This window comes from Spermophilus citellus (genome assembly GCF_964194105.1).
Source record: "Spermophilus citellus genome assembly, chromosome: 18".
NCBI lineage: Eukaryota > Metazoa > Chordata > Mammalia > Rodentia > Sciuridae > Spermophilus > Spermophilus citellus.
The window spans coordinates 53,661,460-53,949,817 of record NC_138200.1 but is presented as its reverse complement, the minus strand read 5'-3'; the positions used below and the strand labels follow the sequence as shown (position 1 = coordinate 53,949,817).

Genomic DNA, 288,358 nt, shown 5'->3' with positions numbered 1-288,358 from the left:
ATCTTTGTTGGTATGTGGTGCTGAGGATCGAACCCGGGCCGCACGCATTCCAGGTGAGCGCGCTACGGCTTGAGCCACATCCCCAGCCCTGAAAAGCATTTTTGCCTTCATAGCACTAAGGACTAAAAAACACTGCATATAATACTTGGATCTTTAGGTGGATAATCATGGAAGTTTCAAAATCATGTCCACTAAATTAGCCTGAGTTTTCATCTATAATTTTTTTAAAAAATAATCCTTGAAAGAGACTTCAACAGTGGAACTCTATCAGGACCAACAGAAGACAGTGTTACAAGAACTGCATATGTTAAGGCTGGGAGTCGATTTTCACACATATCTTTTAGGTAAAGTACATCTTTCTCGGTTGATCCCTACAGCCAACACAAGCTGTGATCAGAGGAGATACAGAAATCTTAGGACAGGAAGCTGGCTCCAGTAACTCCCTAGATAAATACTCCCAAACAAAAACCCCATTGAGGGCAAAGGACTGAAACTCTGATCCCTGTAAAAAAGAGTGATGAGTGCACAAAGGACTCACGCAAAGACTGATGGGAAGAAGAGGATTCTTGGTAGTGGTTATACATACCAACATGTACTGGGGAAGGGCCCCCAGGTGGAATGGCTACCTGGGCCTGATCCAAAGGAGTTTGATTCAAGCACCTGAGAGGTGACTATTTGAGGAAGGGAGGAATAGTAATACAAGATGGCATTTTAGGAGAAATGGGTCCAAAAGGGTCACAGGGCTTCGGAACAGAATCTTTCCAAGAGGTGCTCCTTTTGGTCATCTTTAGCTAAAGTCTCTTGGAGTCTATTGGACTGGGGACATCCAGAATGATTCCATTCATTGCTTGGAGAATGGGACCTAGTGCCGCAGACTGTTTTGGGAAGCTGATGTAGATAATTTATACAGCCAAGTCATCACTAAAACACTGCTTAACTCCATTCCTCAGCCTTTCATTTCTGCTCTGTAATCCAGAAACATTTCTTAAAAAGCCAGAAAATTTGCAGATGTGAGTAGCATGTCAAATATGTCACCAGTCACTTCATCTTTATGATGCTGTAATGTAGTTGTGAAAGGCACCATGTTAAATCCAAGGATCCATTCCAGCAGCTGTTCTTCAGTATATTTTTCCACTAGAGTAATACGTTCATTAAAAATGGGTGTGTAGACAAGTTTATTCTCTTCTGTGTCTTCAAACTCCTGATAGTACTTTTTCATGGAATTTCTTTGCAATAAGTGGAATTTATCATTCATGACAATGTCCTCTAAATGTCCAACCACAGCATGAAATTATGCATCAGATGCAGAGGAGAAGGACAGCATTAAACTCTCTCTAGTGTGGCCATTGCCAGTGTGCCCCATCCCCTGCACCCCAGGCCCAGCCTGAATCCCACCTGCATCAAGGGCATCTGGGAGACCTCATTGCCCGGCCATCTCAGCACCTCCACACAGCCGGGCCTCCTCATCCAGCCAGACCACTCTGCTACTTCAGGTCCAAATGTCAACATAGGCATTATTGGCAGTCCTGTTTGACAGAGGAGGAAACTGAGAGGTTAAATACTTGGCTGAGGGCTCTCCACTAGGAAGAGGCTTAGGTGAGATTCAAATTCAGGCCTGACTCCTAAGCCTGAGTTCCAAAATATGGCTGGATTCCACTGCTCTGCTTTCCACAGAGTTCTAATCTAGGTCTGCCCTGGACAAGATGGGGAAGTAATTAACTGTTGTCTTCCAAGTTTCCATCACCCTATATAGTTCATTCACCCAGGGCCCTCATATGGTCTGCTTGCTCTCTTAACAAAACATGTCTCTGGGAAAGAGTTTAAGAGTGATATCTGGGACTGAGATAGAGCCTAGCATATATGAAACCCAGGGTTTAATTCCCAGCACTTAAAAAAAAAAGTCTGATATCAGACACTGCAATATGAAATTAGGTCCACCCTTACTCCTTCAAGAAGAGTTCTATTCCAGTTGTGGGGTGAAAGACTAAAAGGAGGGCCCTGGGGTTGTGGCTCAGCGGTAGAACGCTCACTTAGCATGTGCGAGCCACTGGGTTGATTCTCAGCACCACATTAAAAAAAAGTAAATAAATCAAATAAAGGTATTGTGTCCAACTACAACTAAAAAAAAATAAAATAAAGTTTAAAAAAAAAGACTAAAAGGAATTTCTGCCATTGGGAGCACGGAATGTTTAGGGGAAAAACAAAACTCTAGTTCTGACCCCTTCTAAACCACATTATAAGCTATCCTCACCTATCTATTTGGTAGTCCAGTCTTATCTTGAGTTTTTGCAGGGGGTGGGTGGGGCAAGGGCCAGTAAGCAAATGCTCATGTGATGTAGCTGCCACAAGAATGCCACCCCCTCACAGATTCCACCAGCCAAGAGTCATGCCTAGGGATTAAGCATTCTCCATTCTTTTGAATTTCTTGGTAATTCAATGTTTTTAGAGGTAACATATTCACATCGTTCAAAAATTACACACACACACACACACACACACACACACACACAATTGAAAAATATCGCTAGGCACATGTCTTACGCCTATGATCCCAGCAACTTGGGAGGCTGAGGAAGGAGGATCACAAGTTACAGGTCAGCCTTAGCAACTTGGTAAGGCTCTAAACAACTCAGTAAGACCCTGTCTCAAAATAAAAAATAAAAAAGGGTTGGAGATGTGACTCAGTAGTAAAGCACTCCTGGACTAAAAAAGAAAGAAAAGAAAAATATCTTTGACCAAGTCCTTCTTCTACCTAGTTCCTACCTTACCCCCAGTCTCTGTTATTAATTTCTGTGTATCTTTGCAGTTTCTTCATACATATACAAATAAATAAAACACACAAACACACACACACACACACACACACACACACACACACACACCCTTCTTTTTATACAAAAGTTGCAGATTGTATAAAAGTAAAAGTAACCAGGCTAGAGTAAGAACTTGAGTGAAAAGGAGTCTATGGGTATTTTCTTTCTGGGGGCACCAGGTAGGCCTTTTCCTTTTTAAAAAAAGTCCAACTTGATGAAATACAAATACAGTCAAATTCACCCTTTTTAGTGAACAGTTCAGTGAGTTTAGACAAATGCATGTAGTCATGCAGCTACTACCACCATTGAGATGCAGAACAGTCCACCTCCCCACAGTTTTCTTCAGGCCCCTTAGATCATTCTCCACTGCCACCCACAGCCCTAACCTCTTGACACGTTCTTCTCTGTCCTTACATCTTTGCCTTTTCCAGGATTTCATAAAAATTTTATCATACAAAATGCAATTTTGGGGGGTCTGACTTTTTTTTTCCACTTACTTAGCATAATGCATTTGAGATTCATCCCTGTTGTTATGTATGTTGTGTTTGTCACTAGTCTGTTCCTTTTTACTGGTGAGTTATATTCCATTAAATGGATGTATCACAACTTGCTTTTCATAAAGCAGTTGAAGAACGTTTCTGTTGTTCACAGTTTGAGGCTTTAAGAATTCACATATTGGGGCTGGGGATGTGGCTCAAGCGGTAGCATGCTCGCCTGGCATGCACGGGTCGCTGGGTTCGATCCTCAGCTCCACATAAAAATAAAATAAAGATGTTGTGTCCGCCGAAAACTAAAAAATAAATATTAAAAAAATTATCTAAAAAAAAAAAAAAAAAGAATTCACATATTCACATAGAGGTTTTTGTGCAGACACATTAATTTCTTTGGGGTGAATACATAGGAGTGGAATTGCTCTGTTGTTTGGTTGGGGTTTGTTTATTTATTTATTTATTTATTTATTTATTTATTTATGGCACTGGGGATAAAATCTGGATTGTGGCACTTTACCACTGAGCCACATCCTCGTTTTTTTGTGTGTGTGTGTGTGTGTGTGTGTGGGGAGGGGGGACAGGGCTATTTATTTATTTATTTATTTATGGCACTGGGGATACAATCTGGATTGTGGCACTTTACCACTGAGCCACATCCTCATTTGTGTGTGTGTGTGTGTGTGTGTGGGGAGGGGGGACAGGGTTGCCCTAAGCTACCCAGCCTAGTCTCAAACTTGTGATCCTCCTGCCTCAGCCTCCCAAGTGAATATGATCAGAGGTGTGTACCTCTGTACCCTGCTTTTATCTAATTTTTTAATCTCTACAATAGCCCTCTTTCCTGGTCTGCCAGCCTCCTTCCAAGAGGGGAAATCTGGTCATGGCCTTCTTTCCACATCACTTAGCAGATAAGCTGCAGAGATAGAATTCGAACTCAGATCTGAAAACAAACCCCTCCTGCTAGGAACTAAAACATAATGCAGATTTCCTGCCATTATGTTCAAAGGGGCCAAAGGCAACTACAGAATAAAGGCTGAAGGGATTAATAAAACACAAACCTCACCTTTTTTTCCTAATTTTGGCTCCCTTACAAGAATTCTGACTTGTGCTAGGAGGAAACCCTAGCGGGGGCCCCTGTAGACTAACAGTATGCTCTACTGCCTCGAGACTACCAACTTTCCCAAAGGGAATGATTCCTGGTGTTTATCAGTGGGTATGGAATGTACTCTTGAAAGTTTATAGTTCACTTAACATGTATCATCTCATCAGAGAACAACTTCACAAGGGGTGGTCCTGCCTCTCCCTGCAATCCACCCACAGAGCCACCAACACCTGGCCAGCTGCAGGCAGAGGGAACTTATTTGTGAGCCTTCCCCATGTGCAGTGACAACCTGGCAATTCTAAGCACCCGCCTGGCATGCCTGGATTGACAGGGTGATAGCCTGGAAAAGACACGGGCCTAGGACTCCGGTCCTTCCCTTGAGAGTTTGTGGAAGGCCCCCAGGAGACTTGCAGCAAATTTTGGCCCCTTCAACTTCCTGAACAGAAGAGACAGGTACTACCTGGAGGTCAGACTACCACCATGTGCTTGCTATGTGTACAAGGAAGCCGTCTCCTGACTCTGTGCCTTCAGTTTCCCTGTTCAAGAAAGTAGACCAGATTCAAAGACACTGTATATGATGTAATGGTAAACATAGCCTTTCTTGGGTTAGGTGTAGATAGCTCAGTGTAGAGCAACTTGCCCAGCATGCAGAAGGCCCTAGGTTCAAGCCCCAGCACCAAAAATGAACAAAAAAGTAGCCTTTCTTTCAGTTGAAATAGGAGGGATTAAGGAGAAATGTCCTCAGTCCCTTGGCTGCCCAGAGATCTGCCATCCCCAAGCTGAGATGAGATTTACAGTCAGGGAGAAGCTGCTGGAAGCATCTGAGAAAGCTCTGAATCTTATTGATCACACAAGGCAAGTCACATAAAGGGAGCAGAGAGAATTTTGAATTTGGTCATGGAATAAATGGATTCTCTACCTCATACCCATCATAGGAGTGTATCGGTCTCTATGAAGTGGGAACAATAGTTCCTGTCTCCTTAGGTTGTGGGGATGCTGACCTGGGGAGCGTGTTTATCTTGCTTAAGTGTCTCACTGGAATGAAACAAGACCATGGTGTGAGCCAGAGATCTCACATGCATTCCACCTTGCCTACACACAAAGTGACAACTCATTCTGAGTTGTTCAAAATTCAGAACATATTGCATTAAACATTCTAAATGTCCATTTTTTTTTCTGTAATAGGGATTGACTCCAGGGTGCTTTATTACTGAGCAACATCTCCAGTCCCTTTTTGTTTTTATTTTGAGATAGGGTCTTGCTAAATTGCTGAGGCTGGCCTTGAACTTGCTATCCTTCTGCCTCAGGGTCCTGAGTAGCTGGGATTATAGGCAAGCACTGCCAGGCCTGGCTTAGAATTTCTTGAAAACTGAAGAACCCAGCAACTCTGTGCTCACATGAGCAGCTGGTATCAAAGAGCTAGAGATGAGTGGTAGCAGTTTCTCTTAATGAATCAAACACTTGACACTTTGTCATAGTCCCTATCACACCCTCTTACAACTTACCTGTCCACTTCAGTCCTTGAATTGCCTGCCTGACCTATGAAGCATTGGAGTTTGCAATCCTTGATGTAAACACACTCTAATCTGTGAAGAGGTTTTTTTTTTTTTGTTTGTTTGTTTGTTTGATGCTGAGGATAAAACCAGGGCTTCATGCATGCTAGGTGAGTGCTCTGCCACTGAGCTACATCCCCTGTCCTAAGAGATGAAACTTTTAAAGGCTGTTCTTAGGGGGATTGGGATTTAGCTCAGTGGAAAAGTGCTTGCTTAGCATACATAAAGCCCTGGGTTCAATCCCAGGGAAAAAAAAATTTAAAAACTGCTCTTAGGTTGCTCCCTTTCAAATAGTCCAAGATAGGAACATTTTAGTGGCTATAAAGCACTATCAATTCTCTTACTGGTATTCTTCATTAAAAGAAAAAAAAATCAAAGTAGCACCAGGCATAGTGGCACATGCCTGTAATCCCAGCAGCTCAGGAGGCTGAGGCAGGAGGATCATGAGTTCAAAGCCAGCCTTAGCAATTTAGTGAGGCCCTAAGCAACTCAGTGAGACCCTGTCACTAAATAAAATACAAAAAGGGTGGCAGATGTTGCTCAGTGGTTAAGCTCTCCTGGGTTCAATGCCTGGTACCAAAGGAAAAAAAAAATCAAAAAAACTAAAGTAGCCAGGCACAGTGGTACACACCTGTAATCCCAGCAGGTCAGAAGTCTGAGGCAAAAGGATCACAAGGTCAAAGCCAGCATCAACAACCTAGTGAGATCGTGTCTCAAAATAAATATGAAAAGAGCTGAGGGATGTGGCTCAGTGGTTAAGCATCCTGGATTCAATCCCCAGTAGAAAAAAAAAAAAACCCTAAAATAATATGAACAGTTAGAATCTACCTTGTTTGCCATAAAACTAAAATATTGTCATTGTTTATAAAAACAAACCCAAACCCAAATGATTTCCTTCTGAATTGACTCTCAAAGCACAAATTCCAGTTACAAGAAGTAACAGAAAGTGAATTTTCAGAAGTTTAAGCAGAGAGAGGGAGAGAGAGAGAAAGAGAAGGGGAGTCTGATTTAATGACTTCTGTAATCAAATTGAAGGCCAGTGGGAGTGGATATCTGGAACCCTGGGTCAAATGGATTCAGAGACTCTGGTCTTGAAGTCAGAGCTCCATAAATCAATTTCCTTCTCTCAGGCTAGCTTCTCTGAGTACAGGAAGAAACCAGCAAAGGCCCTTCTGAGCTCACATCCTTACTGTGTGAAACCCAAAAGGGGAGAAATGAAGAGGAATATAGAGTATTCTCTTTTCCACCCACTGGAAAAAAATTCTAGGGAAGAATTCCAATTGGCTTGACTTGGTTTCTATTCCTGCTCGTGGGCCAATCAGGGGCCTGTTCCTGGAAGAAAAAAGGAGGGCCTGGCACAGTGCCACCATTAGGTTGCTTGCTCTTTGTGGGTTTTAATGATTTCCAGGTTGGGAAGCTCATCTTTGCAGCCTGTTTTTGGTACCAATTATAGTAATCACAATAGCTCACTATGTTCCAGGCACTGTTTTAATTGCTTAGCATATTAAATGTATATGTATACATGCATATTATCTCATTAATCTTTTCACACACACACACACACACACACACACACACACCGCCCCCAATCCTCCCATCAGGGAGTTTTACAAACGCAGAAACAAAGACATGAAGTAGTTAAGTAGTTGAGACACCTGTCCAAGTGGCAGACCTGGGCTGTGAACCCAAGTAGTCTGGCCAGAAATCATAGGTTTAGTCTTATCACAATTGACCATCTAAGACAATTATACATTAGCCTATAAAAGATTTGTCAAAAATGCCTGTGTGCTAGCAAGGTACAAAAGTATGACTACAAATAGTGCAGCTTTCCATCTGTGAGTGTGGGTGGGGGAACTAGGTGAGAGATCCCCAAGATTCCTGTCATGCTAGCTGCCTGTTCTGCTGGGGAAGTTGGCTTTGATCTACCCAGGGAGACACTGGGCACAGCATTGTTTATCTAGCCCTCCACCAGCCCACTTGGCTCTGACTCCCCTTCTACTGCATTTTTACTTCCAACCAAGTCTTTCTCCAGTGACCCAAACCCTGCATCAGTAATCAGAATAATCATGTTTTGATTTTGTTTTGTTTTATTTTATGTTCCTGGTTCAGACTCTGTTCCTAACAGAATACCAAGAGCACTGTGTTTGTTGATTGTCTGGGTTTTAGAATTCAATTCAATTGAAAAAATGTGTAGTGAGATTCTATCCTGACTATGTGGGCCTGGAATTTTAGCAATAAATGAGAAGCAGATTCTCTCCTAAAAAAAAAAAAAAAAAAAAAAAAAAAAAATTAGGCTACATAAAAAAAAAATAAATCTTTATATCTAAACCACCCTGTTTGGGATTAGGCAAAAGCTTGATGGTCTGGGTCCCTTCAAAGTTCTAAAACTTTGCCCTATGGGCCTCAGCCAGTCTAATAGCTCTATGTTGCTTGAAGCCCTTCTCCATGTCCTACCCCCACTCAAGTGTTTAATTTCTCCACCTGGAGAAATTCAGCTTGTCTATTTTTTTCTAGGGCTCCACACCATTTCTTTAGAATGACCCTTTATCCAAAATTCTTGATAGGCTTGGGCAGCCATGTTTTGTCACATGACTTGCCTCCTGACCACAGCTGATTTGTTCTGACTTATCACCTGACCCAGGGCTACTCATCCAATCAACTTCTATTTGCTTGAGATTCTAACCTAAAAGGTAAGAAAGTGAGTAAGGATGGCTGGCCTAGAGGAGGAGGGTATCCTAATGTTGAGGTGTGAAGCTTACATCAGGCATAATCCTAATAAGAGAGGAAAGACAGAGAATGAAGTCTACAAAGAGAAAGAAGCAGAGATAAGACACCATTGGTGAGGCATTGCTATGAGAGAGGAAAGGAGGAAAATAGGAGAGTGATGACCAATTATCAGGTGGGGCCCCAAATCCTGGACTTGGGTGACTTGTGGACCTTTCAATAAACCTCCCAATTCATTTGAGTAAGTTTGACATGACCTCAGTTTCTTGCAAAAAGACAAACTATGACTCAAATATCTAAATATTTTGTCCATGCCACTATTATCACAGTAATTATAAAGGGCAGATATCATTTTTCCTATCCCCAACAGCTGGTGATACCTTTTTACTCATCTTTCTGTCCCCACAACTGAACCTTGCCTCTCTGCCTAGCACATGGTCTGTGCTCTATTAAAGCTTAATAAGGGCAGGACTGTAGCTCTGTGGTAGACCATGTGCTAAGCATGAGGCTTTGGGTCAGTCCCCAAGACCAAAAGAAAAAAAAAAAGATACAAAAACTTGATGAAGGATGTTTCCCTTCTCTAAATTTCTCTGCCTGGCTTTCCAGTCTTCCCCCATCTGGCCCCATATCTAACCTCATTTCCCACGACTCCTCACTACACACCCTTTGCTGTGGTTAAACCAGTCTCACCGAGAGAGATCCAGCTCATTTCTTTGGGCCTTTCCTCATGTTGGAATGCCCTCCTCCCCCTTCTTCACCTATTTATCCTTCTAATATGAGCCACCTCCTTCCCCATTCACTCCTCAAATATTTATCAAGTGCCCACTCTATGTCAGGCATTATGCTAAGTGCTGGGCTCCGGTGGAGAACAAAACAGATACACATTCTGCCACCATGTTGCTTACTGTCTCCTAAACCTTCTCCTTGAAGCTTCTCCAAAGCCCCACAACCCATGCATAACCCCCACTCATCTGTTTCTTCTCTTACCTCTTGTAAGATTAATTCTTAGGACCTCACACCACCATTTATTAAGTTTCTCTTGAGTTTATTTTGCCCACCAAGCCATCTCTTACCAAATGGATTTTATGTGTCTTGAGGGCTTGAACCAGAAAAAAATTTAAAAAATATAAATTAAAGAATTTATATTTGTGTGGCTCAGCACTGAGGACACAGTAGGCACTTAAAAATTACTCTTTGCTGCCTGCCTGCTTGATTGGAAATGCCTCCTGTCCTCCTGGCCTGGAAAGTGGAAGGACAGGGAGTTATTTGTCTGTCTTCGCCATCCCAGGAATAAACATTCTCCTGGGTTTAGCTGATCCCAATAACCCTGGCCATAAGGCACCATCTAAATCCAGGGAAGAGATGAACAAATAGAGGTTTTATTTGTTCTGTTTATTCCCGGGTGCTCTGGGGAGGGCTTTGCAGACCTCCTCACCACAAACCCATGCTAACAAACAAGAAGCCACTTTTCTGGCAGCCTCCAGTACAGCGTCCTTTTACCTATGTGTCAACTCCCTTGTCTCCAGCCCTTCTGAAAGACAGCTTTCAGCTCTGTGTCTTTACTGGGTGGGAGGGAAAAAAATAGGGGCCTAAATTTCATGCTCTCCCCAGACATACAAGCAAAGGTGGTTCATTCCAGACTGACCCAGCAAAACCTCACCACAGAATCTCTCTGCACAAAGAAAGTGCCTTTTGGAAACACAAAGTTACTCTTTCAACTAAAGAAGGGGAAAAAATAATCCTCCAACCAACCCCCAACCTGCACTTAGCTAAGATCCTGAGGTTGATGGTAGGATCCAAATGAATCATTTCTCTTTTCTCTTTGCATCAGTGACAGACGGCTATGAGTACTAGGTCCCCAGAAGAGGCCTCATGCCATGTATATTTCTAATTCTGACTCCCCCTTTTTTTTCTTTTTCGGTACTGGGGATCAAACTCAGGAGCATTCTGCTTCTGAGCTACCTTCCTGGATCTTTTATTTTATTTTAAGACAGCGTTTTCCTAAATTGCCCAGGCTCCCCTCAAATTTACAATCCCCCTGTCTCAGCCTCCTGAGTTGCTGGGATTACAGGCAAAGCCCCCACTACACAGGCCCTTTTCTCTTATAAGCAAGACTGTCTTCACTAATGCAGGATGGGAATTGGGTTCAACCCAGGTGGCTGAGTCCAGAATCTTACAATTCTGAGACAGAAGCTCTTGTATGGTTGTGCCTCTTCCATCTAAACTAGCTCCTTCTCTCTTTAGGACTCTGGGACTGAAGCCAACTTCCTGGGGTCACTGCCCCTGGATAAACTAGCTCCTTCTCTCTGTCCCCTGTTTGAGAGGCACCACCGTGCCTTCAAGAGGAAGTTTTCACTTGGGTATCCTAAGTGATAACTATTACCACTTTTTGGGGGGTGGGGTTCCAGGGATTGAAACCAGGGATGCTTAACCACTGAACCATTTCCCAGCCCTTTTTATTTTGAGACAGTTGCTCAACTAAGTTGCCTCTTGCTAAATGACTGGCTTTGAACTTGCGATCCTCCTGCTTCAGCCTGGGTACTACCACTTCTTGAGCAAAGGCCTCCTAAGTCCTGGCCCTTGCTTAGACATACTTTATATGTTTTTCAGTGGATTCTTAAAAGCAAGGAAGAAAACAAAAAATCCTATGAGGTAGGTGCTATGATTGTTTCTATTTTTCAGATATATATTTTTCATCCACAGCTGGCAAGTGGCTGAGGGAGCTCTGGACTCCAAAGCCCAAGCTCTTAATCACTATGTAAATGGGTCTCTCTTCTCACCTTTCCAAGGACTCCTCATTCTCTAAAGACTGAAGGAAATTCCATCTTGTCCCAGATATCTGCAACCCATTCTGAGCCCTCCCTTATTTGATGTACTTCCTCTTTGTCAGCAGGCCATTCTGAAATAACCATTTATTCATCGATAAATTTTGAGAACCCGTATACACCAGGCACCATTGTAGGACACATAGCAGGGAACAAAACGCACACATTCCTTTTGTTTGTTTGGTTTTTGTACCAGGGATTGAACTCAGGGGCACTCAACCACTGAGCCATATCCCCAGCCCTATTTCGTATTTTATTAGAGACAGGGTCTCACTGAATTGCTTAGCGCTTCGCTCAATTGTTGAGGCTGGCTTTGAACTCATGATCCTTCTGCCTCCGCCTCCCAAGTCACTGAGATTACAGGCATGCGCCACTGCACCTGGCCTAACCCACAAGTTCTTAACCTTATGGATTTTATATTCTAGTAGAGGGTGAGACACCCTGAAGAACATAAGTATATAAAAATATCTTAGAGGGCTGGGAATATAGCTCAGTTGGTAGAGTGCTTGCCTTGCATGCACAAGGCCATGGGTTCAATTCCCCAGCACCATACACACACACAAATATATACGTGTGTGTGTGTGTGTGTGTGTGTGTGTATATCAGTGGTAGAGCGGTTGCCTAGCATGTGTGAAGCACTGGGTTCGATTCTCAGCACCACATATAAATAAATAAAAGCCCATCAATGACTAATAAAATATTTTTAAAAATAAAAAATAAATAAAGATATGTGTCCATCTTTTTAAAAAATATATCTTAGAGGGTAATAGTGCTTAAGAGAGAGGGCAGAGAAACGATAGGAAATGTGAAAGAAAAGGCACACTTTTTAGACAGGGTGGCCTGGGCAGACTCACTAGAAGGTCATACCAGACTTAAGATCAAATGGAGATAAAAGTGAATTATATTGAAGGGGGAAGGGCAGCCATAAAGGCATGGAAGCAGGAGTGTGCGTGGTGTGTTCAAGAATGACAAGGAGGAGGCCAGTGTGGCTGGAGTAGAATCAATTGGGAGATCAGAAAGGGAGGCCAGCCTCCAAGCTTGGAGATTGTTATGAGAATGCTGGCATTTTACTAAGAGAAGGGGCTAGAGCTGGATTTTGAGCAGACTTGCATCTTAATAGTAGCCCTCTGGCTGTTATGTTGGGGACAGGCTGAAAGGGGAGAGGAGGGAACTGTGGGTAATCTAAGTGAGAAGTGATGCTATATATAGCTTTATATATATATATATATATATTTTTTTTTTGGTGGCAGGGAGAAATATTGGGGATCAAACCCAGGAACTCTCTACCACTGAGTTATATCATCAGCCCTTTCTAGTTTTTATTTTAAGATAGTCAAAATTGGGGCTGGGGATGTGGCTCAAGCGGTAGCGCGCTCGCCTGGCATGCGTGCGGCCCTGATTCGATCCTCAGCACCACATACCAACAAAGATGTTGTGTCTGCCGAGAACTAAAAAATAAATATTAAAAATTCTCTCTCTCTCTCTCTCTCTCTCTCTCTCTCTCTCTCTCTCAAAAAAAAAAAAAAAAAAAAAAAAAAAAAAAAAAAAGATAGTCTAAATTGCTGTGGCTGATCTTGAACTTGTGATCCATCTGCTTCAGTCTCCCAAGTAACTTGGATTACAGGTGTGCACTGCCGTGCTGGGCATGATGGTATATTTTAAGCCACAGAATTGAGTGAAACCATCAAAAGAATAAAAGTAGTTTAAGAAGAGTATCTAAGAACCACTCCCTGGATCACAAAAACATGTTGAGATCAAAGATATAAGGCAGGACCTAGTTTAGTGGCACAGGCCCCTAATCCCAGCAACTCAGGAAGCTGAGGCAGGAGGGTCACAAGTTGAGATCAGCCTCAGCAATTTAGAGAGACCCTGAATCAAAATAAAAAGGGCTGGGAATGTAGCTCAGTGGTAAAGTACCTCCTGGGTTTAATCCCCAGTATGAGAGAAGGTGGGGCAGAGAAAAGGAGAGAGATAAAGAGGAAGCAGCAAGAGAGAAGCAAGAGGGAACTGATAAGAAGAAACTCAGAGGAATATTTCAAGGAAGAGGGGAAGATCAATTGAATCCAGTGCTTCTGATTGACCCAGTAACAAGAGTAATGAAATTTGAGCCCTTAGGAAAAAAAATGCTTAATTAAATAGTTCTTTTGCTTAGTTCAGATGTATATTGGCCTAGATGTCTCAATAAATTGCAAGCTTGAGAAGGGCAGGGATTATGTCCTGGAATTCTATACTCTACTCTTCTCTCCCCACATCCCTCCCACTCTTTCTCCCAATCACTCTCCACCCTGCAGATTCCCCAGTTTGGGTGGAATCTGAAGGTGGACTCACCAACCAGGGGATCCTTGGACCTTGGCTCTGAGCTAAGGCAGAAGGGATAATCAGAGGGTGGTAGAAGGGGAAAAGGCAGGCACCTATGAAAAAGAAAAATAAATTCTGCCTTTAAAACTGCCTTCAGCCTTTTGTTGTTGTTGTAAGGAAGCAAAGGAATATATCTTGGGGCTGCATGGTTCCTCGGTTTAGGTCATTAATGAGCCTTTTATAGTTGGATCCTCCTGCAGTCTAGACTAGGATAGAGGTTGAGAACTAAATTCCTCTGCACTGAGTTTTCCTCTGGCAGGTGAGGGAGACAGGCGTGTCAGAGCCTGGGAACCAGGAGAACAGAGAAGGGAAAAAGATGGCTGGGGAAGGATTCCCAGGGGTGGGGCAGGGCTGAGGAACCTGTTTTAAGAGGAGTGAGGTCTAACATTAATTTTTGAAAACTTTTTATTGAAGTGAAATAGTGTATACCACTAGATGAATTTTCACACACTGAACACACCCATGCAACAGCACTCACATTAAGCTACAGAACATTAGCAAGCACATCAGGAACCCCCCTAGGAATCTTCTCTTCCAGTTGTGACTCTGCCTGAGGGCCATCACTATCCTGATTTTGAACAGCATAGACTAGTTTTGCCTGTTTATAGTCGTATATCTTTCATTCTTATTGCTGTACACTCTCCCATTATATGATTATGCCACAATCTACTTATTTCTTATGCTCATGATGAATATATATGTTGTTTCCATCTGGGGATCGTTACAAACGACACTGCTGGAAACATATTTGGATATATCTGATGTTTAATTCTCTCTCCTCAATAGTTTATTTTTTAAATATTCAAACATAGAAAAGTTGAAATAATTGTACAGCGGACATCTATCTATGAACCACTTGTATTCTAAATTAACATTTTATTATATTTGTTATATCGCTTAATCTGTCCTTTACCCACCATCTGTCCATCTTTTTTGGGAGGAGAGGGTACTGAGGATTGAACTCAGAGGCACTGGACCACTGAGCCACATCCCCAGCCATATTTTTATATTTTTATTTAGAGATAGGATCTCACTGAGTTGCTTAGTCACTGTGCTAAGCCAGTGACTAAAACGCATTTTGAGGGCTGGGACTGTAGCTCAGTGGTAGAGCACTTGCCTACATGTGTGAGGCACTGGGTTTGATAGTCAGCATCGCATAAAAATAAACAAATAAGGGTATTGTGTCCATCTACAACAACAACAAAAAAAATTTTTAATGAATTTTGAAGTAAATTGTACACAGCAGTATACTTTATCCCCAAACATTAACAAAGTTCAATATTTATTTTTGGCTGGGTATGATGATACACGCCAGTAATTCCAGTGACTTAGGAGACTGAGGCAGAAGGATTGCAAGTTCGAGGTCAGCCTCAGCAATTTATTGAGGCCCTAAGCAATTCAGCAAGACCATCTCAAGGACTGAGGATGTAGCTTAGCAATTACATGCTCCTAGCTTAAATGGTTAAATCCCTGATCCCCCCCCAAAAAAAAACAACACTAGGGATGTATCTCAATGGTTAAACACCTTGGGTTCAATCCCTAGTACCACATATGTACACTTACACATATGTATGTATTTATGGAGTTTTGTTTGAAGGAGCATTTATTCAAAATGCAATGCTTGTAATATTAATTGTACCATTCAATGTGTTAAAGAAAGCATGGACCTTTGTAATTTATATCCATCAAAACGTGTCATTAGGGTTGGGGATATGGCTCAAGCGGTAGCGCGCTCACCTGGCGTGCGTGCAGCCCGGGTTCTATCCTCAGCACCACATACAAACAAAGATGTTGTGTCCGCCGAGAACTAAGAAAAAATAAATAAATATTAAAATTCTCTCTCTCTCTAAAAAAAAAAAAAAAAAAAAAGTGTCATTAGTATCATCCAGAAAGTTCCTTCATGTGCCTACCCAGTTTCTCCCACAAGTAAGTTCCCATTTTTTTCACCATAGGCTAATTTTGCCAGGTTTAGAACTTCATATTAATGCAGTCTTACATTATATTCTCTTTTGTCAAAGCCTCCTTTCACTAAGCATGTTTTTTAAATTCCTTCATGGTGTTACACAAATAACTACTTTGTTCTTTTAAAATGCTGAGTAGTATTCCATCATATGACTATACCATAATTTGTTTATCCATCATCCTATTAACTGACATCTAGGATATGAAGAAAAATTAGTCTTTTGTGGATGCACACTTTCATTTATCTTGGGTAAATAACCTGGAACTGAAATTGCTGGGTCATAAGTATTTATTAAGTTTCATACAAACTTTCAGACTTTTAATTCAATATGGTTGTATGTACACTGCCACCAACAATACAGAAGAATTAAAATTGTTCAAAACATCTTTGTCAACATTAAATTTAAGCTATTCTGGTAGGTATACAGTAATACCATATTACGTGTTTTTCGATATATTTTTTTTTAATCCTCAGAACCACACACACAAAGAAAAAAAAAGAAAAAAGAAAGAAATATACTTTCATTATCACATTTATCTATTAGGTTTTTTTATACTTCTTTGCATTTTTTTTTTTTTTTTTTTTGGTGGTGCTGGGGATTGAACCCAGGGCCTTGTACATACAAGGCAAGCACTCTACCAACTGAGCTATTTCCCTAGCTCCTTCTTTGCATTTTTAAGTAAACACTGTAGACACATATGTTAATATTTCATAGTCTATATAGAATTTATAGACTATGCCTATAATCTCAGAGGCTCAGAAGGCTGAGGCAGGAAGATTGCAAGTTCAAAGCCAGCCTCAGCAAAAGTGAGGCGCTAAGCAACTCAGTGAGACCCTGTCCCTAAATAAAATACAAAATAGGTCTGGGGATGTGGCTTAGTGGTCGAGTGCCCCTGAGTTCAAACCCTGGTATCCCCCCAAAATAATCATGCCTCTTAAAATGTTATGAGTTACGCATATATATGAACTATAAACTTCACCATTAAAATTTTTTCTTTAAACATTCATAGAGTTTTGGGGGTTTTTCTAGGCAGGGGTAACTGGGGATTGAACCCAGGGGTGATCTACCACTGAGCTACACCTCCATCTTCAGCCTTTTTTATTTTTTTTTCAAGTAACAGAGATTGAACCCACGGGTGCTTAACCACTGAACCACATCCCCAGCCTCAGCTCCCAGGTCCCTGGGATTATAGGTGTACACCACTGTGCCCAGTGCTAAACATTTATAAAATTTTAACAAAATTAATTTTAATAAAATTTAACAAAATGAGGGGAAAATAATTTTTATATTTACTTTTATACTTATTATTTCTGGTACTCTTCATTTATCCTGAAGATTCAAGTTTCTGTTATCATTTCTTTTCACCCTAAAAAGCTTTCATAATAGTATAAGTCTGCAAGTGATAAATCATCTTAGTTTTTGTTTATCCCAGAATGTCCTGTATTAATTTTAAATAGTTTCCTGCCCTGGATTATGCTGCAGTATCCTTCTCCATTTCCCAAAACCTTTAAGAAAAGTCCATTCTACACAAGAGCCTTGTTAATGGTGCTGAGGTGGCAGGTAGAAAAAGAAATACCCACTTCAATTTGATGGGTCTTACTTAGTGCTCAGTGAGTACCTTCAGGCCTTTGATCCTCCATCAGGACTCTTAGATATCTTGCTTTTCAGCCAAGAAATGTGAAGCCTCGGTAAGATCTTCCCTCCTGTTTGGGCTTATGGGGTCTCACTGACTCCATGATAGCATTTAGAAAAGTAGCTTGTGAGCCAAACACTGCCTGTGTGCCTCACAAACAGGTAAACATATCAAAAGAAAGAGCTGACAGAAGCCTTCTCTCACCATCAGTGATGCTCGTGGGAAAAGAAGTTTTCCTGAAAACACATGGATCTCACCAGAGCTAGGCATGCTTGCTATGGATGATATAGAAGCTACTCCTAGTTTTACGTAGGAAGAGCCCATGCATATCTGCAGGGCCAAGACTAGAGTAAGTCAAGTGAGTTATTTCCCTCAAGTGCAAAATTTAAAGTGGTGTCAAAAAACTCAGTAGTCAACAAATATATGAAAAAGTGTTCAACATCTCTAACAATTAGAGAAATGCAAATTAAAACTACACTGAGATTTCATCTCACTCCAGTCACAATGGCAATTATGAAAAATACAAGTAACAATAAATGTTGACAAGGATGTGGGGGAAAAGGTACATTCATACATAGTTGGTGGGACCAGTGACACTCCACATTGTGTACCACAAGAGTAGGATCCTAATTAGAATAAGTTATCCTCCATGGGGCTGGGAATGTGGCTCAAGCGGTAGCGCGCTCGCCTGGCATGCATGCGGCCCGGGTTCGAACCTCAGCACCACATACCAACAAAGATGTTGTGTCCGCCGAGAACTAAAAATATATATTAAAAATCCTCTCTCTCTCTCTCTCTCTCTCTCCCCTCTCTCACTCTCTCTTAAAAAAAAAAAGTTATCCTCCATGTATATATGTCATACAGTATGTGTACTGTCGTGTATATCTAAAAAGAACAAATAGTAAAGTGGAAAAATTGGGGCTGGAGATGTGGCTCGAGTGGTAGCGCACTCGCCTGGCATGCGTGCGGCCCGGGTTCAATCCTCAGCACCACATACAAAGATGTTGTGTCCGCCGAATACTAAAAAATAAATATAAAAAATAAAAAATAAAGTGGAAAAATTAAAAACCACTCAGAAGTCAGGTGTGATGGCACATGTTTGTAATCCCAGAGGCTCAGAAGGCTGAAACAGGAGGATCCCAAGTTCAAAGTCAGCCTCAGCAACTTAATGAGGCCCTATGCAACTTAGCAAGACCCTGTTTCTAAATAAAATATTTTAGAAAAGCAACTGGGAACATGGTTAAATGGTTAACTTAACTCAGTGGTTAAATGCCCCTGAGTTCAATCCTCAGTACCAAAAAACAAAACAAAATCTCAGCAATCAAAATAAATCATGATAGTGCAAAATTAATAAAAACAAAGTTAATGTGAAAAAACCATGATGTACACAATACTTTCAAATAAGTCAGCCTGCCTGACCGTATCCACACAGTTCTCATCATTTGCTACCCCTACTTCCAGTCCTGTTGGATCCTGCCTTTTCTTAAAGTGTTAATACTTGTTCATTGTGGTTTTTTTTTTTTTTTTTTTTTTTTTTTTTTTTTTTTTAAAGAGATGGGTTCTCTCTATGTTGCCCACGCTGGTCTTGAGCTCCTGGGCCCAAGTGATTCTCCTGTCTCAACCTCCCAAGTAGCTGAGCCTACAGGTGTGCACCACAAGATCTGGCTTCATTATGGATATTTTTGCTTTTATTTTATTTTTAAAAAACATCATATACAAATGCCATGATCTTGATTATTGAGATTTTTGGTGCTTCCTTATGTTTTACACTTTCATTATCCTAGGGCCATCAGTATGGAGCTCTTTAAAATCCTTCCTGCTATACGTATACATCATCCCCACCAAAAAGAAATCCCTCTAGCATACTTTAAGGATAACTTTTTCTTTCTTTTTTTTCTTTTTCTTTTTCTTTTTTTTTTTTTTTGTACCAGGGATTGAACTCAGGGGTGCTTAACCACTGAGCCACATCCCCAGCCCACCCCTTTTTTTATATTTATTTTTTAGTTTTTATTTCACAATATCCATATTTTATTTATTTATTTTTATGTGATGCCGAGGATGGAACTCAGGGCTGCACACATGCTAGGCGAGCGTTCTACAGCTGAGCCACAATCCCAGCCCCAGCCCCAGCCCTTTTAATTTTTTATTTTGAGACAGGGCCTCACTAAGTTGCTGAGGCTAGCTTTGAACTTGCAATACTCCTGCCTCAGCCTCCTGAGCCACTGGGATTATAGGCATGTAACACCGCATTGGCTCAATGATAGCATTTTTTTCATACATGAAAATGAAAGGCTTGCTTACTTACACCAAAAGCAGACGAATGTGGGTTTTGGGTTCACTTAGTAGTTTTTTGTTTTTAAATATTTTATTAGTTGTTGGTGGACCTTTATTTATTTTTATGTGGTGCTAAGAATCGAACCCAGTGCCTCACACACTCTACCACTGAGCCACAACCCAGCCCCAAGCAGTTTTATAAATAGGAATTCTAACAGGTTTCTGGATTCCAGAGTAAAAATTCATCAGTTAAAGTGATCTTAAATTTCTTCATTTCAATATGAGAGACTAAACCAGGTACAGTTTAGTCAGTTTAAACATGCTACTGGGGAGACTAAGGTGGGAGGTTCACAAGTTTGAGGCCAGCCTGGGCAACTTAGCAAGACCCTATCACAAATTAAAATACAAAACCAAACAACAACAAAAAAGGGTCAGGGATATAGAACCTTACACATAATAAGTACATACTTTCCACTAAGATATACCCCAGCCTTCAAAAATATAAAATAACATGGCATTTAAGGTAAATTGTAGTCCCATTTCACAGAAAAAAAAAGTGAGATCCAAGGACATTTAGTGACTTGATCAAATTGATATTGGTAATACATATCATAACTTGGATCCTCAATCTAGGGTTCTGGGTTAATCCATCACTTCTATTACTATTCCATGCAACAGGATTGAATGAAGGGGAATACATATTTCATAAATGGCATACATTCTGATAATCCTCTGCCATAAAATATCAGATCTGAGATTCAAATATTTCACCCATCTCAAGCTTTGGCTACATAATGAATGCATCAATGTGCATTCTGAAAAACATTGCAAAATATACTAAAATTTTTGGATTCCTCAACCGTATTCTTAGTTTCTTATATTGATTTTGGGGGATTGTACTGGGGATTGAACCCAGGGACGCTTTAATCACTGAGCTACATCCCTAGCCCTTTTATTTTTTATTTTGAGACAGGGTCTTACCAAGTTACTTAGGGCCTCACACAGTCGCTGAAGCTGGTCTTGAACTTACAATCCTCCTGCCTCAGCCTGTCAGGTCACTGGGATTACAGGTGTGTGCCATGATGCCCAGCAGAACTTTATTACATTTTATGACTGAATAACATTCCATTCTGTGTAATGCACATTTTGTTTATTCTTTCATCAGTTGAATGATCGGCTTGGTTTTACACTTTGGTTATTGTGAACAATCCTACTATGAATGTATGTATACAAATTTTTGTGTGCAGATATGTTTTTATTTCTCTTGGTAGGAGTAAAATGGCTGAATCATTTGCTCCTTTACACTTTTCAACAGAATAATGTATCATTATCTATTGCTGCATAGAAAAGTATCCCAAGATAACAATAATTATTATCTCTTACAGTTTCTGTGAGTAAAGAATTTGAGAGCAACTTCAGGTCTCTCATGACGTTGCAGACAGATGCTGGTCATGGTGGCAATGGTCAAAAGAAAAGACTCAGCTGCAAATGGAGGATTTTTTTTTTTTTTTTTTTTTGAGTGCTAGAGATTCAGGGCCCAATACATGCTAGGCAAGTGTTCTACCATTGAACTATAAACTATATCCACACACTGTCTATTTTACTTTGAGGCAGGATTTCACTAAATGCTTAGGCTGGTCTCAAACTTGCAATCCTGCCTCAGTCTCCTAAGTAGCCTATGTTACAGGTGGAGGATCCATTTCTAAAGTGTCTCACTCAGTCAGGCGTGGTGGCACATGCCTGTAATCCAGTTATTCAGGAGGCTGAGGCAGGAAGATTGCAAGTTTGAAGCTGGCCTCAGCCTTAGCGAGGCCCTGAGCAACTTAGTGAGACCCTGTCTCAAAATAAAAAATAAAAAGGGGTCTGGGGTTGTAGCTCAGGGATAGAGCGCTTGCCTAGCATGTGTGAGGTGCTGGGTTTGATTCTCAGCACTGCATATAAATAAATAAAATAGAGGTTCATCAACAACTAAAAAAAATGTTGAAAAATTAAAATAAAAAGGGCTGAGGATGTGGCTCAGTAGTTAAGCACCCCTGTGTTCAACCCCTGGTACCAAAACATAATAATTATAAAGTGGCCCACTCACTTAACTGGCAAGTTGGTGCTGGCTACTGGTTGAGGGACTCAGTTCTTCTCTACATGGGCTTCTCCACAGAGAGGCTTGAGTGTCCCCAATGTACCTGGCTTCCTCCAAACAAGATATCCCAGAGATCAAGACAGATGCTGCATATCTTTTAAGACTAAGCCTTGGCTGGGGATGTGGCTCAAGCGGTAGCGCGCTCGCCTGGCATGCGTGCGGCCCGGGTTCGAACCTCAGCACCACATACCAACAAAGATGTTGTGTCCGCCGAGAACTAAAAAAAAAAAAAAAAAAAAAAAAAGACTAAGCCTCAGAAGTCACACACTGTCACTGTCACCATATTGTATTGTTAACGTACATCAACGCTAATTCATGTGGTAGGGGACTAGATAAAGGAGTAGATACCAGGAGAGGAGAGGATCATTAGAAACCCATCTTGGAGACTAGCTTACAAATAGGTTGATTTCAAAGTTCTAATCTGTTGTTCCTGAGATGAGCAAGTTTATATGACAAAAAAAGTACATGTCAAAGTTTATAGGATCCTGACAGCCCTGGAATTTGTTTCCTCTTCTTGCATAAAACAACCTGCAGTAGAGCTTCTACCTTCAGCTGGATAATTTAAGGAGAAGGATCTTGAATGTACTATGTTATTAGGAACTAGATCAAGAACTCCAAGCTGGAATGCCACCATTGGAGTAATGCACCCTGGCCTTCACCTCTGTAAGATCAACCCTTTGTCTCTCTATCTATAACATCAGAACCTTTCTGGAATGTTGTTTGGGTTATTTAATACAGTATTCAAATCCACCTTCTACCCTGAAAAATCAGCAAGTACTTACTAGGTATCTACTGTGTACCCAAGAGCAAATCCCAGGATCATTTGAGACTACTGTAGATGGATAAGCCAAAAATGCCCAGGCATGACCAAAATAGATTGTTGTCAGACCCACCTGTCCTGAGGCTTCAAAGGCAAGGAACCGAACAGGATTTCTTTCTTTTTCTTTGAGTTGGCATTCAGAGAAGTCACAGTCACAAGAATGCTTTTAGATTTATTTTCATTTAGAAAATTCCTGAGGACATGAAAGACAAAGAAAGATTGAAGAATAATTCTAGATTAAAGAAGACTAAAGGCGCCTGGCAACAAAATGTAAAGCTTATCCTGGATTAGCCCCTGGACTGGAAAGAAAAATAACTATAAAGTACATTAGTGGAAATTGGTGGAACTAGAACATGAATTATAGATTAGATAATAATATTAGAGCAATTTTAACTTTTTCTGAATTTTATTATATTGTATTTATATAGTGAAGCATATTTTTTGCAAGAAATACACATGAAATTAAAAAGGGACAAATGTTTCTAAAATTTAACCTTCAAATTGTTCAGGAAAAAAGCCTACAATAAGTTGGCCCTCTATCTCTGCGTGATTCATGTCTTTGGATTCAACCAACCGTAGATGAAAATATTAGAAAAAATTTCATCTATACTGAACATGCACAGACTACTTTCTGTGTCATTTCCCCAAAACAATACAGTATAATACAGTCTAACAATTGTATATGGTATGAAATATGTTGTTAGGCATGAAAATAGATAATTTAAAATATATAGGAAGATGTGTGTAGGTTATATGCAAATACTATGCCATTTATGCAAGGGAATTGAGCCCTTATAGATTTTGATATCTTTAGGGGATCCTAGAATCAATCCCCTATGAATACTGAGAGATGACTATATGCAAACACGTGTGTGTGTGTGTGTGTGCATGTGTAGACAGAGGGAGAGAACAGATGCATCAAAGGTTAATAATGAATGAGGGCTGGGCATGGTAGTGCACACCTGTAATCCTAGCAGTTTGGGAGGCTGAGGCAGGAGATTCCTGAGTTCAAAATCAGCCTCAGCAACTTAGCAAGGGCCTAAGCAACTCAGCAAGACCCTGTCTCAAAAATAAAAAATAAAAAGGGCTGGGGATGTGGCTCAGTGGTTAAGCACCCCTGGGTTCAATCCCAGGTACTAAATAATAATAGTAATAATAATAACAACAACAACAACAATAATAATAATAGGATCTCGGTGAAGGGCATACTGAAGTTCTTTATATTATATTTGCAGTTTTTCTGTAAATTTTAAATTGTTTCAAAATAAGAAGTTCAAGAGAAAAGAAAAAAGACCCTCTTGAAGCTCTTCCGTCAAGGACAAGACAAAATGTGAAAGGTAAACGGAAGTCAGATGGTCAGTTGTCACCTGCATGAATGCGCTGCCACTGTCTTGGTGCTGGAGGTGACAAGTGTCTGAGTGTATAACTCATAGATGTCAGGGACCCCAGAAATACCAAAATCTTTCACTGATCTTGGAACCCCAGAGTCAGCCCTTGAGAGTGACAGTCTCAACACATTCTAACCCTTCCCTTGGGCCTGGGAACACTTTAATGGTTCCCCTCTATGTGGCCCCAGGCTGGGAAATAATACCACTCACTTGAGCTTTCTCCTCAAGATTGATTTCTTCCTTGCACTGAATTGTGGCCTGGGCCAGAAGATGAAACTTCCCCTACCCCTTTCAGGTCAGAGGCAGCCTGGCCAGGAAACCCGGGGGGCAAAATTCTCAATATCTCCAAGAACATCTCAGACTTCACTTATTTACTCTGACCTGGCCCAGAGAGAAACCTCCCCAAGATGCTACTCAGTCTCAGATGTTAGGGCCCCTTTCTCGACTCTTATTCCACTGGAGAGGGAAGGGGCAGGTGGAAGCCCCGCTGACATAAGAAACAGATGCTCTGATCAAGTACCAGAGAATTCCTGAGTTAAACACACTGGCCCTTCAGCCTTCAGAACTCACTCTGAACTCTATAAAATAGTTTCAATGCCAGCCCAGCCTGGGTATCACCATCTGCCTGCCAGAGCCAACCCACTGACTTCCAATTAGTAGTGAGAGGAAGCGCAGAGGGCACTCAGCCCTGGGGCTTCAAAGAGGAGGAGGTCAGGGAGATTCCCCAACAAGAGAATCAATCACAGAGCGCCTGGGGAGAGAGATCTTTCTAGTTCTCATGAAAGTGGTTACTGATTCTGATGGCCTACAGCCCAGACAGCCTCCTCCTGGGGACAAAGAACTTTCTCTGCTGGCTGTCAAGCATGTGGGGGGAAGATCAGCCTCCTGCTGTTTACCATTCACAGGCCTTCCTGATTACCTGAGATCAGGCAAATAAATCACAGGCCCCAGCACATAGCAAATTTTCCATAGCAAACGCTTTCTTAGTGCTTACCAAGTTCTGTCCTCAGCACTTTATAGACAGTAACTCGTAATCCCTCTAATAACCCTATGACCGTGGTGCTCATTTGACAGATGAGGAAACCGAGGCACAGAGAATGTGCGAGTCAGCTTTTCATTGCTGTAACAAAATATATGACATGATCAACTTCAAAAAAGGAAAAGTTTACTTTGACTCACAGTTTTGGAGGTTCCAGGCCATGATCAATTGGCCCTGTTGTGTTGGGTCTGTGGCAGAGCAGCAGATCATGACAGGGAGCCATATTGGAACAGCCAGCTTACATCATGACACCAGGAAGCAGAGGGGGAGAAAAAGCCCAGTTTCCCACAATCCCCTTGAGGCCACACCCTCAGTGACCCAAGACCTCCCACTAGGCCCCACCTCTTAAAGGCCCACCTTCCAGTGGCCTCAAGCTGAGGATCAAGCTTTAACATGTGGGTCTGTGGGGGACGTTCCAGACCCAGACTGTAGCCAAGAGGCTAGTAACATGCCCAAAGTCATTGGCCTAGTGAGTAATAGAGCTGACTAGGTGGGAGAAGGAGGGAAAAAATGTTGAGATTGGGGAGAAACCTAGTGTCCCCACAGTCTTCATCAGTACCCAACCCCCAGCTACTCAAATCAGAATCAAGTCCCAGTGTTTACTACACAATTGTGGTTTCCCTGTTGGTCCATAGTTCTGTCCTTAGATCCTTCCATGTGGAAATTCCAGAACCCTTATTGGGACCATGCAAGGTCCTTTATTTGGAGAAGGAGTAGGGGAGGCACCTTTCCCTCAGTCAGTGGCCTTCTTTCCTCATATAATGGTCTCCAGTTTCCTTTTCCTCTTCTTCTTCTTTAAGGATCTGATATCTTTTTCTTCTTCTTCTTCTTCTTTTTTATACTGGGGATTGAATTTAGAGGCACTCAACCTCTGAGCCACATCCCCAGCCCTATTTTGTATTTTATTTAGAGACAGAGTCTCACTGAGTTGCTTAGCACCTCGTTTTTTGCTGAGGCTGTCTTTGAACTTGTGATCCTCCTGTCTCAGCCTCCTGAGCCACTGGGATTACAGGTATGCACCACTGTGCCCAGCCTGATGTCTTTATTTACACTGAGTTGTAATAAAATATGCCACTTCTGAAGGCTTATTATTTTCCCTCTCCTACCACCAATCCAGATCCATTTTCTTTTTCTTTTTTCTTATTTTGGTACTAAGGTTTTCACCCAAGGGCACTTTACCACTGAGCTACAACCTCAGGCCTTTTTTGCTTTTTATTTTGAGACATGGACTTACTAAGTTGCTTAGAGCCTCGCTACATTGCTGAGGCTGGCCTTGAGTTTGTTGTCCTCCTGACTCAGCCTCCCAGGTCACTGAGATTATAGGTGTGCGCCACCATGCCCTGGACCCAGATCCATTTTCTAGTCTTCTGTGCCCCTGGGAGTCTGACCCCTGGGGTCTGACTGTATTACCCAGGTCCCTTTGCCCTCTGGCTTTTGGCTGGGTGTGGCTAGTGGGGGGCCTCCTGGGAAATTGAGGTCAAGAGGAGAAGAGCAGGGAGATATTCATGCCTGCTTCAATCTGTATCACTGGGCAGTAGCTAAACCTCTGGGGCCCCAGTCCCCTTAAGGTGGCCCCTCTCAGCTCCACGTCAGTGCTCCCTTCCACCCTCTGCCCTGGGGAACTGACAGCTTCCTGCTGTGGCAAGGCCCAGGGTGCCTCACCCACCTTGCTGGTTCCATTTATCCTGCCCACTTCACTGTAAATATCCCTTTCACTCATTTCTTTCTTTTTTTAATTTGTTTTTTCAGTTAAGCACTTTTGAATGTGCCTTCTGTTTCCTGCTAGGACTCTGTCTGAGACAGAATGCTGCATTTTTATCAGATACAAGGTCCCTATTTGGCTTCAGCCAAAGAAATGAAGCTTTAATCATAGAATTTGGGGCAAAAGAGAGTCCTAAGGGAGAAGGTATTTTTGAAGGGGGAGGCATGTGGGTGTTTCTTAGTGCCTTGAAATCCAACTACATCAAGGCCCGGAAGCTAGTTTCTCATTAATTTTATTCTCTTTAGCCTCCTCATCCGGACAAACGGCTGTGTTCCAGACATACTGCTCAGGATTGTGGGAACCCAGGATGATGGAGACCAGGCCCTGGGTCCCCAGAACCTCATTCTCAGGGACACTGGGTCCAGAGTGGGATGAGTGCCCTGGAATGAAATTGAATATGACAGGCAGCCAAGCGGGGCAGGGCTGTCGAGATAAGGGCCTAATCAGACAGAACAGTGGGAGAACAGCAGACAGAGGCTCTGTTCCAACGCTGGGGACCTGGGAGGACCTTGCGGGAAGGGGGAGGAGGTCACACCGGACCTTGCAGGGCTGTGCAGCAAGCAGGCCCATGAGTGGAACTCAGCCCAGAAGCCATAGCAGGCCCTTCTCTGTGGCCTCCTCCGATGCCCAGGAGTTGTATTTGCTCCCCCTCCCCCGGACTCCGCCGGGAAACTTCTTTCCCCATTCAGCTTCCACTGGCCAAGGCTTACCATGTGCCCACACTGTGCCAGGCTTTGAGTACACACCGCCCTCTGATGATGAGCATTTTGTAGCTAAATAAACTGAGGCTCCGTTCAAGTGAATTGTCCGAGATTTTATAAAAAGACACTGCAGGAACCAGGGTTTGCATTCAGGCTGTCTGCCTCTGAAAGACAGACACCCTTGAACCACTGAATGATCCACCTTTACTTCTAACTCTTATTATAAGAGTAGCAACATCTACAACCAGTGGCTAGGGGTAAGTGGAGTATTTTGTATGGAATATCTCAGTTCATCCTCAGTGTGCCCATGAGGAAGGTCCCAGGATGATCCCACTTTACAGGGGAAGACTCCACAAGGGTTGACATCACCCCATGAAGGACGACAGCCAGGTAGAGGTGGAAATCGGTGTTTGAACCCACAGGAGTGGCTCTGGGCATGAGTTCCATGTTAAGTATATTCACATTGCTGTGCAGAGACCCCTTCCAGAAGGGTCTCATCTTGCAAAAGGAAACACTCCAGCCGTCAAACAACTGCCCATTCTCCCCTACCCCAGACCCTGATAACCCCAGACTACCTTCCGTTTCTATGAATTTGACTATAAGATACCTCATATCAGAGGAATCATATGATATCTGTCTTTTTGTGACTACTTTATTTCATTTAGCACAAGGTCCTCAAAGGTCATCTGTGTTGCAATATGTGTCAGAATTTCCTTCCTTTTTAGACTAGAATAAAATTTTCTTGTATGCATACATCACAGTCTGCCCATCCATTCATCTGTCCATGGACATTTGTGTTGCTTCCACCTTTTGGCGATTGATTTGTTGTTGCTGTCATTGTTTATTTATCTAGGGGATGGTACTGGGGATTGAATCCAGCAGCAATCCTTTTTATTTCTTATTTTGAGATGGTCTTACTAAGTTGCTGAGAGTCTTGCTAAATTGCTGAGGCTGGCCTTGAACTTGTGATCCTCCTGCCTCAGCCTCCTGAATCCCAGAGATTCAGGTGTGCATCTCTGCATCAGACCACTTTTTGGCTATTGTTAATACCTTTATGAACAAGGATATACAGATACCTCTGCTTTAACTTCTTTTGGGTATAATGTACACAAAATATAAAGTACACAAAAGTGACATTACTGAATCATATTGTAATTCTGTATTCAAATTTTTGAGAAACCATCATACTGTTTTTTCATAGTAGCTATAATATTTTATTATATCCTCACCAACAGCGCACAAGGGTTTGAATTCATCTACATTGTAGTCAACATATAATTATCTGATTTTTTAAAACTTTTATTTATTTATTTATTTTTACACATGGTAGGTAGACAAGTGCTATACTGCTGAGCTACATGCCCATTCCTTTATTTTTTTGTTTTGAGACAGAGACTTGCTGAGTTGCAGGGGCTGGCCTCAAACTTGAGATCCTCCTGCCTTGGCCTCCTGAGCTGCTGGTATTACAGGCATGTACCACCACACCTGACTCACACATGCTAAGCATGAGCTCTACCACTGAGCCACACCCCCCTACACATACACAATTTGAACACATCAGATATAGTTGTGTCAATGTCCCTTTCACGATGCGGAACATTGCCATCTATATTGCTATCTTCCACTGTCTTCCTCCTATCTCAGCTAGGACCTCCACTCTATCCAGAGACAACCACTATTCTGAATTTTTAAATTTATTTTTCATTTTTATTTTTGGTATCAGGGATTGAACCCCTGGGTGCATAACCACAAAGGCACATCCTCCAGCCCTATTTATTTTTCACTCTGGCACAGGGTCTTGCTAAGTTGTTCAGGGCCTCTCTAAGTTGCTAAGGCTGACTTTGAACTTGCAATCCTCCTGCCTCAGCCTCCCGAGTCGCTGGGATTATAGGTCTGTGGCACCATGCCCCGCTCTGATATATATTTTTTAAAATCTGTTCTAAAAGGTTAGGGGTGGTAATCTGTAATCCCAGTGACTTGGAAGGCTGAGGCAGAAGGATTGCAAATTCAAGACCAGTCTCAGCAGTTTAGCAAGAACCTGTCTCAAAAACAAAACAAAACAAACAAACAAACAAAAAAAAAAAAAACAGGCTGGGGATGTGGCTCAATGGTTAAGTGCCCCTGGGTTCAATCCCCAGTACCAAAACAAACAAACAAAACAAGAACAACACAAACCTCTTCAAAGACTTCAAATAAATGAAATAAAAAAGAGTTGCCCTCCTTCTTCGTTCCTGGCTTCTTTCATTGAGTATGATGCATTTGCCATTTTCCATGCTATTGTTTGTCCATGCTGTGGTTTGTCCTCTCTCTTTCCTGGTGGGCAATATGGATGCATAGGCCACAGTTTGTTTCTCTCTTCTCTTTGGATAGATCTGTGAGTTGTTACCAGTTTGCACTATTATAAATAAAGTTGCTGTGAATATTCTTATGCAAGTTTTTTTTTGGTCATTTGTTTTCATTTCTCTGGGATAAATATCTTTTTGAGCATTTGTGTGTCTATTGGTGCTCAGATCCTGAAAAAAAATTTTTTGATAAATGAACAGAGCCACAGAGCTGTGAGGTGGCAAGAGTCATCTCATATAATAAAGTGCAGCTACTTCCAAAGTTGAGCACGAATGCCAAAGGCAAAGGCTGAATAAAATGAAAGGACATCTGAGGTAGGCACTTAAGGATTCAGTTAAGAATGTTGAAAGAGGACGGACTTTGAAGAAGAGCCAAAATGTAGGGACAACCAGTAGGCTTCCTCCTGCAAGGGACAGAGACTTCTCTCCCACACACTGGCTGGACAGGGAGTCCTGAAGGGTGTCCCTGCTGGCATCCCAACTGGGGAGCTCTGTGGGGGAGGAAGCCCAGCTATAGCAAAGATTATGATGTCTGTGGTTCATCAGGGAAATTTTTTATGATGTTTTGTATCTTGTTGACAATTATTCTTAATACCCTTTGTTTTTTCCTCCCCAAATGCACTTCTGAATTGCTACACTGAGAGGGCTTGTCCTGGCCAGGGGTGATCCAGAATAGGAGCCAATCCAGCAATATTTTCTCCTTGGCTCTAGAAGATGTTTGTGTGTAGTTAGAAAAATTGGGTTTCTGCCAATAACTAGCCATGTGTGCCTTTGTCTCTGAAGTTCCTTCTAGCTCTGAAGTGTTATGATACAACAAGGATCCTTCTTTTTTTAATATGTTTTTTTTTCTTATTACAAAGGTATATGTGTTCACCATAGAAAGTTAGAAAGTACAGATCGAGATGCAGAGGGAAATAGAAAAATCACTGATAAGTTCACAGCTGGATGCTAACTCTTATTAACATTCACTATTTCAATTAACAAAGACTTATTGAATGCCTGCTATTGAATGAGCAGTTTGAAATAAGTTTTTCTAGGCTATTGGGATTTCTTTTTCTTTTTTTTTTTTTTTATCTTCTTCTTTTTTTTTTTTTTTAAGAGAGAGAGAGAAGAGAGAATTTTTTTTTTTTTAAAGAGAGAGTGAGAGAGGAGAGAGAGAGAGAGAGAGAGAATTTTTTTTTTTTTTTAATATTTGTTTTTTTTTTAGTTCTCGGCGGACACAACATCTTTGTTGGTATGTGGTGCTGAGGATCGAACCCGGGCCGCACGCATGGCAGGCGAGCGCGCTACCGCTTGAGCCACATCCCCAGCCCCAAGAGAGAATTTTTCAATATTTATTTTTTAGTTTTCGGCAGACACAACATCTTTGTTTGTTATGTGGTGCTGAGGATCGAACCCGGGCCTCACGCATGCCAGGCGAGCGCACTACCGCTTGAGCCACATCCCCAGCCCCAAGGGATTTCTGTTTTAATAAAATCATACTGATTTTGTAACCTGCCTTTCATTTAATAGACAGTTGTGAACATATTCCCATGTTGGTAAATATTTTCCTCCAATGTTCTAGTTTTTTATGGTAATAAATACTTTTAGAGCCAGATTTTTCTTTTATACCTTTATTTTAATGCAGAGCTGAGGATGGAACCCAGGGCCTGCCTCACACATGCTAGGTGAACCCTTTACTGCTGAGCCACAACCCTAGGACCCAGAGGCAGATTTTGAGCAAATTCATAACCATTTCTTCAGGATAATTTCTAAAATTACAATCCTATGTTAACTAATAATCTAATAATCACACCTATGAGGATTTGGGGAGGCATTGCCAAAATGACCCACATCCCCTGGCCTTTCTTTATATTCTTTCATCACACATACACAACGGGAAAGGGTTGAGAACTGTGCTGTTCATTTTAGCAGGAGTTAGCTGCACATAGCTATGTATATTTAAGTTTAAGTTATTTTTTTCAATACCTTTATTTTATTTATTTATTTTTATGTGGTGCTGAGGATCAAATCCAGAGCCTCGCACTTGCTAGGCGAGTGCTCTATCACTGCTCTATCAACCCCAGCCCAAGTTTAAGTTAATTTAAAAAATAAAAATTCAGTCCCTCAATTTCAGTAGCCACATTTCAAGTGCTCAGTAAGCATATATAGCTACTAATTGACATCACAGAGGACGTTTCCATTTCCTCAGAAAGTTCTACTGGACAGCACTGGTCCAGAATAATATTTAATTAATGTTAATTATCATTATTTTGAGGTGGAGAAATTTGGGGTGATTTGATTTTTGTTTTATTTCTTGACTCTTTTATAATGAGCATATATAAATTATATAATGTATAAACACATATATGTAAAAATATAAGTATATTTTATCTACAATTTAATAAATATACATTTAAGACGCACATAAATATACAGCTGGTATATATTTATATGCACATATTTCATGTTTAAAAAAAAACCCGAGGGGCTGGGCTACAGCTCAGTGGGACAGCACTTGCCTTGCAGGTGTTAGGCACTGGGTATGATCCTCAGCACCACACAAAAATACATAAAAAAATAAAGATGTGAAAAAAAATACTAAAAAAAAAAACCAAACAACATTGAAAGGTTATCTATAGGGTGACTAAAAGTTACTCCCTTTAGTCACCCTGTAGATATGTTTGCTTATGGGAATTCTTCAGGGCCCTTATGCCGGGTCATTGGGTTTGAATTGTGATTTTCTTCCTAGAGCTAGTGCTCAGTGGAGATGTATTAAGAATCTCTCTACAGCTGGGTACATCTTCAATCCTAGCCCTGGAGAGGCTGAAGTAGGGAGAATGCCTTGAGCTCAAAGTTCAAGACCAGCCTGGGCAATATAGCAAAGACCCTTATTTACAAAATAAAATTCTATATAAATTTCCTTACAGATGCATAAAGCAATTCTAGAAGGATACCTAAGAAATTAGGAATATTATTTAGCTATGTCATGAGGACAAGAATGGGAAAGAGATATTCTATGTGAATGTATTACCCATCTAAAAATAGATTAGCCAGCATGGTGACACACACCTATAATCCCAATGGCTCAGGAGGCTGAGGCAGGAGGATTGTAAATTCAAAGCTAGCCACAGCAACTTCGGGTTGTCTTAAGCAACTTAGTGAGACCCTGTCTCAAAATAAAAAATAATTTTGGAGCTGGCTTTGTGGCTCAGAGGTAGAATGCTCACCTAGCATGAGGCACTGGGTTTGATCCTCAATACCACATAAAAATAAAACAAGGGTATTGTGTCCACCTACAGCTAAAAATTTTAAAAAAATTTTTTTAATAGGGCTGGGGTGTGTGGCTCAATGGGTGAGCACCCCGGGGTTCAATCCCCAATACCAAAACAAACAAACAAACACATAAATAAATATTTAAAAATAAAGATTTTTTTTTTAACATTCCCCCAGCCCTTTTTATTTTGAGACAGGGTCTCAGTTAATTGCTTAGGACCTCGCTAAATTGCTAAGGCTGGCTTTGAACTTGCATCCTCCTGTCTCAGCTTCCTGAGTTGCTGAGATTACAGGTATGTGACATAGTGCACAGCTAGATTAAAGATATTTTTAGAATTATCTTGTTTTTTTTGTTTTTTAATTTTTATTTATTTTTAAAAATATTTTTATTAGTTGTTGATGAAATTTTTTATTTTATTTATTTATTTGTATGTGGTGCTGAGAATCCAATCCAGTGCCTGACACGTGCTAGGCAAGTGCTCTACTACTGAGCCACAATCCCAGCCCCTTGTTTTTTCTTTAAATGGGGATTAAATCCATGGGCACTTTACCACTGAGTCATGTACCAGTTCTTTTTTTTTTTTTTATTTTGAAACAGGGTCTCACTAAGTTGTTTAGAGCCTTGCTACTTTGCTGAGGCTGGCCTCAAACTTGCGATTCTCCTGCCTCAAGCTCCTTAGTTGTTGGAATTACAGATATTTGCTACCACACCTGGCTATATCTTGCTTTATTAACTACACAAAAAATATACAGTCATTTAAAAACAAATCTAAGGGGCTGGGGGTTGTGGCTCAGCAGTAGAGCGCTCACGTAGCACATGTGAGGCCCTGGGCTCGATCCTCAGCACACATAAAAATAAATAAATAAAATAAAGGTACTGTGTCCAACTACATCTAAAAAATAAATATTAAAAAATATTTAAGGGCTGGGATTGTGGCTCAGTGGTAGAGCACTTGCCTAGCGCGTGGGAGGCACTGGGTTCAATCCTCAACACCACATAAAAAGAAAAATACATAAAATAAAGGTATTGTGCTCATCTACAACTAAAAAACAATTAAAAAAATTAAAAAAGACTAAGAGTAAACTGTGAAGTTCTTTTCCTTTTAGGTTACATTTGGCAGATTGGTGAGAATCCCTCCAGGTTTGGGTCTGTTCTGACAATTATACGTATCTTTATTATATAGATAGGATTGCAGGCACTTATGCTCCACGGTGTACTTTTTTCCAGTACCAACATCTCTCAGGCATTTTATCTTGTTGTGCATTCGTTCTTTCTCTACCACCAGAATCCTCCCTCTCTTCCTGGTGGTAAAAGCTGGGAAAAGAGAGCTTCTTCTCCCGGCCCAGTACTAAGGATTGAACTCAGGGTTTGCTTTACATCCCCAGCCCTTTCTGCTCTTGCTCAGTTGCCAAAGCCTCTGCCTCCGCCTCCCAAATCGCTGGAAGTATAGGTGTGTGCTACCATGAAAAAATCCCAAGAGTTTTTTCTCTTACTCTCCAGGCATCTCTTGATAACACTTCCACATCTCCTTCGAAACCTCCTGTTTCCAAATGATCGCTGAGCTGGCACCATTGGACTAGTTCAGCCCCACCCATGCTGCCAGTTGCCACCTCCTAAAAGCCAGATATGGAGGTTTCTGGGTTGGGCTTGCCTCTCCAACTTTGTGGAGGCACTTTCTTCTTGCCTTCCCCCTCCCCCAGGGCCCTCGTTGTCCACACCTTTCCAAGGCAGAGTGGGTGAAGTAAGGAGCATTTCCAAAGTACCAGGTGGAGCCTGAGTTAGGAGGGAGGTAGGGATGTGGACACCAGTCCCCTAAAGTCATGATAGGTCCGTCTCTCCTTCTTCCATGTAGTTGACAGCAACACCTATACTGAGTCCTCTGTCTAATCTCAGTTCCAAACCTTCTTCCAGCCTCCACCTTGCTGAACACATTCCTACACCTTCCCTACCTTCTTTGCATTTCTGAGATGGGTATGCCTTGTTGACCTTGGAGAGTCTGTTCCCCACTCCTTCACTGGGTGCCTGAGTGCTCTTATCTTCCACAGGGGAGTGAGGTAAAGAACATTTCCACAGGACTGAGTGGGCCTGGGTGGGTCTAGAAAGGAAGTGGGGACATAGGGTATGAGTCACTTACAGGTGTCTCTGATGCTCTTGGAATTTACCACCCAACACTTGGACCAAATAGAGAAACTCCAGCTCAGGGCTTTGTACAGATCGGTAGGTAGGTGTGTCCTCTCACTGGGAGGTTCAGTGACTGGTCTAGTCTCAAAGTCATCTCTCCTGACCCTATTGGACTGGAACCAGGAAATCCTTGAAGATAGAAAGGGATAAGTGATTGTCTGGGGCCTGGGATGGGAACACGGGGAGTGACTATTAGTGGATATGGAGTTTCTTTTTGGAGTGATGAAAATGCTTTGGAATTAGATAATGGAATTAATTGGTTACTCTGTAAATATACTGGGAAAAAAACCCCACTGAGTTGTATACTCTAAATGGGGTGAATTTTATAGGATATAAATTATATTGCAATAAAAATTAGAGGATTAAAAAATATTGAGATCTACTTTATATGTAATAATGTACGTAGGATTAAAAATTATTGAGATCTACTTTATATGTAATAATGTATGTTTATTTTTCACAAATGCCTCCCACCACCACTCCAATCAAAATAGGAAACTGTCACCTAAAAAAGTTTTCCTGTGCCCTTCAGTATGTTTTTCAACAAAATTGACCAGAATAGAAAATGTCAGATTTTATCATGCATATTATTTCATGAAAGTTGTGTTTCAGTTACATTTAAAGATATATACAGCTGGGCATGGTGGTGCATGTCTATAATCTCAGTGACTCAGGAAGATAAGATTGGAGGATTCCAAGTTCGAGGACAACCTGGTCAATTTAGCAAACTCAGTCTCAAAATAGAAAAAAGGCAAGGGATATAGCTCAGTGGTAGAGTGCTTGCCTAGCTATTCAAGACCCTGGGTTCAATCCCCAGTACTGCAAAATAAATAAATAAACAAAAATAAATAAATAGATAAAGAGATAAGGTAGCAAAACAAAATAATAAAATACCGAAATTCCCTGTTGAGACACAAAATATCACACAAGCCGTTCATGGTGACTGTAGAAATGTTATTCACTCCTTCTGAGGGCTGCCTTGTGCCAGGTCCTATGCTAATGCATAATCTCATTTCCTCCTTATAGCCATAATCTACAACATGCCCCATTTTCTCCACCCTGTCAGACCTGGAAACTAGATCTATCTGGTTCCAAAATATACTCTTCAGAATACCTGTTTCCTCATTATGGGCTTATGATTCCTTTTGAAGAGTCAAATTGTGGAAGACATAGGATTTGTCAGTCACTCTAAGCTAATTCATTCACACACAGAAAAATACTGGAAGTAAGAGGGAAAAAATAATATTAGTAAAACATAGTCCTCCCTCCAAGGAGCTTACAGTGGGCACAGGCACCCACCAGAGAGCTACAAGCACCAGAGGGGCACAGTGATGTATGCTCTGTAGCCATTGTGAGCAGTCCATTGATATACGTCACCATCTGGCTTTTCTGACCCGCTTTCTCCAGGAATGCCGTCCCAGCCTTTTCCTAACAGTCCTGGACAATCAGGCCGGGTTGAACCTATAAGGCCTAGTCTTTTCTGAATTGTTCTCAAAAGTCCTGAGACCAGGAGTGACAGAGCACTTGCCAGTATGCAAGAGTTCCATCCCTAGCACTGGGGGTGGGGGGAGTACTGGGATCTGAAGGAGCATGGGGTAACACACAGTCCTGTGCTGTGGGCCCTGGGGTCTTTCTGGAGACACTGGCCTGTCTAAAGTCCTCCTGCTGGCTCCAGAGGAGCAGGGACAGGATTTCTTTGTCATGAGGTCCTTGAATCCTGGGTGCTCCTCCATGATACAACGGTAGCCACCATAAGTTTCTCATTTCAAAAAAATTCAGAGAGATGCCATTGGTTCTACCTTCCTGCCAGCCTTAATAGTTTTAACCCTAGTTGATTTGTTGCTAGATAATGAGCTTGTTTATCTCAGGATCCAAACTCCCTCTTTCTTCATTAGATTCCTTGGCATATAAATCTTGACCATTGGGGAAGAACTTTAAAAACTGCACAGCCCCATGATGTGAACAAGCTCTTGCAGTCCCAAAGGAGACCAGTTTTCATCCAAGGTGTAGCTAAAATCCAGGAAGCCTCTGTGTTATTGGGACCTTCTCAACGTGCTGAAGTTGTCCTACCATCCAGAAATATTTCAGAGAAAAATTAGAATCAGACAGATGTAGGACTGGATCTCAGCTCTGTCACTTGTTAACTATGCGACCTTGGGCAACTTACCTAACTTCTCTGAATAGTTTCCTCATCTAGAAAAATAAATAAATAAATAAAAACCAAAACAAACAAGGCAAGGCTAATAACTTTAGTCTTGTAGGTTATTGTGAGATTAGATGGGATCAAAGTATGCGGCTGGCACTTAACACCTATCTATTCTGTCTCTCGTCCTTCCTGCCAAGAAGGTTGACAGACTGAAGAGAAAAGATCATCCAAGCAACTTGCTCTTAGGAAAGATTTATTTATTTATTTATTTATTTTTGGCAGGGTGGGGGGTGGGGGGGTGGGGAATCAGGAATTGAACCCAGAGGCACTTAAGCACCATGCCACATGCCCAGCCCATTTTTATATTTTATTAGAGACAGAGTCTTTGCTGAGTTGCTTAGGGCCTCACTAAGTGGCTGAGGCTGGCTTTGAACTTGTGATCCTCCTGCCTCAGCCTCCTGAGCTGTTGGGATTACAAGGAGTGCACTACTGCGTCTGACAGGATACGTGCTATTTTCATTTTCCTAGGAGGGTTGATACTGGAAACTCTGGACAGGGAAGAGCATGGTAACTTTGACCTTTGTAAAATGTATGATGTGAAAATTTCTATGGGTCTTAATCACCATGCATTTGTAATAAATTATGTATGTACAGGGAGAAGGGATTTGTCTGTACCAGGTGTGTTCACTTGGAAAACAGTCCACATCTCTCTTTTTTTTTTAAGAGAGAGTGAGGAGAGAGAGAGAATTTTTAATATTTATTTTTTAGTTCTCAGCGGACACAACATCTTTGTTGGTATGTGGTGCTGAGGATCGAACCTGGGCCACACGCATGCGAGGCGAGCGCGCTACCGCTTGAGCCACATCCCCAGCCCCCAGTCCACATCTCTCTATTCGTACTGTCACCGAAGAGGTCCAAGGCACCACAGCCCTGCTCACTCAGGCTACTCATCAGCCTCTCACGGGTCCCTTCTTCTATTCTTGTTCTCTCCAATATGCTCCCCTACACAGAGACTGGTTCTAAACATGCAAATAGTGCCCTGCTCGATACTCTCCATAGTCTGCACACTTGCAATAAAATCCCCATTCCTTTCCCAACCTATGAATTCCCCAAATGGCCTAGCCCCGCCCACCTCTTTACTCACTTCCTATTCCCCCATAACTCCCTATGCCAGCCACTTGTGTTTTTGGGCTCCTCAAGCAGGCCAACTTGTTCCAGCATCAGGGTCTTTGCAGCACCTGTTCCCACTAACTGAAGCTCTCCTCCTTCAAATGAATGCTCCCTTTTCAATTCTGTACTATCCTTTTATCCACCAGGGGTATATCAAGACCCCCAGTGGATGCCTGAAACCTTAGTTAGCTCTGAACCCTATATGTATTTTCCTATACATATATATCTATGATAAGTTTAATTTATAAGTTTACTACAGTAAGAGATTAACAACAATAATAGAACAATTATAACAATATGCTATATTAAAAGTTGTATAAGGGCTGGGGCTATAGCTCAGTGGCAGAGTGCTTGCCTAGCATGTGTGAGGCACTGAGTTTGATCCTTAGCACCACATAAAAATACAATAAAATAAAGGCATTCTGTCCATCTACAATTACAGATATTTTTTGGAGGGGTACTGGGGATTGAACTCAGGGGCACTCGACCACTGAGCCACATCCCCATCCCAATTTTGTATTTTATTTAGAGACAGGTTCTCACTGAGTTGCTTAGTGCTTCCCTTTTGCTGAGGCTGGCTTTGAATCTGCGATTTTCCTGCATCAGCCTCCCAAATCACTTGGTTTACAGGCATGCGCCACAATGCCCAACTTACAAAACAAAAATTTTTAAAAAGGTTGTGTAAATGTGATCTCTCCAAATACCTCACAAGTGAATAATGGGTGGGTAGCATATACAGTGTGGATACAATAGGCAAAGGGATGATTCATATTCTGGGTGGGAGAGAGTAGGACAGCATTTAATTTCATCATGCTACTCAGATTTCTGCACAATTAAAAACTTGTGAATTGTTCATTTCTGGAATTTTCCATTTAATATTTTCAGACTGCTGTTGACCACTAACTGAAACTACAGAAAGTGAAACCAAAGGTAGCGGATAAGGTGGTGGGGCAGGGGTGCTAATGCATTCAGGTTTCAGCTTCTATCCCATTAAGATATCTTTGATCATGTCCCTACCACCATACCCACTGATCATGTTATTTTCATCCTTGCATTTGTCACTACCTAAATTTTTCGTATACTTAATGTGTCTTATCACCATTTACCCCAGGGGCCTGCACATGGCGAGCACACAGTCCTTATTTGTTAAATAATTGAATCCCTTCGTCTCACCATGGACGAATAAATCAGTGATGTCAAGGTAAGGTCTCTCTTCATATTAGAACTTCGAATATGTAAGTGTCTAGACAGTCCTTTTATTTTTGGCATTTTTGGCAAAGTGAGTTGCTTCTGGAATTTAACAAACCAGACAACGCCTGTCTCCCTAGAGCCTCATCCAAAACGGTGCCACTTCTTCTCGAATCGGCTAAGACTCCTGTGGCCTGGACCCCTCTGTAATAAAAAGGCATGGATGAGACAAAGGTTTTATAAATCCCACTGGAGTATTCTGCTGCCTGAAAAATTGGAGTGTTGCTGGACTGAAGCCTTCAAACAGAGGCAGTCCAAAGCTAGAAGGACCTTCTCCTTAGCAGACTGGACACATGGGATTAATTTAGGCAGGAGCCAGGCAAGAAATGCTGTGAAAGCTAAACAAGGTAGATTTTTAGATCCCGATTGAAGAGAAAGCTGGTGCAGAACATGAGGAGGAATAGGAAGAACTTTTCCTTAGCTCAAGGGATCTTAACCTGGTAGGGCTGACAAAAAATATTTAATTTAGTGTATATGTGTTTTAGGGAGAAGAACCATAGTTTTTCAAGTTTTGTTTTTATCAGGGTTGCAACAGGATCTGTTCCCCAAAAGGTTAAGAACCACAGTTCTGGCAGGCATGTAATTAGGCTAGCGAATCATCATCCTAAACATGACCTGAACTCAAACAATCACAAGAAAGGAAAAGTGTTTCATGCTCCAAAGAAAACAAAGCCATTTCCAACAGGAATTGGCTGTCACATTCTCTGCACTTGGAAAAAAAATCAACAGAGCATCCGCCCAGCCTGCCCAAGACCCATCCCTTAAGCCCAGGTCTCCAGGGAAGGCAATGATCCTTTGTTTTCCAGTCTGTGGGCAACTGGCTGGGCAAGGAGCCAGAGGGGAGAGACCTCTATGGAAGAAAATACCACCATGTGCCAAGCTGTGCCGATTAGAAGCACTCCCAATGGTGGGTTCTGGTTTTGCTGCGACTGAGTGCCCCAAAGACCCATCAAGGGAGAAACCATGTGTCAGCTGAGGACCCAGAGTCCTCTCTTGCTTTTGTCACGTGGCTCCAGCCAGGGTTTGGGCTGCTTTCCTCTGTTGGTGCTGTAAGCAGCACGGTATTACTCATGGGGCTTGGTACTATTCTAAGTAGATTTGGGACCTTTCATAGTTGGCAAGTCCACAACTCTCCCTGGGGACACCTCAGCTATCAGATTGGAGCTCCTGCTTATTCAAGGCTGTGTGGTATTTGGTATTTAGGATACTCCCTTCCCCTGGTCCTTCTTGCCTTTGTAAGGGGAGGACCTGGGACATGGCAGAGATCCCAATAAGCACTGGAAGGAGCCCTGTGAGCGCACAGGCAGCCGGAGCCAGCATGCTGCGCCGGCACTCGGTATAACCTCCAGGGAGGGCGCAGTCCTCACACGTCCTGGCTTCCAAGGCAGGCCCTGGGTGTCGGCCCACAGCCAGCCTCTGGGCTCAACCTCTCGCCAGGAGCCTGGAGACTCACTCAGTCCCTCTTTGTGTATGCATATGCTCTCTTCTTAATATGCCCCAGAGGGGATTCTTGGTTTCCTCCTCCCAAACTGTCCCTCCTGCAAGTTCCCATCTCCACAAATAGCATCTTCAACGCCCTGGGACCCATTCTTTGCGTCCCAGGTCAAACAGCACCTCCTCCTTAGAAAGACCTTCCCAGGCACAAGATCCAAAGTGCCCCCATCCACCCACCTACCAACATGCCCTCGTTTGGGTCAGCCTGTTTATCGATCAGATTCTGTAATTATTGATTTTTATTCTTCTGCCTCCCCACTCAAAATGTGAGGTCCACAAGGGGAGGAGTAGCTAATACACTCCTCTTGAATCTCCAGATTCACTCTGCAGCCTTCTCCCCGTCTCTCTGTGTCTTAGGCCAACTGATTGGGACCATGCCAGGTGCCTGACTCAGTTCTCCAAATGTCCATCCTTTATGTGTTCTAATGGGAGGCACAAGGAGACAGAATTGGAGGACAACAAAGTCATGTGGCCCTGTCCCTCCACAGCTCCTGTCTGCGACCCTCTGTGACAGCTCATGACAGTAACTTTCAGGACCAGGGCAGCAATGGAGGTCATCTATCTACCATTAAGCCTGAACCGCTTTACCACACCTTCAACCAGATCTGTCCACACCCTGCCCTTGCTTCCGCAAATGGTCACTTCACTACACTCTCTTCAATGACTCCTTTTGAAAGTGTGTCATGTTAGCTGTCAGGATCAATGTAAGTGACAAATGCATTGACCTCTGTTGTCCCCAACAACGAGCTGGGGAGTGTCTGGCATGTCTTAGGTACTTACTACATGTGTTTTGAATAAATGATAAGGATGCTGTGTTTTTATTTATTAAGACATAATTCACGGGGCAGGAAAGTTGATGGAATGAGATGGACATCATAACCCTAGGTACATGTATGTATGGTGTGACGCTATATCGTGTACAAACTATGGAAATGTAAAGTTGTGCTGCAGTTGTGTACAATGAATCAAAATGAATTCTGCTGTCATATATACCTAATTAAAATAAATTAATTAATTAAGAAAGATACAATTCACATAAAATCCATCCTTCTAAAGAATACAACTTGGTGTGTTTTAGTATATTCACAAACTTATAAGTTATTAATTCTAAAACATTTTCATCACCTCAATAAGGAACCCTCCAGGGCTGGGCATGTAGCTCAGTGGTGGAGCACTTGTTTAGCATATATGAGGCCTTGGGTTCTATCTCCAGCATCACACACACATAAAATGAAACTCCCATACCTGGTAGCAGTTACTCCCCATTTCTCCCTTTCCCCAGCCCCTGGCAATCACTAGTCAACTTTCTGTCTCTATAAATTTGTCTAAACTGGACATTTCATATACGTGCAATCATATTATAAATGGCTTTCTGTGATGGACTTCTTTCACTTAGCATCATGTTTTCTAAACTCACTCATGCAGTAGTATGTATCAGGGTTTCATTTCTTTTTATGGCCGAGTAATATATGGATATGCTGCATTCTACATTTGGGCTATTATGAACAATGCTGCTGTGAACATTGATGTACAAGTTTTTGGGTAAGGATTATGTTTTCAATTCTATTGGCATATACCTAGGAGTGGAATTGCTAGGTCACATGATCAGTCTACGTATTAACTTTTGGAGGAAGGATAATGTGCTTTAAATTTCTGTGTATCTCACAGCAGTACACAGTACTTTCTTTATCCTGTGGTCCCAGGTATTGACATCTGTATGGAAAAGAACCCAAACTGATGAGGATATGGAACAAAGGAAGTCTAAAACACTGAGGATCTACTCTCAGGTATACATTAGGAGATATTTTACACATATGCACCAGACTATGGAGACAAAAATGGTCAGAGTAGTATTGTTGGCCCAGAATTGTAAATAACTCAATGTCTGTTAACAATAGATTGGATAAATACATTGTGAACTGCACATCAAAGAAAATAAATGAATTATAACAACACATAAGAGTGTGGATGAACCGCTCAAACATTGTGTTGAAAGAAACAAAAAAAGAATACATACACTATAATATCATTTAAATGAAATTCCAAAACAAGGAAAATTGAATCATGTGGTTTAAGGTGGAAAAACTATTAAAAGTTATTATAACAACAACAACAAAAAAAAAAAACCCCAGGATATTTGGTTACCTCTGCCTGTGCAAGGGAAATACATGTCAGGGAGGGGCACAGGAAAGTCTTCCGGGATGTCAACAATTTTCTAGTTCTCATCCTGAGTAATGGATACGTTGAGTTTGTTTTGAATTAATTGTAACTGTATATATGTTCTTATCTATATATGCTCTATTTTGAAAGTTTTATTTTACATTTCACAGGACAGAACAAAACTGGGGCCAAGAAGTCAAGAGGCCTGGATTCCAGATCAGGTTTACCACTACAGAGCTGTGTGATATAGAACAAATCTAACCCTTGTTTCAACTTTCTCTCTACAATGGGCATAACAATAACAACTGACAGTTACAGGCCGTACACACCATGCTAAGAGCTTCTACATATAATTTCTATAGTCATTCTTTGTCTCCTAGGTACAAGAAACACATAATTGAAGCCAGTTTAAGCAAAAGGTGTTATAAGGATTAAGGGGCTACATAGGGGCAGGGTGCAACAGAGAATGGACCCTGGGGGTTCCATCTTTTATTTCTGATTTTCTGTCCATAACTGCTGTGTTCTCCTCTCTTACTATAAATGTCTTTGCATCCAGTTAATATGTAAGAAAATGGCCACAACACCCAGGTTTGTATATTTTCCATTCAAGACACCAGTCACACTGGGCCTGGAATTACTTGGTTCATCAGGGACAAGATTCTTATTGCTCTAGTTTGGGTCTAGTGTCCCCCTCTGATCTCATCAACTGTGGCAAACAGGCAGAATCCCATTATGCAATATGGGACATACACCATGAAACTAATGGAGAATATGTTGGTTGGCACTCAGCCCACAGAACTCTAATTCTGTCAATCTTAAGAGACCAATTCCCTAAAACAGGAGAGTAAGAAAGAGCTGGACAATGCAACACCAACTGTTATTTAATGTGATCCATATAATAACCCAATGAGGTAATGTTGACATGCTGGTTGTTCAGATGAAGACTGAGAATGAGATAGGGCCCAGGGTTTCTCAACAACAGCCCTGAGGACATTTTGGGCTAAATAATTATTTGTCGTGGAGGCCTGTCATAGTATATTTAGCAGTAGCCCTTGCCTGAACCCACTAAATGACAATGACATCCCTCTGGTTGTCAAAAATTTTTACCATTGAGCTAGAGCATGTGCTTAGCATGCATAAAGCTGTGGGTTCAATCCACAGCACTAAAAGGATAGAAAAAGTCTCCAGATGTTACTAAACATCCTCTGGGGTTTAGAATCACTAAAACAGGCTAAGTAAATTGTGCAATACCACTCCAGGACAAGAAGTCAAACCCAGGTTGGTTTGACTCTAGTCTGTTTTCTTAGTCACTGTCTCTCTTATGAAAATAGCTAACTTACCTCACAAGGTTGTAATGATGATATAAATGTGAAAGAACTTTGAAGAATGAGATGGACCACAAATATATTATGTATGCAGGTCCTAATCCAGTTCTGTGGGTCTATGTGCCCTCTCGACAGGATAGGACTTGAAGCTGCTAAAGCATGAGATTCCATGGGTCTGGACACCAACCAACCATATTCCCAATTTGGTTTCAGGACGAGATCTCCCTTTAAGTCCTCTCCCTCATGAGAACTGATATTCTAGGTTCTTACCTTTGTGCATCTGAGTCTGCTCTTTGAGCAATGACTTATGGTAATATCCCTTGGCTGGGCTTCCTTGAAGAGCCAAGACTATCTCCAGATTATTTGGTCCTCAAAATCCATATACTTGAGCCAGGCATGTAGCTCAGTAGTAGAGTGTTTGCCTAGCATGTGTAAGGAAATGGATTCTATTCTCGGCACCACATATTAATAAAACAAAAATCCATTGAGAACTAAGAAACCCATATACTTTTCTCTTACCATCCACTGACAAAATGTATTACATCTCTCCATCCATTAATAGGAGGTCTCAATGACCTAGGTTGCATGAAGCTCTGGTTACTTTCTTCCAAATCAACCTTCCCATAACTAAAGTTCATCTCTTTTAGATTGTTTTTGGACAAAGCCCTCCACGTACAGAGGGGCTGTTGGGGTTTGTTTCTGTTTTTTTTTTTTTTTTTTTTTTTTTTTTTTTTTTTTTTAGTATTGTGACATTCTAAAAACGATAGAGTTCTTTATGTGTGAGGGTCGAAGGCACTTCCATTTAAACCAAAAGGGGAAGGGTTTGTGAGATAAGAGAGGACACTACATTCCTGCACACTAGTGACAGGAAAGCTGTTCAGTGAGCTTCTGGGAATTATTAAAATGTATCCCCACAGCTTCATTTGGATGCCTAATAAAAAAAAAATGACCATTGTATGCCATCCAAATCCTTCCTGTCATGATAAAAACAGTTTGTTTGAGGTCTGGTTATATTTTTTTAATGTAAAAATTTAAAAATTGAATTATAACTTATAGGCAGAAAAGTATACAAAGCGTACAGCCCAGTGAATTTATCCCAAAGTAAACACATTCATGTACCTACCACCCAGACTGAGAAACTACTAGCATTCCAAAAGCCCCCTCAGGCACCCTCCCAGTCACTATCCCCACCCCTTCCTAAAAGTAACCACTGTAATTTTAATTCTTATGACCTCCATATTTTTATATATCTGATGGCCCAGATAATTATCTCTGGAGGCCAGAGTTAATCAGAAGCTCAGAGGATTGTTTCCCTGTGAGTCATTTCTCTTAATAGTTTGAGTGAGGATGCTTCCAGCTGCAAGTAATAGAAACCTCAACCCAAATGGCTTCAACAACAGGAGAATTTATGATCTCCACATAAATGCAAGTCTTGCTGTAGTGAGAGCTTCAGGGTGAATTGAATGAGCAGCTTGAGTCAACAAAGACCCATTTCTCAACGTGGCTGTCCTTGGTATTTGCTTCGTTCTTGGGCTGGCAAGAGGATAGCCACAGCAGTTCTTTTTTGGTGGCTCTTTCTTTGGAAACTTCTCCCAGATGTCCCCTCCCATCTCAATGGGTTGAACTAGGCCACATGTACAACCCATCAGACCAGGCAGATGGGATTGTTCTGACTGTCTTAGATTTGTCACCTGGGCTGGGATGGGACATTGAGAAGTCCATTCTGAAGCTCCATATGGAGAGTCACATAATAAATGGGAAATGTCTGCTTCTATTTATAAACATGCTTTGTATTGTTAAATGGTGAAAAGGGTCATAAAACAGTACAGAATATGGCTGAACATACTGTTGAAGATTCAAGGTTAGAGGTATACAGTAAGTAACCCTGTGAGGAAAGAATAAATTGACCATGACAAAATAAACACAACAGTTCGTGCCCTCTCTCTCCTCTGAACAATGATCTTCTCTGAATTGCCAGTTTGGGTGCTGAGTCATAAACTTATGTATATTTTTAGCTTTTTGGGATAGTGTCTTACCACTTATGCTAAGCATGGAACATGTTTTAGTATATCCCTTAGGGCAAATCTTTCTTCTTCTTCTTTTTTTTTCAGTACTGAAGACAGCCTGAGGTACTCTACCACTGATCTACACCCCCAGCTCTATTTTTTTTTTCAGACAGGGTTTCCTTAAATTGCTGAGGATGACCCTCAACTTGCCATTATCCTGCCTCAGCCTCTTGAGTTGCTGGGATCAAGGCCTGGCCCACCGAGTCCACTAGCTTAGGCCTTCTTGAAAATGAAATATTTTGTGATGTAAAGATCCAACAGGAAGCTGGGCACAGTGGTACACGCCTGTAATCCCAGCAATTTGGGAGGCTGAGGCAGGACTATCGCAAGTTCAAGGCCAGCCTTTATCACAAGTGAGGTGCTAAGCAACTCAGTGAGTCCTTGTCTCTAAATAAAATACAAAATAGGGCTGGGGATGTGGCTTAGCAGTCGAGTGCCCCTGAGTTCAATTCCCAGTACTCTCTCCCCCTGCAAAAAAAAAAAAAAAAAAAAGACCCAATAGGAGCTGGTTGGTGGTGCATGCCTATAATCTCAGGGGCTCCAGAAGCTGAGACCAGCCTCAACAACTCAGTGAGACTTTTTCTCTAAATAAAATACAAAAAGGGCTGGCGTTGTGACTCAGTGGTTAAGCCCCCCTGGGTTCAATTCTGGTTAAAAAACAAAACAAAACAAAAAAACAATAAGAAGCCTCTATTAATTTGTTCTATCAAGGTCAGATCAAGGTTATAGAAATTCAACAGATGTGCTCTTTTCAACCATACCAGCAGAGGGCACTTTTTTTCAGTTATGTTGCTGAAACCCAATAGATTCTGAACATTCACTGTGTAAGGAACTGCACTGGGCACAGTGAGGTGACACAGAATCTCTGCCCAATAGCTGCAGTCAAAGAAACTCCAGTCTAGTTGTGAAAACTAGCACACAAACTATTCGGGTGCCAAACAATGAAAATGGTATGACAGGGTCAGAAGTTGACATGGAGACAGTGAGACTTGGGCTGGTATACAATTTAGCTGGGTACAATTTAGCTAAATTGACCTGGCATATATGTTGCCCATCTCTTGCCATTCTCTTCATGCCTGTGGCAGACATTAATAATAAATATCAATGTAGCTCTACTGCCAACCAAGCTCAGGCCCAACAAAGTGCTCAAAGAACACAGGCCAATAAACTGAAACCAGAATTCATGACAACACCCATCTGATAGCAGGGAAAGGGTGGGAGTGGGTGTTGGATATTAGCTCATGGAAAAGAACTATCAAGGGAACTAATAAGGGAAAGAACAAGGTGGGCATAGAAGACCGCAGAAGTGGCCAAATGAGAGTATATTAGCTAGAGAGAGCTTTCTTACATTCCACCAATGAACAGGGAAGATTTACCACTAGTCACTTACAGGGCTGGAAAACTGACCTCCTGTGGTCAGGCCCATTCCCCACTCAACTTCTAGTATAGAGGAACAATAAGGAGACACAGGCATCAGCTGAGCACAGCTAGTTCCTTTATCTAGAACTCATTTCTCCAAGGGCAAGAGCCCAGCAAAGCTTCCACTTAGAAGTTTAAAAAATGGGAAAGAACTAATCTCCCCTAGCAGAAGACCTGCAGCACTATTTAACTTTTTGAACTATATATATATGTATCTCGTACTGATTCAAATTACATTTTATTTATCTTTTTACCATACGATTTATTTTTATTTTTTTAGTCATACATGATAGCAGAATGTATTTTGACATATAATACATACATGGACTGTACATACATCAATCATAATGTCTATTCTATTCTGCTGCCCTTCCTATAAAATTACATTTTAAGGGCTGGGGATGTGGCTCAAGCGGTAGCTCGCTCGCCTGGCATGCGTGCGGCCTGGGTTCGATCCTCAGCACCACATACCAACAAAGATGTTGTGTCCGCCAAAAACTAAGAAATAAAATATTAAAAAATTCTCTCTCTCTCTTTAAAAAAAAAAAATGAATAGCCTGGAAAATCCCTTGTGGTAGCACACATCTGTAATCCCAGTGACTCAAGAGGCTGGAGCATTGCAAGTTCAAAGCCAGCCTTAGCTATTTAGCCAGCCCTAATCAACCTAGCAAGATCCTGTCTTAAAATAAAAAATAAGGGCAAGGGATATAGCTTATTTGGTAGAGTGCTTGCCTGGTATCCACAAGGCCCTGGGTTCAATCCCTAGCACCAAAAAAATATATACATACATAAATAAAAACATAAATGAAAAAGAGCTGGGGTTGTAGCTTAGTGGTAAAGAACCCCTAGGTTTGAACCACAGTACCAAAAAAAAAAAAAAAGGGCAGGGGGCTGGGGTTATAGTTCAGTGTTAAGAGTGCTTGCCTAGGGCTGGGGATGTGGCTCAGGCGGTAGCACGCTCGCCTGGCATGCGTGCGGCCCGGGTTCGAGCCTCAGCACCACATACCAACAAAGATGTTGTGTCTGCCGAGAACTAAAAAAAAAATAAATATTAAAAGTTCTCTCTCTCTCTCTTTAAAAAAAAAAAAAAAGAGTGCTTGCCTAGCATTTATGATGCCCTGTGTTCAGCCCCAGTAACACACACAAATATAAGAAGAAAATATGCTGATGTGATATTAAGTGGAAAGAACACAATATGAAATTGTATTTACACCATGAAAACAGTAATGCATAGAAAAAGCCCTAGAATAAAATAGATAAAAGTGTTAAAGCAATTCCCACTGCTTTGGGTGCTGGGACAACTGCTGACCTTTTTTTCCTTTTTCAATTTTCTGTGTTTGTAAGAATTTTTTTTTTGTTGTTGTTGTTGTTTTTTTCCTTTCTTTTTTTTGTTTCTTTTTAGTTTATTTTTTTATTGGTTATTCAAAACATTAAAAGATTGCAGAATCACATCTGTTACACATCCACATTTTTACATAATGCCATAAGAATTTTTTTTAAATTCAACTATCAAACCAACAAACTTACTTATATCCAATTCTAGTCTTACCTAGGGAAAAGAATATCTTGAATATAAATTCTTACTCATTTCATAAAAATTCACCAGTAATACTTTTCCAAAATAATTCTATTGTCGAAGAATATTTTTCTTAATGAGAAGCGGATAGCAGAGTCACAGATTTGGACATATTCTCACTACATGTTCTCTAAAATGGGGATATAATAGCATCTGCCTCTTGGGCTTGGTTGGGCATTAAATGTATCATAATGCATATAAAAGCCTTTAACACAAATGAGGCAGCATTGTAAGTGCTAATGGAAGATTGTTAAAGCCAGACAGCCTAGGTGCAGATTCTGACTCATTACTTATTCACATTGTAACACTGGACAAGTTTCATAAATTTTTATGACTCAGTTTCCCTTTCTGTAAATTGGGGATGATAAAAGTACTTGTTTTATAGAATTGTTACAAGGATTGAATGAGGTAATACCCATAAAGCATCTAGCGAATACTATTTAAGTATGAACTTCTGGGGCTGGGGATGTGGCTCAAGCGGTAGCCCGCTCGCCTGGCATGGGAGCAGCTCGGGTTCGACCCTCAGCACCACATACAAACAAAGATGTTGTGTCGCCGAAAATTAAAAAAACTGCTCCATAACAAAGACAGCACTTTGATCTCTTCCTATCAATTTCAATATTGGAAGAGAACTCAGAGAAGGAGGAGTGCACTTACTGACCTAGTAAGGCTCAAGAGCTTCTAAGAAAAATAGTCCCTTGCCCTGTCCTTCTCTCCCCAATGCCTGATTCACAGAAAAATACTTTTCTCAGCTCTTTTAGTCTTTTCTCCTGGTATTTATCGCCATGCATCTAAAGGACATGTTTGTCCTATTTCTTGAATTTTCCATTTTAGACGTTTTATTGAGCTTGGTGAGATTGTTATGCCATGCAGGCTTCTCCTTTGTTCATCCTCCTAAGATAGTCAATAATTTTTATTAAGTATTTACATTAGGGTTATTGTTAAGTACAGTTCTATTATCCCATTTCCTTTCTTGTGTATGTTCTATTGGAGTATATAAATTACTTTTTTCACATCTTTCTATAATGTATCATTCATGGGGCAAAAAACACACGTGACAATCTATCAGTTGCACCCCACCCCAGCACCTTGGGCTCTCTCTCCTGGAAAGCTCTCTTCTTATATTCACCTTGGCTGTTCATGTTCTGTTCTCTTGGGCTTCTATTTGACCACTCACAGTGGGAATTCATTTCACTTCTCCCATTTCCAACATAATGTATCTTCTTCTTTCTCAGCATATACCCTATAAAAACTTTTAAATATTTATTTAACTTCTTCATTTTTTTGTGGGTATATCACTCAGAAGCTAAGAAAGGATACAGGAGGAAATTTCTTGATACCTCACATGTTCAAGGTGACTTAATTCTACCGTAAACCTTGACTTGTAGTTTGCACACAGAATTCTAGGTTAGAGTTTTTTCAGGGCAGTGATTGTCAAACCTCACATTCCCCTAAATCAATGCTTTTTTTTTTTTTTAAATTTTTTTAGTTGTCAATGGACCTTTATTTTAATTATTTATTTATATGCAATGCTGAGAATTGAATCCAGTGCCTCACCTATGTGAGGCAAACACTCTACCACTGAACCCCAGACTGAAACAATGTTTTAGTTGATCTGTGGCAGGGTTGAATATTATTTTTAAATGTTCCAAGGAGATTACACAATAAACTAAACTGAATCCACTTAGCCTTCCTTCTTGGTCAACATAACTTGGGCATCCAGAGGGGCATACAAGCCCCTCCTCTGAAGTCAGTTAATGAAGGTACTTAAATATATACATACACACCAAGTAGGTGATGATAGCTTCTGTTTTGGGTAACTGATTTCCCTGAGAAAAATAATCCCTGAGCCACAACCCCAGCCTGAGAATTAAGTTTTAAAATGCTGGTATAGATGCGATTGAGTGAGCTTTGAATACAAAGTATAGACATTATTTAGCTAATTGTTAATTCATGCTATTAATTATCAGATTGAAATAAATTATATGGACATTCCTTACCTCAAATTTTCATAATTGGAATCACAATCTTCTACCTCAATCAATTGGGATCTGTTGAGACCTTACCAAATATTCAGCATCAGGAAGAGTGCTGTGATAATGAATTCTTATTAGTATCAAAGATTAAACATTAGATTCAAATGCTGGTTATAATGGGGCTATCCTTTCCTGTTACTAATCCTCAATTCCTGTGGTAGTGAAATAACCAAGCCCTAATGAACAATCTTTTATCAGTAATCTGATATAATGTTAGAAGGCTATCAGTATGTTTTAAAGGCAATTATAAAAATGGTTTATTTCCCTTATTTTATTAACATAGTCACCAGAACTTCAATCTCCATGTTTAATTTTCTCCAACAGTTTATTTCCAAGAAAAACAATCATTTGAAGCCTGGCATTGCAGATAATAAAACATTACCACCTTATATCGGCTTCTCTTTAGCAGATGATTTCAGCAGAAATAGAAACCCAAATGGTCTACCGGTTCACATTCATTACATGGCAAAAGCCTTGATTTTTGTGTCTTCAGATTATCATATGAGCAACTCACTTCCAGCAAAGAGAAGCAGCAGCACGAATACTGAAGAACCAGAGAACTCCCACCAAGTTTCACTAAACACAGGATTAACAGATACAGGTGAATTTCCTGCTTCTAAGTTACTTTCATCCAGAGCACCTGAGGACTACAGAACCAATATTTCTACTTAAAAAAAAAAAAAAAAAAGAAAAAGAAAAAAGGAGGAATAAAAGTTTAAAAAATAACTGTAGACAGGGCAAGAAAAGGAAAACAGTATCTTTATTGTGTGTAATTCTAACAAACATTCACTGTGTGCACATTCCAGCAGAGACAGAGATCTTTGTTCAAAATATGCTGAAATAAAATAGGTAAACAAATTCCATTATTGAATACACAAAAGGAATGTTAATGTTACTCATTCACAGTCCAGAGTGAAGTAAAAAGAAAGTTAAATAACCAAAATAATGTTTTGCCCAAACAGCAAACATAGGTGACAGGCGTGGGCAAGGAGCAGCTACTCAAACTTGTAAGTAAGATGTTGGGGGCTGGGGATGTGGCTCAAGCGGTAGCGTGCCCATCTGGCATGCACCGCAGCCCGGGTTCGATCCTCAGCACCACATACAAAGATGTTGTGTCCGCCGATAACTAAAAAATAAATATTAAAATTCTCTCTCTCTCTCTCTCCCCTCACTCTCTTAAAAAAAAAAAAAAAAAGATGTTGGATACAGGGTAGGTAATTTGATAAATGTCCTTCTGCTTTTGTGAAATCTCTGTCCTTGAGCACCCCACAAATTCTAAACAGGACTTTTTCAGAGCACAGCAGCCAAACGAGATTAAGCCAATATTTTTGTGATAGCTGTCAACAAACAAGATGGTTTAAAAAAAATCGATTTCTTGTTGAGACATTTAGAAATGTCTAAATCCATTTCTCTTGGGGTGGAAGGTAAAGAACATTAATGCTCTGCATTTCAATCTCTTAAAAATGAAATTTAACCACGTAGATTTCACTTGATATTTTAAGTATGAGATTCTATAAGGAATGATACAACTGGCCTATAAATCATTTTTCCATTATTCCCCATCAGAACTAAATGAATATAAACCCAACAGTGTACTTATTTCACAATATAAGATTTATGAAAACTATTTAAATAACCCTACAGGCTCAAATGATAGGTTCCAATGGATTTCTGCTTATGCTTAAGCTGTCACACGAGCAGATTTAAACACAATATACACTTTGTCCCCCATTGCCTTCTTACCTTTATGAATACAGAAGTCATCTGGAAGTGAAAACCAACTCCCAAGGGGCTGAGAAATTTTGGAGAACGGGCCCTACATCCTATATTTTTGTAACACAAAATTTGTATCATTTCCTCCTTGCATTCACCAGCCATTATGTATACAGTACAGTGTGCAGCAGCAGCTGGCCCTCCTCAGGAAAAAACACCAAAAGAGGAACACCCCAGGCCTAGGGGGACACTGTCAGCCAACAGGGACTAGCTCCATTTGCTCTCAGAGGGGATTCCATGAGCTACTAACACCAAGATTGTGTAGAAAATTCAAATCTAGTTCTTTGAAACCAAAGTCCTTTTGGGTGGATTTGGCTATTGTGCTGTATAATTTATAGTTTAGAAAAACTTTTGCAAACTCACTCAAGAGCTACTTTTCACCTGGCTGCTTATGAAGACAGCAAAATTATACAGTAAATGGACTTTAAAATTGTTTTTTTATAATACAAAGTGACATAGTATTAGCAGTACTTCAAAAGAAGCCCTGGGTTCTACATGGATTTCAAGGACAATAGAGACAAAGTCTGAAAATCTTTTCCCTCTGGCTCTTAGTAAAAAAGTAAGTCCACATATAAATGGGGGGAAAAATCAATATGAAATAGAAAAACACTGTCTGGTGTTTCCCCTAGAAATATCAAAAACACCAATTTTACTTAAGACTATAGTTCTTCTAGCATTTCTTGTAAGCCAGGTGTTTTTCACTCAATTTTAGATACTGCCAAAATACTTTACAATTGATCCAAGTTATCTTCTAGCTTAGCATTAGCTTTGAGGATTCCATTTCCAAGTCCTCAATACTCCTTTGTTCTTTACCTCTATCCCAATCCACTCCAAGTAATCATGCAACTTAATTATTATAGCAATTACATACCAATCCTTATTTAAGACAACCCTTTCTTGTCTTTAAATGGAGGTGCATCAAGTCATACTACTTGTTACATAATAGCCAACTATTTAATGCATTTTCTTAAAGTAGCATCTTATAATACAAATATTTTCTAAAGATAAAAGTTTGATTATATCCATATCAGATATATAAAAAAAGTCAGCCAGAAATAACTCCAAAATATCATATCCAAGTATGCAAGAAAAAGATTAATATTATTTTGATGAATTCTGAATTCATTCAACTGCTAAGTCACAGGATATAAAATCTGGGTTGAACTTTTTCTTAAATAGTTTGTATGAGCAGACTTGGTTTACTGGTCAGTTTCCTGTCTCCTCAAGTACTAGGCAAACTGGAAGGGAGGGAGAAGATACTGAGCAGCATCTACAGTCCTTCTTGAACCAGCTGCTCCTTACTGGAAATGACAATGGCCCAGAAGCAGACTAATAATCCTCAAAGAATAGAGAGAAAAATCACCATAGCTACTGACACAAAACAGCCAGTATACTATCTATTTAGGTGCTTCCTTGTGGTGAGGGCAGTAGGGGGAAAGAGGAGTAAAAAATGCCAGAGGAATACCTAGCCCAATAAGAAATAGTAAATAATTCTAAATAATAACCTACTTTTCAATGAAACACACATCCAAGGAAGGGGAAAAAACTGCCAATTCTTTAATCTTAATGGAAAGCACAAAACCACAAGTTGGAGCCATGGAGGTAAAATACAGATGAAATGGAAAACTGCCTTTTGTCATGATCTCCCACTTTCAAATGACATTTTATATGGAAGTTATTTTACTCGGACAAACAAAAGATCAAACTGAAATCTCTTACTTGTGTAAAACTGGGAACCAAAAATTGCTAATCGATAAACAAAACAGCAGCAAGAATCCCTGGTAGGCTCTACAGACATAATTATACACTTATATTTTACCAATAAAATAAAGGTAGAAAAAGAGAAAGACGGTTAGAAATTAGTGACAAATCAAAGAGAAGATTTGGTGTCATTTCTAAACTCCCATCTTAAAGTAGTGTTTTCAAAAGATTACTCTGAACTTGCCAGGGTTCTGTCACCTCAATTCATCCCTCCCTTCCTTTGGCTTTTCTCACCCACAAGAAATCAAAGGGAGGCACATCTTTGTTCAGCATCCCTTGAAATGAAAAGGGGCTGGGAGTGGGAGGAGCTATCAGCTTATATTAGCCTGCAAGGGAGATAACCACATAGTTCTTTCTGCTTTTAACAAATATAAAAAGGAACAAGATCATTTGGCAGTGTGTTTTAACAGATGTGTACCTAACTTCATGAATAAACTCCTTGTGATAATAGAATTATCAGAATTTTAAAAAATATTTACTTGAAAGAAATATGGGAAAAGAAAACCTTCAAAATTAGAGTGCTGCCTTGGTAAGAATGTATAATATGCATTCAAATTACTGGAAAGCAAGCATTTTTTCCAAAGAATAATGTCACTATGACATATGAATTACAATCGTTAACACAAATGTTTGAAATGTAAGGATACTGTGGAAATAAGTGAAGAGAAGAAACATGGCAAAGACACAGGACAGTGAGCAGGTAGTTTGGGAGTAAGGCTCTCAGAGATGAAGGACACTGGTCCCAGATTGGAGGTGGATGTCTGGTCAACTGTCTTGGCTCCAAGGGGGAAGAATACAACCGGCAGGATTCAAGCAAGAGGACACCAATATAGCCCTCACAGCAAGTCCCCAATTTTTACTCCCAAGTGGATGTGTTTCCCACACTTCAACACGGTCTCCTCAGGAGGATTTACTTTCCGCCACGTAGTAACGATACAGGAAACCTACGAGAATAGCGCCTATGACGGGGAAAATCCAATATGCCCAGCAACTAGAAATAGGAAGAAAAAAAGCAATGAAGTTGTGAATATTTTATACCAATCATTCACTACCTTTCACCTTTCACATTTTAATATTTATGTAGGCAAGAGCCTTTGATTTACTTTGAGAAATTTAACTGCTTTTATCACATAGTAGCATATATTTCTATAGATATTTCTATAAAGACAGAGTGGTTATTTACACTATGGATAGTGTAAATTTTTCTTTGTGCTTTTGTTTTCCATATAGTCTGTAAATTTTTTGGTTTTTTTTGGTGGTGATGTTGGGGATAGAACTGAGGGCCTTGTGTATGCTAGGCAAGTGCTCTACCATTGACCTACACCTCCAGTCTAAATTAATATTTATAAATATTTAGGAAAAGAGAATAAGATACATTTCATAAACATATAGGTATTCATATATCTATCCCATTATAAATCTAGAAGTGACACTATCAAATTGTAAACAGTATTCTTATGTATTTTAAAAATTTAATCCTCATGGCCAAGTGTGATGGCACATACCTATAATCTCAGTGGTGTAGGAAGCTGAGGCAGGAGTATTACAAGTTTGAGTCTTGCCTGGTCAATTTAGTCAGACCCTGTCTCAAAATAAAAAATAAAACATCTGGAGATGCAGCTCAGTGTAGACTACTCTGGGTTCAAATTCTAGTACCTCAAAAAAAAAAAATTCCTTAAATTAACACTATAAAACCAAAGGACATACATGCATACAGAACATCATTGATAGTTCTAAAGAGATAAACAAATGACCCTTGGATTAAGAAGTACTACAGAAGACTTCTCTTAGAGGAGTTTTGGAACAGTAATAATTCTCTTTAATTCTTTTAATAGAATTTAAAAGCATTTCTAATTTTTAAGATGTAATTCTTCCATGATCCAAATGACCTGGCTGCCCCCTCAACTTATGACATATCCAGATTTGATATTAAAAGGTTTCCAAGTCAATAAAACCAGTAAGGTTCATGGCAAAATGATTCTCTTTGCCTAAGCATGCCTAGCACTTTGTACACTGAAAAATAGCAAAAAGCTACTCTTGAACATGTTTAGAATTTTGGCCTTTTAAAAAAACAATCAAGATGGCATGTGTAATAGCAATGTGGCTGTTAATGTCCCTGTAAGAAAAATGAATTCAGACTTCTTGAAGAGCAACCATGAAAGACTATGTCCAAAGGTAGGAACCTTGAGTAAACTCTGAAGAAAAACTCTTCAGTACAAAAGACAGAATGGTTGACTACCAATTCTAATAAAATCTTCCCATTACTTAACAGCTACTGAGAAGAGAAGCAGGGGAAATGCATTTATACTGCACTGAAGGAGAACTAGATTCAACAATAACTTCATGCCATAAGATAGAATTTTCTTCTTTGGATATTTATCCAGGTTATTGCATGTAATTACTGCATGTAGTTATGATACACTTATTTTTTTTCTTTGTAGTATTCTACTGTATAGATACATATGAATTTATTCATTCATTTTATTAATGCATGAATATGTAATTGTTTCTAGTGTTTGAATACCTTGAATAATGCTGCTATGATCATTTTTGTATGTATTTCCTGGTATACTTGTCACATGTTTCTTTTTTTTCTTTCTTTCTTTTTTTTTTTTTTTTTTTAAGATATAGTCTTGTTATGTTGCCCAGGCTAGTCTTGAACTTCTGGTCTCAAGTGACCCCTGCCTCAGCCTCCCAAATAGCTGGAACTATCAGTAAGTGCCACCATATCCAGCTTGTGCACATATTTCTATTGAATATATACTTAGAAATGGAATTGCTGGGTTAAAAATTATTCATATTTACTAGATAATGTCAAATTGTTTTCCAAAGTGATTGTACACATTTATATTGCCATAAGAGTGCTTAAAAGACTTAGTGATTTGCTTCCTAACCAAGTCTACTAATTTTCAGAATTTTATATTTTTAACAAGCTAGTAGGTGTGAAATATATCTGTGATTTTATTTTTTGGTACTAGGGATTGAATCCAGGGGCACTTAACCAATGAGCCACACCCCCAGTCCTTTTTGTATTTTATTTAGAGACAGCGTCTCACTGAGTTGCTTAAGGCCTCACTAAGTTGCTGAGGCTGGCTTTGAGCCTCCTGCCTCAACCTCCCAATCCGCTGAGATTATCCTATAACACCACGCCTGGCTACCTATAATTCTTTTTCTTTTTTGGTACTAAGGATTAAACTCGGGGGCACTTTATCACTGAGCTATATCACCAAACCTTTTTATTTGAGACAGGGTTTTACTATGTTACTAGGGGTCTTGCTGAGGCTGGCCTAAACTTGTGATCTTCCTGCCTAAGCCTCTGGGGTCACTGGGATTAAGGCATGCACCACCATGTCCAGCTATACCTATGATTTTAATTTGTATGTCTTTGGTGATAAATGACATTAAATTTTTTCCATATGCTTATATTTGTGTTTTTTCTTCTGTAAAGTCATAAATCTTTTTCTCATATTCTATTAATTTTTAAAAACTTCATTTGCAAGAAGTCTTTATGTATTCTATTAATAATTCTTAATCAGTTTTATGTATAGCATAAATCAACTACAAGTTTATATCCCTATATTTTCAAATATTTGTGGTACTGGGCAATGAACCCAAGATCTACCACTGAGCTATACATCCCCAGCCCTAGTCACCCTCTTTTTAAAATTTTGAGATAGGGTCTAACTAAGTTGCCTAGGCTGCCCTCAAACTTGGATTCTACAGCTTCAGTTTCTCAATAGCTGGGATTACAGGCTGTGCCATCATGTCCAGCTATTTTCAAAATCTTTATGTAGCACTTGGCTGAATCAAAGTCTTTAGTTTTGAGGAAACTTAAATTACCAATAATACGTATTTTTATATGATGCCTTTTACTTCAAATAAAAGAATTGGTATTTTATAGAAGAAAAAAGACATTTTCTGCCTAAAATCCTTTGAGATCTCCAAAAGACAGAGCAGACAGTATTACATCATCTCTATGATTCTTTATAAGCCAAGGATTCCACAGTCATCTCAAGTAGAGACATTTATGGGATGGTAATTTACACATTTCAGAGCTAATAATACCCTTTTACTAAAAATACTGCAAGGTATATACTGTAAGCAAACTTCTGAGAAAACCCAAATTCCTAAATATGACTCTAATAAATCTTTTCCTGTTTAAAATATAATTATAGCACCTGTGAGGGTTGACTGAAACTTAAGTGTGAAGTGGAAGTCACAAGGTAGGATGAACAGCACACACTCAGGACCTGACTTCATAGGTACTTGCCCTTGCATATTGGCCTCTTAATAACTATGACTCCATCTTTATGTCATCATTAGATTTAAAAATAACTCAAGGTGTGAATCTTTTAGATTATTGAAAATGCTTGAAACTGTAAAAATTAATTTTACTGCTGTCAAAGAACTATTAAATTTGTAATGACTTTTGACCAAAAATGAACTAGCTGTCATACTGTACTTTTATTTTGTGTTTGCCCAGACTAGTCTTGTTTTGTGTTGTTTTGTTCTGGTACTGGGGACAGAACCCAGAGGTGCTTTACCACTGAGCTATGCCCCAAGCCTTTTGTTTTACTTTTTTTTTAGACAGGATCTTGCTAAGTTGCTAAGATCCTCAGGTGTACACCACTGCTCTTAAGTGTGTTATACATGAATATTCATGAAAGAATCTCTTGTCAGACATTATATATAAGGAAGTCTTTTAATGGGATACCAACCTTTTGCATGTATCATTTTTCGAAGGATCCTTAAGAAGATACATATTCAAAAATAACAAAAAGAAAAAAGATTAATACAACATGTTGAGTCTTCTTGCATATTTATATAAATTCTGTAGCTAATAACAGAACTTTATCTTTCATGCATTTTGATGTTATGAAACCTTAAGCAATAGAAGGACCATAAATTTTATTTCTAATAACATACTGATACTCTCCAGTGAATAATCACTAATGAAACATTTTTAGAAGTAAAAAAAAAATTGCTAATGATACACACTTATATTGAAACATAATACAATGATAGGCCTGGTTCAGCTGGGCTTGCTACTGGCTGTAGCTAAGATCACATTCTCTAAAAACATGGTAAGAACATATAACCTGTGAAGTGCTCTAAGATCAGGCAGATGACTGCTTGTGGTTTACAGAAATGAACTGGTTTACTCTATGAAATCATAATAATATGACTAAAGATCTTAGGGTTTATTTCACAGTAAAAAGGAAGAGACAGCAGTTCAAAGGAAGAAAAATACCAAAATAATCTTTAAAACAAACTTTAGCAATTAAACTAATATACGTGATATGGATGAATTGTCAAGCTAAGAAGCCAGACATATATAACCACATATTTAAGCCTGCTTACATAAAAATATCCAGAACAGAACAATCAATAGAAGCAAAAAATAGATTAGTGATTGCCTACAGCTAGGGTGGGAAAGGAAGAATAAGGGGGCAGACTGGAAAATGACTGCTAATGAGCAGAGGGTTTACATAATGAGTTTCTTCTAAAATTGTGATTATGGTTGCACACTTCTGTGAATATACTCAGAACCATTGACTCATACATTTTTTTTAAAAGAAATTATTTTTTAGTTTTTTGGTGGACACAATATCTTTATTTTACTTTATGTGGTGCTGAGGATCGAACTCAGTGCCTCATGAATGCTAGACAAGCACTCTACCACTGAGCCACAACCCCAGCCCAACTCTACATTTTAAATAGATGAATTATATGGTATGTGAATCATCAATAAAATTGTTATTAAAATTATTTTTACTCCATTTAAATATCATGTGACATTAATAATTCCATTAATTAGCTACATAGTATAAAGTCCTGCTAACCTATTGCCAGAGGACAAAAACCTATTAGCGTAGGTTGCTATTGCTCAGAGTAACATCTTTGAAAATATGCAGAAGTGGGGCTGGGGATGTGGCTCAAGCGGTAGCACGCTCGCCTGGCATGCGTGGGGCCCTGGGTTCAATCCTCAGCACCACATAAAAATAAAAAAATAAAGATGTTGTGTCCACTGAACACTAAAAAGTAAATATTAAAAAATTCTCTCTCTCTCTCTCTCTCTCTCTCTCTAAAAAAAAAAAGAAAATATGTAGAGGTATGCAGGGCATGTATATAGTGTATTAAATCAGCTTAATCACGATTTTCAATAATCTCAAAGAATTTCCAGGAATCATACATACTGGACAAGATACACTTTAAAGCAGTCCATGAAGTGAGTATTAATTTCTTGTATACAAAACAATGTTATGCAAATAAACATATGCCCCAAATCTGAAAGAAATTAGCCTATAGGCAAATAAAACTTCCAATAAAAGGCTTTAGATAAACCATACTAATATATACCATACCAAACTTCTTTGAGCACTTGATGATTTTTATTATCTGGGACATTTCTGTTAGTATAATATGGATTGGGCCAATTAAAACATTAACACAAATCTCACCATTATGTATAATTTTAATGCACCCATAAAAGATATGAAAAAAACACATTACAGGTCAATCTTTGAAAATATTACTATCTTATAGTTTGGGAGGCTGTAGTAGTATAACGTAGATGTAGAATCTATAATTACATAAAGTAATATAGAGTTCATATACATGGATTCTCTGTATGTCAACACTTTTAGCCTCTAGGATGAACCTTAAATAACACAATAAGAAGAAAAAAAGAGAACCAAGACCATAACACTATGGTAAATAACTAAAATAACTAAAAACATATATGGTGTTTATTGAATTAAAATGCTCCTGTTTTAACATTAATTCATCTCTGAAGGCAAAAAAGGCCAAGCTGCCCAACATTTTGGAGAAAAGAGAAGAGAAACAAGCACCTATTCCTTTTAGAACACTGACAAACAAGTAAATTCCAAACTACAGTGGTCCCACTTTTAATCAACTGTTAAAGAAAGAAATCCAGTATTACGACATTATTACAAGAGAGCAGATCAAACCCAAAGTTCTAGCATAAGCTCAACCAGGTAATTAATACACGTTTCTTTAGTTTCCAAAGATTTGGAATACATCTGCAAACAAAAAAATTGCTTAAGTCTTCTATGATTTTAGCTCAAAATTAATATAAATTAACAGTTTAAAACTGGAGAGCTGGGATTGTGGCTTACTTGGTGGAGTGCTTGCCTGGCATGTGTGAGACACTGGTTCAATTCTCAACACCACATATAAATAAATAAATAAAGGTCAATTGACAACTAAAAATTTTTTAAATAAATAAATAAATAGATGAAACTGGGTCCTAAAGTTCAAGGTTCATTAGGGTTTTTTCCCCCCCTTAATATTTTCAGTTGTAGATGGACACAATACTTTTGTTTATTTAGTTTTTTTACATGGTGCTGGAGATCAAACCCTGTGCCTCACATGTACTAGGCAAATGCTCTAACACTGAGCCACAACCCCAGGCCCAAGATTCATTAGGTTTTAATCACCACATAAAATAATTAAATAAATAAATTAATATACAAATAAATACCAAAGATGGGCTTTGTAGGTTAAAAGGAAATATTTTATAATACCTGAGTAAACTGCATAAAGCTGCTCATAACTGAAATTAAGGCTAAGTATCTTTCAGGTCAATGCTAAAACATTTTTCTCATTGGAAAATAAAAGGCTCATATTAGAAGAATTTCAATCCTAACATAATATTTAATTATTTTCACACAATTTTCTTTTTTTGTGGTGCTGGGGATTGAACCCATGGTGTGAGGTAAACACTCTACCAACTGAGCTATATCCCCACCCCTTGGACACAATTTTCTGAGCCAAAGGTATTGTAACAAAATCTATGTGAACTTTTTTTGCAGTAATGGGGATTGAACCCAGGGCATTGTGCATGTTAGGCACTCTATCACGAGCAACATCTCCAGCCCTTTGGTTTTTCATTTTGAAACAGGGTCTCACTAAGTTGCTGAAGCTGTTCTGGAACTACCTAATCTCCTGCCTCACTCTCCCAAGTAGCTGAGATTACAGGCAAGTGCCACCATGTATGGCTACAAGAGCAAAGAAAGGAAATACCATTCTCTCATGTCTTGGAGATTGAAGGAGCATGTGTTGAGTTCTCCCTCTCCCATCAGCTCTATAAAGGATTGTTTTCCCAAACACTCTTCCAAGAGGTCTTGCACCTCAAGTACTGATCCAATCTGACATAGTTAAGAAAATGACAAAGAAATGTCACATCTAGTAATCCCATGGTGTCAGCAGAGGAAATTCTGCGTATGAGAAAACATTAGAGAGGAGCACACACACACACTTAAGGAATGTGGTGTACCTTCTCATCAGGACATAAACTCAGGAAAGAATGAGCCAATTATAATTATAATGTGTTAAAATACAGAGGCAAGGCATTATAAGCATACCTTCAACCTATAATAGTTTACATTTAGGCTTTCAAAAGCTTAAATACAAGGTGTATAAAGCGTATAAGGAATTTATATTTTAATCCCTAAAGTGGATGGTTGCTATTTCAAGAAGATTCCAAGCATATAAAATTGGAGGAAGCAATGTTAAGCCACAGAACACCTTTAGAAAATTTAATAGACATTTGGGTGGTCTTTTATAGTTTTAGATTTAGTACATTTCAGTAACTGTAGGCAAAAGTTAACTTATGAAAAAAGACTGGGAATTTTGGCTTCAAACATACGAGAATGAATTTTACCCCCATTAATACCATAGACCTTGTACCATAAACCAACACTATGTGAATTTTAGTATTAGTTGTATTTCACACCTAAAACATTTGAAAACTGAAAAGTACATGATTTCAACATTTTATAGTTCTAACTATGATGCTGTGGTATGAATCTTGGGGACAGCCTTCTTACAAAAATATATGAGTCACTACAAACCATTTCTTTCTGGATGAGAATACAGTTTAACAATTACTGCCTTGCAAACTATATCTCCTGAGTCAGTCTGGTTATGTAAAAAATATTTCCCTGGGCTGGGGATGTGGCTCAAGCGATAACGTGCTCACCTGGCATGTGAGGGGCGCTGGGTTCAATCCTCAGCACCTTATAAAAATTAAATAAAGCTGTTGTATCCACCGTAAACTAAAAAAATAAATATTAAAAAATTCTCTCTCTCTTAAAAAAAAATTTCCCTGTAGGTAAGGTAAAATTAAAAAACAAAAAAATTCCATGAAACAACTTTCTATACAGCCCTCTTAAGAACGTATTGTGCTAAGATATGCAACACATTCGTAGAGAAAAAAATTGTAATGCTCACAGAACAATTTCTTTTTTTTAATATTTATTTTTTTAGTTGTACACAATACCTTTATTTTGTTTATTTATTTTTATGTGGTGCTGAGGATTAAACCCAGGGCCGCGCAGGCACTAGGTGAGCGCTCTATCGCTGAGCCACAACCCTAGCCCAGAATGATTTCTTTTGAAACCTAAGAAGTGAAAAAAAACTTATAACACTGGACAGCTATTTTGAAAAGCATGTTATCTTAATCCCTGTTTTGCAAAACTACATATCATTTCTAAACAAAGCTTCCCAAAATGATGTTAATCCTTCATATAATTCTTGACAGGGCATTTTGTTTTATAACAGTGGGTTTACAATGACATTCTATGCTTTATTCTAAAAAAAAATATGTTACAAAACACAAATGTCAGACAAAACAAGGAACAATGAGCTGGGCCTGATGGTGCTTGCCTGTAATCCCAGTAACTCCAAAGCTGAGGCAGGAAGATCTTATATTTGTGGTCAGTCTCAGCAATTTCTCGAGGCCCTGTCTCAATAATTTTCAAAGTAAATTGAGTAGTAGGTGTGGTGGTGCATGGTTGTAATCCCAGTGGCTCAGGAGACTGAGGCATAAGAATCTCAAGTTCAGGGCCAGCCTCAGCAACTCAATGAGGCCCTAAGCAATTCAGCGAGTCCCTGTCTCTAAATAAAATATAAAAAGGAATGGGGATGTAGCTCAGTGGTCAGGCACCCCTGGGTTCAATCCCCAGTATCAGGAAAATACTAAACAAAACTAAACAAAACCAAAATCAAAAACAACAACAAAACAAACAAAGAGAAAACGATTAAACAACCAAAGTTCTTTAGTAAACAGCAAGCACTATTCATCTAAAGGGCATCTGCATGCCCATTCTAAACTTTTAAAAAATTAGATAGTAAGTTGATAGGAATATTAAAGAATTCTTTTTTTTTTTAAAAAAAATGGCAGACTAGTGGCTTCTAGCATGCTGCTTCTTTCTTTTTTTTTTTTTAAGAGAGAGTGAGAGAGAATTTTTAATATTTATTTATTTTTTTAGTTCTCGGCGGACACAACATCTTTGTTGGTATGTGGTGCTGAGGATCGAACCTGGGCCGCACACATGCCAGGCGAGCGCGCTACCGCTTGAGCCACATCCCCAGCCCCTTAAAGAATTCTTAAAAGTAAACTTCTAGTTTAATGTAACTGCTATTAATTTGAATGATGGTTTGAGTGTATCCCTCAAGAGTTAACGTATTGGAAGCTTCTTCCTCATTAGTAGAGGTCCTAATGGAAGATCCGTAGGGCATTGGGGGCATACCCTTGGAAGAGATCAATGGAGTTCTCATGAGGGTCCTGATCTGCCTCTCTCGCTTTCTGCCTTGTCATATGATCTCACTCTCTCCATCTCTTTCTTTTACTATCCCCTCCCCTCCCCTTACACTTCTACCAAGAGGACTTCACCACAATTAAGCTGATTCTGATGCCATCACCTTGAACATCCAGACTTATAAGCTAAATAAATCTCTTCTTTTTATAAAGTATCCAATCTCAGGTATCTTGTTATTATAACAGAAAATGAACTAATATAGTAACCAACTAACTACATTCATAATTATAAATGACGTATATTTTAAGTATTTCTTTCATAAAAAAGGAGGTAAAATGTTATATATGTATTGTACATTATATGACAGAAAACTGTATTTGCAAGAAAAATCAGCATGAGGAGGGAAAAACTATATCTGCCTTTAAACATAATTATAGATTGATATTTACTATCTTTAATTAATTAATTATTTTATTACTGGGAATTGAATTCAGAAGCTCTTAATGACTGAGCCACAATCTCCAGCTCTTTTTATATTTTATTTAGAGACAGGGACTCGCTGAATTGCTTAGGGCCTCACTGAGTTGCTGAGGCTGGTTCTGAACTCGTGATCCTCCTGCCTCAGCCTCCTGAGCCACTGGTATTACAGTCATGTACCACCATGCCTGGCACTAATTTTTTCTTTTAAATATTTTTTTAGTTGTAGGTGGACACAATACCTTTATTTTCATTTATTTATTTTTATGTGGTGATTTTATGTGGATAGAACCCAGTGCCTCATTCTTGCTAGGCGAGTGCTGTACCACTGAGCCAAAAACCCCCTAAATTTGTTTTGAAGGTGAGCTTCCATAACGAAAAGTAGACCAGAAAAAAACATTAAGTCAAATGCAAGGAGAAGATTAACACTTCTCAGCATGGGAGTTAATCCAGCGAGGAAGATATTCAAAGACAAAACAGTTCTTAACTCTTATAAGTTATCTTTGATGTAAAGAAGAAAGACTTGTTTCAAGATCTGTGAGTTTCTAAGCTTTTAAAATTTTATATTTCAGGGCTTTCAACTCAGGAATTATTATCTAACAATAAAACAATGGTGGCCATGGACTGTGTTGTAGTAAAAGCAAAAGAAAAGTAGCTTCTTAAAAAAAAAAAAAAACAAACAACAAGGAAATGATTCCTGATTTATCCTCTGCAATAGCAACATTTTGCGTACTTTTTTTTTTCCTAAGGAAAGAGTGTGTTACAAAGAGGACATACAGAAATAGAAGCCCATAAGGCTGAAGTAGGCTTAAAGAAAAATCACTTCCTCACAGAGGTTCACCCCTAAATGAAGAAAAAGGAAAGTAAGGGGCTGGGGATGTGGCTCAAGAGGTAGCGTGCTCGCCTGGCATGCGTGCGGCCCGGGGTTCGATTCTCAGCACCATATACAAAGAAAGATATTGTGTCCGCCAAAAACTAAAAATTTTTTTTTTAAAAAAGGAAAGTAATTAATAATATCAACTTCATTTCCATTTCTTCGTGAATGTTTAAACCAGAGATAGAAAAATGAAGAAGAAAGATACGTACATCCTAGACACCAACGTTTCTATTTAAACCTCTGTAAGAAAGAAATCTGAAGGATCAAGAATTTCTTCCTGGAACTGAAATCAGGTTGGAAGACTCTTTGAAAGTCTACGTAGGTGGCCTTGAAAGGTTTCCAAAAGGCTTCCTTTGCCTGATCAAAAATGCGGCACTGTGGCTGGAAACACACAACAGCCTGACTCTACTTAGTAGAGACATGTCCCTTGGGTACAAGTGACATGGGGAAAATAGGCTTGCCAACGGAGCCTTTAGTCATTCTTTAACCCAGGAAGGAGCTAACGTATATTTGGAGACTTCTTTTATTACAGAATTTAAGTGAGCTGAAATGGTTTCTTTTCCTGTACTTAAAACAGTTATAATTCAGCTAACAAATCTCTAATTAGTTCTTTGACCCGCAGACAATGCTTTCCACGAAGAGAATTAAAATTTCTTAGGTTTTCATAAAAATGATAGGCTTATCATTTAGCAAAATGTTTGGTGCTTGCTTACTTATCATCTGGGTTACTTAAAATGCAAATTACCAAACCCCATGTCCAAAGCTCTTGAACCAGCAGTAGTGGAAACTCAAGAAATACATGTTTTATGTGTATTTTCATGTTCATTCCATGGGAATCCAATTTAGGCACTACAAGAAACAGAATATGTGGAACACTGCTCTCCATTCTGAAGAATGGTCCTAACTATACTATCAAAGAAAGAAAAATAGCAACAAGAAGCAATTTACAGACTTCTAGACATAGTAACTGCAAAAATATTTTCCTGCTACCTTAATATAAAGGGTGCCTCATGGCTTGTGCAGAAATGGGTTATGGCTCTTAGATAAAGGTGTATCTCTTATAAAAATAGGAGTATTCCTTGGATCAAATACTGACCTCTAAATTTTCTGGATACATTCAATATAATAATTAAGCTCATTCTTAGTTCAAATTTTACCTTAATACCACATGTGAAGATTCAAGAATGGTAGTGCATGTGTGAGGAGGGGACAACACACACACCATCAGTGCTTAAAATGTGTTTGAAGAGCTAGGTTCAGTGGCACATGTCTGTAATCCCAGCTACTCCAGAGGCTGAAGTTGAAAGATTGCAAGTTCAAAATCAACCTGGGAAATTTAGTGACACCCTATCTCAAAATTAAAAAATAAAAAAGATTGGGGATATAACTCATGAGTAGAGCATTCCTGGATGCAATCCCCAGTATTGCCAAAAAAAAAAAAAAAAAAAAAAAAAAAAAAAAAAATAGAGCTGAGGATATGGCTCAGTGGCTTAACACTTGCCTGGCATGTGAGAGACTCTGAGTTGAATTCCCAATATTATGAATTATGAATTCCCCTTTCATAAACAACTCAATGGTTCAGAGTACTACAGTATAGCAAGACAGAGGAGTTAATTTATATAAATGTTCTGGATTGCAAAGCAACAGATGGCAACTGCCAAGTAAGCGATCTTTTCAATTGAAAAAATTCTTATATTGCTGTGTCAATCTCATTCGGTAATTATGGTTCAATGAGGAATGCTATAAGAAGCTAGAAAGAAGACAAGGGGAGGTTGTGTGGTACCCATAATGTTCTAAGTAGCATCTATAATGCTGTCCCTTTAAATCACAGGGTGGACTAACAATTACCTAAAGGACAGGAGTCAAGGGAAATATAAGAGAATACGGGAGTTGGAAGTACTCAGCTTGTGGGAAGCAGAAAATGCTTTCATATTTTCTTCCTAGAATGTCATGCAGAGCACATTAAGGTTTTCAAATACACAAGTATTTAATCTTGTTTTTGCTAAAATCAGTAAATAACTGGAAAGGGGGTGAGTCTATTTGGGGCTACAAAATAAAATTTTTAAAAATAAAAATTGGGGGGGCTGGGGTTGTGGCTCAGCGATAGAGCAACTTACCTAGTACGTGTGAGGCCCCGGGTTCGATCCTCAGCACCACATAAAAATAAATAAAATAAAGGTTGTGTCCAACTACAACTAAAAAATAAATATTAAAACAAAAATAAAATAAAAACTTGGGAGGGGCTGGGGATGTGGCTCAAGCGGTAGCGTGCTTGCCTGGCATGCGTGCGGCCCGGGTTCGATCCTCAGCACCACATACAAAGATGTTGTGCCCGACGAAAACTCAAAAACAAATATTAAAAAATTCTCTCTCTTGGGGCTGGGTATGTGGCTCAAGCGGTAGCACGATCGCCTGGCATGCGTGCGGCCCGGGTTCGATCCTCAGCACCACATACCAACAAAGATGTGTGTCCGCCGAGAACTAAAAAATAAATATTAAAAATTCTCTCTCTCTCTCTCTCCTCTTTCACTCTCTCTTTAAAAAAAAAAAATTCTCTCTCTCTTTAAAAAAAAAAAAAAAAACCTTGGGAAATAAGAACAGAGAGGTCGCTTTCAATAACTTGAAAGATAAAAAGATAAGATAAATAACTTAAAAAAGAAAATTCTTTTTCAGACAGAAGCAATTATTTACAACTGTTCTAAATGAGGCATGGGTAAAGTACTTTTCTATAACTGAATCCATAAACTAATTTCTTTCAAAACCACACATGGCATACTTTGGAGTTGCAATTTAAAAAAAAAGAAGAAAGCATACAGAAGCATTAGCAAATTGTTTCCTATTGTGTAAGACCCAGCTATTCATTTTTCCTGAGAGTTACTAAATCCAAATTCCTGAAAAATAGAATTTTTGCTTGGGAAAAACAAACACGTTAAAAAAACCAAAACAAAACAATTCTACTTGAATAAATAGAACTACAAACACTTGAAATACAAAAGACAAATCGGATAACATCTTACCTTGTTACCACCTTCAGGTTTAAGGTCACTCTGTTAAAAAGAGGAAAACAATGTTTTAAGAAATATCCAAATGGACTAAGGCAGAAGAACCTCAAGTTCAAAGCCAGGCTCAGCAAATTAGCAAGGCCCTAAGCAACTTAGCATGAGCCTGTCTAAAAAGGCTGGGGGATGTAGCTCAATGATTAAGTCCCCCTAGGTTCAATTCCTGGTACCAAAAAAAAAAGAAAGAAAGAAAAGAAAAGAAATATCCAAATGAACTCTTAATATGTGCTTGCTTCTAACCTTGAAACATGAGACTACATTTGGTGGGCAGAGAATTCCTAGGAGACCTACAGGTCTGAAAAAAAGGAATGGCACCCCACCCTTAGCATATCAGGGTCTCCTGTTAGAATAGTATGTCTAGAAGGCTTAAAAGTCCATAGATGACGAGCCTAGTGGTGTATGTCTGTAATCTCAGTGGCTTGGAAGGCTGAGGCAGGAGGATCTTTTAAGTTTAAAGCCAGCCTGAGCAACCTAATGAGGTCCTAAGCAATTCACTGAGACCCTGTCTCTAAATAAAATATAAAAAAGGGCGGGGATATTGCTCGGTTGTTAAGCTCTTCTGGGTTCAATAAAAAAGTCTGTAGTTAGTTATCTTTTTAGCTAGGGACTTGTAAAAACAACCACACCTATTTTAAGTGCAGCTGTTGCTAACTACAATACAATAATCAAAAAACCAATAAAAATAATCCAAAATCAGCTCCCTTAGCTTTTCAAAGTTACTATTAGCTGCACTCTAAGGCAGGATGATAATGGAGAAAAGTCAAGCCTAATGAATGGTTAAATGAATTTCTATTTTAATAATTCTTTCTCTCATGCAGTTCTATGGCTGTTGCGTCACTTTCTCTGCACAAGTGCTTCTAGCCCCCTAATAGTTCTTACCGGATGGACGTCACCGATGTAGTACTGCTTTAGCATTTCTCTGGCATCAGAGGAATGGCCTACATCTTCAAAGCTTTCAGTTGAATCTGTACCAGCTTGTTCTAGCAAAACCTCTTCTCCACCAGGATGCTACAAGAAAAAGATATTTACTGAACAGGGGAGTGTCTGAAAAGAAAACCCATTTAAGTTTCTTTCCTGTCCTCCTTCCTCTTCTCTCCTTTAAATGGGAGTAATGGAACAAATTGACATTGTGTACCTATAAAGATGCAATGAGAAGAAAGCAGCATAATTTCTAGCAAATTCTGGCCCAAACTGCATAATATGGATATTATTGTCAGGAAAGATAAGACAAGTGCAAACTGACCAATAACCTACAGCGTGGCCTGTGATTTTCAAAAACGCTGAGGTCGGGCTGGGGCTGTAGCTCAGTGGTATAGCACCTGCCTCACATGTGTGAGGCACTGGGTTCGATCCTCAGCAACACACAGAAATAAATAAAGATATTAAACAAAACAAAACACTGAAGTCATGAAAGTCAAGAAAAGACTGAAGAAATGACTATTGATTATATAACTCACTCTACCACTGAGTTATATAATAGCCCTTTTTATTTTTTATTTTGAGACAGAGTGTCAATAAGTTGCCCAGGCTGGCATCAAATTTGTTATCCTCCTGCCTCAGGCTCTGAGTAGCTGAGATTATAGGCATGCACCATATGACTGGATAGATTGATTCCTTTTGCCAATAGTATTGAGACTACTGCAGAAAACCAAATGGGGAGGGACTCTAGGGTATACGAAATTCTTTATTGCAGTCTTCAATTTTAAATTTACAATTTTTTCTAAATAAAAAGTAAATAGGGGGCTGGGATTTTGGCTCAGTGGAAGAGCACTTGCCTAGCATGTATGAAGCACTGGGTTTGAGTCTCATCATCACATATAAATAAATAAAGGTCCATTGACAACTAAAAAATATTAATTTAAAAAAATAAATAGCACAGATGAAGTAAATTCTATAAATATAAGATATTTGAACACAGACAAGTTATTCAGAAATTGAGATATCTGGGGTGGGGTGGGAATATGAAAGACAGTAGAATCAATCAGACATTACTTTTCTATATTCATATATGAATACAAAACCACTGTTAACTCCACATCATGTACAACAAGAAGAATGGGAAGTTATACTCCATGTATATATAATATGTCAAAACACATGCTACCGGGCTGGAATTGTAGTTCAGTGGTAGAGCGCTTGCCTAGCCTGTGTGAGGTTCAATCCTTAGCACCACATAAAAATAAATAAATAAACTGGGCATGGCGCATGCTTGTAATCCCAGTGGCTTAGGAGTCTGAGGCAGGAGGATCTCAAGTTCAAAGCCAGCTAAAAATAATAATAATAATAATAATAATAATAAAAATTTAAAAACAAGTCAAGAGCTTTGTAATGTTTTAAACCAATAAAAAAATTGAGTCTAATGTATGAAATATGATATGTCAAGAGCTTTGTAATGTTTTGAACAATCAATAATAAAAAAAAAAGTTCAAAGCCAGCCTCAGCAAAAAGCAAGGTACTAAGCAACTCAGTGAGACCCTGTCTCTAAATAAAATACAAAATAGGGCTGGGGATGTGATCAGTAATTGAGTGCCCCTGAGTTTAATCCCTAGTACTCTCCCCCATAAATAAATAAGTAAAGGTATTATAGCCACCCATAACTTAAAAAAAAAAAAAAAAAAACACACTCTACCATCAGGTATAACTAAAAATATATAAAAGTTATTTTTAAAATGAGATGTCTTAGTAGCCTTATTTGTAACATGGAAATTTTTTAAGAGTGCCTATTTCAACAAGTGTGTGTGTGTGTGTGTGTGTGTGTTTCTGGTACTGGGAATTGAACCCAGGGATACATTAACCCTGAGTTATACCCCTAGTCCTATCTATCTACCTACCTACCTACCTATTTTTTGAGACAGGGTCTTCTTACATTGCTAAGATGGGCCTGGAACTTGTGATACTCCTGCCTCAGCCTCCCAAGTCACTGGTATAAAAGGCATGTTACCACCATATGTGTCTGCTAATTCAACAATTAGTCTGATTACTTAATTAGATACAGAAATAAAATATTCTGTACTTAAGAAAAGCAAGGTACAAGAAGATATTACACTATTACTTATGACTAAATAGAGTAGATACAGAGATGCTTGTATTTGTACACAATATCCCTGGAAACATTGAAGAGAACTTGGTGGCTAGGAGACAAGGTGGAAGGAAGATTTTTCACTATGTATACCTTGAAATTGTTTTACCAAGTAAAATATTATCTACTCATAAAAAATTTACTTGTTTTTAAAATTATATTTAGTAGAGTCTAACTTAAATACTCAATACATTGACTTATAATTGGCCAATTCAAAATTTACATTATTCAACAAAACAAATCCAAAATTATATTTCTGAAATATGAAGTGATTCTCTTTGGTGGAGGTGTGGGGGGGGCATTCCCAGGAATTGAACCCAAGGCTGCTTTACCACTGGGGTACAACCCCAGCCCTTTTTATTTTTATCTTGAGATAGGGTCTCACAAAATGGCTTAGAGTCTCACTAATTTCTGATGTTGGTCTCAAACCTGTGATCCTCTGCCTCAGCCTCCTAAACAGCTGGGATTACAGGAGCTATTGTGCCTGGTTGAAGTAATTCTTTTTTATTAGTTACTTTTAAAATAATAACTAGTTAAACAACAATAATGTAACGATTAATTTAACATAAGTATATGAACTTTAAAAGTGCTGGGTAAACTGGTTCATGGACATAATCCCAGCTATGCAGGAGGCTAAGGCAGGAGGATCACAAGGTTGAGACTAGCCCAGGCAATTCAGCAAGACACTGTCCCCAAAACAAACAACAAACAAAGGTCTGGGGATATAGCTCAGTGCGAAGCACTCCTGGGGGTTGGGGGGCAGAACTCTGAAAGTAACCTCCCAAACCTTAATTCACAAGCTTACTAAGGACAAGAACAACTTCTATTTTGGTCCCTTAAAATATCTCCACCCAAGGGTATTTAAGCATGCTATTTGAAAGCAAAAGTAAGATAGCCACCATTCACTTGTTATTATATCTGAAACCTATCAGCTCTGTTTCATCTTAAAATGAAACTAAGCTATTAGTTTTGGAATTACATCCCAATTGCTCTGTTTGTGTCTGAACTGTGCAAGATACTATTCCCTCATGACACATACCAACAATTATTTTGCCTTTCATAGGAAAAGAATAACAAAACTTGTAAGTGGCTTGAGCTATTTCAGGGAATAATAGAATTTATGACTTCCTACACAGCTCCTTCTATAAAGTACCTACATTTTTACTAATCATCACAAATAAATAAATAAAGAGCAACATTTTTTAAAAATAGATAATTTGGTACATAAAACTTCATTGTTTTTCTTGTGCATTCTCTTTTTTTTTTTTTTTGGTAGGATTCTTGTTTCTTTTTTTTAAATATTTTTTTAGTTTTAGAAGAACACAATATCTTTTCTTATTAACTTTTATGTGGTGCTGAGGATTGAACCCAGGACCTTGTGCATGCGAGGCAAGTACTTTACCACTGAGCCACAACTCCAGCCCCTCTTGTGCATTCTTTTTATACAGTTTTTATTGAGTCCTTACTATTTTACATACTAGGTAGTGATAAAGAAAAGGTTTTGTATTTTTACAAAAGTGAATCCATATACTACATGCTGTTTTATAATCCACATTTTTTCACCGAGTCAAGAGGTTGGAATCAGAGTGGTCCACAAACAAACAAAAACAGTTTAGTAATTCTTGCTCTAAAATGTGACCTCAATATTGATGGTTTAGAAAAGCAAAAAGTGCCAGAACTCTTGATTTCTACTTTAGAACATAATCATCTTCAGATATTATTATCTAAAAATCAAATGACAACAAGGCTGCAGTGTGCCACTGGCATCTCAGCTGGAGGAGTGTACTAGGCCTGAGACTACACCAGAGATCAGGGCAAATTCAAAGATGATGCCCTGGCTGAGGGGAATGAGAATGCCTTGAGATGAACTGAAGATGTACCCCAGGTAGAAGAATCACTGCAACCCTGACTAGGCCAGCTCTAGGAGAAGATGACTGGTGGAGCAGCTGTTCTACTCCAGTGTTAGCCTCTGGATAGTCCTGCTCACAATTATCATCACCTTCTGCCCAGGCATGACCTGCTCTTATGTGTCTATCCTGTGGCAAAATGACAAGAAGCTCACCTAGGAGCAAGCATCTGATATCAGGTGCTAATCTGAAGCAGAATCTACAAGGGAAGACGGAAGCTATATTCCCAGTGTTTCTTGCCTTGAAAATATTATTTCAACCACCCAGAGGATGGCTTTTAAAAAAACTTAAAAGGAAAACAATGCTATCCTCTCTTATGATGGCCTGATGCCTAAGGACACGATGAAAAGAGATGTAACAAATGCCCTGCCTGTGATTCTTATTGATACATGTATAAATATAACATTCTTAGGCTTTTGTGACAAAGCTTTATTTCTACTGACCCTCTGTTTTAAGATTATGCTGCAGCAAAGAATAGAACTATTCACATTAGGTGTATTCTGGTACTTCCTTCCATTGAATGACATCTTATGGTTAATCTCAGGAATACAGAATTAAACAAAATAAGTTCCAAAATATTATACACAGTACGATACTACTAAAAAAAAAAAAAAAAAAAAACACACACACACAACTACTCTTGAGTGTATGATCAATAATCTGTGACAACTGTGCTAAGACCATGCAATAGAAAAAGGACAGTATTGGGCTGGGGATGTGGCTCAAGGGGTAACGCACTCGCCTGGCATGTGTGGGGCGCTGGGTTCGATCCTCAGCACCTCATAAAAATAAAGATGTTGTGTCCACTGAAAACTGAAAAATACTATAAAAATTCTCTCTAAAAAAAAAAAAAAGAAAAAGGACAGTATCTTTAATACATAGTTATGTGGAAATTGTACATTTACATGTAAAAGAAAGAAAATGAATCCCTAACTTCTATAATATACGAAATTAACTCAAAGTGGACTAAAGATCTAAACGTTAGACCCAAAACTATAAAACAAAAGCACAACTAACAGAAGAAAAAACAAATGGGACTACATAAAACTTTAAAACTTTTACGCATCAAAGAACACAATCAGCAAAGTAAAAAACAAAACAAAAAAAACCACCCTGTGGAATGGAAGATAATATTTGCAAATCATACATCTGATAAGAATATATAAAGAACTCTCAAAACCCAATACAAATTTGAATAACCCAATTTTAAAAATGGGCAAAGAACCTGAATAATCATTTCTCTAAAGATATAAAAACAGTAAACAAGCTACTATTAAAAAAAGAAAGAAAGAAAAGGAAGAGAATATGGGGAAACTAGAATTGTTTGCTCAGGACTGCAAAATGGTATAACAAGTATAGAAAATGATATGGTGGGCTGGGGTTGTGGCTCAGCGGCAGAGCGCTCGCCTAGCATGTGTGAGGCCCTGGGTTCGATCCTCAGCAGCACATAAAAACAAAAAAATAAAGATATTATGTCCATTTACAACTAAAAAATGAAAATATATTAAAAAAAAATGATATGGTGGTTGGGCTGGGGTTATGGCTCAGGAGGAGAGTGCTTGCCTAGCATGTGCGAGTCACCAGGTTTGGTTCTCAGCACCGCGTATAAATAAATGAATAAAATAAAGATCCATCAACATCTAAAAAAATATTTTTAAAAGTATTTTTGAAAAAATGATATGGTGGTTCCTCAAAAAATTCCAAGTAGAATTATCAAGCCAGGCATAGTGGCTGAGACCTATAATCCCAGCTATTCAAGAGGCTAAGGCAGGATGTCAAGTTCAAGGCCAACCTGAGCAACTTAGTGAGAATCTGTTCTCAAAAAAAAAAAAAAAGGGGGTGGGAATGTAACTCAGTGGCAGAGTTCTAAATATTATACACAGTATGATACTAGTTTAAAAAAAATAAATTCCAAAATATTATAAGTTCCAAAATATTATACACAGTATAATAGTTTGCCTAGCATACTCAAGGTCCTGGATTCAATCCCCAGTACCACACACGTGCATGTAAACACATGAACACACACAAAATAGAATTACCATATGATGCAGCAATGCTAATTCAGCAGAGGACCACCTGTTGGGAAGAAGCATTTCCAGTGCACTATCATTGCTTTTTCTCAATTTGAATAGTGGTTTCAAAAACATGTTGACTTAGTGAAAATTCACTGAATGTGCTTGTAGGTCTTGTGCATTTTTCTGTTAGTTTTTAAAAATATTTCTTACAAACCATGCTACTGACCTTTGAAAAGAGGAAACACCTGGGTTTGTTTACTGACTGGACACAAGGCAGAAGGGTTTTTTTTTTAGTTTTTCAAATTTTTTTTTTTTTAGCTACAGAACACTTTCTTCAAGCAAAATTTTGGATGGAAGCCCGGTGCACACAATCAACTAGATGTGATTAAAGTGCTGAGCAATCTTTAAAAGTCAACTAGAAAACAACTGACATACATAAAAGAAATAAGACTAAATGTTAAATTAAGTAATACCAGCAGCAGACACACAGCAGTAGGTTTTGGAGGAAGAAGAGTTTAATTTCTGTCAGGCTCAGTTTTGAATAATAGCAGGAACTAAGTTATAAAGGCTAACAGCCTGCAGGTCTTAAAAAAACATACTTGTAAACCATTAATACATAGAAATATGCTGCAATAAATTTAATGCAGTTTATCAAAATTTAAAATGTATCAACAAACTGGTCAGATAAGAAAGAAACTAGGATAATGCACAAGGAGTTCCACTCATTAAACTGATTCCAAGAACAGGCTAACAGGGCTGGGGATGTGGCTCAAGCGGTAGCGCGCTTGCCTGGCATGCGTGTGGCCCGGGTTCGATCCTCAGCACCACATACCAACAAAGATGTTGTGTCCGCCGAGAACTAAAAAATAAATATTAAAAATTCTCTCTCTCTCTTTAAAAAAAAAAAAAAAAAAAAAAACAGGCTAACAGAGATAAGAGTATATATTCCAAGGTTTGATTTTGGAGACCTGCTTATCAACAGGTTTGGTCTAACAAGTTCTGTTCTGTAAGTATCAATAAATGTAGTCTTGGCTTACAAGAATAAATAGGAGTAAACTGTCATGACATTGGGTTAGGCAATGTTTTCTTCAAGACACCAAATGCACAAACAAAAGAAAAAACAGATAAACTGGACTTCATCAAAATTTAAAACTTTTGTACTTCAAAGAATACCCTCAAGAAAGTGAAAGAGATAATTCACAGAAAGAGAGAAAACAGTTGCACTTGTATCTAGAATAAAGAACTCTTAAAATTTGCCAGGCACAGTAGTGCATACCTGTAATCCCAGAGATTTAGGAGGCTGAGATAGGAGAATTTCAAGTTCAAGATCAGCTTCAGCAATTTAGTGAGGCCTCAAGCAACTTAATAATCCCAGTGGTTCGGAGGCTAAGGCAAGAGGATCAAGAGTTCAAAGATAGTCACAGCAAAAGTGAGGCGCTAAGCAACTCAGTGAGACCCTGTCTCTAAATAAAATACAAAATAGGGCTGGGGATGTGGCTCAGTGGCTCATTGCCCCTGAGTTCAGTCCCTGGTACCCCCAAAAAGAATGAATTTCATGGTATAAGAGTTATCTAAAAAAAAAAAAAAAAAAAAAATGTATTGCTTAAAAAAAAAATAAGCCCATGGCAAACCATTATGAAACAGTGGCAAACGTGTCAAAGAGATCAAGGAATGGACTGGAGATATAGCTAAGTTGGTAGAGTGCTTGCCTTGCATGCACAAGGCCCTGGATTTGATTCCCAGCACTGCATAAATAAATCCTTTATAATTCAGTCCCCACTCCTTTTAGATGTTGATTCAACAAAGAAAAATAGATGCCTACTTCAGAATAGGGGAAAACCTTCCCATTACTGGCTTATGTGAAGAAAACAATAATGCTCCATTGGGAGGGACAGATTGTGTAATAACATATTCAGTTCAACAGCAAGCCAAAGGGAAGGTTTGAAACACACACCAAGGAATTTTCGTATTACTCAATATTTGCCCTATAGGTGACCTCCACCATTTAAAGTTCTTAATACACTTTCAAGATGGTGATATAATACCAAAAAAAAAAAAAAAAAAAAGACTTATTTACCTTGTTCTCAGGAAGGTCAATGATGCCAGTTCAAAGTGAAAAGCTCAACTTCTAATCATAAAATATGTAGATACATGCAACAATACTAATGCTGATGAATTAGAAAATGCTGATGTCAGTGTTTTAAAATCAGAATATACTGCTTCTCATACTTGAAAATTGAGATATTTAAATGAAGACTCACTACTACCTCATCTACAACTATATTCTTCTTTTCTTTTGTTTTTTGAGATAGCCTCACTAGGTTGCTCAGGCTGTTCTCAAACTCCGTAATTCATGCCTTAGCCTCCTGAGTAGCTGGGAGTAAAGGCACTTGCCACCGTTATCTAGTAAACAAATATATTCTTTTTCTTTTTTCAGTGCTAGGGAACTGAGTCTTGTGCATGCTAGGCAAGTATTCTACCAACGAGCTACATCCCTGGTCCTTTTAAATTTTTTATTTTGAGACAGGGTCTTGCTAAGTTACCCACACTAGCCTTGAACTTGCAATCCTTCTGCTTCAGCCTTTCAAAGCTGGACCAACTGTATTGTTAATAAAACTAAAGAGAGTACTCAGAAAGAGTTTATGGAGTGCTTGCCTAGGATATATGAGGCCCTGGGTTCAATTGTCAGCACCACATGTAAATAAAATAAAGATCCATTGACAACTAAAAAAGATATATTTTTTAAAAAAAGAATAAGAAGAAAAGGAAGAAACTGAACCAGGATTTGGGACACAAAGCTAGCATCCAGCTCTTAGGGGGAAAAAAAAACACACACTTTCAGATCAATAATAAGGCAACAACCAACCCTAATAAAAAGAACGGGCAAGACTGAACACACACCTCACAAAAAGACATATATAAATAGCCCATGAAAAGATTCTGAACATCATTAGTCATCAGGGAAATGAAAGTTAAAACCATAATTTTATATATATCAATTAACATGTGGAGGGCTGGGGTTGTAGCTCAGTGGTAGAGCACTTGCCTCACACATGTGAAGCCCTGGGTTCGATCCTCAGAACAACATAAAAATAAATTAAAGATATCGTGTCCATCTACAACTAACTTAATATTTTTAAAAATATATATTTTAAAAAAAGATGTGGAGAAACTAGAAAATTCATGCACTGCTGGTGGAAGTGTAAGTGATGTAAACTCTTTGAGGAAAAACTCTAATAGATGCTAAAAAAGTTAAACAGACTTAATCTCACTCCTATTAGTTTTATTACTAAGTATTCATGGAAACATGTACACACAAAGATTTGTACACGAAACTTCATATCAAACTGGAAACTATCCAAATGTTAATCCACAGGTGAATGGATCAACAAATTTTGATATATTAGTGATTTTTTTATTTGTTTGTTTGTGTACTGGGGATTGAAGTCAGGGGCACTCAACCATTGAGCCACATCCCCAGCCCTATTTTCTATTTTATTTAGAGACAGGGTCTCACTGAATTGCTTTGCACCTCACCTTTCTGAGGCTGGCTTTGAACTCATGATCCTCCTGCCTCAACCTCCCAAGCAGCAGGGATTAAAGGCATGCGCCACCAGGCCCAGCAAATTTTGGTATATTAGTACAATGAAATAAAAAGCAATAAAAAGGACCAAATTACCAAAACATAGGAGGAAAAAAAAACAGATGAAAGACGTTAGAAATATATATCCTATTCTACATGTTAGAAATCAAATCAGTGATTGTATGAGAAGAAAAGCGTTAGAAATGTTCTATATCCTTATGGTACTTACATAGGCGACATTTGTGAAAACAAATTAACTTTATATTCAAAATCTGTACATTTTTATTGTCTGTACATTAGATTTCAGTAAAATTGATTTGAGAGGAGACCCCAGATTGCAAAATAATGATAAACCACAATGTTTAGCAATAGGAAACTGTCTAAATAAATTATAATCCATACAATAAATTCTATCTAGCTGTAATGAAGGAAAATTCCAGGTACTGTCATGAAAAGTTCCCTGAAACATAGTTAAGTGAAAAAAATCAAGGCACAAATCAGTGTGTATACCTTTCATGTGAAAAGAGAGTAACTGCTGGTCTCAGATACTTAAAAGGCTGCGGCAAGAGGATCATTTGAGCCTAAGAGTTTGAGATCAGCCTAAGCAACATAGTGAAATCCTGTCTTAAAAAAGTAAAAAGAGATGGGATATAGCTCAGTGGTAAAGTGCCCCTGGGTTCAATATCCAATGCCACAAAAGAGAATACATGATCTTTATGTATGTATCTGTACATATTTTTACATATAGGTATATGCAAGGAGGACATACAATTCAAATAAATTCTTGAGATTGAAATAATTTTACTTTCTTTCCTCTGTACTACTTTTCCCTTTAATTCTCAACTCTTCAGCAAAAATAATCTACTCAAAAAATAATGTTTCAGGGACTGAGGTTGAGGCTCAGCGGCAGAGGGCTCACCTAGTATGTGCAAGACCTTGGGTTTGATCCTTAGCACCATATAAAATTAAATAAATAAAATAAACGTAGTGTGTCCAATTACAACTAAAAAATAAATACTAAAAATAAATAAATAAATAGTGTTTCAATGTCACCCCTCATTTAAAAATACTTCAGGGATTTTTCATTACACGCAGGATCCAATTCCATATTTATGTGATTTTTCCCCCTAACTACTAAATAGTGGAAAGACAATAATGTATACTATCTTTATTCATGATTTCAATAAAATAAAGCAACTCAGCCAGACCCCATCTCAAAATAAAATACATAATAGGGCTGGGATGTGGCTCAGTGGTTGAATGCCCCTGGGTTCAATCCCTGGTACCAAAAAAAAAAAAAAAAAATAAGATTCATATTTTCCCACATTAATCCTAATTCCCAAAACCTGACCCAAGCTTGGTAAAAAATTTGATATTACCCTTTTTGTACATCTATAATTAAACCTAACATGACTTAAATTCAGGTACACAAATATGAGTATCTTATTTTTTTTGGTACCAGGGATTGAACCCAGGGCCACTCAACCACTGAGTGTATTTTATTTTGAGACAGGGACTTGCTGAATGGCTTAATTCTTCACTTTTGCTGAGGCTAGCTTTGCACTCAAGATGCTCCTGTCTCAGCCTCCTGTGCCTGGCTATGAGAAAGATAATTTAACTATATTACCAATTCTAAATTATCACAAACTCTAATAGTATCATAATCTAATCACAGCTATTCACTTTAAAAAATGGCAATCTATAGATGTAGGATATTAGGATCATAAACCTCTGTCTAAGGAAGCATGGAAGTGACTTTGAATTGTAAAAAGAATGAAAACCAATGTTAGGTCTTTCCCTTCTCATTTAATAGCAACCCTATTCTTCTAGATCAGCAGACCAAAAACCTTGAAGTCATCCTTGACTCCTTTTTCTTTTCTCAAATCCAGTGCATCATTAAATCCTGTTGGCTTTACCATCCCAACACATCCAAAGTCTGATACTTCTCACTACCCCCACGACCACAGTATAGTCCAAGCTACCATTCCTTGCCTTAATTACAACAGCTTCCTAACTGTGCCCCTCAATTCTGCCCTTGCTTTCCTTCATTGTTTTCCCAACAGTGATGTTAGAATGAGCCTATTAAACCATTAAATCACATCATGTCATGCTTCTGCTCAATGATTTCTGCTCTCAAAAGAAAAGCCAGTCTTCCTAAAACCTGCGAAGCTGTACGTGATCCACCATTCCCTAATCATTTTGACCTCATGTGCTACTAACCAACCACTATGGCCTCCCTGATTCCTCAAACACACCAGACACACTACCACTTCAAGGCCTTTGGATTTGCTTCCTCTACCAAAAATGCTCTTCCTGTAGATAACTCCCTTACCTTTCCTTGGCCTTTACTCTAGTCATCTCCATAAAGCCATCTCTCCTCACCACATACACACACATTCAATAATCTTCTTCCCTGAAATATTTTTCCTCTTAGCACTTACCACTATCTAACATAGTATATATTCTGGTTATTAACTCTTCCTCCTAATGTCTGCATCCTACAGACTAAACTCTATAAGGGCATGTTTATTTACTACTGTAACCTCAGTATCTAGAATGGTATCTGGCACAAAATAAAGGCTTAATATTTGTTTAAGTGGGGCTTGGGTTGTGGCTCAGTGGTGCAGCATTTACCTAGCATGTGAGGCGCACTGGGTTCAATCCTCAGCACCACATTAAATATAAATAAGTAAATACAAAAGGTCCATCAACAACTAAAAAAACATTTAAAAAATATTTGATAAAGTGAATGAATGAATGAATGAATGAATGAGCTTGACAGGAACAAAACAGGGAAAGACTACAGAACGAGTAAGAAAAGCCAACTGCCAGCAAAGACCTGTAACCCAGCATCAACAGAAGCCCTGCATACCATACATTCTAGCTAGCTACATCAGCAAGTACTGTAACAAGTTTGAAACCACTACTTGAGATTATTGTTATCTACAAGCACTAAGTGTTCCTTCCAAATTCACTGTCTATTCTAAATCAATCAAGGAGAAATTCTGGGAAAAGGAAACCACAAATGAAAAACATGACTGCCTACCCATTATGAACTGTTTATTTTTTTTTAAATATTTACTTTTTTGTAGTTGTACACAATAACTTTTATTTATTTTTATGTGATGCTGAGGATCGAACCCAGGGCCTTGCACATGCGAGGCAAGCACTCTACCGCTGAGCCATAACCCCAGCCCCCCATTATGAACTGTTTTAACATAAAACTTATTAGGCAAATGCTGAAAGACATACCTAATGCTAAAATTTGAATACTACATAGAAAAGAGAAATCAAGGGATCTATCTAAGCTGGATTGTCATAGATCAATTATACAACCATAATTCCTGAATCTGTTTCTGGTACCCCTGTTAAAATAAAGATCACTCCTATCTAAGTCACTCTCAACTAGTTGTTCTGAGAATATATCTCAAAATTTAAAAAAACAAAAACAAAAACAAACAAAAAAAACAAGGACTGGAGATGTAATTTAGTGGCAGAATGTTTTCCTAGCATGTACAAGGCCCTGGGTTCAATCCCTGGTACTGGGGGAAATACAATTGTATACAATACAAATGCAAGAAGTTACTAAATTCTTGATTTAGCTTATCCACTAGGTAGAATTAGTCAAATAACATCCTCTTGGGCTGGGGTTGTAGCTCAGTCGGTAAGTGCTTGCCTTGTATGCGTGAGGCACTGGGTTTGAACCTCAGCAACACACAAAATAAATAAATAAATAAAATAAAGATATTAAAAAACAAAACAAAGAACATCCTCTTACAAAATTATTAATTAAAAATTAACAATTTCTCCTGTAGCCCCCAAATTAATAGAAAAAAAATTCTACTAGTATATTTGCCTCAGAAAGAGAACAGAACTGAATTTTTTTCTCAGAATAAGATTGTAATACAAGAAATTAGGGGCTGGGGATGTGGCTTAAACGGTAGCGTGCTGGCCTGACATGCGTGCGGCCCGGGTTCCATCCTTAGCACCACATACAAACAAAGATGTTGTGTCTGCCGAAAAACTAAAAAATAAATATTTAAAAAAAAGTAATACAAGAAATTAATCAGGGGCTGGGGATGTGGCTCAAGCGGTAGCGCGCCCGCCTGGAATGCGTGCGGCCCGGGTTCGATCCTCCAGCACCACATACAAACAAAGATGTTGTGTCCGCCAATAACTAATAAATAAATAAATATTTAAAAAAAAAAAAGAAATTAATCACAAGGTATAAATGCATTATAAATCTATTACTCAAAATAAAATTATACAAATACCTATAAAATTACACACTCTCACATCAAAGCCAGCCTCAAACTAATCTTCTTTTTCTTTTTTCTGGCAGCTGGAGATTGAAGCCAGGGGTGCTTTACCATTGAGTTATATCCCCAACCCTTATGTTAAGACAGCCTCTGGCTAAATTGCCCAGGCTGGCCTCAAACTTGTGATCCTCCTGTCTCAGCCTCTCAAGTAACTGGGATTACTGGGAGGTGTTCTCCTCCCTCACTGGCTACAAACTAATCTTTGCTGGCTAGCTGGTGGACTTATTCAAATAACATCCTTTACAGTTGAGGAAAATAACTGTAAAGGAGCAAGAGAACTTTTTCTGGTAATGAGAATGCTCTAATTCTTAACTGAAATTGGAATTACGTGAACAAATACATGTGTCAAAACTCATCAAACTGTACATTTTAAATGGACACACTTATAATATGTAATTTAAATCTCAGTAAAGTTAAAGTAAATGAAAAAGTCTGACCTGTTTCTTTAAATAAAAAAGTCACAAACCATTGAACAATGATCTCAGAGAGTTTGTACAATAAGATCCAATACAACAGATGGAAGATTTAAGGGACAAAGCCTAAGGCAATGGCCAAAAAAAAAGGTTCTCACGACCTTCTTGCCTCAAGGTCAACTCAAGGTTTGTGAGTGTGTGTGTGTGTGTGTGTGTGTCCCAGCAGCATAATCTATGAATTATAAAAAAAAAAAAAAAAAAAAAAAAAAACTCAGCTTCTTCTCAAGAAGTAAACACTTCTCCCCAAACGGTATTACTTCAAAACGCATACTGGAAAGAGCACAGGTACGGAGCACTTCAGACCTGGGTTCAAATGGATCTAGGCCATTAAGGATGTGACCTTGAGAGTCCCCAGCCTCTCTGAACCTCAGTTTCCCTCTGTGTAAAATGGACCTAACGATGGCTTAGAGTTTAATACAGTACACAGCAAGGGTCAATACATAAGTATCACGTGACATTATGTAAGGCGTGAGAATTTGGAGCTGGTGGAAACGCACGCAGATCTAAGACCCCCCTCCCCTTTCCCCGCTTCCTTATTAGTGTCGCGGCCCTTTTCACACACCTTATCGCCCTCAGCCAGGCCTCATTTCCTTCCTACGCACATTACGCGTAGCCTTTTCACCCCTCACCCCAGCAGCTGCCACGGGCCTCCCACCTCCCGGGCCCCACCTCATTGAGGAAGCGGGTGATATCGTAAACTCGCCCGTGGATCACCAGCCATAGTTCCTTCGAGGAGTTGCGTTTTGTCACCTCCTCCAATCGATAATAGGTGACGGAGCTCTCGCCGCCCTGCCCTTTCCCATCACTGCCGCTAGCTTCTTCAGTCGCCATTGAACCCGAGACACCTCCTTTCCGTGGCAATCTGGGTTTCTGCAGCTAACTTCCTTGAGGCAGAGCCCGCGCTGGGCCCTCCTCGGCTTCCGTAACCGGGTGAAGGCCTGGTTCGAGATCCAACCAGCCAATCAGAGTCGTCCAGCCCTTCCGCTCTTACCAATCAGACGTCGTGACTTTGGAACCGCGCCTAACGGAGGCCTGTTGATAGGTGTAAGCTCCGGAGAGGTTCTTTCACCAGGCCCGCCGTTCTGCGGAGTCCTGAAGGAGAGCCGTGTTTCCTGAGCCCCGCTTCCCTTGCCTTTCCCCGGGATCCCTCTGAGTCACACGAAGCTCGTCTTCCCCACTTTTTTTTTAATATTTATTTTTTAGTTTTAATTTTTGGCAGACACAACATCTTTGTTGGTATGTGGTGCTGAGGATCCAACCCGGGCCACACGCATGCCAGGCGAGCGCGCTACCGCTTGAGCCACATCCCCAACCCACTTCCCCACTTCTTGATCAGCCCTTCTTCAGCTCTGGGTTTACATCTTTGCTGCGTCCAGGCAGTTGATGTGGCGAACCTCGGCACAGTCTCCTCGCCAGTAAATGAGCAGGATAACCTCTACCTTACCAGAGGAGTTTGGCAAATTAAATGGGGGGGGGGGGCGTCCGTAAAGCGCTCAGCACATTTATTGCTACATAAATGACAGCCGTCATTAGAAGGGTAGGGCGACTGGCCTGAGACCTTAGGACAGCGATTGGGGGCAGAGTATGGAGCCTCCTAAGTTCCTACCACTAGTAAGTATCTGACAGTTAAGCGAATTCTTTGGTGATCAGCACCTGTCTACGTATTTTAGTTTCTACCTGATCTAAAATACAGTTCACCTCAACTGTCCCTGAGGTTCTCTCATTTTGGAATTCCAAATTTGGTTATATGTAGTGTTGTGAGCTACATATTTTTAACTCCTATTGTAACTGACAGCTTGATCATCCTAAAATGTCATTTTCTTCAGATCACTCACAGCCTAATGTAATTTAGGTCTCTCCACAATACATTCACGACCTCCTTTAGAAATATTTTCTACCATTCCCTTTATAACTAGGGCATCAGCCACTGACTCCTAAACCTACTGGTTTTGTTCCCATATCCATTGGATATCCCATCCCATATCCACCCAGTTAAGATATCCTCTTCCTCCCAATGCCTACTTACCTGTCCTTTTTCAGAAAACACTCTTGCTGTTCTGAGCTCCATTGAGTCCATCCCCTTTTAGTATCTAAGCATATACTATTTTACGAAACAGACTATCTGTAAATTTTAACTTTCCAATATATTACATCCCTTATTAGACTGAAACTATGTGAGCAATCCCATATGGTTCTTAGGATCTTCTACAAACTCTAGATTCAAATATCAACATCATTTCAGGAAGATTTACTGCATCACAAGTCCTGTGATAGGCTCTGGCAATAGAAAGGTAATATAAGAAACAAGCTCTCCAAAAGAAACAAAAACATCACACATATGTGTATATAATTCCTAGAATAGAGACTTACACCAAACGCAATGGGACAGCTCTCAAAACATGTTGGTTAAATGATGAATTCACACTAAACCCCAGTGCATGAGGCTTGTGAGAAGGCTATGTTAAAAATGCAGATTCCCTGCCCCATTTCCAGAAACTCTGGTCCAAAAGGTCTAAGTATAGAACCAGAAATCAACAGGTTTTTTTTTTTTTTTTCCCAGTGCTGGGGATTAAACCCAGTGCCTTGTGCATGCCAGGCACATTCTACAAACTGAACTATATCCCCAGCCCAGAAATTAACCTTTTTAATAAGGATTTCAGGTAATTCTTATGCAGTTTATCTGTGGAAAGTGAGTTCAGTTTTGTGTGTGTGTGTGTGTGTGTGTCTGTGTTTGTTTTGGTCCTGGGAATTGAACCCAGGACATTTAACTACTGGGCCAAGTCTCCAGCCCTGCTTAATTTTTATTATTTTTTATTTTTATTTTTCCAAGAACAAAGGTTTAACTTTAGTTTTCCATTTATTTATTTATTTGTGTGTGTGTGTGTGTGTGTTGCTGGGGATTGAACCCAGGGAGCTGGGGATGTGGCTCAAGGGGTAGCGCGCTCGCCTGCTTGCGTGGAACCCGGGTTCAATCCAATCCTCAGCACCACATACAAACAAAGATGTTGTGTCCGCCGAGAACTGAGAAATAAATATTAAAGAAATTTCTCTCTCTCTCTCTCTCCTCTCTCTCTCTCTCTCTCTCTCTCTCTCTCTCTCTCTCTCTCTCTCTCTCTCTCTCCCCCACTCTTTCTTTAAAAAAAAAAAAAAGGGATTGAACCCAGGGCCTTATGCATGCGAGGCAAGCACTCTACCAACTGAGCTATACCCCCAGCCCTAGTTTTCCATTTATTTTGAAACAGGGTCTCGCTAATTTGCTTATGGCCTTGCTTAGTTGCTGAGGCTGACTTTAAATTTGTGATCCTCTTGCCTCAGCCTTGCTGGGATCAAAGGCATGTACCACCATGCCTGGCCTGACCCTACTGTGTTTTTAAAGACAGATGGCCATGCACAGTGGCATGTGCCTATAATCCCAGTGACTCACCAGGTTGAGGCAGAGGATCTCAGGTTTGAAGCCAGCCTGGGCACTTAGTGAGACCCTGTCTCAAAAAATAAAAAATAAGGCTGGGAATGTAGCTCAGTTGTAGAGCACTTGACTAACCTGCATAAAGATGTGAGTTCAATCCTCAGAATCACACACACAAAAAAATTTAAATGGTAAAAATAAATAATTTTTTAAAGGACTGGGATGTAGCTCAGTGGTAGAGCACCCCTGGGTTAATCCTCAGTACAGAAAGAAAACAATATAGACAGACAATGAAAGAATAGATTGAGAGAATCTCTTGGGTAAAGGGAGAAGTTGAAGAAATATATTTGAAGTACAGGAAAAGCAAATGAAGGGATGCATTTATAGTGGGAAGAGATTTCTAACTGGCAAGAGCAGTGGTTGGTGTTTCCCCAGGAACTGGGAACCCATAAATATGATAGTACTCCATTTATTCCAGTTTTTTTAAAAATTTGTCATTTTCAACAAAGTTTTTCCGTATCTTTTTATTTCTAAATATTTTGTTTTTTTATACTACAAGTGAAATGATTTCATTTTTCAAACATTTGCCACCACTAAAGAGAAGCATAATTGATTTTGTACACTGACTTAATAGTTTATGACTTAATAGTTTATGACCTTGCTAAGTTCACTTACAGTTCTAGTAGTTGTTTTGTAGATTTCTTAAGATTATCTAGGGCTGGGGATGTGGCTCAAGCGGTAGCGCGCTCGCCTGGCATGCGTGCGGCCCGGGTTCGATCCTCAGCACCACATACAAACAAAGATGTTGTGTCCGCCAAAAACTAAAAAATAAATAATAAAAATATTCTCTCTCTCAAAAAAAAAAAAGATTATCTATATAACAATCATGCTATGCTAACAAAGACACTTTACTTTCCCCTTTCCAATCTGAATGCCTCTGTTTTCCTCACCTTATTGCACGGTTTAGGACTCCAGTCCAATGTAGAATAGAAATGGCAAGGAGATCAAGAACAGCCAGAGAAATGAAAAGTTTTGCTCTGTTTATGTACAATGAAACGAAATGCATTCTTCTGAAAAAAATTTTAAATGTTAATATAAAAAGAAAAAAGAAATGGCAAGATGAGCATCCCTGTTTTGTTCCTGATCTTGGAGAGGAAAGTATTCAGTCTTTCAGAATGAATTATGATTTGTCAGTAGATATCCTGTATCAGCTTGAGGAAGTTCCCCTATCCTCCTAGTTTCCTGAGTTTGTTTTATTTTTGTTTTGTTTTTATCAGGAAAAGGTGTTGAATCCTGTCAAACATATTTTGTCCATCAATTGGACTGATGTGATTTTTTTTTCCTTTACTGTGTTAAGACAGTAGCTTACAAGGATTGGTTTTCAAAAACTTAATCATCTTTGCATTCCTGAGGTGAACCTCACTTGGTTATGACATTAGTCTTTTTTGTAAATTGTTGGATTCAATTTGCTAATATTTTCAAAGGATCATTGCACTATATTCACAAAAAATGTTTATAGTTTTTTCTTCTTGAATGGAAGAAAAAACTATCAAAGAAAAAATTTCTTCAATAGTTTTTTTTTGGGGGGGGGCGTATACCAGAGATTGACCCCTGGGGCACTCGACCACTTAGCCACATCCCCAGCCCTATTTTTTGTATTTGATTTAGAGATAGGGTCTCACTGAGTTGCTTAACTCCTCACTTTAGCTGAGGTTGGCTTTGAACTCCAGATCCTCCTGCCTCAGTCTCCCAAGCTACTGGGATTACAGGCATGTGCCACCGCTCCTGGCTTGGTGGTATTTTTTCCAAACTTTTTGAAAATATGTACTGAGTAGCTTCAGCTAAGCACTGGGTCACTTAATCAGAACTCTTAGCTCAGTGCTTTCCACAGAGTCCTCAGTAAATGCTAACTACTTTGGGGTGTAATTTCTAGATGCTGAAAATGAGACCTTGTTCTTAAGGAAAATTCCGAGGAAGATGGCATTTACATTTAAACAATTTTAAACATATTTAACATTGCTGCTTCATTCACCCCCACTTCCACCCTGGTCCTGGGGATTGAACCCAGGGGCACTTTACCACTAAACTACATCTCCAGCCTTTTTAGTTATTTAGTTTGAGACAGGGTCTTGCTAAGTGGCTGATGGTGTTGGTAAATTGCCAAGGCTGGCCTCAAACTTGGGATCCTCCTGCCTCAGTGTTCCAAGTAGCTGGGATTGCTGGCCTACGCCACCAAAGCCCACTTTACATTGCTTATTTTACATATTAGATAGTTCTCTCCTGAAGCTGTCCAAGTGTGTACTCTATAATTCATGTGTGTGAGAGACACTGCTCCAGGGGAGTCATTATTTCCTTGTAGATGATTATACTGCTTTTGTGTAAATAGTGGAATTAGAACAGGGAACTGTTGAGATGAACCCTGTGCATGCTCCTTGTGAACAGAGCAAGAAGCAAGGATTCTGTCCATTTTTTTGCAGACACCAAGCACACCTACTAAGTGTTCTCATACTCTTTTATGTTGGGGGAGGAGGCATTCTCCTTTCCTGTACCAGTAATGAAATACAATGACATGATTCTCAAATTTGTTCTTGTCCTTCTCAAGGTATTATCCCCTGGCAATTTAGTCTCTTCCTTTCTTAAAAAAAAAAAAAAAAACAGCATCAAGCTGTCCATTATTCTCTTTCCCTTGCCAGGGTCAGACTGAATCAGCCAGTATCCTGGAGGTATCAGAAAGCTGATATAAAAGTAGGAAACTAAATCTCCAGGATATAGCCTCAGGGAGGGTTTGGTTGCCAGCATGCTAATTGGTTCCCAACCACAGTCAACCAGACCTCTCCAGCCTCTTTTGGGGTGAAACACCATAGGAAATGGACTCTTCTTGAGTTTCCCCCAAGACCATCCTGTTAAGTCCTATGCCAACGGGGCCCAATAGCCTCCTGTCCCCAGCCCAGCCCAAATTTTAGAAATGAAAGAAACTACTATGAGGACAGCCATTGACAAAGATGGTTTCATTCCTGCATTGGCTGCCTGGCTTTAGAACATTGATTCTTCCTCTTTGCAGTGTTTATTGAATAATAATTATTATTATTATTATTTTGACGATGATGATGATGATGCATGTGGCATTGGGGATCAAACCCAGAACATTGCAAATGCCAGGTAGAGCTCTACGACTGAGCTACAATCCCAGCCCTTTTTAAATTTTATTTTGAGACAGGATCTGGCTAAATTGCCCAGATTGGCCTTGAACTCTGGATCCTCCTGCCTCAGCCTCCTGAGTAGGTAGGATTGTGCACCATCAGATCTGCCTTAGCTTATTTTTAACAGATAGTAAATACATCCATGTTTTGAAAAGTAAATGTATGTGTTTATAAATATGTGTGTAAATAGCTATCTCCAGTTTCTAACACGTAACTACTAGTTTCTTATTTATCACCCATATCTCTTCCCTTTTTATACAAAACTTATTATGCATAGCTTATTATACATACTTTGTTTATATTGCTTTATTCACACAACAATTTCTCTTTGCATGGTGGCACACAACTGTAATCCTAGAGACTTGGGAGGCTAAAGCTGGATGATTACAAGTTCAAGGCCAACCTGGGCAATTTAGCTAGCCGGACCCTGTCTCAAAACAAAAAGCCAGGCTCCCACTCCTGTCATCCCAGTGGCTGGGGAGGCTGAGGTAGGAGGATCGAGAGTTCAAAGCAAGCCTCAGCAAAAAGCAAGGTGCCAAGCAACTCAGTGAGACCCTCTCTCTAAATAAAATAAAATACAAAATAAAATACTGAGGCAGGAGGATCATGATACAAAATAGGGCTGGGGTTGTGGCTCAGTGGTGGAGTACCCCTGAGTTCAATCCCAGTACCCACCCAAAATAAAGAAAGACAAAAAGAAAGCAAAAAGGGTGTGACTCGGTGATAGAGTACTTACATAGCACACACGAGGCCCTAGGGTCAATAACCAGTACCACACAAAATATTTTTTTTCATTTCACACTCACAAGGATGGTTATTTTTTTTTTAAAGAGAGAGTGAGAGAGGAGAGAGAGAGAGAGTGAGAGAGAATTTTTAATATTTATTTTTTAGTTCTCGGCGGACACAACATCTTTGTTGGTATGTGGTGCTGAGGATCGAACCCGGGCCGCACGCATGCCAGGCGAGCGCGCTACCGCTTGAGCCACATCCCCAGCCCCAGGATGGTTATTTTTTTTTATGTTTATTTTATTTATATGTGGTGCTCACAGGATTGAACCCAAGGCCCCAAATGTGCTAGGCAAGCACTGAGCCACAACCCCAGCCCCACAAGGATGGTTACAATCAAAAAGACAATAACAAGTGTTGAAAGATATTCAGAAAAATTGGAACACTCATATGCTGCTGGTAGTAATGTAAGAGTGCCCCTGAGTTCAATCCCTGGTACCTGCCCCCCAAAAAAGAAGTCTGAATTAGTAGTTAGGGAAAGGTCATGAAGAGAAGAAGGGAGTGACTAAAAAGCATAAAAAGAGGGCTGGGGTGTAACTCAAAGGTAGAGTGTTTAGGCCATGGGTGCCCAAGGCTCTGGGTTCAATCCCCAACACCACAAAAAAAAACAAACAGAAAACAAAAACAAACAAAAACTTGCAATACCTCTGAGGCGTGGTGCCAATGAGAAAACGGATGCAAAAAAGAAAAAAAAAACTTTGAAATAAACTCTTTTTTTTAATATTTATTTTTTAGTTTTTGGTGGACACAACATCTTTATTTTATTTGTATTTGGTGCTGAGGATCAAACCCAGCGCCCCACGAATGCCAGGCGAGCGCTGTTACCACTTGAGCCACATCCCCAGCCCTCATAAAACTCTTTATAGTGGAAAAGATTCTTTTTGTTAAAGATAATCTCATACACAGACTAGATGGCTGTCATTGTTTCTATTATAGCCTTTTGGGTAAAGCTCACTCTGAAAAAAACATATTTCCATAAACACAGTTTTCTTTAGGCTGGTTTTGCCCTCTGTATATTCCTATTGCCTTTGCTCCATGGCATTATCTAGTCTGTTAAGGATCAGTAGCAAAGCACACAAAGCTTCTTAGTGATTTAATTAACCTACCTTTAGTGGAGTTTTTTGTTGTTTTGCAGGGGTGGGGTGGGTAGTACTGGGGGGTTGAACCCAGAGCTTTACCCATGTGTACTATGTCATTGAGTTCTTAGTATATTTTAAAACCAGCTTTAGCCAGGTGCAGTGGTGCCCAGCAGCTAGGCTCAGGAGGCTGAGGCAGGAGGATCATGAGTTCAAAGCCGGGGCTGGGGATGTGGCTCAAGTGGTAGCAGGCTCGCCTGGCATGCGTGCGGCCCAGGTTTGATCCTCAGCACCACATACAACAAAGATGTTGTGTCTGCAGAGAACTAAAAAATAAATATTAAAAAATTCTCTCTCTCTCTCTTTCTCTCTCTTAAAAAAATGTTTAAAAAAAATGAGTTCAAAGCCAGCCTCAGCAACAGGGAGGTACTAAGCAACTTAGACCCTGTCTCTAAATAAAATACAAAATAAGGCTGAGGATGTGGCTCAGTGGTTAAGTGCCTCTAAATTCAATCCCCAGGAACCCCCACAAAAATAAAAACCAGCTTTATTTAAATATCTTTTTTTTGGGGGGGGGCAGGGTACTGGGAATTGGAAAAAAAAAAAAAGTTCCAGGCCAGCCTCAGCAACCCAGCTGAAGGAGAACTGGGGATGTGGCTCATTGGTAGAGCACCCCTGGGATCAATCCCCAGTACCAAGAAAAATAAAACATTTATCTGAACTAATGTACTCTTTATTAACCATTGATTCAAGTAGGAACTTCTTGTGTGTGTAGCTAAAGAAGTGAGGTGGTTATGAATTAAGTAATAAGTCACTTAAGTGGTAGCAGGAGAGGAATCAAATTTAAAAATTTTTGAATCAATAATATTCTCACTTGATCCTAAAGTTAAAAAGAAAACAATGAAACTTAAAAGGAAAATATCTTACCCAACTTTTCTACCCAGTTTCCATCCCTTTCACTCACCCACCCCAGATAATCAATTTTATTAATTGTGTATATATCTTTCCTGAGTTTGTTTTTGCAAATGCAAGTTAGTATTTCTATTTAATATAAAAGATAACAAACAACTTACAGTTCTGCATCTTGCTTTTTTTAACTTAAGGACATATCTTAGGAATGTACAGATATCAGTGCTTGTCTCACATGCCCAAGATCCTTGGTTTGATCCCCTGCACTGAAAAATAAAAAAGTTTAGACATTAACGCAGAGAGAACCTCCTTGTTCTTTTTTGACAGTTGCATAGTTTTCCACAATTTTACAGTTTGATATGAATGTGACACAGTTTAACTAGTTTTATGCTGATAGAGATTTGGATTGCTTCCAGTGTTTTGCAATTTCAGAGATTACTGTAATTAATGAACTTGATCTTACATAATCACACACACACAAGAAGAATGGGACTTCTAGGTCAAAGGCATATGCATTTGTAATGTTAGCAATTGCATAAATTTATTTCTCACTGGCAATGCATTTGAGTGCCAGTTTACCCAACCCAACATATAGGTATTATTAAAGCTTTCAAAGTATGCCAATCACATTTGTATCACATTGCAGGGTTTTTTGTTTGTTGGTTGGTTAGTTTTTGGTTCTAGGAATTAAACCCAGGAGTACTTTACCACTGGAGCTATATCCCTAGTTCTTTTTGTGTTTTTATTTTGAGACAAGGTCTCGATAAGCTGCTTAGGGCCTCCCTAAATTGCTGAGGCTGGTGGCAATCTTTGGCTCCTCCTTCCTCAGCCTCCTGAATGGCTAGGATTACAGTCATACACCACTATGTCTGGAGTAACTTCTCATTATAGTTATAATTTGCATGTATCTTCTTATGTTTGAGGGTGAATATCTGTTTCTATGGTTTAAAGTCAGAAAGGATTTGACCAATCTTCTACTCAGATAAAGTTCTGAAAAATAATCCTAATGGCCAAGAATTTTCTTGAATTGAGATGAGTTAATTTCTATACGCATGCACCTGACTGTCTTAGAGGATATTCCCTCTCCCTGGATGGTCTCCCCAACCCTAACTTCATGTATTGGTCTTAATCTAATCTAGATTTAAATGCCAGAACCTAAATGAGGCTTTGGCTAGTACCTCGTCCTAGTGGCCACCTCTCTCTTTTAAAAAAATTTTTTTAAATATTTTATTAGTTGTTGATGAACCTTTATTTATTTATATGCGGTACTGAGAATTGAACCCAGTGCCTCATACATGCTAGGCAAGTGCTCCACCACTGAGTCCTAGTGGCCACCTCTCTAACGCATCATTCTATTTACTTTCACGCCATAGAATTCATGGCTACATGATATTTTCTGACATATGTGTCAACTGATCTCTGTGTTCACTATTGTATCCTCAGTGTGTGATATTGTGCTTGGCACACAGTAGGTACTTAATAACCATCTATTGAGTAAATAAATGCCCAACTTCTGGAATGAGGGGAAAGGGTGAAATTTCTAAAGAGAGTTTTTTGATATTGGAGTGTGGGAAAGAATTTGACCTTGCTACTTGGTTGAAAATGCCTACAGGCAGCCCTACTGCTTTATTTCCAGAGCATTTTAATTTTGTGCTAACTCTGAGCTGTGGACGTGAGACCCACCCCCGGTTAAGTTCAGGTTAGGTTTGGGACACTGAAATGAAATATTTTCTTTCATCCATAATCACTGAATCAAGTCCTATAAATCAAATAGTTAAGACGCAAAACACAAACAAGGTCATAATTTGTTTCTTCCTGCCCTCTGTTTTTCTTGGCATGAAAAAACTCAGGGTTTTCCAGACTAGAGATGGGTAATGACATTGGAGGGTGATTCATTGAAAGTGGTCTAAATAACTGGCCTTTTATTTCTTCTCATTCTTTCCCCTTATTGTCCCAACTCATGTAAGGAAACACATTGAATAAAATAGCTCTTCTGCTGATAAAGAACTTTCCATTGACTCTTTGTTCATTTGCATCTATATGTTCCCATAATCAAATTCTTGGAACTGAACGGACTAACATGAGAAAGAATAGATGTGAGGGTATATCTGGTAGAGAAGGAAGGTCAATGGCCCTGACTAGTGGAAATCTTGTCTCTTCCCACCTTTTCTTACCGAAGCTGCCTATCAAGACCCTGGCCACATAAGCAGGAGGCAGGTATGACTATGGGCAAGTCTGACAGCCTCAGTTCTTCATCTGTTAAATGGGTGCTATCATACCAGACCTTCTCTAACAAGCATCATTACTTTCAACTGAGGCCAGGAGAAAGGGAAGTGGTAAAATCAAAAAAGCATTTAATAGTATATATACATCACAATATTAAGAGAAACAACAGAATACACTATTTTTATCTTCTACACTATGCACTTCTATATTATTTGAATTACTTGTATAAAAATTTTACAGGAATAATGAGCCAGGTAGGGTGGCACATTCCTGGAATCTCAGCAACTCAGGAGGCGGGGGCAGAAGGATCATAAGTTTGAGGTCAACATGGACAAATTAGTGAGGCCTTGTCTAAAAATTTTTTTTGGATTGAACTCAGAGCACATGACCACTGAGCCACATCCCCAGCCCTATTTTGTATTTTATGTAGAGACAGGGTCTCACTGAGTTGCCTAGAGCCTCACTATTGCTGAGGCTGGCTTTGAAGTCGTGATCTTCCTGCCTTAGCCTCCTGAGCTGCTGGGATTACAGACGTGCACCACCATGGCCCAGCTTGCCTAAAAGTTTTTGAAGGGCTGGGGATGTAGGTCTGTGGTAAAATGTCCCTTGGTTCAATCACCAGTACTTAAAAAAAAAAAAAAAAGAAAGAAAGAAAGAAAAGAAAAAAGGGTAGAAAAAAATAGTTAGAAAAAGTTTAGACAGTAATAAATCAAAATGCTAAAAGGTAGTTCAAGAGTTGAGAGTCGTAGTTAATTTTACCTTTCACCTTTATGTTTTTCTATATCTTTTTAGTTTTTTCAAAGATCATACATTCCTTTTGTAATTTAAAATAATAATAAAATGTATTTTAATTTAAATTGGTTTGTGTGTCCCAATCTCCTGCACATCTCTGTGGAAGTGAAACAATTTATTTTCTAAGAGGTGGGCACAGAGGATAAAAGTGGGAGGAGAGAGGTGGGGGACAAATGTGACTATGATCCTGGTCAGATGAGGCTATGGAAAAATACCAGGGATGCCACACCCTCCACATGGCTCTGCTGGAGTCTAATTTTGTGTGTGTGTGTGTGTGTGTGTGTGTGTGTGTGTGTGTGTGTGTTTTCCTACCACCTGGTCCTGGGGATGAAATTCAGTGTCGCCTCTGCAAGGCAAGCAGCTCTACCACTGAGCTGTATCCCAGGCCACTGTTGAATCACCTCTGTGTTGTTCCTGCCTGCCCCTTACCATATGAAATAAAAGTTTGTTTCTCCTGCTGATATAAGTAAATCTAGCTTCCGTGCCTTTATTGCAACGTACCTCTGAGCACTCCACTGTTCCTGTGAGTTCCCTAGGAATTGCTCCTTGCTCTTGTGACCTTAATAAGAAAGGGGGAGAATAAGAGGGTGAATCTGTGGGTTGGTGGTTCTTGAGGATTTTTTCTTTTTTGGTACTGGGAATGGAACCTAGGGGTGCTTTACCATTGAGCTACATCCCCAGTCCTTTTAATTTTTTATTTTGAGACAGGGCTCACAAATTTGCTTAGGGTCTCACAAAAATTGCTGAAGCTGGGGCTGGGGTTATAGCTCAGCAGTAGAGCGCTTGCCTCACACACATGAGGCACTGGGTTCGATCCTCAGCACCATGTAAAGATAAATAAAATAAAGATATTGTGTCCATCTTTAAAATTGCTGAAGCTGCCCTTGAATTTGTAATCCTCCTGCCTCAGCCTCCGGAGTTGCTGGGTTTAGAAGGATGCACCAATGTGCCCAACTTCTTGTTGACTATAGGGATTCAATTAATAGCAAGCCTTCTCCCTTCCCAGCTCTAAACTAATTGAGGGAGAAAAGAAAGCCAGAAAATGAATTATCTTCCAATAAAGGCTATAGGTTGGAGCTGGGCATTAGTGATGCACGCCCATAATTCCAGAGGCTTAGGAGACTGAGACAGGAGGATCATGAGTTCTAAAGCCAGTCTCAGCAATTTCGAGGGGCTCTAAGCAGTTTAGGAAGACCCTTCTCAAAATAAAATATATAAAGGGCTGGGGATGTGACTCAGTGGTTAAGGTAACCCATGAGTTGGCTGAGTGTGTGTGCTAAACAAGCTTCCTGTTTATAGGGGAGTTTTGGTACCAGGGATTGAACCAAGGGGATCTTAACCACTGAGCCACATCCCCAGCTCCCTGCTTATTTCACCAGCCCCAGGCAATGACAGAGCATGCTCCTTCCCAGCATCGCCCACCTCCACCCCGCCAAAATTGGGAATGACCCAGGACCTCACGCATGCCAGGCTAGCACTCTACCATTAAGCCCCCTCCCAGCATTTTGATCCTAGAAGCCCAGAAAGAGGAAGACACCGAGTGGTTCATGCCCAATTTTTCTTAATACCCTCCTTCTCCTATGTGCAGGATAAAAGGGTGAAGAGCAGCCTGGGTTACATTGGTTCATGACCCTCCACAGTGAAGGAACTATCTGGAGTAGGAGGAAGCATTTTCCTCTCTAAAGTCCATACTGTTTCTTGGATCATAGAACATTATAAGACTGTGAAGCAAGTTATAAACAGTCACTATCTCAGGGGCTGAGGTTGTGGCTCAGTAGTAAAGCGCCTGCCTGGCATGTGTGAGGCACTGGGTTCTATCCTCAGCACCACACATAAATAAATAAATAAAGGTCCATCAACAACTGAAAACATCTTAAAAAAATAAAAATAAATAAAAATAAACCACTATCTCAGAAAAATGCACCTAGGCACTGTGTTATGGAAATAATTGCCTGTCGGCCTTTCCCTTTTAGGAGCCCCAGCTTCTGAGAAATTGTTCTTACTCCATTCTGTGTGAAGGCAGTAGGGCTGCCTACTACCTAATCCTACATAATCAGTATGTTCTGCCTCCCTTTGGTGACAGGATGGGCCACGTGATCCGATCTACCCAATCAGAGAAGCTCCTTTATTTGGCCCTTTGTTTCAGGAATCAGGCATGATTTAAGGAAACCAACAAGAGAGTTAAGCAAGGTGGGGGCAGTTAGGGAAGACTACTGCTTTAAGAATACTAAAGTGGAAAAGAAAGAAGGCTGGAGCTGTATCTGCCAAGTGGAAAGATTCAGTCTGAAGAATAGAGCCCAACAAAGCAGAAAGGTGCCTTAAGGACATTATTGAACACTTGCATCTAGTCACAAACGAAATCTGGTGTCTTGGTTACAAGAGCCACTAAATTCGCCTTTTCTTCTTTTAAACTCCCAGCTCAAGTTAGTGTGAGGTGGGGTTCTGTTCTCTGCAGCGCATACTCACACACAGAACTTGGCCTCCCTCTCCAAGGAGTACTCAGACTGCCACAAACCTCCCCTGGATCTTATGAGTCCCTTCTCTTAGTGGTGCCCATTTTAAGTTGAAAAACTGGTCAAGTATTCTAGAATATTCTAACAGATTTGGTTGCTGCATTTGTAGCAGCAATACTTGCCTCTTCACATCCACCCTCTTTCAGCTTGTCCACAATTTGGAAACCATAATGAAAATATAGCTTGGAGAATGTACGGCTTAAGAAAAGACAAATCACAGGATGCGTTCGAATGCAGGAAATGCTAGAGAAAGAGTTTATTTACCTGAGGATGGAGAGATTAAGTCCGACTATCCTCTTTTTCTTTAGATGTGGTAGATGAGAGTTGCGATGGTAAGAGGAGAAAGAGAATCCCACCTAAACCAAAGAGGATGATGTTTGGGCAAGTTAATCCGAATAAAAGCACTAGGAAGGGGCTGGTGGGGGGATGGCTCAATGGCAGAGCACTTGCCTGTGAGGCACTGGTTCAATCCTCAGCACCCACATATAAATAAGTAAACAAAATAAACGCATCGTGTCCATCTACAACTTAAAAAAAAAGTGATACATGTCACTTGGAGAAACACCATACACTTAAAAAAAAGTGCTAGATGGGCTGGGGTTGTAGCTCAGTGGTAGAGCACTTATCTTGCATTTGTGAGGCCCTGGGATCGATCTTCAGCACCACATAAAAATATTAAATAAGATAAAGATACTATTTAAAAAAAAAACACTAGAAATTTGATGCAAGGGGCTGGGATTGTGGCTCAGCGGTGGAGCGCTCACCTAGCACATGCCAGGCCCTGGGTTTGATCCTCTGCACCACATAAAAAATAAATAAATAAATGAAATAAAGGTATTGTGTCCATCTACAACTAAAAATTTTTTTAAAAATTAAAAAAAAAGAAATTTGATGCAAGATATTAGGAGAATCTGTGTGATAATAATGCCTTTTTTTTTCTTTTGGTATCCTTATTGAACTTTGGGTGCTTAACTGCTGAGCCACATCCCTAGATCTTTTTTATTTTGAGACAATGTCCATGCTAAGTTGCTTAGGACCTTGCTAAATTGCTGAAGCTGGCTTTGAATTTGTGGCCCTCCTGCCTCAGCCTTTTGAGTCTCTGGGATTGCAGGCATGTGCCACCCCCACCCAGCCTAACCTTTTACTAAGCATTTCCTTTGAGCTAGATGTTGTACTAAGCATTTTACATGCATTATAGCAATTCTAGGTGATGGGTACTATGCTTACAACCATGTTACAGATGGTAAAACTGAGATGGGTTAGGAACTCGCCAAAGGATCTTCCAGTTGATGGAGTCAGGATTTGACACCAGGGCCATCTGAACCCTGTCTTCCTAACCACTTTGTCCTTCCTCTCTAGTTTAAGACAGGTTTGACTCTAGCTCTGTCACATGCTAATTAAGTAACCTTGAGCAAGTCATCCCCTCAGCCTGTTGCCTCAAGTGGAAAATGCAGGGATTATACAAAATCACTTTCCCCACTCCCTTTCAACTCTAACTTAATTCCAAAAGTTTAAAGATCTCCAGTGCCCCAACTAGGATTTGTATTCTTGAGGGTTCCTCCCCTCCACCCAAGACCCTATACATTGGTTTTCCCATGGATTCAGGATAAAAAATCTCCTTGGGGTTATGTACTTTTTTGAAACGGATTCAAAGGCAGAGGGATTGGAAAGCCTTCTTCCTTGCTGAGTGAATCAGCATCCCGTGAGCACAGGTGACAAGTTCTGACCCGTCCCTTCACTGTGTGATATAAACCCAAAGGTCATGGCTCTGAACTTGAACCTGCTTTCACTTCTTCCTGCCTTTTTGTGGGTTTTCTGATAAGGTGCTCTAAGTCAGCTGTGACGCTGTTTTTCTCTCCTTGTGTACACAGTCCCCAGGGCATACTCTCTGCCTGCAAACTCCCCAGCTGCTTCCAGCTCTCCCTCTGCCCACAGCCCTTTATTGCTGCATTCCAACAAATTAGCCATGTGACAGAAGATTATTTTTAACTTCAATAGAGCAGCTCCCTCTCTTAATATATCATGCTTGGCCCACATTCCCTCGGTGAAAAGGGCAATAGCGGCTACTTCTGAGAACTTTTAATTACTTCAATTGTTTGCAAAACTCTCTTAGAAGCTTGGGAAAAAAAGCTATTTCTTTCACCTTTCCCTTCCAGTCCTCTTCTCTGGTTTTCTTACTGGTTATTTATTGTTGAATTCAACCTTGGAACTTACCAGGGCTCCCCAAATCCCTCTCATCCCCTGCCTAGCTGCTGCCTGTTTTCCATAGAAGGGTTTTTAAAGTTCAAATCCAACTGGGAGAGAGAAGGGAAGGCAAGTGGCAGAGTGACAGAGACCCCCCCCCACTTCAGTCCCATACAGAACCCCAGCAGACAGCAGGGTGGGGGTGACTGGAGGCATCAGCAGCACTGAGCATTAAGTATTTCCCTAGGTCTCAGACAATCCAAGAGGTCCTAATAGTTGGCCTTTGACACTAAAACTGGGCCTTCTACCTTTAAGTCATCTACACAGAATCATGAACATCTCAGTTGCCACTGGATGAACCAAGGCCCTTCTCCAATTTTCCTGAATTTTCTAAACTCCAGATACTTCTCAAATCTCAGGAGGCCATGTGCGCAGTATGACAAAAAAAATTATTGGGAGATTATATCTCCCACCTCCACCTAGAAGATAGACAGAGTTACATTCAAGTATCCAGAATTGAGAAATGTGTAGTTTCTGATGCCTGAGTTTTGCAAAGTCATTCACACAGGTTATAATAGTATGTGTATCATTCCAACTGTTTCTCTAGTATTATGTATTTTGACACAAAGTGAACTGTAAAAAGATTCAGGGTATAGTGGTGCATGCCTGTAATCTCAGCTACTCAGGAGGTTGAGGCAGAAGAATCACAATTGACAATTTAGCAAAACCCTGTTTCAAAATAAAAAAGTGCTGAGGATATACTTCAGTGGTACAGTGCCCGTGGGTTCAACCCCAGTACCTTGGGGTGGGGGTGAGGGATTATAAAAATATTGTTTATAGCCGGGGGCTTGGTGGCACATGCCTGTAATTCCAGCCACTCAGGGGGCTGAGGTGGAGGATTTCGAGTTCAAAGCCAGCCTCAGCAAGTCGAGGCACTAAGCAACTCAGTGAGACCCTGTCTCTAAATAAAATACAAAATAGGGCTGGGGATGTGGCCCAGTGGTCGAGTGCTCCTGAATTCAATTCCAAGTACTAAAAAAAAAAAAAAAAAAAAAAAAAAAAAAAAAAAAACCAAAACAAAAGATAGTTTATGTGTGAGTTGTGTGTGTGTGTGTGAGAATGGGTACAATTGTGTGCTGGTAAAAGGGAGGAAAGAATGTTGCAAGCAGTGGAAACAGCACATGAAAAGCTGTTAGGTAAGAAAAAGCACAGTGTGCTGGGGGAACTGAAAAAAGATCATTATGACTGCCATTTTGACTGCCATTTACAGGCAGCAACACAACTTAATTAGGACCATACAACTCAAGTTTTTTATGTTTTTTAAATGAGGTATATTTACATAAAATGTCAACATTTTAGAGTTCAGATCAATGGGTTTTGTCAAGTATAGTCATATAATCACCACCCAAATCCACACTGAACTTTCCCAGCTCCTCAGAAAGTCCCCCAGTACCCTTTTCGGGTCAATGGTGTCCAGCCCCAGGCAACCACTGTTCTGATTTCTATCACCTAGATGCATGCATCTTGTCTGTTCTTGACTTGACAACATATAAATAGCATCACACAGTGCAGAGTGCTTTCTATTGTGTCTAGCTTCTTTCTTCCTTCATCATGTTTTTGAGATTCAACTCTGTTGTTCCACCAGTTTCACCCTATGTAGAACTTTTCGGTTAAGTTTAGCAGGAGCCAGGCATGGTGGCCCAGGCCTGTAATCCCAGGAGGCTGAAGCAGGAGTATTGCAAATTCAAAGCCAGCCTCAGCAATTTGGCAAGGCCCTAAACAACTAGTGAGATACTGTTTCAAAATAAAAAATAGAAAAGGGCTGGGGATATGCCTCTGGATTCAATCTTCAGTACAAAAAAAAAAAACAAAAAAAAAAAACAAGAATAAGTAAACTAGTAAATTCAGGCCAAACCAGGACAATTTCATTAATGATAGATTTCCCCAGAGAGGGCTATAGTCAGCTGCCACAAACCTCGATAATGCTATTTAGACATGGCAAGGTGCTTTTGATTAAAAGAAGTTGACCACATGCACTTTACTGATTGACTTATTATTCTGCATTGAGAAGTTTATCCTGCAAATAGATATATTCACACATGTGTGACATGATGTTTGTGCAAGGATATGAATGCATTATTTGTGAAAGCCAAGGATTAGAAACAAATTATATCTATCATAAGGATCTGATTAGATAAATCATAATGAATCCAATGGAACATTTCACAGTCATGAAGAACGCCCCACTGTTAGAAAGTTCCTTGTTTTGAAATGAGATGATCAGAGTGAAAAAAGCAAGATGTAGAATTGAATATTTTCATCTAATTACTCAACAATATACTTATTGAGCAATTGCTATGTTCCAGGCACCATTCTATGTGCTGAGGATACATTGTACAAAATAAAATCTCTTTCCTTATGCGGCCTCCATTCTAGTGGCAGGGGTGAGAGAGAAAAAAAATTTAAAATAACACTACACTACATAATGTATAAATGAATCAAAACTTTATATAGTACCCCATAAATAGAATAATTTTTATGTTTTTATGTATCTGTTAAATTTTTAAAAAATTTTTATCATTGGTATTTTGTGGTTGTTGTTGTTTGTGTTTTTGTGGTGCTGGGAATTGAACCCAGGGTCTAGCACATGCTAGGCAAGTGCTCTAGCACCGAGCCATATCCCTAAATTTCTTAAAATTTTTAAATGAAAAATACATTTGTATAGTGTGCTATCATTAATGTAAAACAGAAGAATAAAAGAGAGAAGAAAACATAAATTTGTTTTTTTTGGTATGTACAAAATTTCTATTTTAGAGAAATATTGTAGAAACTGGTAGAACTGGAGAAGGAAACAGGGAAGCCGGGCCATAGATAACACAAATTTCACTTTACACTTTTTACATCTTCTGATTTTTTTGAGATATGTGAATGCATGACCAAATCCAGAATTAGTGAATACAATTACAGTTTTGGGTTTTTTTTTTTGTTTTGTTTTGTTTTTGTTTTTGTTTTTTAAGCTGGAAGAAGTAGTTGGCAGTATTTCCAAGCACCTGGGCCTCGAATTATGGGAAACGCCCCACTGTTTTTGAATCAGGACAGAAGGAAAGGGCTGACTTCCAGCTGTCACTCACTGAAGTCATGAACCAAAGCCACAGCATCACTCTAGTAAGTAAAAGAGGCACCAAAAGGACAGAAGGAAATCAAATCAGTCTTGGGCATATACATTTTTATAAAAGGCTTAGACAGCTCCTTCCTAAATTTGCATTCATATCAGGAGAGAATCATTTCAGGAAGCGAGAGTTCCTCTCTTCAAACCACTTTGGACCATCCCATTCTGGTATGAATCTCACAGAGCCAAGCTCATTTATGGGGAACATCTGTGTGGGGGAAGAGTGGTGATAAGGGCCATAATAAAAAGATCACATGAAACGGAACTTGGACACCTTCTCTTTTTTCCCAGCTTCCCTTGCATTGTTCATTTGTTTGGTTATACAGGAAGGAAGGTCTGTGAAATCTTTATGACTGATTATTTGGATTTATTCATGTGATATGAAAGTGGTATATAAAAGAGAAACCTGACTGAAATGTGCTCTTTGTCAATGTCTGAGTCCCAGAGTTGTTGGATGATGGTTTCATGATAACTGTGTCCTTGTGGCCTATGGTCACCAAAATGGTGGTGGTGGGGGGTTGGCTTTGAGTAACAATTTTATATAATTATTCATCTTTTTTTTTCTTTCTTTTTTTTTTTTTTTTTTGTTTTTTGGTGATGCTGGGGATTGAACCCATGGCCTTGTGCATGCGAGGCAAGCACTCTACCAACTGCACTATATACCTAGCACTCCATAATTATTCATCTTAATCCACAATAATTTACTCTCCTTAAAAATCTTATTATTTTCTTATATTTTGGTATCGAGGGGGTTCCTGGAACCAATACCCCTTGGATATGATAAATGATTGTATTTCTATTTATTCTTTAAAATTTATCAAATGTCATATAAATTTTGTTGTATTCATCATCAAAAATAAAGGAAGTCCAGGCACAGTGGTGCATGCCTGTAATCCCAGCAGCTCAGGAGGCTGAGATAGGAGATCACGAGTTCAAAGCCAGCTTCAGTAAAAGTGAGGCCCTAAGCAACTCAGCTAGATTCTCTCTCTAAATAAAATATTTAACAGGGCTAGAGATGTGGCTTAGTGGTTAAGCATCCTGGGTTCAATCCTTGGTACCAAAAAAACTAAAAAAAAAAAAAAAAAGAAAAGAAATATATATATATATATATATATATATATATATATATATATATATATATATATATATACAGAGAGAGAGAGAGAGAGAGAGAGCGCGCACGCGCATTTTAGCCTAGTTAATTTGTGGGGGGAGGTACTGAGGATTGAACTCAGGGGAACTGGGCCACTGAGCCACATCCCCAGACCTATTTTGTATTTTATTTAGAGACAGGGTGTCTCACTAAGTTGCTTAGTACCTGATGTTACTGAGGCTGGCTTTGAACCCATGATCCTCCTGCCTCAGCCTCCCAATCTGCTGGGATTACAGGCAAGCACCACCTGGCCAGGCTTTAGCCTAGTTAATTATTGATAGGAATGACAAAAAAAGTCATAATATACAGGGCACCTACTATATGCCAGATATGCTAGATGCCTTACAAACCTTATATCATATCTCACACAACCTACTCCCAGTAAAGACTTGTATTAACATTTTACAGATGAAGGATTTGAGGCTCAGAAATATTAAATACATTAACCAAGGACACCCAGGCAGGAATTTAAACTCAGGTCTTTCCAACTCTAAAATCTGCATTCTTTGTGCTCCTTCCCTGTGGTGTGAGCCTGCATTGTTATTCAACTTGGTTTTTTAGCTGTTTCTGGAAAGTTCAGCTTGCAAAAGAATTCACCCCCCTCCCCCTTGGGCTGAGTCAGGAGCTATAAATGGAGACATCTCCTTACTACTCTCTTCATCTACTAACCCAGCCAGTTACCTGTTCATGCCAGGCTCCTTGAACACACTGGTCCATGGACAAGGCTTGGGTATTAGATGATTCCTGGCAAATCATCTAATCATCCCCAGAAATTGAGTTCTTTGTTTCTGTTGAGTTATGACCAACCTCAAGGAGATTACCACATAGTATTATGCTGCAGTTTGATCATACTGGTTTATAAAAACCAATTATGAGGTTGAGAGAATAGCTTAGTGGTAAAGTACATGTCCAGCATGCATAAAGCCCTGGGTTCAATCACCTACACTTCAAAAATGCATACATATGTACACACATACATATATACATTAAAAAAAAAAAAAAACTGGGCAGGGTGGTATATACCTGTAATCCCAGCAACTCTGGGAGGCTGAGACAGGAGGATGGCAAATTTAAGACCAGCCTCAGCATTTTAGCAAGGCCCTAAGCAACTTAGTTAGATCCTATCACAAAATAAAAAATAAAAAGGGTTAGAGATGTAGCTCAATGATAAAGCACCCCTGGGTTAATTCCCAGTACCAAAAACCAACCAATCAAACAAAAAGAAGCCATCCTGAACTCCTTTCATTCTTAAAAGAATTCAGAGAGGAAGAGACTCTAATTATTCCCAACTGACAGAGGAAGATACAATAGTAGATGTTGGAGAACACAGGTTGGTGGTGTTAGTAGTTAGAGCACTGCAGTGGAGAGGAATATTAAGGTACCACATGTACCATAAAATTATTCAGTATGTAGTCTTTTTAGATTGGCTTCTTTCACTTAGTAATATGCATATAAAGTTTCTCCATGTTTTTTTCACAGTTTCTTTTTTTATTTTGAGACAGTCTCAATAATCTGCTGAGGCTAGCCTTGAACTTGAGATCCTCCTGCCTCAGCCTCCAGGGTAGCTAGGATTACAGGGATGTGGCCACCACACCCAGCTGTTTTCATGGTTTGATAGTTCATTTCTGTTTAGAGCTGAATAATATTCTATTATCTGAAGTGCCAAAGTTTATGTATTTACTTACCTTCTAAAGGACATCTTGGCTGTTTCAAAGTTTTCACAATTCTGAACAAAGCTGCTTGCTATAAATGTTCATATACTGACTTTTGTGTGAAAATCAGTTTTCAACTCCTTTGGGTAAATATCATCGTGAGTGATCATTAAATTATATGGTAAGAGAATGTTTAGGTACTGGTGATTGAACCCAGGAGCCACATCCCCAGTCTTTTCTTAAATTATTATTTTGAGACTGTGCCTCACTAAATTGCCCAGGCTGGCCTTGAACTTGTAGTCCTCCTGCCTTAGTCTCCTGAGTCAATAGGATGAGAGGCATGTACCATCATGCCTCTCTCAAGTATGCTTAGTTTTAATAAATAAACAGTCAAACTGTAGCAAAGTGACTATACCATTTTGTATTCCTATCAGCAAAGAATCGAGTTCTTGTTGCTCCACATCCTCACCAGCATTTCATGTTATCAGTATTCAGGATTTGGGCCATTCTAACAAGTGTATGGTGATACTGTTGTTTTAATTTGCATTTCCCTAATAACATAATGTAGAACATTTTCTCTATATATTTATTTGCCATCTGCATATCTTCTTTGTCAGTGGTTGAGCATCCCTAGGTTCAATCCTCAGTACCCCCCCCAAAATTTATTTGTATATTTTGGATAAAAGTTCTTTATCAGGTATATGTTTTACATATACTTCTTCCCAGTTTTGGCTTATCTTCTTGTTCTCTTCACTGTGTCCTTCACAGAGCCTAAGTCTTTAATTTCATTTTTATTTATTAATAATAATTATTATTATTACTTATTTATTTTTTAGTTGTTGACAGACTTTTACTTCATTTATTTTTCTTTGGTGCTGAGAATCGAACCCAGTGCCTCACACACGCCAGGCAAGTGCACTTTCACTGAGCCACATCCCCAGCCCCTATTATTATTACTATTATTATTATTATTATTTTGGCACCAGGGATTGAATCCGGGAGTGATTAGTCACTGAGCTATATCCCCAACTTTTTTTTTTTCAGTTGTTGATGGACCTTTATTTTATTTATTTTTATGTGGTGCTGAGGATCAAACCCAGTGCCTCATACATAGTAGGCAAGCGCTTTACCACTGAGCTACATCCCTAGCCCTCCTCAACCTTTTTTATTATTTGTTTTGAGACAGGGTCTCACTAAGTTTCTTAGGGCCTGTCACAATGGACAAAAGATGTGACATCTGCGGTGAGGGGAGAGATAAAGAATGTCCATGTGCTTCTGCCCTTTTTAATATTTTATTCACTCAAATCACTTAATGTGATTTCACTCCATAGGTTTTTTGTTTTGTTTTGTTTTGTTTTTTTAGTTATAGGTGGACACAATACCTTTACTTATTTTTATGTGGTGCTGAGGATTGAACCCAGGGCCTCACACATGCTAGGTGAGCGCTCTACCACTGAGCCAAACCCCCAGCCCACTCCATAGGTTCTTTTTTTTTTTTTTAAAGAGAGAGTGAGAGAGGAGAGAGAGTGAGAGAGAATTTTTAATATTTATTTTTTAGTTCTCGGCGGACACAACATCTTTGTTGGTATGTGGTGCTGAGGATCGAACCCGGGCCGCACGCGTGCCAGGCGATCGCGCTACCGCTTGAGCCACATCCCCAGCCCTCCATAGGTTCTTAATCAAGGAAATGACAATCCTTGATGTTCTGCACTGCAATCGACAATAATCACTTCACAACAAACAATTCTAGATTAATTCATTCACAGCAAACAATTCTAGATTAATTCTAAGTACTGCAAACACTTAATCATGACAGGCTTATAACAGACAGTCCCTCTGCATGCTAACTTCAAGTGTCAGATCAAAAGTCTCAACTCTTAGTCTTTAAGTCCAGCAGATGCACACTCACTCAGACCCTGGTGATCAGATCAGGAACCAAGGCAGGTTTCTCCTGGGGTGGAGCTGACAGCTGGTCAAGGAGAGGTCAGAGGGAGAAGTTGTGGCTCTCACCAGGGTCAAGATGTAGCTATAGAGTTTGAAAGCAGTGAGAACAACACAGATGTTTAGGCAGACCAGAAGAGTCGGAATGTCAGTCCAGGTCCTCATCAGGCTCTCAGGCTTGTGTGTATCAGTGTCGGCTGGCTGAATGTTCATTTGCTCCAATATTTATATCAAAATTTGGGGCTTTTAACCTCCCTTTCAATCCCTATCAGCTGCCACCAGACTCTCATTTACCCTGGGGTTAAAACATCTGGTCTGGTGGTCTCCACCCTGATCTTTTTGCCTTTCTCTCTTATCTGGCGCCTTTCTCTCTTATCTGGCACCTTTCAGAGACTTGATTTTAGCAGGGTGGTGAGAAGTGACTTGTTTAGCCTGAGGGCCATACTAGAGGGCTCCATTAGGCCTACCTGGTGAGACTGCAGGTCTCAAACTGGAGTTTTAAAATGGAGTTGTTTAGGCTCAGGCCTAAGGTCATGCTGACAATGTCTTACTAAATTGCTGAGGCCGGCTTTGAATTTGCAGTCCTCTTGCTGCAGCTTCCTGAGCTGCTGGGATGACAGGCATGTGCCACCTAAATCTTTAATTTTAATGAAGTCCAGATTATCAATTACAGATGCTCCTCAACTTACCATGGAGTTACATCCTAAATAACGCATCATAAATTGAAAGCTTCAAAATTTCTAAGCTTCCGTCATAGCTGTTGGCTCCAGAATCACATGATCTCTGCCTGATTAGCACCAGTAAAATGGATGCTTCACATTCTGCCTCTCTCGCCATATAACCCATAGTTCTAATGTCTCACACAAGTGGAACTAAATCACAAACAGAACAGTAGCTCCAAGAGTGTTTGAGAAGTCTAGTATTTAGTTTTCCAGCTTCTATAGTTCAGGAAGCAAGACAGAAATGGGGTTAGAAAGGGTTTTGAGCAAGTCAGTCCAAAGTGACTGCCATAACTTGCCAGGTGCTGAGTCCTGTGAACATGCCTGATCTCATTTCATTCTTACAAGAATCCAGTGAGGAAGAGACTATAATTATCCCCAACGAACAGATGAGGACATAACAGTAAAAGTTGGGGTGCATGGGGTAGTGTTAGTAGGGCTTTAGAGGATTAAAAGAGGGTGCCTTTAAAGAAAGAAGTAAAGACAAGGGACAGCTGCCTAGAGGAGTTGGGGTGGAAGACAACAGCCCACAAAAATAAGCATCAGTTCCAAGGTGACAAAGGACAGCCAGAATGAATTTGAGAACTTGCAAGTATTCCTGCCAAAGAGATTCCAGAGTCCCTGCCTATTCCATAAAGCCATGCTGCCCCTAGTGGGAAGAGCCAGAACTCTTCAACACAAGACCTCTGGACACCCCTGGTTGCATTCCCACAACCCTATTGCATCTGTGATACAGAACACAAGGCAAAAGTAAAAAACTCATCAGGGAAGGCTTCCGGGAGAGGCGTTTTCAGTAGGCTAAAGAAGAGAGGCACAGTATTAGTTCATTTATGGCTGTGAGAGGGCACAGGGTTTCAGATGAAAGAATTCACACACCCTCCTGCCAAGACTCAGAAGCTGAACTGGGCAGCCACTGTAGCATTGCAAAGCAATGCCCTTGACTAAAGATGAAAGAGGTGAGTCAGTGTTTGGGAAAAAACAATAAACAAACTGGTGGGGAAGGGAATTGGTTTCAGAAGGAGATCATGTGAAAGCCCTTATTGTGATTATTTTTTTGAAAATGTCAGTGCAGTACGTAATGAAATTCAATTTGGAGCAGTGTGACTGTCTCATACAGTAGGCCCTGGACATTTTCTAACAAATTATCCATGTGATTCTCATACCCGTCTTGATTTCCCATCCTGACATCCATTCCTGGTCTCAGTTCTCCTTCCCTGGGACCTAATCTAAGATTCTGGAATGTGGGAGTTGGACTCCCTTGTAGCATCATTCTTTTCTGGAGACATTACAGTAGAATCAAAAGATAAGCCGGGTATGGTGCTGCACACCTGTAATCCCAGGGGCTCTGAAGGCTGAGGCAGGAGGATTGCAAATTCAAAGCCAGCTGCAGCAATTTAGGCCCTTGGCAACTTAGTAAGGCTCTGTTTCAAAATTAAAAATGGACTGTGGATGTGCCTCAGTGGTGAAGCATCCCTGAGTATAACCCTCACTACCAAACAAAACAAAAAACAACTCTATCTGAGGAGAAATAAATCTTAAGGAAGTGTGCCTTTTGGTGATGGGAGACTTCAGAATAATTTGAGCAAGGGGTGGCCATATTCCAGAAATGTGGTTGTATGAATGATTCTTATTTTGTCTAAGCTTTGTTAAACAATATTATTAACTGAAATTTGGGTTTGTTTTGTCTTGTTTTGTTCTGTTTTGGGTACTGGAGATTGAACCCAGGGGTACTTTATCACTGAGTCACATGCATGATCCAGTCTAATTCATCTTTTGACACTTTCACCCCCAGCACACCTGACATAGTCTAGCAAGTGCTCAATATATATGAGCTAGAGGCAGGATTGTGACACAATAACCATTTATTTTATATATATATACAATCAACTACTTCTCACAATAGATACTCACAGCTTGAGGAAAACAAGTGGATGAAATGAATCTGCTCTCTTTATGTAGTATCAGGGTCATGTGCAAGGGTCTTGGAGCCAGGTATGGTTTTGAATCCTGCCTCAGCCACTTATTGGCAATACAACCTTGGACAAATGTTAATAGTTTTAAGAATTTAAAGGGCACCTGTGGAAAGAGCGCTGCTATGAAAGCATAAGGAAAAACTGTAAAAGTTTATGATTCCGATATTTACAATATATATACTGTATGTTTTCTAAAGGTGGATGGAGGGTGAGATTTTCAAAGAGCCCAGCTTCTTGCTAGAGTACCCAGAGCCCTCTCACCCTCTCCGGCCCCTCCTGTTGAGCAGTATCTGTAAGAACAGATACTTGTGGTTAAAAGTTAACTTCTGTTTATTTCTCTACAACTGCCTGCTGTTTAATTTGGCTAGCCTGGGGAAGATTCTTTCGTAAGCCTGTATGTAATTTCTGAACACCAGACCTACGACCTTTATACACATGCTAAACATTTATAGAGTGGGAGAGTACTTTTTCTCCATCAGTGAGTTGAATAAATACCAACGCATACCCCCACCCTCATCCCCCCAAAAGTATTCTTTGATCTACACTAAAGATAAACTGGTAATAATTCATTCTGATCTGCTAAGGGTTATAAAGCAGATTCTTTGATAAAGCCAATTAATTTCAGAGGGCACTGGGGCTTGTTTCTTCCTGATGCTGATTTTGATTTGTAAAGCCTTAGTATTTCAGAGATGGAAAGAGAACTTTAAAGACTACTTTATTAAACCTTCTGAATTTATCAGATTACAAAACCAAGCTTCAAGCTAGGTATAGTGGCAAAGCCTGTAGTTCCAGCAAACATGGAGGCTGAGGCAGGGGGGATTGCCAAATTCAGGCCAGCATGGGCAACTTAGCCAGACCTTGTCCCCAAATAGAAAATAAAAAGGGCTGTGATGTAGCTCAGTGGTAAAGTTGCCCTGGATTCAATACTCAGTTAACTAAAACAAACACCCCCCCACCACACACACACACACACACACACACACACACACACACACACACACCATGCTGCATAGAGGAAAAGGCAGTTTAGACTCAGAGAGAATGTTAGTAAAAGAATCATACAGAAAATGTTTTGTTACAATTCCTACAGTATTCAAAAATTTCTGTAGTAACTGCTTTTTGTTCTTTGTGATCCAATGATCCAAGGACGACAATATTTTCAACCTTGAACTGGAAACCTGTGGACCCTAATCCTCAGTTTAGCATTGACGTCAGAGATATTTGAGAGTCACTGCTGCCCCCTGCTGGAAATTTAAAACCTCACAGGATCTCAAGGTTATATGGGATATTTGTTAATAGTTTAAAAATTAGAAAAGCAATCATTCTTTAGGTTAAAATTTTAAACAGCATGAAAGGGTGTAAAGAGAAAATAAAAATCTCTCTCTCATCAATTCCATTTTCCAGTGCTAGTTGTCACTAAAAATTTTTGAACGTTCACAATTTTTCTATTAATGTATAAGTATATATATATATGTGTGTGTGTGTGTAAGCTTTTTTGGTGTGTGTATAACTTTTGTATACAAATAAGACAATATTGCACATAGTTTTATAACTTCTTGCTTTTGTAATTCAATTTAACTCATACAAAAGCTTCCAAAGTTAAAAAAAAACTGAATATTTTTTCAAAGCAGTATCTATTGACAAACTTTATTCATTTTGATGAAGGCATAATATTCATTGCCAGTGTTATTATAAATTATTCATTCCATCTTCCTTTGATGGAATTAAAAAGTAAATCCCTAGGGGCTGGGACTGGGGTTCAGAGGTAGAGTACTTGTCTAGCATGTGTGAGGCACTGGGTTTGATCCCCAGCACCACATTAAAAAATAAACAAATAAACAAACAAACAAACAAAATAAAGGTATAGTGTGTACAACTTAAAAAAAAAGTAAATCCCTATAAGAGTAAGAATTTTATTATCTGATAATTAGAATAATGCTCAATAGAATGTGTCTAATGAATGACACATTTTCCTAGTTTCAAATATTTCTGCTCAAAAATGCTTCCCTTGCTGGGCACGTGATGCACTTCTGTAATTCCTGTGGCTCAGGAGGCTGAGACAGGAGGATCAGGAGTTGAAAGCCAGGCTCAGCAAATGCAAGGCACTAAGCAACTCAGTGAGACTCCATCTCTAAATAAAATACAAAAAAGGGCTGGGGATGTGATTCAATGGTTGAGTGCCCCAGAGTTCAATCCCCATAACCCCTCCCACCAAAAAAAAAAATGCTTCCATAGCTGGGTGCGGTGGTGCACACCTGTAATCCTAGCAGCTCAGGAAGCTGAAGCAAGAGGATTGCAAGTTCAAAGCCAGCCTCAGCAATTTAGTAAGGCCCTGCGCAACTTAACAAGACCCAGTCTCAAAAGAAAAAATAAAAGGGTTGGGGATGTGGTTCAGCGATTAAGCATCCCTGAGTTCAATCCCTGGTACCAAAGAAACAAGCAAACAAATGAACAAAAGATGCTTCCCTAAATATCCTTACACCTATGTTTTTGGTATAGGATAAGGTCAGTAGAAAGTATAGGTTCAAAAATATTGAATTTTGACAGATATTGCCAAATTGGCACTTTTTTCTTGTTTTCTTTAACTATTTATTTATTTATTTTTATTTGGTGCTGAGGATTGAACCCAGTGCCTCATACATGCTAGGCAAGCGCTCTACCACTGAGCCACAACCACAGCCCAAATTTGCACTTTAAATGAAAAGTGAATCCAGATATTTAGCAATTCTATCATTCCCATAACTGATGGGCCATCAAAACCAGAATCTGCTGGGTGCAGTGGAACCCACCTGATATTCCAGCTACTGGGGAGTCTGAGGCAAGGAGATCCCAAGTTTGAGACCCTGACTCAAAATAAAAGGGCTGGGGATATAGCTTAGGGGTAGAATGCCCCATTGTGTTCAATCCCCAGCATCCCCCAAAATAAAGTGAAATAATGAAAAACCAGCCTCTACCTCAGAGCAAAGCCTTTCCAAGAAAGGGACATGACCTTTGTCCTTGGAAAAACCCACAGAGCACTCCTAGGCACATTCCCACCCTGCTAAGTTGTTTATCTACAAATAACAGGAGAGATCTGCTGCCCCAGGTGTCCCTGACTCAGTCAGGCTAGGTGTAGATCCATAGCAACCCCCTAGCAGCCACCAATCAGCATGAGACAGGGAAATACCTGGGATGCCAGATGAGCCTCCCAGTAGTTTATGGTGGTTGATAACATTGGGAAACCATGTAGTTCAGCACGTACACCCCTCTTGGCTCAAACCAATACCCCTTTTGTTCTGACCAATCACCCCTACCCAACTTGTTCCCGCCAGTGAATGTGCTAATCATGTTTTAGAGTTGTTATTTGATTTTCCCGCGGTGTGTGATGATTTGCTATGATGTATGTGAAGTCCCTGCCCTCTCCAAAAAAATGTATAAAAATGCTGCAAACTCTGGGCTCGGGGCCTCTCAGCATCACCAGTTGCTGTGTGTGCGCGCGGAGGACCGAGCTAGCTCGCAATAAACACCTCTTTGCTGCTTACATGGATCTTGGGTCTCTGGTGGTCTTTGGGGGTCCTGATTTCGAGCATAACAATATGTAGTTCCTTTCTGTGTATCTCCCTCTTCATTATGGTTCAGCAGGTGGACAAGGAGTAGGAGTCTAGAATCTGAATATTGAATAGCTCCACCAGTGATTCTGATCCACATTCAGGATTGGGAATAGGCACATAATCTACTCATTTCTTTCTAAACAGCAGCTCCTGTTATGCTCGAATTCGGGACCCCCAAAAGATCACCAGAGACCAAGATCGATGTACGCAGCAAAGAGGTGTTTATTGCGAGCTAGCTCGGTCCTCTGCGCGCACACTGGTGACGCTGAGAGGCCCAGAGCCCAGGGTTTGCAGCAGTTTTATACATTCTTTGGAGAAGGCAGGGACTTCACATACATCATAGCATCTCTTAGCAAATCATCACACACCGCGGGAAAATCAAATAACAACTCTAAAACATGATTAGCACATTCACTGGCGGGAACAAGTTGGGTAGGGGTGATTGGTTACTACAAGAGGGGGATTCATTTGAACTGATTGGTTTAAGCCAAGAGGGGTATTCGTGCTGAACTATGTGGTTTCCAAACACGTTATCAACCACCATAAACTACTGGGAGGGTCATCTGGCATCCCAGGTATTTCCCTGTCTCATTCTGATTGGTGGCTGCTAGGGGGTTGCTATGGGTCCCCAGCTAGCCTCACTGAGTCAGGGACACCTGGTGCAGCAGATCTCTCCTGTTATTTGTAGATAAACAACTTAGCAGGATGGGAATGTGCCTAGGAGTGCTCTGTTGGTCTTTTCAAGGACAAATGTCATGTCCCTTCCTTGGACAAGCTTTGCTCTGAGGTAGAGGCTGGTTTTTCACTCCTATATCCTAATCCCAATATAGTTATTCATTTATTATTCACCAGATGCTTATCAATGCTTATCAAGTGTCTACTAAATGCTAGACCCTATCTCTGTCTCCCAGAGACAAGATTGTCCTGCGGGGTGCGGTGTGCATTTCGCCACTTTCAGGGGTGGTGGTGCTGGGCAAGTGGGTGAGTTTATTGGTGTACGTGTTGGCCGCTGGCTAGGGCTTGGGAAGAGAGCCATGTGTGGGTGAAACTCAGGAATCCTGTAGCACTACAGTGGCAGAAATTCTTAAAAGGCCCAACCCTGCCCTTGGTGACATACATCTGTCTAGCAAATATGGAGCCATCACCAACCACTACTTGGTACCTGATACAAAGGGTCCCTGCATGCTCATGTCGGGGTAAGGCCTAGAGTTTTCCCTTTGGGCCCTTCTAAATCAGATAAAATACAATGCAGATGAAATCCAGGTGGGAAACATGCCAGAGACAGCAGACAGATTGCAGCCATAAAAAGAGATGACAGATTTCACCATCACTCACGACCCACCCAAATGTCACGTCCTCTGGGCTCTTTCCCTGGCAGTTCCTGCTCCAAGTGGGTGTTGTTTCCATGTACTCCATGGCACTTAAAATATAACCACAAAAGGAAAAAAGATATACTCCTGTTGCTCCCTGAGGCTTCCTGTGTCAGAACTTAGAGCTGCTTTTACTGTGAGATCCCATTTGATCCCCCCAACAATGCTGAGAAGTGAAAATGACTAGACCCACAATTTGTTTAGTAGAGTGGTCTTCGCATTCTTTTTAAAAAACCTGCCTACCCCATTAAATAATTTAGAAAAATTAGGTATCTCTAATAAGAGGTACACATGCATATGGCTATTTAACTTATAAAGAAGGTAGAATTGCAGAAAACACAAAAGGAGTTTTTTGTTGTTTTGGTACCAGGGATTGAACTCAGGGGCACTCGACCACTGAGCCACATCCCCAGCCCTATTTTGTATTTTATTTAGAGTCTCACTGAGTTGCTTAGGGCCTCGCTTTTGCCAAGGCTGGTTTGAACTCACCATCCTCCTGCCCCAAACTCTCCAAGGCTGGCTGGGATTATAGGCATGAGCCACCACTCCCAGCTACTGTTATCTTAGCCTTTGAATTTGAATCCTTTTTGTCACTTTCATCAGGGTTTAGCCCTGCCTTCTATTCCCACTCCCCACAAAAGAATTTGACTGGAATGTTGGCACCCACCAGTAAGCCTTATGGTCTTTATATTTGAAAGAGGACCTGATGGGGCCTATTAGTGTTTCTAGCCTTATTCTCATAGTGTGATCTTTATGTAGGAAGGAGATATTAACTGCATCTGATTACTGGGATTGCCTCACAATTGACTATCTATTCTTATTTATTATTGTCTCAGTTTTACAGTTGAATAAATTGAGGCTTCAGGAGGTTAGGTGACATGCCCAGGATATAAAAAGTACATGTCTGAATCAGACCTGAATTTTTTTTTAATTGCTTGGTTTTTTTCTTTATTGTGAATTATTGTTGGGAAAACATATAACAGCAGCAGCACCCCAGAGAAAAACCCCAGCATGGCGTCTAACGACCCTCTTTCTCCTCTTTGTTTCTTTCACTGGCGCGAAACGTTCCCACCAGCGCCAATGTTCAAACCCTGCTGGTGGGAAGCTTTAGTCCCAATTAGAATTAACTTCTTGGGCTCTGGAACTGACACATGAAACAGCTTGCCAATAAATGGGCGACCTGTTATCTACCTCAGCCCTGCGACCTCTCCTTAGACCTATATAAACACACAGCCTTTTGTAATAAACCTTTTGTAATAAACCTCTTTGGTGATCTGTGTCGTGTGGTGTGGTGTCTTCCAGTCTTACAGTGGTGCTGAAACCCGGGAGACAGTGTGCTCGACAAACCGAGCCCCATCTCTGCCACCGCCAACACCAATGACACATTTCGCCCTTGTCTGTCTTTTTGGGCGCGGGCTCCCTGCACTCACCACTGATCGGGTCTAGGTAAGGTTCCCCCTCCCCGGCTCGCCAACTCCCTTCAGGTTAGCAGCTGGAGATGGACCGTGATCATCCGGCACTCTCCTGATGCCCAGTAGGGAGGAGGGAATGCACTCCATTAAGACCTTCACTGGTCGCAGTGGACCCTCTGGTGACCCACTTCCCTTTGGGGCGTGAGGCTTCTGGGTTTACACAAGAGAGGCTCCCTGGTCTCTTCCTTCCCCGCCAGAGCTGTGTTCAGCCTGGAGCTGAACTTCTGGCCCAGAGCTGCGTTCTGCTGGGGCTCTGTCTTTCCTTCCTTGATTCTCTCGTTCCGGTGGAAAAATTTTCCTGACGTCAGGTGCCTTGCGGCCTGGACCTTACAGGGTCACACAGACTGCACTTCATCGGTGACTACCGAGCTGTGCCCTCTGTGCCTACTCGCAGTGGACTGGTCACTTCAGGGACGCCCAGGTGTTCCTCCATCTGCTCTACGCTTCCAGGAAGCTTCTACGGCCGGGTTAATTCTTTTTCTCCCTTTTCTGTCCCTTCCTCCACTCTTTAACCACGGGTGCCTCCTCGCCTATACCGGAAGCCTCACCACTCAAGTGTCTCCTTAAGAATTTGGCTACTCCCCCCCCCACCTCAAGCCCAAAATTCTTATCAGATTCTGTACCCAAGATTGGCCCACATATCCACTAGATAATGACAATCATTGGCCTCCAGAAGGCTCGTTAGATCCAAATTTCCTCCGGGACCTTTTAACTATTGCCAGCGCCTAAAAGGGTAGAAAGAGTTCCCAGGCCTCCCCGTCCTGCTTTCTGCTCTCTGTTCCCAACCTTCCCCTCTTCGCCCTGCCTGCGCACTCCCCACTCCTCTTCCTTCGCATCCGAGTCCCCTCCCTGCTGCCTGCGGCCTTGCCTGCGCACTTCTCCTCCTCTTCCTCCGTGTCCGTCCTGTCTGCTGCTGCCTGCTGCGCGCTTCTAGTCTGCCTGTGCGCTGGTGCTCCACCTTCCAAACAGGCGGGTAGTGTGCCCTCGGTGGCTTGGAGAGGCCTCGGGATCCCAAGCCTTGGGATCCCACCTCAGCCAGCGGGAGAGCCGCTGTCCTTCACCTTCATTGCGCCACAGCAGCTTTCGCGGGAGCCCCTGACTCGCGTCTCCCTTTGCCGCCCAGTTCCAACAGGCAGGCAGGATGGGTCCCACCTGGCTGCAATGGGTGGGATCTCCAGATCCCTCAGAGCCTCTCCCCCTCCCCCCACTCTGCTCACTTCTTCTACTGATAAGCCCTTCCCCCCACACCTGTCAGTGCCTCACTGATCCCTCTTATCAGATAACTCACAGTTCCTTTGTTCTCTCAGGGAAGTAGCTGGTGCTGAATGGATAGTCTGAGTGCAAGTCCCATAACTGAACCTAACTGGGACTGCATGCAAGCAGTTTCTAATAAGGTAGTTAACTTTGATAAACTGAAGGACATTACCCAGAACCCTGATGAAAATCCATCCTTATTTCTCAACCGCCTTACAGAGGCCCTAATCAAATACATTAAGCTAGATCTTGAGTCTCCCATCAGGGCTACAGTGTTAGCAACCCATTTCATTACTCAATCAGCTCATGATATTAGAAAAAGCTCAAATGAGCTGAGAAGGACTATCAGACCCCTATCTGAGATCTGGTGAAAATGGCTTTTAAAGCAGGCTCCATTGCAGAAAAGAGGGTAACACCCCAAACTCAGGTCTTGACAGCAGCCCTGAGGCCTACATCTCCAGCAAAAGTTTCAGAGGGGAACCAGCATTCCTCTCCACCAGAGGCTTGCCTCAAATATGGATGTGAAGGTCACTGGGCTCGCCAATGCCCAAACCCACAGCCTCCTTCCAGGCCATGCCCCACCTGTAAGCAGACAGGACATTGGAAGATTGACTGCCCCTGGCTGGCCCTTCCTTGGCGCCTCTACGCAGGGGGTATGACCAGTCAGGCAGTCCCCTCTCCTGAACTTTTGAGGTTTGCAGAAGACTGAAGAAGCACAGATTCAAAGACCCCCTCAGCCCTCTCCGAGCCCAGGGTAATGCTCCAGGCAGCGGGTAAGTCCATAACCTTCCTTGTGGACACGGGGGCTACCTATTCTGTCTTGCCTGCCCATTCTAGGCCTCTGTTTCCTTCCCAGGTCTCAGTTATGGGGATTGATAACAAACCCTTCTCCCCAAACAGATCTGTAATGCTGGCCTGTGCCCTGGAGGGACACCCATTCACTCACTATTCTGGTCATTCCATCCTGTCAGTTCCTCTCCTAGGCAGAGATGTTCTCCAATTATTAGGAGCCACCCTCCAATTACACCCCAAGAATACTACCACCCATCTCCTTTGGCCTTTAACTCTTACCCTCTCTAATGACCTGACAGTACCTACTGTGCCATTGCCCCCTGATCCCTAGGTCTGAGACATCTCCATGCTGGTTATTGCCTCCCATCACAAGCCAGTCTATACCCAGCTGAAACACCAAACTAAACTTCCTTGTGTTCCCAATTTCCTATCTCCAAAACCCATAGGGAGGGATTTAAGCCCATTATACACCGGTTGCTGGCCCAGGGACTCCCAATCCTTACTGACTCCCCCTGTATACTCCTATATTTCTGGTATGCAAACCCTCAGGAGCCTATCACTTAGTCCAGGAACTCCACCTAATTAATGAGGCAGTTATTCCTAGCCACTCGGTTTCCAGCCCTCATGCTTTTCTTTCTCATATCCCCCTTTGACCATTCACTTTACTGTCCTGGATCTTAAAGCTAATGTCTTTACAGTGCCTCTGCATCCTGACTCTTATTACCTCTTTGCCTTCACATGGGAAGACCTTACATTCTTTAGGTTTCAACAGCTGACATGGACAGGCCTACCCTAAGGCTTCAGGGACAGTCCCTACCACTTTGGTCAGGCCTTGACACAGGATTTAACTGTTTGTGATTTGGGGATAGCACTCTCTTACAGTTGGATAGAAGCCTTCCCTACCTCCAGGAAAACTGCTGACACTGTCGCCTCAATCCTCATTGAGCAGATCATTCCTAGGTTTGAACTTTCTGCCTCCATCCAGTCAGACGACGGTCCAGCCTTCACTTCTCGGATTGTTTAACTAGTTTCCAAAGGCCTTAACAGCAATTGGAGGCTCCACATCCCCCACTGACCCCAATCCTCGGATAAGGTTGAGAGGCCTAATGGCATTCTCAAGGATCATCTCACTAAACTTGCTTGAACTCAGACTGTCCTGGCCCAATCTTTTGCCATTGGCCCTCTCCCAAGTTCGGGCAACCCCTAGAGCCCCCTCAGGCCTTAGCCCCTTTGAGCTGTTCTATGGATGCCTTTCTTAATCAACTAAAACTTTCCTGTCACTCCTCCTCCACTTGTGTCCCACCTGCCCTATCTCATGCTTCTATACAAACTCCTAAGAGAACACGCACACTGGTGTCTTCCTGCACCATCTGTTACTTCTGTTCCAGCGCAATCGGGAATTAAATCGGACCCTCTTCAACCGGGTGATGCAGTTTTACTTCGAGAGCTACATTCTCAGTCGTTGAAACCTTGCCAGACAGGACCCCATACAGTCATATTTCCACCATGCTGGGGCCCACCAAACTCAAAGTTTCTCGCCAACCCTCTCCTATTACTAATCATTAATCTCTCTCAAGCTTCTATCCCAACCCAGAGATGGCGCTTCTACATCCAAGCGACATGGCAACAGGATGGCACCATCCGCTCTCAGTCTATGGGCCAAGGCGATTGGCCTTTCACTGGCTGTAATCGGGCCCTTAATGTTACTGGATTCAACTGGGCCACCTCATCCCACTTATGTTCAGCAATGCTATGCTTCATAGCAGATCAAACTGAGGAGTCCTGTTGAAGCCATATCACCAGGAGGCCGCCCCACCTGCTGATGACAAGACTACCCCAGAGGAGCCTCAAGAGTCACCTCCTAGACCTCCCCTTTACTCCTGCTCTCCACATCCTAACTATCCTCTAAAGCTTCGTCTGTCTCATGTAACCGCCCATACTCCACCATGACTCCCACTCTTCTAAGTGGTATTTTCACAGTCATCACCATTTTTCAGGGGACATCATCGTCCTCCTTTTAAAGCATTCCAAACAGCAGTTGTTAGACTCCATACAGGATCCATATGAGCCTAATGTCAAGAATCCACTACAGTATTCATGGCTATGACTACTTACTGAAACTGTAACCTTCTTAAATCTAACCCTCCCCGCCATCACACCAACTGATTGCTACTTATGCGCCCCTCTGACTCGACCATTGCTTGCAGGGGTTCCCTTGAACTTCTAGGCTTCTGACCTCTCAAATGTCTCCACTCCATCTGCCCGCCATTCTCTCCAAACCCTTTCACCCGATGCTCCATTATGGGAGCCCGAGGAGTCTAACCATACTGTGATTCCCCGGCGCTGCCTCCTGGGCTTGGGTGTCTCCCCGTCAAAGTTTTGCCACTCTAACATCACCTTTAACTTCACCCTCTATGCACCACCTGGCTCATTCTTCTGGTGTAATGGTTCTCTCATCACTATCTTATTCACCAACACCTCTACGCTATGTATACTGGTGACGCTTGTCCCACAATTGACTCTCTATACCCCAGCTGAAGTGCAGGCCCTCTTGTCTCCCCCAGTGAGGAATAAGCGGGCTGCTTTCCTTCCAATACTGGTGGGTCTCTCACTGGCTGTATGTGCAGCGGGAACCGGAATTTCTGGTGGAGCTCTAGGACACTCCTTATGGGCTGTACAGGACTTAAGTTCTAAACTTGAACAAGCGCTCACTTCTACGGCAGAATCTCTAGCATCCTTACAAAGGCAGGTCACATCCTTGGCTCAAGTTACTCTTCAAAATCGACGAGCTATAGACTTACAGCCGAAAAAGGTGAAACCTTCTTTTCTTGAGGGAAGAATGCTGTTACTACATCAATGAATCAGGCCTTGTGGAAACTAATGTAGTCAAGCTCACTGACTTGGCTACCTCTTTGAAAAATCCACCAAACCAAAACCCATTTGCCACCTTCTTTTTAGCCCACTTCCAATCGTGGCTGTTGCCTCTTTTAGGGCCCATATGTCTTCTTTTCCTGATGTGTCTGTTCCTGCCCTGTCTGCTTCACTTCCTACAGGGCCAATTACGGAAGATCTCTAACCAAACTTTCAACCAGCCTCTGCTTAGGTACTACCAGCCTCTGATGACCGATGAGCCCCCAACCTCTTCAAGAGAACAGCTCACTCATTGGCTGAAGCTCACTACCAGGCGCGATGGAATGCAACGGACATCGGACAGTGGGAGACAACGAGCCTGGAGAACCTCTTAATCTGCCATCCTGGATTTTTGAGCCTTTATGTCCTTTTAAGCCTCCTCATGGCCCTTGGCCTCTTCTCTGTCAGTCCCCCGACATGGAACTTCTGCCAAAAACTGACATTTGCTTTAATTTTTATCTTCATCCTGCTTTTGTTTGCTCTGATTTTCTTCAGGTGCTGGTGACGCCATGTCAAGGCAACGCTTCCAATATTTCCTAGAGTCTCTGTTACAGGACCAGTGGCTGATACCAACTATTTCCTCCATCCAGGACTGGTTCGACACCATGGACGACTTGTGGCTTCAGGGAACTTTCATAGACTTCACCCCTACGGAAGTAGCAGTCTACAGCCACTGGGTTTTATTTCTGGTTGCCATGATATCCCCAGACCTGGCCCCCCGAACATTCCTCCACTTCCCCTTCTAGGCCCTACGCCGCCCCGGCACAGCTGGAAGCAGCCAGATCTGACCAATGACGCCCCAATTCCTAAGAAAACAAAAAGGGAGGAATGTTGGGAAAACATAACGGCAGCAGCACCCCAGAGAAAAACCCCAGCATGGCGTCTAACGACCCTCTTTCTCCTCTTTGTTTCTTTCGCTGGCGCGAAACGTTCCCGCCAGCGCCAATGTTCAAACCCTGCTGGTGGGAAGCCTTAGCCCCAATTAGAATTAACTTCTTGGGCTCTGGAACTGACACATGGAAGAGCTTGCCAATAAATGGGCGACCTGTTATCTACCTCAGCCCTGCGACCTCTCCTTAGCAACCCCAAAGAAAAAGGTATTTATGTCTCTTGTGTGGTTATTTCGTGCAGCCCAGTTAGCCCAGTTTAACTAGAGTGACCCCTGAGCCTTTTAGTCATGAGAACAGAAACCCGGCAATGGGGGTAGTGTGACTGGGAGGAGGGGGGAGAAATTAGCCAAACATTAAACCTCTCCCAATACATCCCTTCCCAGTAATAATGGATCCTCGGGGCTGGGGATGTGGCTCAAGCGGTAGCGCGCTCGCCTGGCATGCGTGCGGCCCGGGTTCGATCCTCAGCGCCACATACAAGCAAGGATGTTGTGTCCGCCGATAACTAAAAAAATAAATAAATAAGTTCTCTCTCTCTCTAAAAAAAAAAAAAAAAAATAATGGATCCTCAGAGAAAGAGCAAACTTTCATCCCTTCCCAGGTTCATCCCCAGCATCTCCACCAAAAGCAAACATTTGCCCCTTCCCAACCCCAATGGGTCCTGAAGAAGGAGGCAAATAATGAAACGCTGGGCCTCAGACTTTTACCCTTTCTCATTGCAGATGAGTCCTGGAAGGAGAAAAGCAAATAGTGAAGCTCTGGGTAACAATGGGTCCTGGAGGAAGGAAGATAAGCAGTGAACACGGAGTTATGAGCTTTTCCCAGTGACACTCATTTTCAAACTTTTTACAACTGCTTTCTTGAGTTAAAATTTGAACCTGCTCAGCTAGGTCCCTGACTGTCCAAACCGCACATCTGCAGTCTCCAGTGATTACTTTGCCCTCATGGTAAACTATAAAACCCAGACTCCTTCTGCAACCCGAGGGCCATTTCCTATACCTAGAAAATGAGTCCTCCCATGCCTCATGATTGACTTTGCTTACAGAATAAAGGAAAGCTTGCTGACAGGAGGTCTGCTTCCTGTCTCCTGCCTCTGTCATTTGTGGGCCATGCGCTTCCAGGCTTTACCACTGAACCAAATCCACAGCCCTTTTTATTTTTTATGTTAAGACAGGGTCTCGATAAGTCTCTGAGGGTCTTGCTAAACTGCTGTGACTGGCCTGGAACTTGCTATCCTCCTGCCTTAGCCTCCCAAATCAGTAGGATAACAGGCATGTGCCACCATGACTGGACTAAACTATGCAGCTTCAAAATGACTCCAAACACTTCAACTGTTCATATATGAATAATAGGTTGTGCTGTGATTTAAAAGCGGAGTGTATTCTCCTGTATGCTCCAGATGTGCATCCCTAACAGACCCCATATGTAAGAAACTGGAGTGAACTCCCTATCCCCTTCAGAATATGACCCCATACCTCATCAGACCCCATATGTGAATTACCAGCCTCAATTTCATTGTTATGGGCTTTATTGTGTTAGTCAGATTTCTTTTACTGAAACAGATATCTGAGATAATCAACTTATAAAGAGAAAAAAATGATTTTGTCTCACAGCTTTGGAGGTTTCTATTATGATCAACTGGTGTCATTGCGTTCGGGCCTGTGGAAAGATAACACATCATGGCAGAAGCATGTGGTCATACTGGAGTTGTTTACCTCACAGATGTAATGGGAAAGATTGAAAAGAAGAGAAAAGGGAGAGGTTCCACACTCCTTGCAAGTCCATATCCCCAGTGACCCATGAGGCCCTACCTCTTAAAGATCTCACCACTTCCAATAGTATTGGGCTGGAACTGTCCCTTTAACACGTGGGCTTTTGGGGAACATTTCAGATCCAAACCATAGCACACATGCAACTCAAGACTTTGACAGACACTTAGAGAATTTATACCGTGGCAGGCCATAATCTGTCAGTTACTCATTTAAGGACCAAGAACTCATCCTACAACAGAGCCACCTACTGTTAGACTTGGAGCTACCCTCCAAAGTTGTCTCCCTAACACTGCCACCACTCTCTATCCTTGAGAGGTCTTGCATGGCAGAGAATGTCTGTTGTGATGAATGCCATTTCTTTTGAGAATCTGCTTTGATAAAGGTGCCCTTTGAATTTTAAGTAGACTTTACTTTTGTTTTTTTACCCCTATTCTTCTTCTTCTTCTTTTTTTTTTAAATACCTTTATTTATTTTTATGTGGTGCTGAGGATGGAACCCAAAGTCTTATACGTGCAAGGCAAGAGCTCTACCGCTGAGCCACAACCCCAGCCCTAGACTTTACTTTCTATAGAGGCCTTCTTCCATTCTAAATTGAGCAACTAGATGAATAATTTTTTTTTTGAGAGAGAGAGAGAGAGAGAGAGAGAGAGAGAGAATTTTTATTTATTTATTTTAGTTTTGGGTGGACACAACATCTTTGTTTGTATGTGGTGCTGAGAATCGAACCCGGGCCGCACGCATGCCAGGAGAGCGCGCTACCACTTGAGCCACATCCCCAGCCCTAGACGAATAATTTTGGAATGCACCTGGGGATGTAGCTTAATGGCAGTACACTATGTTTAGCATGTGTGGGGTGAGTATTGGAACTTGCTATTAGGTTGAGGTACCTTGTCTTGCCAATGCATTCTCTGTGAGATTTGTTTTCATTATTATTTATTTTGGTACTGGAGATTGAACCCAGGGTAGCTCTACCACTGAACCCACATCCCTACCGCTTTAAATTTTTTATTTTGAGACAGGGTCACTAAGTTGCTGAGGCTGGTCTCGAATTTGCCATGTTTGTACCTCAACCTCCTGTCTCAGCTTTCCAAGTCGTTGGAATTATAGGTGTGGGTCACTGTGCCCAGGTATTTTCATTAATTCAATTCATCATTCATTCTTTTCTTGTACTGGGGATTGAAAGAGGAGTGCTTACTCACTGAGCCACATCTCTAGCACTTTTTAAAAAGTTTTTTTAATTCATTTTTAGTTGTAGTTAGACACAATATGTTTATTTTATTCATTTATTTTTATGTGGTGCTGAGGGTCGAACCAGGGTCTTGCACGTGTGAGGCGAGAGCTCTACCGCTGAACCACAACCCCAGCCCTTTAAAAAACTTTTTATTTTGAGACAGGGTCTCATAAAGTTGTTTAGGGCCATGCTAAATTGCTGAGGCAGGCTTTCAACTTGCAATCTCAGCCTCCCTAGCTGCTGGGATTACAGGTGTGCCACCACACCTGGCTAAATGTTCTACAAAACTTTTAAGTAGCCTAAACAAAACAACTTTCCTTCATCCATATACTGGGGTGCTATGTAGCTGTCAAAGATACTGTAGAAAAATGACATGGAAAGATGTTCATTGCATGTTTAATAAAAATGAAGGCATAAAAGAATACGTGTAGTACCATCCCATTTTTCAAACACACACACACACACACACACACACACACACAAATAGGCATTAGTACCAGGCTCAATGGCACATGCTTGTAATCCCGGTGACTCAGGAGGCTGAAGCAGAATTGCAAGTTGGAGGCCAGCCTCTACAATTTAGCAGCACCCTTTCTCCAAACAAAAAACAGAAGGACTAGTGGTAGAGGACCTCTGATTCAATCTCAACTACCTGGAATGGTAGAAGACATTGGAAGTCTAGAAGCCTAAATGTCAACTTTCTTTTCATGTGGGATTGTGGGTGATTCTTTTGCTTATTTTATTTATTTATGTATGTATTCATGCATGTATTTATGTACGCATGTATGTATGTATGTACTAAATTGAACCCAGGGGCGCTTTACCACAGAGTCACATCCCCAGCCCTTTTATTTTCTGAGACAGGGTCTTGCTAAGTTGCTTAGGGCCTTGCTAAATAGCTGAGGCTTGTTTTGAACTTGCTTATTTTATTTTTATTTTTTATTTTTTGGTATTGGGGATTGAACCTAGGGGCACTCAACCACTGAGCCACATCCTCAGCTCTTTTTATATTTTATTTAGAGGCAGGGTCTTAAGTTGCTGAGGGCCTCGCTAAATTGCTGAGGCTGGCTTTTAACTCACTATCCTCCCGCCTCAACCTCCCCAACCGCTGGGATTACAGGTATGAGCCATAGTGCCCAGCTGAACTTGCTTATTTTTAATGTTTGGTTCGCCACAAAATGTGATATTTTGTGAATTTTGAAAATTATATATCTAATGGTTTTTGAGGTTCTATTTCTTGACCTTGCTTGGGCTTACATAGGCTTTATAAATTATTTGCTAAAATGTAAATTTGTTTATTAAACTTTCATCTGTCATGTTCCTTTGCACACTTTTCAAAGTGATTAGTCTGCATGTACTTACTTTTCAGTATCTTTACTGAGTCCCACGTCTCCAGCATCGAATTCTTAAGTTTGGAGAGGAGCTCCCGGGTCTCGGTGGTGCGGACTTCAAGCCCCAGCAGGCATTGCGGCGCGTACTTAGGGAACTACGGAGGCCGGAAGGGGGGCTGGGGCCCCCGGTCCTTTCCCTCCCAGAAGCCCTCGGGCGGCTTGAAACACCGTCCGTATCATGGCCGCTGGAGCCGGGACTGCGGGTCCCGCTTCCGGCCCGGGCGTAGTGCGTGACCCATCGGCGTCACAGCCGAGGAAGCGGCCCAGCCGGGAAGGCGGGGAGGGCGCGCGGCGATCGGACGCGATGGCGGGAGGAGGCGGGAGCAACGACGGCAGCGGGCGGGCTGCGGGCAGACGGGCGTCTCGCAGTAGCGGGCGGGCTCGGCGAGGGCGCCACGAGCCGGGGCTGGGGGGCGCGGCGGAGCGGGGCGCGGGGGAGGCACGGCTGGAGGAGGCGGTGAATCGCTGGGTGCTCAAGTTCTACTTCCACGAGGCGCTGCGGGCCTTTCGGGGTAGCCGGTACGGGGACTTCAGGCAGATCCGGGACATCATGCAGGGTGAGGGCCTGGCCGGGGAAAGGAGAGGTCTGTGAGCGCTGGGTAGCGGGTAGGGGTCGTCAAGCCAACGATGTCTTCTTTCTCAGCCTTGCTTGTCAGGCCCTTGGGGAAGGAGCATACGGTGTCCCGGTTGCTTCGGGTTATGCAGTGTCTGTCACGCATTGAAGAAGGGGAAAATTTAGGTATGGCTATATTTGTGTTCTTCTCTGGGCTTGCTTTCGTAGGGTTTTGTTTTCAAACTTATATTCGGAAACTGAAGGATTCCGGGTTAAGGTGCACTGCTGTTTCCATCACGGTGATCTTTTTCATTCTATAATGGGTGTATTCCCTGGCTCTAGGTTTCTCCAATTAAGGTTCTTTTGGTTGCTTGTGTGTGTGTGTGTGTGTGTGTGTGTGTGTGTGTGTGTTTTCTCCCACCTGTTAATTGTTAATACAACTTTGTTTATGTCAAAAGTGAGTTATATTAATACGGACATATTTTCCCCATGTTAGAGAATTTTTCAAAGTATGAGCACATTTTTTTTTTTTTCCTGAATTGAAATTGGTAGGTGTTTAGCAAACTGTGTTGAGTTTCTGGCCACTTACATCTGAGGAGGATGTGTTATCCTGAATTTGAGAGGCAAATGAATATGTTAAAAAATAATTTAGCCATCTTGAGAAATATTAAATGATGTCACTTTAAACTCATTGATTTGAATTTGCCCTTATTACAAAAGCCTGTGGCAAGTATGTCAGCAACAAAAACGAAAATCTTCATATATTTGCATGATCCTTTGCCATAAATGTGTATATTTTTTGGACATAATTTCCACTCTTAGAACAGAGCTTAAAGTGAAAACTCTGCTTTGTCCTAGACTGTTCCTTTGATATGGAAGCTGAGCTCACACCATTGGAATCAGCTATCAATGTGCTGGAAATGATTAAAACGGAATTTACACTGACAGAAGCAATGATCGAATCCAGTAGAAAACTGGTCAAGGAGGCTGTAAGGCTCTAACTCTTCTTTCTTTCTTTTTTTTTTTTTTTTAATGTTTATTTTTTAGTTTTTGGCGGACACAATATCTTTGTTTGTATGTGGTGCTGAGGATGGAACCCGGGCCACACGCATGCTAGGCGAGTGGGCTACCACTTGAGCCACATCCCCAGCCCGCTTTCTTTTTTTTTAAAGGCAAAAATCAGGGGTCTTTGAGGACACAACTCTTAATCTTTTCTGGGTGGGATAGAGGATGAACATAGATGTTATCTCTTTAGATGTACCCTTTCCCACCCAGATTTGAAATTTATCCTGCTTTTGTGATTTGGTGGTCTTCACTGTGGCCCTGGCAAGGGGAACCACTGTTGAGAGCCACAGCCGAGTGGGATGGCGCCCGGAGTTCTCCTGGAGACTCTTTGAGGGCTGAGAGAGTTCCCCGGGGAGTGCGCGTGGAATGCCACTGGAGTTCGGGCAATAAAGTAGTTCCTGTTTAAACCTACAAGTGCCTCATGGCGGCTCAGTTATTTGTGCCCAGCCAGACTGCTGCAAACCACAATACCTAGGAAGTGGGTTGGCATTGAAGACTGACATTTTGGAGGTTATTGTACCATTCAGGAGGCTGTGAAAGGGTCACAAGTATATCTGATCTAGAATTTGGTCACTCTTGTTTATAATAAACCAAGGGGAAGCCAGGACCTTGGTGCATGCCTGTAATCCCAGTGACTGAGGAGGCTAAGGCAGGAGGATCACAAGTTGAAGGTCAGCCTGGATAATTTAGCAACACCCTGTCTCAAAATAAAATGAAAAAAAAATGACTAGGGTTATAACTCAGTAGTAGAGTGCTTATCTAACTGGCCCTCGGTACTGCAAAATTATAAAGGGATGTGGCTTAGTGGTCAATTAGCCCTGGTACCACTCCCCTTGAAAAAAAGAAAAAAAGAAGAGGATGGTATCCCCAAGGTGGATATGGAGTAGAGGGAGAAAAACCTTCCTTTACAAGGAAGATACTGGTATCCTGAGACTGTTAAAACAGTCTCCAGTTCCACAGAAATAAATAAAATAACCAAGGGGAATAGCTGGGTCTTTGAAATGAGGGACTGACTGTGAACTCTTTCTTGCAATTGTCTGAAAAAAAGAGGTATGGAGAAAATTCTCTTTGAACAGATAAGGAGTTAGAGCTTCTGGGATAATAAGCCAGCTAGAAAAACAGGAATGATAGAAGAATGAATGCTAGAAAGCTGGCAAGGGCAATTTTCTTGAAATCAAGAGATGGAGTATCTAGAAAGTTGGAACTATCTGTGTGTTATGCTTCAGGTAACTACAAGTAATAGAATTTATTCGTATTGAAAAACATAGAAATGGCTGAGGGAACCAGTCAGAAAAAGATTTTTCTTCTCCATTAACCAAAATTGGAGACAAGGAAATGCAGAGATGGGGATTGAAGTATTGCCTTGGTTGAGTAAAGTATGGAAACTGGAAGAAAAAAGCACTCCATACATAAAAGGATGGGATCCTTCGGGCGCAGTGGTAATCCAAGGCGCCCAGTGGCTTGGGAGGCTGAGGCAGTAGGATTGCTTCAAGGTCAGTCTCAGCAAAAGTGAAGCGCTAAGCAACTCAGTGAGAGATGAAAACTCTGCTTTGTCCTAGGCTGTTGTCCTAGCTGGGGATGTGGCTCAGTGATCAAGTGGCCCTGAGTTCAATCCCTGGTACCCACCCCACCCCCAAAAAAACCCAACAAAAAATAGGGATGGGATTCCAGAGGTTGATGTGGGTAAAGGAAGAAAACTTTCCTTTGCAAGGAAGATACTGATACCCTGTTTTAAAAAAACAACCAGTATACATGGGGTGCAGATATTTTATTCAGTTAAGGACCTTAGGTAGGAACTACTTTTCATCTTGAGAAGAATGCTTATATAATACTCACTTCCAAGGAGGAGTAATTCCAAGAATGGGGGTTTTTGTATGGTTTAGTCAGGTTAGTATTGTGCGAAGATGCCAGAAAAGTCATTAACTGCCACAGTCTGGCTGGGCACAAATCACGAGCCACTCAAGCAGGAACAAACTTTATTTCCGAACTCCGCGAGAACACCACCCACGCAGCCCTTCCATCAATACCACCCGGAACTTCCCCAACCAACTCCCCAGGAGGCGGACAGCAGGGGTCTATATACAATTGAATATACACAGCTAATCTTAATCATCATCATCTCAATGGCTCGCTGGCATCACCTCTCAACCACTCCCTTCTGGCAAAATGCCATGTGTCATCCCGACTCGCTGTGGCCCTCAACAATTACCAAGAAAGGAGAAATCCATCCCTCCTTTCAAAACAGGTAAGCTTTTTTTTTGAATGGGAAGAAATGGTACCAGTTCAGAGTAACTCATGTAATTTCTTTAGAATACAAGGATTACAGATTTGCCATCTGACCCCTCTTCTAGAGGAGGGTGTGTGTGTGTGTGTGTGTAGTTATAAAATTTTATTATTTAAGTTCATAAGTCTCCTGTTTTGGAGCTTCATTAGGACAGTCTATCAGCAAAATTTAAACTCACTTAAAACAGTCAGCTGCTGCTTAATGTGATGGTGAATGCCTATAATCCCAGCAACTCCATGAGGCTGAGGCAGGAAGGTTGAAAATTCAAGATCAGCCTTGAAGATCCTGACTCAAAATAAAATAAAAAGGCCTTGGGTTTAATTCTCAGTCCCTAAGTCAAATATTTTTCTTATGTTGACTTCTTTCTGCTTTTCAGTTCTTTGCCAGGTTCCAGATCTCTTGCTATATGTCCTGTATACTGTTACTATAGTATAAACAAATTACTCCCAAGATTTAGCAGCTTAAAACAATAAATAGTATCTCTCAGTTTCCAGAGGTCAGGAATCTGGTAGTGGCTTAGCTGAATGGTTGTGGCTCAGGGTTTCTTGTGAGGTTATAGTCAAACTGTAAACTAGAGTTGCAGTCATTTCAAGACTCAGCTGGGGTAGGGGGTTGGGTTGCTTTCCTAGAATGTGTGACGTACTGGATTCCATCCTCAGTACCACATAAAAATAAATAAATAAATAATAAAATAAAGGTATTGTGTCTATTTACAGCTTTAAAAAAAAAGACTCAGTTGGGGCTGGGGATCTGCTTCCACGCTTATACACATGGTTATTTGCAGGATTCACAAAGACCAAACCAACTCTGGTACAGGGTGTTAATGGGACTATGCAGGAGGTGGTGATCACTAGGGACTATTTTAGAAGCTGAAACCACAATTGCCTTGATCCCCTAGTTACTTAATGATACTGTATCATTTGTCTTTTTAGTTTGCTTTTTTAGAAGTTTCTCATTTAGTCTATAATCTGTTAATACTCATCTTTAGGATAAGCTAAATATCAGTGAGGTTTTTTTTTTATGCATTTAAGCTTTGTAAAGTGTCACAGTAATTTTTTAAAAGTTTATCAAGTAAGTTAACTTCTCAGTGCATGTCTGGGATCTCTGAAGTCTCTGAGGCCTTTCCAGAGGGCCCATGAGGTCAAACTTGTTTTCATAACAAAACCAAGATGTTATTTGACTTTCAAGCATTGACAGTTGTACCCATAGTGCCAAAACGTGAAAGGTAAAATTACTGGCTCCTTAGCATGCTCAAGGCAATAGTAAATTATATTAGTAAGTGTTGTATTCTTTACTGCCAAATGAAGTTTTTAAAAAACTACCAGTTTCACTGGGCACAGTGGAGTTTGGGAGACTAAGGCAGAAGGATTGCAGATTTAAGGCTAGCCTCAGCAATTTAACAAGACCCTGTCTTGAAATTTTTTTAAAAAATCATTTAATTGCAATAGGGGATAAAGATGATATTTGACACGGTGTTTTTTGTTGTTGTTGTTGTTACTGAGGATTGAACTCAGGGGCACTCACTGATTCACATCCCCAGCCCTATTTTGTATTTTATTTAGAGACAGGGTCTCACTGAGGTGCTAAGCGCCTTACCACTGCTTAGTTGGGATTATAGGCATGTACCTCCACACCCAGTCTTGAAATTTTAAAAAAGGGTTGGGATCCGAGTTCAGTGGTAAAGTGCCCTTAGGTTCAATCCCCAGTACCAAATCACCGGTTTCAGTAAGAATGTTTTTACTCTAGCAATAAAAATTCTACAATTTTATTAAATCTAGACCCATGAGTAAACATCTTTTTGGTATTTTGTGTGGCAAAACAGGGAGTCTATCTGCAATATTTCTGTTGCTACCAAAACATGATGATTGTCTTCAGGAAAAGCACTTGTGTGAGTGTTTGAGTTGCATGTGGAACTAGGTGCTCTTTTTCCAGAACACCATTGTTACGTGAGGGAACAGCTAACAAACTAGGGTTATTCAGACGTGGGAATTTGGCAGTCATTTTCTTTAGAATGAGAAAGTGAACCTGTCACTCAAAAAATAGTTGACAGTGTTTGTTCCCAGTGGGAAAATGCAAGCTCCAAATGAAAATTAGAAAGCTTGTATTAACATGATTGATACCTTCCAAATACTTAGGCTTTTCTGAAGATTATTGATATTAACAACTGTGACTGTGATTTTAAAAATGTTTTTAATGAATGTGTCAACATTTGGAAGATCTACATAACTCAGTGAACTAATGTTTTCCAAGCAATGGTGCTTGGTGTTACAAACCATTCATGGATGAGAGATCCACTTAAAGTACTGGATAAACTGATGGATTTCAGTGTTATAGATAAAAGCAATTAGAATGCTCTTTCCAAGTTTATTTCTGTACAAAGACGGGTTATTTAATCTACTAAATCAAATTAACTACAGATTGAATATAGCTGCAGTTATGAGAATCCAGCCATCTTCCATTAAATCAGATATTAAAGACTTGCAAAAATTTAAATAATACCATCCTTTTCGTAAAACTTCTAAAAAAGTTCATTAATTTTTCGTAAATATGTTATTTATGTTAACCTATAATTTTTTTTTAATGAATTAATAAATATTTTAAAATTTTCTGTTTTATATTTTTCATATGGTGAATATCAACAGATATAATCCCCAAAAGCTCTTTGGGATCCTCATAAACATTTAAGAATAGTAGAAGGGAATCGTGAGACCAGAAAGTTTGAGATGTGCTTCTGAAAGCTGTGAATTATAATGAGACTACATTGATTTTTCTCTTCATAATAAAAAGAGAGATTGCTTAGATTTTTTTGAGAACCAGGGAGAACAACATTTATGGCATATTTTCTTAGGAAAGATTTTTCATTTATTTATTGCTTCATAAATTTATTTGTTTCTCTTATTTGTTGCTTTTTTGTTGTGTAACATTTTTCCCTTGCACCTTTGGTAGCAGGATCTTGATTCTTTCAGGGCCTTATTCCGTTTGTAGTGCTGGTACATCAGACACATCAGACTACTTTCTTATTTATTCTATTTGTTTGTTTGTTTGAAGTTGCTGTGGCTATCCTCGAATTTATGATCCTCCAGCCTTAGCCTCCTGAATTGCTGGGATTATATGCATGTGCCACCACACTTGGCTTCTTTTTTTGGTACCAGGTATACAACCCATAGGTGCTTAACCACTGAGCCACATCCCAGCCCTTCTTTGTATTTTATTTAGAAACATGGTCTCTCTGAGTTGGTCAGGGCCTCGCTAAGTTGCTGAAGCTAGCTTTGAACTCATGGTCCTCCTGGCTCAGGCTCCTGAGCCTCTGGGATTACACATGTGTGCCACAGTGCCCAGCTTACACTTGGCTTATTAGAACTATTTTTTGAAACAAAAGCATTATCAAGGCCTTTTAAACATTATTACTTCCCAGATCCACCTCATTTTTTTAGTATGTGCATTATATTATTTCTTTAATCCTATGAGTTTAGTCCTATTATATGCTTTTTGGCATTTTTTCCCCAACATTTCTTTCTCACTTATTTTGAAAATTGCTTGTAATATCCTTTTTGTTTCAGTTTGTCAGAGACCACTGATAGGGCTTTTTATTTTTTATTTTGAGACAGGATCTTGCTAAGTTGCCCAAGCTACCTCAAACTTGTGATCCTTCTGCCTCAGCCTCCCAAATAGCTGGGATTTCAGGTGTCACCACTACACCCAGCTTAATTTCACTTTTGAAAGCATTCGCATTTCCTCTCTTGTTTTACAAATTAAATATGGGAAGACCTGTGTTTCAGTTCTGGGGAAGGTAGAGGAAACACATTCACTCTCTTCTTTTTCTCCCTCGTAATGCTACTATAGATTTTTAAAAGAATACATGGAGCATCTCTGAGGATTCTGAAATGTAAATGGTAGTGGATAGCTGGGGGGAAGAAAGACCAAATTTGAAGTTTCACCAAATCAGTGTTGTGTAGTTCAACATTCTGCCCCTGTGTATCACTTGGGATGGACTCATGCAGCCTAAACCCTAGAAATGCACTCCAGATGTGAATAGAAAGAACTCCAAGAGATGACCTCTCTTTCTAGTTTGAGTAGAAGGAGTGAGTCAATGTCAATGTTGGTGGAAGTAATCCACTTTTTTTCCTTTTTGTTTGTGATACAGTGGATTGAACCAGAGCCTCATATGTGCTAGGCAAGTACTCTATCTCTGAGTTACATTCTTATCTATTTTATTTTGAGATAGGATCTTGCTAAATTTTCCAGGCAGGCCTTGAACTTTAATCCTCCTGCTTCAATCTCCTGTTCAGCTGGGATTATAGGCATGCACCACCACACCCAGCCATTTTTGTTTTATTCTGTTTTCTTTTCTCCAATCTGGCCCCCAGGTAATGCTATCCTGGTATCTACAGTGTCTAGTAGTGACACTGGCAGCAGGGCAGACACCTAAAGCTGAGGGAGGACAATATTTTCTCTTACTAGAGGAATTTTGATTTCCTAGAACTTGGAATAGAGTCCATCACTTTTACCGTCTCTAACCTGCAGCTTGGCCCTGGATACAGATGTTAGTGTGTGACAAAGTGGGGAAACTAAAATAAATGCAAGTCTGGTTCAGAATTTGAAAAGCAATCAGTATAATCCACCATATTGTCTAAAGAAAAAAAAAAATTTCATATGATCCTATCAGTTGGTGAAAAAAAAGCATTTGACAGAATACTCTATTTTTTTAAAAAAATATTTATTTTTTAGTTGACACAACACCTTTATTTCACTTGTTTATTTTTGTATGTGGGCTGAGGATCAAACCCAGGGTCTTGCATGTGTGAGGTGAGCGCTCTACCGCTGAGCCACAACCCCAGCACCCAGAATATTAATTGACGGTAAAGACATTTCAGCAGCTGGGTGCTGTGGTGCACGCCTATAATCCCAGCAGCTCAGGGGGCTGAGGTAGAGGATCTCGAGCTCAAAGCCAGCCTCAAAAAAAAAAAAAAAAAAAAAAAAAAAAAAATCTACAAAAAAATCCCACAACTAATGTACTTAATGGTGAAAAACAGAATGCTAAGATCTGAAAGAAGGGGCTTGGGTTGTGGCTCAGTGGTGGAGCGCTTGCCTAGCATGTGTGAGGCCCTGGGTTTGATCTTCAGCACCACATAAAGATAAATAAATAAAGGTATTATGTCCATCTACAACTAAAAAATATTTAAAAAAAAAAAAAAGATCTGAAAGAAGGCAAGGATGTCCATTCTCATCACTTGTATTCAACATCATACTGGAAGGCCTGTGTGATGAAATAAAGCAACAAAAAGAAAGAAGGCATACAGACTGGAAAAAAGGAATAAAATTGTCCCTTCTGCAACTGACTTGACCAGGTAGAAAGCTCCATGGAATATACCTAACTATAATTAGTTTGTCAGTGTTACATGTTAACAAAATTGGTAATATTTTTATATACTAGAAGTGAACAATTTAAAATAGAAATACCGAAATAATGCCATTTATAACAGCTGCCAAAAAGGAAAAAAGTAAAAACTTTGATATAAGCCTAGCAAAACAAAGTATTTTGGATGTGGGAAATACAAAAAATTGATGAATAAAATGAAGACTTATTTAAATGACTAATGGAAGACTTGTTATTCAGTTTTCTCCATTTGATTTGTAAATATTCATATCATAATTTTAGCAGGACTTTTTATAGACTAGCTGATTCCCAGAAGTATGTGAAAAGTCAAAGGAACTAAAGTAACCAACAGAATTTTATAAAAGAAAAAAATTGGAGGATTCATAATACTTAATTTTAAGAATAACTATAAACCAGTCAGAGCAAAGAAGTTACAGTACTCATGAGCATAGAGATGCTATGTCTGTGTTTTATTTGTCTCTAATAAAGTGGACCAGAAGGGAGAGTTCAGAAACAGACCCACACAAATATGACTTATTTATTTTTTTTTTTTTAGAGAGTGAGGAGAGAGAGAGAATTTTTTAATATTTATTTATTTATTTTTTTTTAGTTCTTGGCGGACACAACATCTTTGTTGGTATGTGGTGCTAAGGATCGAACCCGGGCCGCACGCATGCCAGGCGAGCGCGCTACCGCTTGAGCCACATCCCCAGCCCCGAGAGAGAATTTTTAATATTTATTTTTTTAGTTCTCGGCGGACACAACATCTTTTGTTGGTATGTGGTGCTGAGGATCGAACCCGGGCCACACGCATGCGAGGCGAGCGCGCTACTGCTCGAGCCACATCCCCAGCCCCATGACTTATTTTTTGACAAGGATGTGAAGGCACTTCGGTGGAAAAAGGATAGTTTTTTCCAACAAGTGGTGTTGAAACAGTGGAAAGTTCATATGCAAAAATGAACTGTGAACTCAAGTACATGTTATACTAAAATTAACCCAAAAACAGATCATAAGCCAAATGTAAAACTTTAAAACTTATAGAAGAAAACATGAAGGAATTTTCCATGTCATGGTTAGGCAAAAAGTTTTTAGATATGACAACAAAAACATAATCTACAAGAGGAAAAATGGATACTTGGACTTCATCAATATTTAAAGCTTTTGCTTTGGGGTAAACGCTTTTAAGGAAAAGACAAGATACAGATTTCAAGAAAATATTGGTAAATCATATTTGATAAGTGACAATATACAAAAAACTTTTTTTTTTTTTTTTTTTTTTTTTTTTTTAAATTTGGAGGGAGTACCAGGGATTGAACTCAGGCACTCAACCAATGAGCCACATCCCCAGGCATCACTGAATTGCTTAGTGCCTCACTTTTTGATGAGGCTGGCTTTGAACTCATGATCCTCCTGCCTCAGCCTCCCGAGCTCCTGGAATTGTTTTTAATAGAAAATAAGCCTATATAATACTACTTTTTTAATGTTCAAAAGCCTTAATAAAAAGAATATAGATGTGAAAAAGGCACATGAAAAGATGTTCAACCTCATTTAGTCATTAAGGAAATACAGATTGAAACCACAATACCAATTAGTATTTCTAAACTTTAAAAATAACAATAAAAATGCTATATTTCAAAACATGTTGCACATGATAGATACATATTGTTTTTGTCAATCTGAAAGAAGTGCTGTGAGTATATGGAACAATTGGAACTCCCATATATTGCTGATAGAACTGCAGAATGGTTTAGCTACTCTATACCATAATAGTTTAGTTTTCTTATATACTTTCCATAATGACCCAGCAATCCCACCCATGGATATTTACCTCAGAATATAAAAGTTATGCTTACATCAAAACCTATACATGAATATTAGCATCTCTATGCGTGAAGACCAAAGATTGTAAACAACCCAAAGGTCTTTCAATGGATGGATAAGTGACAGTGTGTCCATATGGAATACTTACCAACAAGAAAAAAGTGAACCTGGATAGTACAACCACATAGATGGACCTCAAAGGCATTAGAGTGTGAAGAGCCAGTTTAACCTGATAGTGGTACTACCATCTGATTCCACTTATATGGCATCAAAACAGCAAAAAGATCAGCAGTTAGAGAAGAGGACAGGATGTGACTACAGAGGAGCTGTGTAGGAGGCTTTCTGTGGATCTCAGTGGTGGTTATGAGAGTGTTATTTTAATATTCAGAACTGTGCTGAGTGTGGTGGCACATGCCTGTCACGGAAGCAGGTGGATTCCCATCTTAGCAGAGGAGCAAAGCTTTAGGAGTGGGCATTACCCAATGGAGTGGGCTGCCTTCTTGTTCCTTTGTTTTCTTTCTTTTTTTTTTTAATGATTGGATTTTTTTTTATTTTTTTAAGAGAGAGAGAGAGAACAGAGAGAGAATTTTAATATTTATTTTTCAGTTTTCGGCAGACACAACATCTTTGTTTGTATGGTGCTGAGGATCGAACCTGGGCCGCACGCATGCCAGGCAAGCGCGATACTGCTTGAGCCACATCCCCGGCCCCTTCTTGTTCCTTTGTAATACTGCCCCTTATTTTTTTTGGATAGAAAGTTCCATCCAACCTCCTCTTGTGTGCCCCCTATATAAAAATAAAAAATTCAGGTGACTATTTCTCTTTCCAATGGACTCCTAAAGTCGAGAGCCATCATCGGACCCTAAGAGAAAGGTATTTTCTGTCTGTAATTATTTTGTGCCGGGCTGGGGATTGGCTCAAGCGGTAGCGCGCTTGCTTGGCATGCTTGTGGCCCGGGTTCAATCCTCAGCACCACATGCAAAACAAAGATGTTGTGTCCACCGAGAACTAAAAAATAAATATTAAAATTCTCTCTCTCTTTCTCTCTCTCCTCTCTTCTCTCTTTAAAAAAAAAAATTATTTTGTGCCAACCCAAATTCACCTGGGGTGACCCTGAATGATTTAGTTACCTGCAGTTAAACACCCCTAGGTTCAATCCCTGGTACCAAAGGGAAAAAAAAATCAGAACTCTCGGTATAAAACAGGTTGATTGTTGATTTTGCTGTGTGCAAGTTAAATTAACAAACGTAATAGGACTTTTAGGATTTATAAAACGTAAAAGCTTGTACTTCAAGAAAGTAAAGATAATCTTAGTATAGGTTTTCTGCTGAAAATTATGTATAAGTGGACATGGTTATCTGATTAAAAGGAGAAATTTATTTTGTAGCTTTTCTAGGTAGCACGAATTTATGATCATGCCTGCTTATTTAAGAGCATTTGACACCAGATTCTTTATATCTTGGATGGCTATGTTTAGTGTGTTGAGGATGAAATCACCAGAGATTGGTACTTAATGAATTCCCTTGTTAGTCCTCCTTCTCTTATCCTGTATCTTTCTGTACATTCTTCTTCATAAAGATTGAAAATATTTGTGGAAACCTGGTGTGGTGGTGCATACCTGTAATCCCAGCAATTGGGGAGGCTGAAGCAAGAGGATAACAAGTTTGAGGCCAGTCTGGGCAATTTAGCAAGACTCTGTCTCAAAATAAACAGGGCTGAGGATGTACCTCATTGGTAGCATGCCCCCAGATTCAATCCCTGGTACCACATACACACATGATGAAAAGACCTGTAGAAAAATTTTGCTTCTTTTTTTAATGTGATCTTTTCAAAATATCTGTTTGTATATGCTCTCTTTAAGGGTTTAAAGTGACTATTTTATCCTGTTAAATAACTCCAAATGCCCTTCATTTTCTGTTTTTTTTTTTTTTAATTTTTTTATGTTCACATAAATTAAAATTTCATTTTTAGGGGCTGGGGTTGTAACTCAGTGATTGTACGCGTGAGGCACTGGGTTTAATCCTCAGCACCACATTAAAAATACATATACATATATTCTTTTGGGCTTCCTTTATGAAGGCTCTTTTTCTCTGTGGCTGAAGAAAACTTCTCGTTCTAGGGGCTGGGGATGTGGCTCAAGTGGTAGCGCGCTCGCCTCGCATGTGTGTGGCCCGGGTTCGATCCTCAGTACCACATACCAACAGAGATGTTGTGTCCGCCGAGAACTAGAAAATAAATATTAAAAATTCTCTCTCTCTCTCTCTCACTCTCTCTCCTCTCTCACTCTCTTTAAAAAAAAAAAAAAAAAAAAAAACTTCTCGTTCTACCTGGAACTTTGTCCTTTTTATTTACCACTTGTGGATGAGCTGGGTTTCTTGTTTTCAGTAATTCCCTGAACACTAGTTATGGTGTAAAAGCCTTGTTTTTTAATTCTCCTACAGAACTGGCCTCAGGCCTTTCCAGGATGTAACTGAATATGATCCTCAAACTTGTGAACCCTGTCTCAGCAAACCCTATAGTCAGCAAGCCACTTGTCCCCCTCCACTCCCCTACATAGTAGATGCTCCCTCCCCATCCACCCATTACTTCTAAACTCTTGCAACCAAAAGTAACAGAAGCAATTGTTTTGTGGATTGGAGGAATCTAGAATGACTCCTGTCTGTTTTGTCTTTCCTTAGGAGGCCCTATTCACATTGGTTAAATGGTCTGTAATCCAGGGGATCCCATGCTGCTCTATCAGCAATTTAAAAAACAATCCATTGTAATGTTGAAAAGCTACTATTTTATAAGCTGAAAGAGACAGCTTACAGTAGTTCACAACCCTTAAACAATTACTCTTGGTTTTTAAGTATAGGAATTTGATATGATGTGAAAAAGTTCTTGGGTAGGTAAGGCTCAGCTTTACTTTTAGTACAGTTTATTTTGATATTTGATATTCTGATAAAATCTTTCATTACAAAAGTAAAAAAAAAAGTTTTTCCCCCTTTTGTAGGCTGTCATTATTTGTATCAAAAACAAAGAATTTGAAAAGGCTTCAAAAATTTTGAAAAAACATATGTCCAAGGACCCAACAACTCAGGTAAATTTCATATATTTTTCCTCCCATGATTTATATCCATCTTATTGCTTTTTATGGAACAATAGGGAAAGGGCTCTTTGTCAGGTATATTATCACCTTTAAATATGAAGTGTCTATAGCATGTTGTCTTTTATATCCAAACCACTCAGATTCAATTCAGTATCTGAGATTGGCTTTTCAAAATTTAATTTTCATTAGACAAATTTACATAAGCCATTTACTTGTCTCATTTCTACCTGGTTTGTGACAGAACATTTATTAGGCTGATGAGCTTTGTAATGTTCTAACTTTGTTTACCTAAGTGCTAATCCTGTAGATTTGAGGATATTCTGTGTTGCAGAGAACTTAACACCTGTTTTCTGGGTGTCAAAAACTCATTTGGTCCTCTGCTCTTACTTTTTTTTCCTTTAGAGATTTAAATTTTATTTTTTGAAAAGGTAATGTATACATAATATAAAATTCAAAAGGCATAACAAAATGTTTAGTGAAATTCCCTCATTTCTGACCCTTTCCTGTCTGTTCCCCTCAGTTTTATCCTTTCACAGATTTGCATCTGCAAGCACATTTGTGTGTACAATCATACACATGTACCCATTTTGCCTGTTCCCATCCACATGTGACAACATATTTTATGTGCTGATATTGAACACTTTTTAATTTGCTTTTTTTCACTTAATAAATCTTGGAGTTCTGTGGTAGCACATAGGAGCTCATTTATTCTTTGTTTTGTAGCTGCATAGTAATTCATTGTGGCTGAGCCATGATTTATTGACTAGTCCTTTGTGCTGGACTTCTCTTCCTATATGCATACCAGTGATTTTCATTGACAATGATGCAACTCATCATTGAATTTTTACTGATGTTCTTTTCCTTTCTCGTGTTCCATACACTATCCTTTGTGTAGAAGCTCAGAAATGATCTCCTGAACATTATTCGAGAAAAGAACTTGGCCCATCCTGTTATCCAGAACTTCTCTTATGAGACCTTCCAGCAGAAGATGCTGCGCTTTCTGGAGAGCCACCTGGACGACACAGAGCCCTACCTCCTCACGGTGTGCCTTGACCTCTCCTTTCTTCCTAGTGATGTGCCCTTGAGGATGTACAGGGAATTAGAAAATTAAAAGTGAGCTGTGTGCAGTGTCACACACCTGTAATTCTAGCAACTCAGGAAGCTGAGGCAGGAGGATTCAAAATTTGAGGCCTGACTTAGTGAGACTCCACCTCAAAATTAAAAATAAAAAGGCTGGAGATACAGCTCAGTGATAGGTTGCCCCTGGATTCAATTTCCAGTGCCACCAAAAAAAGAAAAAGAAATGAAAATGTGTGAAAAAGATTTTGAATTATGTGTATTATTTCCGTTAAATAATTGCCTTAAAAATATACAGCAGAGGGGGCTGTGGCTGGGGCTCAGGTGTAGCGTACTTGCCTGGCATGTGTGAGGCACTGGATTTGATTCTCAGCACTGCATATAAATAAATAAAAGGTCTATGAACAACTAAAAACATTTGAAAAAAATATGTATAGCAGAGATACTGACAGGCAAATGGAACATAACTGGTCTCCCTCACCTCCCATTTTTACCTCCTTTACATCCAGTTATTCTGTTGTGGTTAAAGTAGAACATTTACTTATATTCTACTGTGGTTCCCACAGGAGATGAAATTTGAGCAAAGTTCTGGGGGAAAAGTGTGATTTGGTCCATGTGGCTTGATGGATTTCTTAACAGGAAGAAGGCATGGAGAAAGGTGTGATTGGAAATTTGATATGGTCAAAAGGGGCCAAATGAAGGTGATCTTTTAATTGGATCAAAAAGATAAGCATAAAGAATTGAAGTAGTGAGGCTCAGACAGCACTGGGAAGAACTGGAATCCAGGCTGTCCTATGGTGGACCATAGTGAAGGAACACAGGATGAGAAGCTTTTAAAAAATAAAACCCCAGGATTTTCAGAATTTTGAAAATACCCAATCCTGTAACAGTAGGTCTGTCAGGCCCATGTTAAGATAGTGTCAGTGATCAATGCTAGCAATCTTTTGGCAATTATCGAATTATTTGTAAAGCAGTTAGTTTGGGATATTCAGTGAGTAAGTGTCAGGATACTAGAGCCTGGCCTAGTTGTGTTCTAATCCTTTGCATTCCAAGTAACTGGAAAAAAATTCTATCACTATGTGTGAGGCTAGAACTCTCAGCTCTTAAGATACCACACATTACAGATATCTATATCTGAATCTGAATGACATTGAACGTACTGGACCTGTATAAGGCTTAATTTGAGGGAGACAGACGAACAGTGAGAGTTAGAGCAAGAATGGTGTGCTTGTGGCTTCATGTGTAGTATAAGGAGGTTTTTTTTTTTTTTTTTTTTTTTTTTTTGGTACTAGGGATAGAACCCAGGGGCGCTTAACTACTGAACCACATCCTTCTTATTTATTTTGAGACAGGGTCTAAGTTGATTAGGGCCTTGCTGAGTTGTGGAGGCTGGTATTAAATTTGCAATTTTACGACCTCAGACTCTTGAGCTGCTGGGATTACCGGGTGTTCCACTGTGCTTGGCAGAATAAGTTGTCAACAAGGCAAAATATATTTGTGGAAATACAATAAATTTTATACACGTATTAAAAACCAGCCATATAAACATTATTATACGGCATTTGAAAAAAGATGTTTGGCTTTTTTATATGATTCTAAAGATATACTTACTTGGGAGTCAAATAGAATAGGGCTGAGATTGGAAGGATAGGAGAAGAAATGTAGAATAAAATTATTTGGTGTCTGAAAGATTAAAGACTTCTTTCAGTGTCAAGAGGGACAGCACAACTTGACTTGAATTTTCCTTTAGGGTAGATAACTATGAGCCATTTGTGGAAATGTAACTTTTTTGATGAAGGAAAAAAGAAAGCAGTTTGACATGATTCTCATTGGTCCACTCTGTTTTATGTCTTCCTTCAGTTTATGTCTGGATTGGATTTGTAAGTTTGCATATTGAGGATGTTCTTGGTGAAAGGAGACTAATGGAATTCTGTGGCTTCCTTTTCCTGATGACATCCTTCCTTTTTCAGATGGCCAAAAAGGCTTTGAAATCTGAGTCTGCTGCCTCGGGTACAACGAAGGAAGATAAACAGCCAGCACCAGAGCCTGTGGAAAAGCCACTCAGAGAGCCTGCAAGGTGAGCGAACTGCCTTTTTGTGGTCTTGGGGAAAACACTGAATAGGATCAGTTCCTCTTGGTTTTTTGACCTACTAACATGTCATTGGATTACTTGTACATGGCACTCTGGGAGATAGAGCATACACTGTGGAGAAAAATGTGAATATCAAAGAAGGGATGTCTGGGATTCATGACAGATGTTCCTGATTGGCTCTTCCTCAAAGTTCTGTCTCCACTTTTCTCTCTCTCTTTGCCATGCCCATATCCTGTGAATACTTATTTCCTTAATGTATTAAAAAAGCAGTATTCAGAAGTGTGAGTCAAAATCTCAAATTGAATGGGGGGCACATTAGATATCTCTCTTCCAGCCTATGTATTAGTCCATTTTGTGTTGCTGTAACAAAATACCAGAGGCTGGATAACTTTTTATATAAAGGTTGGGGGGGACATTTATTTGGCTCAGAGTTTTGGAAGTTTGAGTACCCCCATCATGATAGCCTTCTTACTCTAAAGTACTAAAGTAGTGCAGGTCATCACAAAGCAAGAAATAAGGAGCTTGAATTTGTGTGTATGTCCTCTAGTCTCTTTCCCTCCTCTTAGAAAACCATCAGTATTCAGACACAGGGACTGTAGCCTGATGGCCTTGCCTAATTCTACTCACTTCTGAAAGGCTCTACCTCTAAACCTCATAGTCTGATTAAGTTTTTACCCTCTTATATTGTCAAAATGGGTTAATTTCCACATGAATCCTAGGAGACATAAAGTCATATCCATACATAGCAGCCTAGTAAGGACATAGCAAAGTGGATCCAAACATAATACAGTCCAGGGCATGGGAATGGGAAGGAGAAAGGATGTGCTTTTTACCATCTGGTGATTGGTGCCCCATAGAAATGTCCAAGCATGCCCACACTTCAGTGGTTCAAACTTTGTGTAAGAGGTCCATTTTTTTCTTTTGAGATTTCCCAATTGTTGAATGTTGATAGTTCGTTTTATTTTTTATTTCATACTGGGGATTGAACCCAGGAATGCTCAACCACTAAGCTACATCCCCAGCCCTTATATTTTATTGTGAAATGAGGTCTCACCAAATTGAGGAGGCCGGCTTAAACTTGGCAATTCTAACTTCTTCTTCTTTTTTTTTTTTTTTTTTTTTTGTGGTGGTGAGGATTGAACCCAGGGCCTTGTGCATGCAAGTCAAGCACTCTACCAACTGAGCTGTATCCCCAGCCCCGGCAATTCTAACTTCTTTTTTAATATTTATTTTTTAGTTGTAGTTGGACACAATGCCTTTATTTTATTTATTTTTATGTGGTGCTGGGGATCAAACCCAGGGCCTCATGTGTGCTAGGCAAGCGCTCTACCACTGAACTACAACCTCAGCCCCAGTTCTAACTTCTCTCCCAACTTGCTGGGATTATAGGCATGCACCACTACAACTGTCTCTGGCTGACAGTCCATTTTAAGGTGGAAAAAACCCCTTCTTACCTGTAGGCTGCCAGTTTGCCCCTTTCCTGACAGTTTTTGCTTTAATCACACAAGGTATTCTAAATGATAGATGAATTTTTTTATAAAAGGCAAGTCTCTCACCGTTCCAAGATAGCATAGTACATGTTCTCTAACATCTGGTTCTTAAATGTGTGTAGAGACCAATCAGTTATCTCTCATACGAGGGTTGGACTGGAATAGCTGGAAGAAGAATTGAGATTTCAAGGTGAGATTGTTCGATTACAGTGGATTGCCCTCCTGGACTTGTGATACATAGGCAGTATTTGGAGCTCTTACAGGAGAGAAAGCTCAGTTTATAAATAAAGTGTGTGTGAAGCCAGCCACTACCCCATTTTTTAACTGTTGAGTCCTTAACTTAAGCAGTCCTCTGTCTGATTTGAAGCCTTACACTCAAGAAAAAGTTGTGCCTGTTTGAGCACCAAAAATGGTGAAATTGATCTTTGTTTATTTACTTTATTCACAGGCAGCTACGGAATACTCCAACCACCTTTGGAATTATGACTCTGAAGGCAGCTTTCAAGGCTCTGTCAGGTGCACAGGATTCAGAGGCAGCCTTCTCAAAACTGGACCAGAAAGATCTGGTACTTCCTAATCAAGCGTCCCCATCATCACCAGCCCTCAAAAACAAGAGACCCAAAAAAGATGAAAATGAAAGCTCAACTCCTGTTGAAGGTGAAGGTGGCTCAGAACTGCAGCCTAAGAACAAGCGCATGACTATAAGCAGATTGGTTTTGGAGGAGGACAGCCAGAGTACTGAGCCCAGCACAGGCTTCAGCTCCTCCCAGGAGATCATTCCAGCATCTCCACCTAAGCCCACCGCTCTCAACCAGCCCCGCCCTGGGGAGAAGAATCCCAAGTATGAAGACCTTCTTTGTAGGAGTTTTGGGGCTGGTTGGCGGTCCTGGTTGGGCCTGGTATTACTTCCATGAATGAAGTAACTTTCAGTGGTGAAGTTATTCACCACCAAGGCTTGCTCAGACTGCTAGAATGTGACTTGGGAGCAGTCCCTGCCAGTTCTGAAGGCCCATATGTAGGCAGCCCAGCATTGTACTAGGGCATGAGGGAGGATAGATGGAGGGTTTCTGAGCCTCCTCTCCATCACTGCTTTTGTTTTTAGCAAACATCTAAGTGCCTTGACTACTAAATATTAGTCTTGTTTGTTAAAGAAATTTGTTTGGATTGGGCCATGTTATTCTTAAAAGAGACTTAATGAATACTTAACAGTTTTGCAACTTTTATGAACATTTTAAACTTGGCATATTCAGTAAATACTTACTAATCTTCCACATCCTGCTAGGTACTGTGGGGCAGTGGTTATAACATTTTAATATTGCTCCCCATCATGACTCCCAACCCAATATGGCTTTTGAGTTTTGCTGCCCTTTGTGGATCCACTCTCCAGGTAAACTAGTCTGCTTGCTGTCTCTGGAACATTGTCTATTTCTACTACTGTACTTTTGTTTCCTATCATTCCCCACAGTGGAATATCATTTTTCCATCATTGCTTGTTAGAATCTCATCCATCTTCAAAGGGAAGGGAAGCTGCTGTGGATTGATTAAGGGCTTTCTGGGGCCAAGTACTTTAATGTATTATCTTACTGAATCTACAATCCTCACTCTAAGATGCTATATTAGTCCCACTGCGTAGATGAAAAAAGCTTAGAAAAGTTGGGATCTCACCTGAAATCAGAGCTGAAAGTGGGAAAACTAGGATTTGGGTTTTTTAAGCCAGATTGATCTTGACACAAAAGCCTGTATGTCACATATACCAAGTTGCCTCTCAAAATTGCCTCCTCTATGAACTCTTTCCTGATCGCTCCTGCTATAAGAGATCCACTTTGCTGATCCACATTGCCATCTTCACCCCTGTTCTATCTTGTTTGAGGACCCATGCTCTGGCTTTATTGTAAGCTTCCCCAAAGGGCTAAACATCTAATAAGTGATTTCTCCTCAGGCACAAATTATTTGGATTTGGATATGAGTCAGTGGCTAGCAAATGGGCATAGTTGAGGAGAGCTCTACATACATTGTTCTCATTTATTCCTCACAGAAGTCCTATACAGTGTAGGTATTGCCCCCAGGAACAGATGAAGAAACTGAAGTGCAGGATTGCAGTGTTTGTAAATGGGAAGATTTGTGAAGGTTTCAGACATACCCACTTATTTCATATGTCAAGAGCATGTGAATGAAGTATGGTGGGTACTCTAAAGCAGGGGTTAGCACAGTTGGAGTCACCTGCCACTGGTCTTTGCAAATAAAGTTCTAATGGAACATAGCCATACCTATCAGTCATGGATTGTCCATGAGTTGACTCTGACCCTGAGTTAGGTAGTCACAATGGAGATGGCAAAGCTGAAAATATCAGCTGGCCCTTTATAAAAAAGGGATCCAGTGATCTTTGTTCTAAAGGATGTGTGAGGTGCCATGGGAGATCTGGGGAAGGATTGATGAGCCTGCTCAGCAAAGTCCTGTGGAGCAAATCTTGCAGAGGAGCATTGAGCTGGCCTGGAAGACTCGAGTAGGAGGTCATCAAGCACACTGAAAAGGAGAGGGTTCTAGGAAAGCCTTCCAGGCCCAGAAAGCCTGGCATGCTTCAGAGTGGTCTGTGTAGTAACTGATAAGATAGTGCAGTGATTGTGAGAGAAGGGAGGAAGAAAGTTGGATGGGCAGATGGGCCAGACCTTGGTCTGTCAGGCAGTTTCTCATACTGAGCTTCAAGTTGCAAAGACTTTTAAAATATTTTTTAAAGTACTTATTCTGCTGAATGTGGTGGTACACACCTATATATCCACCTACTTGGAATGCTGAGGCAGGAAGATTACAAGTTCAAGTCAGTCTAAGCAACTTAGTGGACCCTGTCTCAAAAAATCAAAAGGACTGGTGATGTAGCTCAGTGGTAGAGTACTCCTGGGTTTAGTACCCAGAACTGCAAAACAAATAAAAAAATTGCCAGGCTTCTGACTGCTGAATTAGAAAAGGCAAGAGAATGCTCTGTAATATATATACTTCTATAACCATGTCCCAGATAGACTTCATCGTAACTAATTTGCAGGCCTGAAGGGATACTACTGAGGGCTTTTGAACAGGCACAGAGTAGGGAGAGAGGCTGGAGACAACTGCCAAGGAGCAGGGAATATTGAGGAAGCATCAGGGTGAAGAGGCAGGGCTGGGAGATCGCCTAGAGTGCAAGGTCATGACTCCTAGCTTTTTATATCTTCCACAGCACTTCACGTAGCCAGTGCTGATTAGGTATTAGCCAAGTAAATGAGGCAAGTATCATGGGCTAGACCTTCTCCCTTAGTTTGTTTTATAACATTTATAGCATTCTCAGCCTAGAACCCAAGTACAAAACTTAGCAATGAGCAGCATAAAGTGGCCCCAGTTGCTCAGGACCACACAGCCATTAACAGTAGAACCCTAATCTCGGCTCCCACAGCAAGAGAAGTAAGCAGAGGCAGCATGATGTTATCTTCTGCAAGAGTCTTGAAGCCTCTACAATGAGTCCTGAAACATTCGTGTGGGTGGTAATGCTGAGAGTCCAGAGGAAGGGGAGATTGTTAAAGTGACTGCAGGAAGAGGGGACAACTGGGGAAATGATGGGCCAGGAGGGAATCAGTTTTATGCCAGCACTGTGACAGGAAAGCTTAAACTGTGACCTTCTGGCTTTAACTTATAAGTAGTAAATAATACAGTAATGTTCTGAGACGGAAAAACCTCATGAAACTTTTCACTTTATCTGAAGCAAGTAATTCTCAAATAATATTATGGGGGATAAGATCACAGTAAATAATCTACCATTTTTATCAGCCACTTGGTTAAGTAATTTCTTAGAAGACTTATGGAACTCAGGGTGTTTCAAGCCTGCATTTATTAGCTAAATTACTTTTATTTGCTACTCACCTGCAAAAAAAAAAAAATATATATATATATATATAATATATATATATATATATATATAATTTTTGGTACTGGGTCACATCCCCAGCCCTTTTATATTTTTTTGAGACAAGAGTGTCCCTAAGTTGCTGTGGCTGCACTAAAATTTGCAATCTTCCTGCCTCAGCCTCCTCAGTTGTTGGGATTATAATGTACCACTGTGCTGGATACAAAACAGATTTTTTAAAAAATATTCTTTAGTTATCATCAGGCCTTTATTTCATTTTTTTTTAAGAGAGAGAGGAGGGAGAGAGAGAGAGAGAATTTTCAATATTTATTTCTTAGTTTTCAGCAGACACAACATCTTTGTTTGTATGTGGTGCTGAGGATCGAACCCGGGCCGCACGCATGCCAGGCGAGTGCACTACCGCTTGAGCCACATCCCCAGCCCCAAAACAGATTTTTAATAAACATTAAAAATCAGTTTTTTTTTTCCCAGAGAGGAGACAAATTGTCTCTAATATCTGTGTTAACATCTGTAGGTCATTTTTATCTACATACATTCTCTTCAAAACAATTCAGACACTCCCCATGTTTGTTTTGTAGAACACATTAAGAACATATTCTAATTCTGAGGTCAGCTTTGTGCTGTATTTTGTTCCCAGAGCAATTATGTTACTAATCAGATAAGCACAGTTAAAGTTGATTAAAAGAGAAAAACTGTAATTTTCATTTGGTAATTTGGGTTTTTTTTTTTTAGCTGTGGTCTTTTGTGTTTTCACACAAGTACTAATTTTGTGTTTAAAGGAAGGATTGTTTGCTTATCACTCTAAATTTTGAGGATATAATTCCTTTTTGGCTTGGATAATCCCAATATTGTCTTAACTAGTGTATCTCTAGCCCATGTTAGGGGGTGTGTTACTGTGCAAGTGTTTGTGGTAGATAAATTAAGGCTGACTTTCAAGGAGCTTGTGGTTAGAAGCACACTATGAAATAGTTTTTTATAAAGTGGAAACATTTCTGTGGGGCAGAGAAATGGGGCCTTTTGGTCTGAGTTAGGGTCAGTAGATAGAGGAAGAGGTGTCATTGAAAGATGGCCGAGTTTACTGGGCAGGCAAAGGACTCCTAGGCAGAGAGAACAGACTATGGAGAGGCAGGCAGGTGCAGAGCTGGTAGGAGAAGCAGCAGAGCAGCCTGGCTTTGCTGTAGGGCAAGTATTGGGGGACCTTTGATAGGAAACTGTCTAGGGCCAGCAGACTACATAGGCATTTAGGCTTTGCTGGTTAGACAGAAAAGCCATCATGTACTGGAGAGGGATGTAGTAATTTTAAGTCAATTTTATAAGGGGAAGAGGCTAGTTTAATACTGGCATGAGGCACCTTGGGCTTGAATTAGGGGAAAGGAGAGGGACAGGAAGTCAGTTTGAAGTTAAGAAAAGAGCATATCCATGAAGGAGAGGAAAGAGTTTGCAGCTTCTACTTCGAAGAATAGGGACCTTGAAGACAATCAAAACCAACCAACCAAAACAAAACACCAAGGAAGAGAACAGAAATTGAGGGGATGCTGAAATACTTGGTGCTGAGTTAGAGGGGTGCTCTTGCAGCATGAGGGATGTTTATGTTGAGATGCCTGGCCAGTCCAGGGGAAGGGACAGGAGTTGTATATAGGTGAGTTGTATATAGGTGAACCCTAAATGAGTGCCACAAGTGAGCCAAGATCAGAACGTGGGGTGACTGGGATGAATATTTCATACCTTGTCCTCATTGATCTCCCCTCAGAGTATCCAAACGCAAGTGGAACAGCTCCAATGGAGTTGAAGAAAGAGAGACTTGGGTGGAAGAAGATGAACTGTTTCAAGTTCAGGGTAAGCTACAAATTCCCTGTGGTCCCTCCTTAATATTTGCTATGATTCTCATCATTCATGTTCCAGAAGCTGCTGTCTCCAAACTAGAAAAAGTAAGTTCCTGACCTCATTTGATTTCATGAATAGTTTTATGTCCTTTCCTATTAAACAATGGAGACCGTTTTAATGAACCCTAGGGTATTTAATAAAGACAGTAGAAAGGTCATTGCTGCATTCTTTTTTAAGTAAAATTAAAAAAAAAAAACCTCTTATCTGTGATTGTGTGTGTGTGTGTATAATATATGGTAATAGGCTTTACTTTTCCCTAATTAATACCCAAATTAATAGCATTTGCATTCGAATCTCTCCCACCACGTATTTTAGATTCTGATGGAGATACATGAGTGTTAAATCTTCATTTGGGGTTTTCTAAAGACTTTCTTTCTTTCTTTCTTTTTTTTTAGTATCCTTTTGTTTACCTCCGTTATTTAGGACAGTGACATCTGCTAAGGCACCCACTCTGGAAAGTTTCATGTTCATACAGAATTGTCTCTTCTTGAAGCTTTTCTGTGGCCTCCCATTGCCTGAAATGTCCTGTGGTTTATACTTTTATACCCTCCTATCGCTCTCTGACCTTTTTAAAAAAAATCATCTTGGTGCATTTTTTTTGATGTCTGACCTCTTTTTCATGGGAGGATCAAGGACTTGAAAATTTGGGCATAAAATAGTAAAACTGTTATTTCAAAGCATCGGTTAGCAAAGGGTTATAAACTAGAAATTATATATGTATATTTTTTTTTTAAAGAGAGAGTGAGAGAGGGAGAGAGAGAGAGAGAGAGAGAGAGAGAGAGAGAGAGAGAGAGAGAGAGAGAATTTCCAATATCTATTCTTTAGTTTTCGGTGGACACAACATCTTTGTTTGTATGTGGTGCTGAGGATCAAACCCGGGCCGCACGCATGCCAGGCGAGCGCTCTACCGCTTGAGCCACATCCCCAGCCCCTATATATGTATATTTGATATATATATATATACATACAGATACATCAACGTATTATGTATGATTTTCCCTCAATAATTTTAAACAATGATAGTCTTAATTTAAAAAGGCTGAACTCCATCATTAACCAACATTTATTGGAAGACTGTAAAGCACTTGATTTGTAACAGATTCTCATGGGCTGAAATTACTAATGTTTGCAAAGGACAAGAATAAATTATCATTTAGTGGTGTCTTTTCTTTCTCAATGTTTGTGAAATTTGAATCAAGTGTTCCCTATGGGGACACTTGTTTTCTTCTTGTGATTTGTGCAGAGAAAGGTAAACTCTAACATGAGTCTACTTTTAATGTTTTCCAGCAGTACCAGAGGAAGATAGTGCAACCAGTATAACAAAAAAGCAGGTAATTTAAAATTCTCTGATACAAATTTCGTGATTAGAAAAGAGGTAAAACAATTCCCCTTCTTATAGGCCTCAACTACCCATGCCTCTGGTAACCAAAGTTTTTTTTTTTTTTTTTTTTTTTTTTTTTTGAGATAATTCAAAGAAGGATTGCCAATGGACAATAGTTACTCTCTAGAAAAAAATTTGGAGAGTCTGACATACTTTCTGGATCACATACATTTTTGAAGTTTGGAAAACAGAAATGATTATTAGTCGAGAACGAGATGGCAGGAAATTTACCAAATGTCCAATCTGTAGCGTTCATTTACTATCTTAATCATGTTTTAAGAACATAACTGGGCCCAGTGGTACACACCTGTGATCCCAGTGGCTGGGGAAGCTGAGGCAGGAGGATCACAAGTTCAAAGCCATCTTAGCAACTTAGCAAGACCCTAAACAACTCAGGGAGACTCTGTCTCAAAATAAGGGCTGGGGATGTGGCTCAATGATTAAGTGCCCCTGAATTCAATCACTGGTACCAAAAGGGAGAGGAAAAAAAAAAAAAAACCCTCCTTTTAGATTCAGATTATTCTCTCTGGATCAACCAAGATCCTACATGCTAGGCAAGCATCTGCCATTGATCTACACCCCTAGCTCTCTCCTGTGATTCTTGAATTTACCTCATTACTATTTTGGAGAACATGTGAATAGAGACAGGCTTTGATAACTCTTGGTTTTCTTTTGCAGAAGTGGACTGTAGAAGAAAGTGAGTGGGTCAAGGCTGGAGTACATAAATACGGGGAAGGAAACTGGGCTGCCATTTCTAAAAATTATCCGTTTGTTAACCGAACAGCTGTGATGATTAAGGATCGCTGGCGGACCATGAAAAAACTTGGCATGAACTGAAGCAGGCTTTCATTTTCCCAGGATTCACAGGAGCATGGTTCCTAATAATAATCCCTGCTGTTTCTTTCAGAAGCTGGGCTGGGATGAGAATTGTGGGCAACCTTCTTCAATATGGGGGAGGTCCCAGGTCCATTTCATTACTTTTGAAGATCATGGAGCTAAGAACTAAGAAGCAAAGCCAAGCCTACCTTGTGTCCTTGGCAGAGGTGACAGGCACAGCTTGTACAGTGCCACAATACCATTAGTGTTTCCCTTCTTTAGTGGTTTGCTTAAATTTAAATCCCCAGTAATCTGTAGAATCTTCTAGGAAATGGTGGAGTCTCTTGGAGTCACTTATGATTTCATGACCTGTTAAATCCAGCAACAGGAGCATCATCTGGAGTGAACTTGTTGCTCGTAAAGTTTTGGCCTTCTGATGCAAATGCAAAGGAACTCCATTGATTTTGAGCCCAGGTTGATGAGAGATCAGTCCTTGTGGAATCATTTTAAAAACTGTTTAGCCACCTGTGAAATCAACCATAGATCTGACTGCCTTGGCATTTGCTTTTAATATGTGCTGTGCTACATTGGCAGGTTTATCCACTTCTCATGTGGTTGAACCAGTGTGTTTTCTTGGTAAAATGGTGATTGTAGATAAGCTTAGCCCTCTAAGTCCCACCTCCCTTTTCAGTTTCCTTCCTTATGCTGGACTTCGAAAGCTTAAAAAAAATCCTGATTGAATATAAATACCTAATTCCATTCTTTGTGAACCGGTTGCTTCTGCCTATTCCCTAATTGTGCTGTGTTAGTGTCTTGCACTGGAATTCAACATTCCCTTCTCCTTTTGTACTGTGTTGTGCTTGCTGTCTCTCTCTGACATCCTTAAAGATTGTCTTTTTAGCAAAAACTTTCAGAAAGTGTTTTCTGTAATCTTTTTTTAAAATATGAGAACTAATTATTGTCCATACTTGTAGCATTCTTCATTAAAGTCTTGCTTCTCTCAAATTTAAGTAGTTGTTTAATTGCAGCACAGCATGTTTTCACAGAGGTAGTGAAATTGTGAACAAACTTTGCTGAACTACATACATTGATCAAGAAACTGAAGTTAGCCAGGCACAGTGGTGCATGTCTATAAACCCAGCTACTTGGAAGACTGAGGCAGGAGGATTGCAAGTTCAAGGCCAACCACTGAGTTTAATCCCTAGCACCATGAAAAAAAAAAAAAAAAAAAGCTGTTGTCAAACTGTACTGGATGTTCTAATCCTTGGAAGCCATGTCAGACAATGTGGAAGTTTCCTCTTAATTTGTCCATTTCCTCATGTAACATGCTTTTTGGGGGACAGAAGAATTTCCCCTTACTTTCTTTTGAGTGAAAGGCAAAGCTTCAAGATATGCTAAAATTTTTAAATTTATCATTTAGTTACAAGTTAGAAACTTTGCATAGCTTTATTATCTTTTACTGTGTATTCTGGGGTTTGATCTGTTTTTCTACCAGCTAAACCCAAATGAAGGCAGGGAAAAGGTGAAAACTTAAGCTCCTCTTGGCCTAGCTGCCTTCTGGTTATAGTGAGTTGTAGTCTCCCTCCAAATTGGATTAGAATCCAGAAAGCTTTCCTCCCCTGACTCCACCCCCCCATCATTTAATGGTGATGCATTCAGGGAAGCAAAGCATCTTAATCAGTGTGTATCAAACTTGGAAAATGAAGCCAGGCACTGTGGTACATACCTGTAATTCCAGCTCCTCAGGAGGCTGAGGCAGGAGGATCACAAGTTCAAGATGAGCCTGGGCAACTTAGATCCTGTCTTACACAGGGCAAGTGATGTGGCTCAGTGGCAGAGCACTGCTGGGTTTAATCCCAGTGTCACAAAAAACAAAACCAAATACTATAAGAAATGTATAGTTCCGTTAACCTTTTTTTTCATATAACTTTAGTGTTATTTTTATTATGTTGTTATTGAAATGTGTACCAATATAGGACTCTGCTTATGGCTTCTTTAGAAGTATAAAACTTCACAAACTGATGATTATTTAGCTGAAGCCAGTTGCTGCTCCCGACATGAGTGGTGTAAGTACTATGGTGGCAGCAGGGCTTGGGTACCTATGCCACTGTTACTGACGTGCCCCAGGCTCTCCTGCCTTGACTTCAGCAAGTCCACTGCAGAACCACTGTGCCTCCCTAGTGCTGGGATGCCATCTGATTGTGGCTGGAACTGAATCACACTTATGAGGTCTGTTCTCTGCTTATTAGTTGTAAAGCTTGGAAAGTTTAGACATTAGAATATAGAAACTGACAGTCTGAAAAACACTGTCCTGGAGGTTAAGAGCATGAGCCCCCATCAAGGTACCAGCCCTGTCAGCTCTATTTGTTGACTGTGAGCCAGCCCCTCAAATCTGAATGTCATGTCCTCATCTCTAAGACGATAGATCACAGTACCTCAAGTAAGATGCAGGTAAATTTCTTAGCTCAGTGCCTGCCATGAAGTCAGTGGATATTTGAAGTCATCAATAAAAGAAAGATTGAGGATTTGGACAATAGTCTTGAAGTGGATTCTGGATGGCTTTTTTTTTTTTAAATCTCCTGTCCAGTGCTGAAAAGGTTATGAATAAGAGATGAAACAAAGTCAGAGGATTTGAACAGTGTCATCATTAAATGGGGTTTGGATAGCTTTAGATGAATGTGTCAAGTTGAAGTCAAGGAAGAGGACTATAAAGTAGAAGGGACTGGCTGCTGCCTTTGTCACTCTATTCATCCATTTAAACTTTTGCTCACACATGTTATGCTTTGCTCTAAACTGTAGTTCTAGGTAGAAAACTGTTGAAACACATTGCTCCAGGTATTTTATAGGAGCAAGAGGTATCACCTGGTAACATGTAATGAATTAAAAACAAAAACCAAAAAAACCTCCAGCCAACCTTTTTCAGTAAATTTAGATGGTTGTAAATGAATTTTATCCAATATTTCATCCCCAAGAAGCAAGAACTGAAATATGATGGCCTAAGGAATGGGTAAAAATCCGATGAAGTAGTAGATTCTATCACCATGGAGTAGGTCTATTAAACCACTTAATTTTTGAGGCAAAAGAAAAAACTCTTCCATGAGCCAAACATGGGAGTTCTATGGTAGTTCTATCACAGCATATTTATTTTAGCCCTAAAATTGGCTGAAATGTAACCTAGGTTAATGATTAGCCCAGTGGTTATCAGAACTACTTGGATCCACAGGGCTTCAAGCAGTTCACCTGCAGGAGTCTACAGAAAGCAGCATGTCCCCTTTACTCCTTGGGGCTTGGCTACTGATTCTGAATCTAGTGATATCTGCTAGGAGCCAGAAGACAGAACCCTTAAGAGGCTCTGGGGACCAACCGCTCTTCCACAGAGCTGATCGACATGACTTTGCTATTATGATCCCTCCAGGAAGCACAGAATGCTTTTGGCAATTTGCCCACCAGACTGGATACTTCTATTTCAGTTATGAGGTACTTGGGTTTCTCTGGCCATACTGAGGACTATTTTTTCCTTTTGTAAAATGAGTCAGGTTTAGATCAAACCAAATTCTAGCTATCTATTATGCTGTGATCCACACTTGTTGAAACAGACCTGTAGTTAGAGGGAAACTCTTGGTGAGAGCTGGAGAATAATTGCCAATGGTAGCTCAAACATATGGCTTGGCTTCTCAAACTGGGGCTGCAGAAGTGTGCTCAAAGCCATGGGACAAATTCCTGGAGAGGCAACCATTGCATTGATTTGGATTTGGGGATGAGAGGAGTAAGGATACATTTTAAAATATATTTTTAAAAATTGATATAGGAGGGCTAGGGTTGTGGCTCAGTGGTAGAGCACTCGCCTAGCACGTGGGAGGCCATGGGTTTGATCCTCAGCACCACATAAAAATAAATAAAATAAAGGTATTGTGTCCATCTACAATAAAAAATATTTTTTTAAGAAAGTAGATACTGAGTCCCCAGCATGTAAAAATCAATAAAACGTGAATATAGTACAAAGCTGGATGAAAACACATGAAACTTGCAGACTGACTCAGAAGTTTAAAAGAAAGCTGCTCTACTGAATGGGGTTGGGGGAGCCACATCTGCTATACTAGAAGCCTTTAGAGGAAATTCTGGCAGATTGGAGAATCGCTGGCTCAATCTATTTCTTTTAGCAAGGTAAATGTGTTCAAGTTACTTCTTTACAAGTACTTTTGCCCATATTGTGATCTTACACCACATTGTTCAAGGATAATGAACAGTCAGTATTAAAGTTAGAGGCTGTTCTTTTCTTCTTTCCTTCCCACCTCCCTCCCTCATTTCTTCCTTCCTCTGGGATTGAACCCAGTGGTGATCTACCACTGAGTTATATCCCCTCCCTCCCTCCCTCCCTTCCTTCCTTTATTGGATGATGGTGGGGATTGAACCCTGGGGTGCTTAACCACTGAGTCATATCCCAGCCCTTTAAAAAAAAAAAAAAAAAAATATATATATATATATATATATATATATATATATATATATATATATTATTTAATTCTGAGACAGGTTCTTCTAAGTTGCTCAGGGGCCATGAGGTGACCTTGAACTTGCAATCCTCCTGCCTTGGCCTCCATAATCACTGAGATTACAAGCAGGAACAACTTTAAGGATCTTATTTTTTTATCCCATACTGGAGATTGAACTCAGAGGCCCCCTACCACTAAGCCAAGCCCCTAACTTTTTGTTATTTTGAGACAGGGTCTTGCTCAGTTGCCCAGATTGGGCCAATCTTTGGGTTCTCCTGCCTCACCTGAGTAGCTCGGATCTCAGGTGTGCAACACTGTGCCTGGAGAGGCTGTTCCTTTCCTTTGTTCTTTATCTTAGAAAGCTGTTAACTTTTTAATATAGTAATAGATAATGTTGCTCTTACTCACCCCACTGTAACTAAAAATTAAGTTAACTTTTCAGAGCTTTTTCTTATCTTTGAATTTATATCAGAACAATAGCTACTATAGCTTGGACTTATCAAGATCCAGTTTGGGGACAGGTGTCCATGGAGTGCCCACTGTAGGCATGGGCTGCCAAGCAGCAAATGCCCAAATCTGGGATACCACCAGGGAGCTCAGTAATCAAGCAAGTTCAGCCAAGAACTCTACAGGCAGAATTGTACATATCAACTGCTCCATCCCAGCTGTGTGGCTGGAAACATGTCTGACATTGTAGATTGTTCAGAAGTGGCTCCTCACAACACCATTACTATGACAACCAAAAAGCTCAATTCCAAATTCACCAGAAGGGGGACTGGGTGGCCAGTACCATGCCAGACTGAGAACCACTGTGCTGATAATTATGGGATGTCAATTTTACCACCTAGCTGGCTTCTTGGTGATGTAGCAGGATCTTTCTTCCCTCCTTAATGTCTTGGCAGGTTCAGCGAATACTCGGGATGGCACATGACCGGCATGTTGCTGCCACTGCACATACTCCACAGGGTTTCCTCATAGGCACCTCCCAGGATGTTCGGGGCCAGATTAATTCTTTTGTCCAAGAGACAGGTCTGTTTTCATCCCCACAGCTATTATAGTAATCAGAGGTTTCTATGAAAGTGAGGAAATAATGAGGAAGTACATAGAGATGGTAAAATGGTAGGAAGAAAATTCAGCCATCATCACCAAAACCAGTTTCTTGGAGACCTCTGACATCTAAGACTGTCCACTGGCATTCCAATGGCAATTTGGGAGCAAGGTCTCAAGGTGAACATTATAACCACTGGGTATGAAGCTCAATATCTACCCCCAACCCCTGTACTAGGGATTGAACCCAGGGCCTCTCATGCTAGGCAAGTACTCTACCACTGAACAACACTCTCAGCCATAAATTGCTCAGGCTGGCTTGTAACTTAGATCCTCCTGCCTCAATCTCCTAAGTAGCTGGATTACAGGTGCCTGCCACTGTACTCAGTGGAAGCACAATTTTCTCATTTCTCTAAATGATCAAATTATTAGAAAATAAGAAACAAGTTACAATACAGATTTCCATTTAACAAATTTATCATGGGGACACATTTCTTTCCAGACACCAGAATATTTCAGTCACTTAAAAGCAGATTCAGAAAAAAAGAAAATGCATGGTCATGTGAGAGATCCACACTCCACAGCAAAGCACTTCTCCAGCCAGAAAGTTCCTACAGCCAGATCAAGCTTATTCCACTTTGGACAACACCAGGCAATCTTAGTAACTAATCAAATATACTAAAAAACAAAGACAGATTTTCCCAACAGAGGCATCACTGTGTACCACATGTGTAGGATACTCATTCTGTACTGAAGAATGTTTAGCATCTTTGCCCCCTACATGCCAATAGTGCCTCCCAAACATTTTGCCTTTCAAAATTGCCATGCTTTTATAATTCTACCCTGACCCATGATGCACACAGAGGTGACCAAGTTCAAAAGAACTCTAATAGAAACCCCATCAGTCATTGAACAGACCACGGGGCAGGCAACACTCCAATAGGGTAGTGTTTTTCATTCACAAAGCATCAATTTTTTTTCCCCTAGTTTGAAGTTCAAGGTGGTGTCCCAGCTCTAATGACATACAAGAAACAGGCAAACACCATAATCTTTAATTTCAACAGTCAAGCAGGGTTATCTTAAAAAGATGGGAATTACAGGTTAGGAGAAAGGGAAAACATTGTTATCTATCCAGTATAGAACTGAAGTTACTGATATTTAGCAAAATATAATTATTGGTAATATTTAGTAGACTAGAGCAGTGTCCTCCATGTTAAAAAATGGGATCGGGTACTTCCTAAGTAAAATGAATGTGATGCAGTAGCAATTTAAAAAGGGGAACAGGTATCTCCAGGAAAACCTTAAGATAGGGTAGGAGACCAAAGACTTGGTAACAGTCTAGGAATTCCTACAGGTTATTATCAGCTCTGTCTAAAAAATCAGCAAAATCACTTTGGTTCTGTGCAAGTGTACGTCAACTTTGGAGTCTTCTATGAAGGGCCAGAGATGGACCACAAACAGATTCAAAGAAAACAACTGAACGATACCCTGGATGCAATTCAGGTAATGTTTTCTGTGAGAGAGAGATATCCATGGGAACTAATTTTAAATTTGGAGGAAGGATTAAAGAGTAGAAACCAAACAGGCAGGAGGATGTGAATCCTTTTAACAGATTTTTAAGACTTGGACTCTTTTTATTTTATTTTTTTAAGAGAGAGAGAGAGAGAGAGGGGCTGGGGATGTGGCTCAAGTGGTAGCGCGCTCGCCTGGCATGCGTGCGGCCCGGGTTGGATTCTCAGCACCACATACCAACAAAGATGTTGTGTCCGCCGAGAACTAAAAAATAAATATTAAAATTCTCTGTCTCTTAAAAAAAAAGAGAGAGAGAGAATTTTTAATATTTATTTTTTAGTTCTCGGCAGATACAACATCTTTGTTGGTATGTGGTGCTGAGGATCGAACCCAGGCCGCACGTATGCCAGGCGAGTGTGCTACTGCTTGAGCCACATCCCCAGCCCCTGGAATCTTTTTAAAAATATATATTTTTAGTTGTAGATGGACACAATACCCTTATTTTATTTACTTATTTTTATGTGGTGCTGAGGATTGAACCCAGTGTCTCACACATGTGAGGCAAGTGCTCCACCACTGAGCCACAACCCCAGTCTAATTTATTCCACGGGCTTCCAAACTAAGACTCACAAACCAAATAGGGCCTACTACCTGTATGTATGTATATACACACACAAACTGAGAAATAATCCATATACATTTCACTAGATTTTAGTATATTCACAAGATTGTACAACCATCTCTAGCATCTAATCCAGAATAATTTCATCACCCCCCAAAGAAATTGTACCCGTTAGTCACTCTCCATTCCCCCATAATCTCCTCAACTCTGGCAACCACTATTCTATTGTTTCTATAGATTTACCCTATCCTGTAAATTTCAATACATGGAATCATACATGGGACCCTTTGTGATTGGTTTCTTCCACTCATCATGTTTTCAAGGTTTATCCACGTAGCACATATTAGCACTTTATTCCTTTTTATGGCTGAATAATATTCTCTTGTGTGAACATACATTTTATTATCCACTTAGCAGTTGAGGGAACTTTTGAGTTGTTTCCACCCTTTGGCTACCACAACATTGCCATGAATATGTGCCTCCAAGCATTGTTTCTACCTTGTCTACCTAAAAGTAGAACTGTTGGGTTACATTGTAACCGAAATGTTCCCATTAGCTGTGTATGAGGGTGATTTGGACACATCCTGACACTTATTTTATAGTCATACTGTAGGTATGAAGTGGTATCTTGTGGTTTGAGTTACATTCTCTAATAATTAATGTTACACATATTTTCAAGCGTTTATTGACCATGTGTATGTTTGGTAGTAGGGACTGAGCCCAGAAATGCTTTACCACTGAGCTATATCCCCAGCCTTCTTGTTTTGAGAGGTTCTTGCCAAGTTGCTTAGGGACCAAGTTACCAAGGCAGGCCTTACAATTGTGGCCCTCCTGCCTCAGTCTCCCAAATCGCTGGAAGTGCAAGAGTGCACTACTGGGCCTGACTTTGACAGGGTTTCATTAAACTGCCTAGGCTAACTTTGAATTTGTGATCCACTTTTTTCAGCTTCCTGAGTTGCTGGTATTACACATGCTTGGCTGCATATCTTCTTTAAAAATACTTTGCTCTTATTTATTTATTTTTGGTACCAGGGATTCCCTTTATTATATTTTATTAGAAACAGGATCTCATCGAGTTGTTTGGGACCTTGCTAAATTGCTGAGGCTGGGTTTGAACTTGATCCTCCTGCCTAAGCCTCCTGAGCTGCTGGAATTACAGGTGTGCACTACCATGCTCAGCTTCCTTTGCCCATTTTAAAATTGGATTTTTGAGTTGGGGGTTTGATTCAGGTGTAGAAAACTTGCCAAGTATTCACAATTCCAGCACCTCCACTCCTGCCAGTAATTCTTTTTATTTTTTGTGGTACTGGAGATTGAACCTAGGTGCATTCTATCACTAAGTCACACCTCCCCGTCCTTTTTATTTTGAAATAAGATCTTGCTAAATTGACAAGGCTGGCCTCAAACTTGAGATCCTCCTTTGTCAAGCTTCCCAAGTCACTGGAATAATAGGCATGTGCCACAATGCCCAGGTTGTAGTGTTTGTATTGTAGAGTTGTAAGTTTTACTTACATAACCTGGACAGGAGTCCATATCAGATATATGATTTGCAGATATTTTCTCTCATTCTATGGGATTTTCATTCTTTGTTTTCCTTGTTGTTCTGGAGACTGAATCCAGGGTCTTGTGCACACTAGTCTTGTGACCTACCACTGAGCTGCAACCCAGCCCTTTCTTAAATTTTGAAACAGGGCTCACTAAGCTAAGCTGCTCAGGCTAGCCACAAACTTGTGATTCTCTCACCTTCCAAGTAGTCAGGATTATAGGCATGTGCCACAGTGCCCAGTTTTTCTTTCCTGATAGTCTCCTTGGTGCACAAAAGCTTAGTTTTGTAAGTGAAAGTTTTATTTTTATTTATTTTTGTGGTACTGGGGGACTGAATACTATTGTAAATGGATGTTTTATTTGAAGTCATGCTTATTTGACAAATACAAGTATCTATGAACTGCTTTTGTGCTGCAGTGGCAGAATTTGTAGTTGTAAGAGATGAGATGGCCAGTAAAACCCAAAATATTTACTGTCTGTCCCTCAGAGTCTGCAGGCAGAAGAAATTACCAAAAGTGTAATGAAAGGCTTAATACATGCTTAAATCTAGAGATCTTCTGGAAAGAGCTTTCTACTTAAAGCACTGAAGCCGTTTCATCATTAAAAAAACAAAAAAAAAATTTTTTTTTTTTGGTTGGGGTGTAGCTCAGTGGCAGAGCATTTGTCTACTACATATAAGGCCCTGGGTTTTAACCCCAGCACTGCACAATGTTTGTGTGTGTATGTGTGTTGGGGATTGAACCTAGGTCCTTGCGCATGCCAGGCAAGCATTATACCACCAACCCAAATCCCCAGTTCCCACAATATTAAAAAAAAAAAAAAAAAAAAAAAGCCACTCTACCACACTGTTGTATAGTCCACTTTTCATATACAGCAAAACTTTCTTTTTTCTTTCTTTTTGGTACTAGGAATTGAACCTAGAGCCACTCTACTGGAGTCATAATCTTACCCTGCACTACCCTCCCTTTTTGAGTCAGGGTCTCACTTGGTTGCCTTTAAATATTAAACTTGTGATCCTTGATTCTCTAGTCCCAACCTCCCAAGTGACTGGGATTACAAAAGTGTGCCACCACACCCAGTTTCAAAATTAGCATTTCTCAACTATAATAGTTTTATAGAGCTGGAGTTTTAGCTTAGCAGTACAGCATTTGCCTAGAATGTGCTGGTTTGAGCCCCAGCATAGCCAAATAAATACTATATCTTAAAATCATAAGGAAATTACTTGACTTTAAGATAGGTTAGTGCTGCTGAGCACTCATGAGGATAGGTGGGGAATGGATCCCTTTCTTTATTTTTTTCCTCCTATAGGAGAGTACACGAAAGGTGCACAACAATGTCTTCCATATGTGGCGATTCTACACCTTGGCACGAATGAGGAAAATGGCTGACTTTTTCCTTGTCCAGTCAAACTACACCTATGTGAACTGGTGGTCAGCAGTTCAGAGCCTTGTTATTGTTCTTTCTGGGATTTTGCAGCTCTATTTCTTGAAGCGTCTCTTCAGTGTTCCAACAACTATCAACACAAAGAAGCCAAAATGCTAAGCTGACTACAGCATCCTGGCTTTTTTTTTACTGGGGCAGCAGCTTTTTCAAAACTTTGGTCAAATCACATTTGTAAAATTATTGGGGGAAAAAAAAAATCAATTTAATATTTTAATTTATTACCCTTATCAACAAAAGCAAAATGGCAATAAAATAATGAAAATGCAAATGTTCAGAGTTTAACTATTTCTAAAATATGAATTAAATGCCAAGATTAAAAAACTTTTCATCATAAAACAGTCCATTAGCCTTCAGTGATTCTACTTAGAAGTTAACAGAAAACCCTGGAAGGGAGAAGAGTAGACAAGGGGACAAAAGCAAATTTGCTTGCAGAGATTAACAGTAGTTGGTAGAGTGCTTTTTGTAGTTTAAAGTATTTTATTTTCAGAGATGTTTCCTTTGGAATTAAAAGTTTTATATTCATTTAAGAAATTATTTTGTTTTACAGTACACATGGTTTTTAAAACTTCTGGCTCTGAAATGTTCTCCTTTATAAAATATTTTAATTCTACAAGAGATTTTGGGGAAGTATGAGGATGAAGGAGCTAAATTATTTCAGGGTTTGTAATTAGTGCTTTTTTGTCCAGTCTAGTCAGGTTGATAAGAGAAATGTTTTATAAAATCAAAGAAATGAACAAAATTACAAACTGGGATCATCCCATCCAAGAAAAAGAAGATAAAAAAGAAAAAAAGTAAAAATATAATCAAATTATACTCATAAGACCACATGCTTACTTAGTAAAAGAAATATATAATATAAAAATAACTCCTCTACCATTTTCTCCAACATCCATTGTTTGCCACGCACTGTGCCTTATGCTTTACAATCATGATTCCTAATCCTAAAAAACATTCTTAGACTGATGGCTAAAGTTTTTTTTTTTTTTTTTTTTAACAGAAGGAAATGAAGCTTACGGAAGGTCAACAACTTATTCATAGCTGTATAGCTGAGAAGTGGCAGAAGTAGGATTTGAATCCAAGTTTTTCTTCCATACCAAATAGCACTTACTGTGTAGAAAAGCAGCTGACTAAATTGCACTCATTATTTTAGCCAAATTCATACCAAAAACCTCAGACATGGCCAACTATTATATAGCAATATCTTTTGTGAATTAATAAATAACAAAGAAAATCCATTGTGTTCTTACCATGAGTCTGGAAAACAGTGTTATCACAGATAACAATAATACTATATTCTTGTCCTCAGTTCCAATAATTTAGAAGCTATTACTCAGAACAAGAAGCCCCCTGATTCAAATATAAAAGTATTCTATTTAGTTACAAATACAAATGATCTAAAACCCCACTTTTGAGTCACTTCTGTATAGTCAGAATCAGCCTGCACCTGTCAGTGATAATGAGAATATTAAACTAAGAAGTCCCTGTAGAGGTCACAGTGCTGACAAAATTCAGCATGATGGCGGCGTCTGCATAGACACAGGAAACAAAGCTAGGCCCTTCAACACAGATGTTAAGTTCTTTCGATGACTTCATTTTAAGTCAATGTCTCTTCATGCCGTACATATTCCCCAATGTCTGCTTGATGAAATACCACAATCGCCATGGGGTCTACTTTTCTGCAGTCTTGTGTAGACTTTGCTGCTACCCCAAAACCCTGGGATTCAAAAGAAGAGACACTAATTCACTCAAATCATTCAATAAGCCCATGATGAGGGCTGAAAATAATAAAAATGAGAAAAAACACAATTCTTGTCCTAGAGGAATTCAAAAGGTGCTTAGAAATTAGTTTCTCAGAAGCACAAATTGAAAATACATCCTTCTTGAATAAAAAGACACTTAGTTTTTGTAATAGCTACCATCTTTACTTACCAAAGGGATGTCTGCCATGGAGTATACCACCACTCCCTGGTACTGAGAGGTGTTTTCAGTAATTCGACCCAGACCAGATTTCAACACATGGTTTCCATAGAGGAAGGACTGCTCTGCTCCAGGCTTTATCCATACTTTATACTGTAAGATAGAATTAAAATGCAAAAAAAAAAAAAAAAACACACAGTAATAGTTATATCCCTGTGGATAAGTCAGCTGCTATTTTGTGATTATTTCTTTTTTAAAAATATTTTGCTTTTTAGTTGTAGTTGGACACAATATCTTTATTTTATTTTTATGTGGTGCTGAGGATGGAACCCAGGGCCTCCCACGTGCTAGGCAAGCACTCTACCACTGAGCCACAACTCCAGCCCCTGTGATTATTTCTGAAAACAATTTTGGGGGCTGGGATTGTGGCTCAGCGGTAGAACGCTGGCCTAGCACCAGGCGGGACCCAGGTTCGATCCTCAGCACCACATAAAAATAAAGGCATTGTGTTGTGTCCACCTACACCTAAAAAATAAATATTTTTAAAAAAATTAAAAAAAAAAGAATTTTGGGGAAGGGGTAGGTGCATTTTTTTCCCCTCAAATTGTTCATCCACTGAACAGAACTGCCAAAAAGTTTTCTCAACTCCCATGGACAGTTTCTTTTTCTGAATCCCAGTACCCTCCTCATCACAGCCATTTATCTGGTTTCTGATCTTGAACCGGATCTGCACAGGCTTTTCTACTTTGCTAGAGATTACTATACTATGCAGCTGCATGGCCACGCAGCAAGACTTTAAAAAGTCTCCTTGTGCTGGCACTGGGCCAGGTACTCTCAGGTACTCCACAGGAAAACAGCTGCCCAATGATTTGCGTTCTTTTTTTGTTTTTTTGGTACCGGGGATTGAACCCAGGAGTGCTTTGAGCTGTTGCCTTTTTTTTTTCCTTTTGTTTTGAGACAGGATCTCACTAAATTTCAGAGGCTGCCTCGAAACAGGCATCCTACTGGCTCAGCTTCCCGAGTTGCCGGGATTATAGCGTGTCACCATTCTAAAGTGCCTCTTAACTTTGATCTCCTTCCCAGTGACGAAATGGAAAGCATCCCACAAACCTTGGCATAGGGTGCAAGGTAATCCAGAGCTGTAATGTGCAAACGGAACTTGTGGGTCTTAGTGAATTTTCCAAAGCAGGTCCCCAGCGATACTAGCTTGTCCCCGGAGATATTGGCGGCCAGTTTCAAAATCTTCTCACTAATGGGATAAGCAGGAGAAAGGTTTCGAGTTAGGGAGGCTGAGGGGACGCAAGCCTCCACTTTATCCACACTGCCCGCTCAGCAACCCCTCACCTCACGTAGTACACCCGGTCGTTGTGCAGCCTGAAACAGTAGGTGCCATCCGGCCTGTCGACCAGCAGCTGAAGATTCTCCCCGATGCTGAGGGTAAAAAGAGGACTGGAGGCCGCGCCCGAACGGATACACCCCGTACCGCATCCCCACTCCACCCAGGGTCCACCGCGCACACACTCCCTCGTCCGCCCCATGTGCTCCTACTATTTGGCTATCTTCTCAAACATTACACGGGTCTCCTCCTCAGTTAAAGGCCGCATTTTCCCGCTAGGTTGAAACACCGGATCCTCGTGCTCCGCTGCCAGGAACGGAAGTCGGGTTCCGGCGGTTCCCTGGCAACCCCAAAGCCTGCCTCTCTAGCCCCGTCCTGCACTAGTGCCCCCTAACGTGGAGGACCGCCGAGGAAAGAAAATCCTCCAGCGAAGAAACCATAGAGACAGGAAATGTGACCCTGTTGCTTCCGGCCCTAGGCGCTCAGCCTCCTCACCGGTCTGGACGGGAAGTGACGCAGCTGCCGGGAAGATGGCGGCTGCAGCGACTCTCCCAACTTCATCCACGGCCACGGCCTCGGCCACGGCAGCGGCAGCGGCTCTGGGAGAGGTGGAGGATGAAGGACTCCTGGCATCGCTCTTCCGGGACCGCTTCCCCGAGGCTCAGTGGCGGGAGCGGCCCGATGTGGGCCGCTACCTCCGGGAATTGAGCGGTTCGGGGTTGGAGAGGCTGCGGCGCGAGCCCGAGCGCCTGGCCGAGGAGCGGGCACAGCTGCTGCAACAGACACGCGACTTGGCTTTCGCCAACTACAAGACCTTTATCCGTGGCGCGGAGTGCACTGAGCGTATCCATCGCCTCTTCGGCGACGTGGAGGAGTCGCTTGGCCGCCTGCTCGATCGCTTGCCCAGCTTCCAGCAGAACTGCAGGTGCAGCCGCCCGGCCCTAAAGGAGTCTCTAGTTATGATAGCTGACATTTAGGATGACAGAGATAGCTAACACGTTGCGCATACTATGTGCCAGGCTCTCCTCTGAACACTTTATTTATCCATTTAAACCCACGATAGACTTCGAGGTAGATTACTATTTTACGAATAAGGAAGTGGAGACGTAGGTTAGTGACTTGTTCATTAACACAGCAACTAAGTTTTCAAGTCATAATTGGAATCCAGTCCTTGTAGGACTTCTGTACTAAATGAAAAGAATCCATGCAAAGCATTTATCATTGGGTCTGACATAGAATACAATAAATGCCAACTTAATATATGTGCACACTTATGTAAATATGACAACAGCTCAGATAGGATGCCATCTGTGTCAAAACTTCCAGGGATAGGAAGCTGACTAGAAAATCCTCCCATTTGGGGGCATCAAAGACAATCAAAATTTCGTTTTTGAGCCATATTGTACTTCCTTGGGTCACAGTCCAGTTTTTCTAAGTTCTAGTCCAGCCTTTTATGATTCAAGCTTAATTTTACTTTTGATCCTTTGGATATTTGACAATAGCTTTTGTATCCTCCACGCCCCAAAATAGAGAAGGGACTTCATAAAGCAAGTCTCTGCAGTTATTACAGGGAAATAACAAAGTAGAATGTAGTGGGAATTAAAGTTGAACAGTAGCATAGGAGAGTGAAACCTGAGGGAACTTGGGGCAAGATTGTGTCTTATAGGCTAGTTAGTGCTTTATTATGAAAATAATAGTTTTAAAGGAATATTTGTCTCTTTTACTCTGCCACATTTACATTGCATCAGGTCTGTGTTAAGTGCTTCACATGCATCATCTCACTTAATTCTGGCATCATTTGAGGTAGATTGTATTAATGGTGAAGCACAGTGGTACATGCCTATAATCCCAGTCACTTGGGAGGCTGAGGCAGGAGGATTGCAAACTGAAGACCAACTTTCGCAACTTATTGAGGCCCTGAGGACTTAGCAAGAAAAAAATAGGAATGTGATTTAGTGGCTAAGCAACCCTGGGTTCAAAAAAAAAAAAATTTACCAATGAAGAAACACTTCTGGAGAGCCTAAGTCCCTTGCTACAGCTACTTAGTTCCCCTTTATGGGATCTGGAACAGTCTAATCCTCTGTCTGCCAGTCCATGGCAGCTGATTCAGATCTATCATTTATTAGTTATGTGATCTTGGACAAGTTGCTTCCCCTGAGATTAAAAATTCCCTCAAGGGCTGGGGATGTGGCTCAAGCGGTAGCACGCTCGCCTAGCATGTGTGCGGCCCGGGTTCGATCCTCAGCACCACATACAAACAAAGGTGTTGTGTCTGCCGAAAGCTAAAAAAAAATAAATAAATATTACAAAAAAAAAATTCCCTCAAGTACATTTATTTACTTTATAGGTTTGGTTGTAAGGATTAAATCAGGTAAGCCATCTAACCCAGTGCCCAGTTTACAGTCAGTGCTTGGTAATCAGCTAAGGTTTGGGGGCAGAGCATTAAGGGACTAACATCATCCTGTTTGTAGGAACTTTGTGAAGGAAGCTGAGGAGATCAGCTCCAACCGACGAATGAACACCCTGACCCTAAATCGGCACACAGAAATCCTGGAAATTCTGGAGATCCCTCAGCTTATGGATACCTGTGTCCGGAACAGCTACTATGAAGAGGCCCTGGAGCTTGCAGCCTATGTACGGCGATTGGAAAGGAAATACTCCTCCATTCCTGTCATCCAGGTAGCCTGCTTGCCCAGAGTATTCAAGCTGAATTTTTTCTCCCCAGTACTGGGGATTGCCCTCAGACCTTTTTTTATTCTTTTAGGACTGGGGATTGAACCCAGGAGTACTTCACCACTGAACTATGTCCCTACATTCCCAGCACTTTTTATTTTTTATTTTGAGACAGGGTCTCATTCAGTTGCTGAGGGTCTTGGTAAGTTGTTGAGGATGGCCTTGAACTTGGCAGTCCTCCTGCCTTTGCCTTCTAAGTGATTGGAATTATGAGAGGGCCATCACAAGTGGCTAAACTGATCTTATGATCATTAATGTGGTTGTGACTGAACTATTAGATAAAAACCTTTGCATGTTTCACATCAGTTTCTGTCAGGCAGGCAAGCTTGAGCAGAAAACATTCATTAATTGATTCATTCAAAGATACATGTTTGAATCAGGTGCCAAGCACTGATCTAGGTGCCAGGATTGTGGTTGATCAAAGTAGTCAAGGCCATGGCTCTCATGAAGCTTACATTCTAGTGGAGGTCTGATAATTGACAAATAATATGATTATTTCAGATAGTGGTAAATGTCCAAAGAAAATAAACTAGGGACCAGCCAGCCACTCTGGGGGCTGAGACAGGAAGATCACAAGTTCAAGGGAAGCCTCAGCAACTTAGTGAGAACCTGTCTCAAAAAATAAAAGAACTGGGCTGGGGATGTGGCTCAAGCGGTAGCGCGCTCGCCTGGCATGTGTGCGGCCCGGGTTCGATCCTCAGCATCATGTACAAAGATGTTGTGTCCGCCTATAACTAAAAAAAAAAAATAAAAAATAAAAATAAAATAAAAGAACTAGCAATGCAGCTCAGTGGTAAAGCACCCCTAGGTTCAACCCCAGTATCTAAAAAAAAAAAAAAAAAAAAAAATGCAAGCAAGGGAGTTATGCAACCAGATCTATTTTTGTAAACCTGTCCTGCCAGTATCAGCTTTAGAAATACATTTTGTATATCAGGAAAACCATAGGAAGTTTGTCTGAAATGTTCAGGGTTAGTGGAGTGGGTTCCAGAGAGTGTCTCTGTATGTTGTTACTCATTCCTTGTTTTGTCAGGGCATTGTGAACGAAGTGCGCCAGTCCATGCAGCTGATGCTGAGCCAACTAATTCAGCAACTGAGGACCAACATCCAGCTCCCTGCCTGCCTCCGCGTCATTGGCTACCTACGGCGCATGGACATCTTCACCGAAGCTGAGTTAAGAGTAAAGTTTCTTCAGGCCCGAGATGCTTGGCTCCGTTCCATCCTGACTACAATCCCTAATGATGATCCCTATTTCCATATCACAAAAACTATTGAAGCCTGCCGAGTCCACCTCTTTGATATCATCACACAGTACCGTGCCATTTTCTCAGACGAGGACCCACTGCTGCCAACTGCCATGGGGGAGCACACTGTGAATGAGGGTGCCATCTTTCATGGATGGGTGCTGCAGAAAGTTTCACAGTTCCTGCAGGTGCTGGAGACTGACCTTTACCGGGGTATAGGAGGCCGCCTGGACTCTCTGCTGGGCCAGTGTATGTACTTTGGGCTGTCATTCAGCCGGGTGGGGGCTGATTTCCGGGGTCAGTTGGCTCCTGTTTTCCAGCGGGTGGCCATCTATACTTTCCAGAAAGCAATTCAGGAAGCAGTGGAAAAATTCCAGGATGAGATGAATTCCTATACCCTCATCTCAGCTCCAGCCATCCTGGGCAGCAGTAACATTCCTGCTGCTGTGCCAGCCACTCAACCAGGGACACTGCAGCCACCAATGGTACTTTTAGACTTCCCTCCCCTTGCGTGCTTCCTCAACAATATTCTGGTTGCCTTCAATGACCTGCGTCTCTGCTGCCCTGTGGCCCTGGCACAGGATGTCACTGGTACCTTGGAGGATGCCCTTGTTAAGGTGAGCACATTCATTGGTTTTCTCCTATCCTGGGCTGCCTTTGGTAACAGATGGCCTGACTTTTGTGATAAACCAGTTTCATATGACAGTGGTGTCCTTGGAGAGGTTGTGTAGTTTTGTAAGTTTTTCTAGTTGAGAAGCTTCTGCTTTGTGGGAACTGGAACCATCACCATTCATGAAGTGGTTCACCCGAGATCATGATTCAGCAATATATTAGTTTTCTACTGCTATATAACAAATTTCCACAAATTTAGCAACTTATAATAGTATGTCTATTATTGCCAGTCGTAGTATCCCTGGGTCCTGTTCAGGGTCTTACCAAGTTGTAGTTAAGCTGTCTAGGCTGTGGTAGCTCAGGACTTCCTTTCAGGCTCATTCAGGTTGGCAGTTTTCATTCCTGACAGTTAACAAAAGTTTTTTGACTGAGATCCTCAACTCTGTGGTGGGCTGTCCCCTCCACAGACAGACAGCTCATAGCATAGATGTTTCTTCCTTTTTTTTTTTGGTACCATGGATTGAACCCAGGGGCACTTAACCACTGAGCCACATCCCCAGCCCTTTTTTATATTTTATTTAGAGGCAGGGTCTAAATAAAATATTGCTCAGGGGCTCACCAAGTTGCTGAGGCTGGCTTTGAATTCATGATCCTCCTGCTTCAGCTTTCTAAACTGCTGGGATTACAGGAATGTGCTACCACTCCTGGCTATGGCTGTTTCTTTAAGGCCAGCAGGAGAGCATCTCTCCTACTTTAGTCTCTTCTTTTAGGTATATTGTTTTAAAAGGTTCATCTTTCATGTATAACTGAAAAGAACAAATTAAAAAAAAAAAAGTTCATTTGATTAAGTCATACCCATCCAGGATAATCTCCCTTTTGATTAATTCAAAGTTAACTGCTTCATTTTCTTGGATCCATCACAGACCTGGTCCAGCCCCCAAGGATATCAAAAACCATGTATTCTCTGTATAATTTCATGACTCTTCCACTAGAGCTGGACACTACACCAGTAATGAAACAAGTTGGGTAAGAAATACATTAGGAAGATGACAATTGCAAAGCTTGGCCACAGTTCTGAGTTTAAACAAGATAGTATTGTTTGCAATGAAAACCTGAAGGTTGAGCTGGGGATACAGCTCAGTTGGTAGAGTGCTTGCCTCGAATGCACAAGGCCCTGGGTTCAATCCTCAGCACCACAAAAAAGAAGAAAAAGAAAGAAAACCTGAAGGCTGCACATCTGTGCTCCATTTCATGCACTGTGCCAGTGATTGATGGTATTCTTGTCTTTTAGGTAACTAAAATAATCCTGGCCTTCCATCGGGCAGAAGAGGCTGCCTTCAGCAGTGGAGAACAAGAGCTCTTCGTCCAATTTTGCACTGTCTTCCTGGAAGACCTTGTTCCTTATTTAAATCGTTGTCTTCAAGTCCTTTTCCCACCAGCTCAGCTAGCACAGACTTTAGGTAAGAGAAAGAATTTTTTAAAAAACTTTTACAGGTATGTAATTTGTTTTTTAGTAAATATACAAATATGTACAATAGTCACGCCATACAATTTTATAACATCTCCAACACCTCAAAAAAGATAATTTGTGCCGACTTTTAGTTCCTCCTCAATCATATCTTTAGCCCCAGGCAACCTCCATTCTGTTTATTTCTGTCCCAGTTTATTTTTGTAGTGTTAGAGATCAAACCTGAGTCCTTCTGTTTGCCCACAAGTCCTCTACCACTGAGCTGCATCCCCAGCCCCAGAGAAGGGTTTTTTGCTTTGTTTCTGTGGTACTGGGGATTGAACCCAGGGGTATTCTACCACCAAGCTATGCCCCAGCCCATTCTTGAAACAGGATTTCACCAAGTTGCTGAGGAATTATAGGTGTAAACCACCACACCCAGCATTAGAGAAGTGTTTTTATTATTATTTAGGGTTTTTTTGAGGGTCGTTCTGGAGACTGAACCCAGGGTCTCAAGCATCCTAGGCAAGCATTATGTGGCCAGCCCCAGAGAGGAGGGATTTTAAAAATATTTTTTCCCCAGTTTGCTTTCTCCTCACTTGCTTTCATCCTCATCCTGGTGGAGCTGGGGGTGAGGGAGGCACAACTCCGCAAAGGGTAGTAAGTTAGTGATCACACTGGCGAAGAGTGGCTGCCCTCCATCTTGGCCCTAATTTTTCCTTGGGACTGTCCAGGAATCTGTGCTAAGTAATCTTTTTGCTCTGGCTCCATCCACTGTTCCCTATGCTATTCCAAATTACCATTGTGGTCTTGCTTTACAGTTTAGTTTCTTGTCCCACATCACAAAGATGGTCTTTGCTGTATTGAAATATGTAATTTTGAGCCAGGCTTAATGTCCCATCCCTCTAATTCCAGAGATTCAGGAGGTTGAGGCAGGAGGATCAAGTCCAAAGCCAGCCCCAGCAACTTAGAAGAACTTGTCTCTGAATACAAAAGGGCTGCAATGTAGTTCAGTGGTAAAGCAGCTCTGGGTTCAATTTCTGGTACCAAAAAGGAAAAGAAAAAAAAAGTAATTGGTGTGTGTTTCTTACTCTAGTATTTTTTTTCCCTGTGACTTCTGTATTTGATTTTATTAATAACGTTTTTTTCCATTTCCCTTTCCCTACCATCTGGGGCAGGCATTCCACCCACTCAGCTTTCCAAATATGGAAACCTTGGGCATGTGGACATCATCCTTATCCAGGACCCTCTCGCCTTTATCCTGCCTAAGAGAGAGGTGGTCTTCTCTCTAGATGACAAGGAGCTAGCATCCAAGCTCACAGATTCTGCACCGCAGCCTCCTGCTGAGGAGCCGATTCTGGGGTCTGCTGCTGCTGCTGCTGCAGCCTGCCACGCTGGTGGGCCAGAGGAGATGGAGACAGTAGAGTCGCCGCAGGGGAAGCTGAGGGAGGGGGGTGCGTTGCTGGCCGAGGCGCCTAATACCGGGTCTTAGCCGGTGTTCAAGTCGCCCAGGATGGGGAGCAGCTTGTGGTGCGTGGGATCAGAAGTTCCAGCAACTCGGGGCATAGAGTCGCTGTCGGTCAGGGCTGCGTCGCCAGGAACGGGCTGCGAGGTTGTTCACAGGGACAAAGAGGGTACTTCCCAGTCGCTCCTGTTTGTGGGTGGAATTTAACAATAAAGCTGGACGATAGTCACGACCTGGCTGCTGGTCCTCTCGCTGATGGTCTCTCCCAAGGTGCACGGCAACTACACTTCCCGGCGTCCCTGGCGGCAGCGGGGCGGGGGAAACGGCCGGGGGAGAGGGTTCCTGCTGGTGAGGGCCATGGGTCGGCTGTTGAACACGCTGCCGCTGTTAGGAACGCTGCGGGCGCGTGGCTGCCCAGGGACCGGCCGGCTATGCGGGGCTGGAGCGGGTGGCGCCCGGGCCTGCAGCTCCACAACGGACCTGGAGGGCCCGGCGCGCCAGCGCTCCTACTGGCACTACGTGAGACGTCTGTTGTTAGGAGCGCCGCAGCCGCCGTACTTACACGTTTGCCAGATCGGGGACCCGGTACTGCGGGCGGTAGCGGCCCCGGTGGAGCCGGCGCAACTGGAGACCCCGGAGCTGCAGCGGCTGGTGGAGCGGCTAGTGCAGGTGATGCGGCGCCGGCGATGCGTAGGCCTGAGCGCGCCGCAGCTGGGGGTGCCGCTGCAGGTGCTGGCCCTGGAGTTCCCCGAGGCGCTCTTCCGCGCCTGCGCGCCGCGCCTTCGCGCGCTCCGCCAGATGGAGCCTTTTCCGCTGCGCGTGCTCGTGAACCCTCGTCTGCGGGTGCTGGATAGCAACGTTGTCACCTTTCCCGAGGGCTGTGAGAGCGTCGCCGGCTTCCTGGCCTGCGTTCCCCGCTTCCAGGCTGTGCAGATCTCAGGTGCGGGCGGCCGGGCAGGGGCGGCTGGGTAACTTTGCGCTTTCGCCCTGACAGTGGAGGCGGCGGCACCGGAGCCCACAGAACGGTCTCTGCGAAGCTCCAGGGAGTGTGCAGACTTGTTTATAGTTCGTCTGCAGTGCCTCCCTTGGGAGCAAAGCAGGACCCGGGAGCGCTAGGGACTCGGGAGTGACGGACTGGTGGGGAAGGAGGCTCCTGTCAGGTCAGGGCTCCCTCGGGACACGGGTTGGGAGGTGCCCTAATTCCGCAGGTAGTTGCCCGTCCAGCCTGGATTTAATTCTCTTTTCCTGTCTCCTCCCCTGCTTCTCTCTCTCCCTCCCTCCTTCCACATGCCCCACATTCGTTCCCTCTCCCTCTCTCCTGCCCCACTGTATCTGTCAAAATGGGTTTGGAGAAGTGGAACCCAGCGTTGCCAAGCCCAGGGCAGTAAACCATCCGCCTCTGTCATACCATAGATGTTTTGTAGAATGGTTCTCTGAAGGGGTTGGGATGACTGTTGGCCAAGAGGGTCAGAAGGTGTCTCTTTATTTTCTACTGTACCAAGCTAACATACCTTTGATAGGAAGCAACACTTGACAAGTGAGAAGAAAGGAGGGCATCTTAGCGAAAGAATTTCTCATTGTCCGCCTCATATTGAGCCCCACAACCTTATTATTAGAGGGGGAACTAGGTATACTTGGGAATGGGCAGAATTGAGGCATCTTCTCTAGGAGGGGTAGGGGCTGCTGTCTATATTTGCTTACTTATGTTGCCTCTTGTAAATAGGAGCAAACAGGGCAGGGGGCAGGGAACAGCACAAGGAGGTTGAGAATGATGCAGTTAAGCATGTCCTCACCTCATCTGGATCAGCATGTAACTTTCTTTACAGGAATGGACCCAAGAGGAGAACAGGTGGAGTGGCAGGCAAGAGGGTGGACAGCCCGCATTATCCAGCATGAGATGGACCACTTGCAAGGCTGCCTGTTCATTGACAAAATGGACAGCAGGACATTTACAAACATCCACTGGATGGAGGTGAATGACTGAAGCTTTCCTGCTGGGGCTGAGGATCTGGAAAGACTAAATGCAAATACCTGAATTTGAGCTGGGAATATCTTATTTGCCTTCAACTTGGTATTGGTCCTGATATGAAAGAAAACAGTGGACTTCCAGAGCATATTGAACTGAGTTAGAGGAAAAACTTAGAAATGTTTATTCCAGTGAGGTTTGGACAAAATATTGCTACAATTTGAGAAAAATAACCCCCCTGAAATGGATGTTTCTTGACATTTTTGTATGGAGAGAAGAGGGGCAAGTACATAACCATTCTCAACAGTGATATCATAAGACCTGTATAACCTACTTCCAAAGCCAAGATTTCATAGTAACACAGTTCCCAAATATTAGAAAGCTGTGTTTTAAAATGCAGGTAAGGGGGCTGAGGCTGTAGCTCAGTGGCAGAGCACTTGCCTAGTATTCGTGAGGCACTGGGTTCAACCCTCAGCACTGCATAAAAATAAACTAATAAAGGCATTCTGTCCATCTACACCTATAAAACAAAAAGTTAAAAAAAATGCAGATAAGGCATTTTTCTGAGTTTCTCTGAGTTCTTTTTACAAAGGGCTTGTATGTGTCTGACTTGGAGAGTCCTTGTTTGCCTTGGATACCAGTTGCTTATAAAAGTAAAACACAGGACAGAGTGGTCCCAATTCAAGAAAGTGTTTAATAACATTATTAATGTAAATACGTATCCACATTTTAACAGGTTCAGATAGTTTAGGTCTCCACCTTTCTTTCTTTTTTTAAGATGGCATCTTGTTGCCTTGCTCAAGCTGGGCTCAAACTCCCAGTCTTCTTGCCTCAACCTCTGAAGTAAGTGGGATTATAGGTGTGCACCACTGTACCCAGCTCAGGTCTTTTACCTGCCACCTTTAACAAAGTTAGGGAAAAGTTTGCTGCTAAGATCTGTTGAACAGCGGGTACTTGGCTCATTGGTTGGGTGGAGGCCATGGAACAGGGCTGGAGGTGGGAATGACAACTGATAGGGAGTGAGCCCCTTCCTGTCATAATTAAGATAGTAATGGAAAGCAGAATTGGTACTTAGCTGTTTACCATGCTTATTTTGAAAAAAATAAATTAGCATCATACTACCAGTGTTTAACTTTTACGAAACTGTTGAGTTTTGTCAAGAGGTGAAGGAATTCCAAAAGTATTAGGTAAATTGTCTAACCTCATTTTTATGTTGAGGTTTGAGGTATTCAAGTTTTTTTGTTTGTTTTTATTTGTATTGCTGGAGGCTGTGCACAGGCTCTACCACTGAACTATACCCTTAGCCTCTGAAGCAGGTGTTCTTGTAAAACAAAATCCTCAAAATCAGTGTACACAAATGAGGGCTGGGGATGTAGGTCAATGGCAGGTCAGAGCACTTGTCTAGCATGCGGGAGGTCCTGGGTTTAATCCCCAGTACTGCAAAAACACAATAACATGCACGGAGGTGCATGCCTGTAATTTTAGCTAGTTAGGAGGCGGAGGTAAGAAAATCACAAGTTGGAGGCCAGCCTGGACAACTTAGTGAGACAATCTCAAAAACTAAAAAGGGCTAGGCATGTAGCTTAGTGGTAGGGAGTCCAGTAAATTATTTAGACAAGCCCAGGAAAAACCCACTCTTGTTTATAGTTTTCTCTAACTTTGGAGCAGGCTGACAGGCTGAAGATGCAGTGAAACTGGAGAAGAATCACCACCAAGCACTGCTTCCTTGTAGTCTGAGGGTCATAGCCCTTTGGTGATACCTTTGTGATGGTCAGTATCAACAAATCCTTGCATTTCCAATAAAGAAAATTTCTCTCACCAAGGTAGGTATTGGCCACAAAAACCACACACATGTACCAGTAAGAATCTTGAACTTTTTTGGGTATCAGGGATTGAACCCAGGGGTGCTACATCCCCAGCCTGTTTTATTTTTTTATTTTGAGACAGGGCCTCACTAAGTTGCTGAGGCTGGTCCCCAACTTGTGATCCTCCTGCCTCAGCCTCCCAAGTTGTTGGGATTATAGGCATGTGCCATCATGCCTGGTCCCACACAGGTTTTAAGAAAAGAATTAAGGCTGGGGATGTAGCTTACTGGTAGAGAATGTGCTTAGTATGCTTGAGGGCCTGCATTCAGTCCCAATAAAATAAAATATAGATGAATAATACCAGTTTTGGAGGGAAGAATGGCTAGACCATCCCTTCACAGTCTGTTTCCTGACAGGCTTTTTCCATGTGGTTGTCAGGGTGAAGCTAAAAGTGCTGTGTCTGCTCCATATCACACAGCATTTCTGGGACTGCCAGCTTTGGAACTTTGGTGTCTACTTCAGGGGTCACCAAGTCCACTGGCTGCCTGGTGGGCAACATAAATGAGTGGGGAAAGGGAACTCCTTTTAAACAGGGCAGCCCCTGCCCAGGGATGTAGGCCTAGTTTTACCTCCAGAGCCAGAAATCTGCCTTTTTTTTTTTTTTTTCGGTACTAGGGATTGAACATATGGGTGCTTTACCACTGAGCTACATCCCCAGCCCTTTTATTTTTGAGTCAGGACCTCACTACATTGCTAAAACTGGCCTTGAACTTGGGATCCTCTGGCCTCAGGAGTTCAAGTCACTGGTATTACAGGTGTGTGTCACCACCCAGAAAAATCTACATTTTTATGTCAATTTTTGATTTTTTAAATGTTGGCAGCAGACCAAACCAAACAGCTGCAGGTTATGTCTGACACGTAGGCCTCCCACTTTGCAGTCTGTGATCTGGACACTGGACAATAAGAAGAGCTGACCAGGTCCCTTAAATACCCCCAGCCAATCTTCTGAGCCACCTTACTGGAGAGCAGACCTGAGAACTGTAGAAAGTGGCCAGCATTCCTGCTTGCTTCCTACTCTGCTGAGGAGAGGAGAGGAAGAAGCAAAGAAAATGAGAGCATGTTACTGGAAGCAAAAGTGGCCTTCAGGTAGCCCCAGACAAGTCAAAGATGAGACCACTCCAGTGGCTCAAGAAGGGAAAAGGATTTATTAGACCATCTCCAGGACAGGGACCCAGGGCAGTGGCTGGGTTCAGTGTTCTTACACTCGGGAGGGTGGGGCTGGGGGGGTGGGGAGGCAGCAGTGAAGATGCACCTGCCTTCTCTCCTGATCAAAACAGCTTTGTGCTCACAGAAACCATCTCCTCCTCTTGCAAGGAAGACACAGGGCTCTGGATGCAAACCTAGGAGGGTGGGAATGGCTTTTCTTACTCTTCATCAGTCTGTTCTCAGCCAAACTTGGCCATAAAAGTAACTGGGGCCTGGCTACTCCCACTCCTTGACACTTCCAGGGGATTTTACCTTTATAAACAAGACAAATCAAAGCAGCATTAATTTAGGGAAACAAAAATAAAAAAGACATGGAGGGGCAGGAAAAGGAACTGGTCAGCATCCAGAAGAGAGAACTAGGAAGAACCAGTATCCACTGTGTGCCAGACCGCAGCGGAGCGTCATCTGCTGTGGAGGCGCTTTTCTTCCTGCTCCCTGGCTGGCGGCCAGACAGCAGAGGAGACACTGTGGTGACTTTAGGACGAGCCCTGGAGCCCTGTCTGGCCACCAGTGTAGGGAGTACCGTAGATGTGCCCCAATCAACCTCCCACCTTCACCTTCACCCATGTGAAGAAGCTTTTAACTCTCCTGTCCAAAGTCCTCTGAGAATTTCTTCACTTTCAGGAGGTCATCTGCATTCACTGTGGGCCGGGTGGTGGCCAAAGACCGGAGCATGTCCGACTGTAAAGACAAGAGCATACTGCTGAGAAGCAGCCAGGCTCCAGATGCTAGGCCTCCCTCCTTGCACAGCTATGCCATCTAGGGTAGCAAGGTCATTGCCCAGTGCAGAACTCCCTACAGTTGCTAAACTAGAATCAGCCTGTGACAGGCAGCATAGTGAGGCAGCACATATCATTTCCAGAGGTCTGATCTGAATGAATCAAGGCTCCATCCTATCATAACTCCCATTTTTTAATTTTTTGCCCATCACACCAGGATAGAATGAGCACTGCGACTGGCAAGACTAGGAGATGGATAGGGCCACACTACCTGGGTGAGAGGCTGCCTCTGCCTCTGCCTCTGCCACTGCATTAAATGAAACCTTGCTGACATACTTTTTCTGGTTTCTTCTGGACCAATTAAGCCAAACCTCTGGGATGACAGTTACATTATCTAAACTTTACTCTTTCTACTAAAGTATATATAGTTTATATACTTTAGTAGGATATATAGCCTCTGCTCCCCTTGAGTCACAGCAAGATCCTCAGCAACCCAAAGCTACAAAGGTCACCGTTTCAGAGGAGCCATGATAGCTCAGGCTACGGAAGGAAAGAAGTTCATTTTTCTTCTTGGACCCAGGCCCCTAATTTTCTGGGCTCTATAGAGTCCCCTCTCCCAGCTGTTTACTTACCATGGAAACCACAGGCTCTAAGAGTTTGTCACTAGGAACCTCCATCCAAGTCATCTCTATGGCCCCTGGGTCCCCTGGAGAGCATGGGGTCAGGAGGTCATCAATCACAATGCTAGGGTTGGTGCGGGAAGGACCACAGACCTGAAACCAAGCAGGAGTTTGACAGGCTGGTATAGCTGTTCTTCACTGTTAAGGGACAGTAGAACACCTCAGATTTCTAAAGATGTCCTAAAGAAAGGGAATGGATGGTTTTCTAGGTCATCAGGATCACAAGAATTCTCCTTCAGAATTCCTGGGCTGGCTGGGCATGGTGGGGTATGCCTGTAATCCCACAACTTGGGAGTCTGAGGCAAGAGGACTGAGTTCAAAACCAGTCTCAGCAATTTAGTAAGCATCTTAGTGACACCCTGTCTCAAAATAAAAAGTGCTGGGGTTGTGGCTAAATGGTTAAGCACCTCTGGGTTCAATCTCTGGTACCAAACCAAACAAAAATTCCTAGGCTAGCAGGGTAGAGTGACTACATGCCTGTAATACCAGCTACTCAGGAGGCTGAGGCAGAAAGATCTCAAGTTCTAGGTCAGCCTGGGCAACTTAGTGAAACCCTATCTCAAAATCAAAGAATAAAGGGCTAACTGGCCCGAACATGGTGGCAAAAGCTTGTAATCCCAGTGACTCAGGAGGCTGAGACAGGAGGATCACGAGTTCAAAGCCAGCCTCAGAAAAAGTGAGGCACTAAGCAAATCAGTGAGACCCTGTCTCTAAATAAAATACAAAATAGGGCTGGAGAGGTAGCTCAGTGGTTAAGTGCCCCTGCATTCAATCCCCAGTACCCCCCCCACACCCTCCAAAAAAGGGCTAGCTAGTTATGGTGGCACATGCCTGTAATCACAGTGGCTTGGGAGGCTGAGGCAGGAGGATTGCAAGTTCAAACAGCCTCAGCAACTTAGCGAGGCCCTCAGCAATTCAGTGAGACCCTATCTCTAAATAAAAATATAAAAAAGGGCTGGGGATGTGGCTCAGTGGTTAAGTACCCTTGGGTTCAATCTTTGGCATACACACACATACACATACAAAATGGCTGAGAATGTAGCTCAGTGGAAAGCGTCTCTGGATTCAATCACCAGCACTGTAAACAAAAAAAAAGCTCCTGTACTGAGTGGTCAAAGTGGCTCAGTCTGATTTCAGAGTCCTGATGACAGCATGCTCTGCCAGCCACTGACCTCCAGATTCTCAAATAATAGCCCCAAATGTCTCACCTTCCTTATTAGTGCCACTAAATTTCATCAAAAATGCAGTAGCAATAAAAATGTTTTTTTTTCCATAATACTAAGTGAAGATAGTCAATCCCAAAAAACCCAATGCCAAATGTTTTCTTTGATATAAAGAGGCTGATTCATAGTGGGATAGGGAGCGGGAGCATGGGAGGAATAGATGAACTCTAGACAGGGCAGAGGGGTGGAGGGGAAGGGAGGGGGCATGGGGTAATTAACGATGGTGCAATGTGATGATCATTACTATCCAAAGTACGTGTATGAATTGGTGTGAATATACTATGTATACAACCAGAAATATGAAAAATTGTGCTCTATATATGTAATAAGAATTGTAATGCATTCTGCTGTCATATATAAATTTTTAAAAATTACATAAAAAATGTTTTTTCCCACTTAAGTATATGCCCTAGCAAAACATCCCTCAAATATCCTAAGGCTCTTTCCCTCACCTTCAATTCTTGATTCAAATGTCACCCACCTGTTGCCTGGCCTTTAATAGTGCAACCTGCCTGCATTCTAAACCTCTGGTACTCCTGGTCTACCTTACCCTGCTTATCTCTTCCTCATTACCTGTTAAGGAACTGACTTTTATCTTGTTTATTAAGGTCTACCCCCACATGAATGAAGGCTACTAGAGAGAAGGGAGTTTCATCTGTTATGATCACTAATGACTTCTCAGCACCTAGGACTGTCAGGCACACAGGACCCACAGCAGACACTCAACAAAGATCTGTTGAAGGAGACCATGGATCCTCTTTATAATTAGTAATTGTCAAGCATTTACTTGGCATCTACTCTCACACAACACAGTGCATCTTGGGGAGGCTGCAGAGCTGTGGAAACAGTGGCCCATCTTTTGGCTCCTCACAATCAAGAGACAATCATGCTTAGGCAAGGGCTTCAGAGATGGGAGGGCAGGTGTAGTCCTGCTTCCTGGAACTAGTGGGCACACCCAACTCTTTCCCTTAGTTCTCCAAAAAATTGACAGTGTGTCCTCTGAGCAGCCAGGGAGCAGGGAAAAAAAACAGATACCCCTTGGAGATACTGCCTAAGCCTTCTGATTTTGTGTGTGTGTGTGTGTGTGGTACTGGGGATTGAGGCCAGGGATGCTCTACCTCTGAGCTACATTCCCAATCCTTTTCATTCTTTGAGACAGGGTCTCACTAAGTTGCCAGTTCTGGCCTCAAACTTGCAATCCCCCTGCCTTGGCTTCCTGAGTTACCCAGCCACCACTCACCTTCTTGAAGTGTGTTGCTGACTGCACTTTCCTGACGGGCTGCATAAGGGAGTCCCTCACAATGATGCTGATGTCTGCACCTGAGTAGCCTTCTGTCTTCCGGGCCAGCTCATGGATGTTGGCATCTGTGAGGTTGTGTGGAGTGCTCCCAAGATGCAATCGGAACATCTGGGCACGGGCAGCTTCTTCTGGCAGTGGAATATAAATGCGCTTTTCAAACCTAAAGAGCCAAGTACAGAGCAAGAAATGAAAGCTGATCGCAGAATGGAGTTAGAAGAAGGCACAGCATGGACAGCAAAAGAGATGCACTTTTAGGCCAGCAATGCTGGCACCATAGCCCACAAGAAGCTGGCTTCATAAGGGCTCTGCTCCAATCAGACCAGGGAAGACACCGGAGAATAAGATAAGGGCAAGCTAATAGGCTACCAGTGGCCTGAGGAAGATGTTAGCCCCAAGCCTGTCCTGTGGGAGACTCACCTCCTTCTAATAGCTGAATCCAACACCCAGGGGATGTTTGTGGCACCGAGAACCAGAGTCCCATCATTGTTATTCCCCACCCCTGTGGAGAAAGGGAGACAGAGATGTGGACTATGAAGACACCTGCAAGGGTCAGTCAGAACCATTGGGACAGATCTCAGGGGCTTTGTGAATCATCACCTGAAGCCATCCCTGTGCCACCACTGGCAGGGTCCCAGTTGAAACTAAAGCACTCTGATCTGGCTTTGCTGCTATTAAGAGACCTAAAGCACCATCTGCCACAGGAAGGGCAGAGTAGCGGGGTGGCATAGGTCTCAACAGCTTCTCTATGGTGAAAACTCATTTGAGGACTGAGGATATGATGCCAAGGAGCACTTTTCCTCCACTCCAAGGACAATCACCCAGTTACAGCTAAATCTGGAGTCCTGAACTGACTTTAGGTGGAGTGATGACCCAGGGGCAACCAGACTGGTACGCACCCTGCATTTGGACCAAGAACTCTGTTTTGATCCTTCGGGCAGCCTCGCTCTCATTTTCATTCCGGGACCCACAGAGAGAATCCACCTCATCGATGAAGATGATGGAGGGCTTGTGTTGCCTGGCTAGCTCAAAGAGATTCTTGACTAGCCTGTAAGGGTAAAAAAGGGGTTAGGATCTGGATGCTCCCAGACATGCCCACCCAGGGTTCCAGTTGCCACTTCTCCTGCCTTTCCTGTGAGGAGACTGAAAATTGATGTCAGGGAGAATGGTGGTGACAAATTCTTTGGCAGTAGTGCACCAAAGAAGAACATGCCTCAACACCAGCTTCAGACCCTGGGGCCCAAGCATTAGCTCTGAATTTAGGACAAGTCATTTCTCTTGCCCAAAGCCTCAGTTTCATCATCTGCAAAATAGGAATCAGTGTGGGGAATAAGCTAAATCCTCTGACAGGGGATGGTCAGCTATACTCATCATGGTTAGTTCCATTCCCTTTGCTTCTTGAGTCCTTCATTGCTTCCAAGTTCTCTTCTAGTTACCTACAGGATGGTGTCCCAAACAATAAGCGGGCAAGATTTCACTCTCCTGGCTATTCTCCCTGAATATTAAACAGCAGCTCCTCCGGGAGGTGACTCCAAGGGGCAGAGAAGCTGGACCAGCACAGCTGCCAGGGCTGCCAGGAGAGTGCAGCCCGATGGCTGACTTACTTCTCACTCTCCCCCAACCACTTAGACATCAAATCTGAGGAGGACACAGAGAAGAAGGTAGAGTTGTTGGCCTCTGTTGCCACAGCCTTGGCCAGATAGGATTTCCCTGTGCCAGGGGGTCCAAAAAGCAGTATCCCTCGCCAAGGGGTACGCTTGCCTGCAATAGAGAATAACTGAAGTAAGCCTCCTGATTGGGGAATGGGAACAGAACAGACAAACAAACAAAAAGAACAGAGGGCCTTTAGACACTGTCAGTAAGAAGGTCCTAGAAAACAAATGATTCCAGGAACAAAGGTGTCTAAGGAATTAAGCACCTACTGGAAGCCTAGCCCTTGTTTTCTGTTTTTGTTTTTTGTGAGGCTAGGGATTGAACCAGGGCCTCGCCCATGCTTATGCTCTATCACTGAGCTACACCCCCCAATGCTCTAGCTCTTGTTAATGATCCTCATTGTTCTTGCCAAACGACACTGGCTGGCACTGGTTCCTGACTCTGACTACCTACTAAAATGGGTCAACTAAAGTTTTAGTCACATGGTTGTTTTTGATGCCACAGTAGATAACTGGTGAGCAGGCCTTGGGGCTTCTCCTTATAGAGCACATGGCAAGTCCAGGCCTGGTCCTCTTGGGCTAAGGAAGCAGATACCATCTGTTCCAGGACATTTCAGAAGGGAAGCTCCAAGCTGGCTCCCTCAGAAGCCTGATATTTTTACACCCAAGCTTCAGGTGGCTCAACTCTTTACCTGTGAACAAGTGTGGGAATTTAATTGGCAAAATGACAGCTTCTTTGAGAGCCTCCTTGGCCCCCTCCAGCCCAGCCACGTCATTCCATCGTATGTTGGGTTTCTCCATCACAACAGCACCTGCACAGGGAAGCAGAACCAGAGTCTAGCCTATGAGCATGAGCCAAGCCAACAGCAGACCCACGCCACATTCCCTCCCATTGCCACAAGGCTTCAGGCCTCTTACCCATCAGTTGTTCTTGCAATTTCTTTTTCTCTGGATTATCCCCTTCACTGTCACTATCACTGCTAGGAAAGGAAACAGAAGATCACAAGCTGGCCCTTTACCCTGGGAGCAGGGAGACCCTCAGAGTGAGGCCACAGTGCTGTGGGTAAGGAATGCCTCTTCCTCAACACCAGTAAGGGACCTTGAAACACCAGAGCCACAGGCTGTCCTACAAGAAACACTCCAATAACCCATCCTCATTTCTTCATTAAGGGAATAAGGATAGAGATATCTGGCCTCTCCTGAGGGTTGGTAAGGGAAATGTGCTTTGGTTAAATTTAAAGAGCAGTCAGTCAAGCCAATGTAGCTTTCAGGTCCCTTTCCTATGGACTTGGACCTTGGTCATGGCACTGACCCCAAAACAGTTCCAAGGACAGAAAGGAGGTAAAGTTTAAATCAAAAGATGAATATGCTCTCATCCCAAGAGTCAGCTCCTATCTTATCATTTATCTGTCATTTATAACTCTTCTATCCCTTTTGGAGACCCTTAGCCTCCTGGTTCTTCTTTGGTATGCTTCTGGTTCTGGGGAACCAGACCACAGGCATGGACTCTCTGCCCAGGAGAGCATCTCACTTCTGATGAGGTAGCTGACACAGTCACCTATTTCCTACCCCATGACTCTGTAGCCCCAAGGGCCCTCGCCTAACTCCAGACACCACTGCGTTTGTGCTCAGCTGACTGGCATTACCATGGTAGGTGAACCCCAGACATGAGATGAGAGGCCACAGAGAGACCACTCGCTGTGAGAGGAGAAACAGAGGCCTTGGATGGGGAGTCCAGACTCTAATCATGTTCTAGCTCAGTGACCTTAGCTAATCTCAGCCTCTCCGTTTTTTGCTGCTTGACCTGTCAGATGAAGATAATGGTTCTCTGTGATAACAGCAGCTTACTATGCACCAAACTCCCATCTAGGGCTTTACCCATATCATCTCCTCTGCTCCTATGGCAATACTAGAAGCAGAGTTCTATCATTTTCCCCTTATGAAATGAGACTAGAGGCATAGAAGTTAAGATCACATGGCAAGACAGTGGAAAAGCCAGGGTTCTATCCTGAGAGTTGAGCTGCAAAGGCCAAGGCTCATCACCCCATGCCATGCCCCTTATCTCTGTATGACTTTTCTATACAGATCCAATAACATAACAGATAGTATTCTGCAAAGTCTTAATGAAAGCAGCTGTTGGCATTATTATTATGAGTGGAAATCCCCATGAGAAGGATGCCAGTGCAGTCCAAGGCAGCATTAGCACCAAGAATAACAGTGACACATGAAGAAGGCACATGCACATGGGGGCTCCGTTCCACCAGGGCCAGCAGTGCGCTCCAGCACACTCACCCCTTGCCCTCACTTTGATTCTCTTTGACTGGCTTCTTGCCGTGTTTCTCTTTGTTTCGTAAATAATCCTTCAGCTTCTCTGCCCGGTCTAGGTACTGCACGCACTTGGCTCGAATGCTCTCCTTGGCCTTGTCACTGTGTGCCTCATCTGCAAAAGGGGAAGCAGAGAATGGCCCCCGTGAGCTTTGTGTGCCTAACCTGCACTCAAGGAGCTCTGACGCTAGAGCGCGCCCTGATGTGACTCACACTTGATAGCGTGGAGGAAGTACTCCACAGCATGCTGGTAGAGCCGGAGTGCCTCCTCGTAGTTCTTGGCTTTATCCTCTTCTGTGGCTTTTGTCACCAGATCAATGGCTTTCTGGAAAAACAAGGCAAATAGCTCAGGCTGTTTCCCAGGAGATCCAGAAAGCCCCTGGGGTCACAAGCAGCAGAATGAGATATGAGGAGAGACAGTGCCAGATCTGTGGATTTATTGATTGCAGTCCATTATATTGCCCTGTTTTTCTCACATCAACTTAGTCCTTAAAGGAAGAAAAGACAAATCAGGTCTTGGCTGGAGATGTAACAATGGTAGAGTGCTTGCTTGCCTAGCATGCGGGAGCTCCTGGGTGTGATCTCTGGTACTGCCAAAACAACAACAACAAAACAATGTCCCTCTTCACAGGGAGTTCATGGTAATTCAAAAAAATATCTTGTCCAGTTCTCTGGAGCGCAGCAAGTGAAAAGCTGACCTAATAGCTGGGGCTTGGGTTTCAAGGAAGAAAACCAGACTAAGCCAGGGCATGGTGGTGCACACCTGTAATCCCAGCAGCTTGGGAGGCTGAGGCAGGAGAATCGCGAGTTCAAAGCCAGCCTCAGCCTCAGCAATGGAGAGGCACTAAGCAACTCAGTGAGACCCTGTCTCTAAATAAAATACAAAATAGGGCTGGGAAGGTGGTTCAGTGGTCGAGTGCCCCTAGTTCAATCCCCAATACCCCCCCCAAAAAAAAAAAACCCAACAAACTAAAAACAGACTAAGTGAGGGGAAACACCAGAAGCAATTGGTTGCTGTGTTGCTCAACAAGGAGGTCAGACACTGCACTGGGCCTTGGGGTTCAAAAGATCCAGCCAGGGAGCAAAGTCTTTCACTAAACCAAGAGAAGGGCTTATGGACACCTCTACATCTTTCTACTGGCCCACCTCAGCTTGCTTCCCTCAGCTGAAAAGAGAAGACAGTTTTCTTGAACTGTTTGAGGATGACACTGGGGAGGGGATGATTGGCCACATGGCTACATATAATACCAGTAGCTCCAGGAAGGAAAATGCTTGCTTACCCCAGAGATGACATGTGCTGCTAGTTGAGGGAAACTCTCCTTTGGAACTTCTAAGAACTCTGTGAGCAATGTCTTTGGGAGTCATCTAAGTCTTGCACATCCCTGGATTGGCTGAACTGGAAACTGGAAGCACCTACACATCCAGTTTTAGAAACCACAGCTTCCCCAACCCACAAGCCTGACCAGAAATCTTTATCTGGTACAGCTCTAGTAGCTAGGCAGGCAGATTCCACTGCAGACCTAGTTCCAGCCACAGCAAACAATAATCCTTGACCAACTCTGGCAGGGTTGTAGTCATAACACTACTTCAGTAAGAAGTCTCTGAAAGAAAGGCACAAAGAGAGCTCTACAAGACTGACAGGTAAAACAGGCCAGACATCCCTTTCCAGGTGTCAACTTCAGATAGTTTAAGAAAACTGACTTTTCTTTTTGGCTGAGAGAAGCAAGATGAGATGGGCCAGTAGGAGGATGTAGAGGGTCCTTACTAGACTGAAAAGACATGAAAAGTGAAGAATGTTGGCTTTGCTCCTTCCTCTGCCTACTTACAGAGGATGCCTAGGAGTCCTGAACCTTTATGCACAATCAGCCAACACACAAATTCTACCTGTCTATTCTCCTTTAGATAAGGCATGGAAACAATATTCCTGTCCTGGTGGCTTCTCCAGAACAAACACCTCAGTTCCTAGTATTTTTTTTTTTTTCACTCTGTACTACTCCTTGCTTGGGTCTGTCCTTTTGAAGTGGGGGCTCTGAAAAAGCTCAAGATATGCTCTGCTCCATGGGGTGGGAGGGCGCTCATCCCAGATGTCCTTGTAGACATTCTTATTAATGCACTGAAGTGCATTAGATTTCTCAGGCAACCAATACTGTTTTTCACATTCAGGATGTAGTTTTAATGAAAAACAGCTTTGCATAACAGGAGGGTAAGGTGACAAAGCTGCCAGTCCTGCCACATCTCTAGTAACAGGTATGGCAAAGAATGAGAATGAAGGAGAAAAGTGACAAAGGTGTGCTAACAGAAGAGCAGGAAAACTTTTTCTGTAAAGAATCAAAGAACAAATATTTTAGAATTTGCCAGCCATACAATCTCTACTCAACTATTCAACTCTGCCTTTGTGGCACAAAAGCAGCCATGATAATATGGGTAAACAGTGAACTGGGATGTGTTCCAATAAAACTTTATTTATAGGCTCTGAAATTTGAATTTCAAATTATTTTCATATGTCATAAAATTATTTTTTTCCAGCAATTTAAAAAATGTAAAAGCCTATGGCATTATGTTAAGCCAAAGAAGACAGCCACATGTTGTATGATTCCATTTAGATAAAATGCCCAGAGTTGGCAAATCTATAGAGAAAGAGAGTGGATTAATAGTTGCCTGAGAGGGGCAGAAGGCATGGGGATTCTTTCTGGAGTGATGAAAATGTTCTAAAAAGTGAGGGGTGATGGTTGCACAACTGTGATTTTACTAGAAATGTTGGGTGATATCTTTAGATGAGTAAACTGTATTGCATTTGAGATGAGTTATATAGATCCCTGTAGCAACCTCTTGAGTTTCTGCTGGTCAATGGTGGGTTCTGGCTTTGGACTCCATCTAATTCCTAGCCCAGTACCCCAATTTATTCCATGCCCGTCCCTCCACCTAGGGTAACCATCCCTCCTCCACCACCAACTATCTGAATGCTACTTATCCTTTGATGCTCTGGCCAAATGCCCCCTTTTCCACTAAGTCTTGTCTGATTCTCCCAAGCGTTTTTCTGCCATTGCTTACTGAGCACTTACAATGTATAAGACCTACAGTAAAAATGCTTTACTTGAATTATTAAACCTAGAGGCATCTCACAACAACCCGATGCTACACTGCCCCATTTTACAGATGTGCAAATCAGAGATTCCAAGATCAAAAGCATAGCCCAAGGTCACATGCTAGTGCGTGGCAGAGCTGGATTCACACCTGGTCTAAGGCCTGAGCATGTGTTTATGTTTTCTGACAGCACCAGGAGGATGGGCCCGTCATTCATCCAAGAGGCGCGACCCAGCACCACCTTGTAAGATCCAGAAAACGAATGAAGGGTCTCTGGGTGAGAAGAGGGGGTCGCAACATGGAAAGGAGCGTGGCTTGTTCGCAGAGGGCCGAGGAGCTGCCAGGGCCTAGGGCAGAAGGGAGTGAGCATCTCTCCCTGAACGACCAGAAGGGACGGGGCCGAGCTTGCCAAGGAGGCGCTCCGGGCCCCAAGAGCAGTTGTACAGCGGCGGTTTGGGGCGCAGGCTGCAAGTAGTGGCCTCCCGGCTCCGCCAGCAGGGCAAGGGCCGGGGACTGGGATGTGGAGACCTCCCTCTGCTCCCAGCGCGTGAAAAGAGAAACGGCGGAGACTGGCCGCGGTGGTCAGGCTGGACAGCGAGGCCGGGGCTCGGAGGTGGTCGCCCGCCTGCCGGCTCCAAGGCCCGCAGGCCCCGCCGCACCGCCTTCGGCCTCCGCAGCCGGCCGGGCCGCGCCGAGGTACCTGGAGGGTTGACGTTGTCATTTCATCTCCTGGGTCCGCCCCACACCCCGCGGCGCTGCTTGCGACCTCGGTCCGACCCCGGGGAGCCGAGGTGCTGGGTCCGGCGCGGGGAGCCGGGCGGGTCGGCGCTGGGCGCAGGGAGGGCGGTCGCTCTCAGCAGGAGCCTAGTCGGAGGGCTAGCGAGCCTTGCGGCCCAGAGCGGTCGGGCCAGAGCCGCGCGGCTGCCTCTAAGCGGCCACGGCCGGCACTGCAGGCACAGCTCCCGCGTTGGACCGGCTGCAGGGCTCAGGCAGGGGCGTGACGAGGGCCGGGGCGGGGCAAGAAAGTAAGGGGGTGGGCCTGGCGGGACCTGGGTGAGGGGCGGGGCCGGGGTAGAACCCGGAAATCCTCGACCCCTTTCCAAAAATAGCACCAGTAGGACACTTTTATTCTCGCAGTAAAAGTAATTTACCAGAACTGATGTTTCCTATATTTAATAGGGCATGGTAATTAATATTTACCCTGTCTGACTTAGGGGAAATGTATGACCTAACTATGTACAGAGAGCCACACACCTTTTGGAGGCTCGGTTTCTGATAACTGTTATCATCTCGGTGACTGTCTAAAGCTGGTTCTATTGTCTTTTAAAGTATTAATCCTACTTTTCTCCATCGGAAGATGATTTTCTTTAATCTCCGATTCTGGGGCTTTACCTAGGTGAACTTCATTCAGCACCGCAGATCGTTCGCTTACGTTTGTTTATTATTTAGTAGGGAACTACTGTGTGCTGAGTTCTTTGCTAGTATCTAGGGCTACAGCAATGATCACAACAGTTCTAGGGGAGTCTGCAGTCTGAGAAAGGTAGTTTATCAGGAGGTAATGAGCGTGTTGAGGCTGATGTGTAAAGGTACATGTACTATGTGAACTTAACAGGTATCTTACTCAAAATAGGGCTCAGGGAAGGGTCCAACTTAAGTGGAAGTTTGAGGGATAAAGGAAAATACATTCTAGGTTGGTAAAACAGCCTAAACAGCCTGTGCAAAGGCTCCATGAGAAACTGGAAGATACTGATAGCTAGAGGGGAGAGTCAAGGTGTACCATGAACAGTTCTTGGGGAGGTGAACCAGGGCAAGGACATTGGCTGTGGTAAAGATTTTGGATTGTATCTTTGTTTTTGTGCTTTTTGGTTTTTTTCCCCATTTTATTATTTATTTATTTATTTTTGGTACCCAGGGGGCCTTTACCACTTAATGACATCCCCAGCTCTTTTATAATATTTTGTTTAGAGACAGGGTCTTGCTGAGTTGCTTAGGCCCTCACTAAATTGCTGAGGCTGGCTTTGAACTCAAGATCCTCTTACCTCAGCCTCCTGAGGATTACAGGTGAGTGCCACCATGCCCAACCCTTTTTTTCCGTTTTAGCCCTGTTATAGAAAACAGATTGCAGGAATGGGATGGCTATTGCAGTGTGAAATTGTTGTAGTACAGAAGAGAAGGAGGGAGGGACGTGTGGAGGGCTACAGAGAGAAGCAAACAGAATGACAGGTTTTGGAAGTGAGTTGGATATGGGGTATGAGGAAGGGCAGGAGAGGAAAAGATGACTTCTGGTTTCAGCACCTGGACTGCTGATGCTACTGAGTTGGGGAATAATGGACAATACAGATTTGGGTGTCAGGAAGTGAGGAAGATCATGAGTTTGAGGTGCCTTTGAAAGATCCCTGGATGAGGGGTGAGACCTCACATCTGGAGTTATCTGAGCATAGGTGGGAATGGAAGCTGTGGGAGCTTCTAGGGAGTATAGGGTATAATAAGGAAAGCCTAGAACAGAGAGCTTTAAGGTTTGTTGACCAAGACTTGAGACCATAAGCCTGCAAAAGCAGCTCAGAAAGAGCTGGAGGTAGGACAGCCAGAGGAGTGTCTTGAAAGTCAAGGGAGGAATGTCTCAAGGGGTGGAGTGCCGCAGTCCGGCTGGGCACAAATCACGAGCCACTCAAGCAGGAACAAACTTTATTTCCCAACTCATGCGAAGGCCACCCCACAAGGCCCTTCCAGGCACATCACACACACCCCGAACTCCCTCCACCGGAACTTCACCAACCAACCTGAACTCCCCAGGAATCCCCGGGAGAACTCCAAAGTAGCGGGCGCCTGAGGTGGACAGCAGGGGTCTATATACAATTGAATACACAGCCTGTTTCAATCCAGCATCATCTTAATGGCTCGCCTCTCAACCATTTTGCCAGGGGCCATTCGACTCAGCTGTGGCTCTCGAAAGTATTGATAAAGAGAGGGGACAACAGTACCTAATGCAGCTGAGAAGGCAGACAGTGGTATGTAAGCAAGATGAGGGTGATGGATGAGGAAGTGGGTGGGGAGAAGGGAGAAAAAAGGGAGTGGAAAGCAGTGGCCTTGGTGGTTGGGTTACTAGTTACACTGAGAAAAAATCAGAAATGTCAGTGTGAACTCATGGGGTCTAAATATGATCTATAAATAGATGATATAGGCATATTTGTATACACAACCTTGCACATTTTCCTTACTCTGTAGTAACAAGCATACCAAGCACCCAGATCTTGGTTTCTTTTTATCACCATACATTAGGAAAGCCTTAGGGCCCCACTGAAGATTGGCCAAGTGGAAAATACAAAATGAATCTTTGTTGTGCCAAAAGTTAAAAAAAAAAAAAATAACAGGGACATATCAAAAGGACAAAAGGTTTCAAGGGGCTCCCCACTGGTCAAACCTAGGACAATGTGCACATCAAAATGAGCAGTAGATGAGACTCTGGGGAGAACATGGTCTCACTTTCATGGTTCCTCCAAATACGCAGGACCTGATCTGATAGGCAATATTAGATGAGCCAGGTGGAGGGTCAGTCTGCAGAATAAAAGATCTATGTTCTTTCAGATGCTCAGGCACTTGAGAATTCAGAAAAAAACTGAGGAACTGTTCCAGACTGAAGATACTGATGAGACATGACAACCAAAAAGCAGCATGTGGTACTGGATAGAATCCTGGACTGAAAGTAAAGGGAGGAATTGTTCCTGTGATTGGCATTATCTGAACAGGGTCTATGGAGTTGGTGGTAGTGTTGTATCAATGTTGATTCTTGATTAGGAGGGCTGGATAGTAGCAGGGAGGGCTCCTTGAATTTCGGAAATACACACTACACAATTTAAGAATGGTAAGAGTATCATATGGGCTGGGCTTGTAGTTCAGTGGGAAAGCATTTGCCTTGCACAAGTGAGGAACTGGGTTTGACCCTCAGCACTGCATAAAAATAAAATGTAGAAAAAAGAAAGAGTATCATGTAAGGAAAAGATGAGATAGGAATGGAACAAGTATGAAAAATGTTAACTGGGAAATTAGGGTGAAAGGGATTGAGAAGTTGTACTGGTTTTGAAATTTTCCTGTAAGTTTTAAACTGATTTTTTAAAATGAAAAAAAAATACAAGTAAAATACAAGTCTAAAAGTAATTTTTTAATTTACAGTATAAAGGTTACAAAGGTATATATGTATTTATATATATATATATAATACCCTTAAGTTACAAATTTTCATTGTAATATACAATGCTATATGTTGATGTGCAACTCAAGGGCAAGTGTTGTCTATGCATCTATATAGAGTATACATAAAGCTCTTTTTTTTTAAAAATTAAGAACACAAATACTGCCGTTTTATGGCATTTTTCTTTTAATTTGGTAGACAGAAGATTCAAGAGTTAAATTTTAAACAAGACTTATAAAGTAGAAGTCTTAAGTATGGTATTCTAAAAAGAAGAAAAACAGAATCACATACTTCTAATTATCTGTTGAAGTATTATTCTAGCTTTCTAAGTCTTTGCGTTTATCAAAAATGAAAGTAGTGTGGGAAAGAATACATACAAGTGGATATTATCAGAATTTGCAGAGATTAACCAAAATAAGCCGTAATAGGTAGTGGTTTCCCACATTATTATTATTATTATTTTTTTAAACTGGGGATTGAACCCAGGGGCACTTTACCACTGAGCTACATCCCCAGTCTTTTTTTATTTTGAGAAAGGGTGCCACTAATTTACTCAGGGACTTGCTAAATTGCTGAGGCTGGCCTTGAACTTGAAGTCCTCCTAGCTCAGCCTCCAGAGTTTCAGGGATTACAGGCATGCATCACCACACATGGCTCGCACATTATCTTCTAAAAGACCTCAGATCTGGTACCAAAAAGGAAACATTCTTTGGGCATAAAGATCTTCTAATGATGAACTCATTCAACAAACTGTAAACATAACACTGACATACTGTATTGGAAAAAAATTCTGAAACTAGTTCTTATGATCAGGGCAGATTGCTACAGGTGAGACCATGGAGCCTGGTGATTATGCAAAATTGAAACTTAGTTTAAATTTAATTTCCTCTTCTTCAAATTCTATGAATTCACAAAGGTGAAAAGATAACTGACATCCACTCTAACAGGACTGAGACAGAAGTTCTTCCAACCTAAGAGGAACAGACATTTACACAATACTTATGGGCTAGTTTCAATAAAACAGTCATAAGCACCTGATTTTCAAAGCGCATAGACTCAGAAGGCATGACCTAATTTTTGTGTACAACTCCAGGACACTTCAGAACCAAGGGGAAAGAGTCCCTATGACATTCCCTCACAGATAGCTCAGGTACTTTCTGGGCACAAGTAAAGATATATTGCCTTAAAAGCTGAGCTTATGGATAGAAAGGTACTGTTACTCTATGAAAATTATGGAAAATCAATCAACCTCTTTTATTTCCTTCTGTTAAGCTTTAAATTTCTTTAATTCAATGGATTAATAATGGAGAAACACTCCATATACCATATGTGTGGAACTTTTTAGCAAATGAGATGCTGAAATGATTTAAATGTGGAAATAAATGGGTCAGCATAATTTAAAAATAAAAGTTGAAATACACAATTAGTTGCGCAGTTTACAGTTAAGCAGCATTAAAAAAAAAAAAAAAACCTTTCCCATTGATCCGCTTTCAGCAATAGGGCTTATTTTTATTAGGGATACTGTACACTATTCTATTCTCTCTCCCAAACTAAAGTCTAATTTTATAAAATTAAGCATGAAGACCAATCTACTTTAATATGCTAGGATCCTTTTGTGTTGGTATGGGTCAAAGCCAGAACATCCCTTCAAATGTCTTCCAGATAAGCAGAGCAGTGGATCTGTTGTGGTAAAAATATGAAGTGGTTAATCACTTAGCCACTGATTGATAAAGCGATGGTAATGAGGTGATTGAGAAATAATGGATTATACACTATTTGAAGGGAGGAAGTTTCTTTTGGACTCTTCAAAATGGTTGGTGCAGAACTGTACATTAATAAATACTTGTCAGGTGAAAGAATACATGAATATGTCATTATTATTCACAGTTTCAAACTCTCCAAGTTCCCAAAGAACCTTTTGTGTATTTGTAAGAGACTTCTATCACTCTGAAAGAAGTGACAGAATAATCATTCCAAGGGTGTGTGTGTGTGTGTATGTGTGTGTGTGTGTGTGTGTATAGAATGACTGGGATAAAGAGGGACTCAAGCTGGGTGTGAAAGTGCATGCCTATAATCCCAGCAACTTGGGAAGTTGAAGCAGGAGGATCACAAGTTTGAGGCCAGCTTCAAAAAATTATCGAGGCCCTAAACAACTCTTTGAAACCCTGTCTCAAACTTAAAAAATAAAAACAGCCTCAAAAACAGTGTTGTATCAATGGCCATGGAGACGAGACTACTGCAAAACTGAGAAAGGAACTTGGAGGACTCAGAATTTGGAATTCTAACCTAGTCTTAAAATTCCTAGTCTTAAAATATGTAAGTATCATTTTTATGTTACATTTTTTAGTTTCAACCAATCTATTTTATTTATTTTTTTGGTACTGAGCATGGAACTCATGGGTGCTTTACTACTGAGCTACATCTCCAGCCCTTTTTAAAATTTTATTTTGAGATAGGGTCTCAATAACCAATCTATTCAATTTCAATTCAATTAGATTGCAACTCAAGGATTAAAGTTCATATGGTAGAATTCTGTTGAATATAGTCAAATGGTCACTGGATAGCATGCAATAATTTGCAAAAGGTATACTTATGCATTACATTTAGATATGAATTCACATCTAAAACTAGAATATGCTCTGGTTTAGTCACCTGAAGTGGGAAAGAAGAACATAGGTGGCAAGAGATACGCTCAAGTTTATATATTGAAGTAAAAGAAGGGCTAAAGGTAAAGTTCAGTGGCAGAGCTTATGCTTAGCATGCTCAAGTCACTGAGTTCAACCCCCAGCACCAAAACAACAACAACAACCTTGTTGAAAAATTCTTGTCAGTTAATATCTAGCTGGGCATAGTTGTGCATGCCTGTAATCCCAGCAACTAAGAAGGCTGAGGCAAAAGGGTCACAAGTACAAGGGCAGCCTCAGCAACTTAGCAAGACCCTGTTTCAAAGCCAATAAACAAAAAAAGGGACTGGGATGTAGTACAGTGTTCATAGTGCCCTTGCGTCCAATCCCCACACACACAAAAAAATCTTGCAAGATAATACCTAACAAACATTTTTCTAATTGGCAATTTAGCCAGTGTCAGAGAGACAAGAAAACAGATGTGCTCTATGTGTCTATTTATTGTACCTTATCCTTAACTTGAAATTCTATCCTTTAATAGAACAAATTTATACCACTGATCTACCAGATGTTTCTGTTCTTTTTTTTAGAAAAGGGTTAGTCACCTAAGCAGTAAAATAAATTCCACTCAACATAATTAAAACATAGGAATAACTATATTAACCTAAAACACAGAATCCTGATATAAAGCATAATGACTTTAGAACTGCCATCACAAATTTATTAAATGTGTATGTACCCAACACAAGAAATGATAAAGGAACAGGAGGGAGGGCAGACTATTGCTATCAGCTTTTAAAGACAATATGTGAAAAGACAAAATTATTCTAGATTATCAAACAAATTAAAGGGCACAAAGAGAATGGTGGTAGATGACAGATTTCGCTCCTTTTTAGTGCAGCAGAGGCAGGGAGAGAAGACACAATAACAACTAAAATTTAACTGGGATTTCAGTATACAATATAATACCACCTGACACCAGGTAATATTATACCTGATAGAGATACATAAAAATAATGAATGTGACTTTGGTCAAACTGAACTTGACTTTTATGCAGAATCCCAAATTTAAATGTCTCTTTTTATTACACAGATATTAAGATCTGAGCCAAGCAATTTGCTTTGAGAACAGAGAGATCTGTTTTTACTTCTTCATTCGGTATGAAAAAAAAAAAATAACTTTGGTTATCTAACCAGCCATTTCATCCATGGCATCTATAGCAGACGGCAGCCACATGGAAATGTATGCTGGATATTTGGATAGTTTAAATATTATGTACAATCAATAGCTTACAACCAGTGAAAATAAGAACATAGTTTAAAGTATGTGTCCAAGATAAGATACAAAAAAGTGCTTGAGTCTACCGGTCTTCCCTGAAAGTTTCAAAAAGGTTTAACTATTTAAGTAGGTAGGGCTTTTAGTATAATTTGCATAGCAGCTTAGTAGGTAATTTGCATTAAAAAACATGGACAGATTCTTCCATGGTTTTGAAAATATATCCATATGCATATAAATTAAACAAGAAGACCTACAGTTTCTCACAAAATTAAAAAAAAAATCCATCAAAAACTTTTCTCACACATTTATCCATCAAAAATCATTTACAGTGAAACTTGTTTCTGGTAGAAACATAATCTTGTCCAGATTCCACACAGCCTAAATTTTTTATTTAAAGAATAAATTTTGGTTTATCAGCTAAGTACATTTGATCAGATGAAGAAAAGCTTTGTTACCATTCCCCTTAGGAGGATAAGTGAGGAAAGCAATCAGTAACAATGTTAGCCATCTATTGAATAGTTTTTTGCTTTTTTTTTAACTTACAAAAAAGTAAGAAATAATTCAGTCTCTCTTGCCATAAAGAATTTTCAGTGGGCTGGGGATGTGGCTCAAGCGGTAGCGCGCTTGCCTGGCATGCGTGCAGCCCGGGTTCTATCCTCAGCACCACATACCAACAAAGATGTTGTGTCCGCCAAGAACTAAAAAATAAATATTAAAAATTCTCTCTCTCCTCTCTCACTCTCTCTTTAAAAAAAAAAAAAAAGAATTTTCAGTAACACAGTTTATGAGAATTGCAGGTGATAAACACACACACTATCAGACTTCCTAGTCTAAAAATTACTAAACATACAGGTGAATGGAATTTAAATAATATTTTTAAAAAAATATTTATTTATTTATTAGTTATTGGCGGACACAACATCTTTGTATGTGGTGCTGGAGGATCGAACCGGGGCCGCACGCATGCCAGGCGAGCGTGCTACCGCTTGAGCCACATCCCCAGCCCCTAAATAATATTTTTGATTGCCTACCCATGTCCCAATATTTAATTTGAAACTCTACTAGGTAGGTGAGTTTACAGTCACAACTATCTAATAAATACTTTATAAATTTACATTTTGCATCACTTCATATAAAATATCAGATACTAATTTCCAGGTAAGGTCTGTTTAATCACTTCAGGAAAGGACAATGTTTTTAAAGAGAAAAATGGAGACTTTTATTTTATTTATTTTGTTCCCTTTCTTTTTATGGAAAGAAAGAAGTTTCAGGGAAAGAGGAGGAAGACTTTTTATACACAAACTGGCTGTGTATAGTCATCTGTGCGGAATGTGGAGAAGATGCCTAAGTCCCAAGTCTTGGGGGCCACATCACTCTGCAGTTTCCTTTCTATTCTACACGAGAGCCCTCAACATCCTCAATAATTTTCTTAATTCACAATGAAAAAGATGAAATTTTTAATGGTTCTATAAAGAGGTGGAATATAAAAATGCCCATTTTTAGACATTTGAAAATAACTTGCCATATTTTGGCATCTAAATACAAAATACATATATATCAAGGTGTTTCATCATAAAAAGCACTTCATTTATGATTTGAAATTCCCACAACACACTTAATGGAAACAACCTCTATTGACTATGACAAGAAAGCTGTCAAAATGTAAAACAAGCAGCTAAGGGCTCTTGCTCTTGGGGCTTGTTAGTGGACAAAATATATTTTCATTTTATATAAAACTGAAATGATTATTAAAAACTCAATGCTATGACAGGTTTTTGTGTGTGTCTATATATATATATATATATATATATATATATATATATATATATATATATAAAATTTTCCCCCTTCCATTACTAGAGATTGAACCCAGTGGTGCTTTATCATCGAGCTACATCCCCAGTCATTGATATTATTATTATTATTATTTTAATTTTGAGAAGGATCTCATCAAGTTGCTGAGGCTGGACTTCAACTCAAGATCCTCTTGCCTTAGCCTCCCAAGTCACTGGGATTACAGATGTGTGCTACTGCACCTGGTCCTGTGTGGCAGTTTAAACTTGAGCAAAACGAGCTGAAATGCACAATGCCCTCTCTTTCTCTCCTGCCCAAAAGCTTTGTTATAATGTTTAACCACACCTATTTTACAGATCTTGTTGATATTAGTAATGAGCAGGGTGGCTCAAAAATTTCCTGCAGATCTCTGTGGCTTAGACTTTCACATCAACATAAAAACTTCAACCAGATGGCTTTGCTATTGACATCTGTGAATGTGTCATTCAACTTCTCACCATAACATGAACATCCAAGCTCTTACCTGAGCTTATTATTTGTTGAACTTTTGCTTCCAGCAATCAGAGATGGACCTTCAAAACATTTTCCCCCTGTCAATTACATATATATCTCAGATGGAACCATCACAGGTTTCTGAATTTTCAAAACAAAAAGCTTTTGGGCTGACTACAGTGGCACATGCCTATAATCCCTGTTACTCCAGAGGCTGAGGCAAGAGGATCACAAATTCGAGTCCAGCCTGAGCAACTTAGCAAGATCCTGAATCAAAATAAAAAGGGCTGGGGATGTAGCTCAGTGGTAGAATGTTCCTAGATGCAATCCCTGGTACCAGGGTATGTGTTGGGGGGCACTCCTGAAAGATATTCTTGTCAAAATTTTCATTTCCAGTTTTAAGTGGATCAGATCAATCATTTTTGGAGTTTCAACACCTATTTGAAGCTGGGGGTAGGATAAGTATCTCTCTATAAGCTCTAAATACTGTTAATCTCACAGCATAGGGTAAGAAGGAACTATTTATATGGGCAGAGGGAGGACAGTGGGGTTACAGCATCTGCTAGAATGTCTGCTCTCATGTGGCCCACTTATTGGTCAGTATGCATTCAAACAAAATAGCTCAAGTTTTGCATGAAAAGTTGTGTTTTCTTTCCTTTTTCTTCCCACCCCATTTGGAGTACCACCCTCCTTCACCCTCTATAGTGCTCACATTCCTATGTGGCACTCTGGATAAATCTAGAAAATGAGAACTATTCCTGGACCATTGTTCAGAGACCACAGAGCATATCTAAGTCAAAGTTTCCTCTTCTTCCAGATTCAGGGACTGTTCTAATCTTGACATTTTATATAGATATTATACTACTTAAAAATGTTTTCAGAGACATATACTCCCTTCAAAATTAGGGAAAGTAAGCTGAATATGATTCCTCAGACCCACAAAAATCAGTGGTCTTACAGCTACTCTGTCCTAATGATGACATCTGACAACACTCAATAAAATGAAAGTAACTGTGCCATTGTCTCATCACCCTGCCCTCTACACAGGATGTGTTATAGCACTCTGCTGCCACAAAAGAGGGCCAGGATCCTGTATGGGCTCACACAATCCAAAGCAACTTGACATGATGCTGTGCTAAAGAACTGGCTTCACCAACAAAGCTTACTCTTTAAACAAGCTAGTTCTTCTGGATTTATTTTCCTCAAACAAATCTTTCACCAGAAAAGATGCCATTAAGAAAGTCCACCTCAAAGACCACGTCATTAAACTAGGAAAAATAATACATCCAGAGTGGCAGTGATACCCAATTATTTAAATAGTGACTCATAAAGTTCCACTAACCCTAACCAAAGGCACATGTGGTGATAAAAGATGGCTTAGCTTAAAATGAGGATTTTTCTTTTAAAATAAATCTTATAACATCCCCTGGCTCCTACCAAATATAAAATCAGAAAAAAATAAAACAAGCAAAAACTTTTCTTCCAAATAAGTGGTATCCCAACTTGCTTTTCAACTTGGTCACCACCAGAAAAAGGAGTACAAGGCAAGGCTAGTCAAATTTGCAAGTTCTGAGTCCTAAAGGTAGCACTTATGAATGGCAAAGCTGGTGATAAGGTGGGTAGTGATGAGCAGATGGGATGTAGCAAGAGCCAGCACAGATGAAAGAACCCTTTGGTGATACAACTCAGAGACTTCTTAAGGTTGAAAGAGTAGGCTTTGATAATACACTACAATAAAGCATCCACCATCTGGAATGACTAGGAAGCAATAACTGTACACTAGCACCTGGGAAGGGATAACCATCCTAAGTGAGACACCAAGGTTAAGCCTAAAACAAATTTTACAGGAAGAAAAAACACACGCACACACAACACACACACACACACACACACACACACACACACACCCCCGCAGCTCTTGGTTGTTTGATTATGTCCAAAAACGAAAAGAGCCACCCATTTTTAACAGGAAAAATAAACCTGATTACTTATAAACCAAATTATAAAATGAGATGTCAACAGCTTCATTTTGGAGCTTATTAGAGTCTTTGAATTTCTGACCAAAGTAGGCTCTTCTTTAAACCCAGTTATGGTTCCGCAGTGATTTGCAGGTCCTTGGGAAGGCACTGTGCTGGAGGAGAGAGCAAAGAGCTTTCTTTTTGTGCTTTTTCTTTTTTTTTTTTTTTTTTTGAGGTGGAAATACTTCTTGTGACAGTCAGGGTTCTTTTCTGACTTTTTGCTGCTCATACAAGCAGTCCCATGCGAGTGACTTTGGCCGACAAGAAAGTGTGCAACACAAAAACAATCGGCTTTGGACAAGAGTGCAGGTCCACCGTCTATGGAGAAAAGACATTAATTATCATATATCATAAAGGACATTAATTATCATATATCATATATATCATTATTTCTATTAAAAAAGAATATATATATATTCTTTTTTCATAGAAAAAGAATAAACAAATTTAGATGTGATATTCTTGTCATTCTACTCCCACCCATTCACTGACCCTGGCATTGGAGATTAACCCAGGGGTGCTTTGCCACCCAATTATATCCCTAGACCTTTTAAAATATTTTTGAGAATAGGTTCTTGCTAAATTGTCAAGGCTAGCCTTAAACTTGTGATCCTCCTCTGCCTCAGCCTCCTGAGTTGCTAGGATTACAGGTGTGCACAACCTCCGTGTCATGTTCTAGTTTTTAAAAAGAACTTAAAAGGTCTAGGGTATTGCTCAGTGATATCTGGCACGTTCAAGCATGTGTGCACACACAACACACACACACACAATAAAAGAAACTTAAAGAATGTGCCACTTTAATGGAAACTCTTGGGAACTTTTTTATTTTGAGGCAGGATATTGCTAAAATTTTCCAGGCTGGCCTTGAATTTGCAATTCTTCTTATTCAGCTTATTGAGTAGCTAGGATTATAGGCCTGAACCACATGTCCACTTTTTTTTTTTTTTTTTTTTAAAGTACTGGGACTGGGCACAGTGGAGCATGGCTATAATCCCAGTGACTCTGGAGGCTGGGATAGGAAGATCACAGGTTGAAGACTAGTCTTAGCAACTTAGTGAGACCTTGTCTCAAAATAAAAAATAAAAAGGGCTGGGGAGGGCTGGGGATGTGGCTCAAGCAGTAGCGCGCTCGCCTGGCATGCATGCGGCCCAGGTTCAATCCTCAGCACCACATACAAAAAAACCCAAAGATGTTGTGTCCGCCAATAACTAAAAAATAAATATTAAAAAATTCTCTCTCGGGGCTGGGGATGTGGCTCAAGCGGTAGTGCGCTCGCCTGACATGCGGGTGGCCCGGGTTCGATCCTCAGCACCACATACCAACAAAGATGTTGTGTCCGCCGAGAACTAAAAAATAAATATTAAAAAAAAATTCTCTCTCTCTCTCCTCTCTCACTCTCTCTTTAAAAAAAAAAAAATTCTCTCTCTCAAAAAAAAAAAAAAAAAAAGGGCTGGGGATATGGCTCAATAGTAAAGCGCCTCTGGGTTCAATCTCCAATACCCCCCCCCACCTAAAAAAATGCTGGGAATTAAACCCATGGCCATGTGTGTGGTAAGCAAATGCTCTTCCACTGAGTTATAGTCTTGGGTTCATCATTTAAGATTTCCAGCCATGGTTTTTCATTTGGAAGTAGAAGCACATTATCTTTAAGATCTTAGTTCTAAAATTTCCGGATTCAATGTTTCCAAACTCACCACCTACCGTGACTGTGTCAGGGGACATAAAATTTCATGTATGAGAAGACTTACACTACTAGCTCAATATTGACAAAAAAGGCATTACTTTACTACTTTATCAAAATTTATGATTTCTGAAGTATACCTGACATATCTTTCTAGTAGTCCTTTTAAGAGAAATCATGACTTCCTGTCCTTTAAAGCACAGAGAGATCCAGAAAGATGATAGTTGTGTGAAGAAGTTTCTTTCTTCTTTTTTTAAGGGGGGGGGGGGGCGGACAGGGTACAAGGGATTGAACTCAGGGGCACTTGGCCACAGAGCCACATCCCCAACCCTATTTTGTATTCTATTTAGAGAGAGGATCTTGCTGAGTTGTTTGGCACCTTGCTTTTGCTGAGGCTGGCTTTGAACTCGCGATCCTCCTGCCTCAGCCTCTCTAGCGACTGGCTGATATTACAGGTGTGCGCCATGCTACCACATCTGGCTGAGAAGTTTCTTTTTTTCCTGATTAGCAGGCTTCTGTAGCAACTGAGCCACTTTATTACTCAATTCTTAGGCTAGGAATGTAGCTCAGTGGTAAAGCACTTACCTTCATGTTTACCTAGCATGCATGAAGTTCTGGGTTTGACCCAGCACACACACACACAACTAATAAAGGTATTACTTAGCTTTTATACCAACAAACTGACAATTACAGTAATGGATAGAATTATGTATCATGACAAAGACCTCTTTCTTAAAATGGATGTTTCTTTTCTTTTTCACATTTAAACAAAACTTTTTAAAAAGAGAATGATTTTCCAACGGGAAAAGAAAACTACAAAAAGCCAAACCCAGCTTTGTAATCCCAGCAACTTAGGAGTCTGAGTCAGGAAGATCTCAAGTTAAGACCAGCCTCAGGAACTTAGCAAGATCCTGTCTCAAAATAAAAAATAAAAAAGGGCTGGGGATGTGGTTTAGTGGTTAAGTGCCCCTGGGTCCAAACCCTGGTACCAAAATAAATAAATAAATAAATACAATAAATACAATAAAATAAAAAATAAAAGAGCTGGGGGTAAAGCACTCTGGGTTAAATCTCTAGTACCAAAAACAAACAAACAAACAAAAAACCCAAACCCAATGCTATATTGAAAACTGAAGAATAATTTCCTGCTCCAAATGGAATGTCAGGCCATAATTTTATATATAAGAAGCATTGAGAAAGAAGGAGAAGACCTATTAGTATATACATATTTTTCATCAACATTCTTACCAGTTCTCCCTCAGGACCACCAAAATCCAAATAGAGATTTCTGATGCCATCATCAGCAGACATTTTTAGCCGTTCAAATGGGTAGCGGTATAATATGGTGCTGGAGCCTCCATTTTCCCTTGATATAGTGAACCCATTTTCATAGTGGACAGTGAATCTTACCTCTTGGCCATTTAATGTGCAGCCTGTCAAAGACCAGAAAAAGGAAAAATATATATATATATGTGTGTGTGTGTGTATGTGTATATACACATAGTCTCTTCTTTAGTTGTCAAGTAGAAAAGGATTTTCTTGACTACAAAAAGGGAGAAAGAATCTTTTCTTTCCTTCTTTCCTTCCTTCCTCCTCCCTTCTTGGTACTAAGGATTTTTTTTTTTTTTAAAGAGAGAGTGAGAGAGGAGAGAGAGAGAGAGAGAGAGAGAGAGAGAGAGAGAGAGAATTTTTAATATTTATTTTTTTTAGTTCTCGGCGGACACAACATCTTTGTTGGTATGTGGTGCTGAGGATCGAACCCGGGCCGCACGCATGCCAGGTGAGCGCGCTACCGCTTGAGCCACATCCCCAGCCCGGTACTAAGGATTAAACTCAGAGGTGCTTTACCACTGGGCTATATATCCCTAGACATTTTAAAAATTTTCAGACAGGGTCTTACTAAGTTGCCCATGCTGACTTCAAACTTGTAAACTTGTGAACCCACTGCCTCAGCCTCTAGAGTCTCTGAGATTACAGCACTGTACCTGGTTAAGAATCTTTTCATGAAAGATGGCAAGCTTTTGCAAACTATGTAGGTATGTGTGGTCCTGAGGAAGTAAGAGGTGGACGTTATGGTGCGTGTCTGTAATCCCAGTGACTTGGGGGTCTGAGGCAGGAGAATCACAAATTCAAGGCCAGCCCCAGAAACTTAGCAAGACTCTGTATCAAAATAAAAAGTAAAAAGAGCCACAAATTCAACTCAGTGGTAAAGAACCTCTGGGTTCAATCCTTGGACAAACAACAACAAAAAAAGATACACTATCCATACTCTCAGACACTTCATAAAAACAAAGACATGGACTTGAAATCCCTAATGTGGAAGGCAGACTATAGAGAATGTGAGTAAACACCAAACTGAATAAGGCCAAAGTCAAGGAAAGGTTTCCTGAAAGAGATGGGCTCCATAGAATAGATAAAACTGGATGGGTAGAGAGAATTAAGAAGGATTCAACTAAGTGAGAAAGAGAAAAGAGCAAAGGCAGAGATGCCTTTTAGGGGCAGTAACATGATTCAGTCGGTATTTGGGAAGGAGATAATGTTTATCAAAGGGAAAGACTATGCTCAGTGAAAGTCATGCTGTCTTCTCAAAGATAAAAATCAAAGATTACATCTAAATTGACAGGAAACAAAAAACTTTGATCATCAAAACTAGCAAACACCTTATATCAAGACTCCTAAGTCTATTTAGTCAAAGACTGAGAAAAGATTACTAGTGTGTGGGGGCTACAAATGAGAGACTCTCTGAGACTTGGGAATTAGCACAGCTTAAACTGAACTTAAAAACATTTAAGGGGGGCTGAGTTTGTGGCTCAGAGGTAGAACACTCCCCTGGCATGTGTGGGGCACTAGGTTTGATCCTCAGCACCACATAAAGGTATTGTGTCCACATATACCTAAATAAATAAATAAACCAAAAAAAAAAAATTTAAGGATCAGAATTGATCTTTGTTTGATCACTTTAACTAGAAAGAATGGCTCTTTAACAAGCAGGTCATCATACAAGTCCAATATATTCTTTCACTGGATATGCAAAAACATTCAGTGAGTGAAGGAGAAAGGAGAAAGAGAAAGGAGAACAGATAAATATTGAAGGTGTTCCACTCCAAATAACTCAAAAGGTTTAGACAATAGACTTTAAAATTAACCACTTGGAGAAATAATCCAATGCATTAATCTCTAAATGAATGGATGAGGGGTTTAGAGGAAGAGATAGACATCACTCAAGGCAATCAGGATATAGTCCTTTACCATCCCAAAAGCTACAGGATACTCTAGAGTATGGAGGACTAAAGAAAACAGAGAAACAGTCTTAGTTTAGGGGAAAAAAAAAAAAAAAAGCTCAAAGAAAAAAGGATCACCCAAGTCCTTGCCTTTCTGACTGGAGAAAGTTCAGTGTAGGCATGGAATCAGATCAGATGATTACAGTTAGGGAAGGCAATCTGTTAACTCCACAACAAGGTTGTTGTACAAGAGATTTCTTACATGTTCTATTTTGAATTGTTTCTTCTCAGGAAGGAAGGAAAGAAAATGTGAGTGTGCATGTGTGTGTTACTTTAAAATATTGTTTATGATTATCCCAACCTTGAAAAGGAGAAGTAAATATTGTATTGAGTATGTGTAGGACTAGATATTGGGTTTTAGTTTTAAAACTTATAATTCAGCCTGGTGTGGTGGCACACGCCTGTAATCTCAGTGGCTGGAGAGGCTGAGACAGGAGGATCCTGAGTTCAAAGCCAGCCTCAGCAAAAAGTGAAGCCCTAAGCAACTCAGTGAGACCCTGTCTTTAAATAAAATACAAAAATAGGGCTGGGGATGTGGCTCAGTGGTGGAGTGCTCCTAAGTTCAATCCGCAGTACCAAAACCAAAAAACCTTATAATTGATACCAGATACCTTTTTTCATTGGTGCATACTAATGATCTAGAATAGTGGGTTTCATTGTGGATACCAGATACTTTTGAAGGAAGAGTATGGACTGATCATAGAAATGTTGTGCCTCATAAAATTAAACCATTTATTCCTAAATTGTAAATCAAACAGTTGAGGCAATGGTGATTTACTGCCTGACACTCCCCACCTTCACCCACTATGATGAGACAATACCTTCAATACCTATCTGCATGCTAAAGTAGGGGGTCAGGATTTGAGGCTGATTAACCAAGGACTGTGCTGTTGCAACTGGCTTATTATAATCATACTGATGTCTTAATTCAATTTACCATCCATTCCTATTTATAGGTAACTCAGTAAAAAACTCAAAATACTGATTTTTCTTAATAGAGTACCAAAAATATAAAAAGACAAACAATAGCAGCAGTTGAGGACAATTGCTAGACATCAGATATTAAAGTTTAAAGGACGTAAAAGATTACTTTTGAGATAACCAAAGGAAGGAGGTAAGCAAAACAGTACTCAGCAGTAAGTTCTGTGTTCCTTTTGTTGAGTACAATTTGGGGTGATGTTGGTAAACAGAACTGAAGATAAGGAAAGCAACTTCATTAGCCTGGATTCGAAATAATTAGAAAATACACGTATAGACTAACAGTCCAATGGAATTGTGAATTATATCTTTACTAATTTGCACAGCCATTAATTAATTAATATTTCAACTCCTTGCTCTCACAGGGCAGAAGGGAAGACAGACTGGTAATGAAAACCAACATACAATAGTGGAAAAAAAATTTTTTGTGTTCTGTATTAGGTAGCACTGTGTTTGTTAGGTGCTAGGAGACATAACTGAGTAAAAGATGGCTTCTGTTCAGACAAGCAAGAAAGGAAAGTTAACATGGGCATTGTACAATGATGTAAGTGCTACAAGAGAGATGCACAAAATGCTGTGGAAGGACAGAGAGGGGAAGAGAGTACCTGGGGAATTAGAAAAGGCTTAAAGAGAGGTGTAATTCAACTAGATCTTAAAAAATAATGATGAACCACAGAGAACCAGGAATCATCCAAGACCAATCATTTCCCCCCCATTTATGCGGTACTGAAAATTAAAATAGCACATCAAAATTTCCTTTTTTGCAACTCAAAAATTTTTTTTTTTACCTGTCTGAGATTTTATTAGCAGGACTGTAGCAGCTAGTTGCAGAAGAGAAGGGGTGGGGGAGGGAGGGAGGGAGGGAGGGAGGGGGAGAGAGAGAGAGAGAGAGAGAGGGAGGGGGAGGGGGAGGGGGAGGGGGAGGGGAGGGGGAGGGAAGGGAAGGGAAAAAGAGGGGGAGAGTAAGAGAAGTAAAGTAAGGGCTGGGGATGTGGCTCGCCTGGCATGCGTGCGGCCCGGGTTAGATCCTCAGCACCACATACAAAAACAAAAGATGTCCGCTGAGAACTGGAAAATAAATATTAAAAAATTCTCTCTCTCTCTCTCTCTCTCTATCTATCTCCCTCCCTCCCTCCCTCCCTCTAAAAAAAAAAAAGAAGTAAAGTAAGAGAGAGAGAGGGAGAGTAAGAGAGTAAGAGAACAACTCAAATTTTTGAAAACCAGAAAATCTAATTTATTTACTCTAATTATTACACTCTAATCAAACTACCCAATATTCTCTTCACATCTCTTCCAGTTCCTGAGTTTTATTTCATGGATTTCAGAGTTCTGAAATTCACAGGAAAACCTGAGATCTATTGATATTTCTTTGGGTCAAACAGAAAAGTAAAACTAAAGTATACTGAAATCATTTATGTACATCTTAATGGCATAGATTCTTTACACACACACACACACACACACACTCACACATACACAAAGTAGAAAGGGATGCAAAAGAATAAGGACATTGGCTTGGATTGTGGCTCAGCGGTAGAGTGCTTGCCTAGCACATGCAAGGTCCTGGGTTTGATCCTCAACACCACATACAAATAAATAAAATGAAGGTATTGTGTCCAACTACAACTAAAAAACAAACATTTAAAAAAAGAGAATAAAGACATCAGAGAATTCATACATAAGCTATTCAAAATCACTGGTATGCAGTCCAAGCATGCCTAAAATTACCATCATGAAGAATAAGATAAAATTTATGCCTATACTGACTCTGTGTCATAATCAGTCCCTATTGTAGCATTCTCAGAAGGATCCCATTCATGATATACTTAATAACTGCAGGTACATTTGAATGCAGGTATGCTTTGTGATTCACTCTGAATTTCCCTGAGATTGTTATCTCCTTGTTGTTCTCTTTCAAGCTGGGAAAATCTTACACCTAGGAGATATCTCCATTTTGCCACACTTTTTGTTTTTTCTGCAGATAACAATGTCCAGACTCCTTGCCGCCTAAAGGGAAAGCTACTTCTGACCTCCTACAAGATCCTCTCACTTCTGACCTGTGATTGGGGTGGATCTTCTGGGCAGAGGGGAAGGTCATTTATCATGAGGATTCAGTCAAGTTATGAAGTTGCTTTATTAGCATTTCTGAACTGACTGTATGAGAGTCCACTGAATCTTTGAGACTTTTTTTAAAAATTTTTATATCAGAAAGACTCCTGTGTCAAGGTTGGGTTAAATTTTTGCAATGGGTCCACTGGGAGGTGCGTGGAACTCTCAAAAATTTGCTCCACAGTTGCCTGAGAGGAAAAAAAAAATGTAGCCCTGAAAGAGACTAAAACCTCGAACTTCAAAAGATTGTGAAACGAGCAATCAAGACAGATCATTTTAAACAAAGCTCTTCAATGAGCATTTCCCTGAAGCACATATAATCTATCTGTACTTCAAAAATCTGACTTCACATTGAAAACTTAAGTTATCAAACTAATTTCCCAAATAATGGTTTTATTGAGCTGCAATTCACATATCATACAACCAATTCACCCTTTGAAGTGTACAACTCAGGAATTTTTTGTATATTCAGAGTTGTAAATATTCATTTATTTTTAATTAATTTTTTTTTTATTTGTAGATGGACACAATACCTTTATTCTATTTATTTTTATGTGGTGCTGAGGATTGAATCCAGTGTTTGACACATGCCAGGCAGGCACTCTACTACTGAGCCACAACCCCAACCCTTCATTTATTTTTAATTAACAAAGAAAATGTATTGGTTTTCCTTTTGGTACTGGGAATTGAACCCAGGAGCACTTTACCACTGATCTACATCCCCAGCCCTTTTTATTTATTAAATTTTGAGATACAGTCTTGTTAAGTTGCTGAGCCTGGCCTCAAACTTTGATCCTGAGCAAGTCCTGATCCTGAGTTGCTGATATTACAGGCCTATGTGCCACTGTGTCTGGCCATATTGGTTTTCATTTAAAATCTAGAGCTGTGGGGCTGGGGATGTGGCTCAAGCGGTAGCGCGCTCGCCTGGCATGCGTGCAGCCCAGGTTCAATCCTCAGCACCACATACCAACAAAGATGTTGTGTCCGCCGAGAACTAAAAAATAAATATTAAAAATTCTCCCTCTCTCTCCCTCCTCTCTCACTCTCTCTTTAAAAAAAAAAAAATCTAGAGCTGTGGTTGGGATTATTATTAAAATAATCTGTGAGACTTTTAATGCCCTAGCGAAATAAATAAGAATATATGGAGGCAGAACTTAGTCACTGATATTATTAAAAAGCTCTCTAGGTATTTCTATGGTACAATCAAGGACGGTGAATGTTGATACATAGCACGAATACTTGGTGTTAGTAATATGCTAATCCTTTTTCTTCTTCCTGGTATTATGGACTAAATCCAGAGGCTTCTACCACTGGATTACATCTATAGCCCTTTTTATTTTTTAAAGCATCTTTCTAAGTTGCCAAAGTTAGCCTTGAACTTGGGATCCTCCTGACTCAGGCTTCCCAGTTGCTGGGATTATAGGTGTGTGCCTCTGTGCCCAGTTCTTATTTATTTTTACTTCTATACTCAGTAAATATTTGCTGATCTAAAGAAGTGAGAAAGACTGAACCTGTATGTCCATTAGGTATCTAATATGGTCATAAGAACACATCATCATGAGAGGGAAATGCATGGGCTTAAAGTACTGGTCTTAGAGTCAGAAAAGACCTGTTCAAGCCCCAGTCATATTGACCCTAGTTCCTGTTAAATGAAAAGCAATCTGGGACATTTATATGTATGCATACAGTTACAGTAGTATATATGAAACAGTACCCCAAATTCATAGAGACTGATAATGAATGGCCACAAGAGGGCACTTTTACAATGGAAAGGGACAACAATTTTATTTTCTTTAAATGCTTAACTTGAGTAAGTGTTGAGCACATACTTTCAACCTTTTGAAGAGAAATTTTTATTCCAAGTTCTTTATTATTATTATTGCCAGTACTAGAGATTGAACACAGAGGAACTCTACCATGAGTCCTTTTTGTTTAATTATTTTGGTATTGGTGATTGAACCCAGAGGTGCTTTATCACTGAGTGAAATCCCTAGCCCTATTTCTTTTTATTTAATTTTATTTTTGCACTGAGTATTAAACTCAGGGCACTAAACCACTGAGCCACATCCTCAGCCCTTTATTTAATAATTTTTTATTTTAAATGTTGAGATGTGGTCTCAGTAAGTTGCTTAGAGCCTCGCTAAATTGCTGAGGCTGTCTTTGAACTTGTGATCTTCCTGACTTATCACGCATCACTGTGTCTGGCTTTTATTTTTTATTTTGAAACAAGGTCTTGCTAAGTTGATTAGGGCCTTGCTGAATGGCTGAGTTTGGCCTCAGACTTGCAATCCTCCTGTTTTAGCCTACTGAGTAACTGGGATTATAGGTATGTGCCACTATTCCTGGACAAATCTTTTATTTTTTTTTCTATAGTCATGAGTTTGCCAGATGCTCATAGTAAGAGTGTTTATTGATAACTTAGATTCCAAACTTCTTAACTAGAAAGTCAATGCATCTAGTACTTACTGAGTCCTTAAACTACCAAATGTGGATTAAAATGATTGGCAATAAAAATGCCATTTGAACACAGGGTGTAACAAATGTGCTTAAAGCCATATGCCAGGTCTCGAAAAACTGCTTTTGATACACAGACACCAGGTTTCTTTCTAATCATCTCCATTTTTAACTGCCACATTTTAGTACATCATATAGTTTGGCACATATGACAATAGTTGTACTTTAAAATGAAGCCTAACAGTTCCATTTAGTTACTATTAGAAACAAAATGTCAGTATCCTGCTGGGCGAAGTGGTGTACCTCTGAAATCCCAGAGGCCCAGGAGGCTGAGGCAGGAGGATCATGAGTTCAAAGCCAGCCTCCAAAACTTAGTGAGGACCTAAGCAACTCAGTGAGACCCTGTCCCTAAATAAAAATACAAAAAGGGCTGGGTATGTGGCTCAGTGGTTAAGTGTCAGTATCATACTGGGTATAGTGGCATATGCAAGTAATACCACTGACTTGGGAGGCTGAGGCAGGAGAATTGAAAATTCCAGGCCAGTCTCTGCAATTTAGTGAGTCTCTGTCTCAAAATAAAAAATAAAAAATACTGGGGATGTAGTTCAGTGGTAGAGCAACTCTTGGTTCGATACTGGTAAAAAAAAAAAAAAAATCTAAAAAGACAAAAAACAAAAAAGTCAGCATCTCTACCTAAAGAGATTTCCTTGATCAGTTCAGCAGCAGCATGGCAACCCTGAACCAGTATCCTGGTCCAAGTGGAAAGATCCCGATGTGTCTCCACCCTGAAGAGATGCATCTCAATGCCCTGCCGAGAGCCTGTCCTGGTGGCAAATGTAAGGTCAGATCCAAGGGAAGGTGATCGACATCCAGAGCCAGAATGAACCAACCTAGGACCAGAATGGAGCAGAGATCAAAACTAATTAGTGCATTATAGAAAGAATGTCAGGGATTTATGCTCATTGATAAACAGAAATTTATAAAAGCCAGCAACAGTTTTCTAATAAGTATATTTCAAAGCAAGATAGTAGATACTATTTCCATTTTCTCCTAAAATGACCCCTAATGATTGACATCTGAAGACAAGATACTGTCTTTCATAAAGAAAACACCACAGTGGCACACGCCTATAATTCTAGTGAAGTGGGAAGCTAAAGCAGGAGGATTACCTGTTCAAGGCCAGCCTCAGCAATTTAGCAAGGCAAGGCCCTAAGCAACCTAGTGAGACCCAGTTTTAAAATAAAAAATAAGAAGTTCTGGGGATGTGGCTCAGTGGTAAAGTACCCCTGGGTTCAATCCCTAGTGCCTGCCCCCACAAAAGGAACTATGTATAAACAGAAGAATGAATAAAGAAAAATTCTATGCTCTATTCTAAACAGTGGAATATTATTCAGCTTAAATATTATTCAGTGAAATCTGCCACCTGGATGAACTTCAAGACATTATGTTAAATGAAATGAGTGAGTCACAAAAAGACAAATACGACACCATTTTATTTATATGAGGTATCCAAAGTAATTCCAGAATTCTAATTTTTTTTGAAAGCTAGAATGTTATCATTGGCAACAAATATTATCACTATTTTTCATGACAGTCTCATTTTGGTCATTTTAGAATAAGTGTATGGCAGTTAGTAGGTCTTCCAATTAAAAAATGGTGATCTATGAGGAAAACATCAAGTTCAGCTCACTACTCAATCATACATGTGCTTTTCCTTGAGACAATAGCAGATCATACTTCAGTATGAGTCAGAATTGTTCTCTGGGGCCAGGTGTGGATGACAAGGGTATCCTACATATTTAGTTTGATTGGATATCCCAAGTCAGACATTATAAAATAGTTTAGGAGATTTTTTCCTACAGATTTGATTATGAAATATTTTGGGCAGGAAATCTAATTCAAACCAGCTGCTGGACTCTCATTGAGCAGAGTTGGTTAGGATACATTGCCAAAAGGCCCCTCTTTGGGGGATGCCAGATGAGCTCATGTAAAGGCATTTTAGCAGTCTTTGCTCCATACTAGCATGTGCACACACTAACTCAATTTTCTACACTGTAAAATATTTTTTAAAATATTTTTTTAGTTGTAGTTGGACACAATACCTTTATTTTATTTATTTTTATGTGGTGCTGACGATCGAACCCAGTGCCTCCTCGCATGTGCTAGGCAAGTACTCTACCGCTGAGCCAGAACCGCAGCCCCTACACTGTAAAATATTCACTTTCTTTGAGCACTTTTTCTGTTCCAGTCAAAGAAAGCTTATAGGAAAATTTACTACAAAATCCACAGCACTTATGAAACCAATATAGTTTTCCACCTGCATCATATACCTGTCTTTAACCTCTTCGATACTTTTTTAAATGGGCCCACTATTCTGACCTCCCAACATGCTTTCACTTTTTAAAAAAAAAATTATTTTCTAGTTGTAGTTGGACACAATACCTTTTATTTATTTATTTATTTGGTGCTGAGGATCAAACCCAGGGCCTTGCACATGCTAGGTGAGTGACACTGAGCCACAACCCCAGCCCAAACCTCTTCAAATTTTAATTAAAAAAAAAAAAAAAAGTTTTCCCTGGTATGGTGGTGCACACTTATAATCCCAGTGACTCAGGAGGCCATGGCAGCACCACATTCTAATTTAGCAAATTTTTATCATCCCCAAAAGAAATCTTATGCATATTCCCACTTTAACCCTTGTAACCACTAATATGCTGTCTTCATAGATTTGCATATTCTGAATATTTCATATAAATGTAATGATATAATATGTGGTACTTTATATTTCAAAGTTCATCCATGTTATAGCATATATCAGAACTTTTTAAATTATGAAACAATATTCTGTTACATATATATCACTTTTTTTCACATGTTGTTTATCCAACAAAGTTTTTGGATAAACTACCATTTATCATCAGTTGACAGACATTTGGGGTGTTTCCATTTTGGGGTTATTGTGAATTATAATGCTATGAATAATGGGTATAATTTTCTATGTGGACATAACTTTTCATTTCTCTTGGGTACATAATGTAAGAGTGGAATTACTGGGTGACTCAGGCTAGAGATATAGCTCAGTGGAGAGTACTTTCCTAGCATGTGTACAAGGCTGTAGGTACCACAAAAAAAGGGAAAAAAATGTTAAGCCTAAAGTTACCCTCTTTGTTTTATCAGAATTAGAGTACAGGACTCTTCCACACAGTCATAGTCACAAGTTCTAAATCTCTGGAAAATATGAACTTAATTGCTCTAATTATTACTACTGAAATATATCCATATATTTTTGTAGGATTCCTGTCATGTTCTCAAAGTAACTGTAAAACAATAACTACAATTTAAGCAGGAGAACTTAGATTTATTGGTAACTTTTTATATACAAAGCATCCTAGGAAGTCCTAAAATGACCAAGTAATAGTTCCTCGCTTCAATGAGATTATAATTTAGTTTGCATAAATAAACTGCAAAGAAACTGATGGTTAAATTCAATCTTCTGCAGTTCTCTTCTTTCCTGAAGAAATTAAGAAAAGCATGCCTCTAATTCTGAGGCTCAAAAGATCCTTTATCTATTCTGCAATCTATGAGCTCCAGCTCTAAATTACAGAGGATACTCCTAGAAAGCTACATAAGAATATTTTTATAAAAAGAACAATACATGTAAAAGAATTTGGCAAGTTGAAGGAGATTCTATATAAAGTACAAGTCTTTTAATGCAAAGAATACTCTTTCTTACATGGATCTTTATCTGTTCAAATCAGGAAATCCTTTGTTCCCTATGGATATTATACCAGATAGTTCTGTCATTTTGCTCTTTCAATATTAGTTTTCTGTGGGGCTCTTTGTGTAGTTATTTCAACACGTGATTCTTCTTTTTTCCCCCTTCTTTTCTTGGCAGTGCTGGGGATTGAACCCAGGGCCTCACCATAAGGCTAAGCAAACAATTTACTTTACTACTGAGTTGCATCCCCAGTTTAACATCTGATTCCTTTTTAAACCCAAGTAAAATTGAATTTGAATGTTTTCTTGTTTTACAGTTATATACTTTAAGACATTCTGCCCTCCAAATCTAAATTTCTTTATTCCTATTCTCTTCCAACTCCCCATGTATGGTATGCTGAAAACATTCTGTTGCTTTAGGTCAAAACAATGTTTATTTGATGGAATCAAAATTATATGTTCTTATATTAAAAAGAGAAATGAAAATATTTTAGCTAAATTTTGTGGTTTATCCATGATACCACATTTGGTTTTAAATGATTTGATCACCCAGTCAAAAGGCTGCTACAATTTTAGTGGTTTTCTACTCAGTCAATAAAATAAAGAAAAAACCCTGTTATCTCTGTGACTAAGCAAATTTTGAAGGGAGTGGTTAGGAAGTTGCTTCAACAATTTAAAAGATGCAAAGAAAAATAAAAGTGACAGGAACAATTTATTCAGAGCTAGGAGATGCAAAATGATAAATAGGTTAAAAATTCTTTTGTCTACATCAACTATCTCACATACTTAAATACTATTTTAGGCACCTAAGATAACAGAACACACATTAAACTTTGTTAATAGATTTAGAATAGAATTTCTTTTATTTACTTATTTTTGGTCTTTAGTCTTACCTTGTAGCAACAAGAGGGTAGCTATGGCATGGAGATGCCCAGGCATCTCTTGTCCATGGCATGCAATCATAAAGCAGCAAGTCCTTCTCAGTCACAGCCATGAGGACAGGTCTCCATTGTTGTCTCCCACCATCTAGCTTTGCCTGTTACAATGGTGAAATCTAGAATCAGATCTAATAATGTCTTTGTAAAAATTTCTTCAGTGATGTACTAACACAGTGGGTCTCCATTTTGTTTCCCTCTCCTAAAAGACCTGAGATATAGAAAACAATCTATCAGGTTTCTTCCCACTGGGAGGGGTTCTCCACTGGGAAGTGTGGGTGGTACATATATTTGAAAAAGCTCCCCGTAGCAAGTTACAGACGATCTAGTGATATGATATAGTTTTCCCCATTCCATAATAATTGATATTAATTATAATTAAAGACATAGTAATTTTTTCAAAATATAACAGTTTTAGTATATCTGATGTTTGAATGACATCTAAGCACAGGACAGAAACTCCTGCTACCTATTTCACTAGTAGGCTAGAAAATCTTCCTTCTAAATAAGTATACATAATCTAAATACCAACATTTTCAAATGCTTTTGATTAAGACATGCAGTAAGAAATAAATTTTACATTGCAATCCAATATACACATACAATATAAGTAAATGTTCTATTTTCCAATATATTTTGGAATATATTCTGAAATAACACTGTATTTTGTGCAATGAACTCTGATAATTTCTTTTATTTTTAAAAAAATACTGATAATGTACATATATGAAAACACCACAATAAATCCCACCATTGTATATATCCACAAGAATAGGATCCTAATTAGAATAAGATATGTTTCATGCTTACATAATTATATCAAAATGGATTCTACTGTCATGTATAACTAAAAAGAACCAATACAAAAAACACTGATCACGATCTACTATGTTGTATTTTGGAAAACACTGATATAAGAGTTCTTTATTATATTTTCAGAAGCATATTTTTCAAAGTGGTACCACTTCATTTGCCTGTATAAAGCTTTGTTATCTACGCAAGGGTCTAAAAATGTAGGAAAAATATGGGTGTGGTGGCACATTCTTGTAATCCCAGGGACTTGGGAGACAGAAGTAGGAAGATCACAAATTCAAGGCCAACCTCAGGAAGACACTCTCAAAACAAAAAATAAAAAGGGCTGGGAATATAGCTCAGTGAAGAGCATCCCTGGGTTCAATCCCCAGTACTGTGGGGAGGGGGTGGCTGGAGGAATAGGAAAACAACTGCGTATGTATATTGTCAAGGATCTACTGGGGGAAAAAAAAAAGCAAAAGATTATGTTCAAGAAAAGCCCTGTTAGCTGGGCATAGTGGTATATGCCTGTAATCCCAGCAATTTGGGAAGCTGAGATAGGCAGCATTAAGTTCCAAGTCAGCCTCAGCAATTTAGTGAAGCCCAAAGGAACTCAGCAACACTCTGTCTCAAAATAAAAAATAAAAAGGGCTGGGGATGCAGCTCAATGGTAAAGCACCCCAGGTTCAATCCTCATTAGCAGGTGCGCCCTCCAGACCCCTGTCCCGCAAAAAAGAGAAAAGCCCTGTCACCATCAACCCTTTTGGCCCTCCTGAGATGAGACCTTTGATCAGGAACTGCTTAACTAAACTGTATTTTAACACAGATTCTTTAGCTCACCATCACTGCCTATTTCAAAGAGATTTCAAGTTGATGAATCACTTGTCTCTTAAAGAGTTGTCTTCAGAGCCACTTTTCAATTTCTTTTTCTAAATGACTTCTGAAGGTAACCTGGACATCTTTTTTTTTTTTTCAAATAATTTTTTAAGTTGTTGATAGACCTTTATTTTATTTATTTATTTATTTTTTTTTTTAAGAGAGAGGGAGAGAGGGAGAGAGGGAGATAATTTTTTTAATATTTATTTTTTAGTTATCGGCGGACACAACATCTTGTATTTCTAAATAAACTTTTACAGAAACACAGTCTTGCTCCTTTATTTTCATATTATTCATGACTATTTTCCTGCTATGACAGCAGAGTCAAATACATAGTTGTGTGCTATCTGGTCCTTTACAGAAAAAGTTCACTCACCCTAGACTAAAATCATGAAAATTACCCTGTGTCAGTAAGGGCAGAGATGGTAATAAGAACCTCTTTTTAATTATACTGTGATGGTGATTACCATTACAGTTAATTCTTCTAGTAGAGGTGATAATTAGCAACAAATAGATAAATGGTAGAAAGGAAAAAGGGGAGGAGAAACAAAAGAGTGGACAAAAAAAGATTTTTTTTTTTTTTAGTGGTACTGGGGATTGAACCCAGTGGCATTCTACCACTGAGTTATTTTCCTAGCATAGACCTTCCTCACACCCAGTGCTTTTTTCTTTTCTTTTCTTTCTTTCTTTCTTTCTTTCTTTTTTTTTTTTTGGATACTGAGGATTGAACCCAGGGGTGCTTTATCACTGAGCAACATCCCCAGCCCTTTTTATTCTCATTTTGAGATAGGATCTTGCTAAGTTGTTGAACCTGACTTTGAACTTAAAATCCCCTTGCCTAACTACCCCGAGTTGCTGAGATCACAGGCATTTACCACCATACTCTACTACCCCGGCTCCTTTTTATTTTGGGACAAGGTATCATTAAATTCCTGAGGTTGGCCTTAAACTTGTGATCCTCTTGCCTCAGCCTCCCAAATTGCACAAATGTGCACCAACATACCTGACTCAAACAAAAGATTTTCAAGGTAGATGTCCAGGACCTAACTGCATGATAAATATTACAGATATATGCAATGGGACAATGGTTCTGACTCTGAATGGGGGCCAGTGAACTCTGTTCTTCCTCCTCCAGCCTACCTGTTCTGCTAGCCAGGCAATGTGTTTGACTTCCTTGCTGCCTCCTGCAGTACTGGTTGCACCAAGCATGGCATTAAGCTCAGCCAACACCTGTGGGAGGAGAGCCATTATGTTGGTGTGGATAGCTATGAACCAGGAGTGTGCTGTGGCTGTATCCTTGCAGCGGAGGATCAACGTGTTCCTGCTATCAGGAGAATGTAGCTCTATCAATCTGTGTAGAAATAGAAAAGAAAAATGTGAGTCAGGTCAGAAGTCATCAAACCTACCAGTTTACCATGTGTAACTGCAAATTTATTTATATATTCCTCAAAGAGAGACACTTTCTCTTAATTTCCTAGAGTACAATTTAAGAGAAAACTACACATGGGAAGATAATCACCAGAAAGACTATTGCATGTACTATAGTATGTTATAGTAAAGGAGCTAAGACAAAGGAATCTACTAGGGTCTTTAGTAGAACACTTCTTGTCTAAGAAATGTTGGGCTGGGGATGTGGCTCAAGCGGTGGCGCGCTCGCCTGGCATGCGTGCGGCCCGGGTTCGATCCTCAGCACCACATACCAACAAAGATGTTGTGTCCGCCGAGAACTAAAAAATAAATATTAAAAAGAATTCTCTCTCTCTCTCTCTCCTCTCTCTCTCTTTAAAAAAAAAAAAAAGAAATGTAAAGCACGCTTGTTGAATGTCATAGGTACATTTGTAAATAAAGAAATGGTATTTTAAATTACTTAGATAATTCTGGTATAAGGTATTGCCAGGTATTACTAGAAACGCAACACCTGACAAAAAACAAGATAAAATTACCATTAATACTATGTGAAAAAAGAAAAAGAGAAATTAACAGAAGAACATGAAAATTTGTAATTACATATTGGTGTCTGGGTAATATCATATGATTAAATCATTTACTGAGTCCTGACAGAAAATATTTAAGAGATTGTAAACACTATAGTTATTCTGCATTAGTTAATGCTTTAACTGAGAACAATCTATATGTCAAAAGTAACTTTTAGAAATTAACTAAAAAACTTTTTTAATGTGTTCTGTGTTCTAATAGTAAATACACATACATCTTTCAAAATGGAAAAATGGAAAGCTATTAGGAGTGTTGCCCCTGGTAGGCTAGAAATTGACAAACTACCAGTGACCAAGGAGAGATCTTTATTTGCTGCCATGAAACACTGTCATCAGATTCTGCACCACTTGTCAAAGATAAGCAATTTACATATACACTATGATTTCTGCCTTGAAGCTGGAATTTATCTTTTGCCAAATTTTTAACCCCTTCACAATTCCAAATATTTTAAGCTGTTATACTTCATATGGCAAACTCATTCTCATTTGAACTCTGGTTGGTTTATCCTCTCTTAAATAAACATTTATTGATCCCCTACTATATGGTAGATACTGTACAAGACACTGGTCTTAGAGCAACCATGTCAAATAAGTAACTAAACAAATAAAATCAAAATAGCATATAATACTATAATAATAGAACACTGCACTAAAGGGGAGTGTCATCTCTGTTTTAATCATTGTATTGAGTTAATAATTACTATGAAAAACTGCTCAAATAGTAATTAAAGTAGCTAAGCTTATTTTAGGGTAAATTTACTTAATGACAAGTAGTTATCCATAAAATACAATGCTAGTTTATTAGATAACATTAGACTATAAGCTAAAAGCAAGGTATTTTATATTTTACTACTTATATTAATCTTTTTAAAAATATTTTTTAGTTGTAGGTGGATACAATACCTTAATTTTATTTATTTGTTTTTATGTGGTACTGAGGATTGAACCCAGTGCCTCACATGTGCTAGGCAAGCGCTCTACCACTGAGCCACAACCCCAGCCCTACTTATACTAATCTTTTTTTTTTTTAGTTGTAGAGGGACACAATACATTTATTTATTTATTTTATGGGGGGTGTTGAGGATCAAACTCAGTGCCTCACATATGCTAGGCAAGCATTCTACCACTGAGCAACAGCCCCAGCTTGACTTATACTAATCTTAAAAAGAAAAGTGGGGTGGGGTTGTAGCTAGTGGCAGAACACGTGCCTAGCATGTGTGTGGCACTGGGTTCAATCCTTAGCACCACATAAATAAATAAATAAATAAACAAACAAACAAACAAATAAATAAATATAAAAAGTATTTCTAAAACTTCCTACATAAGATGGCAATGAAGCATGTACAACTAACTATTCTACTCCTTCCTGAAATCCAATTAAAAACAACAGCAAAAGGGGATTACCTTTTAATCAAATGTTTTGTTTGTTTTTGTACTGGAAATAGAACCCAGGTGCACTTTACCAATGAGCTATATCCCCAGTTCATTTTATTTTTTATTTTGAGACAGGGTCTCACTAAGTTGCAAAGCTTCATTTCAAATTTGGGATCCTTCTGCCTCAGCCTCCTGAGTCTCTTGTAATCAATTTTAATTTTATTTTTAATCAACATGTAATACTTGTTCGGCTGGGCATGGTGGTGCATGCCTATAATCTCACAGACTCAGGAGGCTGAGGCAGGAGGATCACAAATTCAAGGCAAACCTCAACAACTTAGCAAAACCCTGTCTCAAAATAAAAAAATTAAATAAGAGCTGTAGATGTAGCTCAGTGGTAGAGCATCCCTGGGTTTAATCTCTTAGTATCACCTACATACACACACATAAAAGTCCAATTTACAGGATACGATGTGATGTTTCAATACACATACCTTATATAATGATCCAATCATGGTAAATAGCATATTCATCACCTCAACCATTTATTGTTTCTTTCAAAAGCCTTTCCTCTAGCTATCTTGACATATCCATTATTGACTACAGTCACCCTATGTGCAACAGAACACCAGAACTTATTCCTCCATGTAACTCTAACTTTGTATCTGTTTACCTACCTCTCCAGCTTCTGGTAATCATTATTCTACTCTCTAATTTTATGAGATAAACTTTCTTAGATTACACTAATGAGATCATTCGTTGTCTGTGCCTGGCTTACTTTACTTTACATAATGAAATCCAGGTCCAACTATGTTGTCACAAATTACAATCAATTTCATTCTTCTTTTTTTTTTTGTACTGTGGATTAAAACTCAGGAGTGCTTTACCACTAAGCTACATTCTCAGCCCTTTTTAAATTTTTTGAGACACAATCTTGCTAAATTGCTTAGGGCCTCACTAAATTGCTGAGGCTGGCTTTGAACTTGTGATCCTCCTGCCTCACCTTCCAGAGTCAGTGGGATTACAGGTGTGCACCACTGTGTCCAGCAGTTTCCTTCTTTCTTAAGGCTGAATAATATTCCATTGTGTATATGTACCACATTTTTTTGTACCACATTTTCTTTATCCATTCATCTGTTATTGAACACCTAGGTTAAATCTATTTCTTGTCTAATGTGAATAGTGCTACAATAAACATGGGAATGCAGACATCTCTTTGAAAAACTGGCTTCATTTTCTGTTCAGATCTGTTACCCTTTTTCTTTTCTTTCTGAAAAAAGCATCTCACTATATTGCCTAGGTTGACCTTGAAGTTGCTATCCTCCTGCTTCAGCCTCCTGAGTAGCAGGGAATATAGGCATGTGCCACCATGCCTGGCTAGATCTGTTACTTGTTTTTATTTTTTACATTATTTTAGAATTAGTATTATTATTTAGTACTGAATACTGAACCCAGGGGTGCTTTATACAGATCTACATCCCCAACCCGTTTAATTTCTTATTTTGAAACAGGGTCTCAATAAGTTGTTTACTAAAGGGCCTCACTAAATTGCTGAGGCTGCCCTTGAACTTGTGATCCTCATGCTTCAGCCTCCAGAGTTGCTGGGATTGCAGGCATGTGCCACATTGCCTGGCCTGTTACTCCCCTTTTATTGAGTTGTTTTCTTATTTTTGAATTGCAAATTTTATTTATTTTAGATTCTATTCTAGCCCATTTATCTGGTAAGTATTTTGCAAAGACTTTTTCCTAATCTGTGGCTCGTTTTTTCAATCTCTTACAATGTCTTTTGCAGAGAAGATGTCTTACATTTTATTTAAGTTCAACTTGTCAATTTTTACTTTATGGATTGTGCTTTTTGTATTGAATGTAAGAAGTCTTCACCATACTTAAAGAGGATTTTTTTGTAATATTTATTTTTTAGTTATAGGTGAACACAGTATCTTTATCTTATTTTTATGTGGTGTTGAGGATCAAACCCAGTGCCTCATACTTGGTAGGTTAGCACCCTACCTCTGAGCCACAACCTCAGCCCCTTAAAGAGGATTTTTAAAAAGCATAATAATACAAGCTTAGGAAGAACAGGAAAGGAACAACTATAGCAAAATTTTAGAAATTGGCAAAAAGACAAGGGAGTTAAATGACTTTTCAGAAAAGTCTGATAAGTCCCAGTCAATTCATGCTACATAATCCCTAATAGGCTGGGAACTTAGTGGCACCAGTTACCTCCAAAAATGGGAATAAAGCATGCAGCTAATATAAAGTGGCTGGATGTGCCAGACACAGTGGCCCACAGCTGTAATTTCAGTGATTTGGGAAGCTGAGGCAGAAAGATTGAAAGTTCAGGGGTATCCTCAGCAACTCAATGAGACCCTATCTCAAAATAAAAAGGGTGCCAGGCGTGGTGGCACACGATGTAATCCCAGTGGCTTGGGAGGCTGAGGCAGGAGGATTGTGATTCAAGGCCAGCCTCAGCAACTTAGCGAGTCCCTAAGCAACTCAGCGAGATCCTGTCTCAAAATAAAATATTAAAAAAGGGCTAGAGATATGGCTCAGTGGTTAAATGCCCCTGGTTCAACCCCCAGTACCAAAATAAATAAATAAATGAAAAGGGCTGAGATAGCTCAGTAATAAAGTACCCCTGGGTTCAATTCCTAGTACCACAAAATAAATAAAGTGGCTGGTGGAAAGTCTGTTTCAGGGCTGGGGGTTGTGGCTCAGTGGTAAAGCGCTTTCCTAGAATGTGAGAGGTACTGAGTTCGATTCTCAGCACCACATATAAATAAATGAGTAAAATAAAGGTCCATCAACATCTAAAAAAAAAAAATATTAAAAAAAAAAAGGAAGTCTGTGTCAGCACTCCCCATACCCTATGGTCAGAGGACTGCGTATAAATAAATGAATAAAATAAAGGTCCATCAACATCTAAAAAAATATTTAAAAAAATAAAACAAAGTCTGTTTCAGCACTCCCCATACCCTATGGCCAGAGGCTACCCTACCCTCATCTTAGCAAAGGATTCAGTCTACCTTTATCCCACCAAACTGGATGGGAAAGACAGTAATGTCATTAGTTCAGACAATAAATCATCAGGCTGAAAATTTTCTAAAAGGGCTATTTCCACCTGGTTGCTTTGATGCTGTAATCAGCATAATATCCTTTAAACACATGATAAAAGTTCAGTGGCAAAACCACTGACAAGAAATTTCCTATAGTACTCCTACCAACCTACTTAGCACTAAAGAAAGAAATCAGTTCATCCTTCCCTATGCACAAAGTGTTTACCTTCTAAAAGTTTTTCTACCTCATACAGTTCCTGGGATAATTTCTCAAATGTGTCTCCTTTGAAATTCTAAATTCTGGGCTGGGAATGTGGCTCAAGCGGTAGCGCGCTCGTCTGGCATGCGTGTGGCCCGGGTTCGATCCTCAGCACCACATACCAACAAAGATGTTGTGTCCACCAAAAACTAAGAAATAAGTATTAAAAATTCTCTCTCTCTCTCTCTCTCTCTCTCTCCTCTCTCACTCTCTCTTTAAAAAAATTTTTTTCATGATGTGTGTCCCTTTTTTTTTATTAGTTGCTGATGGACCTTTATTTATTTATATGTGGTGCTGAGAATCTAACCTAGTGCCTCACACATGCTAGGCAAGCACTCTACTACTGAACCACAACCCCAACTCTGTGTGGTCTCTTTTATTATTACCAAATATCTCTTAATATTTGACTCATTCTTTTTTGTATTCCTTAAGACTTATAGTTATGGGCTGGGGATGTGGCTCAAGCGGTAGCGCACTCGCCTGGCATGCGTGCGGCCCGGGTTCGATCCTCAGCACCACATACAAACAAAGATGTTGTGTCCGCCGAGAACTAAAAAATAAATATTAAAAATTCTCTCTCTCTCTCTCTCCCCTCTCTCACTCTCTCTTAAAAAAAAAAAAAAATCTATCTTCAAACTGAAAACAGCTCAAGTGACCATCAATACAAAAGAAAAATAAATAAATTCACACTTCCTTTGACAGAGCTGGATAAAATTAAGGATGAAAAAGCTACAAATGGGAATCAACCTAGATGCCCTTCAATAGATGAATGGATTAAAAAACTGTGGCATTTATACACAATGGAGTATTACGCAGCACTAAAAAAACGACAAAATCATGGATTTTGCAGGGAAATGGATGGCATTAGAGCAGATTACGCTAAGTGAAGCTAGTCAATCCTTAAAAAACAAATGCCAAATGTCTTCTTTGATATAAAGAGAGCAACTAAGATCAGAACAGGGAAGAAGAGCATGAGGAAAAGATTAACATTAAACAGAGACGAGTGGGGGGAGAGAAAGGGAGAGAGAAGGGAAACTGTATGGAAATGGAAGGAGACCCTCATTGTTACACAAAATTACATATAAGAGTTTGTGAGGGGAAAGGGGGAAAAAAAAAACAAGGGAGAGAATTAAACAACAGCAGATGGGGTAGAGAGGGAAGATGAGAGGGAAGGGGAGGGGGGATAGTAGGGGATAGGAAAGGTAGCAGAATACAACAGTCATTAATATGGTATTATTTAAAATAATTAAAATACCAATTTATGTAAAAATGTGGATGTGTAACCGATGTGATTCTGCAACTTGTATTTGGGGTAAAAAATGGGAGTTCATAACCCACTTGAATCAAATGTATGGAAGATGATTTGTCATGAGCTTTGTAATGTTTTGAACAACCAATAAAAAAAAAAAAGAAAAAGCTACAAATAATTTTATAGACATTATCTTATTTATACTTATTCATTTTTCCAGTTTCAAATAGGTAAATTATAATTACATATAATGCTGGGATTCTTTGTTATATAGTCACACATGAACACAATATAATAATATAATTTGGCCAATATAATTCCCTCTTTCTGGACCTTTTCCTCTACTCTTCTGATATCCCTCTAATTTTCATGAGATGCCCCCAATCATTCTTCCCCTTTTCCTCTTTAGCTTCCACATATGAGAGAAAACATGACCTTTGAATTTCTGAATTTGGCTATTTCACTTAACACTTTTTTTTTTTTTTTTTTTTTTGGTGGTGCTGGGGATTGAACCCAGGGCCTTGTGCATGTGAGGCAAGCACTCTACCAAATGAGCTATATTCCCAGCTATTTCACTTAACATAATGTTCTCAAGTTCTATCCATTTTCCTACAAATTACACAATTTTGTACATCTTTATGACTGAATAAACTCCATTGTGTGTATATACCACATTTTCTTTATCCATTCATCCACTGATGGACACCTAGGCTGGTGTTTGGCTACTTTAAATTGTGCTGCTATAAACATGGGCATGCATCTATCACTATAATAGGCTAACTTTAATTCTTTAGAATAAATATCGAGGAGTGGTATAGCTAGGTCATATGGTGATTCCATTCCTAGTTTTTTGAGGAATTTCTATGCTGATTTCCATAGTAGTTATACTAATTTACAATTTCACTAACAAGTGTTTTTTTCTCCACATCATCTCCAGCTTTATTATTGTTTTCTTTCTTGATGAATGCCATTCTAATTGGAATGAGATTAAAAAAATCTCAGTGAAGTTTTTATTTCCGTTTTCCTGTTGCTGAAGATATTGAACATTTTTTCATATATTTGTTGGCCATTTGTATCTCTTCTTTTGAGAAGTGACCATTCATTGAGTTATTGCCCATTCATTAATTGGGTTTTTTTTTTCTTTACTGTTAAGTTTCTGAGTTCTTTATGTAATTTTGGATATTAATCCTCTGTCAAAAGAGTAGCTAGCAAAGGTTTTCTCCCATCTGTAGGTTCTCGCTTCATATTTTTAATTGTTTCCTTTGCATGCAGAAGCTTTTTAATTTGATACCATTCCATTTATTAATTCTTGATATTATTTCCTAAGCTTTCAGGGTCCTATTGAGAAATCATTGCCTGTGCCTATGTGTTAGAGTGTTGACCCTACATTTTCTTTTATGAGTTGCATATTTTCTGGTCTAATTCCTAGGTCTTTGGTCCATTTTTAGGTGACTTTTGTGCAGGGTGAGAAATAAGGATCTAGTTTCATTCTTTTACATATGGATAACCAGTTTTCCCAGAACCATTTGTTAAAAAGGGTCTTACTATGCAAACTTTTCAAACTTTTTTTCATTAAATCCTCCTATAATCTTGATTTTATACAGGAGGAAATCAAGGTATAGACAAAACAAATAGGTTGGTCAAAATTAAAAAGCCCACATTCCTCATTCCAATATTTTAACTTTTATAACTGAGGTGCCACTGTCAATAGTTCTACGTACTTTTTCTGCCAAGACATATAGCATAGATATTCACATTCTAGTAATTATACATAATTCGTGCCAAACTATTTACAATTCTACTGTTTTTCTTTCTATAAAAAATAAAGTTAAAATATTGTCATATGCTGGGCACAGTGGTGCACACTTATAATCCAGGCAACTCAGGAGGCTGAGGCAGGAAGATTGCAAGTTTGAGGACAGTCTCAGCAACTTAGCAAGGCCCTATTTCAAAGTAAAAAGTAAAAAGGGCTGAAGATGTACCTCAAGTGGTAAAGCATCACTAGTTTCATTTCCCAGTACCATTAGAAAAAAAAAAATTCAATCCAACTCTCTCATTTTGTAAAAGAGGAAACTGAGGTCAAGAGAAGTAAACTTGCCAGGGTAAGAGTGCTAGCTGAGACAGCCAGATATATAATGCAGATCTCTGACTCTACAATATAAGAATTTTTCTTATTTTGTTTTTTAAACTGAATGGTGGCAAACACACCTGTAGTACTAGCTATCTTGGGAAGCTAAGGCAAGAGGATCATTTGAATCCATAAATTTGAGGCCTGTCTAAACAATATATCACTTGAATCCAAGAGTTTGAGGCCAGTCTAAGCAATATAATGAGACTCCCATCTTTTTTTGACTAAGCATTAAACCCAGCAACACTTTACCACTGAGCTAAGTCCCCAGCCCTTTTTATTTTTAGCACGGTTTCACTAATTGGTTAGAACCTCACTAAGTTGCTGATGCTGGCATTAAACTTGTGATCCTCCTGCCTCAGCCTCCTCAGTTGCTGGAATTACAGGCATGTGCCATGTGCCTGGCTCAAAAAAATACCCGTTTTTTTCAATTATAAAGTACTGTAGTTTTTTTTTTTTTAAGTTCATAGTTTTTGTTGTTGTTGTTGTTTTGTTTTTTAAAGCAATAAGCTTATAGAAAAGTATAAAATGAATAGAAGTCCCAACTTTCCTTCTACCCTCTATTCCCATTTCATTGCCTAGGGGTAAGCACCATTAACAGTTTCTTGTGTGTCTTTTCAAAAAATGAATCTCTCATATTGAAGCTTTCCTTTGTATAATTTAGTTAATAGAGTCATGTATGTATTTTAGCAAGTCCTTAAGTTGGCAAAGCTGAAAGTACCATGTTGATGTTCTTGTTAGGTACAGCTCACCTGTTTTCCAGATCCGGCATGCTTAGGTTTCTAGCAGCAAAGCACATTTTGAGAGGGATGACCTTCCTGTCCTTGGTGCTGTTCTGGTGTTTCGGAGAACCAGAGTCCTCACTGCCACTAAAGCTTGGTGACTGGGGAGCTGCACCCTCCCATGGCAGATCTGATACTAAGGATGGCTTCTTGATATATGGTGTTACTTCTCGGATGAATTTTACTATAAACAAATATCAAAGAAGAATTTTAGTATTTTTATTTCCTATGAAAAATAAGAACCAAATTACACTTTTTTTTTCTGCCAAGACATAGTATAGATGTTCACATGTTGATGAGTATAACCAAAGTTATGCATAATTCCTTCCTCACTACTATTCTCACACTGTTTTTCTCTTCTCTAAAAAGAATACTATATGGCAAGTTAGTAATATCATCATAGGAATAACCTTGATGATATATCACATATAGGCAATATCTAGAACAAAGTATAAAACAAAGGTCAAGAGCCATGAATCTCCTTGAGATAGATTCAGTGCCTCCTATGACAGTAACGTGTAGCTTTAGACTTAACATTTATAGACTTCTCAGTGCTTTCACCCATTGGTTCACTATCTACTGAAGCCCAAATGAGACAAATTTAATCTCTCTTCCACATGAGAATCTTTCACATATCTGAAAGACAGATTATATCTCTCCCTTCTCTGTACTAATCTAAGTATATCAAGTTCAATTCAATTCAGTCAACATCATCTACTAAGAGCCAGGAATTAGGTAGTCATCAAGTATCTAAGAAGAAAGGAAGCATGGATTCTGCTTAGAAGGAATGCCCAGTCTACTGGGGAACAACTATGTAAAACAAACAAATCATTGCAGTTCTGAAAAAAATAGACACAAAAATTAAATATAGGGGCTGGGGTTATGGCTTAGCAGTAGAGCACTCGCCTCGCATGTGCAATGCAAGGCCCTGGGTTCGATCCTCAGCACTACATATAAATAAATAAATAAAATAAAGGTACTGTGTACAATTACAAAAAAAAATAAGTATAAATAAAATATATTCAAGATAAACACAAAGCAGACACAACTGATCACCTTGCTTATTCAAAATACCCTATTTCCATGAAAGTAGCCCCAAATTAAAATATGGCTTTTAGTAGATAGGAAACTTTTTTCTTTTTTTGGTACCAGAAACTGAACCCAGAGGGACTTAACCACTGAGCAACATCCTCGGTCCTTTTATTTTTTATTTTTGAGACAGGGTCTCACTTAAATTACTTAGGGCCTTGCTAAATTGCTGAGGATGGTCTTGAACTTGCAAACTTCCAGAGTCACTGCAATTAATGGTGTGCCCCACTGTGCCCCAATAGGAAATTTTTTTCTTTTTAAGTTCAGTTTTAGGACTCATAAAATACTTCTTTTATTTCAGTCATGACTGTCAATTTTTTAAAACATTTTTTATTTTTTGGAAGTAGTTGGAAACAATACCTTTATTTTATTTATTTATTTTTATGTGGTGCTGAGGATTGAACCCAGGGCCTCGCATGTGCTAGACGAGCACTCTACCGCTGAGCCACAACTCCAGCCCTGACATGTCATTTTTGAGGCACAGTATTCTTGTTTTTAAAAAGTAGATAAACTGAAGATCACTAAAACCTTAAATAGCTTAACAGCTGAGGCTGTGTATGGTGGTGCACGCCTGTAATCCCAGCAGTTCAGGAGGCTGAGGCAGGAGGATCTCAAGTTCAAAGCTAGCCTCAGTAACAGCGAGATGCTATGCAACTCAGTGAGACCCTGTCTCTAAATAAAATACACAACAGGACTGGGTATGTGGCTCAGTGGTTGAGTACCCCTGAGTTCAATCCCTGGTACTGCCCCCCACCCCCCAAAAATAAAATAGTTGAAATTCCAGCTACGTTGTCATGAACTGAAATCGAATTCCATGCTTGTATAAGTTTATAGGATTGAACCCAACTACTGTGTGTAATTATAAAACTCTAATAAAAAAATTCCAACTACTTGGAAGGCTGATAGAGTAAGATAACAAAGTTTGAGGCTAGACTTAGCAATATCCATTAGACTCAGCAACTTAGTGAGACCCTGCCTCAAAATCAAAATAAAAAGGACTGAGGATGTAGCTCAGTGGTAAAGTACCCCTAGGTTCCACTTCCAGTACCAAAGAAATAAAATAATTAATTAAATTTTTTTTTCGTTGTCTACGGACCTTCATTTTATTTATTTATTTATATGCAGTGCTGAGTATAGAACCCAGTGCCTCACTCATGCTAGGCAAGTGCTCTATCACTCAGCTATAACCACTGCCCTAGTTAATTAAAAAACAAAACAACAAACAGAAAAAAAAAAAGGCTGGAGGTTTTATGGTAGAATATTCCTGGGTTTAATCCCTAGTACCATAAGAAAAAAAAATCGAATGTGAATAAATCTATCATCATTACCTCTGTTGATATAATACATATTATATCATTATTCTACTTCTTTCAAATTCCAATGTGATAGATCATTAGAGTAGCATCATAGTTACTGAAAACCTAAATAGATCATTGTCAATGCTTATCAATATCAAAATACCTAGTATTAATTATTTTGTAGCATTAAAAGTTATAAACCTCAAAAAAAAAGAAAAAGAAAAAAGTTATAAACCTGTGAAACTTTACTATTAAATAGATTAGTATATATGAAAAATAACTAGATGTTTCTAAAAACCTACCTAACAACTATCCTTAAAAACTGTCTCTCTTTTGAATAGGTAATATAGGTTAAATATCCCTTATCAGAAATGCTTGGGAACAGAAGTGTTTCTGATTTTGGAATATTTCCATATACATAATAAAATATCTTGGGGATGAGACTCAAATCTAAACACAAAATTAATTTAGGTTTCATACACATTACATACACAGCTTAAAGGTAATTTTATTTACAACAGTTTAAATACACCTGCATTTTGATTGTCACATGAAAAGGTGGAATTTTTTACTGTGGTATGATGTCTGAGCTCAAAAAGCTTCAGATTTTGGAATGTTTTGGATTTTGGAATGTTTTGGATTTTGGGTCTTTGGATGAAGGAAGATCAAGCTATACATGCTCACAAAACAAAACTCAAAACTTCAGCCCACCTCTGAAGGCAACCACTATGTGGTCTTCCAGAGAGATGCTAGATATGCTAAGCATATGTAAAAATAAGACATACATTTGTGCATCTCTATATGATGTACACATATTTCACACAGTGGCAATATATATGCTCATTGTTTTCCATCTTGCTTTTTATATTTTATGATACTGACAATACTATTCCCTATTTTTCTTTGTCTTTTATGACCAGTCAACAGCTCTACCACACTGTGTGGTGATGGAGACATCTTTGGAATTAGACATGGTTCAAATTCTAACTACACTTGTCTACTTTAAACCTATGTGACCTCACTTGACTGTTCTGAGGTCCCTAAATAAGCAAAATTTCTAGGCACACACTAAATATTCAATAATTCGTAGGTGGCTTTCTTTTTCCTTCCCTGACTTGAGCAGGGGTGCAGCCAGTGTATCCCTTGAGCAGCTGACTTGGGCTTTTCAAGACATAATTTAACCCTGTGCTTTCAATAGATTATTTTGTTTATTTATTTTTTTTAATGTGGTGCTGAGGATCAAACCCAGGGCCTCCCATGTGCTAGGCAAGCGCTCTACTGCTGAGCCACACAATAGATTATTAGATCACAAGAACTTGGCAGAAATTCCTAAGGTTTCTAATGCTTTTTGAACATTTAAGGCACTATATCAACTATTGGGCTATCAACTGGGAAAAATAAATACATTCTAAATGTCTATCCTAGAGTATTACAGTGATTAGAAAAGAACCTTTAGGGGTTGGAGATGTAGCTCAATGTGTGAAGTCCTGGGTTTAATCCCCAGAACACGGGGGCAGGGAGAAGGAAAAAAAAAAAAAAAAGGAAGAAGGAAGAGCTGGGTGCAGTGGTGCATGCTTGTAATCCCAGCAGCTCAGGAGGCTGAGACAGGAGAATCTCAGGTTCAAAACCAGCCTCAGCAACTTAGTGGGGTGTTAAGAAACTCGGTGAGACCCAGTCTCTAAATAAAATACAGAAAAGGGTTGGGAATGTGGCTAAGTGGTTAAGTGGCCCTGAGTTCAATCCCCAGTACCAGAAAAAATAAAATTTAAAAAAAGGAGAGGGAAGGAGGATGAGAAGGAGTAGAGAGAGGAGAGGGAAGAAGAAAAGGGAAAGAAGAAGCAGGGGAAGAAGAAGCAAGGGAAGAGGAAGAGGAAAAAGAAGAGGAAGGCTTCCTCTCATCCTGAAAGTGTCACCTCTCCTAGTTAGAATGACAAAAATATACATGTACTGTACACATACTTGAAAAGATGCTAAGAAGCACTTTTATCAAGATAGTGAAGTGTTTAAAGATAAATATAGGATTACGTTTTAAAAGTATATCCTATATATTTGAAATTTTGTGTTTATATTATTTATTTATACCAGTGATTGAACCCAGGAGCACTTAACCACTGAGCCACATTCCCAGCCTGTTTTATATTTTGAGACAGGGCCTCACTAAGTTATTGTGGCTGCTTTTAACTTGTGAGGTTCCTGCCTCAGTCTCCTAAGTGGCTGGGATTACAGGAATGTGCCACTGTACCCAGCTGGGTATATTATTTATTAAAAAAAATTTAAGAAATGAAGAAAACTTATTCTGAAATCTTTCAAACTTTAAGTGTGGAAGCTGCCATAAACTGAAATCTTGTTTGGCCTTCAAAATTTTTAATGTACTGGATGAGCTCCCTGATCCAACTGATTCAAGTTCTAATGAATAAGGTTACAAGGAGTTCCATGTCTGAGACATTAGACAGCATCTGATTTTAAAATGCATGCTGTTTATGTGCCTTTTTAAAGTTTATCCTGAAAATCCTTCATACTGTAGATCCAGGCTATGGTTGTTAAGTATACACATTACCTACCCTCATAAAAACCAGCCTCATATGATCATTATTTTCTTCTTTTAATATTTTTAGAATACCTTTATTTTATTTATGTTTATATGATGCTGAGGATTGAACAAAATGCCTCATGTGTGTGAGGAAAGTGCTCTACCACTGAGCTACAACCCCAGCCCAGCCCCATTTTCATCTTTATCTCTTATTGTTTTCTTTTCTTTCTTTCTTTTTTTTTTTGGGGGGGGGTACCAGAGACCAGAGATTGAACCCAGGGGCACTTAGTCACTGAGCCACATCCCAGCCCCCCCCCCCTTTTTTTTTAGTTTTTATAATTTCATTTTATTTATTTATTTATTTTTTTTGGTACTGGCATTTGAACTCAGGGGCTCTCAACCACTGAGCCACAACCCCAGCCCATTTTTTTTTTTTTTTTTTTTTTTTTTTTTAGAGACAGGGTCTCACTGAGTTGCTTAGCACCTCACCATTGCTGAGGCTGGCTTTGAACTCACAATCCTCCTGTCTCAGCCTTCTGCAGGCATGTATCAACACACCCAGATCTTATTATTTTCTTAACCCAGTTGGGATCTTTAAGTTTAAGTGAAACTAGACAGGTCAAACAATGTGGGGTACCATTACTCCTTTTGCTTTTGCAAGCAAGCTTGTTTCTGGGTTACCTCAAGGCAGAAGATGTGGCTTTGCATTCTACACAGGAATGAATTATGCTGACATCACTGTTAAAGTATTCTCCCAAGAAGTTTTCTCCTCAACCTCATCCCAAGCTCCCCACACCCTAATCGGCAATCTGATAGCCACCAAAAACATTAGGGAGGAATTACTTTACTTTCAGTAAAAAGCCTTTTACATTCTCAATTTGCAGGTTTTTTTCAGTTCAAGTCTCTTAGCCAATTGGGTTTTGAGCAGACTGCATTCTAGGACTTGGTGATATGAAGCTTGAAAGGATTCCGAGTGCCTCTAATTTTACTATGCTTCAATTTAAAGTTATCAACATGGGCTGGGGTTGTGGCTCAGCGGGAGATCACTTGCCTTGCACGTGTGAGGCCCTGTGTTTGATCCTCAGCACCATATTAAATAAATAAATAAATAAAGATATTGTGTCCATCTACAACTAAAAAAATGTTAAAAAATAAATAAAGTTACATAACACATTCACCAATTTATTGAACTCCCACTGGGTACCATGAGCTCTTCAGGCACTCAGCACACACCAGTGGAAAAAACCTGCAAAGCCCAAACAAATATAAAGTCCAATCAATAATGCAATTAATAAGTTAATGATATTCTAGAGAAATGAAAACATGTTCAAACAAAAGCCTGTACAGAAATGTTTTTAGCAGCTCTATTCATAAGTTACAAAACTGGAAACAACCTATATTTCTTCCAATGTGTAAGTGAATAAACTTAGAGCTCTAAAACAGAATACTATCAGCAATGAAAAGTAATGAACTATTGATGATACATCAGCAACTCTGATGAATCTTAAAGGTATTATGCTGAATGAAAGAAGCCAGTGTCAAAAGGTTATATAATTCATGATTCCATTACTGAAAAGATATAACTATGTGAGGAAGACCAGATCAGTGGTTTCCAGGACTGGTGGGCAGATATAATTATAAAGGTATAACATCACAGTTTTTTCCAAGTGATGAAAATGACCTGTGTCATGATTGTGATGAGGGATATAAGAATTTATACATGTGTCAGAATGCACAGAACTGAAGCCAGCACAGTGTGCATACCTATAGTCCCAGCAATGTGGAAGCAGGAGGATAACAAGTTCAAGCGAGCCTGGACAACTTTGTAAGACCCTATATCAAAATAAAAATGAAGAGAGATAGGGGTGTAGCTCAATGGTAAAGTGTCTCTGGGTTTAATCCTTAGTATCCCCCAAAATAAAATTCACAGAACTATATACCTTAAGGGGAAAATGTTAATTTTACTGTTTAATCATGTTATGGTTTGGATATGAAGTATTCCCAAAAAGCTCCTGTGTTGATGTAGGAATGTTTGGTGGTCAAATTAGATTGTAAGAACTGTAACCTAATCAATCTATCCTAGTTTGAATGTACTGACTGGTTAACTGTAGGCAAGTGGGGCATGGCTAGAGGAGGTGGGTCAATGGGGGCATGCCCTGGAAGGATTCATCTTCCTTGTGGCTCCTTTATTTCCCTTTTTTCCATTACCTCTGCTTTCTGGCTTCCATGAATAGAATAGTGCTCTTCCACCACACCCTTCCGCCATTATGTTATGCTTTATCTTGGGCCCAGAGCAAAAGACTTGGCCGACCACAGATTAAACCTCTGAAACTGTGAGCCAAAATAAACCTTCTTCCCTTTAGCGATCGTGCTACTGCTTGAGCCACATCCCCAGCCCTTTAAGTTGTTCTTGTTGGGTATTTTGGTCACAGTGATGCCAAGCTAACACAGATAATTACAAAAATTTTAAAAATAAATAAATTATATAGTAATGTTACAAGACGTTAAGTATTATGGAAAAAAGAAAGTAAGTAAGGGAGGGGTAAATCAGCAGTGAAAGGGGGTCAGTTTGCTACTTTAAATATCATGGTTAGGGTAAGTCTAATTAAGAAGATTTTTCAACAAAGTCTTGAAGGAGGTGCAGGAGTTGGTGAAGTGGATATTTGAAAAAGCATTCCAGGCTGGAGTTGTAGCTCAGTGGTAGAGCACTTGCCTGGCATGTGTGAGGCCCTGGGTTCGATCCTCAGCACCACATAAAACTAAATAAACAAAATAAAAGCATTGTCCATCTACAACTAAAAATATTTTAAAACAAGAAGAAGAAGAAAAGGCATTCCAGCCAGAGTTGCAGTGTTAAAGTAGTAAGGAAAACCAGTATGACTGAAGCAGGGTAAGTAAGAGGGTCAGAGTAAGTGGAGTCACAAACGTAAGTGGGAAGTAGAATCTGTAGGGCCTTTTAAGTCATTGTAAGAATTCTGAATTTTATTCTTTTTTAATTTTTTTTTGGTACTGGGGATTTAACCCAGGAATGCTTTACACTTTATCACTGAATTACATCCCCAGCCATTTTAATTTTTTTATTTTTAAGCTGGGGATGGTAGCACATGCCTGTTATCTCAGTAGCTCAGGAGGATGTAAGCTACTGGGACTGTGTCTCAAAATAAAAAATTAAAAGGGGCTGGGGATGTGGCTAAGTGGTTAAGCACCTCTGGGTTCAATTCCTGGTACAGGTCTCCCTAAGTTGCTTAGGGCCTTCCTAAGTCACTGAGGCTGATCTTGAACTTTTTTGATTCTCTTGTCTCAGCCTCCCAAATGCTGGGATTACAGGCGTATATGCCCAGCCTCTGGGTTTTATTCTGAAATGGGAGGCCATTGGAAGGTGTTCTGTGTGACTACTGTGTTGAAAACAGTGAAAGAAGGCAAGGAAGTAGTGAAGACCAGTTGGGAGGTTATCAGAGTTGAGGTGATAGGAGTTGGAGGGTGACAGGAATGGAGGTGCTAAGAGTTAAGCAGGGGGGATAGGAAGGGCAGCAGAATAAAATAGACATTATCATTGCTGTATGTATATAGGTGACTGTAGGACCAATGTGATTCTGCAACCTGTACAATCAGAAAAATGAGAAATTATACCCCGTTTGATTCAAATATATGAATTGTCAAGATCATTGTACTGTCATGTGTAACTAATAAAAAAAAAAAAAAGAGTTAAGCAGATTCTATGATTCTATTGCAGGTAGATCTACTTAGATGTCTCAACAGGTTGGATAAGGGGGTTGAGTGTCAAAAAGGAGTCAAGGATGATTTCAAGATTTTTGTCCTGAACAAATGAAAGGATAGTGTTGCTACTGACAGATTTAGGAGAAAGATCAGGAACTTGAGATATACATTAGATAATCAAGTCTCATATACACTAAACATGACTCTGCAGTCCAGGAAACAGGTCTGGGCTAGAGACATATATGTGAGAACTATTAGCAATGGTTGATATTTAAAGATATGAAACTAGATCAGATCATTGTCTTTCTCAAGGTCCCCACAGGAAACGCAGAGAATAGGGTTTAATAAAAAGACAATTTATAAAGGTGGGGGCAGAGTACAGGAAAACACAAGGGGAAAATAGCATGGTACCACAAGACTATTAACAAGCCAAACTAAGGTGACTTGATACATTAGGAGTTGAGGGGATAACTACTCCAACACCACTCTAACCTCCTTTTTTCTGCCCAGTATCCTGCTGGGGCTCCACACTGGCCCAATGCAGCAAAAACTGAAGACCTGGGAAGCCTGTCAAAATGATCAATTCAGGGCAGCCTCCTGGGACAGAGAACAGGTAGATAGAGGAACAGAAGTTGACCTAGAGAGGCAAATGGAAGACTCCAGCATAGTCACCAAGGACATGAGCATGGACCATAAAGAGGGCATTCTACTGCTAGAAGGCTCGGAAGAAGAGAAGGAATGCCAGAAGAGACAGGTAGGGAGGCACAGTCTCACAAGAGATAAGGAATCCATAGAAATACTAGTCTAAAATAATACCAAGTTTACCCAAACTGGGAAAGCCCTGTCTTGACCTGACTAACCCTGACATGGCTCCTCCTTCTCTTTGTCATTCCTTGAGAAAAAAAAAAAAAAAAAAAAAAAAACCAACTAGGTCAAGTTTGCTGTTTCTATTTCTTCTTTCACTACTTAATCTCTTTCTGAATCTGTCTGTACTCACCAGTGTTTTCTTACCCAAACCAAAGATTCTTCAATCTTTATGCTTGATCACTTCAATATCTACGACAATGTACAACTCTACAGATTGCTTTTTATTCCTCTTTCCCAGACATTTAATTTTTATTGCTTCTTTTCTCCTTCTATCCTTTCTACACAATGTGGGTATAGGTTCTGATTTTAGCAGTTTCTTCTCACTTTATCCTCTTGTCTCTGGCAACTTTCAATCCTAGATTTCTGGAACTATTATCTCTCCTTGGCCCCAATTCCTTCTAACTGGGTGCTCTTCCAATCCTTTCAACATAGCCAAATGTGAATTAATCTTCATTATCCTTAATCCCCTCATCCTGTGTGAACTGTTTTAGTTATCAGCATTAGCATCAACATCTTTCTAGTCACTAAGAATCTGAATGAGTGGTATGGTAAGCTTAGTATAAGGTAATCTGTATTTTATTAAAGGTTGTCCAGGTGGTTGATTTTCATGCTCACTCAAGATTGGGAACTGCTTCTCAGAAACTTACAGAACCTCAGCATTATTCTTTTAATGCTGAGTAATGTTCCATTGTGTGTATGTATGTGTGTGTATATATATATATATATATACACACACACACCAAAGTTTCCCTATCCATTCATCTACTGAAGGGCATCTGGGTTGGTCGTACAGTTAACCTCTCCCTAGCAACATATCTAATCAGGTGCTAGACTATCTCTTCCCACCCCTGAAATTATTCTCTAACCTACTGACTTCCCTCAATTTCCATTGCCATTGTGCCTCTGGATCATCCAGGTTGTTATAATGGTTTTCTTCTGTAGGCCTTTGGTAACTGTGGTAAAATATATACAAACTAAAAATTGCCATTTTCATTATTTTTCACATGTCAGTTCAGTAGCATCACCACCCATCTCCATACTTTTCATTTTCCCAAAATGAAACTGCCCTATTAAGTAGTGACTCCAGGTTCTCTTCCACCTAGTTCTTGACAACCTCCATTCTACTTTGTGTCTTTATCAATTTGACTATTCTAACTACCTGATAGAGGTGGAATCATACTTGTCTCTGTCTTTAATGGCCTCTTAGCTGATCTCCTTGCCTACAGTCTCCCTGTTCTCATTCCTTTATACAAGGTTGCCAGGTTGATTGTCCTGAACCCAAACACATACCAGGCCACTCCCTATTTCAAAGAACCTCTGTGGTTTTCTATTGATTAAAACCAGGCATGATGGTGCATACCTGTTATGTCAGCTACTTTGGAAGCTGAAGCAGGAGGATCACAAGTCCTAGGGAAGCCTCAGCAACTTAGTAAAACCCTGTCTCAAATAAGGGGTAGGGGTAGTCAGAATGGCAGCTATCAAGAATACAAACAACAATAAGTGTTGGCGAGGATGTGGGGAAAAAGGCACACTCATACATTGCTGGTGGGACTGCAAATTAGAGTAGCCAATCTAGAAAGCAGTATGGAGATTCCTTGGAAAATTTGAAATGGAACCACCATTTGACCAAGCTATCCCACTCCTCATTTAATCACAAATCCTGAAAAAAGCATACTACAGGAACACAGCCATATCAATGTATATAGTAGCACAATTCATAATAGCTAAACTGTACAACCAACCCAGATGCCCTTCAGTAGATGAATGGATAGGGAAACTTTGGTATATATAGACAATGGAACATTACTCAGCATTAAAAGAATAAAATCATGGCATTTGCAAGTAAATGGAAGAAGTTGGAGAATATAATGCTAAGTGAAGTAAGACAACCCAAAAAAACAAAGGCCAAATGTTTTCTCTGATATGACAGTGCTGATTCATAATGGCGATGGGAACATGAAAGGAATGGAGAAACTTTAGATAGGGAAGGAGGGCAAGGGAGGGGGCAAAAGGGTAGGAATGACAGTGGAATGAGTTAAACATCATTACCCTAAATACATGTATGAAGACACGAATGATGCGAAAATACTTTGTGTAAAACCAGTGACTTAAAAAATTGTGCTCTATATGTGTGATATGAAACAAATTGCATATTCTGCCATCATGTATTTATTAGAATAAATAAATAATGTAATAAAGAAAAAAAGTGGGGTAGGGGTGTAGCTCAGAGGTATAGAACTTGCCTAGCATGGTTTAATCTCCAGTACCTACCCCCCACCCCCACCCCAGGAAATGCAGTCCAAACTCTTTTTAGTGTAAATTAATCTTTTCAGTCAATTCTGTCTTATCTTCTTACTACTTAAACTCTTTGCAAAGGAAAACCCCTAAAAAATTTCAAGGATAAGTACTGGCCACCACAAGTAACTGAATTACTTGTAGAAAGGTATATTCTGAATTTTCCTAGGTGTGTCCTTACTCTTATTCCTTATTTCTATGAGTCCATATCTTACACATTTTCCAAAGCACACCTCAAATTCTACATCATCTGTTAATCCTAATGCAAAAGTAGTAGGAACTTACTAAGATCTAATTGGGCAAGCCAATAATTTCATATATCCAATAGGACTGCATCCATACAATTCTAAGCAAAGTTGAAGAAAATGTACATAGCAGGTTCAAACTCACAATTCTACATTATTTGAAGAAACTTAGCACAGCAGCTGATGTGCTTCTGATATTGGTCAGACGAGACATTTCCTCATTATAGGCCTAAAAGTAGAGAAGAAAATTCCTAGTACTATGTTATTAGCCCTGCAGAAACAACAGTTTGAAGCTGTCATTTTAGTACCAGAGTTTTCTGATTTATTTCTTCCAGCCCCCTTTCTTCCTTTCCTTTTAGTTCTTTTTCTTCTAGGTCCCATGAATGGTACTCTCACAGATATCCTTAAGGTTATTTATGAAGACTTAAGTCTCAGAAAAACTTTACCTTTCTCTGTGCAGAGGCTATTGAGAAAAGTTTGGACACGATGTCATACATGCTTTTTTTTAGACACATGGGTGTACACATATGGGTTTTGAGATACTATTTAAAATTTATTGCTTAGATAGGCACAGTGGCACACGCCTGTAATACCAGCACCTAGGGAGGCTGAGGCAGAGGATCAAGAGTTCAAAGCCAGACTCAGCAAAAGGAAGGTGCTAAGAAACTCAGTGACAGAGACCCTGTCTCTACACAAAATACAAAATAGGACTGGGGGCAGGGGGATGGCTTAGTGGTCGAGTGCCCCTCAGTTCAATCTCTGGTACCAAAAAAAAAAAAAGAAAGAAAAAAAAAAAGAAAAAGAAAAAGACTTAGGATAATTCTAAACCCAGGCAGCAGGAAGTGAACAAGAATAGGGAAGACATCCCTCTGCTTCTCCTTTTCTTTTTCTTTGGCTTCTCCTCCCCCCCACCCCCACCGCACTCACTTTGGTACTGTATATTTAACTTATATAGTCATTTTACCATGGAGCCACATCCACAGCCCTTTTTGTTTTTTTATTTTGAGACAAGGTCTCACTAAGTTGCTTAGTGATTCATTAAGTTGCTGAGGCTGGCCTTGAACTTTCGATCTCCTTGTCTCACCTTTCTGAGCTGCTGGGATTACAAAAGTATGCCACCATACATGGCCCCATTCTTCCTCTTAAAGTTGAAACTGGCAAAGAGGTTATAAATCACCCATCAGAACCAAGATGTACCATGTACAGCCTCCTCTGTATCTCCATTCACTGGACTTGTTTCTTCCCTTATCAGAAGTCTGAACATAGTCAATAACACTCTCAGCTGACCTCATCCTTTTCTCTCACATAATTAAATTTCTGAAAATACAGAAGGAAAAAAATAATAACATCCTACATCTGTAAAGGCAGGAGATCAAGATTTGGGGGACATACATAGAAATTTTCAGCAAAGATTGTTTTATGCAAAATTATTTCATGTTGGCAAAAGTGCTGACCTGGACATGTTTCTGGGAGTGTAAAATGATAAATCCCTTTGAGAAGCAATTTGGCAATATTTATCACGAATCTTTAATATTCCATTAACCAGTAATTTATCCCTTGAAAAGGCTGTTCATTATAGCCTAATTATTTAAACTAAGTACCCAATAATTAGGGAATGCCTAAATAAATTGTGGCAAACACACAATGGAATGCTACATATTTTTTTTAAAGCTACTGGAGTATTTTTTTTAATATTTATTTTTAGTTTTTGGCGGACACAAAAACTTTGTTTGCATGTGGTGCTGAGGATCAAACCCGGGCTGCACGCATGCCAGGCGAGCGCGCTACTGCTTGAGGCACATCCCCAGCCCAGAATGCTACATATTTTTAAAAGATGCTTAGAAGAATTTATAAAACATGGGAGAATGTTAGCTCCTGTGTTGAGTAAAGGACTACAAGTCTGGAAGAATGAATGTTATTTTATTTTATTTATTTTATTTTAATTGATTTATTGATTTGTCTGCAGAGCTGAGGAGTGATTTGTGGTATTAGAAAAGTGAGCAATTATAGAACAATCACCAGATCTCATACCTAACATAAATATGAATGTTTACTGATGTACCAGCATTTCCAAAGTCCAATTTAATTCAGCAATTACCTTTTAACTCTGTGAAGTTATAGGACAATCACCAGAATCTCATATCTAACGTAAATTTGAATCAAATTTACTAAACTAATGTACCACCATTTCCAAAGTCCTATTTAATTTAGCATTATTGCTTTATCATTTAACTCTGTTAAGTTTTTAGCTCTTTTCTTCTAGGTAGGTGCCAGGGAGGAAAAATAAGGAATGAAGCATGTCCTCAGAAGCAACATATGTGCTTATAAGATGTGATTTCAAAAAGCAATTGTAGTTTATGTTGGTCCTGGAGTTTACAATTCAGTTTATTATCCATCATTCCCTGTCTATTTCAAAACCATAACCAAGTCAGTAAAAGGAGAAGAAAGATTCTTTTTGAAGATTTCAAACTACTATGAGGATGACAATAGTAGATAAATCTCTACGCTATAGTGAAGTAAGTCCAAATAAACAAAAAGCAAGTTAGCTCTGAAATTTGTCTCCAGAAATTAAAATTTCAGGATTCAAAAATTATAGCCTTTAAAAAATAATTTATTTATTTTAATTAGGTATATGACAGCAGAATTTATTTTGATTCATTGTACACAATTGCAACACAACTTTACATTTTTATGGTTGTACACAATATGGCGTCATACATGTACCTAGGGTAATGATGTCCATCTCATTCCACCATCTTTCTGCCCCCATACACCCTCCCTACATTATGGCCTTTTTAATGAATTTATGTAAACTGGCAAAAAAAAAACAAAAAACTTTTTAGGTCTCAAATTGTAACCTACATATTTATTACTTTGATACAAAAGTATTAGCTTTCACACTTTCACATATACAAATATAAAAAAACAAGCTAGATTGAAATAATTTGGGGTTTGGACTGTTCACTGCATAATTTTTCCTTGGTACACTTATTTAACTACTTATGTAATATGTTCAAGTAGTTGTGGGTTATTTGTAAAGTAAATATTTCTTTCTTTCTTTTTTTTTTAATACACAGCAATACTAATGTCTATTTTATTCTGCTGTCCTTTCCCCCTTCCCCTCCCCTCCCCTCCCATCACTTCTCTCTACCCAATCTTCTTTTTTTTTCTCACATCGTCAAATATTTCTTAAATGAATTTAAAAAAGCATTTTTCTTTGGAATGGTTCCTCAAACAAATAGAATATGCAAGGTTGGCCTTGAACCTGCTATACATCCTCCTGCCTGAATCTCCCAAAATTGTTGAGATTACAGGCATGTGCCATGGCACCTCGCTTGCCATACACTCTATATGTAAGATCTTCTTGGTTGCAATCTACTCAGCTTAATTTGCTATTAAAACAAATCTGCAGCCAGGAGTGGTGGCGCATGCCAGTAATCCCAGTGGCTGGGGAGGCTGAGACAGGAGGATCAGACAGGAGTTCAAAGTCAGCCTCAGCAAAAGCAAGGTACTAGGCAACTCGGTGAGACCCTGTCTCTAAATAAAATACAAAATAGGGCTGGGGATGTGGCTCAGTGGCCCTGAGTTCACCCACCCCCACACACAAAAAAAATCTGCCATTGGAGAAAATTCTTCTTAATTAACTACTATCATCTTCAACACATAGCTGATGGGTGAGATTTTTGTTCCTGCAGTGATATAAAAATGCAAAGCTATGGGGCTGGAGTTGTAGCTCAGTGGTAGATCACTTTCCTAGTATGTGTGAGATACTGGGTTCAATTCTCAGCACAATATAAAAATAAATAAAGGCACTGTGTCCATATGCAACTTAAAATTTTTTTAAATGCAAAGTTATGAGGAAAAATGGATTAAAACATTGTAAGCATTGTAAGTAACGAAAGTCTTTACCTAACAAACCTAAGGTATGTGCTTTTATCTATTCCTAGGATAAATAAAAGGGAAAAAGTTTTTACTTTTAGAACTATTTCCCTCTTTTCAACAACAAAGAGCTATCCCACAAAGCATGTGGGATATTTAAAAATGTTTTATAGGGGCTGGGATTGTGGCTCAGCGGTCGTCTAGCACGTGCGAGGCCCTGGGTGGGTTCGATCTTCAGCACCACATAAAAATAAATAAATAAAATAAAGGTATTGTGTCCAACTGCTTCTAAAAAATAAATATTTTTAAAAAATGTTTTATATACAGATTTTGTCTCCAAGTTTGTTTAGCTAAGGAAGGAAAAAAAATACATACCCCCCCAAAATAGGTCAACTAATAAAATAGAAATTACAAGGCAAATTTTGATATAAATAAAATGCTATACAAAATGAAATAACTGAAAAATACTTATAAAAATAACATAACGTTTTTTTTCCACCAAAAGAAAAAACTTCAGCAGTTGAAGTGCAAGGAAATTATTAACCATATTTTTGCTGCTAAGTGGATGTGCCCTGGACTAGCTGGATAAACCGGATGGTTTGTTTTAGATCAGCACCCTGAGTGATAAACTATAGACGGAAACACAATATTAATCTAGCACAATAGCTGTGTTCAAGGGGTCAGCAGCCACTCCATCCTGAACATCCACTCAGAGTCACCACTAGGGAATAAGAATGTCATCCAAGTTTCCGTATCTTTAAACATTTTGTAATTTTAAAACTGTACAAAAGAACTGTTAGTAACTGCTTATTTTCATTAGGGATTTTCTGACAAAATTGGCAGAATTAACTGAGTTGAGGAAGAGAAGAAAGACAAAGATGTGTTCATGTTCTTTCTTTCTGTTACATAACACATGACTAAGGAATTCAGCTGTAGAAAACTGAGAACCACAGATAATAGAAACCAACTATTGAGCCACCCATAGTGGTGCACTCCAGCAATCCCTGTGATTTGGAAGGTTGAGGTGGGACAAAGGCAAGCTCGCCATCAGCCTAGACAACTTAGTGAGATCCTGCCTCAAAATAAAAGTTTAGAAGGGCTAGGGTGAAGCTCTGAGCCTTCAATTGCCAGTATAAATAGAAATTAACTATTGAATGTTGAACTATAGAATAATATTTTGCTCAACTCACATCAAGTAACTATTCACTGATAATGTTATAAATAAATAAAGCTGTGGATGTTGCTCAGTGGTAAAGTATACCTGGGTTCCATCCCCAGTATAAATAATAAATAAAGAATGGAATTATAATTCATAGGATAAAATTAAAATCTACAACTCCATACTGATGTAAAATGTAGCTGAGTGGTTAAGTGCCCCTGGGTTCAATCCCCATTAAGAAACCACACCATACCATACCAAACGAAACAAACAAACAAAAACTCACTATACTAATAAGTGTTTCAGGTAAGATCCATTGATTATTGCTTAATATTAGTGGTTGAAAAGTTTAAAAACTAATAGGATTTTGCCTTGTCTCAACATATGTCACCCAAGATATTTATCAATTAAAGGGAAAAACAGTACTTTATGTGGAGAAACCTGACAGTAATCAAAAACATATCAATGTCACCTCCATCAAGATACACTAAGAAGGATATGTCACTTCTGTGGGTTTTTTTGGTTGTTGTTGTTGTTGTTGTTGCTGCTGCTGTTGTTTGTGATACCAAGGATTGGATCCAGCAACTCATGAATCCTCGAAAAAATCTGACATGAAAATGTTTGATTTTCTTGCAAAAGAGTATATATTTGCCATCAAAAAGCTTAAATAAGTTATGGGCATCTTCATCTTAGAAATACAAAAATCTGGGGATTGGGGATGTAGTTCAATGGTAGAATGTTTACCTACCAAGGTCCTGGGTTTGATCCATAGCATTGAAAAAAAAAAATCTGGTTTCTAAGATTTTATTGGGTACACACTATTAAATAACTGAGAAATGTACAACCACATGGGAAGACCCTTTAAAATACCACTGAGGGGCTGGGGTTGTGGCTCAGTGGTACAGCACTTGTCTAGCATGTGTGCAGCACTAGATTCGATTCCCAGTACCTCACATAAAGAAATAAAGGTCCATTGACAACTAAAAAATATTTTAAAAAATACAACTGAAATATTCACTATCTCAGAGATCTAAAGTTGCTCCTGAGCTTGCTTTATTACTGACTCCTATGTGACCTTAAGCTAATTTCTTAATCTCTCGACTTATATTATAATCATCTATGTAATAATAACTATTATATTGATATCACATGCTCTTAAGAGTCTCAACTAAATATAAATTATCACACATGCAATACTATCTGTTCTGCCTTTGGGCAGACTGCTTATAATTCCAGAGGCATATTAGAATATTCTGAGTTGACTTCTCCAGTGATCCAGACATTAAACTAACATCTCCTACTCCCCAGTGCCCTCATGATGGCCCTGACCTAATTTTCTTTTTTTTTTAATATTTATTTTTTAGTTATTGGCGGACACAACATCGTTGTTTGTATGTGGTGCTGAGGATCGAACCCAGGCCACACGCAAGCCAGACTAGCGCGCTACCGCTTGAGCCACATCCCCAGCCCCCTAATTTTCATTAAGTAATTTAACCCTTCTTAATATCAACCAACTATAGTTACGCGATTCATAATATGGCATTTAGGCTGGGTGCAGTGGTACACCTGTAATCTCCATGACTCAGGAGGCTGAAGCAGGAGGATTATTTGTAAATTTGAGGCCAGCCTCAGCAACTTAGTGAGACCCTGTCTCAAAATAAAAAGGGCCATTTGTGGTTTTCTTTTGCATTCCTACCTTATACAACACCCAAAACCCAAATCATCTCCCCCAAACCATACTTTCTTCTTTTTTTGGGGGGAAGGTAGCAGGGATTGAACTCAGGGACACTCAACCACTAAGCCAAATCCCCAGCCCTATTTTGTATTTTATTAGAGACAGGGTCTCTGAGTTGCTTAGCGCCTCCCTGTTGCTGAGGCTGGCTTTGAACTTGCAATCATCCTGTCTCAGCCTCCCAAACTGCTGGGATTACAGGTGTGTGCCATTGTACCTGGCATTGCCATATTTTCTTATTTCTAAATCACTCAAGGTGGTTAATAGCTTCAGCAGCTACTAAGTTAGAAACCCAACAGTACCTTTAGCTCTTCTGTCTACATCAGCTCTTCAAATGTGAATACAGAGGTAATAGATCAGCAAGCGTCATTAAGCCTTCCTTTAAAATGTCTGCTCTATTCTCCATCTTTACTGCCATGTATTACTTCCAAATGGAACTAGATAAAAAACCTCTTTCCATGGGTCTGGGGATGTGGCTCAAACGGTAGCACGCTCACCTGTCGTGGTTTCGGCCCAGGTTCGATCCTCAGCACCACATACAAACAAAGATGTTGTGTCTGCCGAAAACTAAAATGTAAATAAAATATTTTAAAAAAAGTTAAAAAAAAAAAAAACACCTCTTTCCAGTTGCCTGACCATCCTTCCTAAGCCATCTTTCACACTACAATAAGTTAAACCTCTAAAGCACAGTTCTATTAAGTATTCTCTCACTTAAAAACCTTTAGCTTTGCCTAGGGTAAAAAAAAGTTCAGGGGTTGGGTCTATAGCTCAGTGGTGGAGTACTTGCCTCACACATGTGAGGCACTGAGTTCAATCCTCAGAACCACATAAAAATATATAAAGATACTGTGTCCATCTACAACTAAAAAATAAATTTAAAAAAAGTTCAAAACTTCTTAATATGCATAAATGCTTTTTTTTTTTTTTTTTTGGTACTGGGGATTGAAAATGGCTGGTTTATCACTGAGCCACATCCCCAGCCCTTTTATTTATTTTGAGATAGGTCTCAATAAGTTGCTTAGAGCCTCGTTAAATTGCCAAGGCTGGCTCTGAATTTGTGATCATCCTGCCTCAGCTTCCAAAGTCCCAGGCATATACCACCATAGCCTGGCTCATAAAATACTCTGAATAATCTTTTTAGCCTCTTTTTTTTTTTTTTTTTTGCCATTCCTTCCATGCTTTAGCAGCTTGGATCTGTCACTGCAATTTTTTTTTTTTTTTAAAGAGAGAGTGAGAGAGGGGAGAGAGAGAATTTTTAATATTTATTTTTTAGTTCTCGGCGGACACAACATCTCTGTTGGTATGTGGTGCTGAGGATCGAACCCGGGCCGCACGCATGCCAGGCGAGCGCGCTACCGCTTGAGCCACATCCCCAGCCCGTCACTGCAATTTTACTTATGTCACTGGGCCTTTACTCACTGTGTTCCTTGTACATGGAATACTCTTTCTACTTCCCAAGATTCTATCTCCATATTCTACTTGTAGCATATATGGAATTCAGCATTTTGATTATGAGCACCAGTTCTAATATCAGGGCTGGGTTCTTTAAATTACATACTAGCCCAGTTACCTTATTATCTAATTTTCAAAATCTAAATTACTTAATTTGTACCAGAGGGATTAGATGATAGTCTGGTTTGTCAATTAAATTAGATAATTCACATAAAGTACATAGATACTATACACATACCATGATGGATATTTCAGCCATATTTGTTTTCTCAATACCAAACTGAGTGCCTAGGACATGATAAATGTTTGAAAAACATAAACTGAGCCAGGTACAATAGCACACACCTGCAATCCCAGTGACTCAGGAGGCTGAGGCAGGAAGATAACAAGTTCAAAGCCAGCCTCAGCAATTTAGTGAGGCCTAAGTAACTTAGTGATAGTGTGACCCTATAGATAGATAGAATGAAGAAGAATTTTTCAATGTAATAAATGTGTACAATTAGTGGGTTTTATCTTATTTTTTGGTATTGGAGATCTAACCCAGGGGCACTTTAGCACTGAGCTACATCCATAGCCCTTTTAAACTTTTTTATTTTGAGACAGGGTCTCACTACATTGCTGAAGCTGGCTTTGAATTTGTGATACTCCTGTCTCAGCCTCCTGAGGTGCTGGGATTACTGGCATGGCCACCACACTGGGCTAAGGCTGTTTTTTAAAAGCTCCTTTTAGTGACTATGATACATGCTTAAATGGGACTAAAAAGTGTGTACAGGGATTAATACAAACCAATTATCAGTATCAGGACATCGATTTTATTTTATTTATTTATTTTTTTAAAGAGAGAGTGAAAGAGGAGAGAGAGTGAGAGAGAATTTTTTTTTAATATTTATTTTTTAGTTCTCAGCGGACACAACCTCTTTGTTGGTATGTGGTGCTGAGGATCGAACCCGGGCCGCACGCATGCCAGGCGAGCGTGCTACCGCTTGAGCCACATCCCCAGCCCAGGACATCGATTTTAAATAGAACATGTTTTATTACATTTAAGTAGATATTATTATCATCATGCTATTTTATTAATTGTGAAAAATTCATGCTATACTAGGAAAAAAATATATACATAAAACTTTTTTTAAAATTTTTTAATTTTTTTTTTAGTTTTTGACGGACACAACATCTTTTATTGTTTGTGGTGCTGAGGATCGAACCCAGGCCGCAGGCATGCCAAGCAAGCACGCTATCGCTTGAGCAACATCTCCAGCTCTACATAAAACTTTTTTTTTTCCTTTGGTGCTAGGGTTTGAATCCGGGCAGGGCCTTAAGCAAACTCAGGAACTTTTGAAATTTGGTACTTGAAAGAAAATCTCCTCAAAACACTCTTACAAGGAATGATAAATGAAAAAATACTTTTTAAATTGCACATTTACAAACAAGTATAAAACGTGTTAGCCAGCTTTGGTAGTGCACACCTGTAATCCCAACGATTCAGGAGGCTGAGGCAGAAGGACTGCAAGTTCAAGGCCAGTCTCAGCAGCTTAGCCAGACCCTGTCTCAAAAAATAAATAAGAGGGGCTGGGGATGTGGCTCAAGTAGTAGCGTGCTCGCCTGGCATGCGTGCGGCCCGGGTTCGATCCTCAGCACCATATACAAACAAAGATGTTGTGTCCGCTGAAAACTAAAAAATAAACATTTAAATAAATAAATAAATAAGAACTTGGGTGTAGCTTAGTGGTAGAGGACCCCTGGGTCAAATGCCTAGTAAGCCCCCCCGCACACCCCCACCCCTACTAACACATAGAAAAAAATTTGTTAGCCACATAGATCTTACTTCATGTTACTTAAAAAAGGTAATTAGGCATCCTTTTCATATTTTATTCCAAATATTATATACAACCATATATTACTATTCATTTGATCTACCTAAATGCTTGTTAGATCTACATTTTCATTATCAGTGTGGTAAAAGACTGTTCACTAATAAATTACAATAGTTGTAGGTTAAGAAAGGCCAATATCTTTTTCTAGAATTGGTAAATTTATAATATTTCTTGCTTTTTACAAAGCATACATATTTCCTAAAAGATGATAACAAATTCAAGCCAGGTGCACTGGCACATGCCTGTATTCCCAGCAACTCAGGAGCCTGAGGCAGGAAGATTGCAAGTTCAAAGTCAGCCTCAGCAATTTATCGAGACTCTCTAAATAAAATTGAAAAAAAAAAAAGAAAAGAAAAAACCAGCTGTGGCTGTGGCTCAGCGCTCCTGGGTTTAATCTCTGGTATGTATACAACACACACACACACACACACACACACACACACACACACAACAAATTCTAATTCTAAAATTCCATGACAAATATTCTTGTTAAATAATATTCAGATGATACTATAGAGCAGCTATGTATGTGTGGAAGTATGTCATTGCAAATAAAAAAGTGCAAGGGATGTGCCTCTGGATTCAATTCCCAGTACCAAAAAAATCTTTAAAAAGAAAAGGGGGCTGAAGATGTAACTCAGTGGCAGAGCCTTTGCCTCCATGCACAAGGACTGGAGTTCAATCTCTAGTATTGCAAACAACAACAAAAACCCCCAAAGTACAAAAGCTGACACATCCCATGTTTTCAAAATAGAGGATAGCATTATGCAATCTCCACTTCCCCTACTCATTTAATGTTCAGTACATACCAAAACAAAGTTAAATGCTTTGTTTTATAAGGATAATTTCATTTAATCTCACAACAACTTTATGAAACAGATACATTGTTATTCCCATTTTGCAGATAAGGAAACGGGTCTTAAGGGAAGGTTAAAAAAATTTATTATGTCACTCTGCCATTAAAATAGCAAAGATGGAAAGAAAAATCATGCATGTAACCACTACTATATTAATGAACAATTACACCTATTATAACCACTATTATATAACTATATACAAAATTAGACAAAGTAAAAAGGTTAAAAAAAAGAATGCTCAATTTTGGAGAGAGAAGATGGAGTGGAGTCAACCAGGAAAAGTTTCACATAGGAGACCCTGATCACTAAAAGACAAGTAGAAGTGCTCCAGGAAAAACAAGGTGGATATGAGCATGTCTGGCTTGGCTTACAGCATGTAGAGACAAAGACTCAGAAGCAAGGAGGAAAATTAAACATTCAGAGAAATATAAGTAACTATGAAAGGCTAGAGTGCAGGGTTCAAAGTGAAAAGTAGTGCTCTAATTTTGAAAGATTGCTGATATTCAGCTAAGGATTATCAGATATCACGAAAGATGGTCTTAGCTGTTAGGGACTATTTATCCTTAAAGAGATACAAATATAAGTATATAAAAGCAAAGAAGTGGGGCTGGGGTTGTGGCTCAGAGCTGGAGTGCTTGCCTAGCATGTGCAAGTGCTGGGTTCGATCCTCAACACCTCATAAAAATAAATAAAATAAAGGTACTGTGTTCAACTACAAAAAAAAAAAAAAAAAAAAAAAGAGAGAGAAGTACACCCCAAACTATAAAGGATCATTTCCCTCAAAGTAAAGTTTGAAATTACCACTAAAACACAGACCCCACAAACTTTAAAAGAAAATGAACAAATATATATTTTTAAAGAATTTAGCTATTTAAGAAAGGGCAAAACAGACCTCATCCATCAAACACATCACAACCTGTGAGCAGGATACTAGGATAAAATGTGCAAACATGTTCCTGCCCTCAAGTAGTAACATGTCATCTAGTAAAAGCACTCTTTGTTCATTTCAAAAATACCTGCACAGGTTATCCCAAATTTGGTCATAACCTTAACCTACAAATCTAAGTAAAACAAACAAAGAACAGAAGCCACACTGGAAGTCATTTTTAATTCAACTTTTTTTTTTTCAGGGTAGAAATTAGAAGTTTATTAAAGGACAGCAGAAAAGACTTCTCCCGGAGGAAGAAGGGGACCCAAGAGGTGGAATCCCTTTAATTCAACCTTTTAAAAATTATTATTATTTCAAATTCATGTTTAAGTGTAACTAAAGAATAATTAAAAAGCATTATGGGGCTGGGGATATAGCTCAGTTGGTAGAATGCTTGCTTCGAATGCACACGTCCCTGGGTTCAATTCCCAGTAACTAACACACACACACACACACACACACACACACACACACAGCATTAGGGTCCTGCTACAGTTTGGATCTTGAATGTACTCCAAAGACCCAATAACACCTGTAGTGTTATTGGGATGTGGTAGAAGCTTTAGGAGGGGAGGCTTAATAGAAGGAAGTTAAGTCGTTGGGAAAGTGCCCTTGAAAGACATGTTGGCCCCTGGCCCCTCTTCTTTCTCTCTTTTTGTTTCTGGCAGCCATGAGGTGAGTGGCTTTGCTCTACCCCATGCTTCCCACTACAAGGCTCCACCTTGCCACAAGCCCAAAAGCAACAGGGGTAACTGACGTGGAATAAAACATCTGAAATGATGAGCCAACATAAACCTTTCTTCCATAGGAACTGTTTATCTCAAATATTTTGTTATAATAATGGGAAACTGACTAGAACAGATATTTATATTTGAAACAGTTAATAAAACTACCTTAAAATAAATACATACAAAGCTGGGCATGGTATTGCACTCCTGTAATCCCAGCTACTCTAAAGGCTGAGGAAGGACTGCCAAGTTAAGGTTAGTTTGGGCAACTAAGTAAAATCCTGTCTCAAAAATAAAATCAAAAAGGGCTGGGAGGCTAGGGATGTGGCTCAAGCAGTAGCGCACTCGCCTGGCATGCGTGCGGCCCGGGTTTGATCCTCAGTACCACATACAAACAAAGATGTTGTGTCCGCTGAAAACTAAAAAATAAATATTAAAAAATTCTCTCTCTTAAAAAAAAGGGGGGCTGGGGAAGTAGTTCAGTGGTACAGGACTTGCCTAACATGTGCAAAGTCCTGGATTCAGGGGCTGGGTTATGGCTCAGTGGTGGAGTGCTTGCACGTATGAGGCACTGGATTCAATCCTCAGCACCACATAAAAAATTAATTAGTTAATTAATTAAGGGTATTGTGTCCATTTACAACTAAAAAAAAAATATATATATATATATATTAAAAAAGACCCTGGATTCAATAACCAGTACTACAAATCACATGCATGCATGCACACGTACACACACACACAAGCATGCACGCACGCACACTGTTGGGCACATACTTGAAAGAAAAAAAAAAAAACAGAAGTTGTTTCTCTCCAAAGTGTCCCAGAATATTACCCTTAAGACTGGATCCAATTAATTACAAGATTTCTTCTTTTTATTTCATTACTTTAAAATTAAATAATTTTATCCTTATTGCTTTTTTTTAATTACAAAGGAATTGTAAATATATTCATGTTTGCACATAAAGTAGTATGTAACAGAATAGATGAAAGGGCTCTGTGAAACTTACTAAAAAATCACTGAACAGCATGAAAACAGAATGCTGTACTATAACTATGACCATTATAAAATATTCCATACTATATACACATCCATTACAATATAATAATGTATTTTCTCATTCTATAAAATGATCTAAAGATACTGTATCATTATAAAAAAGTCTAGGGAATGGGAGACTCTTTAATTTTAAAAAGTACTTGATTATCTTGTGATAAAAGTTTATTTAAAAAAATTAGATAGGGCTAGGTTGTAGCTCAGTGGAAGAGTGTTTGCCTAGCATGTGCAAGGGTCTAAGTTCAATCCCTAGCATTACACACACAAAAATCATAATGAAATAATATCAAAATTAGATAATAAAAATGAAAATGTCCAAACATCAAACTTACCAAAGCAGAGATAATTTCAAGGTGTGTGTGTGTGTGTGTGTGTGTGTGTGTGTGTGTGTGGAGGGGGCTATCTCCAAAATTGTGCCCTTTATATGCGATCTTGCTAACTTTTAGTCTTTTTATCTTCTGAAGTTGCACATATTCCTAGTTATTTGGCTACCTTAACAACATTCGGGATGAATACTAAACTAGCATAGTAGGTAAGGTAGTAGGCTCTGGGGCCAGACTGCCTATCACATCTTGGACAGATCTCAATGTCTCAAGCTACTTTAAAAAAGGGAGGCAACAACAGTATCTCCTTCAGAACTGGTGAGAAAATATGTTGTAAAGCCCCTGAAACAGGACCTATCACACTCTAAATGATCAATAAATCTTAGCTATTAAAAGCACTACCCATCTTAAGAAGAGCTGCATTAATTCTCTTTAAATATGACAAATATTTTGTGTCTAAAGAAACTAAGATTCAATGACAATGTCTCTAAAACCAACATGTCCTCCAATAAAAACAGTCTTTTTATTCCTTTTCACTTTGGTAAACACACGCTAAACTTCTTCACTGATACTTTACTTCTTTTCATCCTCTCCTTCCAAATGATCCTCCATCCAAAATGTATAAACAATAAATATTGCAGTTCTCCCAACAGATATTGAAGTTTCTATCTTTGTTTTAATTAAAAAAAAAAAAAAAGCCCACCAATGTCAAGTTTCTTTAGATTTCCAGTAACATTTCAATCACTAAGGAAAATTCCAAACTGACCTCAGCTCTGCTTAGGGTGTGATATGATCAATCTCTGTGCAGCCCTAATGTAAAGGACCTTTTCCCAATATTTTTCATTCCACAAAGAGTTCACCTCAAAACACTGTCAAACTGGCCAGAGTTGATTCTGTTGCCATTAAATGTAGAGCCCAAACTGATCAGTGTAGGTAACAAAAATATTTAAACAATGGAAACAAAGTTTAGATAAAAAGTAGCAGTACAACCATAAACTAAAAGTAAGGAAAATATAGGGTAATTGTTAGCAAAACAAAAATCTAGCCACTCACTATGATTATACTGTGGAAACCTATAGAATTTGAGAAAAAGCTACTGGGAGGCTGAGACAGGAAGACTGAAAACTCAAGGCAAGCTGGGGAAAGTTAACCAGACTCTGTCTCAAAAATAATAAGGGGGGGGGGGGGGCTGGGGATGTGGCTCAAGCGGTAGCGCCTGGCATGCGTGTGGCCAGGGTTCCATCCTCAGCACCACATACAAACAAAGATGTTGTGTCCGCCGAAAACTAAAAAATAAATATTAAAAAACAAAATTCTCTCTCTCTCTCTTTAAAAATAAATAAATAAATAAATAAATAAATAAAATAAAAAGGGCTGGTAATGCAGATCAGAGGTACAGCACTTGCTTAGCATGCCTAAGACAATGAGTTCAATCCTCAGTACCCCCTACACACAGAAATTTCTATATCTTGTACCAATAAAAGATTAGCTAATGATTGGTAATAATAGTATATTTACTAGAGATTAGCAATAATGATTGCTAAACAAAAAGCTGAAGTCAAGAGCAAAGAATACTTACACTCCTATTATTATTATTATTATTATTATTATTATTATTATTTGGTGGTAATAAGAATTGAACCCAGGGTCTCAATGCATAGCAGGCAAGTGCTCTATCCTAACCCTTTTTTTTTTTTATTTTTATTATTGTTGGTTGTTCAAAACATTACTTTTGGTACAGGGGATTGAACCCAGGGCCACTTAACCACTGAGCTACATCCCCAGCCCTTTTTATTTTAATTTTTGAAATGTTGGTTTTAGAGACATTCTCATTGAATCTTAGTTTCTTTAGACACAGAATATTTGTCATATTTAAAGAGAATTAATGCAGCTCTTCTTAAGATGGGGTAGTGCTTATAATAGCTAAGATTTATTGATCATTTAGAGTGTGGTAGGTCCTATCTGAAGTGCTTTAGAACTTGTTCTCTCACCAACTTTGAAGGAGATACTGTTGTTGCCTCCCCTTTTTAAAGATAAGTAGCTTGGGTCTCACTAAGTTGCTTAGGGCTCCACTAAGATGCTGAGACTGACCTTGAACTTGTGATCCTTCTGCCACAGCCTTCCCAGCTGCTGAGATTACAGGCCTGTGTCATCGCACAGGCTCTTTCCATCACTTCTTATTAAAAATAGTTGTATATAGAACTTGAGTGGGATTAAAAGGATTCATGGTAATACAATGAGTTATTTTAAATAACACACTGGTTAAATTTTTTTTCTTTTTAAATATATTTATTAAGTGTAGATGGACACAACACAATCAATGCCTTTATTTTTATGTGGTACTAAGAATTGAACCTGGGTCCCGCCTGAGCTAGGCGAGTGCTCTACCGCTGAGCCACAATCCTAGCTCCATACTGGTTAAATTTATTTTAAAGAAGCATTTTTATAAACTTTAGTTTGATTTGAGGAAAAAGTTACTTATCCCATCTCTTCCTCTTTCAAATCTGTCTAATGTTACCTGAACCTTAATGTTCTTTTTTGGGAGGCCACTAGGGACCATACTTGTGAATATGAAAAAAGGTTAGGAATGCTAGGTGCCAGGAGAAGAAACAAAAGAAGACATTATTCAAATAAAAGAAAAAGTCATTATGTCACCCCCACCAAAAAAGATGACAGAACATACATACAAGGATCAGTGGACAGGACAGGGAAGGAAGAAGATAAAACTGGAGTCTATATCTTTTAAATATGAATTCCAGAAACAATCTCTCTTCCAGGATAAAGTACTTAAGATTTATTCCTTTGAACTCTAGGGAAGCAAACTGGATCATGCACATGAGAACTCCCCTTTTTCTTAAAGGGATCTACTCTGTAGACATAGTCACTTCAAAATACAATTTAGGGAAGTAAACATCAAATACTACAGAGGCATCAGTAACATCACAGAATTTCTTGGAATGAGTAATTTCCATTTCCACTTCACAACTGCATTCAACCCAAAAGTCAAACTAGCATTTTGAATTAAATAGAAACATAATATGCCAAGAAAGATGTGGTAAACTGAAGAGTAGAAAAATGCTTGCCTAGGTCATAGACCATTTAATTGGAATGGATTACTGAAGACGCCACTGTTCCAAATTTATTGAATAGATCATTTGAAAATATCTTCCCTCAATTTGAGACTGAACATTTTAAAATGTGTTTTAGGTTTTCTAAAACTTAAATCCACAGCAAATAATTTTGGTTATGGGCATTAATTGGAGATCTTTTCTTTCCACAGAGCAAAATTAATGAATCATCTGTCCCTGCAAAGAATTTGTGACTGAAAGAATTTTAAATCCATGCTAGGAAAGGCCTGAGGTGCTATGGGTAAAAGGGACTGTGGCAAAGTTGGCCTTCTTACAAACTACTGTCTCAACATGTTTTTCTTTTGAGAGGCAATAAAATTCCAAATATGGAAGAAAAACTGACAGCATATAACCCAATGAATCTCCTGCCTAGTGGGAGATTCCTGGTGCTCCTAGTGACCCTCCAAAATCAACCGCAGCTGAGCAGCAATGCTGATATTTTCTTCTGCTTCCTCATACTCTAAAGCAAATGAAAATCCTCACCAATTTCCATTTATAACATCAAGGAGAAGCTCTCAATAAATAATGGGTTCTTTTCTTTTTCTTTTTTTTATTTTATTGTTGGTTGTTCAAAATATTACATAGTTCTTAATATACCATATTTCACAGATTGATTCAAGTGGGTTATGAACTCCCATTTTTACCCCGTATACAGATTGCTGTGTCACATCAGTTACATTTCCATTGATTTACAAATTGCCTTTCTAGTGACTGATGTATTCTGCTGTCTATCCCATTCTCCACTATCCCCCTCCCCTCCCCTCCCCTTCTCTCTCTCCACCCCCTCTACTATAAATCGCTTCTTCCACTTATATAATTTTTCTCCTACCCCTCCTTTCCTCTTATATGTAATTGTGTATAACCCTGAGGCTCACCTTCCAATTCCATGCAATTACCCTTCTCTCTCCCTTTCCCTCCCGCCTATCATCCCTGTTTAATGTTAATCTTCTTCTCAAGCTCTTCGTCTCTACCCTGTCCTTGGTTACTCCCCTTATATCAGAGAAGACATTTGGCATTTGTTTTTTAAGGATTGGCTAGCTTCGCTTAGCATAATCTGCTCTAATGCCATCCATTTCCCTCCAAATTCTATGATTTTGTCATTTCTTATTGCAGAGTAATACTCCATTGTGTATAAATGCCACATTTTTTTAATCCATTCATCTATTGAAGGGCTTCTAGGTTGGTTCCACAATCTTGCTATCGTGAATTGTGCTGCTATGAACATCGATGTAGCAGTGTCCCTGTAGCATGCTCTTATTAGGTCTTTAGGGAATAGACCTAGAAGGGGAATAGCTGGGTCAAATGGTGGTTCCATTCCCAGCTTTCCAAGAAATCTCCATACTGCTTTCCAAATTGGCTGCACCAAAATAATGGGTTCTTATTGCAATAAAAAGGGAAGGGAAAAGACTATGGAAAGAGTTTTAAATAGGAAAGAGAAGGCAAAAATCCAAAGGTTAACACCATTTTCAGAAATTCCAATAATGCATAAAATTCATGACCTACATTTAGTTTGAATAGTAACTATCATACTATGTTCCATTTTTAGCTCATAAGAAGTAGGAAGGAGTGTTTGTTTAAAATAATGCAAACTGGGCTGGGGATGTGGCTCAAGCGGTAGCGCGCTCGCCTGGCATACGTGCGGCCCGGGTTCGATCCTCAGCACCACATACCAACAAAGATGTTGTGTCCGCCGAGAACTAAAAAATAAATATTAAAAAAAATTCTCTCTCTCTCTCCTCTCTCACTCTCTCTTAAAAAAAATAAAATAAAATAATGCAAATGACTATGCAGTTATGGAGTATGCTTTCTCCATAATCCTCTACATAAAAGTAGGGAAGGTCAAGAGCAATGAAAAGGTAGAGCAAAGAGAACAGAGATGGGGCCAGCAGAGACAGTAGCACTTAGTCACACAGTAAATAACTGTAATGAAGTTTGCCTAGGTCACGATTAAATCTGATACGTTCTTTAGGGACTGTAGAAAGGTTGGGGAGGAAAATGCTAAACATCATTGGTACTCAGTAATAGCTGAAATTTTAAGAAACAAATGACCTAAATATCAGGTATACACAATGGGGATGAATTAGTTGATGTTGCTGCACTGACCTATTCCTAAACTAGCTATCACCAGTTTCTTTAGACAGGAAGACTGACATCTTAAAGAAAATTTCCATCCAGGTATTAAGTATAGAAAGGGGGAAGGGAAAATTAACACTTTTGAACAGCTATTTCATGCCAGGAATTTTATATAACATTTTTCATAACTTTCATGATCACTTGGCTTAAAAAAATAATTGAGCCTTAAAGAATGTTACATTTCTGACATCAGAGATTCCCTTGGGTCTGATCTGCTCAAGAGTCCTTTTATTTGCCTTAGAAGATAGACAATCTCAGGCTGGGGATGTGGCTCAAGCGGTAGCACGCTGGCCTGGCATGCATGCGGCCCCGGTTCGATCCTCAGCACCACATACAAAGATGTTGTGTCCGCCGAATATTAAAAAATGGATATTAAAGATTAAAAAAATAAAAAGAAGAAGATAGGCAATCTTGGCCTGTTCTGATTGCTGTACTTTGGTCACCTGTGGGTTTCTGGATCTTTTGCTGTCTCCTGGACCATAACAGGCCATTGATTTCCTAGCTCTTGCCTTGACTGTAGCTCCCAGGGTATGAACAAACTTGTTGAACAAACTATTACTAATGGGGAGAAATTACTGGGAAGATGTCTTAGAAAAGGCAAATTAAAAACAGAAGCAGAAGCAGAATTCTACACAATCAGTACTAGTAACTCTACCATCCTCACTAGTGGAAAGGATGAGGAGAGTCCACAATAATGGTTATTTCAACAGTAAATTAAATCTCTAGAATTTTTATTATTTGCACCGACAGCTTTACCTCTCTATATTTTGTTCAAGCAAATATTAAAATTCATCTTCCTTTCCAAAGTAAACACAACAGATTGGTGCAATTCACTCTCCCCTCAGAGAAACCAAGAGAAACCTAAGACAAAATATTTTAGAAAAAGTGCCTCACACATGCTAAGTAAGCACTCTGCCATTTTGTATCATTTGAACATGTATTTATTTGTAAAGGTGAATACCGTTTGGAGAATGCTAATTCCACCCCCACCTCCAATACTGATGATTGAATTCAGGAACACTCTACCACTGAGCTACATCCCCAGCCCCGCTAGCTTTATTTACTTATTCATTTGGTACTAAGGATTGAACCCAAGGGTGCTTTACCATTGAGCTACATCCCTACTCCCTCTACCCTGCCATGTTTTTGGAAATTTGAGACAGTGTCTCAGTTACTTAATGCCTTGCTATATTGCTGAAGCTGGTCTTGAACTTGGGATCCTCCTGTCTCAGTCTCCTAAGCAGTTGGGATTACAGAAGTGGGCCACTGGAGCCAGCTTGCCACTGGCATTTTCCAAAATTAAAATAACATTAGAAATATGCCCAAAATGCAAAATTTAACAAAAAATGTCTAGAATAATTAATAGGCAGTTTGATATATGTGTTTGCTGGAGTTCAAATATTATTTTCATGTTCCCATCATTGCCCTCTGGACATGCCATTCCCTTCATGTGGAATACCTTCATCTTCTCCACTTCTTACCCATTCTATGTACCACTCTTCTCTCACCAGACCCAAAATACATTTCTAACATCACTTGATCCTTTATTATAAATTCCCTCTGCATTTATCTATCACTTGTAATGTACAGAATAATTTGAATTCTTTATGTGCTGTTTATTTGTATTTATAAGATCATTTTGTTACTTCTTAAAAATAGGGACTATGTCTGGGAATGGTAGTAAAGACCTATAATCCCAGTACTTGGGATTGTCTCAAAAAACAAAAAATACATAAATAAATAAATCAGGAGTGGTAGCATGCACCTGTAATCCCAGCAACTTGGGAGGCTGAGGCAGGAGGATCGAAAGTTCAAAGCCAGCCTCAGCAACTTATTGAGACCCTGTGTTGACATAAAATATAAAAAGGACTGGGGATGTGACTCGGTGGTCGAGTACCCCTGAGTTCAATACCCAGTACCATAAACAATAAATAAATAAAAATTTAAAAGGGTTGTAGATGTAGCTCAGAGGTAGGCCTCTAAAATGTAGGGGCTCATAGGTATTCAGTATGTGTTGATTAATCACCTTCAGCTTTGTGTCTCACATGAAAAACCAGAGGAGACAAAGACTGAGAATATTAATTGGATGACCTCCAGGCAGATGCAACAACAAAAAATTCAGGACAATTTTCCTGAACATGAAGCCAATTGTAACAATAAATTCTGTTAGTCTTTAGACGAGCTAGCTTTTTTACCCAAACTGATTCACCAGAGAGGCAGTCTTATAGTGGATAATACCAAAAACTGTGAAATCTGATGAGTAATCTTATCTCTACCACCTACAAATGCTATGACCTTAGGCAAATTATTTAATGTCTCTCTCCCTTTCTTTCTAATTTTTCAATTTCTCCATATTTAAAATAAGGATGAAGGGCTGCGGTTGTGGCTCAGTAGCAGAGCGCTTGCCTAGCATGTGTGAGGCAGTAGGTTCAATCCTCAGCACCACATAAAAATAAAGGCATTGTGTCTATTTATAACTAAAAATTAAAAAAAAAATGAGGATGAAGTCCAATGTAGGAATATGTGCCCAGAGTCCCAGCTACTTGAGAATCTGAGGCAGGAAAATCACCTGATCCCAGGATATGGGACCAGCCTGTGCAACACAGTGAGACCCTGTCTCAAAAGCTAATAAAATAAGAATTATGTTACCTGACTCACAGATCTGTTAAAAGTTGTGATAATGAAGCCAGATTCAGTGGCGCATGCCTGTAATCCTAGCAGCTTGTAAGGCTGAGACAGAAGGATCCAGAGTTCAAAGCCAGCTTCAGCAACTGTAAGGTGCCAAGCAATTCAGTAAGACCCTGTCTCTAAATAAAATACAAAATAGGGCTGGGGATGTTCCTCAGTGGTCGAATGCCCCTGAATTCAATTGATGGTATAAACAACAACAACAACAAAAAAAACTCGTAGTAATGAATTGTGTGCTTTGGCCCATGACTGTAAGTAATCCTAGGTACTCAGGAGATTGAGTTAGGAGGATTATAAATTCAAGGTCAGTATGGGCAATTTAGAATTTGCCTCAAAATGAGATTAAAAAAAAGTTGTTTTAATGCATATAAAGTCTTTAACCAAGTAAGCTATCACAATGGTCATTATTATCTATTTCCATTGTTTCAATTTTTTTTTAAATTTGCAATTTAAGCCAGATGCAGCAGTGCACACCTGTGATCCCAACTGTTCTAGAGGTTGAGGATCCTAACTTCAGGGCCAGCCTGAGCAAGATTCTATCTGAAAATAAAAAAATAAAAAGGGCTGAGGATATAACACAGAAGTAAAACATACCTCTGGGTTCAATCCCACTACTGCAAATAAATAAATGGATAGATAAATAACTTACAATTTAAATACAAAAATTATTTAAATTCTATCGCTCAATGTCTGCATTGTTATAGTACAAATAAGTTTGCTAGCAATGATCCCATTCTACATTTCAGTTTGGTGCATCTGCCACTATTCACTCATCAGGAGTGGGCTCGTGATCCAAGCCTAAACCACATCTCCATCATCTAAGTAACAGAGATAGACCCAAGGAGTAAGCAAAACAGAGTTGACCAGAGTCCTTCCCTGAGATGCAAGTAGATGCTAGAAGAAAAAGTTTTTCTTTACAGTGCTATTATTTTTATTATTTTTTTTTAAAGAGAGAGAGAGACAGACAGACAGAGAGAGAGAGAGAGAGAGAGAGAGAGAATTTTTAATATTTTTTTTTTTTTTTAGTTCTCGGAGGACACAACATCTTTGTTGGTATGTGGTGCTGAGGATCGAACCCGGGCCGCACGCATGCCAGGCGAGCGCACTACCGCTTGAGCCACATCCCCAGCCCCTATTTTTATTATTATTATTTCTTTACAGGTGCTATTAAGTTAGGGCAATATATTTCTAGAATTGCCAGTACCATTTTAGCTGACTATACAGAATTAGACTCTCCACAACAGGAACTATTGCAGGCCAAGATAATTTGAGCCTTTTGAACCCACTGCACCTAAATCTAGATCCATCCCCAGTCTCAGGAGTTACATGAGGCAATGCATTCCACTTCTGTCCACTGTACCTAAATCTAGATCCACCCTTAGTCTCAGAAGTTATGTGAGACAATATATTCCATTTATGTTTAAATTTATTTAAAGGAGCTGGACACAGTGGTTTATGCCTATAATCCCAATGACTTGAGAGGCTTAGAAGGAGGATTGCAAGCTTGAGATCAGCCTCAGCAACTCGGTAAGGCCCTAAACAACTTAGCAAGATCCTGTCTCTAAATAAAAAAGGGCTGGAAATGTAGCTCAGTGGTAAAGTGCCTCTAGGTTCAATCCTAAGTATCCCCAAAACAAATAAATAAATAAACAAATTCACGAACTTAAGGGCTTCTGTAACCAAATAATGCTTAATGCTACTTGGGAGGGTGACACAGGAGAATCGCTTTAAACCCATGAGTTCCAGACCAGCCTGGCAACGCAGCAACATTGTGAGACCCTTTTCCAAATCAACAATAAAACCTATAAATGTCTTTTTTGGTAAAGATTTTTCTCTATCCTAGCCAGGCATAGTGGCACATGTCTATAATCCCAAAAGCTCAGGAGGCCGAGGTAGGAGGAGTTCGAGTTCAAAGTCAGCTTTATCAACTTAGCGAGGCCCTAAGCAACTCAGTAAGATCCTGTCTCTAATAAAATATAAAAAAGAGGGATGTGGCTCAGTGGTTAAACATTTCTGTACAAAAAAAAAAAAAAAGACTTTTCTCTATCCTAATTTATCTCTAATTTCAAGACCTGAGCTGTGGTCTATATATGTTTATTATCCTAGCTAGAAAAATGAAATAATAATTAATACTTGCAAAGTTGCTAGGAATTCATAGAAAAGTGATGTTCAAAATACTGTAAGTGGTGAGAATAATTATTATTCACTTGGCATCAAGTGTTTTTGAAAAGCTCCAATAGCACCCTGAACCCAAACAAATTTATTCTTGTTTTTCTTTTATAGCTATCTACAAGATTCCTAAATCTCTCAACTAATATGGTCTCTTATTTAATCTCTCATGTCATCTTCTAATGTTTTTAAAATAATGTAATGGATGCCTGTTGTTTATGTCTGCCAAGTATCCATTTTCCTTCTGGCAACATCAGCTTCATTACCCTTTGAGAAAACCCACTTTCAGTTCATGTGGCTCAAGATCCAAGGTAAGTTCCTGATCTATGCTGGCCTATTAGAACATTCAATAACTGATGTCCATATGATGTTACATGGATGACTCAGGTCTAGAACTTTTGGTTGAAATGACTGAAAAGGAGATATCACAACAATATCATGCTCTCCAAATTGATTATGGATTCAATATAATTTTAAGCAAAATCCCAAAGGATTTGAGAATGATTAAATTATCCTAAAATTTATCTGGAGAACTATCTATAACAACAAAAAAAAGTTTCATTATTTTTCAGAATTTCTTGGCTGATATCATACACTTCAATGACCAGATATTAAGCATTAAAGCTACAATATATAGTGTGCTATATTACAAAACACTCAAGTAGAATACAATAGAAAATCAAGCATCAGCCTAAGGAATATAAAAAAATAAGTGTATAAAAAAGGTATATTTCAAATTAATGAGGAAAGAACAGGTCATTCCTAGGGTAACAGACAGGCAGCATGTGTATGGTATCTCACTCCAATGCAGACATAACTCAGTACAGCATTCATTCCAACTAAACCCAGAGATGGCTTCAAATCTTTACATAGCACTTCATGCAGCCACCATCAATCTTATCTGAGTTATTCTGCAAGAGGATTATTTGACAGATAACTGGTTGTCTCAGCATTATCTATTTGGAAAAATAAATAAAGCTAAATCTCTACTGCATACCATATGATAAAATAAATTCTACATAATTTAAAGAATTAAAAATTAAGCCATAAAGTGAAACATCAAAACTGCTGCAAAAGATACATAAGCTCTAAGATGAGGGTAAATGGTGGGTGCAGAGGCTCATCACTCCCTTAGTTTGACACTTCTGAGACCCAGCTGCTTAGCTGTTTCTGGAGTCCTGAGACTGGGGGTACAATAACTCCATGAATTTTTTTTTTTAAGTAAGATTTCTTTTTTTTTTAAAAAGAGAGAGTGAGAGAGAGAGAGAATTTTAATATTTATTTTTTAGTTCTCGGCGGATACAACATCTTTGTTTGTATGTGGTGCTGAGGATCGAACCCGGGCCGCACGCATGCCAGGCGAGCGCGCTACCGCTTGAGCCACATCCCCAGCCCAGCTTTCTTTCTTTCTGTTTTTTTTTTTTTTTTTTTTTTTTGAGAGAGAGAGAGAGAGAGAGAGAGAGAGAGAGAGAATTTTTTAATATTTATTTTCCAGTTTTTGGCGGACACAACATCTTTGTTTGTATGTGGTGCTGAGGATTGAACCGGGTCGCATGCATGCCAGGCGAGCGCGCTACCGCTTGAGCCACATCCCCAGCCCACTCCAAGAATTTTGAATAGGAATCCGTGTTTTGAAGCCCAAAGAGCCTTGAGTAAAGCACATGCATATTCTTTTTTTTTAATTTTTGGAAGCTGATAAACTCCTTTTACTATAAATAAACAAATCCATACATTTTTGTAATCTAACTCAATGAAAAATTGAAGCTCCCATTTTATAAATTGTAACATTTTATATACATGATGGATAAACTGAAAAATATACCACTCAACATTCTCTTCCCTTTGAGCCATCAGGATTACTTTTCATGGGAGATTGTGGCTCAGTGGCAGAGCGCTTGCCTTGCACCACATATAAATAAATAAATAAATAAATATTGTGTCCATCAAACTAAAAATAATATATATGACAGTGGAATGCATTACAATCCTTATTACACATATAATGAGCAAAATTTTTCATATCTCTAGTTGTATACATAGTATATTCACACAAATTCATGTCTTCATACCTGTACTTTGGATAATAATGATCATCACATTCCAACATCATTAATTATCCCATACCCCCACCCTTTCCCTCCAACCCCTCTGTCCTATCTAGAGTTCATCTATTCCTCCCATGCTCCCGCTCCCTATCCCACTATGAATCAAATTAGCCTCCTTATATCAAAGAAAACATTTGGCATTTGTTTTTTGGGGAATGGCTAACTTCACTTAGCATTATCTTTCCTAACTCCATCCATTTACCTGCAAATGCCATGATTTTATTCTCTTTTATTGCTGAGTAATATTCCGTTGTGTATATATGCCATGTTTTTTTAAAAAATATATGGAATGCTTTACGAATCTGCGTGTCATCCTTGCACAGAGGCCATACTAATCTTCTCTGTATCGTTCCAATTTTAGTATATGTGCTGCCGAAGCGAGCACTAAAAATAATATTTAAAGAAAAAAAAGATTACTTTTCATGCTGGGCATAGTGGCAGACACCTGTAATCCCAGTGGTTTGGGAGGCGGAGGCAGGAGGATTGAGAGTTCAAAGTCAGTTCAGCAATTTAGGGAGGCACTAAGCAACTCAGTGAGACTCTGTCTCTAATAAAATACAAAATAGGGGTAGGGATGTGGCTCAGTGGTCAAGTGCCCCTGATCCCTGGTAACCCCCCCCCAAAAAAAAAAAGATTACTTTTCATAAAGCATTCTAAAATTATAAATTTAAAAATAAGAAAGTCCAAAGATGATAGGAAGAAAATGTTGCAGAAAATCCAAAATAATAATTTAAAAAACTGTGCACCTCAGATAGCTGTTAACTAGTTATATGTCAAAGCATTCTAGTAATGTCTTAGGACACTGAAAATGAAACCAAGTTTTAATTATGTAACTCTTATTTTTCTAAAAGGCAAGTCTACTGATACCATAATCACTGGCAGTTTGTTCCTATACAAAATTATTTCATAAATTTTTATACCAAAATAAAAAACATATTTTATGAAGGAATCAATGCATTTATATTTATTACTCCAGGCAAAAAAATTAAACTCAACTGAATAGGTCATCATTTCTCCAGAGAAACTCAAAGCTCCTTTTTTTTTTTTTTTTTTTTTTTTTTTTAATTGGTTGTTCATAACATTACAAAGCTCTTGACATAACATACTTCATACATTGGACTGAAGTGGGTTATGAACCCCCAATTTTACCCCAAATGCAGATTGCAGAGTCACATCGGTTACACTTCCACAATTTTACATAATGTCCTATTGGTCATTGTTGTATTCTGCTACCTTTCCTATCCCCTACTATCCCCCCTCCCCTCCCCTCCCAACTTCTCTCTCTACCCCATCTACTGTAATTCATTTCTCTCCTTGTTTATTTTCCCATTCCCTCACAACCTCTTGTATGTAATTTTGTATAGCAATGAGGGTCTCCCTTCACTTCCATGCAATTTCCCTTTTCTCACCCTTTCCCTCCCATCTCATGTCTCTGTTTAATGTTAATCTTTTCTTCCTACTCTTCCTCCCTGCTCTGTTCATGGTTGCTCTCATTATATCAAAGAAGACATTTGGTATTTGTTTTTTAGGGATTGGCTAGCTTCACTAAGCATAATCTGCTCTAGTGCCATCCATTTCCCTGCAAATTCTATGATTTTGTCATTTTTTATTGCTGCATAGTACTCCATTGTGTATAGATGCCACATTTTTTTTTATCCATTCATCTACTGAGGGGCATCTGGGTTGGTTCCACAGTCTAGCAATTGTGAATTGTGCTGCTATGAACATCGATGTGGCAGTATCCCTGTAGCATGCTCTTTTAAGGTCTTCAGGGAATAGTCCAAGAAGGGCAATAGCAGGGTCAAATGGTGGTTCCATTCCCATCTTTCCCAGGAATCTCCAAACTGCTTTCCAAATTGGCCGCACCAATTTGCAGTCCCACCAGCAATGTACAAGTGTACCCTTTTCTCCACAACCTCTCCAGCACTTGTTGTTGTTTGACTTCATAGTGGCTGCCAATCTTACTGGAGTGAAATGGTATCTTAGGGTGGTTTTGATTTGCATTTCTCTGACTGCTAGAGATGGTGAGCATTTTTTCATGTACTTATTGATTGAACTCCTTTCTTTATAATCTAGAAAAAAAGACTCTTTAACAGAAGGCCATGCTCTCATTTCATGTGATTAAATGTAGTAAAGTGTTTATAAACTAAAATCTTTCTTCTTAAACTTTGCAGACAGCAGATATAGTAACATTACCTAAGTGCTTTATAACAAAGCTAAATGATTAAGTGTAACCCTCCAAATTATTCCATTTTTTTCCACTGGTAATCATATTTTTATTGCCCTGAATAGAAATCCCATAGTTTTCTCTATATCCAATCTTCCACCATATCCTACCATTTATTCTTTTAAAACAGTGACTCAGTTTTCTTTCCCCTGCTTCACCTCCAGAGATAGGTAACCAGGAATTGAACCCAGGGGCACTTAACCACTAAGCCACATCCCCAGCTTTTTAAAAAATTCTTAATTCTGGCACAGGGTCTCACTAAGTTGCTTAGGACCTTGCTAAATTGTTGAGGCAGGCTTTGAACTTGAGATTCTCCTGTTTTAGCCTCCTGAGCTGCTCGGATTACAGGTGTGTGCCATTGTGCTTGGCAAGTGACAATTTTCTACACCAATGTCTCTGTCGCTACAGAACTGTTTCCACAAGTCTCAAATCTCTGGGTACATAGGGACCTGGAAGGAGGCTCTCTAGGCAGGAAAAGGTCTCCAGTGGACTCTGCATCCTTTAGCAAGAATCACCCATTTTGTTCTAGGATTAAATCTTCCTGTTTGCCATAGGGTTTAAGAAAAAAGGCTGGCTTCTGGGCTGGGACTGTGGCTCAATGGGAGAGTGCTTGCCTGGCATATATGAGGCCCTGGGTTTGATCCTCAGCACCACATACAAAAAATAAATAAGATAAAGGTATTGTGTCCATCTATAACTAAAAAATATTTAAAGGAAGGAAGGAAGGAAGGAAGGAAGGAAGGAAGGAAGGAAGGAAGGAAGGAAGGAAGGAAGGAAGTTTGGCTGTTATCTATGAGGACCAAATAACTCATCATCATAGAATTGAGTTAAAGGTAACAGATGGACAAAATAACTATTTATTTATTTATATGTAGTGCTATGGCTCAACCCAGTGCCTCACAAGTGCTGGGCAAGTACTCTACCACCGAGCTATAACCCCAGGCCCAGTAATAGCCTTTTAATGAATAATTCCTTCACAACATGGTTTAGTGCGACAAATTTAATAAGATAGGAAACATCTTAAAGGCATTGTTCTTTCCAGTTCATTTATGAACTAAAAGAACTAGGAAAACAAAAACAAAAACAAAAACAAAAAAAACTTCCTCTCTGTTCCTACTGGAGTCACTCTCCCTCTCCAATGGTTATCACCTCTGGTTTGGATCACTGTTTACTACAACAGCTGTAGTTTTGTCTACCTTTGGTCTTTTGTCTTTGCTCTGCATCCAGTGCATATACTGCTGCCAACCCAAAATTCTGTTCCCATCATGTCACTTCCTGGCTCAAAAACAGATTGCATCAGTTCTCCACCCCTCTATCTCTTCAACCTCTCTCCTACTCTGTTGGCTTTTTCTCCTTGCTGTATAAATATGTCCCAACTCTTTCCCACTTAAAACAGAATACGAAACAAACAACCACAAAAGTAAACCTTCCTTCCATACATTATCCAACTATAGATCCGGCTTTTGCTTTTGTTTTTCTTTTTTGCTGAGCTTTTTTATTTTTGAGCAGTGCTGGGGATTGAACCAAGAGTTTCCCACATGCTAAGCAAGCATTCTACCACTGAGGTACACCCCCTACCCCTATTTGCTGGGTTTTTTAAAGGAATGTTCTACTCATTGTTTGCACCCTGCTGAAACAGCACTTATGAGGACTCCCAGGATCTTAGTTCTCTAATTATCATATCCAATGAACTTTGTAACTAGATTCTGGTTTTGTTTTGTTTGTTTTTTCTTTAGACACAGTCTGGCTATATTGTACAGACTGGCCTCAAACTCAAGATTTTCTTGCCTTAGCCTCCCAGGTAGCTGGGATTTAGTTCTCAACTCTTGCCTGTTAAACCATCACTGTATCAGTGTCTCCCAAACTTCCTCCTACCTCCTGGGCCTTACCTTTCTACATTCCTCTCCCTTTAATCTGGCTTTAAATGTAAGGGTTCTGCCAAAGGTCAAATGTTCTCTCTGATATGTAGATGCTATCCTACAATAAGGGGGTGTGGAATAAAAGTTCAATGGATTAGACAAACGGGAACAAAGGGAAGGGAGAGGGGATAGGAATACAAGACACTGGAATGAATCTGACAAAACTTTCCTATGTACATATATGAATACACCACAGTGAATCTCATTATCATGTACATCCAGGGGCTGGGGTTGTGGCTCAGTGGTAGCACGCTTGCCTAGCATGGGTGAGGCACTGGGTTCTATTCTCAGCACCACATATAAACAAATAAATAAATAAAGGTCCATCAATAACTAATAAAAATTTAAAATAAAAACAATAATAATAACATCATATACATCCACAAGACTGGGATCCTAATTAGAATAAGATATATTCCATATTCCATGCTTGTATAAATGTATCAAAGTAAATTCTACTGTCACATGTAACTAAAAAGAAAAACAACAACAACAACAAAAAAAAAAAAAAAAAAAAAACACCCACAAATGGAGATTCTACAGGATTGCATCCTGGCCCTACTTCTCTTTTTCATCTGCATTATTATCTCATGACTTCACACTTCATGGCTTCACTTGCCACCTGTATCCTGACATCTCATAAATCTTCGCTATAGCTCTCTGACATTTTTCTCAATTACAGAATTATACTTCCAACCAGCTACTGGCCTTTTCCACCACGATATCACACAAGTAACACAAATTCAACATGCCTAAAACCAAACCTCTTATCTTCACCCCAAACTAGTTCCTTCCTGTTCATTCTGGTCTCATAATTATCCAGTTTCCCAAGCCAGAAGTCCAAGACTTACCCTCCACTTCTTTTTCTCCTTAAGATCACAAACATTTAGACTTCTTGTTTCTCTTTAATATTTTTTCATCCTCTCAGTATCCCAGCCAGTCTCACTCTCATGACATTGCAATAGCATCCTAACTGCTTTCCCTTATCTCATGTCTTGAGCTCCATACTCCATTAATCATAGTCCACTTTTTACACTTTCTCATCTAAAGCACTTTGACGGCACTCTGTAGGCCTATACCTTTTTGACAGTAAAGCCATCAGTAAAAATTTGAGTATATTTTCAATGATTAAATATCTATTAATGCACAGATATAAAACATATATAAATGTAGAAATCAAGAAAGAGATAGAGATGAAATAAGTACACAAATATATCCCTGATTAAGCCATTTAACATTAGTACTGTTTGACTCAAAGTGCAAAATATTCTTAGAATGAAGTTCATTATTAATGACATAATATGCATATATATCTATATTTCAAATAGTCTTCTTGACAATTTCATTTTTCAGATTGACTTCCCAACAGATATAATTACCTTAAAATGTGTTAAAGAGCCCTCATTAGGGGGGCAAAAGACAGCTCTATCATTTTGTTATTGTTTGCAGTGTGAGAATTATCTTTAATCTATGTTTGTATGTTTATGTGTGTGTAAATCAGTAAGCCACACATTCATTTTGTGAAGATTAACTGAGCAAAAAGCAGATAATAACTTAAGTCCACTCAAGTAGGGTCAAGTAATCCATATAAACTGCAATACGACAATAGCAGGCAAATTATTAACATTATCACTATCAGCTCTTCTGTTTTGTGAAACATCCACTCTTCCCTTGAAACAAAACCTTTTATACTGAATTTGTAATGGTACCACCTATGAGGCTGAGAGAGCCAGTGCAGTAAATATTAATAAAGTCCAGTTTCTTCTTTTTGTCAACTTGCAAAAAAAATGTATATAAACTGTATTAGAGGGGCTGGAGTTGTGGCTCAGTGGTAGAGCACTTGCCTGGCATGTGTGAGGCCCTGGGTTCAATCCTCAGCACCACATATAAATAAATAAAATTTTAAAAATCCGTTAAAAAAAACTGTATTAGAGACCACTGCTTAACACTGCATAGCACTGGATGATCTGGCTTCTGCCCACTTCCCTGCCTTCTCTGCTTTACTTCTCTGAACAGTGACTTATCACTTTCTTACTTTCAACATGTTCTCTCATTGGACATCTACCTCTGTTTCCCAGACAACGTGTTCTCACCTGTATTAATGCACTTACTTCAACCTGCTATAATTGGTTTCTTTTTTTTTTAGAGAGATGAGAGAGTTTTTTTTAATATTTATTTATTTTAGTTCTCGGCGGACACAACATCTTTGTTTTGTATGTGGTGCTGAGGATCGAACCCGGGCCGCACGCATGCGAGGCGAGCACGCTACCACTTGAGCCACATCCCCAGCCCTATAATTGGTTTCTTACCACTTAAAAGTCAGAGATTACTCCCAATTTAAAATTCTCAGCATCTACCACAATAGCTTGTTTGCAATTGATACTTAATACTGACTGATAAATGAAAAAGGTCCAAATTCTGGCTGGCCTTCAAAGTCTTGTATTAATCTAGCTTCAATCTATCCAACCTTACTTTCTTCCCCTAAGTCCATACCAATTAGCCCATCACTTCATTTCCTTATCATATGTCATACTAATTTTGACTTTTGCTCAGGCTATCCCATAAGCTTGCTTGGACTGACTTCCATCTAGAGAAAAGCAGTCTGTCCCTCAAGTCTCAGGTCAAAACTTCCTCAACTCTTCGATTCCTCAATTGATCATTTCCTTCAGAGATCTCCACAGAGTGAGTACTACACATTTTAGCAATTATTCTCTAGGTGCTAGTCTTCTCTCCCCAGTTTCACTCTAAGTTCTCTGAGGCCAGGAACTGTCTTTACCTTCTTTTGCATTGATCTCACAGCACATCTGGCTGTGTGGTTATAGATGTGGGTGCCACTGTACAGGGCAGAAAGCAATGGACTAGGTATTAGACCAAGCTCTACACCAGTTCATTATGTAATTATTTTTGGAGGGAGGGGGTACTGGAGACTGAACTCATGGTCACTTTACCACTGAATTACATCCCCAGTCATTTTTTTTTTTTTGAGACTGGATCTTGCTAAGTTGACTTCAAACTTGTGATCCTCCTGTCTCAACCTCCAAATCAATGGAAGTACAGGCGTGTGCCCCAGTGCCCGGCTTGTTAGGTAATCTTAATTAAATTAACATCTCTGGCTGTTCATTCCTCATTGGTAAGATGAGGCTTTACTTTTTGGGGGGTACCAGGGATTAAATCCAAGGGTGCTCAACTACTGAGCCACATCTCTAAATATTTTATTTAGAGACAGGGTCTCACTAAATTGCTTAAGATCTTGCTAATTGATGAGGCTGGCTTTGAACTTGCTTGCAATCTTCTTGTCTCAGCTTCCTAAGTCTCTGGGATTACCAGGTGTGTGTCATCACACCCAGCAGTAGGCTTTACAATTTTTAAAATGATAGGCAAGATATATCTTCTTGTCCAAAGGAAACATTACAATCTCTCCCCTAAAAAAAAAAAAAAAAAATCAAGAGAAGCTGGGCACGGTGCTCACCTGTAATCCCAGCAGCTCAGGTGGCTGAGATCGCGAGTTCAAAGCCAGCCTCAGCCAAAGCAAGGCACTAAGCAACTCAGTGAGATCCTCTCTCTAACTAAAATACAAAATTGGGCTGGGGATGTGGCTCAGTAGTTGAGTGTCCCCGAGTTCAATCCCCGGAACAACAACAACAAAAAAAAAAGTAAAAAAGAAAAATCAGTTGAGATCTAAATTAAAGCCTGGTTATGATTCCTAAAAATGCTCTTCGAATTTTTGTAACCACTCTGTATTAGAATCAATTGACTTCTGATATTTTGGTGATAATTTGGAGAGCATATTTTAACATAAAAGGAAGGGATTCTCTTTAAGAAATAATCAGGCCACAGTGGCAGCTTCTCACATAAGTACGCCTAATTATCCAAATGAAACAAAGTAAGGCTAATTAAAGAAAGAAAGAAGTACAGAAAAACAAACATCCTTTTACTTTAGTAGTTCTTTAAGAGATAACTAATATGGGCTGGGGTTGTGGCTCAGTGGTAGAGTGCTCACCTAGCTCATGTGATGCCCTGGGTTTGATCCTCAGCACCACATAAAAATAAATAAATAAAGGTATTGTGTCCATCTACAACTAAAAAATAAATGTTTTTTAAAAAGCAATAACTAATGAATAAACATGCAAAATCTCAAAGAAAATATAGGGGCTGGGGCTATAGCTCAGTGGTACAGTACATGTGCAAGGCCCTGAGTTAAATCTCCAGTACTCCTTCTCCCTAAAAAAAAAATGTAAAATGTTCTTCCTAGGGGACTCTTAATTTTTCTAATATGCAATAAAGAAATCAACCGTGTGGGAATCCAAACCGACTTTAATTTAGGAGCCTAAAAATGTCAGTGGCAGGGCTGGGGCTGGGGCTCAGTGGTAGAACGCTCACCTAGCACACGTGAGGCACTGGGTTCGATCCTCAGCACCACATAAAAATGAAATAAAATAAAGATATTGTGTCCACTTACAACTAAAAAATAAATATTAAAAAAAGTCAGTGGCATTTTTTTTTTGAGAGAGAGAGAATATTTAATATTTATTTTTTAGTTTTTCGGCGGACACAACATCTTTGTTTTGTATGTGGTGCTGGGGATCGAACCTGAGCCAGGCGAGCGCGCTACTGCTTGAGCCACATCCCCAGCCCGAGTCAGTGGCATTTGTTATAAGTCAGGGACTTATAACACAAAAAAAGGCTTTATTAAATGTGATGCTCAAAATTTCAAATAATTTTAGATACAAAAATTTATTTTCAATTCTGAGGTTAAATTTCATACCAGTCAATTTCATCCATACATTTAACCATTTTCTTTTCAGCAGAGTTGATAACAGTATTTTTAGAAAAATATTCTGGCAGGGGATGTGGCTCAAGCAGTAGCGCGCTCGCCTGGCATGCGTGCATCCCTGGTTCCATCCTCAGCACCACATACAAACAAAGATGTTGTGTCCACCAAATACTAAAAAATAAATATTAAAATTTCTCTCCCTCTCTCTCTCACACACACACTTTCTCTTTAAAAAAAAAAAAGTGATTTTTCAATAAGTGAGAATTGCTTCAAAAATATTTTTTTTCTCAAATATCAAACCTTACAAACTGTACACTTTAAATAAACCATCTTCCCTAACCTCCCCTGGAACCTTTTTATTGTGTAGCCTAATTCAAGTTCAGTTAATTTCACAGCCTTAAATATATAAATTCTAGGGCCTGGGGATGTGGCTCAAGCAGTAATGAACTTGCCTGGCATGCACGGGACACTGGGTTCAATCCTCAGCACCACATAAAAATAAAATAAAGATGTTGTGACCACTGAAAACTGAAAAATAAATATTAAAAAATTCTCTCTCAAAAATAAATAAATAAATAAATTCTAGAAGCTTTCTGGATAAACCTTAATCTAGAGTAAAGGAATCAGCAAATTCAATATATAGTACCTGACAGGTGAATACAGTTACCCCATTGAGCCTAGAATCTGCATTATTAATACAAAGGCTATCTAATCTGCATACCTTTATATCAATGCTAACCGTCACTAGCTACAACTACAAGTACACACTTAATAGCAAGTCTTATGGTTTTGAGTACTAAGTGTAAATAAAGGAAGAGGAAAAATCAGATAAAAAGGAAACTAAACGAAAATTTAAGGACAAAACATTACCCTATCCAACAGAGAGAAGAAAAACAGGAACACAAAATTAGAAAACGTTGTCAGCATCCAAGAAACTCAAACTCATTCTTAACTCATTCATCTAAAACAATTCTTAACATATACATTTTTTTTTTTCCTGGTAAAATGAAGTCTTGGGTTTTAACAACTTGCTCTCCTAGTTTAGAGTGTATTTGTTAATTCACAGCATACCTTCATGACCAAGTCCTGCCTTCTTCAGACATTTTGCTATTATTGTTCATGCTGTATTTCCAGGGCCTAATAAAAGCACTAAACACATAAATCGTCAAATGAATAACAACTCTTAGAGGAAGGTATTATTACCACCCTGGTTTTACAGATGAGGAAACAAAGGTGTAACAAGATGAAGTAATTTGACTAGGAATTACAAACCACTAACCAGAAACAAACCCAAGTCTAACCACAAGTCCTTGCTTATACCATACTCTTAGTGGGCTATTGGCAGCATAACTTCTTTTTGTTTGTTTATTTAATTTTTTGGTACTGAGAATTGAACCCAGGGGTGCTTTACCACTGAGTTTTTTATTTTTTGAGACAGGGTCTTGCTAAGTTGCTGAAGCTGACCTCAAACTGTGCTCTTCCTGCCTCAGCCTCCTCAGTCACTGGAATTGCAGGCATGTGTCACTGTGCCAGACCAGAAAAACTTCTTAATATCTGGTACTTCAGTGTCTTACTGGTGACAGACAGCTCTCTCTTCTTAGGGAAGGCTCAATTTAACCTTTTCCTGGGCATTCTCAATCTCTGATTCCCCTTAGGGACCCATGTAGACTTCTCTCTCTTTTATGCTGGGCTCTCTCCAGACTACTAACTTTAACAGTACTTTAGCCCTTTGCTCTACTTCTGTCAACTCAAAGCTTATTGAGGGTAGGAATCAAGTATGTTGAAGTGCTCTGGCTCATAATTAAAGTTGATTTGCTGCTAAACATCCTATTTGCAAAGGACAAGCCACTATAAGAGAATGGTCTGGCCCAAAATGCAAATATTGACAAGGAGGAGAAACTCAGGCTAGAAATTTCCTTCTTGGATTCATGTAGCTCTTCTCCTTCATGAATAAAGAGTCTATGAATTTCTCTGTAACCCATCAATAATGGCCCCCCCCCAACAAAAATATAAATAAAACAAAGATATGTGTCCATCTACAGCTAAAAATAAAAAATAAAGAGCAATTGTTTTATTAAAAAAAAAAAGTTCAGATTTTCCAGGTGTGCTAGGCACACCTGTAATCCCAGCATCTTGGGAAGCTGAGGCAGAAGGATTTCAAGTTCAAAGCCAGCCTCAGCAATTTAGCAAGGCCCTAAGCACCTCAGCAAGACCTTGTCTCTAAATAAAATTTTACAAAGGGCTGGGAATGTGGTTCAGTGGTTAAGCATCTCTGGGTTCAATCCCTGGTACAAAAAAAAAAAAAAGAGTTCAGTTTTCATCCTTCATCACTCTGCATTCCCTTACACTGCCACAGTCATACTGTTTACCCAAACTTTTACCTATCTCTGAACTCCTAACTTACTGAGGGCAGGAATTGAGTGTCCTCAAGTGCTTCTGGCTCACAGTAAACTAATAATAAAGTTTATTATAGGGCTGAGGATGTGGTTCAGTGGTAGAGCACTTGCCTGGCATGTGTGAGGCACTGAGTTCAATCCTCAGCACCATATAAAAAAATGAATTAATTAAATTATGGTATTTTTTTAAAGTTTATTATAAACTTTTTGGAATACCAAAAATGTATTCTACCTTTAATCAATCTTTATGTGTGGACAAGTATGTTGTCTCTAATTGACTGTACCATTCCTTTGCTAGAATGCTTTCCTTGGACAGAAGATGCAAATTAGAAAACAAAATCACTACTAATCCTTTCCCCTTGGAGGAATAAGAGGAAAGAGTCAAATAAATGTTTGATGGATGAATAAATGAACGAACAATCCCTAAAAATTCCTGAGACAAAAAAGAACCCTTTAGCTAGGTTCAGTAACCTCTGGCAACCAGAAACTAGCTTTCCTTCACTTGGGGGTGGAAAGAATGTGCTTGAAATTCCCTGCCCACACCACAAAAACAGCATCACTGTGCTACTGTACTATGTTAAGGCAACTTTTTCAAATATTGAATGAAAGGACAATATAGTGTGAAAATTTCAAGGGCTAAGAATAAACTTATTTATTTATTTATTTATTTATTTTGGCAACAGGATCTCACTATGTTTGCCAGACTGGCCTCTCTTAGGCTTGTGAATAGCTGGAACTACAAGGTATATCACCAGACTCTATCCTGTAAAAGTAGTCTACCTGAATAGAACAACATCTTTCAACATTGAAAGTTTGGGTCATTAATTACTGTTTTCTGTGATTTTGTGAGAGCAATTTTATTTGTATAACCCTACACTTAAAAAATACAACATCATAAATCCACCATACTGACTTAACACACCTATATGAACAAGAACTGCTTGACTTATACAAAATAGGAAAATAGAACCTATGTGTTAGGTAAAAAGGCATTCAATAAATATGCTATTATGCTGTCATCTGTAAACCTTTCTAAAAGCACATGTGGCCTATTTTAGACTAATGAATACTAGTAAGCATTTATTACATAGTTTTCATTTCACTGGTATGAATACCAGGTTCAAATTATATCTAAACAAAACCCAGGTTTTGTTTGTTTTTACATGGGATGTGAAGGGTTGAACTGTCTATCCATTTAATACTATATGAGTTGTATGAAATTTCGTATTCTCGCTTGAAGAATTCATAACAAGTGTTTAGCTAAACCAATTTCAGGATACATGTTTTAGAGTAGAAATTTTTTTTACACAATCTGTAATTAAGTCACGATCTGTTATTTTACTCCTTTTATTAACACTACTTTCTGAGCAATGTCTAGCTCCACATATAAGTAGACTAGGATATAGTAAAGCTGGGACACTGAAATTTCACAATTGCAGCACATTAAATAATTTCTTTGCAAATTAACATTTTCCAATTATTTACAAGCAGATTTATGTTAAAATTGGGGGGGATATTTTGTCGTTAGACTTCTGGCTTCTCAGTTTATAGAAGACTGCTCCCTCCCCAACCCTGTCCCCTAGCAGTTCCCTCCCCTGCCAGGAATTTCTCCTGACTCATCTTTGCCCATCTTTAACCATCACTTCCTTGGAGAACTGGCTCAAGATTCAGCTCTTTGAAAAAGTCCACACTGGGTATGCCCATCTCCACCAACTTAATTCCTAACTTTGCATTCCCTTGGCACTTATACATACTTTGCACTACAAAAATCGAAGTCCTCTCTCTAACTTATTTTGCACTTTTTCTATCATTTCCCCAACTAGAGACCAAGAAGGAACAGCATCTTCTTTTATATTATCTTTTACAAAGCCAACAATAAATGCTTCTGGAATATTTGAATCACCAGTGAAATATTTGAATCATCAGTTTTTCCATATTCTTCATTTTCATTACTCTATTACCAATGACAGGCATGAGTCCGTGAGGAGAGGAGAGTTAATTTTTTAATTTTATTTTTTGAGGGGCCTCAAACATGTTAGGCAAGGGCTGTAACAGAGCCACATCCCCAGCCCCGATGATGGGATTTATTTTTGCTTCATCCCACAAATTCATAATAAAATATCCAAACACAGATCATATACATACTTTTAAGGTAAAGAATAATCTTGGCTATCCAAACATTTCTTGTGATGTACCATTTCAAGTTTCTTATGAAACGTCTCCTAGTCTTGAAGCAGCATGCCTGTCAGCGGTAGGAAGCTGGCACCAGTCTCTTGCAAAAGGGGCAAAACTCTAGTTGGCAGTAAACTTTCAAACACGTGAGCCTCCACTGTTAAACAAGGCTCATTAACCACACAAACTTGCTGTTTCAGCTCTCTGGCTTCAATGAAGTGCTATGATCTCCTTTAGTTGTTGTTGAGAGCCAATGATGGGTTAAATTCCCATAAATTAACCAGCACTTTGATGGTTTACCCAAGCATACCGGTGGCATCGGAGTGAATGGCTCGCTTTCTTTCTTTCTTTTTAATAGACCCGCCCGCCTGAGAAGCCAGAATGGAGTGAAGAAAAGAGCCAACCCGGCATTTCTTAGCAAGCAAAAGGAGAACTACAGAACTGGAGCCGATCGGCCTCCTCCTAGTTCTTAGTGTCAGCTTATCGTGCAGAGGGGGGAGCTTCACAAGCTGCTGCTCTTTGCTAAATCTCAGTCGAGTTCCTCGGGGGCAGCAAGCCACACTTAGGCTAAGGCTGCCCAACTTTTCCTGCAAGGAGCATCAGTTTTTCCATACTCAGAGACCCAGAAAGGGGGGGTTGCAGTGAGGGGCGGAGGGAACCGGTTCGCCCCGCAAAGGGTAGCAGAAACAAAGTACGCGCGGGTGAGCCTAGGCCGTCGCGGCCGCCCGCCCGCCCGGCCCCGCTCACCCGCCCGGCCCCGCTCACCCTCGAGCAGCACCTCCTTGCCCGCGCGCTTCAGCGCCTGCACGGCCTGGTCGTGGGTGGCCTGGCGCAGGTCCGTGCCATTCACCGACAGGATGGCGTCGCCCAGCTGCAGCGCCCGGCTCTGGTCGGCCGCCAGTCCCGGGAAGATCTTGGAGATGAGAATCGGCATCCGGTTCTCGCGGCCGCCCTTGATGCTGATGCCCAGGCCGCCCGCCTCTTGCTTCACCACCCGCACCCGGCGCACTGGCGGCGACGCGCCCGCCTCTCCCGTGGGGCCCCGAGGCGGCGCGGGCGGGCTCGGGGGCCCCAGGCCGCGGCTCGGGCTCCCAGGTAGCGAGTCGCCGGCACCGCCGCCGTTCGGGAGGCCGTTGAAGGCGGCCGCCGCCGGCCCCAGAGTGGGCTCAGACTCGGCCGCCGCGGCGTCGCCCGTCAAGCTCAGACACTCCCCGCTCAGCTCGGCCACCACTCGGACCCAGCGCTCTCTCAGGAGCAGCTCCACCAGCCCCGCTTTAGTGGCCCGTGTCCACACCGCCATGGCCGGCCCCGCTCCCGCCGCCTCAGTCGCCGGAGCTACCCTCATTCTAGTCAGGCAGCCTCCGCGCTTCCCCCTTCCCGCCCGAGGGGGCGGGCCCAGCCCCTCCCCCGCGGCGATTCACTATTCATGAGGGCCACGCCCACCTTCCGGAGGGACGCGGAGAGGCCGGTGCTGAAGCTTCCGGGAGGTAAAGAAGTTGTCCGGTCTCTCTCTCGTTCACATCCCCAGCGCGATGGTGTTCTCACCTTCTCCCTCCGTTTGTTCCCCACATACCCCCAAATTCCTGACCTTTACCAAAAGGGCTGTTTGGACACGAAAAGCAAAATCAGCATGGAGCACATTGAAAGCTTGCAGGACTTGGGTGGTACGTTTATTCTTGCTTTGACTGGTTCAATCCATATGTACTGAGAGCTCAGCCGGTTTATCTCCCAGCGCTCCTTTTGAGGCCTGGGAGATAAACTAAATAAAATGTACCACAGCTGAGGGCTTGTGGTCTTGTGGGAGAGAAAAACAGAACCAACCAACTAGGTGTAATACTATGTGGTTAAGAGACTGTAGAAAACTTACCCAGAGCACAATTAAAAGAACATTTGGATGGGCCTGGAGTCAACTTCACAGAGGTAACAATGGAGGAAATAGTTAAAGCTGCAAGGGTTTGAAGGTGTGAATGCAAGACTTTCTCACCCTGCTTTGTAACATGTAAATAAAGACCTGGGGTCTTGTGTCCATAAGCCCTGCAGCCACAAT

The 288,358-nt window shown here is 40.0% G+C and overlaps 6 protein-coding genes, 5 long non-coding RNA genes and 1 pseudogene across 24 annotated transcripts; 3 read left to right on the top strand and 9 right to left on the bottom strand.

Annotated features, from left to right (window-relative positions):
* Window positions 1-862: 862 nt before the first annotated feature.
* LOC308637885 (ADP-ribosylation factor-like protein 2-binding protein) lies at window positions 863-1,363 on the bottom strand (annotated as a pseudogene). The gene has a single exon. The product of its transcript is annotated as an ADP-ribosylation factor-like protein 2-binding protein (transcript).
* Window positions 1,364-15,178: 13,815 nt separating this feature from the next.
* On the bottom strand, window positions 15,179-25,360 carry LOC308638262. Its single transcript, XR_014019804.1, has 3 exons — window positions 25,259-25,360; window positions 22,765-22,884; window positions 15,179-15,670 (listed from the first exon to the last, which is right to left on the bottom strand). It is a non-coding gene; the product is annotated as an uncharacterized lncRNA (long non-coding RNA).
* A 29,946-nt stretch (window positions 25,361-55,306) lies between these two features.
* Window positions 55,307-86,766, bottom strand: CYB5B (cytochrome b5 type B). Its single transcript, XM_081275532.1, has 5 exons — window positions 86,561-86,766; window positions 71,392-71,520; window positions 70,471-70,500; window positions 60,253-60,281; window positions 55,307-56,525 (listed from the first exon to the last, which is right to left on the bottom strand). The coding sequence occupies exons 1-5, from the start codon at window positions 86,720-86,722 to the stop codon at window positions 56,435-56,437; spliced, it is 441 nt and encodes a 146-aa protein (XP_081131658.1). The 5' UTR covers window positions 86,723-86,766; the 3' UTR covers window positions 55,307-56,434.
* Window positions 86,767-89,951: 3,185 nt separating this feature from the next.
* Window positions 89,952-120,931, bottom strand: LOC308638258. Of its 3 annotated transcripts, none has more exons than XR_014019798.1 (6): window positions 120,891-120,931; window positions 110,867-110,983; window positions 101,064-101,155; window positions 98,788-98,845; window positions 95,433-95,534; window positions 89,952-90,118 (listed from the first exon to the last, which is right to left on the bottom strand). It is a non-coding gene; the product is annotated as an uncharacterized lncRNA (long non-coding RNA). The 3 variants fall into 3 exon arrangements; XR_014019799.1 differs by lacking the exon at window positions 89,952-90,118 and adding an exon at window positions 90,248-90,367; XR_014019800.1 differs by lacking the exons at window positions 89,952-90,118; window positions 101,064-101,155 and adding an exon at window positions 90,248-90,367.
* Window positions 111,627-127,915, top strand: LOC308638259. 2 transcript variants are annotated; one of them, XR_014019801.1, is made up of 4 exons: window positions 111,627-112,573; window positions 119,626-119,996; window positions 125,919-126,075; window positions 126,591-127,915. It is a non-coding gene; the product is annotated as an uncharacterized lncRNA (long non-coding RNA). The 2 variants fall into 2 exon arrangements; XR_014019802.1 differs by lacking the exon at window positions 119,626-119,996 and having other exon boundaries at window positions 111,642-112,573.
* Window positions 125,288-130,355, bottom strand: LOC308638257. The gene is made up of 2 exons (XR_014019797.1): window positions 130,234-130,355; window positions 125,288-125,784 (listed from the first exon to the last, which is right to left on the bottom strand). It is a non-coding gene; the product is annotated as an uncharacterized lncRNA (long non-coding RNA).
* An 84-nt stretch (window positions 130,356-130,439) lies between these two features.
* On the top strand, window positions 130,440-168,822 carry LOC308638250 (telomeric repeat-binding factor 2). Of its 7 annotated transcripts, none has more exons than XM_081275519.1 (12): window positions 130,440-130,819; window positions 130,906-131,001; window positions 131,674-131,804; window positions 144,355-144,441; window positions 145,346-145,492; window positions 147,498-147,604; window positions 149,558-149,950; window positions 154,749-154,834; window positions 156,170-156,213; window positions 162,475-162,601; window positions 163,974-164,122; window positions 168,739-168,822. In XM_081275519.1, the coding sequence occupies exons 1-12, from the start codon at window positions 130,441-130,443 to the stop codon at window positions 168,805-168,807; spliced, it is 1,815 nt and encodes a 604-aa protein (XP_081131645.1). In that variant the 5' UTR covers window position 130,440; the 3' UTR covers window positions 168,808-168,822. The 7 variants fall into 7 exon arrangements, with proteins under 7 accessions (XP_081131645.1, XP_081131643.1, XP_081131642.1 ...); XM_081275517.1 differs by lacking the exon at window positions 168,739-168,822 and adding an exon at window positions 167,607-167,855 and having other exon boundaries at window positions 156,173-156,213; XM_081275516.1 differs by lacking the exon at window positions 168,739-168,822 and adding an exon at window positions 167,607-167,855.
* On the bottom strand, window positions 164,629-167,611 carry LOC308638261. Its single transcript, XR_014019803.1, has 2 exons — window positions 165,444-167,611; window positions 164,629-165,337 (listed from the first exon to the last, which is right to left on the bottom strand). It is a non-coding gene; the product is annotated as an uncharacterized lncRNA (long non-coding RNA).
* NIP7 (nucleolar pre-rRNA processing protein NIP7) lies at window positions 167,939-171,371 on the bottom strand. Its single transcript, XM_081275531.1, has 5 exons — window positions 171,207-171,371; window positions 171,003-171,089; window positions 170,769-170,907; window positions 169,671-169,811; window positions 167,939-169,455 (listed from the first exon to the last, which is right to left on the bottom strand). Exons 1-5 carry the CDS (start codon window positions 171,260-171,262, stop codon window positions 169,336-169,338), a joined length of 543 nt encoding a protein of 180 aa, XP_081131657.1. The 5' UTR covers window positions 171,263-171,371; the 3' UTR covers window positions 167,939-169,335.
* A 122-nt stretch (window positions 171,372-171,493) lies between these two features.
* Window positions 171,494-181,579, top strand: COG8 (component of oligomeric golgi complex 8). The gene is made up of 7 exons (XM_081273608.1): window positions 171,494-171,919; window positions 173,466-173,673; window positions 174,758-175,585; window positions 176,872-177,040; window positions 178,206-178,512; window positions 178,708-179,432; window positions 180,319-181,579. Exons 1-7 carry the CDS (start codon window positions 171,525-171,527, stop codon window positions 180,474-180,476), a joined length of 2,790 nt encoding a protein of 929 aa, XP_081129734.1. The 5' UTR covers window positions 171,494-171,524; the 3' UTR covers window positions 180,477-181,579.
* Window positions 181,580-183,449: 1,870 nt separating this feature from the next.
* On the bottom strand, window positions 183,450-195,393 carry VPS4A (vacuolar protein sorting 4 homolog A). 4 transcript variants are annotated; one of them, XM_081275526.1, is made up of 12 exons: window positions 195,210-195,391; window positions 191,639-191,750; window positions 191,393-191,540; window positions 190,019-190,080; window positions 189,793-189,912; window positions 189,053-189,209; window positions 188,348-188,496; window positions 187,869-187,950; window positions 187,392-187,611; window positions 184,881-185,021; window positions 184,087-184,210; window positions 183,450-183,663 (listed from the first exon to the last, which is right to left on the bottom strand). In XM_081275526.1, the coding sequence occupies exons 1-11, from the start codon at window positions 195,228-195,230 to the stop codon at window positions 184,109-184,111; spliced, it is 1,314 nt and encodes a 437-aa protein (XP_081131652.1). In that variant the 5' UTR covers window positions 195,231-195,391; the 3' UTR covers window positions 183,450-183,663; window positions 184,087-184,108. The 4 variants fall into 4 exon arrangements, with proteins under 4 accessions (XP_081131652.1, XP_081131653.1, XP_081131651.1 ...); XM_081275527.1 differs by having other exon boundaries at window positions 183,450-184,210; window positions 190,019-190,077; window positions 195,210-195,392; XM_081275525.1 differs by having other exon boundaries at window positions 183,450-184,210.
* Window positions 195,394-206,991: 11,598 nt separating this feature from the next.
* Window positions 206,992-287,700, bottom strand: SNTB2 (syntrophin beta 2). The gene is made up of 7 exons (XM_081275524.1): window positions 287,077-287,700; window positions 234,541-234,754; window positions 224,869-225,079; window positions 222,019-222,161; window positions 218,102-218,298; window positions 209,835-210,019; window positions 206,992-207,223 (listed from the first exon to the last, which is right to left on the bottom strand). Exons 1-7 carry the CDS (start codon window positions 287,654-287,656, stop codon window positions 207,131-207,133), a joined length of 1,623 nt encoding a protein of 540 aa, XP_081131650.1. The 5' UTR covers window positions 287,657-287,700; the 3' UTR covers window positions 206,992-207,130.
* Between the last annotated feature and the right edge of the window lie 658 nt (window positions 287,701-288,358).

Excerpts from the sequence above, each read along its gene's own strand:
- CYB5B (XM_081275532.1), bottom strand. The coding sequence starts at position 86,722 with ATGGCGACTGAAGAAGCTAGCGGCAGTGATGGGAAAGGGCAGGGCGGC. Across the intron at positions 71,521-86,560 it reads TCACCCGCTTCCTCAATGAG|CATCCTGGTGGAGAAGAGGT; the intron begins GTGGGGCCCGGG and ends TTTTTCTTGTAG. Across the intron at positions 60,282-70,470 it reads AACCTGAAGGTGGTAACAAG|GATCCTTCGAAAAATGATAC; the intron begins GTAAGATGTTAT and ends TATCTTCTTAAG.
- LOC308638250 (XM_081275516.1), top strand. The coding sequence starts at position 130,441 with ATGGCCGCTGGAGCCGGGACTGCGGGTCCCGCTTCCGGCCCGGGCGTA. Across the intron at positions 145,493-147,497 it reads CAGAGCCCTACCTCCTCACG|ATGGCCAAAAAGGCTTTGAA; the intron begins GTGTGCCTTGAC and ends TTCCTTTTTCAG. Across the intron at positions 162,602-163,973 it reads TTCTTTTGTCCAAGAGACAG|GTTATTATCAGCTCTGTCTA; the intron begins GTCTGTTTTCAT and ends GAATTCCTACAG.
- NIP7 (XM_081275531.1), bottom strand. The coding sequence starts at position 171,262 with ATGCGGCCTTTAACTGAGGAGGAGACCCGTGTAATGTTTGAGAAGATA. Across the intron at positions 171,090-171,206 it reads TTTGAGAAGATAGCCAAATA|CATCGGGGAGAATCTTCAGC; the intron begins GTAGGAGCACAT and ends TTTTACCCTCAG. Across the intron at positions 169,456-169,670 it reads CCATGGCAGACATCCCTTTG|GGTTTTGGGGTAGCAGCAAA; the intron begins GTAAGTAAAGAT and ends TTTGAATCCCAG.
- COG8 (XM_081273608.1), top strand. The coding sequence starts at position 171,525 with ATGGCGGCTGCAGCGACTCTCCCAACTTCATCCACGGCCACGGCCTCG. Across the intron at positions 173,674-174,757 it reads CCTCCATTCCTGTCATCCAG|GGCATTGTGAACGAAGTGCG; the intron begins GTAGCCTGCTTG and ends TTGTTTTGTCAG. Across the intron at positions 178,513-178,707 it reads GCCGAGGCGCCTAATACCGG|CTGGACGATAGTCACGACCT; the intron begins GTCTTAGCCGGT and ends TTAACAATAAAG.
- VPS4A (XM_081275525.1), bottom strand. The coding sequence starts at position 195,230 with ATGACAACGTCAACCCTCCAG. Across the intron at positions 191,751-195,209 it reads TGACAACGTCAACCCTCCAG|AAAGCCATTGATCTGGTGAC; the intron begins GTACCTCGGCGC and ends TTGTTTTTCCAG. Across the intron at positions 190,081-191,392 it reads AATCAAAGTGAGGGCAAGGG|CAGTGATAGTGACAGTGAAG; the intron begins GTGAGTGTGCTG and ends TTCCTTTCCTAG.
- SNTB2 (XM_081275524.1), bottom strand. The coding sequence starts at position 287,656 with ATGAGGGTAGCTCCGGCGACTGAGGCGGCGGGAGCGGGGCCGGCCATG. Across the intron at positions 225,080-234,540 it reads ATGCCGGATCTGGAAAACAG|ATTGATAGAGCTACATTCTC; the intron begins GTGAGCTGTACC and ends ATTTCTACACAG. Across the intron at positions 222,162-224,868 it reads TTGCCTGGCTAGCAGAACAG|GCAAAGCTAGATGGTGGGAG; the intron begins GTAGGCTGGAGG and ends CCATTGTAACAG.